The sequence below is a fragment of the Zootoca vivipara genome, chromosome 7, assembly GCF_965207765.1.
Source record: "Zootoca vivipara chromosome 7, rZooViv2.hap1.1, whole genome shotgun sequence".
In the NCBI taxonomy this organism is placed as follows: Eukaryota; Metazoa; Chordata; class Lepidosauria; order Squamata; family Lacertidae; genus Zootoca; species Zootoca vivipara.
This window is the reverse complement of record NC_142590.1, coordinates 19,824,594-20,060,566: the sequence shown is the minus strand read 5'-3', so window position 1 is coordinate 20,060,566 and position 235,973 is coordinate 19,824,594. Positions and strand designations below refer to the sequence as shown.

The 235,973-nt window shown below is 42.9% G+C and overlaps 9 protein-coding genes and 2 long non-coding RNA genes across 17 annotated transcripts; 6 read left to right on the top strand and 5 right to left on the bottom strand.

Annotated features, from left to right (window-relative positions):
• The first annotated feature begins 26,986 nt into the window (after positions 1-26,986).
• Positions 26,987-43,927, top strand: LOC148684996 (uncharacterized). The gene is made up of 10 exons (XM_088673136.1): positions 26,987-27,095; positions 36,335-36,530; positions 37,162-37,292; positions 39,249-39,337; positions 40,238-40,370; positions 40,738-40,773; positions 41,137-41,172; positions 41,978-42,007; positions 43,538-43,588; positions 43,823-43,927. Exons 2-10 carry the CDS (start codon positions 36,335-36,337, stop codon positions 43,910-43,912), a joined length of 792 nt encoding a protein of 263 aa, XP_088529262.1. The 5' UTR covers positions 26,987-27,095; the 3' UTR covers positions 43,913-43,927.
• Positions 43,928-44,252: 325 nt separating this feature from the next.
• On the top strand, positions 44,253-93,613 carry LOC118088317 (uncharacterized). The gene is made up of 65 exons (XM_088673584.1): positions 44,253-44,278; positions 45,065-45,119; positions 45,305-45,343; positions 45,446-45,463; positions 46,337-46,369; positions 47,115-47,147; positions 48,293-48,331; positions 48,564-48,593; positions 49,024-49,059; positions 49,820-50,080; positions 51,629-51,661; positions 51,900-51,938; positions 52,188-52,226; positions 52,347-52,385; positions 52,517-52,555; positions 52,678-52,713; positions 53,426-53,470; positions 53,646-53,690; positions 54,521-54,595; positions 54,737-54,775; positions 55,282-55,320; positions 56,419-56,457; positions 56,693-56,728; positions 57,535-57,573; positions 57,980-58,015; positions 59,153-59,188; positions 59,430-59,468; positions 60,997-61,056; positions 61,920-61,958; positions 62,472-62,516; positions 63,936-63,968; positions 64,548-64,589; positions 64,728-64,769; positions 65,952-66,020; positions 66,653-66,688; positions 67,983-68,024; positions 69,148-69,186; positions 70,984-71,016; positions 71,979-72,005; positions 73,056-73,097; positions 73,431-73,457; positions 73,619-73,660; positions 75,039-75,068; positions 75,267-75,302; positions 75,659-75,730; positions 76,367-76,411; positions 78,410-78,442; positions 78,635-78,667; positions 78,883-78,921; positions 79,085-79,120; positions 80,542-80,700; positions 82,313-82,351; positions 82,487-82,525; positions 82,632-82,661; positions 82,809-82,847; positions 84,527-84,565; positions 84,691-84,729; positions 86,412-86,450; positions 86,576-86,614; positions 87,114-87,143; positions 87,518-87,622; positions 88,141-88,203; positions 89,116-89,154; positions 89,880-89,909; positions 90,680-93,613. Exons 1-65 carry the CDS (start codon positions 44,253-44,255, stop codon positions 90,764-90,766), a joined length of 3,021 nt encoding a protein of 1,006 aa, XP_088529710.1. The 3' UTR covers positions 90,767-93,613.
• Positions 93,614-95,771: 2,158 nt separating this feature from the next.
• On the bottom strand, positions 95,772-98,988 carry LOC148684995 (uncharacterized). Its single transcript, XR_015950783.1, has 2 exons — positions 97,133-98,988; positions 95,772-96,213 (listed from the first exon to the last, which is right to left on the bottom strand). It is a non-coding gene; the product is annotated as an uncharacterized LOC148684995 (long non-coding RNA).
• SLC35A3 (solute carrier family 35 member A3) lies at positions 96,608-119,534 on the top strand. 2 transcript variants are annotated; one of them, XM_035123446.3, is made up of 8 exons: positions 96,608-96,955; positions 109,078-109,282; positions 110,062-110,216; positions 110,337-110,459; positions 112,911-113,082; positions 113,805-113,923; positions 114,837-114,970; positions 117,353-119,534. In XM_035123446.3, exons 2-8 carry the CDS (start codon positions 109,096-109,098, stop codon positions 117,441-117,443), a joined length of 981 nt encoding a protein of 326 aa, XP_034979337.1. In that variant the 5' UTR covers positions 96,608-96,955; positions 109,078-109,095; the 3' UTR covers positions 117,444-119,534. The 2 variants fall into 2 exon arrangements, with proteins under 2 accessions (XP_034979337.1, XP_034979336.3); XM_035123445.3 differs by lacking the exon at positions 96,608-96,955 and adding an exon at positions 102,993-103,399.
• Positions 119,535-120,528: 994 nt separating this feature from the next.
• LOC148684994 (uncharacterized) lies at positions 120,529-128,780 on the bottom strand. Of its 2 annotated transcripts, XR_015950781.1 has the most exons (5): positions 128,650-128,780; positions 125,476-125,528; positions 121,749-121,871; positions 120,919-120,981; positions 120,529-120,806 (listed from the first exon to the last, which is right to left on the bottom strand). It is a non-coding gene; the product is annotated as an uncharacterized LOC148684994 (long non-coding RNA). The 2 variants fall into 2 exon arrangements; XR_015950782.1 differs by lacking the exon at positions 120,919-120,981.
• Positions 128,781-129,050: 270 nt separating this feature from the next.
• Positions 129,051-164,686, top strand: SLC71A1 (solute carrier family 71 member 1). Of its 2 annotated transcripts, XM_088673133.1 has the most exons (14): positions 129,051-129,268; positions 138,882-138,977; positions 141,349-141,411; positions 142,481-142,608; positions 143,571-143,685; positions 144,109-144,327; positions 145,666-145,779; positions 147,132-147,203; positions 147,542-147,654; positions 148,626-148,723; positions 148,975-149,138; positions 150,441-150,641; positions 152,071-152,130; positions 164,576-164,686. In XM_088673133.1, the coding sequence occupies exons 1-13, from the start codon at positions 129,182-129,184 to the stop codon at positions 152,086-152,088; spliced, it is 1,488 nt and encodes a 495-aa protein (XP_088529259.1). In that variant the 5' UTR covers positions 129,051-129,181; the 3' UTR covers positions 152,089-152,130; positions 164,576-164,686. The 2 variants fall into 2 exon arrangements, with proteins under 2 accessions (XP_088529259.1, XP_034977398.2); XM_035121507.3 differs by lacking the exons at positions 152,071-152,130; positions 164,576-164,686 and having other exon boundaries at positions 150,441-151,862.
• SASS6 (SAS-6 centriolar assembly protein) lies at positions 153,618-171,226 on the bottom strand. Of its 2 annotated transcripts, none has more exons than XM_035121505.3 (17): positions 171,098-171,226; positions 166,765-166,825; positions 165,370-165,449; positions 164,543-164,647; positions 163,526-163,697; positions 162,430-162,507; positions 161,205-161,324; positions 160,927-161,118; positions 160,519-160,713; positions 159,868-159,957; positions 159,600-159,779; positions 159,256-159,337; positions 158,517-158,641; positions 157,519-157,644; positions 156,927-157,024; positions 155,489-155,583; positions 153,618-155,381 (listed from the first exon to the last, which is right to left on the bottom strand). In XM_035121505.3, the coding sequence occupies exons 1-17, from the start codon at positions 171,166-171,168 to the stop codon at positions 155,293-155,295; spliced, it is 1,959 nt and encodes a 652-aa protein (XP_034977396.3). In that variant the 5' UTR covers positions 171,169-171,226; the 3' UTR covers positions 153,618-155,292. The 2 variants fall into 2 exon arrangements, with proteins under 2 accessions (XP_034977396.3, XP_034977397.3); XM_035121506.3 differs by having other exon boundaries at positions 156,927-157,021.
• On the top strand, positions 171,214-179,540 carry TRMT13 (tRNA methyltransferase 13). 2 transcript variants are annotated; one of them, XM_035121509.3, is made up of 11 exons: positions 171,214-171,379; positions 172,390-172,436; positions 172,528-172,594; positions 173,039-173,101; positions 174,071-174,140; positions 174,892-174,998; positions 175,741-175,908; positions 176,227-176,293; positions 177,380-177,454; positions 178,145-178,568; positions 178,879-179,540. In XM_035121509.3, exons 1-11 carry the CDS (start codon positions 171,239-171,241, stop codon positions 179,063-179,065), a joined length of 1,416 nt encoding a protein of 471 aa, XP_034977400.3. In that variant the 5' UTR covers positions 171,214-171,238; the 3' UTR covers positions 179,066-179,540. The 2 variants fall into 2 exon arrangements, with proteins under 2 accessions (XP_034977400.3, XP_034977399.3); XM_035121508.3 differs by having other exon boundaries at positions 174,068-174,140.
• On the bottom strand, positions 179,223-188,883 carry LRRC39 (leucine rich repeat containing 39). 2 transcript variants are annotated; one of them, XM_060276698.2, is made up of 9 exons: positions 188,755-188,883; positions 188,191-188,440; positions 187,546-187,651; positions 185,967-186,123; positions 184,857-184,993; positions 181,482-181,627; positions 180,570-180,722; positions 180,213-180,352; positions 179,223-179,358 (listed from the first exon to the last, which is right to left on the bottom strand). In XM_060276698.2, the coding sequence occupies exons 2-9, from the start codon at positions 188,349-188,351 to the stop codon at positions 179,309-179,311; spliced, it is 1,050 nt and encodes a 349-aa protein (XP_060132681.2). In that variant the 5' UTR covers positions 188,352-188,440; positions 188,755-188,883; the 3' UTR covers positions 179,223-179,308. The 2 variants fall into 2 exon arrangements, with proteins under 2 accessions (XP_060132681.2, XP_034977401.3); XM_035121510.3 differs by having other exon boundaries at positions 188,191-188,444; positions 188,755-188,878.
• Positions 188,884-190,947: 2,064 nt separating this feature from the next.
• On the bottom strand, positions 190,948-207,823 carry DBT (dihydrolipoamide branched chain transacylase E2). Its single transcript, XM_035122745.3, has 11 exons — positions 207,697-207,823; positions 203,992-204,115; positions 202,374-202,449; positions 201,454-201,635; positions 200,262-200,389; positions 199,292-199,523; positions 197,558-197,724; positions 196,243-196,320; positions 194,866-195,057; positions 194,094-194,165; positions 190,948-193,288 (listed from the first exon to the last, which is right to left on the bottom strand). Exons 1-11 carry the CDS (start codon positions 207,745-207,747, stop codon positions 193,121-193,123), a joined length of 1,470 nt encoding a protein of 489 aa, XP_034978636.3. The 5' UTR covers positions 207,748-207,823; the 3' UTR covers positions 190,948-193,120.
• A 1,346-nt stretch (positions 207,824-209,169) lies between these two features.
• RTCA (RNA 3'-terminal phosphate cyclase) lies at positions 209,170-221,750 on the top strand. Its single transcript, XM_060276696.2, has 11 exons — positions 209,170-209,323; positions 210,568-210,668; positions 211,923-212,066; positions 215,215-215,338; positions 217,213-217,271; positions 217,468-217,609; positions 219,356-219,480; positions 219,614-219,672; positions 219,914-220,008; positions 220,843-220,947; positions 221,215-221,750. The coding sequence occupies exons 1-11, from the start codon at positions 209,276-209,278 to the stop codon at positions 221,311-221,313; spliced, it is 1,101 nt and encodes a 366-aa protein (XP_060132679.1). The 5' UTR covers positions 209,170-209,275; the 3' UTR covers positions 221,314-221,750.
• Positions 221,751-235,973: the final 14,223 nt, after the last annotated feature.

Below are 235,973 nucleotides of genomic sequence, written 5' to 3'. Positions count from 1 at the left end.
CTGTATACTTATTTCTAGTTCAGAGTGAGCATCTATATTTGAACACAGGAAGCCTTCTATTTTTCTCAATAACTCATTTCACCCTACAACTCTCTCACATTTGTACCCTGCACTGCAGTCACCAACCACTTTCGCACAACTGCCGTATGTACCTGCCACTCTTTCCTAGCTGTCTGTAATCTCTCAAGGCAATATAGAGGCTTCTCTCTCTATTCCTTCGTATCAGCTTGCTCCCAGTTTTCCAGAGCTACTATCATCCTGGAAACCGATCACAAGGACTGAAAGAGCAATCATTTGGGAATGCATTACAGGGGATCAGATGAAAGAAAGCAATTATTCGGATTCGGCATTCCAAAATTGCAAATGAATATGCCTGACTATTTTATCTGCCACACCCCTTATTGGCATAGGCATCGCCTATGCATCAGGATTGGAGTTATTTTTAATTAAAATATGTGCATAAATGGCGCAGGTTCTTGTTGCTTACTTGTCTCCACATGCATATCTATCCAATTTCCTCACCTTTATCACCTGTGTGGCATTTTGTTGGGACAGAGGTAGTCAAGGTGTGTGCCTTCAAGATGTTGTTTGATGCCAACTCCCATCAGGCCCAGCTGGCTTGTTCAATGTCCCGGGATTATGGGAGTTGAGTACAACATCTCAGGGGCACCACGTTGACCACCCTTGTGTTAGAAGTTTCTCTTGACAACTTCTTTCTGAAAACCAGATAGGTGGTCTAAACCAGAGCTCCCCAAACTTGGGTCTTCAGCTGTTTTTTTTTTTAATAATAATAATAATAATAATAATAATAATAATTTATTTATACCCCGCCCTCCCCAGTCAAAACCGGGCTCAGGGCAGCTAACACCAATAAAATTGCAATAAAACATAAAAAGCAATTAATTAAAATACAGATTAAAATACAATATTAAAATTTAAAATGCAGCCTCATTTTAAGTAGTCCATAAATCCAAGCCATGAGGGAGGAAAACACAGGGGTCAGACTAAGTCCAACCCAAAGGCCAGGCAGAACAGCTCTGTCTTGCAGGCCTTGCGGAAAGATGACAAATCCCGCAGGGCCCTGGTCTCCTGGGGACTACAATTCCCATCATCTTTGGCCACTGGTCCTGCTAGCTATGGATGATGGGAGTCGTAGTCCAAAAAACCCCACAACAACAGCTGAAGACCCAAGGCTAGGAAACCCTGGTCTAAACTAAACCTAATTCAAGTTTTCTGAACACTATTCCACCCACCCATAAAATAATAGAAAGCCCTCCTTGTCTTGCCGGTCTTTGGCTGCATACCACTATACTTTTATAGCACATTGAAGCACATTTTTCTGAGCACTGTAGTTTGCTGAGGATTGTAATTCTGTGTGGGATAAGCTACCATGTCCATAATTCCTTGGGAGGAAGGATGTGCTTGGAAATAATACTGTGTGTATGTACGGTAGCCTTTGAAGCAATTGTCCTGATTCTACTTGATGTGTGATTATGGTACAAGTGTCAGTAAAAGGGAGATAATTGGTAGGCTATGTGTTTATTTCCTTGCCTTTGTGAGTGCGGATACAGATGCCTCAGCAATATTGCTCTGTCATTGGGTGTCTCACATACATCTCACAATGCGTCAGTTAAAAAATACTTATACATTCAGAGCAATCATCTAATTGTTGGCTTAGCTGGGTCAAAGGTGTTGACATTTTGGGCTCCCCGGTTCCATTTTTAGCCATGCAGATATAAATGGTTCCAAACACAGACATTATTTGCAACTGGGCTAAAGTTGGCAATAATATTTTTCTCCATCAGGGGGACCTACTGTGCTTTCCTCCATGGCTGCAATTCATCCCTCACCATCCATTAGCCACGCAGATGAGTCTGACAACATCTGGAGGGTTCTGGAGGTGAAGGCGAGGAATCATGCATTGTAATTTTAGGCAGAAAACATCACAAATGCACCTGACCTCAATCAGGATCGGTTCAGAATCAAATAGCTACTTTTTAGTCACCCAGATCTCATAATGGAACCTGTCAATTCAACATCCTGTCAATTTCATAGTCCTTTCCCCTCTCCACGATGCACGTTAGAGGGAAATCAGTGGCCAAACCCACATTTCAGCACTAAAATTGGTATGACATTAATGACAATACACACACACACACACAAAATGAGAACCTTAATTGTAATTCATAGCCATACCCATTTCTAAATAATTTTTGGAACAGTCCTCATTCATTGCCAAGCTGGTTTTTTAAAAAACATTTAGAGTTTTCAACCACTTCCATCCGTATCAATCCACCTAATTATGTCCCCCCCCAGTTATTGTCTAGCTTTACTTATTAGTAATGAAGATTTAAATTAGTCCATTTTTCAATTAAAAGAAACCCCATCCTTCATCAGAGAAGTGCATATTTTACAAGCAAATTCTGTGTGTTTCTGTTTCTGAATGGAAAGTACCTCCAGAGTTGCTCATATTTTTGGAGTGGAGGTACAAGACGAAGGATTTCTCTGAATGTTTGGGAGAATCTTCCACACCGTAGGATTGGAATGCAACTCCCTGAACTCTTTGGCTGGTTGGATAGCCCGAAGGAAGGCCAAACTTCCTTTTTGACTCAAAATACTGTAGTGTCACTGTGAAGGAGGGGTGAATGCCCTTCAGGGAATAGGAGATCTACTCCTATAAATAATTGCAGGGCGTTGATAATGAATCAATGCAAAACAGGATATGTTGAAACACACAGTCTTCACTCCGCCGCTTGCCTATGTGTAGCTCTCCAGCTGTCAGCATTTTGTGTTAATCTGTGTGGGTTGGTGTGGGTAAAACCCTTGCAAGTGCCTGGTATCTCCCAAGCCCATGGAAAGTTGTACTTTCCTTTTAGAAGACTGATTTGGGTTGCATATGGCTGCTTCTAAAAAGCACATGAATCTAGATCAGGCATGTCAAACCTGCGGCCCTCCAGATGTTTTGGCCTACAACTCCCATGATCCCTAGCTAGCAGGACCAGTGGTCAGGGATGATGGGAATTGTAGTCCAAAACATCTGGAGGGCTGCAGGTTTGACATGCCTGCTCTAGATGTATCCCTGTGGATCTTCCCAGGCAAAGGAGATGCAATGGCTGCATTTCAGATATGGCGTGTTGGCTTGGATCCGGGGTTCCCATGAGTTCTCTGGGGAGGATCTTGCAGGAAGGAGGTACAGTATATTCCCTGATCCAACCTTCTTCCCGAATCCCCTGTGCCCCTAAAAAGCTGTTCCAGAATGTTGGGAGGGGGGCGCTTCTGGAATAGTGTGAGAAGTGGTGCAGGGCAAGAGGGGAGTCAGCAAAAATAATATCCCTCCTCCTTCTGGCCTTTTCCTGGGTCTCAGTCTCTTCCATGAGCCAATCTGATGTTTCTCTCTTTGGTCTTTTGGTTCCTCTGACATTCTCATTGTGTATCTTCTGTCATATGCTGAAGGCACACCTCTTTACCCTGCCTTTGCACCTGAGATATATGTTTTTAGGATCCACTCTATTCTCTTGAATGTTTTGATGGTTTTTAATATTGCTTTAAACATGCCCTGTAACCTTATGGTGAATCCTCAACCTCATCATCATGGCTACCCTTCTGCAAATTGCTCCTCTACATATATATATATATATATATATATATATATATATATATATATATAGTTGTTGTTGTTTAGTCGTTTAGTTGTGTCCGACTCTTCATGACCCCATGGAGCAGAGCACGCCAGGCACTCCTGTCTTCCACTGCCTCCCACAGTTTGGTCAGACTCATGTTGGTGGCTTCAAGAACACTGTCCAACCATCTCGTCCTCTGTCATCCCCTTCTCTTTGTGCCCTCAATCTTTCCCAACATCAGGGTCTTTTCCAGGGAGTCTTCTCTTCTCATGAGGTGGCCAAAATATTGTATTGGAGCCTCAGCTTCAGGATCTGTCCTTCCAGTGAGCACTCAGGGCTGGTTTCCTTAAAAATGGATAGGTTTGATCTTCTTGCAGTCCATGGGACTCTCAAGAGTCTCCTCCAGCACCATAATTCAAAAGCATCAATTCTTCGGTGATCAGCCTTCTTTATGGTCCAGCTCTCACTTCCATACATTACACTCTCTCTCTCTCTCTCTCTCTCTCTCTCTCTCTCTCTCTCTCTCTCTCTGTGTGTGTGTGTGTGTGTGTGTCTTTAATCGCCCAAGTGCATGTCTTGCAATAAACTTTGTCTTCAATTTCTGGTTCTGACCTGTGGAAGGAGGAGGAAATGATAGCATTGTTTATTGGTTTTAGCGTTTCTGTGGTTGCTTTGTTGTCATGTCTATTCACTACATTACACAACAACTGGAAAAGAATAAACTAATTTCCCTTTCTGTTTGGATTACAACTCCTTAGTCTACACACAATCTAATTTAGCTAATATGGATTATGGCAGCCCATATTTAAAATATAAGACACAGGCTGAAAATGGACATCTACAATTAGTGCTGATGGAAGTGAAAATGGTATAAGAAACAAGGGTCGTCAAAAATGTGGTGTTCTCTTGCAGTAAACCAGGGTAGTTTTAACACCCCTTGACTCACAATGTGAAGATTACTCTGGGTATACCATAGGTCAGGCGTGGGAAAAACTGCAGTGTTTTAGGTGTTATTGGACTATAACTCTCATCATCCCTGATGGCTGGGGTTGGTGGTGGTCTGAATCCAACAACACTTGCAATTGCATTGGTGAGTGTAACATCACTGACAGTTGTCTGTGTGAGTGGGCATGTGGGCATTCACTGGCCTGCGGTTTTAGATCAGTGCACAGTCTCAAGCTTTCCTTGCAATCTCAGTACTGTACCCACTTACCAGATGAGGCAAAGCAGAAACTTACTTGAAATGGTGCTAAGGACAAACACAATGTCTTAGACACAGCCGGATCACGACAACTCATTTGAAGCTGAAGGACCACTTAGCCTCCTGTTTTAGGAAGAGCTATGCATATGTCACTCTTCTGAGCAAGCACACAATTACCACTCACCCATAAAAAGTGGTGGGCGGGGTTTGCGACCCGGCATGGGTTTCCCGTGCCTGGGTGACACACCCCCTTGCTTGCTGGCCATTGCTCCGCCCTCTCCCCAGTTAGCCAATCGGCTGCTGGTTGGGGGGCGGAGCGAGGGCCAGGTACTGTGGGCTCTGGCTGACTGTCTTTCCAGTCAGTCTTCGGAGCGTCACCCACCCATCCCACCCTCTAACTTTAGAGGTTTTTGTTGTGACGTGGGGTTTGTGATTTCAGCTCTCTTGACAAAACATGCTGGAGACAGTTCTCTAGTAACAGCTCTTTATTAAAGTGAACAAGACTGAAGACTGAGGAGAGGAAAGCTACATTTATAGGGACAGGGGACTAGCTAGGAAGGGATACATTTTGGAGGGAACAATATCACGCAATCACAGTGCTGCCTTTTGGAGGAAACCAATAAGACAGAGGATCCAAATACAGCAGCTTAAATGAACCAATAGTAGCTGTACCCTCTGGGACCAAAAGGCAGTTACTTTATCCTAATGCAAATACAGACAATAATAATACAGATATAAAATCCTTTGACTCAATACACAACACCCCTCCCCCCCTAGTGAGCACAGCAGACGTAATCCCTCAGGTACTGTGGGGTCCTACAACTTCTACCTGATCTCCTGACAACAGGTGTTGCAGGTTCTGGATTGGGTGTTACCTGTGGTGGAGGGGCTGCTATAGGGGTTTCATCAGGAACAGAGGGAGTCCCAGACATCTCAGGGTCCCCGACCTGTACCTCGTCATCATGAGGACTAGCAGACCCGGGTTCATTTGCTGAAGCCCCTGGTGACTGCACCTCTGGACCATTTTCACTCTGGTCTCGCAGCTGTGCGTCATTAGCCAGGGATGAATTATCTGACTCCTCCCTGCTGAGCGCCCGGCGCCTCAGCTGATCTATATGTCTCTTCCAAACTTGCCCATTTTCCAAGGTCACATAATAGGACACAGGTCCACTAGCCCGGGTGATCACACCAGCCACCCACCGCGGACCTCGTGAATAGTTCCTCACCCAGACCAGATCTTCAGGGGCGAGATACCTTGTTGTGTCAGTCTCAGCCTGGGGGGTTGCTCTTGAATTACGGTTTGGCATTTTATCTGGGTGGACATAATCCAGCACCGTTACCAGTCTTCTACCTAAGAGCAGCTCGGCTGGCGACTTGCCCGTCGCAGTACACGGCGTCGCATGCTGCAAAAATAACATTCGCGCAATGCGAGCCGACCAGTTACCCTCCATTAAGCGCGCAATGGATTCTTTGGCTGTTCTTACCATGCGCTCAGCCTGCCCATTGGAGGATGGGTGAAAGGGCGCGGATGTGACCCCTCTTATGAAGTTATCAGCCAAGAATGCCCTGAATTCTTGGGATACAAAAGCTGCCCCATTATCTGATACAATGGTCTCAGGTAACCCGTGGGTAGCAAACAGCTGCCTCAACACCTTGATTACGGCAGCTGATGCCATGCTAGGGACCATCGCCACTTCTAACCATTTGGAATATGCATCAACGATAACCAAAAAGACCTTCCCTTGGAATGGCCCCGCAAAATCTATGTGCAGCCGGCTCCAGGGAGTCCTGGACTGCTCCCACCAGTGGACTGGTGCTCTGGCCACTTCTGGCCGCACCTCTTGGCATGCCTTGCATGTTCGTACCCATTGTTCTATGTTCTGGTCCATTCCAGGCCACCACACATAACATCGGGCTAGCGACTTCATCCTGACCATTCCCGGGTGTCCCATGTGAAGCGTCTCAAGAACCCTGTTTCTCAGTGGTGCTGGGATGATCACCCTATCTCCCCATAGGAGACAACCCTTATGCATGGACAATTCGTGCTGCCTTGTCGCATAAGGCCTGAATTTTTCTTCATGCGGACCACCTGGCCACCCCCTCCCCACCCAAGTGAGCACACGGGAGAGAACAGCATCTTTCCTCGTTTTCTCAGCTATATCCGTAGCTGTTACAGGAGCCCCCGGAAGTGTTTCTAGCATCATAATGTGCTCCGCCGGAGCAGGATCCTCATTGCTCCCGCCAGGAAGGGGCAAGCGACTCAGCGCATCAGCATGGCACAATTGTTTCCCCGGCACATGGGTCAAGGTGTACTGGAACCCATTCAGGAATATTGACCAACGCAACATTCTGGGGGAGAGAATTTGTGGCGTTTGTTTGTTTGGGTTGAACAACCCTAACAGTGGTTTGTGGTCCGTTTCAATGGAGAATTGGCGACCGTACAAATAATCATAGAACCTTTTGATTCCGGACACAATAGCCAGTGCCTCTTTATCAATTTGAGCATAGTTGCGCTCCGTGGGCGACAACGTACGGGAATAGAAAGAGATGGGCTTTTCCGACCCATCCGGTTCCCTATGACTCAGCACAGCCCCCAGACCGTATTGAGAGGCATCACATGCCAGGACCAGTGGCTTTGACTCATCATAATGAGCAAGGACGCTCCTGCTACTCAGCATTCCTCGCAAGGAGTCAAAAGCCTTCTGCTGCTCCCGCCCCCATCGCCACACATTCTTTTTCTGCAATAGTCTATGTAATGGTTCAGCTACCGAAGCTTTCTGGGGTAAGAACGAATGATAAAAGTTAATAAGTCCCAGGAATGACTGCAACTCCGTCTTGTTCTGTGGTCGTGGTGCCTCGATGATGGCCTTAATCTTAGCATCTGTGGGGTGGATGCCTGATGCATCAATTTTAAACCCCAAGAAATCCACCGTTGGCACCCCAAAACTGCATTTTTCCTTTTTCAGTTGCAACCCCACCTCCTTGAACTTGAGCAACACTGCACGGACACGCGCAACCAGTTCCTGTGGGTCTTTTCCAGCAATCAAAACGTCATCAAAAAATGGCAAGACCCCCGGCAGACCTCTTAACAGGCGTTCCATGAGCCCTTGAAAAATCCCTGGGGCCACACAAACTCCGAACTGTAATCTGTTAACTCTGAACGCCCCTTTATGTGTGACAATAGTCTGTGCTTCCACTGATTGTGGGGTTACTGGCAGCTGTTGGTAAGCTTGTGCCAGGTCAATTTTGGCGAACACCTTGCCCCCAGCCAGTTTAGCCAACAGATGTGATACAACTGGAATGGGGTATGAGTTTCCCCTGAGTGCCTTATTGATAGTACATTTGTAATCTGCACATATCCTGACTTCCCCATTTGCTTTAAGGGGCGTGACGATTGGAGTCTCCCACTTAGCAGAGTCCACGGGTGAGAGAACTCCCTGCTTGACCAATTTATCCAGCTCTGCCTCGATCTTGGGTTGCAGTGCAAATGGCACTCGCCTTGGTTTGAGTCGGATTGGAGCCACCCCGGGGTCCAACTCGAAGTCAACTGGGGGCCCTTTATAACAACCCAGTTTTCCATTAAAGAGACCAGCAAATTCCTTGCATAATACCTCGCTCATCTCAGGGCAGGTTTGGATTGAATTAAGCCCTGAGATACTCAGTCCCAGGGCAGGGAACCAGTCAGTGCCCAGGAGACTGGGGCGACTGCCCTTCGCAATCACCAGTTTGAGTACAGCCTGTTTGTCCCGGAACTGTACTCTCACGGCACACATTCCCATAACATGGATGCGGCCTGCCGAGTACGACTGCAAGGTTGCCGGAAAGGGCTCCAGAGGGGGCAACTTACCCCTGGGGAAGAATGTCTTCGCGGTCTGGTCTGACACGATGGTGAATGCAGATCCGGAGTCCACCTCCATGTCGCACTGCTGACCCTCAATCTTCACCTTGACGTGTGCCTTGCCTTGCGCTGGAAACTGCACGGCCCTCCCATTGATCTCCGTTACGTAGTGGCAGTCCTTTAGAAAACGAGTTGCTGTGGGCGGTCTGCGATGCTCCAGTCTAGGTGCTCCTGTCGCTCCCGACGCCGCCGATCTACAGACCCTGGCGATGTGACCCGTCTTTCCGCACGTCCGGCAGATAGCATCCCTGAAACGACAACTCTTCCTTTCATGGTTTCCGCCACAACCTGGGCAACTGCCTCGGCGATCTCTGTGCACTGTGCAGGCCTGACGCACCGACTCAACCCCACGGACTGGGCTCTGGCTTGGAGTAGCCTCTAGCTCGTCAATGGCATGCGCAACTTCTATCTGTGGCTTAGTGGCCTTGCGACTGGCATCAAGCTCCTCTCTTTCATAATTCTCCGTGGCGGTGGCCTCCTTCAAGGCTGAAGCAAGGGTAACCTCTTCTTTAGCCACGATGCGTCTTCTGGCTTTCTTGCTGCTCAGACCACCAATAAACCGATCCAGGAGAGTCTCTTCCAGATTTTGGAAGCCGCAGTGCTGAGCGAGCTTCCGGAGTTCAGCCAGAAATGCGGATACAGACTCCCCAGCATGCTGCTGCCTCTTATGGAACTCCATCCGCCGGGCCATCTTGGTCTCAGTAGGCGCCAAGTGGCTTGTTAGGCAGGCAAGAATATCTTGGAGAGATGTCTCACTCAGCTTCACTGGAGCAAGTAATGCCTTGGCTAGCTTGAAGGTCTCGGGCCCACAGTAGCTCAGGAATGTGGCCCTTCTTTTGCTGGCATCGGTGATCCCTTGAGCCACTGCGAAGAACTCGAAGCGTTCGACGTAGTCTTCCCAGGTGTGGGGCTCTGATGGCTGGAAGGGCTCCAATACCCTTGGACTCTCCATTGTCCTAGCGGGCAGGGTCGTCTTCTCAGCTGGCCAGTGAGTCTTGTTCTCAGCTGCAATCCGGACTCTGAGGCAGGGTTGTGTTTAACCGCTCCTCAGCATTCCGGATCCCACCTTCGTCGCCAGTTGTTGTGACGTGGGGTTTGTGATTTCAGCTCTCTTGACAAAACATGCTGGAGACAGTTCTCTAGTAACAGCTCTTTATTAAAGTGAACAAGACTGAAGACTGAGGAGAGGAAAGCTACATTTATAGGGACAGGGGACTAGCTAGGAAGGGATACATTTTGGAGGGAACAATATCACGCAATCACAGTGCTGCCTTTTGGAGGAAACCAATAAGACAGAGGATCCAAATACAGCAGCTTAAATGAACCAATAGTAGCTGTACCCTCTGGGACCAAAAGGCAGTTACTTTATCCTAATGCAAATACAGACAATAATAATACAGATATAAAATCCTTTGACTCAATACACAACAGTTTTTTCTTTCTTTCAGGCTATCTTCCTTCCCATGTTAACGGGCGTTGCTACGGTCGCATGGTGGTTGCTGTTTCCCAGAGCCGGGAAGGAATTTTCCCTGCTCTGCAGGTTTTGCCTTCCCCACAGCAATTGTCACAACTTTGGCGGTTTTAGGCCTTGGACGGTCTCCTATAGTTTATCTTCAGAATGGGGGGATAGCATTATTATGCACCCCCATGTGGCGGCGTTTGCAGGGCCTGTTAAAGGGTTGGTTGTTGGAATCTCAGCGGTGTAAGGTCAAACTCCCTACTTCAGGTAAAGAGGGGGAACGTTGTGTAAATTCTCATTTCACAGTCCCCCTCACAACACCTGTCTGCCCTGCGCATCCTCAGACCCAACTGGGGCTGAGAGGATTGCCGTCCAATGCCTAAGCCAAGGTTTCCTACATCTGAAATCAATAAAGTTGTGGCCTAATTTTATCCCACATATGGTTGTCATGTCTCCTTATTTCGGGCTGGCTGCTGGCTCCCGGGCCAGGGGGTTAGCACATGGGCTCACAATTCATTGTTCCTTTGGTTAAACACTTTACATATATAGCTACACACACACACACACACACACACACACACACAGTCTGTTTACTAACATACCATGCAAGTCAAACTATTGAAGAAGGCTGTTCCAAGTAAATTAATATGAAGAGCCTTTAATGATCTGTGGTGTAGGTGTGGAGGTTTTTCAAACCGTAATACAAGTTGATGTGATGATAGAGATGTTAGAAGTGTACAAGGGTGTTTCCAATTCCAAATGATGAGATGTAGTGAGACATGTTCTGCTGGCTGGCTGGCTGGCTGAACCAAGTCTGAGCTATGTGACATGGAGCCTCATATAGGCTCATTCCTTGCAAGATTTTATATTCTTTCTCTCTTTTTATCTCACTGGGGGTTGACCTGGCTTGTGTGACGGAGACCTGGGTACATGAAGGTGAAGTAGTTGCATTACATGAAATAACACCCCCTGGGTTCTCCGTCCTCCACCAGTCACGGACTGTGGGTCGGGGGGGAGGGGTGGCGTTGTTAATCCGGGAGGATTGCTCTTTCAGGGCTCTGCCATCACCATCAATCACCGGCATTGAATGTGTTGGCCTAGTGTGGGGCACCAAGGAGGGCTTGGCTGTCTGGCTGGTGTACCGACCACCCAGCGCACCAGCAGCCACCCTGTCGGACCTGTTGGAGGTGGTGGCCGGCTGGGCCTTGGAGTTCCCTAAATTATTGGTTTTGGGGGACTTCAACATCCATGCCGATGCCACCCCCTCCTCACGGGTTCCGGACCTGGTGTCTTCCATGGCGACATTAGGGCTCTCCCAGTTTGTTTTGGGTCCCACACACCAAGCAGGCCACACGCTGGATTTGATTTTTGGTGCAGGTATAGATGTGATCATGTCCCCAATTATGGAAGTGCCATGGTCTGATCACTACGCTCTGAAAGCCAGGATTGACTTACCGCCTCTGCCCCGCTTGGGTGGTGAGCCGATTTGGGCTCGTCCGCGAAGGCTGATGGATCCTGATAGATTCCGTCAGGCTTTACGGGACCCTGCTCCCCCTGGTGGCTCGTTAAATGAGCTGGTCGAGAACTGGAATAACCGGCTCTTGGCGGCCATTGATGAGATCGCACCTAAGCGCCCTCTGCAACCCCGCCGAAACTGGGCCCCTTGGTTCACCGAGGAACTTCGGAAAATGAAGCGGGACCTCAGACGGCTTGAGCGAGTATGGCGGCATACTCGCGACGGAGCCTCAAGAACATCTTATAGGTCGCTTATGAAAACCTACGAGATGGCGGTGAAAGCCACAAAGAAGTCTTACTTCTCAGCTTCCATCGCATCCGCTAGCTCTCGCCCGGCACAACTTTTTCGAACAATCAGGTCTCTAACAACCCTTGAGGATCAGTCAAATTTAAGCACAAATTCGACCCATAGCTGTGAGGCATTTGCGAGCTTTTTTGCGGAGAAAGTCTTGACACTTCGCCGTGACCTTTCTGCCAATTTTGATACAATAGCGGAACTAGAGGCCCCTCGACTGTCTTCGAGTTTAGTATTGGACCATTTCGACCACATACTCCCCGCTGATGTAGACAGATTCCTCCAGGCTGGGAGGCCCACCACTTGCTCCCTAGACCCCTGCCCGTCCTGGCTGATTAGAGCGTGTCCAGACGAGGTACGGGGCCCCCTGGTTGAGATTATCAACTTGTCTCTCAGTTCAGGGACTTTCCCAGAGGAGTTGAAGGAAGCAGTGGTGCGTCCGCTCTTAAAGAAAGCATCGTCAGATCCGCTAGATCTATCCAATTATCGCCCTGTTTCAAATCTTCCATACTTGGGTAAGATAATTGAAAGAGCGGTTGCCGAACAGCTCGGTAGGTTTCTGGATGAAACATTGGCTTTAGATCCATTCCAGTCCGGCTTTCGTCCCGGCCATGGGACCGAGACAGCACTGGTCGCCCTAACAGATGACCTCCGTAAACAGCTGGATCAAGGCGGGTCGGGGCTGCTGATTCTTCTAGATCTGTCAGCCGCCTTCGACATGGTCGATTATGAGCTTTTAGACCACCGCCTTGCCGACGTGGGGATTCAGGGTACAGTCCAACAATGGCTGCGTTCCTTTATCTCAGGTCGGGGACAGAGGGTGGCGCTAGGGAGGGGGTTGTCACCGCGGCACTCCTTGGTGTGTGGAGTCCCGCAAGGTGCAATCCTTTCCCCAATGCTTTTTAATATCTTCATGCGCCCCCTTGCCCAGATTGTCCGGAGTTTTGGGCTGGGTTGTCATCAATATGCTGATGACACCCAGATTTATCTGTTGATGGATGACCGTCCTGCCTCGGCCCCGGACACATTGACCAAGTGCCTGGAAGCTGTTGCTGGATGGCTACGTGGGAGTCGGCTGAAGCTAAATCCTTCGAAGACAGAGGTCCTCTGGCTGGGGCGGGATGACATGGGGCGGGGGGGCCAACTTCCATCTTTCGCTGGGGCCCAATTAGTGTCAGCCCCTTCTGTCAAGAGCTTGGGGATAACCTTGGATGCCTCCCTTTCCATGGAGGCACAGGTTGCAACCACAGCCAAGGTGGCATTTTTCCATCTCCGCTGCATTAAGCAGTTGGTCCCCTATCTCTCTCAACCTGATCTAGCCACAGTGATCCATTCGATTGTCACCTCTAGGCTTGATTATTGTAATTCGCTCTACGCGGGGCTGCCCTTGAAACTGACCCAGAAACTCCAGCGGGTGCAGAATGCCGCGGCGAGGCTCCTTACGGGGTCCCGGCTGCGGGATCATATTCATCCAGTGCTTTACCAACTGCACTGGCTCCCGGTGGAGTACAGGATCAGGTTCAAGGTGCTGGTTTTGACCTTTAAAGCCTTATGCGGCTTAGGACCCTCGTACCTACGGGACCGCCTCTCCCGGTATGACCCACAGAGGACATTACGGTCCACAAATAATAACATGTTGGAGATCCCGAGTCACAAGGTGGATAGGCTGGCCTCGACCAGGACCAGGGCCTTCTCAGTACTGGCCCCGACCTGGTGGAACGCTCTGTCCCAGGAGACTAGGGCCCTGCGGGATTTGTCATCTTTTCGTAGGGCCTGCAAGACAGAGCTGTTTCGTTTGGCCTTCGGACTGACGCAGTCTGACCCCACGGTTACCCTCCCCTAAGGTTTTATTTATAATGGTTTTATCTTATTCGTAGATTTTTAATTTTAAAATTGAATTTTAACATTGTATTATTCTGTTGTTTTAACTGAATTGTTTCTTTTATATTTGTGTTGATATTATTTGTTGTTAGCCGCCCTGAGCCCGGTCTTGACTGGGAAGGGCGGGGTATAAATAAAAATTATTATTATTATTATTATTATTATTATTATTATTATTATTATTATTATTTTTACAATGGCTGGCAACTCCTAGACACTTGCAGGTTTCCCTGAATGGGTCTAGAATGCCACCACCATTACTGATCCTTCTCATGGAAGAATCTTTGAGACACTTCCAGGAAGTCCCGGCATCATGCATCGTCGTTCACCAGACCTCTGGTTTGTTGTGTCGGTGCTGCTTACCAGGAAGTAGAGGGGAAGGGGCAAGGTGGCGTCAAAGTTGGCATGGTGCAAACACACCAACCTTGGCTCCGCCTGTTTATTTGCACCACATCAACCTTACTACTGCCTTATTTATTGAATTTATCTACTACCTCCCATGAGCACTTGCCATTCCGTCCCACCACATCATGTGCTACTGATGGCCAGGGTTCCCCGGAAGAACACAGATCAAACACAACCACTTCAGGATACCAGGTGTATCTGAAGAAGTGTGCATGCACACGAAAGCTCATACCAAAATATAAACTTAGTTGGTCTTTAAGGTGCTACTGAAGGAATTTTTTTTATTTTGCTTCGACTCAGACCAACATGGCTACCTACCTGTAACTACAACCACTTCAGTTCATGATAGCTTTGTTTTGCTTTGGAAAGGATGTCATTTAGACCTGTATCAGCAGCAAATCTGGACCAGCCCCTCATTAAGGTGTGACTCATCTGATAATCAAACTGTTAACATCTCCTTTGTTTGTAATGAGCCCATAGACCAAACAGCAGCCACAAATGTTTATGTAGAACCGACAAGGGCAAACGTTGCTGCAATTTGTCTGCAAAGTTGAATTGTTATGCCGCATCTGGAAACAGGGAATTATAATAATGTACTGTGGGGGCAGAGTCAACAATGTTAATGATCAAGTGAGATCCCAAAACTGCTGTAGTATGCAATCAATTTGATAAACTAGTAAGATCCCAAGAAACGTAAGCTGTAGTACATCATCGTTACAGAGCTTGAACAAGTCAACTTCCTTGTTTGAGGCTAAGCGCTGGGTTGAAAGACCTGGGTATGTTTAGCTTGGGAAAGAGATGAAGGAGGGATGATGTGGGGCCATGATAGGCCAAAGGTTGTCATGCAGAAGAAGGGAGTGTTGTCTTGGCCCAGAGGGCACAGCTCAATCTTATTGACTTAACCTAGAGGAGGTTAGATTTTGGTGGAACATTAAAAGAATCTAATTGGTGGTGAGAGCAGTTTGACAATCAAACCAAAAGCTGGCACTTGGGGGCTGGGTGATTCAGCACCCCGACATCAGATTTGACAACAGCCCTGACAGGGCGAATTTTTCACCAACAGGCAATGAGGTTTGGTTGCTCGCCATGTGCAATAGCATTAGCGATTTGTTGCAGATGTGACTGGTTTGGTGGCGAGTGAGCAGGGGGTGGTCAACACAAGTGGCCAATAAGGCATTAGGTTGGTGGGCGGTGGGAGGGGTCGAGAGCCCCCTCCAGTCCAAGAAATCAGGGTATCCCATTCAAGGGATCCATGGGGATGTGCTGTCCACATGGCCAGACAGAGGCTGGTTGGACATAATACCCTCCCAAATGGTGATCTCAGTGGGTCACCCCGATCTGATGTATGTCATAGGGCAATCTTGTCATGGAAAATAGCTCAGTTGGTCATAGGGCAATCTTTAACCTTGGTTAACCCTACCAAACAATCCCCCAGCAGACAGCTTGGTTGATTCGGGAGACACACCCAATGCCTGTGCCAAAACCTGCCAGTATCTGTAATCACTGAAGTTGTGCTCTGTTTATATCCCACTCGGTTGCCCTGCATTTATTGCAGTTCACCATGCCTCAGTCTGCCACTCATGGCTTCACTGCACCTGGACCTGCAACTTATATTTTAAACAATGCCTTCCAATGCTAATTGGTTGATGCTGTCATCAAGTCTCCATGGCAGCCTACAAAACCAAAATAATAATCATTTGATGACTATGCAGCATCATCTGCAACCCATTTCACAAATATTAACAAGGCGTCTTCAACAACTCTGTGGCATACATAAATGTCTATTCTCAGTTTATGAGAGGAAACTCCTGTTATCCTGCATGTAATCTCTTGTATCTTAACAACAATGCCTTCAGTAATATTAAATGGTTTGGATTCTAACCCACTGGTTGTTCTTTTTTTCCTTTTTCCTTAATCTTTCACTGTAACAGCCTCAATCACTTCTCTGCATAACCATATTTTTTATTATAGTTCAACAGAGATTATAGAAAATTTACACACATATTATGTTTCTTCCTCAGCATTACAGAGTGAATTCAAAACAGCTTGCCTAAAAATGGCAGATTTTGTATATCATAGCTTGGGATACGCACAACCACCTGGCTGCTGTTGTTTTAATTCAAGGTTGTATTCAATGCTGTGTGAGCAGAGTTCCATTTGTGCATTCCTTTCCTTGCATGGCCCAGAAAACTGCTCCAAAGTTTCTCTGGAGCATATTTTGAGGGTGAACAGGAAGCTGCAGGAGACAAGAGAAGAGGAGAAAATTCTAATGCGCAAGTGTGTACACAGCCAGAGAGAGAAATAATGGCACTGATTCTGGATACACTGCAAAGCACATTCCTTCCTTTCAGGTGGTGGTAAAATTGGGGATGAACATCCAAGCACTATTAAAACTATATGTCAACCACAATTGCAACTGGTGACATGTAAGGCAAGTAAGCCGTCAATTATAATCACATCATTAAATTGTGATAAAATAGGGTCGTCAGAATTTTGTTCTAAAATTATGGTACCTCAGGCTTTGAATGTGTAAAAAAAAAGGTAAAGGTAAAGGACCCCTGGATGGTGAAGTCCAGTCAAAGGCGACTGTGGGGTGCGACGCTCATCTCGCTTTTCAGGCTGAGGGAGCTGACATTTGTCCACAGGCAGCTTTCCGGGTCATGTGGGCAGCATGACTAAACCGCTTCTGGCACAACAGGGCACCATGACAGAAACCAGAGAGCACGGAAACACTGTTTACCTTCCTGCTGCTAGGTTGACAGAAGCTGGGACAGAGGAACAGGCGCTCACACCGTCGTGGGATTCGAACCGCCGACCTTCTGATAGGCAAGCCCAAGAAGCAGCATGGTTTAGACCACAGCGCTACTCGCATCCCTATTGTTTGAATGTGTGCAAAATGCCTTTCCCCACTGATGGAAAGTAGTGTTATAAACACAATCAGTGTATAGAGAGGATACCTTGAATGTATGGTATACATTCAGAGCACCCCTCTTCTGAAGTGTGCCATCTATCTACTTATGCATTTATTTTTAAAAATGCATATCATAAAAAGTATGTCACAAAAAGCACAAAGCATGGAATGCTTGCTTCTGCCTCATTCTCTCCCCATCCTGGGAGAAGGTCACAGTGAAATTTTGTCCTAGTATAATTCTGATTGACTAATAAAGTTGTGGTAAAGCCATTGTACACAGATACTAGCCAGCTTTGTATGCAGTGCGTGTTTACATTGTAAATAAAGAAAGATATACATATATACATATCCATGTCTAGCTGCTACCGGTAATTGCCCTTTTGGCTCATTCCCTTTAAATCAGCAATTAAACCTGCTTCATCTTGCCCTTTTTTGCATCTGTTTATAGCAAGAGCACCTAATAGCTTCCATGCTACGTTTCCACACATGTAAAACGCATCTAATAGCCACTTTCCGGTTTCAAAAGGGTGTTGTGAGAATTGGGGATTAAAGGACCAAGGCTGAAAGAAGTCTGGAAGTATTAGTAAGGCAGTGGTAGTGGAAGAACAGGCGTAACACCATTGGGGGGGGGAGTCACACCCTGGAACGTGCCTCATTGATTGGATGTTAGCTAGCAGTGACTGAATATTTTAAATCCGCCATATCCTTTCTGGCCTTTCCCTTTAGGGCTTCTGCTAATGGAAGACTGAATTTTGAATCATAGGTGTTTCCATGTCAGTGAATAAGGCTTGTTTCCCCTACAATTCCACTCTGTGAGCATATTTCCATCCATTTCACATCAATCAGCAGTTCACACCACGATTTAACCCAACTGTTCTCTTCCTGTAATAAAGAAGGAGGCATGCACAAAAAACTCCTCTGCTACAGACGCAGCACGACACGTGTCCATTCAAAAGTTCATAACATTTCCCCCAGATCCTTTTAATGGGATACCCCATTTTCAGAGGGGCCAGGCAGAGGCTACAACCTCCCCTCCGACCAAGACTATGCCTATTCAATGCCTAACCACCAAAGTTGTCACAATTGTTATAAGGAAGGTGAAAACCAGAGGGCTTGAGTCAATTTGCCAACTGGGAAAATTCCAACCTGGGCCTGAATTTGGTGATCGGCTACGCCATAGCAAGGGCGGGGAGAACAACATGCAACAGCAGTATATAAAGCAGGCTTCCTCAACCTCGACCCTCCAGCCTCGACCCTCCTTGCTTGCAGGACCAGTGGTCAGGGATGATGGGAACTGTAGTCTCAAAGCATCTGGAGGGCTGAGGTTGAGGAAGCCTGATATAAAGGGTGGGAGGTCCAACAAAAAGTGGCTGGAGAGCAAGCCACATGCCTATGTCATATACTGGAGGGGTGGGCTTAGCCCTCACCCTGGTGGTCCATGCCGGCTCGTGATTTGCTGATTAGGTGAGCGTGCGGGACCAATTACCCAGGCAGCAAGCTCAGCCCAGAGGCTTCCTTTGCTGCCTAGGAAACAATCCCCGGAACCTCCCACTTCAGATCCTGGCGCTTGGGGGAATGCCAGCCCACAATGGTGCCCACCTGAGAGGGCAAGTGGACCAATAATAACAATTATGCGAACATGAGATTGTTTTGACACTGAGGCAATTAGTTTACTGTTGACAACACAGAGATGATTACTATCATTATCGTTATCCGATAAGAAGGATGGGCATGTGGTTAGAAACACTTTTATTGGAATGTAAGAAAGCTCGAGTTTCTGTTCTAGTTCAGTGTTAGTAAACTGAGAATCGTGATGGATCTGCCAACCTTGGTTCTCTTAGTTTTTTCCCCGTTTTCCCAGTCTTAAATTCAGCTCTCCACATTTCTGCCTAATGATCTCCTGCTACCGGTATATATTTTAATCCCCATAAAAATTCATCAGCCTTTTAGTATGAATTTCTCCTAATAAACACATTTTCATATGCGGTTTTGACTAATGCACACATTTTTGCAAGACATTCCCCCCAAGGAATGCATTTTTACATTATTTCCAGTAAGAGATTCAGGTGCATTTTTGTAAACATTTGTTGCAAAACTGTATCGCAAAATTCAGATAAGTGGGAATTTTGAAGTGTTATGGTTCACATATTGTTTTAGAAAGTGTGGATTTGATCCCTTACAGAGGATAATGATCCCTCCCATATTACTAGTACATTATTGAATAAAAGGTAAAGGTAAAGGGGCCCCTAACCATCAGGTCCAGTCGTGTCCGACTCTGGGGTTGCGGCGCTCATCTCGCTCTATAGGCCGAGGGAGCCTGCGTTTGTCTGCAGACAGCTTCTGGGTCATGTGGCCAGCATGACAAAGCTGCTTCTGGCGAACCAGAGCAGCGCACAGAAACGCCGTTTACCTTCCTGCCGGAGCAGTCCCTATTTATCTACTTGCACTTTGATGTGCTTTCGAACTGCTAGGTGGGCAGGAGCTGGGACCGAGCAATGGGAGCTCACCCCGTCGCAGGGATTCGAACCGCCGACCTTCTGATCAGCAAGCCCTAGACTCTGTGGTTTAACCCACAGCGCCACCTGGGTCCCTTATAATAATGGGTCGCATTATTGAATAAATAAAGGAAAAACAATGAGTATTTACGTGTTGGGCTAAGTGTTCTTATTCAATGTGGTTCTGAATCCATCTTCGAAAGTTCAGATGGTTTCAGTTCCCACAGTACATTCAGTTCCCACAGCCCAAAGGGGTTCAGCTGCGCCGCTGTCATTAATGAGGTATGCAGTTGTAATTACTGTTTCAGAATCCTTCTTTCTCTATGTACTTCCATCTGTACCATTTTAGGTAAGTTTCCAAGCTGTAATATAATATCCGTCCACCTTATATTTGCTATGTCTGCTGTAAGGAACTGTGTTCTAGGATGAAGAAATTGTCACCAAAACCTTGCTCAAATTGTACTTGCATGCATTCAGTTGATCTCATCTGATCTACTATCAAGAGTAACTACGGGTATCACAAGAGTTCCTTCCACAGTACTTAGAACAGTTGTTGTACTTCAGGTTAGTAGGGTTGCCAGACTCAATAGTGGACAGGACTTCTGTGCCTTTAATTGCCCTGCTCTCTTTTGAGTCTGGAAACCTTAAAGAGAAACCAGCAGACCCTTTGCTTGGAAATTAAACAAAGGGTCTGCTGGTTTCTCTTTAAGGTTTCCAGACTCAAAAGAGAGCAGGGCAATTAAAGGCACAGAAGTCCTGTCCTCTATTGAGTCTGGCAACCCTACAGGTTAGTTTTGTTTTCCGCAGGTGAAGCTAGTGAGGTTGCTGGTCAAGATCTGCTAACCTTTAAGGCTTCCGATCTGAAGGCCAACACCGTTAATTGTTTAATTCACTCTGAAACGGAGAATGCCTGCGTGTATTGCTGAAAGGGTTTAACTGGAAGATTCCACTGAAGCTAAAAAACAGCTCTCTAAGCACCTGGATGGGTGGATAATTAACTGCTGTTGCTCTCTGCTCTGTCATGTGCCTGACTCAGATCACATGAGATAGGATTACACTCTAAGCCTATGTTACCTGTGGGTCTCCATTTTGTAGTGAGTTAGTTTTTCTCTGAACGCCACATAGAGACCAAAGGAGGTGTAAATGAATCTCATGAAGTGAGAGAAAAAAGCTCCAGACTAATAGAAACTGTAGGAAGAGAGAGACCTTTGCTTCTAGGTCTGTTCGGAATGATCTTTTATTTCTCCCCCCCCCCAAATTATTTTTATTAATTTTCCAAATTATTACAAGTCAAACTGAATTACTTAAATGGAACGGTCTTTTACTTCTTATCAGATGCTGAGCCTGTGCTGAACATGCACAAGAATTATCTGGAAGTATAGAATTATTTGGAAGTATCTTTGATGTTTTTTTGTTCTGCTTTGAAGAAAGTTCTGCAAGTAAAGTTCTGAATAATAATTATGGGTCTGGACAACTTTGATTCCAAAAGGAGCTAGCTTTTATGCATCCAGCTGCTTCATGCTGCACATTATTAATATCTGCAATAGATATACCATCAAATGCCGTGGAAGGTGACCAGTATCCCATTGGTAACCTGAGACTGGTAGTGCCAGGCTCAGGCTGGGAACTGGAGTTTCTCCTCAAGACGCCTTATGAGGACCCCATTATGTTTAGATCCTACCAGATGCCATTGCTACATATTGCAACAGACATAAAGTAGCCTGACCATCACCTGCTATCCACTGAGGGAAAGGTGAAAACCTCTCAGCCGAAGGCCAATTGTGGTTGTCTCTCTACTATTTAAATAAACAAGACTTTTAATTTTGGCTGGATTGAGACCACAGAGGAGCCCAGGGCCAGCTCTAGGTCCGCCCCCTGCTGCGCCTGTTGAGAGGCACGGCTGAGGCTGCCCCAGGTGCGCCTCCGCTGTTCAGCGGCTTCAGGCCGCTCTCCGGAGGCGCACGGGCCTGGGGCCGTCTCCACCGTGCGCAGGGGCGTCGCAACAGGGACGAGCAGCACCCCCTGGCCCAGGGCCGGCCCTATGGCAGGCTGGGTGGCGCAGTGCAGCTGCGCCCACGGCAGTCGCGCGGCGCGCAGCGCCCACCTGCCCGCCGCGCTGGGAAACGGAGCGGGGGGCACCGGAGGGATCCGTCACACCAGGGCACCAGGGCGTCGGGCATGCTTAAGACGGCCCTGGAGGAGCCTGTAGAGTGCTGGCCTGCAACTAAGGATACACAATCAGAATTCAGAGAAAGGCCACCCTTCTAACAGCAATGACATACCAGCTTGGCCATTCTGTAGGGCAGGGACTGTCTAATTGCTCTGATATGTATAGCAGCCGGTGCAAAAGGATGTGGGCCTTCGGAGCTAATGCAATAAAACGTATAATAGTAGTTAATAATAAGTTCCTCTGAGTCAAGCAAAGGGAAAGAAAGAGGCTGGTGTGACTGAAGCTTTCAACGCAGAGGTGCTGACATAGCCATGAGACTTTAAATGCCCAAAGCCTCGCCCAGCTGTCTCATGGATATCACAGCAAATAGGCTTGCACCATCAGTCTCCCAACACCTCCTTTCAACACCTCCTTTGGTGATGATGCTGATGACACTGGTGACCAAAATACAATACTGTATTGTGCTGTCAGTGACGTCTGCAACGTATTTAGTTCAATGGGTGGAATTAGAGTGTTTAAATTGGGGTATGCGCGAGCAGAATGAGGTCTGTCTGCACCACAGGACTTCTCCCACCTCTCCTGCCACTGCATCCCCTTTGTCCTGGGGGTTCCCCCAACCCCCCAGAGCCGATTTAGGGGCACACACATGTGGGGAGGAGAGAAGGGAACGTCCCCTTGCATGGGCGGACCTCGTTCCATTTGAACAACTTAGTTCAGTGTTTCCCAAACTTGGGTCTCCAGCTGTTTTTGGACCACAACTCCCATCATCCCTAGCTATCAGGACCAGTGGTGAGGGATGATGGGAACTGTACTCCAAAAACAGCTGACGACCCAACACTGACTTAGTTGAATCCTGCCCAATACTATTTTCAGCTTCGTGGTGTCATTCAAAATTCCCAAAGAGGAGAATGATGAATACTCAGCATTGGAAATGTGTTATACTTTTTCTTCAACGAGTTGGTGTGAAAGAAGGATGGCTTCTTGTAGTGTCCATGGTAAATATTATTTGTCTGCAGCCAATGTGGGTCTGAAGAGAGTTCACCAAAATGATTGACTAATGCCTTGTAAGGTGCATATGTGTGTGCGTGTGTGTGTGCGTGCGTGCGTGCGCACACACACAGAGACAGACAGAGAGAGAGAGAAAGAAGTTAAATAGTACTGTACCTGGGATGGGGAACCTTCAGTCTTCCAGATGTTACAGAACTACATCTCCCATCAACCTCAGTCAGCATAATCAATAGCCTTGGCTGATGGGAGTCGTAGTCCACCAAAACCTGGAGTGCCAAAGGTTCCCCAACCTTGATGTGTAGGCTGGGGTGGCCATGTGTTTTCCTCAACAGAGGAGAATCCTTTATTTAAAGGGCCTGTTAGAGGACAGAGACTGGGATAGCGCACTTGGTAGAGCATGAGACTCTTAGTCTCAGGGTCGTGGGTTCGAGCCCGACATTGGGCAAAAGATTCCTGCATTGCTGGGGGTTGGACTAGACAACCCTTGTGTTCCCTTCCAACTCTAAAAATCTGTGATTCCATGGGAGCGATAGCAGGCAGTGCTCTATTTAAAGAAGTCCTCTGTTTGAATGGTAGTCCGGTGCAAGTCCATTTTTGAAGGCAAAGAACCATAAGAAGGCTGAGTGGGGAACTTGTGCAAGGAGTTGTTGCCTGAGTGTTGTTAGGCCATAATAATAAAGTTTATGGGTTCTGTTAATTCTTAGCTTTATCAAATTGATTAGCCTGTTACCCATGAAATGTGGCACGCCACATATTTTGGGAACCAAAAATGCTATTGTTTTCTATTAAATTAATGGTGTGGTAAATAGTTACACCTTTACTTCCATAAAGGCTTATTAACCTTAAGACAGTGTGTGAATGTACTTGTCTGCTGCTAGAAGTATTTCACACAGTAATTTAGGCTAGGATTTATAGTTTTCTGTGCACACCCCAAGACTTTTCAAGCTGTCCCTTCTACTGCTGGACCTCAGAAAGTTTCTGATATTTGATGTTTTATTATGTTTTTATATGTGTTGGAAAGCACCCAGGGCAGCCTGAGCAACCCAGAGAGAGGGGTGGGGTATTATTATTATTATTATTATTATTATTATTATTATTATTGACATTCGTGCCGGGGTAGTAGGCAGGTGACCAGCTCACACAACTATGGCGAGCTTCATTGTATTTAAATTAGAGGAATTATTTCTAAGTTTGCCCATATATAAATAAATTAGCATGTGCAAATTGTGTGCAGTCCTGTGCTCTCCCTTGGTGATGCACTTCCTCTTTTGTGGCAGTGCGGAAGTGGACACCCAAATATCGGCCCCAACCCAAGCAATTGTGTGTGTATCAGGAACCACAAGACTATCTCCAATTAGCACATTGGCAAGGCAGAGCAATTAAACTCAGTATTCCTCTTCCTTAAGCTGTTTATTGGCAGAATTCCACCCTAATGGTCTCTTTTACCTCTTGCTTTTAGAAGGTCACGAGGAGAGGCATGATTTGGGAATATTTTGTGGGGAGGCTGGAGGCTTGTGGGTTTCACTAAGCCACCTCTGCCACACAATACAAACACGATTACTCACCCCTTCCCAAGCCGTTGTCTTGATCTAGGGCAGGCACCCCCAAACTTTGACCCTCTACATGTTTTGGACTACAATTCCCATCTTCCCCGACCACTGGTCCTGTTAGCTAGGGATCATGGGAGTTGTAGGCCAAAACATCTGGAGGGCCGCAGTTTGGGGATGCCTGATCTAGGGAATCGTATAAGTGCAATTCCCATTTCAGCTACGGATTCATGAATGTTTAGCAGCCTCTAGCAGGATTTGGGCAAAGAAGCAGTCCTAGTTTTTGCAAGGAGAAATAGGCACTTGGGTACAGATGCAGATAAAGTGACTCTCTGCTAACAAATGGGTTTGACTCTTGGAAACAATTTTTTCGCATGAGTAAAGAATATTCAGAAGATTTGGGTAGCATTTGGGCAGGAGGAGGTTTGCTTATTTTTTGGCCAGCTAATTTTGAAACTGCTGGCAATTTGATATCTTTGATTACTTAACTGCAGTTAACTTGTTGCGGTCTCTACATTTTTTGTTCTAGCCATGCCTTGTTTTTCTTAACTACAGTGGAACCTCGGTTTATGAATTTTCGGTTTACGAACGCTGCGGACCCATCTGGAACGGATTAATTCACTTTCCATTACTTTTAATGGGAAAGTTCGCTTCAGTTTATGAACGCTTCAGTTTATGAACAGACTTCCGGAACCAATTACACCCATGTTTCAGTTTATGAACGCTTCAGTTTAAGTACTCCGCGGACCCATCTGGAACGGATTAATCCACTTTCCATTACTTTCAATGGGAAAGTTCGCTTCAGTTTATGAACGGTTACTCCGCGGACCGTCTGGAATGGATTAATCCACTTTCCATTACTTTCAATGGGAAAGTTCGCTTCAGTTTATGAACGCTTCAGTTTATGAACAGACTTCCAGAACCAATTGTGTTCATAAACCGAGGTACCACTGTATATACCTATTTGTGTTTAATGCCTTTAGAATTCCTAGCATTGGGGTTTTTGAGGGTGAGGGAGCATCATTTCTTAATGATCATCATGATTTCTTTTTTAACAACTTGTTGCAATTTTTTCCACAAAGTGAATATAGCTTTTTAAAACAAAAAAAAACAAAACCAAACCAAAAACATTTCCTTTTCAGGGTCACATTGGCCTAATTTCAATCAATCAAAATACTTTATTCGACCAATAGTCAGAAAGAAAAACATTTCTCAATACAAATATAAAAATATAAAAATGTAATTTACACATCACTTTAATAATATAATTTACACATCACTTTAAAGCACACGTTAAACACAGTTTAAATGTGAACATGCAGAGTACTGGTGCATGACGACTGCTTTGCTCCTCCCCATATCCTCTCAGGAGCCAAACCATGGTTTGATCTAGTGTTACATTCAAAATTTTGTAGTTAGTCTCTCTGCAAAATAACTATGATCTATACCCAAGGTTTGTTCTTGGATTACTGACTATGGTTTGTTTGGAGGGGTGCAGTAACAAACCATGAGCCCAGTTTTGGACATAACCCCAAGCCAAACCATAGTTTAGCTTGTGGCAGCAACACAACTGTAGGAAAGAAGTGAAACAGCCAGCGGCGGAGGAAACCGCTCGGGCGCCTGGGGGGCGGGGTGAGGGCGGGGCCTCCAGAGTCTGCCTGCCTCTTCCCACTCAGCCACCCTACAGCTGGGGGGAGGCAGCAGGCGAACAGTTTGGGCAGTGCGGAGCCTGCACGTGGCCAAGCCACCGCGTCTCTCCCAGGAGAGATGCGTGGCTCGGGTGCACTGCAGAATGCTGCCCGGCATTTTTTCACCCCCCTCAGTGGTGACACCCGCGGCGTCCTGCACCCTCTGCACCCCACTTTATCTGCCCCTCGAAACAGCCACAATTTTAGCCTCATGCACCAGCATGCCACACACTCATTTTAAAATCATAGCTAACCTTAACTGTGGTTTAAAGCGATCTGCAAACCATTGTCTGCAAACCCCTAGGCCTGACAATATATATATTTTTAAAAAAGTTTATAGGCCTCTGTCATGTTGCCTGTAAATATTAATTTTCTCCCTTCCTTTCCTTTCCTTTATATGAAATTTATCTTTTGGTAAATTTTCCTGAAGTGACTTCATGACATACAATCAGCTTAATATAAACACAGTTTTTAACTTGGACACTAGAAAGGGGGAAGCCGAAATATATCCTAGTCTTCATTTCACAGAAATACAGTAGTAACAGTAAGATGCTTGCCTAGAGATAAAAGTTCAAAATGATTTTTCATTTGAGATGCCAACAAAATGTGTAAACACTTGGGTTTCCTGTTGCCTTCTCTTCGATTCCAACCAGAAGCCTTGGCTAGAAACAAATCTCTCCCTAGGCTCCATTTTTAAACCTACCAGTTTCAACACAGGTGGTTTTAAGGTCAGAGAAGGAGTGAGTCATGAACAGCGCGAATGCTTATTGCCACACTTTGATGGAGGATTCCACCTGCTATGTCCTAATTGTTGAGGAGGTGATACCAGTGTCTGTGATTGGCTGGCTTCCTTTCTCCGCCCTGCTTCTGATTGGTGTATCCACCCACCTCTGATAGGCTTTCCTTGCCATTCTTAGCTCAGCTCTTGCACTCCAGGGCTGTACACTTGCTGCACACTGACCACAGGGGTTGCTCACAGCTGATCTGCACTCCAGAAACAAGGTGTGTTGCTTGGAATTTGTGGGAAGGAGGAGAGGAGGAGAGGTTTCACCTGCTCCCTTTGTCACCGCAGTTTGCTTTAACGGGATATTCTAGAGTGATTTCATTCCTAAAGGGAAAGGTTGTGCTGTGCTAAGAAATACTGAAGCTGGGTGGAAATCTGGCTGAGAAATGTGCAATTGGGACAATGTCAAAAACAAAAAAAAGCATGTGGCTTCTTTTGCTTCTTGAGTGTGCTCTTATTTAGGTTTTCTCCATAGGGATGAAATTTTCTAATGCCTGCAGTTGAGGCTCCCAACAATGTTGTATATGTAAGCATATATATTGCTATCAAGTAATGCTAAATTATAAGTGGCTGGATGCTTTGCATAGCTGCCAAGTTTTCCCTTTTCTCGCGAGGAAGCCTATTCAGCATAAGGGAATTTCCCTTTAAAAAAGGGATAACTTGGCAGCTATGATGCTTTGGGTAAATGATTTGACAGTGGTGTGGTTGAGGCCAATAAGACTCGGGATGCTTTCAATACAAGGACAAAATAGTACAGCATTTATTTCCCATTTGCACAGTTTGGACAAAATCAATGTCTGTATTCTTTCCTTCCCTGATACTTTTTTCTGAAATTCTGAAAACATTTCTTTTCATTTGGTAAACATTTATTTTCAGGCCTGAATCAAAAAGTAAAATAATAATAACAATTACCTGCAAACATCCTTTGTAATATTGTGCAAAAGATATACATGATAACTTTGTGCATAGGATATCCACTTTGTATCTTTGCACAAGATTCTTATTTTTTTATAATGGAAGAACACAACCATTTGTGGATTAGTTCCAGCTGTGTTAAGACCTCAGTCTGAGCAAACTGTGTGTCAGTGGTTCTCAAAGGGTTTGGCAAGCCAGACTGGTGTGGCAAGAGAAGATGGCAAGTGTGGCAGAAAGATTAAGGATTGTCAAAGGAACATTTAAATAGTTCAGTGTAATATACAGTGGTACCTCGGTTTATGAACACAATTGGTTCCGGAAGTCTGTTCATAAACTGAAGCATTCATAAACTGAAGCGAACTTTCCCATTGAAAGTAATGGAAAGTGGATTAATCCGTTCCAGACGGTCCGCGGAGTAACCGTTCATAAACTGAAGCGAACTTTTCCATTGAAAGTAATGGAAAGTGGATTAATCCGTTCCAGACGGGTCCGCGAAGTACTTAAACTGAAGCGTTCATAAACTGAAACATGGGTGTAATTGGTTCCGGAAGTCTGTTCATAAACTGAAGCGTTCATAAACTGAAGCGAACTTTCCCATTAAAAGTAATGGAAAGTGAATTAATCCGTTCCAGATGGGTCCGTGGCGTTCATAAACCGAAAATTCATAAACCGAGGTGTTCATAAACCGAGGTTCCACTGTAGTATCAAAATATTATTTTTTATATTCGCAGAATATGGATAGAGATCTTTTCAAAATGAGAGGAAGGACATCAAGTCAGACTGAGCGCAACCTTAGCTGTGTTTTCCATTGTCTTGCTTATCAATAATAATAAAAATCAGTGTGGGGCACAAGCAACTTTTTATTTTGAAGCGTGGCCCCGAGAAACGAGTTTGAAACTGGTGTAGGTGAAGTGGTAAAACTTCATAATGTGTGTGTTGTGAGGGGTGGGGTGGGGGAGTAATTGTATGGTTGAATGCCTTCCCATGAGTGGGTGGAAGGAAAATCACTGCGTGCAAAATTAAAATATCAGGGAAAATACAATTCTTTAGCCATTTCCCCCAACATCTACTTTTGTGTGTCTAAACCCAGCCAGATGGGTGGGGTATAAATAATAAATTAATAAATAATAATAATAATAATAATAATAATAATAATAATAATATTTGCTTTGCATATGGAGGGGCATTCAGCCCCTGGCTATGCAATTTGAAGTGGAACATAGACTGTAGATATAGAATATATTTACCACCTCACCTGTTAATTGTATGAGCCAGGGTTGGTAGACATGTGGAGCAAACAAATGAGAATCTGGGGTTCCAACTCTGGTGGCGATGTTCTGCCTCCACTGTCAGAGGCAATATCCTTCTGGATACGAGTTGCTGGAAGCTGCAGGTAGGGAGAATGCAAGTTGCACTCAAGTTGCTAGTGGATTTTGCATGGGCACCTGGTGGGCTACTGTGAGAACAAGATGTGTGACCAAACGGTCCTTTTGGCCTGATCCAGCAGGTCCTTCTTGTGTTCTTATGTCCCTCAGTGCAACTTTAATTTTGACCGTGTTGGCACTGCCCAGCATGGGCAGCAGCAATCTCTGTAATTGTGAGGGCAGAATATAGTAGAAGTCTGGAGAGAAGGTTTTGTTGTTGTTGTTGTTGTTTAGTCATTTAGTCGTGTCCGACTCTTTGTGACCCCATGGACCATAGCACGCCAGGCACTCCTGTCTTCCACTGCCTCCCGCAGTTTGGTCAGACTCATGTTGGTAGCTTCAAGAACACTGTCCAACCATCTCGTCCTCTGTCGTCCCCTTCTCCTTGTGCCTTCAATCTTTCCCAACATCAGGGTCTTTTCCAGGGAGTCTTCTCTTCTCATGAGGTGGCCAAAGTATTGGAGCCTCAGCTTCACGATCTGTCCTTCCAGTGAGCACTCAGGGCTGATTTCCTTAAGAATGGATAGGTTTGATCTTCTTGCAGTCCATGGGACTCTCAAGAGTCTCCTCCAGCACCATAATTCAAAAGCATCAATTCTTCGGCGATCAGCCTTCTTTATGGTCCAGCTCTCACTTCCATACATCACTACTGGGAAAACCATAGCTTTAACTATACGGACCTTTGTTGGCAAGGTGATGTCTCTGCTTTTTAAGATGCTGTCTAGGTTTACTCTGACTGGTTGCCCAAGTCAGGGATGTTTCGATGTGCAAAGGAGTTTTGGTTTTATATTTCCTTCCTGCCCTGGTTGCAGCCCCTCCTCAAGCAGCATCACTGACAAAATTGACTGGGAAAGGCTGCTGTGTTGTTGTTGTTGTTGTTTGTTTGTTTGTTTGTACGTGAAAGCAGATGCTGAAAGGGAAAGAGAGAAGAGGGAAAGCTTTAATAAGGCTGAGTGGTGTGAAGGGCAGTTGATAGACCTGAGGTCATTGGTGCACAAAGTTGAGAAGATGAAGGACATGGCAGCCATGAAAACATCTACAGACATTTCCCTGAGGTGAAGTGGCTTGTGGCGCTGGTGCAAGAAAAAGCAGAGGGTGTGCAGGAGTTGTGGGGCGGGAACATTAAGCTGCTCCAGAGATAAGGTCAGGCTACAATACGACCCAAAACACACGTGTGGGTTAAAATAGGCCACAAGGTAATTGTGGGGTTGGCATGGCATGTTCTCTGCTGCGAACGTCTGATGTTCTTTTCACAGAAAGCCCATCCCAGAATGCCAGCTGAGGAATGTCATGGGAGTTAACCAATGGGGAGGATCCAATATGGTGCAAGCCAGGCACGGGATCCCGCTGGCAAGCTGAGTTGAGTGACACCAGGCTGAGCTCCACGGGAGCTATGATGGGTTGCTTGGTGCATCACCTCCAGACCCAACATGGGGATCCCCATCCCCGTGACTGAGATCCTGACCAATGCTATGTCCTCCGCAAGAGCAAGCACATAGCAAACCACTTGCTGCCACCCTTACCTACCACAGCAACCAGCCTAGCAAAACTGAGCAAGGGACATCCTGCCTCTTCAAGAGTTCTGGAAAGAACAACGACATCCTGCCTCTTCAAGAGTTCTGGAATTGGCAATGGTATAAAATAGGGGTGAGCTTGTTGTAGCAAATATAATCAAAAGGCCTGTGGCATCTTAGGACTCCTGTTTAATGAACACTCATCCTGATTTGCGGGCACAAAGCTTGCATGGAGATTATACAATGTCCACCTTTAACAGAGCGTTCAATCCTGATTTGCCTGCAGGGAAGTTGCATGTCTTCCCATCAACCAATCACTATCCTATCCTTTTTGGGGCACTTTGCTTTCCTAACTGCAAGAAGACCTTTTTTTAAAAAAGGGAGTGGAGATTTGTTGCACCAGAGGATTTTAATCCATTTTAATTGTGCAAGACTTAGTTTCTGCCATGCAATCGAATCCCTACCGCAAAAATACCGATCGTTTGGAGGTGAACCTAAGAGTCTATCACATTTATTGTGGCAAAAACATTTGAGATCTACAGAAAATTTCATCAAATTCATGAAGTGATCTGGAAAGTTGGTCAGGCATATGGATTTGCAGAGGGAAATAATTTCCCACGTCTTGATTTGGAATATAAGAGGGTGCTATATCCTGGTAAGGTAAAAGTAAAGGGACCCCTGACCATTAGGTCCAATCGTGACCGACTCTGGGGTTGCGGCGCTCATCTCGCGTTATTGGCCAAGGGAGCCGGCGTACAGCTTCCAAGTCATGTGGCCAGCATGACAAAGCTGCTTCTGGCGAACCAGAGCAGCGCACGGAAATGCTGTTTACCTACCCCCTTGGAGCGGTACCTATTTATCTACTTGCAGTTTGACGTGCTTTCGAACTGCTAGGTTGGCAGGAGCTGGGACCGAGCAACGGGAGCACACCCCGTCGCGGGGATTTGAACCGCCAACCTTCTGATCGGCAAACCCTAGGCTCTGTAGTTTAACCCACAGCGCCACCTGGTTCTTCTGTACAATTCTGTATGGCCAAACAGTTATGCGCTAATCAAGCTCTCTCAGTCATACTTGGGTCTCCTGTCCATTTTGGGTAGAGTGGGCAATTGCTTCTCCTCCAGCCCAGCCCATTGCTTAGAAAAAAACAAGGACACAGGGTCCCCTGCCCCACCCACATGTCCCTGCAGGACCAGAATGTGCAAATGCTAACTGCACATGTAAAATGAAACAAAAGCCAGCTGAAATGATGTTGACGTTTATCACATTTACGCTTGAAATTTTAATGTGTACTCTTAAACCATCTTGGGTTATACTCACCTAAAAAGCACACACACCAACAACCGCAGTATATGAAGTGGTCGTTTCAGCTGATTATGGTCAGGGACGTTGTGTTTTGCTTTTTCACCTCCAGGTCAAGAAGAAAGGAAGAAAGGAAGATAGTACAAAGTTCAGGTTTAGAATTATTTCAAAGCTCCCATTTCCCCAAACCTGTCCAATTTAAATGCCACATTTCAGAACAGAGCAGAGCAGCTCATTACTTAGGAGTTATGAGTCAGAGGGAAAGATCTCAACAACACAGAGACTAGCTCATACGAAATCGCTGTTTATCACAGCACTTAAAAGAGCGGCACCCACATGCCATACTTAAGATTTAATTAGAGGTGGGTCAAGTGGATATACCCACAGGAAAGCCAGCAACCACACCTACCACACTGATACCTGAACATAAATCCACGCGGAACATCCCATGTGAATGGGTTCCCTTGGCATCCGAGAGCGAAACAGTCGCCATCCCTTTTGTATCATAGGGATGGTCATTGTTCCCCCAGGCGTCTGATTGCTCACTACCTTGCATCGATTGTGACAACGGCAAAACTTAAGCAGGTCCTCCTGGGCTGTTCCCCTGGCATGACTCAGTTCTTTCATCACAGCCTTTGCAACCTCCTCCTTTTTCTGCTGACACTGTGACTTGTTCCCATGGCTGCTTGGTTTCTGTTGTCACTTAAGCTTGTGAACCTAAAACACAGCAGTCCATGGATCTTGTTTGCTAGCTTTGGGATTTGAACTTGCCGAAGTGGTGTTAAGCAGAGGATGGGGAAGCACAACTCACCCATACTCCTTTGTAATATCTGAAATGGGGCTCAGAAGATGGGCTTGGTCACACCTAGATCTTGTTGATGCCCCTCACTGATCCGATTCTGCTTTACTTCTGTTGATCAATTCATGTATGATGATTCTGTTTTTGTTATTCATGCCCTTTGCAAACATTTTTTGCAAACTGGGTCCCTCTGTGTGTTTGTGTAGGTGCACGTTCACTTTCACCGTCTCCTTCATGGCATCTGTCTCATGGGGGTAGGTTTTTTCCTACTAAAACTCATGCCACAATAGATGCATTGATCTCTTGTTGGTTCAAAATCTCTCACACATTAAGAAAGCACTCGTTTCAGAAATTACAAAGAAAAAGTGCAAACTACTGTACTTCTATGTCCCTCTTTTCCCATGATTTGGAACCTGAAAAGTTGCTGCTGTTCAGCTATATCATGGAAGCCATCTGCAGCCCACTGACATCCATAGCATTCATTGTCTTTATCGGTGGTTCTATGTCCACTCACCCTCTCTGATGGGCGCCATTACAGGCTGCCATTCCTGTGCGCACTGGAATCCAACATGGGAAGTCCCAGGGACCGTTTCCTAGGCAGCAAAGGAAGCCTCTGGGATTAAGCTTGCTGCCTGCATAACTAGTCCCGCCCGATCACCTAATCAGCGAATCACAAGTGGGCATGGGCCACTAGGGAGCAGGCTTAGCCCGCCCCTCCCGTATATAACATAGAGCTGTAGCTTGCTCTGCAGCCACTTTTCATTGGACCCATCACATCCCTTGCCTTTAACAGTGGTTCTATATTGCTGCTAAGTGCAAAAAAACCACCGAATTACATGCCGCTTTGTGATTTTCATAGGATCCAACGGCGCGTGAATTCCTTTCGCTTTGCTTCAGGAAACTTTCCTCCACCTTGAAAGCGTAGAACCTTGTGTGGACATTGCACAGGGACTTGGCAAGCAGTGTCTCCTATGCAGGTCCTGCTAAAAAAAGCACCCACCCCCCTTTTTTGCCATGTGGACAGTCAGGGGAATTGACGCAGGCTCCAGTTAGGGACCATGTGGCATGCTTGTAGAGATGTAATGAGTGAATACAACACCGAGTACATCCAGTATGCTATATAAGGGCTCATCCACACTTCTGCTTTCTAGGCATGGGTCCATAATGTTGTTCTTTTGTCCCACTGCTTTCCCCAGGAATTAATGGGACAGGGCAAACAGAAGTGTGGATGAGCCCTACATGTGGAAAATCTCCTTTTTCCATAAGCCTATGTGGATCTCTTCATCTGTCCATCTGAAAAAATTGTACCTAAAAAGCAACAGAATGTTGAACATTGGGCTTCTCCTCCACACTTCTGCTTCTCCTGTGCCTAGAAAGCATGAGTCTGAGTGGTTTCCCCCTTGCCCCGCTCCTTTCCCAGGGAAAACCCACTCTTTAGTGCTAACTCAGAGCAAACGTCAATCCGGAGAAAACCCGAATTGCCATTTGCTCTGATTGAGTGGGTTCCCCCGGTGGAGGGAGGGAAGCAGCAGGACAAGAGGAAGTGTGGCTATGCTCATTGTCAGGCCCTGCAAATGTCCCCCTCTTCCATGTTCTGAAGAGTATTAAATGAAGGATATAAGAGTAGCTTTCCAGTGGGTATGGGAAGGATCAGGCTATGCTGAGGATGAATGGAATCCTTTAAAGGAAATTAATGTGCCCTGAGTTCTGAATCAAACATGTCAGTGCAGGTTCTCAGCTGATGTGAGTCCTCATAAATAAGAATCAGGACAACAGAAAAGAGGATCGTTCACTTAAGGTGAAACATCAAGTTGGGTTGCTTTCTAAGGATCTATGTGTTAAAAGATTTCAGTGGATTTACTGCACATATGATGCAAAAGGTGAAAGCAGTCATAATTGTTAAGGCCATGTGATTAACAGCTTAGAGAAGGCTGTCATGAAACCACAGCATTCTTTAAAAGAATTCCTGTCCAGCCTTTCTTACAAAACCTTCTTGGGGTAAAAAGATGCACACAGTTGAATCCAAATCACTTCCCATAAATGGGCTTCGGTTGATCGGTAGTTGCTTTGAATTTGACATGTGTCAATCACCTGGTGGCATTATGATGGCTGGTGATTTCAGGTATAGGGTGGTGTAGAAGTATTATTATTATTATTATTATTATTATTATTATTAACTGGGGAGTCGTTCTGCTCAGCTGTCAAAGGTGATTCACTGGGGATGCGGAAATTAGGGATTTGGCCCACTGAGCAGATCCCATTTCTATCCTCTAGTTAAACTGCTACTACATTTGCTGGTTTTCTTTCCCCTTAATATTAATTATTTAATTTAATAAAATTCACATATTTTTAATGTACTGCTCAATTTGCTGCTTGCACTATCTTTGGTGGCTGTTGGGATCAGTTGTCTCCCCTTTTTGGCTGAGATCCTTTCAGAATAGCTGAAAATGGATATGCCTTTCAGTTACATTTTTAATTGAGGCAGAAAATGCTCATTCATTTTCATTGTCTAGAATTATACACAATGAAGTTTTACAGTTGCTTAGCATTGGCTTAGATGATAAAAACCTAAAATGATACCAGCTTTTTGTGCATCATCATCATAACTGATTTTCATGCTTTTCTGTCCTTTATAACTTCTGAACCTTATTCTTAACTCCATAACAAAGAATAACTTAGCCGGCTATTCCTCATTTTGAATTTAATATAGTTTTGTGTCGATTAAGTCAATATACCTTAAGACTGCACACAAGGAAATCAAATGTGCATTGAAGCCTTCGTGCACCATTTGTGCCATTGTTCAAAGGCAATAAGCTGAGAAGGAGAAATGGAATGCCTGTTCTGATCATTGCCAGTTTTGCATTCACATTAGGCATTGATTTCAGGGCAAGCCAATTTAAACTCAACGTATGAAAACACCCTCAGCCACCTTCTTAATCAGGACAGTCAGGCTTGATGACTATGCAGAATAGATATTGCATACAGGTGACCCACCTGAAAGATGATGCCTTTGCAGGGTGTTTTGTTATCATCATCCTGTAATGTGAGTGGCCAACATGCAATGCAAGGTACCACAACTGACATAGCACACTCCGTGTTTTCCTAGTTGGTTCTAGGATACTAGAATCTGGACTAGTTCCAGCTGAGATGTTATGTAGGATTCAAGCTCGCTCTGAACACAAGCTAGACCAGAAAGGTTCTGGTAGGACTCAGTCTGAGGTTGAAGCTGTTGTAATGAGACCATACTGTCTCTGCTTAGTAAACTTCTCTATGTTTCCTTGGGTCCCTCAATAAAATGACAGCTTCCACTCCAGCCCTTTACTTACTGCCAAAATTGCCTTGGCCCATGGTGGACTCCAGGTGTACTGTAGTGTATCAGAGTGACATCACCTTGTACTTTGACCCAAGAGGTTGGCTACTACAAGAGTCATGCCATTTGTGTTTGCTTACTGCTTTGGTCACTAGTCTTCTGCTCACCTATTTCTTGTTCTCTGTTCCTCCTCAAGATGGAGAGGTGCCACTTGGTTGTGTTTCTGCTCTGTGGCATCTTCATGTCAAGAGTCTTCAGCGTTACGTACAAGAATTTTTCAATAGATTGTGGAACTCTGTTGCCCGACGACCCAACTCAGCCTCAGGAATCTGAATTGCCCTATTCCATTTCTGTGCCATCGGAGGTGTACGACCCAGGAAGTGAAATGAAAGGTATGTTACATAAGTGTCCTCTCTTTCTCTGTGAATTTTGCCATAGTTTGCCATCCTTCTTATTCTGAACACTTTCTTGGAAAGAAGGTGACTGGAATAAGATGGATGGTGAGTTATGAAAAGGTAATGTGTCTTATGAGACCAACTTGTTGGTGTGTATGCCAAATTACTATAGCAAAATAGACTATAACTTTAATTACCTGAAAGCGTCCATATTTTTTCCTGCTTTTACAACCTGTGCATGCAAAATGGGTGTTATAGAGATGCTTCTGTAAAATGGCTGTTTTAAATTACTCGTGATAGTGCTTCTGTAGTCTTCTGGTAAGCGACTGATATGTAGTGGACACCTTGTAGAGCAGGGAATTTTCTCCATACCATCATCGGTCTTTTTGCCAGAATGGAATTTGGAAACCAGAAAATACCTTGCATAACTCCTATTTCTGCTTTTAATAGAAATATTATGGATTTAGCTACGGTAGCTAAAAATGTCCCATATTACTGAAATTAAGGCAATGTGGAGAGGCGTAAGTGAGGGTAACCCAACCATCCATATATGTATTATTGTCAGTGCTATTGAAACAGAATGCCAAATATGCTACACTTATGATTCTCGTGTTCTGTGTTTCTCCAGTCGACATACAAGGAGCATCAGGGTTTAAATGGTTTATGCTACAAGCCCGAGACGTTGATAAGAACATCCCCGTTGGTTCGTTTCAAGTCACAGATCCAAATACACAGACCCATGACTGTTACAATATGACGGTATGTGCTTACTCCTTCAGCTTGGCTATTTAACATGGTTGAATTTGTTGGTCCCATTTGGAGGAAATCTGCCTGGTACATTACACAATAAGCTACATGATAAAGGATTCTTAGTGGGTGGGATCCTTGTCTGAATTCTCCTAAGGTTAGAAATTATGATCCTGCTCAAACAGAGAAATGGATTAAAGCAAAGTTGTAATACACTACCCTTAGAAGAATTCAGACAGTACTGCTTTCCATGATAGATTTTGTGGTCGATTCATGGTAAAATCCTTGTTGAATGAAGTTCAGTGTAAGATGGGATGGGCCAACAGACATGTAGATGGCATGATCCACTCAACATCATATACTTGGATTACCAAGGATTCCCCACCCCCGCTTTGTTTCAACATTCTCAGGAAGCCATGTTGTTATTGCCTGCATACAAAAAAAAAGCATGGGGACCATAGAGTCAGTCCAAACAAACAATCCCTTGGACAACCCAATGGAACCAAACTGCACACTGGACATCAGTCAGAGCTGGGAAGATAACCATTGATTTAACCCCAGGGCCCAGAATGGCAGTAATAAACGAATCACTTTCGCAATAGCTGGGAAATAAGCAGTGTATTTTCCCCAAGAATAAATTTCCACCTCCATCGTTCTGCCTGGACACTGAGGTCCAGTGCCGAGGGCTTTCTGGTGGTTCCCTCGTTGCGAGAAGCCAAGTTACAGGGAACCAGGCAGAGGGTCTTCTCGGCAGTGGCACCCGCCCTGTGGAACGCCCTCCCATCAGATGTCAAAGAGAAAAACAACTACCAGACTTTTAGAGGACATCTGAAGGCACCCCTGTTTAGGGAAGCTTTTAATGTTTAATAAATTATTGTATTTTAATATTTCTGTTGGAAGCCGCCCAGAATGGCTGGGGAGACCCAGCCAGATGGGCGGGGTATTAATAATAATAATAATAATAATAATAATAATAATATATTATTATTATTATTTGGACCGTTGCAATATATTTATGAATGAATGCAGCTGCTGTTATACTTGATGAGGATATAGAAGGGATGTGTTTATAATAGGGAATAACATTTCGACAACAAGCACCACTCTCTTACTATGTGAGCCTGCGTAGGTATGTATGGTGTCTGCACATGCACAGTTGTCCTCACTGGGCTGCCTTTGCAGGGCTCAGCCTCTTAAAATCAATTAGCAAATGGGGACATTTATTTTCACAGGAGCCTGATCTGTACATAGGAGTGCAAAGCTCTGGATCATGCAGTGGGTGGGAAAGTCACCTTGTTAACTGTTCACCTGAGGGGAAAGGGTAATTTTGTTTGCATCAAACTACTGGATTTCATTCATCGTTCCAACCTTGTAGCATTCTGTTCTGTGTGCTCTGTAATGACTCCGTGGCGATTCCCCAGGGCTGGGCCATTAGTACCACTTTAAAAGAAAGCAAAACGGCACCCTAGGGAGATGCAATTCAAACTGACAGAAACAGTGTTTTGCAGCATGGCCAGCTCCCCATGCGACCCATGGGGAATAGTCTCATTTTTCGTAAGGCGATCTCTACAAAGGACAGAAGAAACCTTACCTAGGGGGGGAAAAACCTTATATGGTCCTGACACAAAGCGAAGCACAATAATGAGCTTCTGCAGAAAACACAATGGGAATATTTTGTTATACAACACTAGCAATGCAGAAAAGCACATTTGAGTTGCACATCAAGAGCATGTGAGAAGGCTTTACAATGCTGTTGAATGCCTTGTTTTGTCATTTTCTGGAGTGCGTACCTATTTTTATTTTGCCTACCTGTATTTATACACTACTCAGTAACAAAAGCTCTCTTGCAAAAAGTAAACTGGAGTTCTGTCTCCAGTGCTGCTGTTAAGACATTTCCTTAAAAGAAGCAAGTTCAGTAAATGTCTAAAAATGAATGAATAATCTTAACATTTGTCTTTAATTTTTCAGAATTCAGCATTAATTCACAAGGGCTCAGAAGAGAAGCACAACATATCATCTCTTTGGGTTTCACCTGATGCTAAAAAGGTTCAGTTTATGTAAGTGCATATTAGAAAGGATTAAGCTTCATTATTATTTTGATTCCTTGGGCTTTATTTTTTTACTGCAAGCAAAAGTTGCATGTTTTCAATAGATATATAAATAGTGTGACATGCAAGCCACACCTGTCGAAACTCCCCCTTCTGCACAATTATTAAAGGCTCAGGAAGAGCTCTCTCCTTTTTGCTTCTTCCCTCATCTGGCTGCCCAACGTATGACATAGTGATCCATCTGGACACTTATTATTTGTACCCCGCCCATCTGGCTGAGTCCCCCAACCCACTCTGGGCGGCTCCCAATCGAGTATTAAAACAATACAGCATTAAATATTAAAAACCTCCCTAAACAGGGCTGCCTTCAGATGTCTTTTAAAAAAGGATAGCTGTTTATTTCCTTGACATCTGATGGAAGGGCGTTCCACAGGGCGGGTGCCACTACCGAGAAGGCCCTCTGCCTGTTCCCTGTAACTTGGCTTCTCGCAGCGAGAGAACTGCCAGAAGGCCCTCGGCGGAGGTGCTCCTTCAGGTATACTGGACCGATGCCGTTTAGGGCTTTAAAGGTCAACACCAACTCTTTGAATTGTGCTCGGAAACGTACTGGGAGCCAATGTAGATCCCTCAGGACCGGTGTTATGTGGTCCCACCCAGTATTAGAAAAGTGGAGAGATTAAAAAGGGAGGGAGGAGAGTTTTGATTCAACAGGTTATTTATATGTCAGAATGGTGTGACATATCATGTGATATAATAGTTTTGGTGAATAACAACAGTCCATTAAAATTATAAGAAATATGCATACATTTGGTTTTAATGGGAAAAACTGCAACCCGGAAGCCTACCTTAGAGCAATAAAACCATTCTGATCCAAACCATGACCTATTAACAACTGCATTTTCTTTCCAGAGCGACTGTTTTTCAAGATGCTGAAACGTACTGGCTGGTTCCTAGCATAGTCCTGTTTCCTAAGCTTTCCAATGAGACAAAAGTTGAAGATGAGACTAAAAAAGCCAATGTATCGTCAAAAAGTAGGAAGAAGGTATGCTGAAATAAAGACCAGATAAATATTTGATGTTTACATGCACTTCCCCCTTACATTATTATGACTGGAATGTGGCCCAGATGGCGAAATTTTAAGTCCCACGGATTGCACAACCAGCTAGAAAAGTCTAAGTGTGGATTGTGTGGTTAGATAGGATGATTTTGATTACGACATCTGTACTTGTAGAAGGGACAGCTGTTTCACCCCATGTTCCTCTGGTTCACACACTATGTTGTCTCTGATCCTCATACAGAACCTGTTCACATGATTTGTTTTTATGTCAATGATACGTCCAGCTTAAAAAAAAAAAAAGCTGTAGCACAAGCCCTTTTCCTAAATCGTAATTATTTTTGTTTCTTTACAGTCAGCTTCCGTTACCATAAAAATAGACTGTGGACCGGTAAGAATCCTTATTTCCCATTATATCCCTTATTGACACAACTGCTTTTTTAATGCATCGTGTCCATTACTGTGCATTTAAAAGCAGCAAATGGTTCTCAGCCGGCAGAATGACGGTGTTTTTTCTTCTCTGACACCTTTCCTTGTGCTGAAACCTCGGCCTACGTCTGCCCTAATGCAATGGAGGGGAAGGGAAGGAACAGGAAGTGCGGGTGACTCCAACTTCCTGTCTCCATCTTCCTGCTTCTGTTTTTCTTTGGAATGCCTGGGAAAGCGCTTTCTCCTCTCCCGCTTCACTAAACCTGAAACTGTACTACATTTGCAAAAGTCCTTAAAAAAATAAAATGCCTTTTATTGCTTACAGGGAGGAGCTCATGTAGGCAGCAGCAAGTGTGCCCAGGTAAGTGCTTGTTTTTTCAAAATATACAGCACAAATGACAATGTTAGCCCTTTGATAGCCTTTCTGTTATTTGCTGAAAGAAATTTCCTTTATCTTTACACATACTCTCTGTCTCTGTCTCTCCCTATTGCCACTTCCCCCAAGCCACCCCATATACATACTGGGACTACTGCTATAAATATTACCACTGCTATTTTCTGTTGTCAGTGTATACAAACATTTATACCTGACAAAAATGCCACACAGAGGTACTGTGAACGGAGACTATGGTTGAGCAGACATGGCCTCTGTTCACAAGACTCAGACATGAATCTAGGGCAGGTGAGTCCAATATTTGAAACATGGGGCGTTTCCTTATACCAAGTCAAGCTGTTGGCCCATCAAGCTGACTGGCAGAGGGCCCTCTCGGGTTTCAGCTTTATTTGGAAATATTGGGAATCAGGACCTTCTGCACTCAGTGCAGGTGTTCTGCCACTGAGCAACACGCGGCCCTTCTCCATATTGCTCCTCCTTCCCTATCTTGAACTTTACACACATTTATCATGTGAGCAGCCCAAGTAAGTTATGCCTGCTTACATGGAAGCAAATGCCATTGAGTTCAACAGGGTTTACTCCTAAGGAGAGTGGGTGGAATTACCGCTCAAATGATGTAGAGCAGCAGAATGATGTGAAATAAAACACAGGATAAGCTGAATAACCCATTGCGTCTTGTTCATGCCATGAAGGAGGGTTATGGGAATTCTGTTACTTAACAGTTGTGCTTGAGGGACAGAGCATCACATTTTCATTCCTTTTTACTTTACAGGGTTCAACGTTTGGTAGCAATCAAGGCCAGGTAAACATTGCTTTCCCCAATATGTTACTAATTCCATAGGCTCACTTGCCTTTGCTGTAATCTTGGGTCTTGGGCAAACCACACCCAACTGCTCAGAGCAGAAATTTACACTTACACAGAGAAACAAGAGCACAACGATTCCTTCTGGTGACTCCTTGATTGCGTGAATTAGTGCAGTTCTGTGAAAATATGCACCTACATAGTCCGACGCGAATTGCATGGAAGGAATTCACTGCTGACACCCTTTGTTCTTCTCACAGTACCTTGTTTTCCATGTGTTTCATTACATGCCCTTATATTTTCCACATTTATGTACCAATCTTAACAGCACTCAAAGCTATTTGCGTGCCCAGGCACACACACACACACACACCCGGCCCCAAGAGACCACCAGAAGGAATAATGACTTGTGACAACGTGTTATGGAATTAAAAATGGGCCACAACTTTATTAAACCTTTCAGATGTAGGAAGACCTTGGCTTAGGCATTGGGCATGTATCCCTCCCAGCCCGCCAGCCGGGGGAACTGGGGCTCTTCAGGGTGAATGGGATATGGGAGGGTGCACAGCAAGACGCTTGTGTATGCTGGCAGCCCAGCCCATATCCTTGCAACGCAGGGGAGTTCACTGACAACCTTTCAGTGTATGGCCAGTGACTCTCTTTTCACAAACCCCTTTAAGAGGGGACGCTGGAATTGCAACTGGGCCCTCCTCCCTGCAGTGCTGATTGGCTAACTGAGGTTTGGCGGGAACCTCCACTGACTAGCACAGGGAGGCAAGCCAGCTCAACCAGCTGATGAGTCCCACGTGGGCTGTGCACGGTTCCACAAAGGGCACCCACAAAGGAAGGTTTGAGTGCTCATTCTGTCCCAAAGGTATTTGCTTTATTAGATGCCACAGTTTGGGCTTTTAAAGGATAAATGTGAGGGAGCCAGCTTCTGGGCTGCTGCTGCACCTTTTCTCTTTCTCACCTGAACAACCCCTTCTGTGGCCAGTTAATAATATTTTAGCCTGGGGTCCCCAAGCTGGTACCCACCAAGGCATCAAAATGCCAACCCCCACCCCAATTTAATCTACGTAGATTTACCCTTTCTGGAGAAAATCTGATACATTGAAAAATACCAACAACGTGTTTGCAAATTAAGTCCCCACCTGGAAGCATCCATTATCTCCAAGATACCATGTCACTTAGCCCCGGTTGTGAATTAGTCATTTAGAGCAAGAGGATGAAGAGCAAGAGGATGAAGGACTGAACAGAGGAAAATGAAAGCTCTTCTTGTCCTTCACCTGTGTCAGGAAGGCACTTGAAGCGTTCAGTGGGTTTCATTCTCCCCTTTACACCAATACAGTTTCCAGGGTCTTGTCTTTGCAGATTTCACGTGTTGCTCCCAAGGACAGCAGCTGTACTCTCAAGCAGGCTTCCCCATTCCCTCCAAACTGGATGGATTGCGATGAAGACACTGCAGTTTTCTGTGCCTGCATTGAATAAAGTGTTTGACAAAGAAATAACCTGTCCTTACTTCCTTTACAGGGAGTTATAGTGTACCAAGGAGGTGTCAAGAAAGGCGGTGGATGCCTTGCGGTAAGCAGACATTTTTCTGTTCTCATTTAAAACCTTGTCCCTGTGCAATTATTGCAGTTGAAAATCTAGGCAGCCTTTGTGGGAGTTCTGTATTCTGTATATATTCAACCTTCACCCTCCCCCTGCATCCACTTCAGCTGTCAGAACCCATATTACTGTATGCCATTAAATTCCATTTACCAGCAGACCAAAACAAAGAATCATATTAGTTCTCTGTTTTTTTTTCCCATACAGGGTGCCACTGCTAATATCTACAACAAATTTGGCTGCTACGATGTAAGCATTCTCCTTCTTTTCCTCATAGAAGTTTATTGTTATGGTTAGATATGCGATGGGTGGTTTGTGTCGTAAGCAACAAGTGAATAGTCGTGCAAGTGAAAACATCCACATTGTGTCTTCAGCATTAGCTCATTTGGATGTCTAAAATCTGAATTAGATTCTCCTTCCCCCAACAAGGATTTTCCCAAGATCTGCATATTTAAATTAAAGGTTAATTGGCACTAAAATGTCCCTTAATAAACACAGTTTTCCTGAATTCTTGCCATCTCTCTTTAAACTTACCATTGCAAACGGGTTTAATTTCATAACATAGCAATTTGTTGAAATGTGTGGCTTTTATAAAGAAGTAACTGAAGTTTCTTTTTTATGCAGCCTGGTGTAAGTTATGGTAGCGGCAGTTCCTATGGACAGGTAAGGAACTAGCAATCAACTAGTCTTCTTCTTCTTCTTCTTCTTCTTCTTCTTCTTCTTCTTCTTCTTCTTCAATCACTCATAGCAAGTAAGATTGTCTTCCATAAGCAAGGTTTTAACAGTGAGTCTGTAAGTGACTGTGGAGGCCAATTCTAGATCCACACGTCCTTCCACAGGGTGGGACATAGGTTTCTGGGCAGGAGTTGATCATGGTGAGGGTTTTCCAAGCATGCCTTCCTCTTTGCACTTTTCTCCCTTTAATCCTGAGTTCAAATGTCTTCAAAGCCCATGACACCTTTGGTAAAGGCTGTTCTCCAGTTGGAGTGCTTGCAGGCCAGAGCAATCAACTAGTACTGCTGCATCAAAGGGGTCCAAAAATGTGGAACAGGCCTTCTAGAAAGGAAGTACTAGGGCAAGGATGAGGGACCTCAAAGCTGGGAACCAAATGTGGCCCCCAGGCACTGTCTCCATAGGCCACATCTCTCCCCATCCCTACTTGACACCCTGCCTGAGTGTTTTTGCCTGCTTGGAATGTGTCCTTGAACTCCGATAATGCTTCTTGCTTGCTGGGATGGAGGATAGAGGGTGGGTGGGTGTGTAGAAACTAGCCTGCTATAGAAAGCTAAAATCCCCATTTACCTCTGGCTCTGCCCACCCCTAGCATGCGGCCCCTGAAATAATGCCCAGAAGGGGCTGTGGCCCTTCAGTGGAAAACTGTTCCCTATTCCTGCCCTAGGTGACATAGGGCAGCCCAGTCAGCTGAGCACAAGAGAACAAAGTATTCAGTGTTTGCTTTCTGTTTTTCTTACAGTCCGTTTCAACAGTTTCAAACCAAGGGAAGGTATGTATCTCTTTCTGAATTAATTTCCTACTGATTTAAGCAACAGCTGGGATGAAGATCGGTGCAGCCATTCTGTCCTCAGCAGGGGTGGCTCAAGATGTTTTGCCACCTGAGGCAGAACAGCAAATGTATTTTGAATTCAACCCAATTTAACTTGTCATTTGATGATTATTCCTTTTTGGCAGGTCATAGTGTATGCTCCGAGCCAGCCCTATCCACCCGAAGTAAGCTCTTTTAAAATATCATTTTGTGCTTTGAGGTTTTCATTAATGTGGGGAAAGTTATTTGGGAATGGCTAATTGTTTGTATTTCTGTTGTTTTCACAGCGCAACACTTACTCGTCGGTAAGAATTTTTCATTTTTCTTGCTCTTAAGCTAATTCAACGCAAGAATTCTTCCGTTCCTAGAATTATTTCTGGAAGTGAAATTTAGGCATGGGTACCTGTGGAACTACAACATATGTTGTACTAGAGTTGCTTTTTCTTTTCTTTTTGCAAAATCTATTTTTTTAAAAGATGTTTTTGAGCAATTTATAAGAAAATTCGCCAAAACCTACACTTCTGACAAAATCTACGCTTCTTGCCATAGGTCCAGATTTTCCCAGACATTTCAGCAATTTCTACCCGGACACAGCTTCTGACAGCCAAATCCCAGCTGTGTCCAGGAAATTCGGGACATATGCCAACCCTATGTTGTACTCCCGCTTTGCTTTCTTACTAAATGCCCAAGCCAGTCAAAAATGTATGAAATTGTGCAAAAACATTCTCAGTCATTTGAAGAGAAATGGTTTTCATGAAATGCCCCCTGCAAAAAAAGAAACCTATTTTGTTAATTTGTTTAGCTGATTCTTCAGCAAGATTAAATTCAGTGGGGGTTACTTCTGATGAATCACGCATAAGATTCCACTGTTCATTCCTGAACAACTTTGGGGTCTGCTTTCAAATAAAGCATCGTTTACTTTTCTTGCTGGACACTCTCATTTCATCATTCTGCCTAAAGGTCTTTATAAACAATTCATTTTTATTTCCGTGAAACGGCTTTGAGTTTATTCCCATTTCAAGGATGCCCTAATTATCAGCTGGTTTGTTTTGACAAAAGAAACATTCTTCTAACCCCTCTTCCTAATCATTATCGCAGCACAAAGTCATGGCTATGAGAATAATGATGTGATGTGTGCATACGCAGTACAAATAAAATGGTTTCTGATTCCCTTTTAGCAACTTGCCAACTCTAAATACAAACACATTCAGGTAAGCATTTCTACTCTGCTTGGGAACCCTCACTCGTAAGGGAATTGCCATTTGCTTGATTGAGCACTATAGAATGGTTTTCCCCACAGGGATGGGGTGCTGTGGGACAAGAAGAACTGTAGATGAGCGCTATGATGCAAAAACTTTTTGAATGAAGCGAGAGGAGAGGTTTATTGTTTTGAACCGGTAACTTGAGAGCTTGTGCTCAGAACACTCCACTTCAGTGTAATGATGACACAGGGTTCAGGATGTAGAAGTAGGATAAAGGTAAAGGGACCCCTAACCATTAGGTCCAGTTGTGACTGACTCTGGGGTTGTGGTGCTCATCTCACTTTATTGGCCGAGGGAGCCGGCGTACAGCTTCCTGGTCATGTGGCTAGCATGACTAAGCCGCTTCTGGCGAACCAGAGCAGCACACGGAAACACCGTTTACCTTCCCGCCGGAGTGGTACCTATTTATCTACTTGCACTTTGACGTGCTTTCGAACTGCTAGGTTGGCAGGAGCTGGGACCGAGCAACGGGAGCTCACCCCGTTGCGGGGATTCGAACCGCCGACCTTCTGATCAGCAAGCCCTATGCTCTGTGGTTTAACCCACAGTGCCACCCGTGTCCCAGAAGTAGGATATTATGCAGCATAAGGGATATCACTTTATGAATGGAGAACACACAAAGGTAGCAAGTATTTCTTTCAAGAAGGCAGGTACTCCTCTGTGTTGAACTAATTAGTTTCCGGTTCCTTTGCAGAGCACTATATATGGGGACAAAATCAAGGTCCAGGTACGTTTTAATTTTTCTTTGCCATCTATAGGCTTCTCTGTAACAATTAACAGCTTGATTCTGGGTCCTTGTTTGCATTTGCAGATTACCTGCTTTCACAGAGTACTGTGGAAACATGTGCCAAACACCTGAGCTACAGTCTAAATTGCTAACAACTCAGGAGCCATGAAAGCAGCATGTGCTGTTGCGATGGCGGTGTAATTTTTTTTCCAGATTGTGAAGAATTAGTAAATTCAGCATTGAAAGAATAGGCAGTAAACTCCACACCTCATGGATGAGAGCTGTAAGCTTCCTCTCTTGACCGCTAAAGAAACAATACATAGCAAAATAAATAAATACGGTAAAAGTTGCAATCTGGTGGAGGAATGTGGTCAAATGAGAAATGAAGAAAGATCAAAATAGAGATATTTGCCCATCCAAAGTTAACAATCATCACCACTCAGCCGCACTTTCCCATCTGTAAAATCAAAATACAACAACATAGCCTAAAGCTTGTGAAGAGGACCCCAAAGAGCCAAGGAATGTCAGACTTTTATTTCTTAAACGACACCCACCTCCAGCAACACCATGGTTTAGTCATGCCGGTTGCCCTGAGCATGCTGGATTCTGACCTGTAAAAGTCAATTTATAAAGATATGGTGCAAACCATGTGTGGGAAAAAGAGCTGATCTCTCTCTCACACATCAGAATTTAGCTTCAGTGAAAGCAAGTGAGTTTTCAAGCACGCAAATTGCTATAGAATACTCCTGGTTTTAAGCAGAGTTCAAATGCGTTATATCCTCTTTCTAAGAACATTAGTTGCGATTTTCTCTTTATATTTCTTTAGTTATATAATTGCACTTGCCCCGATGCTTTTATAACAGTGCAGATCATTGTTGTGGTAACTTGCTTCTTGCTTTGGTTTATGAGAGGGAGATCACCGATAACATTGTTCATGGAACAAATATTTATTTTTCCCATCCAGCTTGTCACCTGGGCAGGTACAACATGTGACTAGTTCACCACAGTTATATGCCCTCTGTTATTAAATTACATTTTAATAAAAATTGTCATCTAGGCAAATCTTTGTAGCTATAGGACATTCTGCTGCCTGCACTTTGATTGCAAAATTGTTGGGTTTTTTAAAATCATCTTCTCCCCCTCAGGGCTCAAAACCCCAAGACGACATCCGAATAACCATCCAGGTAACTATAGTGTAGCTGCACTAAACCCTCTAAGTGACAAAAATGATAACAGTTGTGTTTCTCGGTAATGTTCACTTCACATCACAAAACCAATTAGCGTTTATATTCAAGATCAGAAATTTGCTTAATAAACAGTCTTGACTGTAATGTGTGCAGGATTTTATTCTAACGTGGTGTTACATTGCATTTGAAAGATTTGTTTTACAATGGCTTCTATTTCCCCCCTAATTAGAGTGGACGACCTGGGCACGTTTGTGATAAGGTAAGTGCTGTTTCACCTCTGAGTTGGATACCAACTAACCACGGACGTTGGCCTTTCGTCCAAGAAATAAATAAGTTTGGAAGGAAGACTATCTGAACGACCAATAATGCATCAAACTTCCAATAACTGCTTTAAGGACCAAGCAACAAAACAAGAAACACCAGTGTATATGTGTCTGCAGTTGTATATCAGTACTGAGGAAATTCCACAAAAATGTAAATAATTACAGATAGTATATATCTGTACTAGGCATAAACTCCATGGCTCCTAACTATTTCACTATTTATTTTTTAAAAGAAATGTTTTGTTTCGTCTTTAAGTAACCTTACACTCATCAGATAACTTTTAACAGATGCTGAAATTTTTATGCAAGTTAGCATATTAGTTGTGTTAATTCAGGAAGTAATTTCTTTCTTTTTCTACTTCACAGACCTCATCCTCCTACAACAGCCAAGCCTGCAAAACGGTAAACACATTCATATGGCTGCAGCTTGATTTCTGCTCCTTTGAGGGATGTGTCTCTTAAAACACACCGAGCTCTGTGAGCTTATCTTATGTTAGAATGTTCCTCTTGCCTGCTTCGATATTTGATAAGATTTTTTGCAGCTCAGAATAATAACAACGTTACTTAAAAACCAATTCAAACCAGCTCTGTAACACACTAAAGGCAGCATTTAAAACCAGCAGCGTAAAAATATTCATAAAAATTTGTGCAGAGCCAGGATAAATAATAATAATAATAATAATAATAATAATAATAATAATAATAATAATAAGAGTTTGGATTTGATATCCCGCTTTATCACTACCCGAAGGAGTCTCAAAGCGGCTAACAATCTCCTTTCCCCTCCTCCCCCACAACAGACACCCTGTGAGGTGGGTGGGGCTGAGAGACTTCAAAGAAGTGTGACTAGCCCAAGGTCACCCAGCAGCCGCATGTGGAGGAGCGGGGAAGCGAACCCGGTTCCCCAGATTAGGAGTCTACCGCTCTTAACCACTACACCACACTAGCTCTCACTGAAAGTTTTATATGGGTTTTATTGAATACAGAAAGGGGAGGGCCTGCCTGATTTCCTTTCGGAGACTGCTCCATAGGTGGGGTGTCGCCACTGAAAATGGCCCTTCTTCATGCTATTCCCTCCCCAAGATAACAGATTTCAGGTTGAAAAGTACAGGTGACGGCATTCTTTAATGTTGACCAGGTTCTTTGTGTGTATGTGCTTTAGCTGAGTGGATCCTCTACTTCAGTTGGTGGCAGTGGAGTCTCTGTGACATTTGGCGGCAGTGGATCTCCTGGCTCAGTTGGTGGCGGCAGATACCCTAACTCAGCTGGCGGCAGTGGATCCTCGACTTCAGTTGGCAACAGTGGGGTCTCTGTTACTTTTGGAGGCAGTGGATCTCCTGGTTCTGTTGCTGGCAGTGGATCCTCGAGTTCGGTTGTGGGCAGCGGATCCCATTCTAAAGCTGGAGGTAGCATCTGCGGCCAGGTAAGAATTGCCACAAATGCGTGACGGAGGAACTTGCCAAAACTGTGCCATATCTTTTAGTGTTAAAAGAGTGGTTTGTTTCATTGTCCCTAGTGTAAGCAGATGAAGAAAATTGAATAATACGAGTACTGGTTTAATTTGACATTGGTTTTTTTCCTGACAAACAGCTTTTTGTATCCATTCTGATTTATTGCATTGTGGGTGATGTTTCAAAATTAAAAATTCAGATTTCTATAATAATTTTTGCACCATAGAGTTATCATCAGTTGCCAGCAGTTTAGCTTTCTGCTGGTTCCTTTTGTAAACCACTTTCAGTTACAGGCAACTCTAAACTTAGGCTGGGGTTACATTCTGGATATTGTGCCTAAAGCCGAAATCACGCTTAGTCAAAACACATTGGGTTCAGTGGTGGGTGCAATTGCCAAAGTCTTTTTTTCCTGGGCACCCACCCCATTTCCATCTCCTTGAAAAAAAACATTTTATTCTTTTGGCAAGCACGTAAAGCGGAATGCGCACAAGTTAAATGTGCATAAGTTGCAAGGTATTTGTAAAAAACAAACAAAACAAAACAAAAAACCAAGTGGAATATACCTTCTATTAAATAAGCCCACTCACCTTTTCCGGTGGGCGACGTTGCGGCCAGGGATCTGGGACACTGCATTGATGAGATGTGGGAGTGGAGAGTTGACCTAGTGTGACCCCGCTGGCCAATCAGTGCCAGTAGGGTGTGTGGCCACATGAGATTTAACCTCCTCTCTTGCCCTTTCGCCGGATCTTCCAATCCCATCCACCCTCTTTTCATGCTTTGCTCTGATATGACCTTGCTATGGACAAAAGTTGGCTGCCATATTGTTGGTGCCAGATAGGAATTTTTTCCACTTGGCAAATTGGCACCAGCCATTTGGTTTTCGCCTACCTTGCGGCAATCATCACAACTTTGTGAGGTAGGCATTGGGTAAGCCTTCGTTTGGATAGAGGGGAGACTCCTCCTGCCCCTCCTCATTAAGGGTATCCTGTTAAAGGAATCCATTCTGTCCAATGCCCATACATGGGCTAGGGCCATGCCACAACCCAACGGAGACCCTTTGGGGTGGCTCTGTATGATGAAAGTCATAAGGCTCTCCCTATTGGTGGTTTACCCTTAGATGGACTCTCTGCAAATGGGCAGCAGTCAAGATATAGTCTGGCTTTACCCAATGCATAAGCCAAACCACTCACATCTGTAACCAATAAAGTTGTGGCCTATTTGAACCCATAAACCAAAATACTCGTGTCTGTGTGTTTATTTAGGGAACGGGGCCTTGGCACGCTAATAAATACTGGTTGAAGAACCCATAGCAAATGTAATTTATCTGTGCAGACCGTATTTGTCTGTCTATTAAGTCTTTGTCAGCTTGACAATTAATGCCTAGTTAGTAGTTTAATTAATTGACACAATCTCTTCTTGACCAATGGAATTGAAGAACGATATAAATGTCCACCAGAAGTAAAAGTATGTTTTGTTTTTGAAGAGGGTGATTAATATTAATGTTCCTAATTTTCTCTTAGGGCTATACAACTGATGGCAATCCTTGCAAACCGGTAAGATTCCTCTGCTCTGAATTCTTTGAAAGCCTGTGTCCAGCATGGATCTTAATTTCAGGAAATCTTTTGCCCTGACTCGGCAGCTATAATTTTGTATTGGGATTTCTTCCACATTAATGTACTTGGGACCCCCACAGTGGGGGAAGCCAGCACCCCATCCTACTGTACCGAAAGTAGTGTAGATGCAGGTCCACACTTACAAAATTAATGTTTTTATTAATTATTTCTCCCACAGGGTGGATCAACATCTCAGCAAAGTTCTGGAAGTATCCAGGTAAAGGATTCCTACTGAAAATATTCCTTCATGTGGCATTTTTAATGGTTCTAATTTATCGTAAATTTCTATATTATTCTTTGTTGTTTGCCTCCTCGTTGCAGTGATATAGCATAACGTGGCTATATACAGGATACAGCCCTCGTTTACTCCCCTTAACAAATGTTTCATATTTTTGTTGGTGTTCAAGGTGCCAATCTTTTTTAATATTCTGACAATATACAGTATTTTAAATTATTTGCTTTTCAGGGTGGATCATCATCCCAGCAAACTTATGGAAGTTCCCAGGTAAAGCGGCTCTTCATTTCCCTACGTTTTAACCCATTTTGCTAAAAAAATGAATACCGCATCATTTGCCATTTCCCTGTTTCCAAGAAAACACTGGTTTTTGTATTGTTTCCATTGTAGGGTGGATCATCATCTCAGCAATCTTATGGAAGTAGCCAGGTAGAACAGTTTTGAACCTTCCTATATTACTATGGACTAAGTATTATTATTAAAAACACTGCATCATTTGGAATTTGAAAAGGTCCCAGTTTGTGAGAGAATACCTTTTTTGTTCCTTCTTTCCCTTGTAGGGTGGATCATCATCCCAACAAACTTACGGGAGTAGCCAGGTAGAGCTTCTTTTAAAATAATAATAATAATAATAATAATAATAATAATAATAATAATGCACCGTTTGAAAAGGTCCCCTTTCACAAGTAAAGACTGCTTTTGCTCCTTCTTTCCCTTGTAGGGCGGCTCATCGTCCCAGCAAACTGGAAGCAAACAGGTAAATTGCATATTGTATATTCCCCATTAGCATGATGGTCTAGCACACATTTGGGTCACCTGTGGGCCTTTAAGTTGGACTGCAAGTCTAAATTGGACTACAATGCTGATTATAGGCTGTGCTGTTTGGGGCAGATGGGAGATGGAGCCCAATGGGCACAGCTTCCCCGTCCCTAACATGAAGAGCATAGGTCCCAATTCTACATAGCTGCTGCTCCCTGTACAAAAGCCGATAACGATGCTCGAGTGCCCATTCGTATGGTTTATGCCTGACCAGACCATTATGGGTCCATGTAACAGTTTCCAACACTCCACCTCCTGCAAGGACTCTCACGGAGGTCACAACTGGTGGTTTCAATTAAGTGTGCAACTGTTGCCCATTTTGTATTTGGAGAGTACCCACTTATTTTCAACTGGATAATCATTTCGCTTCTCTTTTAGCAGTACTGGGGAAAGAACCTTTGGACCATGGGCTTTATTTGGCCCACCAGGTCTCTTCAAATGGCGCCTGAGGCCATTTTTAGCCAAATTCCTCCCCCTGCCAATCACGTGATGTCATTTCCTTCTCCCACCCTCATTTTCTTCCACTTTGGGCCCTTGGTCCAGAGGTTCCCCAGCCCTAATTATATTCTTTCATAGACTGAATTTACCTTGATTTATGAAATATTGAAAGGAAGTAACTTGGTTTTTTTCTCCCTTCCAACTTTCCACAGGGTGGTTCATATTCTCAAGGAAGCAACAATAATCCTTGTGGACTGGTATGTCCCATTCTCCTTGTTTGTTAACTTAGTTTAAGATATTTGGCTATAAAGTGCCAACTTCCCTGCTGGCTTTTGAAGTTGGATCTTTAACTGATAGCATATTATGCATTACTTTAAGCAAAAGTTTAAATAAACCAGAGTGCCTTAAAATGTATTATTATTTTCCTTCCAGGATGGTTATACCGGTAAAATAACCAGCAGTAGCAACTGTCAACAGGTAAAAATTCTATGTTTTCTATGGTCTTACACTAACAGGTGAAAACGTGGAGCAAGGTGTCTGTGGATGGGAGTGTGCTATAGCTACACCAAATGTCCACAGTTAAGCATTTCCGGTCTGAAAAGCAGGGAGTTTCTGCAGAGCCCAAATGTTCACACCCACCTGTTCACTGCTCTCTAAAGCCCCATTTCCAGAGTTACTCAGTCCCTTTTTCCTTAATATGGGACCTCTTCCTAACTATGTGACCCTAGGCAATCCCTGGCAGCTTTTGAAGACTTTTCTTTTCTAAGCAAACAAAACATTTCTATACCACCATTCAACAAAGCAGAAAGACAGGTGAGGCTCTTCCTCTCTGTATATATATATATATTGCTAATAGAATGCATAAATAGGCAAACACAATTGCCCTTGTTCCACATAATTCACTTCCACTGAAAGCTTATCCAATACAGTCATACCTTGGTTTTCAAACAGCTTAGTTCTCGAACGTTTTGGCTCCCAAACGCAGCAAACCCAGAAGTGACTGTTCCGGTTTGTGAACTATTTTTGGAAGCCGGACGTCCGATGGGGCTTCCACAGCTTCCGATGGGCTGCAGGAGCTTCCTGCAGCCAATCAGAAGCCGTGCTTTGGTTTCCGAATGTTTTGGAAGTCGAATGGACTTCCGGAATGGATTCCATTCGACTTCCAAGGTATGACTGTACTGCCACCTGCTGCCACCTAGGAGTTTGCGCTTTCAGAAGCACCCATGTGTCACTTAGTGGGTCTAAGCAGGAATAGTTGCTAATGTAATATTTTGAATACTTCGAAGTAATGCGTGTTTTCTCCATAGCCCGGACAAAGTGGATCATTTGGTGGTGGCAGCGGCAGCAGCAGCGGCGGCAGCAGCAGCAGCCAATATGGACAGGTAAAAGCTTTTGATGTGTAATAAAACTGATGGATTTCCTAAAAAAAATCATTCCATTTCTGCTTCTACATATAGAAAATAACTTTCAAAGTGGCAACCAAATCTGTTTTGCAATTATTATTATTATTATTATTTGTATAGGTTGGTTCATATGGCAGCAGCAACAGCCAATATGGACAGGTAAAAATAGCTTTTTTTCATTTATAGCTTATATAATATGTGCAAGATCTGTTCTAGTCATAGTATACAAGCAAGACTTTTAAGCTCTCTGCCCAGCTTTCCAGGCTCTGGGATGCTCTCATGGGACTGTCGAAGTTTCCCTAAGATCTCACGAGAGCATCCCAAAGCCTGATAAGTAAGGAAGAGAGATTAAAAGTTCTTTCTGTGCCAGGAAAGTGCAAAAAGAGTTTTTAAGCTCCTTACCTTCCATGCATTTAATCTGTGTGGTTTCAGCCAGCTGGCCTTCAACCATGCAAGGTTGAAATCACACAAGTTAAATGCGTGTGAGACATGATTGTACTGTATGCCAGATGCGAGGAATCTTTTCCATCCTGAGGACCGCAGTCACTTCTGGGCAGCCTACCGAGGGCCACATGCCAGCATGCAGAGATATAAAAAAATAAAATAGAAAGCAGATACGGTATGTTAAAGTAATCCTTTTGTAGTAATAAATGTTTTCTCTGCAGAGTGGATCATACGGTGGCGGCAGCAACCAATTTGGACAGGTAAAACCACTTTTAATATACAGTTTATAGTTTATATATGTGCTAGTAATAGTATATTCTAGGTGTAGGGGACGTTTTTCAGCCTGAGGGCCACATTCTCATCTGGCAGCATTCTGAGGGCCACATGCCAGCACATCGAGATATGGGAAGTAAAAGTAAAAATGAAATAGAAATAATAAATAAATAAATAATTTAGTATTCATACCCAGCCCATCCTGTTGGGTTTTCCCAGCCACTCTGGGCAGCTTCCAGTACATATAAAAACATAATAAAACATCAAACATTAAAACCTTCCTGATACAGGGCTGCCTTCAGATGTCTTTTAAAAATAGGATAGCTGCTTCTTTCCTTGACATCTGATGGGAGGGTGTTCCACAGGGCGGGCACCACTACCGAGAAGGCCCTCTGCCTGGTTCCCTGTAACTTTGCTTCTCGCAGTGAGGGAACCGCCAGAAGGCCCTCAGAGCTGGACCTCAGTGTCCGGGCTGAACGATGGGGGTGGAGACGCTCCTTCAGGTATATAGGACGGAGGCCGTTTAGGGCTTTAAAGGTCAGCACCAACACTTTGAATTGTGCTCGGAAACGTACTAGGAGCCAATGTAGGTCTTTCAGGACCGGTGTTATATGGTCTCAGCGGCCACTCCCAGTCACCAGTCTAGCTGCCACATTCTGGATTAGTTGTAGCCCCATGTAGAGCGCATTGCAGTAATCCAAGTGGGAGATAATTAGAGCATGCACCATGCATCTGCGAGGCAGTCTGTGGGCAAGTGGGGTCTCAGTTGACGTACCAGATGGAGCTGGTAGACAGCTGCCCTGGACACAGACTTGACCTGCTCCTCCATGGACTTCTGTGTTCCCAATGTGCCTGCTCGCCCAGGGACCTGGTTCTTGCAGAACTTGCAGAACTCTCTTCTGTCCTCTTCCCGGGGGGGGGGGGCTGGCAACCTCCCCCCCCCGGCAGCAGTAGCAACAAGTCCTCAGAGCGGGGGAGACGGTAGTCCCCAAGGAGTTACTGCAGGGCTGCAGGTCCTGGTCCAGAAAGTAGCTTTGTGCAGATATATTAAATTAATCCTTCTGTAACAAATGTTTTCTCTGCAGAGTGGATCGTACGGTGGTGGCAGCAACCAAATTGGACAGGTAAAAACACTTTTAATAGACAGTTTATATATAATATATATGCTAATAATAGACAGTATACTCTAGGTGTGGGGAAACTTTTTCAGCCCGGGGGCCACATTCTCATCTGGGAAGCCTTCTGAGGGCCACACGCCAGCCCACAGACATTTAGGAAATAAAATTAGAAATAATATATAAAGTATCTTTGTGCAGATATCTTAAAGTAATCCTTCTGTAACAATTTTTTTCTGTGCAGAGTGGCTCATATGGCAGCGGCAACAAATTTGGACAGGTAAACAGACTTCTAATAAACAGCATACCCTAGTCGTGGGGGACCTTTTTCAGTCTTGAGGGCCACATTCCCTTCTGGGCAGCCTTCTGAGGGCCACATGCCAAATGTCATGGATTTGTTGAACACAGAGGAATAGTGGGAGGAACTAGCTGGGGAACCCCCAAGGGAAGAAGACTAAGAGCCTGGGGATTGGTGGTGGGTTGACAAAGAGTGGTCAGAGGGAGAAGACTGGGAAGAGGAGGTGTCAGAAGATGAGGAGGCAACAGGATTTAGTGAGCAGGAAGAGGCTGTGGTAGAGGGAAGTTCAGAAGTAGGAGAGGAAGCAGGAGAGGAGGAAGGCCAAGAGGCAGAGATGAGTCTGGCTGGTGAAGAGGCATCGGTGTCTCCCTCTCCTGCTGCGACGAGCTCTCGTCCCCCAGTACCAGAAGAGGCATGAAAAGGGCAGAGGAGAGGTTGGCTTCAAGTAGGCATAGTCTCAGATTGCTTGGGGAAAGCCTTGGAGGGGATGGGACTTAGGTGGCTGTGGAGAGGCAGGGACCTTCAGTCTTGGCAGCTGATTATTCATGTAGTAAGACCACTGGGAATGAGCTGCTCTGCTCATTAGGCCTGACACTCAACCGAGTCTGTGGACGTTGTGTTTAGCTAATAAAGAGTTAACGCCATCTTTGAATTGTGTGATACTGACCGGCAGGCTCTTGTAAAGCCAGCAGACAGAGATATAGGAAATCAAATATGAAATAATATAGAAAATAGTTTGGTGTGGATATATTAAAGTAATCCTTCTTTAATAAATGTTTTCTCTACAGAGTGGATCATACGGTGGTGGCAGCAACCAATTTGGACAGGTAAAAACACTTTTAATAGACAGTTTATAAAGTGCAGTGGTACCTCGAACAGTCCTGTTAACGAACGATGTTCTGGCTAGTGAACTTTGCCCTGGAAGACAAACGGAAGCCGACCGGTGGGAGGGCACTGGCGGTGGGAGGCCTCATTAGGGAAAGCATGCCTCTGTTTAAGAACGCTCTTCCAGAATGGGTTAAGTTTGTAAACGGAGGTACCACCACTGTATATAATATATATGCTAGTAATAGACAGTATATTCTAGGTGTGGGGAAACTTTTTCACCTGGGAAGCCTGAGGGCCACCCGCCAACACACATACACAGAGGAAATAAAATTAGAAATAATATAGAAAGTATCTTTGTGCACATATCTTAAAGTAATCCTTCTGTAACAATTTTTTTCTGTGCAGAGTGGCTCATATGGCAGCGGCAACAAATTTGGACAGGTAAAAAGACTTCTAATAGACAGCATACCCTAGTTGTGGGGAACCTTTTTCAATATTGAGGGCCACATTCCCTTCTGGGCAGCCTTCTGAGGGCCATAAGCCAAATGTCATGGACTTGTTGGACACAGATCAATGGTGGAAGGAACTAGCTGGGGAACCTCCAAGGGAAAGAAGACAAAGAGCCTTTAATATGCAGGTTAAAGAGTATATAAAGGTAAAGGGACCCCTGACCATTAGGTCCAGTCGTGACCGACTCTGGGGTTGCGCACTCATCTCGCATTATTGGCCGAGGGAGCCGGCGTATAGCTTCCAGGTCATGTGGCCAGCATGACAAAGCCGCTTCTGGCAAACCAGAGCAGCACATGGAAACGCCGTTTACCTTCCCGCTGTAGCGGTTCCTATTTATCTACTTGCATTTTGACGTGCTTTCAAACTGCTAGGTTGGCAGGAGCTGGACCAAGCAACGGGAGCTCACCCCGTCGCAGGGATTCGAACCGCCGACCTTCTGATCAGCAAGCCCTAGGCTCAGTGGTTTAACCACAGCGCCACCTGGGTCCCTAAAGAGTATATATGTGCTAGTAATGGACAGTATATGCCAGGTGTGGGGAATCTTTTTCATCCTGAGGGCAAAAAAAGGGGGGATTATTTAAAATGTTCTGTCTATGCTAACATCCGTCTTCTCCACTTTCTGTTAAACAATATTTCTTTTAAGTCAAGGTGTCAGAATCATTCATTTCTTTTCCCCAGGAAAAGTCCAAGATTGTTATTATTGAATAAATGCCAACCATATTATTTCTTTTGACTTTACCTCCCTTGATTCCCACTACCATTACTCCATATCAAGTAAATTCTTCGTCCATGTCCAATTAAAAATCTCTCCACTGCGATCACATATTGGGCTAATATTACATATTTTTATCTTATTATATATCCTTTAGTTCATGCCCAGTTCCGTATGTTCAAATTCCACTCCCTGTTGTATTTCCATTTCCTGTCGTGTTTATGATGGTATCCTGATCTCCTCCTCTAGCACCTTCTTTTTATTTTTATTTTTCCAGCCTTAGAAACAATATATAGAAAGTAGGCTTGTGCATATATATTAAAGTAATCCTTCTATAATAAATGTTTTTTCTGCAGAGTGGCTCATATGGCAGCAGCAACCAATTTGGACAGGTAAAATCACTTGTAATATACCGTTTATAGAGTAAATAATATACATGCTAGTAATAAACAGTATACACTAGGTGGTGGTGGTGGGGCTTTTTCAGCCTGAGGGCCGCATTTCCTTCTGAGCAGTCTTCTGAGGGCCACATGCCAGCACACACAGACATAGAAAATAAAATAAGAGTAAGATAGGAAGTAACTGTGCAGATGTATTCAAGTAACCCTCTTGCAATAAATGTTTTCTGTACAGGGTGGGTCATACGGTGGCGGCAGCAACCAATTTGGACAGGTAATTTAGAACTGCCTGTCTATCTATCATCTCTCTCTCTCTCTCTCTCTCTATCTCTCTCTCTCTCTATCTCTATCTCTATCTCCATAAGATTTTTATTTTTTAAGCCTGCTTCTGAATATAGAAAGTAGGTTAGATTGTGTACACAGCATATATGTGGGGTGCTGTGTCACCCCATAGAAGACATCCATTCACTTTGAATGCTGATTGGAGGACAGGACTCTGTGTCTGCCTGTGGTCTTTCATTGTATGTGACTGTATTTTATATCTGTCTATACCAGGCACCCCCAAACTTCGGCCCTCCAGATGTTTTGGACTACAATTCCCATCTTCCCCGACCACTGGTCCTGTTAGCTTTGGATCATGGGAGTTGTAGGCCAAAACATCTGGAGGGCCGCAGTTTGGGGATGCCTGGTCTACACACACACACACACACACACACACACACACACACACACATGGTTATAGTTCACATCAAACTCTACTTCTTAGGATGCGTACCCACCATACATGTAAAGCACCCCCCGCCTCAACAATTCTGGGAGTTTCACAGACTTGCCATTCCCAGCTCCCTTAACAAACTACATTTCCAAGGATTGTGGTGATGAGGGTGAATGTGTGGTGTGTACAGACTCATAGGCTGTAGGTTTTAAAGGTGGGGTAGACAGAGAAACAAAGCCCTGGCAGGTTGTGCAAAAGCTCAGAACTGTGCCCATGCCCTCCTCCTCTGCCCTATTCTCATCTGCTTGTTTTAATTTACTGATTTCCAGTTACAATTCAGCAGATTACATAGCTCTGCAAGGGCAGAAATACAGTGGTGGATTGGCATAGTTTCTTCTCTGGTTTGCGGCTGGGGGCGGGGGCGGGACATGTCAAGGAACAAGGAAAGGCTGAGGATTATTGGAATCCATGACTATAAGTTCCATTCAAGGATGGTGACCAGACCCAAGTTATTTAGAGCAAACTATAACCCACCTTAAGCATGAGAAAAGTCCACCACACAAATCTATGGGGTGTAGCCAACTAAAGTAGGCCCGGTGAAATCAATGGACCTAAATGAATCCTAATCCATTAATGCCAATGGTTCTAATCTGGGTGGTATCCAACCATGGTCATTCTCAATCTCTTCAGTTGCCTTGAGGCTCAATTCCTAGAACTCCTGAGCTTTTGTGTTCTGGACTGGAGCACATGAAACGCAGACTGAGTGCTTTCTCCTGATCTGTTCTTGGCATGCACCCTTTCTCCTCTGCCATTATGGCAGCTCTGACCTAACATCAGTGAGGTTAGGGCTATGATGAAGATAACCATGGTGCTAGGCAGGGGACCTGGGGTGAGATCTTCCTCTCCAAGTTCAGATCTTTCTTTCTCTCTGTCCTCAGAGAGGGAGATCCACTCTATCCTAGTGCCTCTTCCAGAGACCATATTATTGTAGGGCTAGTGCACATGTATTAAATCAAGCTGGTATCTCAGCATAAAAATCTGTTTTTTAAAAATATATAACAACAATAATAAACTGTATCCTCTGCAGGGTGGATCATACGGCAGTAGCAGCAGCAGCAGCAGCGGCAGTAGTACCCAATATGGAAAGGTAAAAACACTTTAAAAATACACATGATATAGGGCTTGGTCACTCAATCAATCTAATGTTTTGTCAACCATCCATTACAGAGAGACCAAAATATGAAGTAATAACAAAGTACAGCCTCTGTAGAACCAGTTAATAAATATTAAAACTGACAAGTTAGGAAATAACAAACATAGCAGGTCTAAGAGATATTACAACCATCAGATATATTTCCCCCTGGTCGGTAATAAATTTATTGAACACCTCAAGAAAGATACTCAAAAGGGTCTCTAAAGATCAAATGTTTTTTTCTTTCTTTAGCCCTTTGTATATATATTCCTTGACACTTGAGATGTCTATTTTCAGAGCCCACCTTATTTAAGTTGTTTTACACACTGTTTTTAATACAGTCATACCTCGGTTTACGTCCGCTGCGGTTTGAGCACTTTCAGTTTGAGTACTCTGCGGACGCGGAAGTGTTTACTTCTGGTTTCCGCGGCATGCGCAGAAGCGATCTGTGCGGTGCACGCATGCACAGAAGCGCTCTATCGGCACTTCGTGCACTATCGGCGCTCGATTTAATTACTTTTCAGGGAGCGAATGGCTCCCCAGAACCAATTGACTACTTAAACCGAGGTACCACCATACTGTGTTTTCATATTGTTGTTTTTTTAATTGTTGTAAACATCCTTGGGGCCTTAGGGTGAAGGGTGGATAATTAATAATACCAATAACACTTGATAATGCACAGAGTATACACAGAGATCCAGAAAATAAAATGCAAATAAGTATCTCTGCTTATTTCTGCTCCCGAATAGAGGAAGTAGCTTTGTGCAGATATGTTAAGGTAATCCTTTTTTAATATAAGAATTTTTTTTTATGTTCAGGGTGGATCATTTGGTGGTGGCAGCAGTCAGTATGGACAGGTAACACATTGTTTTAATATTATAGTATATGTGCAGATTATTCCATGGTATCGTCCACAGAGAGATGGGCAGAGCAAGCCTATACTTAGGCTGGGTGCTGAAACTAGCGATGCACTTTTGCCATGCCAAGGAAACAGCTGCCATATTCAAAGTATGCTCAGCTTTTCCCCTGAAGGGCAGGAAAAATAAACACAAGTAGAAGATGCAAAGAAGTCATAAAAACCAACAGATGCCCACAGTCTTCCAGGAAATACTGCCAGTGCCCCATCAGTTCAGGAACTCGGCTGGTGATGACAATCTAAATGCACCCAAACATGGAGGGACACACATCAAACACACAACATGCAAGACATGTGACAGTGCCCCCCCTCCATCTCCCCTAGTGACAGAGCCGGCAACAAACCTCTGGTGTTCCTTGGTGTGCAGCCTTCAGTTCCAGGCTCCTTAACCCATGATATTTATGCAGTTTTTCTCATGGTAAATAATTGGGTTCCTTATTTTATTTTTTGGCAGGGATCACAGACTGGTGGACGTTACAGCAATGTCATTTGCGATCAGGTAAGTGTAGCCTTTCTGTGTTGCACTTTGCACTTGGCATGTGAAGTGCCGATTATCCCCAGGTGATAACATTTCACTTGTTTCTGAAATGAAATCCTAAAGGGGTACTCTCGCAGTCCGTCCGTCCCCCCAAGTGTTTTTTTTAAGCATAGTCATCTTGCTCAATTACCTTTTCTACTTTCCTGAACTCAACTCGTTAAAAAAAAATCATGAGCATGAATACGGATATTCTTTTGTCTGAAATCTTCTACTTCACATTCTTCAACAGTCTTTTTGATATTACAGTATAAGGTGATACAACTGAAACTAGAATTGATTACATTTGCACAAAATGATTATACAAGATGAAATGAGTGCTTTTTTCCTGATTGATTCATGGACTAAATGAAAGGCAGGATAAAATAAGACATTTGACTGGGAAAGCCATTTTCACAACTCTTTGTGTTTCTAATATCTGTACTTCAACTTTTAAAGCCTACATGAAATCTGATATAAAAATGGCTGTCTTCTGCTTTCTCTCACATTTTAACGAACAGCATCCCCTAGTGGCACATTTTAGATTGACAAACATTGCTAGGTCTAAAGAAAATTTTAAAAATTCCTTCCAGTAGCACCTTAGAGACCAACTAAGTTTGTCATTGGTATGAGCTTTCGTGTGCATGCACACTTCTTCAGATACACTGAAACAGAAGTCACCAGATCCCCACATATAGTGAGAGGGTGGGGAGGGGCCGGACTCTTTATGGCTGCATTTGGTCTTACAGGAAGAATTTACGACTATTGACTATCGGTCCCTCAGGAAAAGCAAGGGGTGAGATGGTTAAAGATAGCTTTATCATGTATAATGAGATAAGAATCCAATGTCTTTATTTAGACCAGGTTTCTCCATCGTTGTAAGTTTGGTGATAAATTGCAGTTCAGCAACTTCTCTTTCCAGTCTATTTCTGAAATTCTTTTGTAATAAGACAGCTACTTTGAGATCTTGTATAGAATGTCCTGGGAGATTGAAAGAGAAAGAGAAATGCTTTTCCTGTGGGACCAATCGTAAATAGTGGTAAATTCTTCCTGTAAGACCAAATGCAGCCATAAAGAGTCTGGCCCCTCCCCACCCTCTCACTATATGTGGGGATCTGGTGACTTCTGTTTCAGTGTATCTGAAGAAGTGTGCATGCACACGAAAGCTCATACCAATGACAAACTTAGTTGGTCTCTAAGGTGCTACTGGAGAACTACAGTTCCTTGAAGTTCCCTGGAGGAGGGGATGCTAAACCATTTCAGTTAGTACTATTGATGCATTCCTAGTGTTTTTGCATTGCTTTGGGCGAGAGGGGACGGGGACCTTATATTTAGATATCACAAATTAGTCTCTTGGTTCTGTTTTTCAAAATATATAACAATTTACTATTTCCCCCTCTGCAGGGTGATGCCTCTACTTATGGAGGAAAAGCTGTGGTAAATACTTTTTATTTGTAATATTTTAAAATATCAGTTTAGGCCTTGCCTAAGTTGATAGGGGGCCACACATTATCCTTTGAATCGGAAGAATATGACTCTCAGATTTGAACCCTATAATCATCGCTCATGCTCAGGAACCTAAGACTTGACTAACAAATATTTTAACATAGGCAACTGTTACAGCCTGTTTCAAAATGCAGCCGGTGAGGAAATTGATAATTCAGATCTTGATATGGCTGCACTACTAAACGGAACCTAATACCTGAAATTTTCTATAGCCTTCCAGGTATAGTGCGCTGAGAGAAAGCTGGCTGGCTTTCCTTATTATATCACAAGGCTGCTGCACAATTGCTCACAATTACACAGTTGTGGTGCTAGCGATTTCCATTGATCTATTGCATTTGGACCATTGCACATTTAATAATGCCTCAGGGGGGCGGGGATTGTTAGGGACCTGGCTGGAGGGCTGAGTTCAGCTTGCACTTTCATGGGTCACAAATCGAGTGGGCATTGTTTCAATTTTTTTTATAAAAAGCTTCCTGTTTTGATTTCATTCCATGCCACTTATCTCGACAGAGCTCAGCAAACTGCAGAGGCAAAAGGGACATAGCAGCTCAAGTAAGTACTCTTTGTTCCCCCCCCCCACTTGTTGGATTTGCTCCAAATATGCTTCAAAATAGCATATTTGTGCAAACAAAGGCACAGAGGGATTCATTCGGCATCTGCTAACTTGGGTTTATGGTTTTCCCCTTACAGGATGAATTCAAAGCTTTCATCAGAAAGATTCAGGAAAAAAGAGTAAGCACCAGCCATTACCATAATCTCAGTTTTAACTCTTAAAAGAGTCAGCAGGATTGGATTTTATTGGCAGCACCGGCTCATGTGCTCTTAAAATTGTACAGTATAAATATATGTAGCTGTATCAACAGGATGCAGGATTCTTTGCCAGCTTTGAGTTCAAGAGGATAAATGCTTTCAAAACCTGTTTCAGGAAGTAAATAACTGCACACAGGTTCATGTACATTAGCAGAGAGTTTTAGTCATACATTCTTGACCCTTCATGTTGGGTCATGGTGTGATTGTGGTATTTGTAAACTCTGCCTGGTTCCAGCTACCCATGGTATTATCTGTGGTGTTGTGTACCTAGGCACTTTTCCTAATGTGACATTATAATGATTTTTATTTGACTTGTATATTTGTCACCTCTGTATGGTCCAAGCCTTCATCCAAGAAGTTCATGTTTTCCTGCAAGAGATTTAGTAATGGCCTCAGACCAAGGCAGTTTTAACTGGTCCTTGCTAGTTTGACCAAATGATAATAAAGCACAACTTTCAGCCAAATAGAAAAGAAAGAAAGAACAGTTATTCCATAATTTTATATTACATCTCTCTCTCTCTCTCTCTCTCTCTCTCTCTCTCTCTCTCTCTCTCTCTCTCGTCTTGGATATTGTATGTTTCATTTTTTAATACGCAAATGTACACATTTGTACGAGATGCTCTTCCTGAGGACGTGTGCTCTGTAAGCAGAAAGACCTCACTAATAGATGGCGCCAACTTTATTATGGAGCCTGAACAGTCTTGGGTGAATTAGCCAGTTTGTGTGGCAAAATATATCAGTCTTTTGAGCTAGGTTAAGTTGAGAAAGAGAAATGCTATGAGCTTCTTAACTGCAGAGATTTGAACCCAGCTCTTTCACATCTAGTGGAGGGAAGTCAACCTTCCCACTGCTGTTGATCCTCCCTTATAATGCACTGCGGACAAGAGTGTCGAGTGTGTTTCAAGGTGTATGCTAGGTTTATAGAGAGTAATGCAGAGGCCCTGCAGGCCTACCTGAAACAATATTTTGTAAAATGCAGGTGTTCCTCAGTGGACAAGGCGGTGTGGAAAGGTTCCCTGAACATAGGAATGTTGAAGAGCACTGCTCTCAGCTATAAGCATCAATGTTACCTAAAACTAATATTTCCTTTCCTTCCTTCCCCAGGCCCTTCCTGTAATCAGAAAGGCACGGAGTGTGCAAAGTGCTCTCACCAGAAAGACTCGAAGTGAAAAAGTAAGCGCTACTTGCATATGTCATAGAATTGTAGAGTTGTAAGGGACCACAAGGGTCCTCTAGTCCAACCCCCTGCAATGCAGGAATCTTTTGCCCAACATGGGACTCGAACCAACGACCCTGAGAATGGAAGGGAAAGCTGTGGCATGTTTCCAACCAGGTGATATGTGTTGGCTTTCCTTTGCACTGTCCTTCAAATCCTTTTTGTTTGTTGTTTTAACGTTCAGCTCAGGGAGATTGTAGTGGTTGCTCTAGAAAGTCCCATCCCATTCAATCTTCTGTGCCAATCTAAATATATATATATAAAATAGATGGAAGATAGGCCCCAGTACCGATTTCTTTCTATACTCCTCCCACCCAGCCTGAATTACTGGAATAAAATGTTACGTTGAGAGCAGAACTCCTAATCGGCTTTGTCCTCCAACACTCATTCAGGGATGGGGAAGATCCAAGAAGAGATTACTCAAAAATTGATCCCTTGTTATACCTCTGCAGCTCTTCCTGAGCTTCAGGTGGCCCACATCATATTTTGCAAAGTAGCTAACAAAACCCTTAGTATGGTACGCAGTAGTTTGCTTGATGTTCGTTCAAATAAAAGCAAGACATTAAAACTTTCCTTTGTCTCTCTGCAGATTCGTGCTCTGATCAGAGCAGCTCGGAGTGAAAAAGTAAGGGCTGCCAGACCCCATTTTCTTCATTTTGACTCTTGAGCACCTGTTGTGTTTTGCTAGTGCCAAAATTAACTGTCTGTACTATAGAGGTGTTAACATAAAGTGCAGGAAATAGCTTTAACTTAGAAGCTAACACAACGCTTGCGCCTAGCAAGAGGCAGGAAGAAGCAAGACTCTCTCGCCGCAGAGTGGTGGAGCGTTATTAACAATTTACAAATCAAGAAGGAACGGGTTGACCTGTACCTGCGGTATTTTGGAACATGTGGCTGGTCTAACTAATGCTTTTCTCTGAACTTACCTTTTTACATGATGTAACCTTTCTCTGATAACACTCAGATTTCTCTTGTGTTTTCATGCTGCCACCCGCAAAAGACATATATAGGTTTATGTTTCAATTTTTGTGTTATATGTGTGTTACTGTACTCAGTTGAATAATCTCAATAAACAAATTACAAATAAATTAAAAGAAGAAGTGTTGTTTGGGCTGCATGAAGAGAGCTAAATGCAGCCCTATGGTGTAGTTAATGGAAGAAAGGATTTGGGCCTTATTTCAGACAAACAAAGCCTTATTGACACAGCACTGCCTGCTTAAAACCTACATACATACTATTGTCCACTGAGCTGCTGTTTGCAGCAGAGTGGAGGGGAGCTTTCCCCCCAAACCAGACAACTCTTAATGGCAAAGAAAAAGCACATGTGTCTAAATAAGCACATCAAATAAACCAGAAGATGAACTTCTAGGATTATTTATACTTACTTTATACAATGTGTCTCTATGGTATATATCAGGATAGGGAACCCCTTTCCTTCAATGGTCCAGATTCAATTATTGCCAACCCTTCATGCTCCACCTTTCACAGGTGGGTGGAACCACCTGTCAATCACCCAGCATCATATGTCATCAGGTGCAAAGCAGCGCTGAATGCAAGCCATGTTTGCAAAGGAACAATCTGGAGCCTGCTCTTGCCAATGAACAATTTGGGCCCAAGACTCCTGATTGTTCCTTTGCAAACATGGCTTGTGTTCAGCGCCGTTGAAATTTGGCATCAGATGCAAGGTACATTGTCAATTCTCGAATGAATACAATGTCTACTGAAAGCAGCACAACTTGCTTTTTCATTTCTTTTGTAACTTTGGTGCTGCCTTTCCACTGATTGGGCTCTCAAACTTCTGTAGCTTTGAAAATCCAGTGAACAGGCAGATTTTCCTCTTTTGCATCGTTTCGTTTATTTAAGCTGTTGCTCAGGCAAGCAAATAACTCTGCTTTCTGAAATTTCTGGCTTTGTTACAGAATGAAACCTCTAATCCACCAAGTATCAATACCTATGGCCAGGTAAGGACACCCACTCCCATCAAGTCTTTATGGAAGCATACTAGCTATGACTAGAAATTAGTCCATTGTACATCGCTTTTGCCAGCCCAGTCTGTGTGGTGTGGCAGTACATGCTAAGAGCTCACTAAGAGACAAATGAAGATACAATTGGACACATTTGTGTTGCAGCTAAGAAATCAGCCATGCACACTTCCTCCCCTGAGCAAATTCCTTCATCTCACCTTAAACACCATTGGCAAATAAGTTGGGAACTATACTAACTGCTGCTCAGGCAAACTAGAACCTGCTTCAGTGGAATTAATACCCAGGGCTTGGAGCTGAGTAAATCATGTTATAGAGAAGGACCTGTTACCAAAACCAGCATCCTCTCAGACTGCAATATGAGGAGTTTTCAAGGACTTGCAAACAACTGGTGCACTTTTTAAAGACACTTTTTTTTTCAGTGGACGGCAGGAACCACCCACCCACCCACCATGTTGTATCCTGCTTTTGAAATTCCTCTTCATTTCAAAAGTGCAACAATGGTATGCTCCTGTCCAAGAAACAGAATTCCCCTCGGAGAGTAAAAATGGTTCACAGATCTAGGGAATGAAAGGAAGAAGCACGAACCAGGCAGCTAAAGATCAAAATGGCAATGCTCAGCAGTTCACCTGAGACAGACTTGCTCCTCTTTCTCATCCTTTGGACAGCGAATACCTATGAAAACAGATATGTCGTACCCCTGAGCAATTTTGTGTCCCAGAGGAAGTAGAAGCAGCCCCAATGTTGTTGCATTGTAGTATTTTATGTAGGATGCTTTGAGGGTACTTCTCAATCAACAGGTGGGATAAAAATTAATTAAATAAATAATCTGGATGACCTCTTTAGTCTCTGGGTCCTGGCTACAGTGGTCCTTTCAATTATTTTCCCCAGGTATTACTAATTTGGCTTTCACTTTAGTAGATACCCTACACAATCCTGTCAGACTTTCTTGACATTTCTGTATTTCAGTCACATCAGACTGTTTGGTTATTATTGTATATCCTAGTGGCCATAGACTAATTCTCTGTAAAGTTTTAAAATCTTTTGATAATTACATTACAGAAATAGAGGGTGTTTATTTATTATTTTGCATCTTTCACAGGGCGAAAGCTTTTATAGTAATGAAAACCATAATGTACAGGTAAGAATTTTCCCATTGTAGATCAGTTTGATCAGATAGTCCTTCAACCAACTCTGAGTAATTACCACTCACTTTCTATAGTTTTCTGGTGTTCATACAAAGACAGTGAGAGCAAGTAACTCTCCAGGGAGTATACACGCTCGTATTTAAAGTGTGTGTGTGTGGGGTGGGGGGAATCAAGGGTTCTTTATGCTCTTAATCAGGACGTGGCATAAATTTAGGAATTTTAATGAAATCGTTAATCTCATGCAAAAGAAAAAGAAAAGAGACTCAACAATGATCTTCCAATTTGGGTTTAAAAATGAAATAAAATCTGAATCCAAGGGAAAAGATTTATGTAAGAAATATGAGGCACCAGAGTTCATTTGGAAATTTCCTCAGTGCATGTAGTTCAAATGAATATATTCTTCTCCAGGATTCTGTTCTGAAAAAAATGCAAATCTGGTTACGAAAGGGAAAGCTAGTTACAGCAAATAAGCTGAAAAGTGCAGCAGTCTTAGAACATTTTAAAAGTGGTGGGCTGGCATAGTTTATTACTTACAATAGGTAATTTATTGATAATATGGGCTATCTTTTCCCCCTGTTCTTTCTGTCTTCACCCAATAACTTACATCGCCTCATATTGTTTATACAGGCACAATGCTAGAAAGTTTAAAATAGAAGTTTCTGGATTGTAACATGAGCTCTTAAGTCGTACAAATATGCCTCCAGGTGCATTTTTGGGTGTATATTGTTGGTCATTGTAGGATAGCACTTACGACATAATGAAAATGAAAGAGGCATAAACTCTTTCAACAGCTCCTAGCAGGAAGAATGGTTGTGGCATAAGAATGGTTGTGGCTTCCTGACATTCTAGCTTCCGGGGGGGGGGGCGGCACTTCCACTGGTCAGCAGCAAATCCCAGGGTCCTCCCCCTACATTGTACAGCAGCATGATGATCTTGTAAAGACAAATGCTGCTGCTGTTGCTCAGAACTATCTATAAAAAATAGTCACATACCGCTATTGACAAAAAAATATGAAAGCGGTTTACAGCAATTGTAGGTACATAAAACCATTCAATCGAAAACATATAGAATAAAAATAAAATCAGAATAGAAATAAAATCAGAAATCAGCTATACATTGCGGAAAGATTTGTTTTTAATTATCTACATAAGCCTACAGCAGGCGTTTGAAAGTTGAAACTAAAGGCGCCTGCTAAATCTCTGCTCGTATACTATTCCATAATACCGGGCCGATGACATTAAAGGCTCGATTCTTTGTTTCTGTTGAATGAGCCTCGCCAACTCAGGCCACAACTGACAACGTTCCTGCGGTTGATCTCAGCGACTGTGCTGGGGTTGAGATGCTCCTAAATTGTTCAGGGCCTTGTGAAATAATACAAGGACCTTGAACCTGGCTCAGTAGTAGAAGAGCAGCCATTGCAGATGCATTAACAGTTGTGGCAAATGTTGTCGGCCAGATGTCAGTAATCTGGCCATTGCATTCTACACCAGCTGGAACATCTGAACCAGGCCCAAGGGCAGCCCCACACAGAGCGCATTGCAGTAATCCAGCCTTGAGGTTACTAAAACATGGACCACAGTGTGTGGTCCACGTCAACCTATAAACATCTGCCTTAAATACTTCAAAATTCAAATTATGTTTAATATAAATTAGCTGTGCGTGCTAGAGCTTGGCGCCATGATATAATTAAACACACGCAGCAAGCAACACGTTGAACAGTTAAGTGCAGATAGAAGCATGAGCTGTATATTGAGATGCTATTTGTTTTCAATTCACGTTGTCCTTTATAGGATGGATCATTTGCGGCTTATGGCAATAGGCAGGTAAGCAAATTTGATGGGACCTTGCTCAACTGTTTCTTGTATCCAAACATTAATGGGAGAGTTAGGAGACTTCGGTTTCTATTCCTTCTTTCAATTGCTCTCTCCTCTTACCCTGGTCAATTTCCATCCTTACGACTTTCGGTTTCTCCAATCCCCCTCAATTGCCTTGACTCGTTGCCTTTTATTGTCTTGCCAAAAGGCAACCAGACTCTTTCTGACACTTGGGTAACTAACTATAGTTCCTTTTCTTCTGCATTTCAAAGAAAATGGGAGCAGCAAGATTCTATGGATACTTCTGCCACATTTCAATTAACATGTGCAAAATTGAAAAGGATTTAATATGTAAGGTATTCCTACATAGGATGGGGGTCAAGCCCCAAGGTTGCATCAGCATCTGGGGGGGAAACCCACCTACTGAATTTCTGAGGTTGATTTTGATTTCTGTTTTCTGATGGAACATCCAGCATGCTGTCTCTTGATGGCATCAGGCCCAATTGCTGTGCCACCTCTAGGCTAGCACGGCAATTTGTCTGCTTGTTGCTCCAGCGGGCTCGAGCAATAGGGATGTGAATGTGGTGGCAATGGCCCCACAGCCTGCCGTGTTCCACCCCTGCCCAGCCAGGGCTTGGATTGTCCTGCTGGTTATTTAAAATTTTATTGTATGACTATGTCTATTGAGATGTAACTCGCCCTATAACCAATGAAACCGATGAAGGGCAGGATATGAATTGAGCAAAAGCCTGAAACAAACAAATGATACCTTGCTGATTCTCTGCATTGGGAATCAATCACCACTTTCTAGAAGGAAATAGGAATTAATTCACTTTCACAGCCAGCAGTGCAGGCAAGTCACTTGGTATAATCTTAAGATTTTATCAATATAAACACTTTTACGGGAAAGCGTATTGCATTTCATCTGACTTCTTACAACAAAGATGGAACTAACTTTTGTATTTTCACAGGGAGAATGTTTTTGCCCTGGTGCACAGGTAACTATTTTTCTTTACTGTTACTGAACTGGTTGTCTCATGTGATTTCATTTACACTTGATAGTTAGCATTGTTGGAGGGAGCAGGGTGGCGCTGTGGTCTAAACCACTGAGCTTCTTGGGCTTGCTGATTGGAAGGTCGACTCCCGTTGCTCTGCCCCAGCTCCTGCCAACCTAGCAGTTCAGAAGCACACCAGTGCAAGTAGATAAATAGGTATCACTGCAGCGGGAAGGTAAGCGGCGTTTCCATGCGCTCTGGTTTCCATCACGGTGTCCCGTTGCGCCAGAAGCAGTTTAGTCATGCTGGCCACATGACCCAGAAAGCTGTCTGCGGACAAACGCCGGCTCCCTTGGCCTGAAAGTGAGATGAGCGCCGCACCCCATAGTCACCTTTGACTGGACTTAAATGTCCGGGGGTCCTTTACTTTACCTTTTACCCTGTTGTAGGTAATAGGACACCTGGTTCACATAAGATCACTTTTCCTGGTCATGGGGTAGGGAATACAATGAAGAGGAAAACAGCTCTTTCTTCCTCTGTGGTGACACAATTCTGGCAAGGCTATGGATATGGCAGTTTGTCTGACTTTGGTCTCCCCCCCCCCACCTTTGGGATTGCTCATCCCATGTACAGTAGATAGGTAAAGGTAAAGGGACCCCTGACCATTAGGTCCAGTCGTGACCGACTCTGGGGTTGCGCGCTCATCTCGCATTATTGGCCGAGGGAGCCAGCGTATAGCTTCCAGGTCATGTAGCCAGCATGACAAAGCCGCTTCTGGCAAACCAGAGCAGCACATGGAAACGCTGTTTACCTTCCCGCTGTAGCGGTTCCTATTTATCTACTTGCATTTTGACATGCTTTCGAACTGCTAGGTTGGCAGGAGCTGGGACCAAGCAACGGGAGCTCACCCCGTCACAGGGATTCAAACCGCCGACCTTCTGATCAGCAAGCCTAGGCATTTATTAGTATTTCCGCAGTACAGACCTATTAAAGTGATATAGCATCTTTAGCAATTGGGTTTTGTTGTTGTTGAAGTCATTGTTTTCTGCGCAGGGTGGTGGATCGTATGGCAGTAGTGGCAGTCAATATGGACAGGTAAAAACTGTTTTTTGATACTTAGCATATATTAAATGCATCGTGCAGTAATACTATACACTAAGATTTTAAAAACAAATAGAAAAATGGGTTTTATGGGTGATATCCAGCATTAGCCATACCCGTGGCAGACCCATTGAAGTCAGCAGACTTAAGCATCTTCAGTCAGTTGATATTAATGGGTCTACTTAGAGATTGACTTAGTAGGATATCCCTCTGCTTTTTTATGCTGCTCCTGAACATTAAAAAATAGTTTAGTGTGCATATATTAATTAGTGTAATACAACAGATAATCAAGAACCTTTTTGAAGTATGGATTGTTTTTCCCTACAGGGTGGATCATATGGTGGTGGCAGCCAGGTAAAAACTTTTGATAAAAGTAGCAAGAACTTTTAATATGCATTACAAGTAGCATACCCAGATATATTAAAAGCACTTCTGATTATTCCTGCTTCTGAATGTAGAAAGCAATATGGTTTTTTTCCAGCAACATTTTTTTACAATAACTATTTTCTGTACAGGGTGGACGTTTTGGATATGGCAGCAGCAGCCAATATGGACAGGTAAAAACACTTTTAATTTATAGTACGTACAGAGTATATACTGCACCATGGCTTGCATCCAGCTAAGTCATATTCAGAGTAAGCCCATTGAAATTATTCGACATCAGCTAACTATGACTACCCTAACTTTATTTCAGTGGTTCTGTTCTGAGTATGATTTAGCCAGATACAACCCCATAGTAAAATACAATACATGCAGAGACATGAAAATAAAATCTGTTTAATGCTTATTTTGCTATTAAATATAGAGATTTGCTTAGGGCAGATACCATACGTGAATGTATTAAATATATATATATATATATGTAATGTCTCCTGCACAGGGAGGAACACATGGTAGCAGCAGCGGCCAATATGGGCAGGCAAAAACTCTTTTAACATACAGTGTATAAGTAATGGAGAGGGTGGCGCTGTGGTCTAAACCACTGAGCCTCTTGGGCTTGCCGATCAGAAGGTTGGTGGTTTGAATCCCCACAACGGGGTGAGCTCCTGTCAACCTAGCAGTTTGATAAACCTAGCAGTAGATAAATAGGTGCTGCAGTGGTGGCGAGAAGGTAAACGGCATTTCCATGTGCTCTGGTTTCCATCATGGTCACGGTGTCCCATTGTGCAAGAAGCAGTTTAGTCATTCTGGCCACATGACCTGGAAAGCTGTCTGTGGACAAACGTCGGCTCCCTTGGCCTGAAAATGAGAAGAGCGCCGCAACCCCATAGTCAGGCTTGACTGGACTTAACTGTCCAGGGGTCCTTTACCTTTTTACCTTCACTATATGTAATATATATATGGTATACATATTTTTTTTTTTATTACTCTGACCCTCCACATAAAACTAGCTTAGAATTCAATTCTAAATTGAACTGGAATAGTGATGGAATAGCCACCACTTCCAAAACACTGCCAGCTTGTGCTGGCCAGAGGAGATGGTGTCGGCGTGTGATTTTCTTTTTTGCTAGGTGTTTTGTTTTGTTTTGTTTTTAATCCCCACTTCCCCAGTTTGAATGGGGAATGGGCAGGAGATAAGTATGGCCAGCTCCATGCTAACAGAGGGTAAGAGCTCAATCCAGGAGCCCATTTGGCAAATGAGGAGGCCTTCGATCAAGGGGGCCCAAGGCCACCTTTGTCCTTTCCCTGCTCAACCTCTGTTTTGTGTCCTAATGTCAGCTACCGATTGCAAAATAAGGCAGAGCCGTTCCTGTATGCCCATGGAGGAACGTAACAGGGCATAACAGAAGCCCCCACGCCCCTTTGCTACCCAAGTTCATCTCTAGCAAAGGAGAGAAACCTGTACTCCTTCCTAACCCCCTTTAGCCAGTGGTAGGATTGCACTGCTCATGTGCTAAGGTAATATTATTAAGGTAATAATTGTTTTCTGTTCAGGGTGGACAGGGCAGCAGCCAATATGGACAGGTAAAAAGTATTTTCTTATCTAGCATATGTGTTGTGTGTGTGTGTGTGTGTGTGTGTGTGTGTGTGTGTGTGTAGTAATGCACAGTGTGCTATTATATAGATAAAAGTTTAGTGGGTTTTTTCTGCCTTTGAATATAGGAAGTTAGTTGAGATATATTAAAGTAACCCCTTTTCAATTTATCATTGTTTTCTGTTCAGGGTGGATCATACGGCAGCAGCAACCAATATGGACAGGTAATTTTTTTTTTTGTAATATAACGTATGGAGAGAGAGAGAGAGTGAAAAACAAAATAAAAATACATTTTATGCTTATTTCCTGTCCTGGTTATAGAAATTAGCTGAGTTCAGAGATATTTCAGCAATATATTATTTCAGCATCAGAGAATATTTCTTGAAATAGTTGTTTTCTGGACAGTGGGCAGGGAGATCATATGGGGACAACTGCCAATATGGTTGTTTCTCACATTCTCCCAGCTTTGGATATTTATCTGCAGTTTATTTATTATGCAGTTATATTGAGGTTGCCTATTTTTTAAAAAAAAATCTTTGTAATAAGTAGTAATAAGTAATAAGACTTTTTTTAAATACAGGGTGGATCATATGGTTATGGTCATCCATATGGACAGGGTGGATCATACGGTAGTAGCAGTCAATATGGACAGGTAAAAAATTATACATGCATTTAATATACAATGCACATGTCATTACTATAGCATTATCTATGCTCTAGTAAGAGCCAGGCTAGGCTAGCGGGTGGTTGTTATATTATTTGCCATCTGAAAGCTTTTTAGATTCAGAACATGGTATCAAGATTATTAATGCTGGTCTGAACATATTTTATCCAACTCTAGCTAACAGTTTGTTTGTTTCTGGGCACCACTAAATGTGTTGCTTTTACTCTAAAGAGACCTAAATAGCTTAAGACTAGGCTATTGAAGGAGCATTTTTTTCCTCCTGTGTTCCTGCATAATCCTTAAAATCTGCTACAGAGGCCCTTTTTTATGAGGTGGGTGATAACTAGGGAGAAATCCATGAGGTGTTAACTTGTAGCAGGCGTTTGGACTAGGAGACCTTTGATGTCCATTCCATTAACCTGAAGGGCAGTAATGTTAAGCTGAATTCCCAGCGCTGGAATTCCTGCCTTTTCTCCAATATCGTTCACCAGCTAGGTCAACCAAGGGAGTTTCTTTGCAAATACCAGATAGAAATGGATCCCGATTAGTTGCACAATGTGTGTTAAGCATATGGCATCTCAAAAAAACAATCTTTTTTTTGAAGTAACATGCTTTTCTGTTCAGGGTGGACAAAGTGGATCATATGGGAGCAGCAGCCAATATGGACAGGTAAATATATACTTTATATCTATATAGTGGGTGGCGCTGTGGTGTAAACCACTGAGCCTTGGGATTACCGATCAGAAGGTTGGCAGTTCAAATCCCTGTGACGGAAAGCATGTCAAAGTGCAAGTAGATAAATAGGTACCGCTCCGGCGGGAATGTAAACGGTGTTTCCGTGCGCTGCTCTGGTTTCGCCAGAAGCCGCTTAATCATGCTGGCCACATGACCCGGAAAAACTGTCTGCGGACAAATGTCAGCTCCCTCGGCCAGTAAAGCGAGATGAGCGCTGTAACCCCAGAGTTGTTCGCAACTGGACTTAACTGTCAGGGGTCCTTTACTTTACTATATATTTACTATATATTTGATGGGCAACTGATGGGCAAATATGACCTCTCAGTGACCAAGCTCAAAGAACTTTCCCTACATTCTCAGAAAAATATTTTTAAGCAGACCATAAGGGCAGTGGCTACTAAAAACGACTTAAACTCCATGTACCTATCCACATCTGCCCCATTATATTTTAAACTTAGAAAGGCCCATGAACATACGTTTTACTTCAATGAATTGACTTTTGTACAACTCCGGAAAGGTTTTACAGAGTTACAATTAAAGACAATAAACTCTGCTTATAGAGATGGGAGACATAGAGGCATACCAGTAAATGAACGTGTTTGTATTAGGGGATGCCCTGAATTAGAGGACCTTACGCATTATATCTTACGCTGCCCCTTATATAATGAAGCAAGAGAACACTTTTTGACACCTATAATGACTAGGTCCCCTGGCCAGAATCCTTCTGACATGATTCTTTATCTCCTCGCAGACATAGATAAGTATGTGACCTGGCGTGTAGCACTTTTTGCAACTGCCGCCAGGAAAATTAGAAAAAATTATATAGCTGAGATAGCTATCAGCTGTAAAGGAGATGAATTTATTTGACCCCATCTACACCAAGCTGTATCTTTCTCACTAAACTTTGTACATAATTGTCTATTTATTATTTAATATTACTTTTAATATATTAGTGGCCCCGCGGTGATTTTAGCTTATAAATTGTATTGTCTAATGTTTCAATTTGTATATTAAGGAGTTTCTATAGCTTTGTGCAGATTAGGTCATGTTTTGACAATGTAAATGTTTTAAGTTTTTGTATCAAACTAGTATATATTTTATTGAATGACTTACTGACTATATATATATTGTTAATGTAATCTCTGTGAATGTTCTTCAGCCTTGGGTCTTCAGACACTGGACTCCAGCTCCCACTATCTGCAGCAAGCATAACCAGTGGCCATGAATTATGGGAGTTATACTCCAGCAACATCTGGAGACATTGTCTGTACCAGTGTTTCCCAACCTTGAGTCTCCAGCTGCTTTTGGACTACAATTCCCATCATCCCTGACCACTGGTCTTGCTACCTAAGGATGATGGGAGTTGTAGTCCCAAAACAGCTGGAGACCCAAGGCAGTGTTTCCCAGCCTTGGGTCTCCAGCTGTTTTTGCACTACAACTCCCATCACCCCTAGCTAGCAAGACCAGTGGACAGGGATGATAGGAATTGTTGTCCAAAATCACTGGTCTGTACCATAGTGTTAGATAGTATGCACAAAGATGTCTTATCGTAAAAGTGTTATGCTTATTTCTGTTCCTGAATACAGAAAGTAGCTTAATGTCAGATACAATCACACCTCGGGTTACAGCCGCGTCAGGTTGCGTCTTTTCGGGTTGCGCTCTGCTACGAACACGGAAGTACTGGAACGGGTTACTTCCAGCTTTCGGCGCATGCGCAGAAGCACTAAATCGCGCTTTGCACATGTGCAGAAGCACCGAATCGCGACTCACGCATGTGCAGACATGCTGACGTTTGTTGCGAATGCTGCAGGTTGCGAACGTGCCTCCCGCACGGATCACGTTCGCAACCCGAGCGTCCACTGTATACTAATGTAATGTGGTATTGCACCAACAAATAAACCTTATCTGAAGTAGTAATTGTTATCTGTTCAGGGTGGATCATACGGCGGCGGCAGCAGCGGACAGGTAAGAACTATGTTAGTAGATAAATGAAATACCTGCCATAGTAATATCACACACACACACACTGCTTATTTTGCTCTTAAATCTTGAAAATATCTTAGGGAAGGTTTGCTATTATTTAATAATAATGATAATGTTAATAATAATAATAATAATAATAATAATAATAATAATAATAAAGAATTTTCTCCCCAGGGTGGATCATATGGCAGCAGCAGCAGCGGACAGGTAAGAACTATGTTAATAGATAAATGAAATACCTGCCATAGTAATATTATACACACACACATACACACATGCTATGCTTATTTTGCTCTTAAATCTTGAAAATATCTTAGGGAAGGTTTGCTATTCTTAAATGATGAGGAGGAGGACGAGGATGATGATAATAATAATAATAATAATAATAATAATAATAATAATAATATGCGTTTTCTCCCCAGGGTGGATCTTACGGTGGTGGCAGCAGTCAATATGGACAGGTAAAAACTCATTTAATGTATGCATATTAGGTAACATATGCCTTAGCAGAAACAGGTCTATAAAAATAAAATAAAATAAAACATTTATATGCTAATTTCTGCTCCTGATAATAGAAAGCAGCCATAAAGAAAGCAGCTATTGTAATTAATGTTTCCCATGCAGGGTGGATCATACGGTGGAAGCAGCCAATATGGGCAGGTAAAAACAAATTCATAGAGTAGCATACATAGATGTGATTAATATGGCATAAGGCCATCTGGACTTTGCCTTCTTCTGCCCACAAAGTTGTTGTTGTGTTTTGGAAAACATTTTTATTTGAATTTACAAATACAAAGTTATAAAAATCCAAATATATATCCACATACAGAGATTACTCTGAATCTCACAGCTTCCTCCCCCATGGGGTCCCATTTTGAACATTTACAACTGCATATTCTTCCGTACTCTTAACTTTTATATCAATCCATATTGTCCATGGTATTCGTTACACTACAAGTGGAATCAAAATTCTGCCAATGTTCTCATCTGCTTACAGTGGTCTCCTAAATAACTTACCATTTCCCCCATTCTTTTATAAAGTTTTTGTCCTCTTGGTTCCCGAGTTTTCCAGTCAGTTTTGCCATCTCGGCATAGTCCACCAGCTTGGTTTGCCATTCCTCTCTGGTAGGGACTTAGTCTTCTTTTCCATCTGCCCACAAAGCTTTCTGATCCATTGGATGTATCTGGTGGAAGGTGTGTGTGTGTGGGGGGGGTGACTTTCTGCCACTTCCTCCCTCTCCCTGCTTCCCCCCACCCCCAACACCATCCTTCCATGCTGTCCTGGATGAAGCCACTGGCACCCTCCAGGACAGTGTGGCACTGAAGTGGGAGGTGCAAAATTAGCCTCCCCATCCATGATAGGAGCATAGCTGCCAAGTTCCGGCCTGAGAAATAAGGGACTGGACCGGAAGTAGCGCTGTCGCCATTTTGGAACTGGGCGGAGCATGCTCAGAAGCTACTTTTGATGCTGCTTTGCCCTGTTCCAAAATGGCCGCCACACCAGAAGTCGCGCTGCAGCCATTTTGGAACTGGGCAAAGCAGTATCAAAAGTCGCTTCTGAGCATGCTCCGCCCAGTTCCAAAATGGCCGTTGCGCCAGAATAAACCGGGGGGAAACAAAAAAAAATCCATTTTTTCGGCTGGGAACAGCTGGAAAAACAGGGGTTTCTCGGGAAATACAGGAGACTTGGCAGCTATGGATAGGAGTGAAGCCTAGATCCAATCCATACATAAGGAAACAAAAGTGTGGGTTGCCTTGAATGGTGCCATCTACTGGGAGCTAACTTTGCCAGTTTCCTTTCCTCTATGCAGGTCCCCAGCAGCCCCTGGAGATCTCTTCCAGAGGCTCCTTGGACCTTCCAGAGGAGATTTTCAGGAGGTGCTGGAGACTGGAGGAGGGGGAAACCTGCAAAAATTGTCAGTAGTGGTTGGACGCTTTCCTTTGAATCAAAAGCACTAGCAGGGCCAAGAGGATTTTCTGCTTATTTCTGCTTAGAGAGTGGCTTGCTGTGGATCTTTTGATATGGTAATATGGTGCATCAGTCACAAACAATCTTTTTTAAAAAATTGTTTTCTGGACAGGGTGGCTCATACGGTGGCGGCAGCAACCAGTATGGGCAGAGTGGAACATATGGCGGCAGCAGCGGCAGCCAGTATGGGCAGGGTGGAACATATGGCGGCAGCAGCGGCAGCCAGTATGGGCAGGGTGGATCGTACGGCAGTGGCAGTCAATATGGAAAGGTAAAAAATCCTTTCCTGTTTATAATTCTCTTACCATTGACAGTGAACACGCTTTTATAATTGGAACATTGGCTCCTCCCTAGTACAGGTTTGGTCCATGAACATTTGGAATTTGAATGGAAGGCTTTTTGTCTAGTCGCAGAAAGAATATTCCGATATAATCATGCTTTAAATATACTTCTAAGATGCGATCATCTTTTAATGCGTGGAGCTGAGACGTGCATTTGAGAAATCTTTGCAAGGGTCTTGAAAATTGGTGTTCTTCTGTTTATCAGAATGTGTTTGCAGCTCAGTCTAATAGCTGTTACGAACCATTATGGTAACTGCGAAATAGTAACAAAATACTATGCTGCAGTTCTCCAAATCTGGTCAGCCGACTTTGCATATTAAGCAAATCTGCCGCCTATGCAAATCAAGAGAAAAAAATGCAGTAACATCAGACACAAGATAGAAAGAAAGAAATAAAGAAATGAGATCTCAAAATTATTCTCTCTGTGTGTGTGTGCGTGTGTGTGTGTAAAATGTCCAGTGCATTTTGGCAAAAGCTTTCTTCAAGGACACTGAAGGAACTATGAAAAAGAAAGAAAGAAAGAAAGAAAGAAAGAAAGAAAGAAAGAAAGAAAGAAAGAAAGAAAGAAAGAAAGAAAGAAAGAAGATATATACATAGTCACTCATTATAATTAAAGAATCCAATTTTTAAGAAAATGAATGGAGGAAAGTAGAATCTTGGGTTAGGGGAGCCAAAATGTAAAGTTGCATTGGAGTTCAGTGTCTGTGGGAGGGGAATCTTGATTTAGGACGAAGGGGAGAGAACGGGGCTGGTATCCACAGGATTTCTTCAAGCATCAGAAATACAGGACCAGGCTTGGAAATCATAAGATTGTATGAGATACTTTGCCTTAAGTTAACTTATTTTTAGAAGCCTGTTAAAATCTAGGAAGCGGATAAGTTGGGCAGTTTTCCTTCAGCTAGATTATAAATAAAGAGCATTGACAAGGAGGGGATCGTAAATTACCTCTTGCATTGCTTTGTAGCCACCAGTTTATGAAAGATGGAAACAAAGGGGGTTATCGCTGCTTCTCTGTATGGCAATCATAGCTATGTCTTCCTTCCTAAGACAATGGGAGGCAGACACAGACTTAGCATCTCGCTAAACAATTGGCCAGAATCTTCCTGTGGTTTTGCCTCATATCTCTGGATCTACAACTTACCGGTATTATTTTTTCAATGGAAGCTGGAAATGTGGCCCATACTGGATGGCATGCTCAGAATGTACCCAAAACTTGGACAAGCAGGCCATAGAGCAACCTTATTCATATCTTTAAAGATCCCCCGTCGCACACTCTAGATAGGTCTGCCCATGCGCACTGCTGTCAGAAAAATCAGCAAGTGGAGCAGTCAGCTGTTCAGTAGGACCGCAGGTGGCAGTAGATCTAGTCTCTTTCTCATGAGCCATAGGAAAGGAACTCTGGATGCAAAGAAAATTGGTGCTGCTCTCACCCAGCATTAGAGACGCATGCAGCTGGGTCAGAATATAGACATTTACCTGTTTCCAAAGAACTGTACTGCAAAGCATCAGGAGCAGAAACGATCAATTCCTAATTTTTTGCAGAACATCTCTTCCTCAGGAGGCAGTCAGTCTGGTGGGAAGGTAAGAATATGGCACCCTAGCTGGATTGAGGTATAGACGTTCTATGATTTCCAAAAGAAGTCTAAACCACCCAAAGATTGCTTGGTTGTTGCTTTTTAAAAGGAATAGAAACAAACACGTCTTACTCTTTTACAGAACTCAACTTCTTCGGGAGGCAGCCAGTCTATTGGACAGGTAAGAAATTAACATACAGTAATGGGGGCTGGGAGAAACCGCACAAAGAGAAATAGTTATCTTGCCATATTAGCACGGAAATTGATTGCTTGTGTATTGCTTTTAGGGGTCCTCAGGAGGAAGCCAATCTGGACAGGTAATGTTCAAAATGTTAATATTTTATAAATTTGCTTTAATATTTTATAAATTTGCTTTAATATTTTATAAATTTGCTTAGATATTGTAGTTATAGATAGACAAGTTCAGAATATGAAAGCCTATTGGTTTCTTTTTGCAAATATAGGGCTCATCATACTCTGGAGGCAACCAGCCTGGTGCACAGGTAAGCATTCTCTCCTTACCATGCTTGGTAATTGCATACATTCAGCTACAAGCCAGCTGAACACGTACCTGAATCTGTAGGAAAATGGACCCTGTGCAAACGGGGTGGCTGTCTAATTTAGTCAATGCTATCTAATGTAGTCAATAAAATACAAATAAGACTATCAAAACTGAAACCTTAGCAATGTTTGGAAAAAGGCATCTTGGAAGAACTAAGAGCTGAAGTTTTAGGGTCCAGAATAATAATAAATAATAATGGACAGGTAATGTTCAAAATGTTAATATTTTATAAATTTGCTTTAATATTTTATAAATTGCTTTAATATTTAATAAATTTGCTTTAATATTTTATAAATTTGCTTAGATATTTTATGAATTTGCTGCAATATTTTGAGCAGATGTGCAGTTTGTCATTTGCCTGCTCTGCGGGTAAACAGATGATCACATTGTGGCTCTTATCTGCATCTCTCATCTCCTTTAATTTATTTATTACATAAATATATTGACTTTTTCCCATGATGAAATTCAAGGCATCAGGCATATATAGGGCTCCCAGGTGGTCTATGGAGAGACTGACCAGGCTCAGATCAGCTTAACTTTAGCAAGGTTGCTGTATCATGTGTCTCCATCCCAAAGCCAGAAGAGGCAGCTAAGCTAGCCTATCAATGGATGGTATTAAATCAAATTCATTTATTTTATTTACTATCATGGCTATACATTCTCTGACTCCCAGGGTATTTGGGGGGCAGAGGTGAGTGAGAGAAGTAGACAACTGGCAATCAAAACGATATGGCAATGGTGCTATGGCAGATACGTCAGCAGACTTTGCAAAACTAGTTGCATAGATTAATTTCTTGTCCCTTTTACATTGGCAGAGTCCACCAGTGGCACTAGCTATACTGTAATTAAATAACAGCAACAGTAGCACAGAAAGGTCATGTATAGATAGCCACATTTCAGAGATGTGACCCGCATACATTCACATGATAGTATTACTTCCAATAATTACTAACAAATTATGGGAATATAGGAAGTTGCTTTTTCCATGTGGCATGGACCTGCCTTCGCTGTCATGTCTATGGATCAAGGTGTCATTGTCGGATGAGGCCTACAACAATCAGGAGAAAGTTTATTCCTTTGGTCCAAAAACGTAATTGCCTATACGCAGCTAAAGTGGCTCTCTCAAGGTTGGTGCAGATTTGATGGGGCCATTCTATTAAACACACTTAAAAGATTGGTAGTGAGCTGTGTGGGGTTGTGTGCTCCTTTGGTGGGTTCCTTCCCCGCCTCTGGACAAATCCTACTCTCCCTTGACCATGATTAAATTACATGTTGGCACTATCAACCACGGATGAGGCCAATGAGCTTCCATTTAACTTTGTTTCTTAACCAGGATTTGAAGCCGATTAATAATGGGCTGCTGGACCACAGACCATCATCGTTCTCCCCTGATTCTTTTACCAAACCCTTTCCACATTTAATGCCTTTAGAGACAGTTCATAGCAATACTTTGGGGGTTCTGACCCTCCGCAATCTAGGCTGACTTATTCCAGTCTGTGTTGACTGTATAATGGCCACTTCATTTTATCATAAAGCTTTATTATCATATTCTGCATACTGTATAAAGATCAGAAAGCCATTGCTATATATATTACCTGTGTTTTCACTTTATAATTACAGGGTTCAGCATCCCCTTCAGGAAGCCAGCAGGGTCGTCCGGTAAGCATTTTAACACACACACAATTGATACTGTAATTACGGGCTTCAATTGGCAAACGCTTGTGTAGTTATAGATAGACAAGTTCAGAATATGAAAGCCTATTGGTTTGTTTTTGCAAATATAGGGCTCATCATCCTCTGGAGGCAGCCAGCCTGGTGCACAGGTAAGCATTCTCTCCTTACCATGCTTGGTAATTGCATACATTCAGCTACAAGCCAGCTGAACACGTACCTGAATCTGTAAGAAAACGGACCCCGTGCAAACGGGGCGGCTGTCTAATTTAGTCAATGCTATCTAATGTAGTCAATAAAATACAAATAAGACTATCAAAACTGAAACCTTAGCAATGTTTGGGAAAAGGCATCTTGGAAGAACTAAGAGCTGAAGTTTTAGGGTCCAGAATAATAATAAATAATAATGGACAGGTAATGTTCAAAATGTTAATATTTTATAAATTTGCTTTACTATTTTACAAATTGCTTTAATATTTTATAAATTTGCTTCAATATTTTATAAATTTGCTTAGATATTTTATGAATTTGCTGCAATATTTTAGAGCAGATGTGCAGTTTGTCATTTGCCTGCTCTGCGGGTAAACAGATGATCACATTGTGGCTCTTATCTGCATCTCTCATCTCCTTTAATTTATTTATTACATAAATATATTGACTTTTTCCCATGATGAAATTCAAGGCATCAGGCATATATAGGGCTCCCAGGTGGTCTATGGAGAGACTGACCAGGCTCAGATCAGCTTAACTTTAGCAAGGTTGCTGTATCATGTGTCTCCATCCCAAAGCCAGAAGAGGCAGCTAAGCTAGCCTATCAATGGACGGTATTAAATCAAATTCATTTCTTTTATTTACTATCATGGCTATACATTCTCTGACTCCCAGGGTATTTGGGGGGCAGAGGTGAGTGAGAGAAGTAGACAACTGGCAATCAAAACGATATGGCAATGGTGCTATGGCAGATACGTCAGCAGACTTTGCAAAACTAGTTGCATAGATTAATTTCTTGTCCCTTTTACATTGGCAGAGTCCACCAGTGGCACTAGCTATACTGTAATTAAATAACAGCAACAGTAGCACAGAAAGGTCATGTATAGATAGCCACATTTCAGAGATGTGACCCGCATACATTCACATGATAGTATTACTTCCAATAATTACTAACAAATTATGGGAATATAGGAAGTTGCTTTTTCCATGTGGCATGGACCTGCCTTCGCTGTCATGTCTATGGATCAAGGTGTCATTGTCGGATGAGGCCTACAACAATCAGGAGAAAGTTTATTTCTTTGGTCCAAAAACGTAATTGCCTATACGCAGCTAAAGTGGCTCTCTCAAGGTTGGTGCAGATTTGATGGGGCCATTCTATTAAACACACTTAAAAGATTGGTAGTGAGCTGTGTGGGGTTGTGTGCTCCTTTGGTGGGATCCTTCCCCGCCTCTGGACAAATCCTGCTCTCCCTTGACCATGATTAAATTACATGTTGGCACTATCAACCACGGATGAGACCAATGAGCTTCCATTTAACTTCGTTTCTTAACCAGGATTTGAAGCCGATTAATAATGGGCCGCTGGACCACAGACCATCATCGTTCTCCCCTGATTCCTTTACCAAACCCTTTCCACATTTAAAGCCTTTAGAGTCAGTTCATAGCAATACTTTGGGGGTTCTGACCCTCCGCAATCTAAGCTGACTTTTTCCAGTCTGTGTTGACTGTATAATGGCCACTTCATTTTATCATAAAGCTTTATTATCATATTCTGCATACTGTATAAAGATCAGAAAGTCATTGCTATATATATATTACCTGTGTTTTCACTTTATAATTACAGGGTTCAGCATCCCCTTCAGGAAGCCAGCAGGGTCGTCCGGTAAGCATTTTAACACACACACAATTGATACTGTAATTACTGGCTGCAATTGGCAAACTCTTGTGTAGTTATAGATAGACAAGTTCAGAATATGAAAGCCTATTGGTTTGTTTTTGCAAATATAGGGCTCATCATACTCTGGAGGCAGCCAGCCTGGTGCACAGGTAAGCATTCTCTCCTTACCATGCTTGGTAATTGCATACATTCAGCTACAAGCCAGCTGAACACGTACCTGAATCTGTAAGAAAATGGACCCCGTGCAAACGGGGTGGCTGTCTAATTTAGTCAATGCTATCTAATGTAGTCAATAAAATACAAATAAGACTATCAAAACTGAAACCTTAGCAATGTTTGGAAAAAGGCATCTTAGAAGAACTAAGAGCTGAAGTTTTAGGGTCCAGAATAATAATAAATAATAATTTTATTATTTATACCCCACCAATCTTGCTGGGTTTCCCCAGTCACTCTGGGTGGCTTACAACACATTAAAAACTGTAAAACATTAGACATTTAAAAATTCCCCGATACAGTGTTGCGTTTTGTGATTTTTAAAGTGTAAAAAATCATTGATCAATCTTAATTCACACAAAACTCCTCCATAAAAATGGCATTCTAGTAAGATCTCTAAAGAAATATAACAAGTGTTTTGTGTTTTCTTTTCAGCCTGGGTGTTTTTGTCCAGGTGGAATGACTGTAAGTACCCATTGCCTGCTGTATTCATTTTTATGTTTTGGAAGCTATATGAGATGGATGCATTATCTGTGTTTGTTTGTGAATGAACTACTTTCCAAAAATTCTGTTTTTTTGCAGCATGGGTGCAGCTAATTCTTTTCTGGTTGCCCACCTAATCTCTTGTGTGTAGCATGTCAATTATTAAATGCTTGAGGCTAGTCTGTTGTGGCATATATTTTAAACATATCTATATTACCCATAAAAGATATGAATAAATGGCATTATTTCTAAGTGCTTGTCCTTCCAACCCCACCCTTATGGTGGACAAGGAATAAACTTCAACCACATGAATTGCATTAAAAACCTGGCTTGTTTTTTCTTTACGGGGTTCTCAGTCAGGAAGTGGCCAGTATGGCGGCAGCCAAGGCGGCCAATATGGCGGTTGGCAAGGAAACCAATATGGCGGCAAAAATCAATATGGTGGTGGACGATACGGACAAGTAAGGAACAATTTTCAACAGAATTTACACTTAGGAGCTCTTGACATATTTTTGCTTTTCGAAAAGTAGCCTTGAAGCCCTTGATTTGGTTCAGGGCTATTTTGTGGGGTAACCAATTTCAGTGTGCCAATTTTGTGCGGCTAGGAGTCGTGGAGATTGGGAGGCACTCATATTGTGCCTGTATCCCTTTCAAATGGGGGAGAGGGGTTGCATTGAGAAACTTCTACAGAGGCAATGGATTATACCCTCTCCCCCAGTGCAAAAAGAGAAACCATCACAGGAGCTCCTGTCACAGTACTCCAACATCTTATTTAGTTTGGTCTATATATGGAGCCTTCTTTTTTTTTTACATGAGTGGTGGGTAAAATCAGAGCTTTCCTTTCCAGGATTGTACCAAAATGGTGGAAACCAAGGTAGCCAGCGTGGTGGTGGACAAGACAGAAATTTTCTCTACAGCATTAACAAATAAAATATTGGTGTTTGCAATATATATATTCTCATTTCTGTTTTGATTCTAGGGTTACCCCTATGGAAGTAGCCAATATGGTGGCGGACGGCTAGGCAACCAATATGGTGGATATGTAAGGACTGTTTAACAATGTATTTCTTATTTAAAAGTACCAATAAACTCTGTAGAACTAACTTCTCAGTAAATCAGCATGGAGCCATGCTAAATTGCTTTGTCCTCTCAATATAATATGGCAATGAGCTTTATGCTTTTCAGAGCTGGGTCAAAATTTCTCAGAAGACTTTTTTTTCTGAGGGAGTTTTGGAGATTTTTCTTTTTCTCACCTCAAAGGAAAATAAGGCAGCTTTCTCACAATACCCTTGCTATTTTTTGTCGCCACTGCCCTGTCCCCCTCACAGTGCCACAGAATTCTGCTAGGTCTTGCATGTTGATTGGAGGATTCAAAATGGCAGGCAGGATGTCAACACGATTGCTGCTCCTTCCAATGGCAGCAAAGAAAACAAAGCTGCCCGTCACTCCTAATCTTTCCCAGTTACAATGAAACTCAACAGGCCTAGCCAGTGGTTCATGAGAACCGAGTGTGAAACTGGGCAACACAAAAGGGTTTTATGCCAGATACATAGATATTCCTCAGCAGACAAAATAGGCATGGCAGTAGTTCTCTCAGGATAGAGAGTTTGAAAACCTGCTTAATTCATTTGTATTTCAAGCCTATGTCATCCTTATGAATTAGGCTTTCCCCCGCCCTTTCAAAATATGTGACTAAATACTTTTAAAACCAAAGAGTATTTACACACTGATGCTGAGAAGCGAGGGACAATCCTGTATCTGCTTATCTGGGAGTAAACTCCAGTGAACCCAATGGAGCTTTCTCCTGAGTACATTTCTAGGATGGTGCTGTAACCTCGGTTGGAATCAGTGGCCAATGTTCACAAGGAGGATCATAACTGAGTAGGTGATTTCTCCACCCCAGCCAGATAGTAGTGCATGTTTTCTAGAAATAATGGGTTTCTCATTTTTATAGGGTTCACCATACGGAAGTAGGCCATATGGTTCCAACAAGGTAAGCAACCTTTCTGCATTAGCTTTTAATCTTCTTCTTGGCTTGGGAAGCATTTCTAAAAGTATATATATATGACTTTGAAAGTATCAGCAAAGTTCCTAAATTGTCTGGGACTGTAATCAATTATGAAGCACTCGACCCAGTACTAAAACTGGTTTATTATCATGTGTTGGGATAGTTTCACAAGGTAACACAAATAGCCTAATATCTCTACACAAAAGTGTATATCTCTACACAAAAGTAAGCTTGACTGAATTCAGTGGGATTTACTTCCCACTGTAAGTGTGCTTAGAATTGCTGCCTAAAACACACTTTCATGGGAGTTGTTGGCCTTTAATTCAGCCAGACTTCTTCACAAATAAACAAGTATAGGAATGTGCCACAAGTCTGTGATCGTGTGTATTCTTAAAGAGTAAATTTTGTTAAACAATCCGCATGGTTGCAGTTTTCTACGTCCTTACAAAAGAAAGTGCCTTACTTCTGTGTAGGAATGATGCCAAACTCCTCCTTGGCAAAAATCTGTGCCACATCTTTGAAATCTGGAGGGAACTGTGTTTCAACAAGAAAGGGGCAATTCTGGGCTCCGGTAGGTCCCATCAGGAGCCAAAGGCTCCTAGGCTACACACAGGAAGACCTCTGCACCTTGAGGCCATATGAGGACTTACTATGAATGTGCCGAGGCCGAGTTGCTGAAATAATTTGCACCCATTTCCCCCCTACTGCAGGGTTTTCAGAGCCATCAGTCTCCTAACTCTGTAAGTACATTGATTTCAGAACTTTCAACTCCCTCCCCACTTCCTTATTTCTATTAAATGACAATGGCCATGTTCACAAGTAATACTGTGAACAATATTGGAATATCCTATATGGTATTGAGTCGGTGGCATAGACTAGAATGTGCACTGATCTTTTTGTGGAACTTTTGGTTGACTGCCATATCTGGGCTTGGGCTTCTTCTTCTTCTTCTTCTTCTTCTTCTTCTTCTTCTTCTTCTTCTTCTTCTTCTTCTTCTTCTTCTTCTTCTTCTTCTTCTTCTTCTTCTTCTTCTTCTTCTTCTTCTTCCACTGCTTTGACATGATGCACTGGAGTCTAAGGGACCATATACCCTTCTAGCGGAAGGGATTGAAAATAAAAAACGATGAGTGCCATAATGCCATTATAGAAGTCTCGTGTGTGTGCATTAGGAATACTGTGTGCTAGGATATTGCAGAGCTAGAAAAAGGTGCAGAAAACGACTACTGCCCAATGACCAAGCAGTTAAAGCACTTTCCTATGAGGAAAGGCTAAGGCTGCATTCTCAGACCTACTGACCTGAGAGTAAGCCTCACGGAACTTAATTGAGAGAAATCATGTATAGAACTGGCTGTAAAGCATCATGGGGCTTATTTGGATGGGATAAATATGACTGGGGTTGGACAGAGGGCTGAAAGGGGTTTCTACAACTATGCAGAAAGGGATTTTTTTCACCGCCTCACAATACTAGAAACTGATTCTAGAGTAATTATATATTTGTGTTCTTTTGCAGGGCCCTTCTGGGAAACAACCCATCTTCAGCCTGATACTTTGCAGTGTTCTGGCACCTCTGCTGTCTCTTATTCAGGGGGTGATCTAAACTTCTGAAGCCATACCAAATGAGGAAGACTGCCTTCTTCAACAGAATACTACTTTCTATACGAAACGATTGAGTCGAATTTATGGACTGATAAAACATTTATTCCTCCCCATCCCCATCCCTGGGTTAACAATGCAATAGGTCATGACACTGACTTGTCTTATCTCTTTATTTTCATAGCAGAGCTTCATATGCATCGTATGAAGCAGGGATATTAATTGCAAGAAATAAGATGTTTTATTTGCTTCTTGAGATGTAATGAATGCTTCCTCTGCATTTGCTCTAAACAGGATTCTATTCATTCTAAAGAATTTGGAGTTATAGGTGACAATCCATTTAGTAATAATAGCAATAATAATAATTTTATTATTTATACCCCGCCCATCTGGCTGGGTTTCCCCAGCCACCCTGGGCAGCTTACAGCACATAAAAAATTGTAAAACATTAGGGATTAAAAAATTCCCGATACAGAGTCGCCTACAATAGGCTAGACCAGGGGTTCCCAAACTAAGGCCCAGGGGCCGGATGCGGCCCAATCGCCTTCTAAATCCGGCCCACGGACGGTCCGGGAATCAGCATGTTTTTACATGAGTAGAATGTGTTCTTTTGTTTAAAATGCATCTCTGGGTTATTTGTGGGGCATAGGAATTCGTTCATATATTTTTTCAAAATATAGTCCGGCCCCCCACAAGGCCTGAGGGACAGTGGACCGGCCCCCTGCTGAAAAAGTTTGCTGACCCCTGGGCTAGACCTATTGTTATCAAAAGGATTAAACATATTTTAAAATGTTGGCTTGTGGTCCTAGAAGAGTGATAACTCCCACATGCCAAGACCCCTAAATGGATGTATAGAATGGTAATAATCCAAACCTTCAGCAATACACCGTAATTTTCAGAAAGTGACCCACAGTAAGATAGCAAGAGTGATTGTCCTCAGTGAATTTGTAGTAAACAGCCTAGAGATTACGAAAGAGAAACTATTCTTGCGGTGAATATCTCAACATTCCCTCTTCTTCATAAGCACAATTATGTTAGACCTTTATGATGCTTATAAGAGAATAAAGATAAGCTATATTCAATTTCAAATAGATGCATGGATTTAAATAACCAGGAACCACTCACAAGCTTGAGCATTCCTGTATTCATACAAATAGCTATGACATAAAGGCTTTTACTGATGGGGTGACCTTGTGTTGGATGCACAAATTAAAATTCCACAATATTTCTGTAAATCCCCTCTTGCCTAACTCGCCTTCCGAAGGCCAAGCAAAATGGCCACAATAAGATGCAGCAAAAGTTGATTGATTCTGTCCTGCTCAAAGCTAGCAATTGCATACTGTCCCAGCTTTTTGGTGGTGCCCTCTCTTCACTAGAGCTACAGTCCTTACTTGTGTGGCATCATCATCCTTACAAGAGGGTGGGAGACTGCTCAGGCTCCCATATCTCCAGCCAGCTCTGGTGGATCAACTCTAGCTCCTCCCTAAGTTACCAGTTGCCAGCGACCCTACAACTTAGTTATAATTTTTGTGTTTTAAAAGCAGCCCCATCCAGTGTGTAACTCAAAAGACTTGCCTTTCAAACACCTCTCAAGCAGGGAAGAGGACATACATGTTGAGAAGGGTTGATCTAAAATTACAAATGTTTGGGTTATGTTTTTTTTATTTAAAAAAAACACCCACCCCTACTTGTGGATTCCCCCCCCCCAAATGAACAGACTCCCAGAGAGAAATGTGATAGCATCACATACAGTATGTACCAGGTACACTAGTGATGATCTAAATTAAAAATGTTTATCACATTGCCTCTGGCCCAGTAATACAATGGGGTGTGTTGTTTTTTTCTGCAACAGCATGCTTTGTGTTTGCATATAACTTTTTTAAAGGTTTCAGAAATTTAAGACCACTTAAATTCCTGTCATCTTTAATATAGCATGTCCTTAAACTTAGAAACAGCATAGGCATTTTAAAATGGGCCTTTTGTTTGAATAGGATTAGGGCGACACAACATTATCCATAATTCAGTTAAAACAGACTGTTTGCAATTAAATTAGTGTGTCTATTATGCACACCTGGAGTCAGAATTCAGCAGTGCTTGAAGTGGGATCAAACCCTAACTCTAATGGGTTTTTTTTTATCCCACTTCAAGTACCTCAGATTATAAAAGTACAAAGAGTGTCTCAAAGTGTATGTTCGTAGGACCCCGCTTATTTTTATGGTTGTAAAGTTGTTTTAAATTGTTTTTCATATTGTGTTTTAATGCTGTAACCTGCCCTTGAGACCTTAGAGTGAAGGGCGGGAAATAATTTTAAAAATAAACAATAGTTTGGGCGTTGTTCAGGACATTCTAAGCAATACTACATGGCTATTGAAGTCCTTATTGTGATATCCCTAAAGCAGGAACCTCCATGACACTTTAGAAGCTAGAAAATACAAGGGAGAGGATTCAGATTGAGCCTAAACTCTATTAAAATTCTATGGACCTTTGCTAGTCAAATAATTAAGTGTCAGGAAAGGGTTTTTCAGTATCACTCTTAAGCCAGACATACTCAAAGTGGACCCTTTGGAATTGATGGACTCAAGTCACTTAAGTCCATTGTGATTTCAATGGATCTACTCTAAGTAACCATGGCTGCCCCCCTTAGTGTTCACATGTGCCTAATCCTTTAAAGCTTGCATCATTGTTTACATAGTTTGTGGCAAAAACACATTTTTTTCTCAAATAAGGCTTTTAGGATTCTGTTCAAAACCAATTGATAGATACAACTTTGAAAGGTCTTTTGGATGTAATATACTGTTCTTTGAATAGGTATTAAGTTGTTCTAATAAATTTATTATTGGTTTCATACGAACTGCCGTGCCTATGCAATTTGTTGTTCTATTTTCAGTAACTGTATTTGAGAGACTGAAAAAGCCAATTTATGTGGGTTTCATAAAGTTTATGCTTGGGAACATAAGCTAGATATCTTGGCTATATGTTGAAATGGGAATGTCTAAAGGTTTATTAAGGGAATGTAGTGTTTTAGGGAAACTAATGAAATCTGGTGCTTTCAGATAGTTGGAAGTAGACACCAAAGCAACATAGATGCAGCAAAGACTTCCCTCATGTTATATGCTTCTGAAATATAATTATTTATGTATTTCAGGACGTTGACATACATTATTCAACCTCCTCCACCCACCTCCTCTATTTTTTTTCTAATGTCAGTAGATATACCGTAATCAATTACACATCCCATATAATGAGCTAGTATATGTCTCTCTTGCAAGATGGGATAAGGGTAGGAAGGAATGATGAACATGTATCAAAGATATCCCTTTGCCAAAATGATCTATTATATGACAGACTGACGTTGTTTTGTATACACCACCAAATAAATAAATACTATAAATGTTTCAGTAGAATGGCTGAAATGCAGCTGGGGGAAAAGCTTTGAATAATTTCCTAAGACTAGAATACAATTTTAAGTCGTCATCAACAAATCCAATGTTTGAAATTTCATTAGGGAATTTTGTGGCCAGGCTAGTTCTATGCAAATGAACATTAAATTTAGGAATTTACAGGTGGTTGGCCGTAATATAGCTTCCATTGCTGAAAGCACTTATCAGCACCTTTCATCCGTGGGTCCAGAATTGGCCTCCACAGTCACTTACGGACTCACTGTTAAGACTGTGTTCATGGAAGACAATTTCACTCGGCTGTGAGTGATAGCCAAGGAAGAACCTGCATTCATAGCATCTCAGGACAAAGCCAGCCACATAGACTGCTTCAAAGATAAACCGTTTTAAAGAGGGCATTGTGCATTTCTGGTGACATAGAAAGGGGACCACACTGCAGCAAATATTACACTAACAGTCTATTGTGAGAAGAGGACCGTAGTGCCATGTATAAATACATATTTATATCCAATACCAGAGACGTACTGGTACATAACATTCTGTAAAGTCACACAGAAAAGAGACATAATGGAATTGGCATGGATACACAATTCTCTATTTGTGGCTGTGGCTCTATCATTGTCTTCACTTTTTACTTGCTACACCTGCCACTCCTAAATATTCTTCAGATACAGTGGTACCTCGGTTTAAGTACACAATTGGTTCCGGAAGTCTGTAGTTAACCTGAAGCGTACTTAAGCTGAAGCGAACTTTCCCACTGAAAGTAATGGAAAGTGGATTAATCCGTTCCAGACGGTCTGTGGAGTACTTAGGAAGTACTCAAACCGAAGCGTACTTAAACCAAGGTATGACTGTAATATGTGTTAAGGAAGAACTCTGGATTCTTGTTCCAGGAAGAGAAAATTCATAGCATTCTAAGAGAGTACAATGCTTCCTTTAAAAGAAGAGAAACATACCCATAGGCCTTATGAATCTGGAATTGCAAGCAATGAACAGGAAAAGCCAGTTTGACACCATAATGCCCAGGCTAGACTGACCTGCTTACATACTTTGACTTGCTTTACCAGAAAGAACATAAATTGTGTTAGGAACTTGCACAACGGCTCCTGAAAATGTCATTCGTAGTTACCAACCCCTGTGACACATGGTAGTTTCTAAAGACACAATGGAATCATAATGGGCACTCGCGGAGTTTTTATTAACATGCTTTCAGCTGTTTGCAGTTCAGCTTGACAGTTCGCCCATTGCTTTTGAATTTTCAGGCAAGGTATCAAAAGCAAATTTATGAAGCACTTGGTGGGCTGCCATTCATGGTGGGTGGGGTGCATTTTGCTTGAATGGTCACAGATATGCAGGTCTATCCTTTAGGTGATGGGAGGGCAAATGTTATTTGGAAGGGGGCCAAGGAAGACCCTCGCTACCTGCCGTCTCACAAATATTGTGAGCACAAAATTTAAATAATGTCCTTTACTGTTTGATATAAGAAAATACTGCTCCCTTTCCCTCTTATGGGGTATCTAAGATACCATATAGAGTCCTTAAGTAGGTTCTCTATTGGTAGGAGAAAAGAACAGAGGCCAACCAGAGAATATTGAGAAGCAAAGCAGCTAGTAACTGTAAGCATGATCTTTATTAAACTGTTGCAACAGGGTCCACTTCCTATAACACTGTTTTTGAAAGTTACCCATTCTCATGTACAGGTGAAACTCGGAAAATTAGAATATCGTCGAAAAGTGCATTTATTTCAGTAATGCAACTTATTATTTTTTATTTTAATTTTAATTTTTACAAATGCTTTCATTTGGAAATTCCACAGTAATAAAACAAATAGTTACCATTATACAAAAATAAACATCACTATTACATTTCATTAGTAACATTCCATTTCTAATTGACCCGCCTAACGACAAATAATTACAATTACAACAAATAAAGGCTTGACAGATCTTGCTTTGCATGTCATGCATCTATCTCATAAATTGGTTTCACCTTTTAAGTTGCGTTACTGAAATAAATGCACTTTTGGAGGATATTCTAATTTTCCGAGTTTCACCTGTAGAAGAAAAAGAGAGAGAATGTTTAAAAATGAAGGAGAACATGGTTGCATAACAACAACAACAACAACAACAACAACAACAACAACAACAACAACAACAACAACAACAACAACAACAACAACACTAGTTACAGGTGGGTAGCCATGTTGGTCTGAGTCGAAGCAAAATAAAATAATTCCTTCAGTAGCACCTTAAAGACCAACTAAGTTTTTATTTTGGTATGAGCTTTTGTGTGCATATCTGACGAAGTGTGCATGCACACGAAAGCTCATACCAAAATAAAAACTTAGTTGGTCTTTAAGGTGCTACTGAAGGAATTTTTTTAACAATAACACTGTGTGAGAGAAGATAGGCTTATGGCACCATATATCTGCCCCAGGACTGCACTTGTAAAAAGAGGTTGAAGAGGTGGGGCAGGACGAGGGATGCCTGCTGCCCTCCGCTCGCTTCCTTCCAGTCCCTCAGCCTCCTTTCCCCGGCCCTGCGAAAAGCTTCTCCCGCCCGGACTCCGGGGGTTCCCCGGGGGAAGTTCGCCCTGGAGGAGCGCGGCGGGGCTTCGGCAAGACGCCTCGGAGAAAGGAAGGGCCGTCCGGGGCGCTGGGAACCGAGCGGGCGGAGCCGCGGCTGCAGCCGGAGCGTTGTCGGGGCGGGACCGGGAGTGGATGGCGGCGGCGGCGGCGCGTGGGGGGGAGAAAGCAGCACCCGGAAGGGAAGAGCGCCAGGCTCCCCGCGCGGCAGGTGAGGATGGGAAGCGAAGGGGAGACCCGGGCGGGAAGGAAGGGCAGCTCCTCGCCGAGTGAGGCAGCGGGGGGAATAGGGGATGCGAACCTGTAGGAGGCGGGGCTCTTTGGGGTAGGGGGCGTATTGACTTTCAGCACCCCCACCCCACCCCGAGGGATTTGGGCTCCCCCCCACCTCACGCGGATGGTCCCTCCGAGCATGTGCAGAGTGCCGTGCCGCCCAACCGCAGCCAGAAGCAGCGAGCCTCTTCTCGGCCATGCCTGACGCTTTGTGTGATTACTGCAAGGAAAGGAAAGTTTCGTGCTCTCTTTTTTCGCCTTGCGCATTGCCCTCAGGAGTCCCTCGAGAAGCTTTGAATTTATTTATTTTTAGGATAAAAGATGGGCTTTAGCTGGGAGACAGCTCTCAGCCGGTGATGCATGAGGCCCTTGATCTCAAGGTGAAGGGTTCAAGGCAAAAGATTCCCGCGCCGCGAGGGGTCGGGCTAGGTGATCCCCGAGGTCCCTTCCAACTCTGCAGTTCTGTGATTGGTGCAGTGGGTCAGCGTGTCTGGCTGTTGGGAGTTTGAGGCCACCCAGGGATCGCTGTGGGCTGCATTCCTGGGTTGCAAGGGGTTGGACTAGATGACACGCCGAGGTCCCCTCCAACTCTGCAGTTCTGTGATTCTTGTTTTAGAGATGTCTGGCGCCAAGGAAAGCGACTGCTGAGCTTAGAATTGGCTAGTTTAAGCTTGACGCTTAAAAAAATTAAGGAGTCATTTGGATCAGGGATGCATGAAGTTAAGAGACACCCTGCCATTCCTTTGTGCCTTATGCCACTCCTGCCAAATACCGGTAGGTTGCAGCTTGTTGGTGGGCTCAACTTGAAGGACTGTTGAGAAACAAATTTATTACTATTGTGCATCGAGTTCTTTGGACACTCAGATGGCCTGGATTCCAGTAACTTGTACAGGGAGATGGTACATGGCAGTTAATTAGAAACAACAGCAACTCCTCTGTGGTTTTATTTAACAAATTAATGCTAGTTTGTTGCAAGCCAGGAGCATGTAGCCCAGGGTAAGGAACTGGGTTTTGAGGAAAAGTTTGAAAATTAACTCTGGGAAAGATGCAACGAAAAAGGACTGCCATTCCTTGCATATGAAAAAGACACAAACAGCAGAAACTCCCAGAATTACTACACTTGTATTAATTCAGTTCACACTGTACCTGTCCAAATCTTAGGAGAATTGCAGTGTGTTCTCACTGAGCTTTACTCTCCAGAAAATATGTATAGGTGTATAGGATTGCAGCCTAAAGTTACTATGTGTACTTTACCAGCTGCCTATCACTATATTATACAGAGAAAACGCGGAGTGACATTTACACAATAAAAACATTTTATGTACTATTTATGAATAAAGAGAGGGAAATGATTCCATTTACTTTTGGCACAGCGAGTTGGACACAGGAACTCGTAAGTTCTTGCTTCTCTCTGTGTGCACAGTAACAGCTAATCTGTGAAGTAATGTAAAGCTATGAGGCCCAGAATTTCCTGCGTATCAGGATCCTGGTTTTGCTCTCTTCCTTATTTGATATCTGAATAGCAGCCACCTAATCACACCTTTGTGTATTGTGTCAGGGAATTTCTATTTGGCAGGGAGGAATAGAGGAGACTGAAGATGTATCACATGTTTTATAGGTTACAGCCTGACTCTCTATATTGCCTCTTTGAAAGGTTTCCCCACACAATTATGTTGTACAATTTCCAGAAGTATTAAAAGGATGGTGAAACAGGTTTCTCACATCCTCCCTGGTAATTGAAATTGGGCAGCAGGGGGCGGGGCGGGGAGAGACGGTGATCTTGGAAAGTATCCTAAAATATATGTGTCTTTGTAGAATTACTATTGAAGGGGAACTGGAGGATTAATAAGTTGAATTTGGTTTTTTTTATTGTTGAGCAAGAACTAGAAAAAATAACAGGAGGGCAAAAGAGGATGTCAACGGAGATAAGAAATGACTCGGTGGCTTACAAAAGGAAGGCAGTGGTACAGTTAAAGAAGGGGTGAGGTAGACAGAGGGCGTATTGGGATCTACTGGCAAATCTGTGTGAGTTGCAGTAGATCTGCAAGGGTTTCCAACGGATTGTTTAACAATAGCAACAGCAAAATGACTTTTCCAGCTCAATTAGACTGCTGAAATGAAGAAAAGTTGAAGTAACTAGGAGTGGACTCTGGTGCAAAATAAAGTCCACTCTTTTCTAGTAGTCGTATGCATGAAAACAACCGTTTTATGTCTCTTGCACCTGACTCTGGTTGTTAATTTGATTCTAGGAAGAGACAAAATAGATCCAGCAAGCCTGAACTCTGCCCACCCCTGAGTTGAAAGTCAAGCTAATAATTTCCTACAAATGTTAGTACTACTGCTGCTGTCATCAGTCTTTGAAAAACACATCTACCTTTGCCAAGTGCTTTGTTGAAATAGCTATGGATGAGGTTGCATCACAGCCTAAGCTGTGTGTGAGATTTGCGTCACACTGTGAAATGGGTGGGATACTCTTTTCTGTTTTGAGCAGTGAAAAAATCTTTATTTACATGGTTGGTGAGGTGCTTTTTAGATAGTCATTGTGAGTATTTCTACTGCTGGAATAATAATTATTATTATTATTTATTTATACCCTGCTCATCTGGCTGAGTTTCCTCAGCCACTCTGGGTGGCTCCCAATCGAGTGTTAAAAACAATACAGCATTAAATATTAAAAACTTCCCTAAACAGGGCTGCCTTCAGATGTCCTCTAAAAGTCTGGTAGTTGTTTTTCTCTTTGACATCTGACGGGAGGGTGTTCCACAGGGCGGGTGCAGCTACCGAGAAGGCCCTCTGTCTGGTTCCCTGGAACCTCACTTCTCGCAATGAGGGAACCGCCAGAAGGCCCTTGGAGCTGGACCTTAGTGTCCGGGCTGAACGATGGGGGTGGAGATGCTCCTTCAGATATACAGGACCGAGGCCATTTAGGGCTTTAAAGGTCAGCACCAATACTTTCAATTGTGCTTGGAAACATACCGAGAGCCAATGCAGATCTCTCAGGACCTGTGTTATATGGCCCCTGCAGCTTCTCCCAGTCACCAGTCTAGCTGCCGCATTCTGGATTAGTTGCAGATTCCGGGTCACCTTCGAAGGTAGCCCCACGTATAGCACATTGCAGTAGTCCAAGCGGGAGATAACTAGAGCATGCACCACTCTGGCAAGACAGTCCACGGGCAGGTAGGGTCTCAGCCTGTGTACCAGATGGAGCTGGTAGACAGCCACCCTGGACACAGAACTGACCTGCGCCTCCATGGACAGCTGTGAGTCCAAAATGACTCCCAGGCTGCACAGCTGGTCCTTCAGGGGCACAGTTACCCCATTCAGGACTAGGGAATCCCCCACACCCGCTCACCCCTGTCCCGCAAAAAACAGTACTTCTGTCTTGTCAGGATTCAACCTCAAGGCTAGACATCCATTCTCCAACCGCCTCCAGGCACTCACACAGGACCTTCACCGCATTCGCTGGTTCTGATTTAAAAGAGGTAGTGCTGGGTGTCATCTGGAAGTGTGCATTAGTGTGATGTTTTGGACCACAACTCTCATCCTCTTGCAACTTAATTTAGGAAGTATGGAACAAAGGTGGGTGAGGTTAGGCAACAGCAATTAGATCAGGAAAACTGAGGGTATTTATTCATTCACATATCCTGCTTTTCTGCTTGAAAAATTGCTCAAGGCAGTTAACATTTGTGTTTGCGTGTTTTAAAGTGATTATACAACTTTTTAAAATAAATAAATAAATACACAGTCGAAACAGGCAGGCAGCAGGGCAGATAAACAAGCCAAACATGACAGAATAATAAACTTGACTAGATTTCTTCTACCTTCACACTATGAGACTGAAACATCAGTCTTATTTTTAAAAAAATGCTTTCTGGTTCAGGAGAATCCTTAAAAATAATTAAATAAGTGAAGGGTTCTGTTCACAAAGAAATGGATATAGATTTTCTTTTATTGCCTGCTGCAACAACTTTTGACAATGTTAAGGGGAAAGTTACAGGTAGCAATGTTAAGGGGAAAGTTGTAATTCTCTGCAAAGTACTTGCAAGTGAGGTCTGACGTTGGAAATACTGAACTAGAGAGAGCTTTGAACAAACAGAACTATGTTTACATTGATGGGTGTAGGCCATGGGTAAGCAAACTAAGGCCCGGGGCCTGGATCCGGCCCAATCGCCTTCTAAATCTGGCCCGCGGATGGTCCGGGAATCAGCCTGTTTTTATATGAGTAGAATATGCCCTTTTATTTAAAATGCATCTCTGGGTTATTTGTGGGGCATAGGAATTCATTCATTATTTTTTTCAAAATATAGTCCGCCCCCCCCCCAAGGTCTGAGGGACAGTGGACCAGCCCCCTGCTGAAAAAGTTTGCTGACCCCTGGTGTTGGCCAGTGTGGTCGGTGCATGTGCTGACTAGCCTTTATTCATGCACTGAAGCATTGTGAGGAATTTAAACGGTGGCTCCAAGCTGCCCCGAGGTTAGGGCAAAGTTTTTCAACCTTTTTGGGTCCACAGCTTCCTTGACCAACTGCATTCCTTCTGAAGCACTCCTGTGGGGCTCAGGAGCTCAGTTATGTCACCCCTTGCCTGCAGAGCCACAGCCCCCTCACCTCTTTTCAAACACCCTCCCTTGTAGACTGTTCCCCCAGCCTCCTCTCTTCTCCCCTCTCATTGGGAGTCCACTAGGCAGCCACTGCTACCGTCCCTAGTCTTTGAGCTGCCCCGCCACCCCAAAGAGAGGCACCTCATCGCACTGCCCCTCAGGGGCCTGAAAAGCACCCCTTGGCCAGCCCCAGAGGCACCATTCACCTAGGGAGCTTGTAGCCAGGGCTGCTGCAACAAACAGCCATGCAAGCCTTTGGGAGGCAGAGACACGAGAGGGCATCAGAGGAGGGAGGGAAGGAAAGAGGGACAGAGGCCAGAGTTGCCCGCGGCACCCCTGACCATCATTCAGGGCACCCCAGGGTGCCACAGCACCTGGTTGAAAACCACTGGTTTAGGGGAACACTGATGATACAGCTCACCACTAGGTAACTCCACTGGAGGTGGGTGAGTGTTCAAATGATGTAGGAGGGCGCCAGGGGCTGAAACTATGCAAAAGACCCAGTCAATGGTGCAGTCAGCCCAGATTTAGCCTATTATTATAAGGTGGGCAAGCACACGCGCCACACTCACAGTACCTTTATGTTCAAGGTTTTATCTTCTAATCTGAATAATCACAGTTCCGATTTTAATTCCTAACGCCTCTATTCCGTAAGACTTAAATGATTATAGCGCAATCCTATGCCTGCTCAGGAATAAGTTCTGTTGAGTTCAGTAGGACGAACCATAAGTGTGTTCAAGGTTGCAGGCTTTCAGCCTTAGTTTTCTAAAAGTCGCCACAACTCCCTTGGCTAATTTGTTCTGTTGCCCAGTAGTTTCTACAAATAGGAAGATTTCCAACGTAAAACCCCCGCGTTAAAACCCGAACCCATTGCTTTTTGCCACCCTATCCTCCCCACAAAAACCATTGGTAAAGTATTTCTTACCTTGTTTTTGACAAGGTTATAGATATATAATATTTACCCCCAAAATTATACTGCTGAATATAATAAGAATGCACCACATCCTCTGCTGCTAAGCAAAACTCCATTCATTTTGGTCTTTCATGTACCAAGCACTATTCTGAAGGAGCAAATAAGGTTATCAACCTGCGTCGTAGAAACATTTTATATTTGTCCATTTACATACACACATTGCAGCGTTAAACCGTATGTTGAAAGTTTCTGTGTTCGTAAATATTTAGTGTATATAAAGTGCTTTGTGGAATTCAATCTCTGCTTTGAAGATCTTTAGTCTGAGATTTCTTATCTAGAGGAAACACGGCATATAAATAAATATCTCTAAACAGGCTGCGCTTCACAGCGTGCTTAACAGTGAGTGGTTTATTGTTTCAGCGGAACACGTAGAATATTGGCAGTTACACAATTTCTGACACGTCACTTGTCTTATATGCAGTGTTAGGTACAGCATAGCATCAAAAGTGCTTTTCTGTGTGCAAGTTGCTTAAGTGTCCACATGAGGAATTGGTCTTTTGGAGTCACCTCTTGACTTAGAAAAACATTTTCCCTACAAGAAAATGAAATCATTTTGCATATGCTACAAAGGTTGGTGTTTGCTGAAGAAGAACGACAGCAAGAAAAATTGGCATATAGCAAGCTGATGCTACACAAAACTTGGAAATCTTCTACTTTCTTCTAAGACCGCTTGGGAAGAAAATGTGGCATGGAACTTATCAAACTGATACCTGATGGGTCGTTCTTTTCCAGCAAGATTGACTGAATAATTCTATGTGCCTAACATTTCAGTTTTTGAAATGGCAGCTAACGGAGAGAAGATTATACTTGAAGTTAGTATATCTCTATGGTTAATTATTTATTTAAACCATTTTCTACCGCATATGTTTTTTTATTAAGAATGCTCTTAAGAAAATACATAACAGTGCTGAATAATGTATGTTGGGGTTTTTCTTTTTGGCTGAACTCTTAATGGGGGTTAGGATCCAAAGAGTGACTTCTGGTATGCCAAAGGAATTAGGTATGTCAAAGTAATTTTTGCCCCCCCCCTTCAAATAATAGATTTGTATGCTGCTTTTTATGCTATATTGCAAACCACTTTTGAAAATCCCCTTAGTTTCAAAAGTGGTTTGTATGTGGCATAGTTGTTTTTCTCTTTGATTGCTGTAAGCCCAAAATCCACTTGAACATGCAGAATTAGACCTGAGCCATTTAATTAAGGCTTTATAGGTCAAAACCAGCACTTTGAATTGGGCCCGGAAACTAATTGGTAGCCAGTGCAGTCAAACCAGGATCAGTGTAATATGCTCAAACCGTTGCTGAAATCTGCACCAGCTGAAGTTTCCGAACAGTCTTCAGAGGCAGCCCTATGTATAACGCATTGCAGTAATTGAACCTTGAGGTTATCAGAGCATAGACAACAGTAGTTAGGCTATCCCAGTCCAGATAAGGGCGTAGCTGGGCCACCAGCCGAAGCTGGTTTGACATAAAAGTTGAGAAACATGTTGTTCAGGAGAAACAGCCATCTGTCTTCTGTTGGACAACTTGTTTATTAGGCCATAGTCAGCAGCTCGTATGTTAAGGTAGTTCATGAAAATTTAAATTGGTACCGGTTTCTTCCTGGCTTGTATTTTATTTAGTTGTTCAGATGTTATACAAATATAAACTGCGTGCAGGAGAATTCTAAGAACAGTTAGACGTGTTCTTTTCACTTCCAAGACGTTTGCGCAAAACTCAAAATGCTGGTCAGTGTGAAATACATCTGTCTTTGAACTGAAATGTTACAAATGTACAAATTCATTTATGCCTTGCCCCATCCCAGAGTGTCAGGATGCCTTATGATATTGTAACTCCTCCTTCCTGTGGGCTTATTCCTATCTTATTCCCTTACAGCTATTTCTTCTCATCCTTGAACAGTTAAAAAAAAACACAACACAGATAATCGTTCTCATTCCCTTTTGTCCGAGTCAGATTAGCATTTCTTCACCTAAGTTTCCACAAGCAACTCATACAGTTTCATGAAATAACGCTTCCTGAGCTATTCTGCTTTCAGTTGACACTGAAATCAAGGCTGGGTTTGTTCCCGAATCATCCTCTTCTTGGGTACCAGGGATCCATTAGTTTGCTAAATGTGGCATCATCTACAATAGATGTAAACTTCCTTCCTTCCTTCCTTCCTTCCTTCCTTCCTTCCTTCCTTCCTTCCTTCCTTCCTTCCTTCCTTCCTTCCTTCCTTCCTTCCTTCCTGTCTTACCGGTAGTGACAGCTACTACCACTTTGTGGTATAATCCTCTATCCCAAGCTTTGGTTTTCAGCTCTAAATCCACATTGCTCCGGAAAACTCAAGCCAAGAACCCATCAGATATTTTTCTCTGAAATGTCATTGGGAAATAAACATTGTGGGACAGTAAGTTCACATTTGACTAACACTGCAGTATTCAGTTGAGCGATATATTAATCAGTTTTAAAAAAACCTTTTCGTCAAGCAAAAAGTTGCTGGTTATCTGGTCAGCAGATAAAAAACTTTGTTATTTCAATATATGCTTAGAAAAAAGCACAAGTGTTGGGTGCCATCCTAAAATAACATTTTTTTGTCCTGAAGTGCCACAGTATTATTATAATGAGTTTCACATATATATCTCAAATCAGTTTACAAAACCTAGTAAAAACCATTAAGAACAGTATAAGAAAATAAGAAAAGATGAATTTAAAAAACAATACAAAACAGACCCCCCTGGCAGAGATCTGTTCAGCCAACTAGGAAAGCTTGTTGGAGCAAAAAGGCATTTTAATTGCTTCCCGAAAGTACAAATGGTGGGAGGCATTTATCGCATCTGGGATTTCTTCCCTGGGTTCCAAAATAAAATGCTATTCAGCATCCTTGACTGGCTAGCTGGTAATAGGAGCTTGCTGTAGAAAGAGCTAGCACCTGACCTTTTCATGCCTTCATAATTTCCTGCCCTCCAAGCCAGTGTGGACAGGACAGATTGAGGGGTTGGGCGACCATCTATTATTATTATTATTATTATTATTATTATTATTATATTATTATTATTATTATTATTATTATTATTATTATTTAAAATTGTATACCACCCTTCAACCATAGATCACAGGGCAGTTTGCAACATAAAAATACAATTGGAAAACAAACAAACAAAATGCATAATAAAAATAAGAGCAGAAACAAACCGGTAATCCCCTCTCCCACGACACATTTAAGGGTATCGTATGTTAACCAGCCAAAATCGTCTCAGGCCCTCTCCTAAGGCTGTCATAGCATCCCATACACACACACACACACCCCGCCCCACTGCTGATAAGAGGCCCTTGGAGAACGCCCAGAGGAACATTTTTCGCATGCCTCCCTCTGCCCCAGATCCTCCAAATGTCCTTATTTGCTAGGGACAGATCTGGATTTACAGAAGCCTTCCAGGTTTCTGATTTGATCCTGGAATGTCCCGCTTTTCCTTAGGACGTCTCTATTTCCATTGGAGAAATGTTGGAGGCTGTGGAGTTATGCGACCCCCACCCACCCACCCAAGCCAAATAGATATGTCACTTAGAAGACATCCGAAGGCAGCTCTGTAAAGAGAAGTTTTTTAATATATATATATATATAAATCTAGGTTTTTATATTTGTCGAAAGCCACCCACAGTGGCTAGGGCAACCCAGTCAAATAGGTGAGGTAAAATAATAATAATAATAATAATAATAATAATAATAATAATAATGATGATGATGATGATGTCCCTGTTTTCATCGGAGAAATGTTGGAGGCTGTGGAGTTATGCGACCCCACCCTCCCAAGCCAAAGAGAAACGTCACTTAGAAGGCATCTAAAGGCAGCTCTGTAAAGGGAAGTTTTTAAATGTTTTTTCTAGGTTTTTTTAAATATTTGTTGGAAGCCACCCACACTGGCTGGGGCAGCCCAGTCAATTGGGTGGGGTATAAATATAATAATAATAATAATAATAATAATAATAATAATAATAATAATAATAATACAGCAATAATAATGTCCCTATTTTCATTGGGGAAATGTTGGAGGGAATGCTGCCCTCTTGAGAGCAGAGCAGCTACACAAGCCCAGTGAGCTCTACCCCTCACTGCTCTACCCCTTCCTGCCTTGGGGGCAGAGGAGGAGGAGGAGGCTGAGAAGGCTGGAGGTTGGCCTGGCTTCCCTGTCACTTCAGCCACTGCAAAATGGCACCCAGCAGCAACCAGACCCCTGGAGAGCATGGAAGGCTTTGCACCCAGAGAGGCACATGGCAGTTGTGTGTTGAGGTCCCCCCCAAGCCACTCCCTAATAAATCATACACCACACACAAATCTTGTTTAATGTTTTTTGGCATAATTTTGGCCACAACTTTTTTTTTATTAAAATACAAAAATGTGAGTGTTTGCTTAGGCATTGGTTGCAACTATCTGTTCCCACCCAGGGACAGAACTGACATCCACATTGCTTGCAAAAGTCAGTGAGGGAAAGCGTCTTGGGGAGAGAATGGAGCTGGGAGCCAGACCCTCGCCTCTCCCCTAATGCTTGCGCGGCCCTAGCCCCTTTCCGGGGGTACGGACAAAGCATGGTGGGCCCCTGGATTCCTTTAACGGAAAACCCTGCAGCAAGCAGCAACATTGGAGGGGCAGGCACAGCCAATCCATACCCCTCCACCAACCAATTTTTAACCAATGCCTAACCGCAACCTTACGAGTTGTGACGAATTGCTACGCAGTAGGCAAAAACCGAATGGCACCAGCCAATCAGCCAAATGGACAAAATTCCTACCAGGCCCCTGCCCCAAAAGCAGACGGCCCCATGACAGGCATAGCAAAAGCCCTAATTATAAGGAGGGTGGGCTGGTGATCCGATGCACGCAGCAGCAAAAAGAGGAGGCTCAACGCTGCGTGCAGAGAATGCATAGCCTCTGGGCTGTCCATCAAAAATGGCAACATTAAAATCTCCCCAACAACCCAGAAAAACCCAATCACAGCCGTGGCCATCTAAACGATCCCGCCCAGCAACAGAGGGGTGTCTTGTCAGACCCCACCGCAACACGTGCTCTCCGTGAAGGAGAAGCCGCTCTATCCCCTCCCTCTATAGAGGCAGAGCTCCTCTCTTCGCTGAGCATCTCTCACATACCTCTTACGAGAGGCAATGCTGGACTGTGGCAAGACCGTCGTGGCGCCTAGCCTGGGAGGGACCGATGCAATGGAGAAGGTTAGCAAGTCCCTATTTCCCACCTCTCCCAGGGGCAAGCAACTTCCCCTCTCTCTTTCCACGCTTTGAGTTTCTTTCCATGAAGGTTTTATCGAGGGTTAATAAGTAGAAGCCTCCCAAAAGGCTTGTCACCCACACAGACACCCACAATATCCTGAAAACTGGCCTTTCTCTTACTATAACAGGAGCCTAGAGAACTCCTGAACTTCTGATCAAGAAGAAATTATAGTATTATAGAGGTGGAAGGGCCCACAACGTGGGGTTCAAACCCCGATGTTAAGAGACTTGTGCTCTTCCAACTGAGCTATCCCAGGAGCCCTGAAAAGCAGTGAGGGAAAACGTTTTGCCCTACTTCTTCTCAGACCTATGTAGACCACTCTCAAGCCCAGAATACTTTCCTGATGAGAAAAGTTTGATAAGATGTCGGAGTGGGGAATTGTAAGGGCCAAACAAAATTGTTATTTTAAATATAAAATTGAGAAACTGATTTGCTGAGCGATTGCCCCCGTGTTGGAGGCTAACTTCATGCGATGTTAATAATATAATTAGTTATATAATAACTTACTGTGGCTTTATGGTACCGTATGGCTTTATGTTTTTGTTGCTGTAAACTGCGGCGCTCCAGTCAGAAATGTCACTGCACATCAGCGCCGACGGCGAGACGCAAGGAGAAGTCCACCGGATGAAATATACATGCAACGCCCACGTTCCCACTTTGTGGCCCCTCCCCTCCCGTGCCTTGGCCTCGCCCCTTGCCTTCCCCCCCCCCCAGTTTTGATCCTGGGTACGCCACTGCACCCATCTGTTAGTTAATTTGTAAAATAAACATCCCCTATGCTCCCCTCCCTAGTAACATGGGGTGGTTTTTTTAACTACCTGCTGATCTGTGGGTATTTATATAGTAAAAAAGAAGAAGACACATTTGTTTTTCTTAACTGTCTTTAAAATGCTTCCTGCTTTTGAGTAGCTTGAAGTCTGAATTGGGGAATTGACAGGCTGCTCGAAGAAAAACCAACTGAGCAATAGTCCTTAAAGCAAATGGCAACAGCCAAAGTAAGCAAAAACAAGGTATTGGTTCTGTTGCATTGGTTCATAGCTACCACTACAGACCACTTGTTCTACCTGTAATGCAGTGGCTTCATTTAAAAAAAAAACTTGGTCCTTACTCCTTGACTTCAGAGACTTCTTTTTGTACTGAAAGCAATCCCTACACAGGCTTCAATATATTATTTTACTCAGTCATCCCTGATTTACATTTGATATATATGTTTTCCTTTCTTTTCCTCCCCCAGGAAGGTGATAATCAAGCTATGTCTACCAACTTAAAATACCTTTCCTTGGGGATTTTGGTCTTCCAGACAACTAGCTTGGTTTTGACTATGCGGTATTCAAGGACACTGAAAGAAGAAGGACCTCGTTATCTGTCTTCAACTGCAGTGGTTATTGCTGAGCTTTTGAAGATCACAGCCTGTATTTTGTTGGTTTACAAAGACAGCAGTAGGTGTCTGCTGTTTGTTTGTTTGTTTGTTTGTTTGTTTATTTATTATGAGACGGTTAATATTTTTTTCAATACAAGGTGGGATCTTTAGCAAAATACTGCATTGTATCCTCCCTCCTAAATGAAATGTTCCTGTTCAGTGTTGCAGGAACTCATCTTCCTAAAAAAAGAAAATTCTACTCTTCTTCCCACACCTAGTTGTCTTTTGTTTCTCCCAACTGTGTTCCACAACTACTGAGCATGCTCATACCTCATTGGGGGGGGGCAGTTTGGCCTCTTAATCTTTTTTGTGTGTGTGTAAAAATAAAATAAAAAATCCACGTCTGTAAACCTCAGGTTTTCCCATCCACAATTATAATATTCTTCTTGTTTCTTGGTGGTACCGTTTTTGCTTCAATTCTGTTGCCACTCACCACCTGAATTAACTATTAGAAATGTACAGAATAGTATTTTGGACACAGCAACAACTTCTTCATTTTGGTGCCAGTGTTCCCAGTGCTGAAGAGACGAGTAAGATGTCTTCATCAGCAGGAACTAGATATTGCAATATCTTAATCGGGACAAACCATTGCACAGTTATTCAGTGAAGACGCCGCAGAAAACCCATTGCTGTAAATGGACATTAACTACATAGCTATGCAATTTTTTGCATAGAAATGGCATGTTTAAAAGCAAAGCTCTAAAGGTTTTTAGCACAAAAAAGCTAATTATAATTAATAGGCCACACTAATCTATTTTTAAACTTACAAATAATTTATTATCCTCTCTTTTTGCATAGAGTGCAATTTACGATCGCTGAACAGAGTGTTGCATGATGAAATCCTTAATAAGCCTATGGAGACACTTAAACTTGCTATTCCTTCTGGGATTTACACACTACAGAATAATCTCCTGTATGTTGCCTTGTCAAACCTAGATGCAGCCACTTACCAGGTATGGTATGCTTTTGAGGAGTTTGCTGCTGTTTGTTCGTTTTTTAAAATTGTGCACACAGATAATGAGTTTAATTAATGTGTCATTAATCAAGAGTCATCTCGGTTTGGTTCTTTTCAGGTCACGTATCAGCTGAAAATTCTTACCACCGCGTTATTTTCTGTGTCCATGCTCAGTAAGAAATTAGGTGTGTATCAATGGCTTTCATTAGTGATTTTGATGGCTGGAGTTGCATTTGTACAGGTAAATATTACCATAAACATACTCCTGATTATTAAAAGTGTAGATCTTATTTGCTTTGCTACTTAATACCTGGGGTAGTACCCAGTGCTTTCCCCCAAAAAAATAAAAATAAATAATATTTAGGTACTCTCATTATCCTACTCATATTAAAATACCACCCCTCAGTGAGGCCAAACTTAGATTCACAAAATGTTTAGGGGTATGCATAACCCTGCGCCCTCACAGAAAAAAAGCACTGGTAGTATCCAACGAAGGACTTTTGGCTGCACAGTGGAACATCCCTTCCTTCTCTCCCTCTGTGCCCCCTAAATCTGTTCTGGGAGGATTGTTTTTTTTAATTGATATGTATAAATGAGAGAATGGGGGTGGAATCCTTATTAAATGTTGATTCCCAGATCAGTTTATCCATTGACTGCAGATGCTGTCAGCTGAGAAATGAGACAATACAGAGTACAAGATGTAAAATCATAGGCCCAGTAAAATATCAAAGAAAATCCAAGAGACTTTAAAACATTCAGATATTTTGGCACTTACTTGGTAATAAATGTATTGGTACCTTCTAGGAACATATTCAGAAGGGTGTTTTAAGATTGGCCAAGAAAGAGTCTCCTAATAAGATATATTGTGTGCTCTCTATTCTGCTGATAAAAACTGTTGTAAAAGAACACAGGAAGGATAGTTTTGATATGTTGCCTACAGATTGCGCCCCACTACTAATGATGTTTCTTTCCGGGATCATGCACATTTGCACAGTTTTCCTGGGCGGCGTTTCGGGGTGCCCAAGCTTTTATGCTGGCCCCGGAGCAGAAGGGCGCCATTGCCGAATTGCTGTCAGGGGATTGTTGCGGCTACTCCCAAATAAACACGCCCAAGTCCGTGCGGCCTTTGACAGTTTTATTGTGCATAGTATTTACAGTGCAGAGATAGCAGAAAACATGACCTCCTAGTCACTTGCAGAATCCGGAAATGGCGCCCTTTTGCTGCCGCTTTCGCTTGGCGAAGTGCTGGTCAGGATGATGGGGGGAGGCTCCCTGTAGGGAGGCCCCCTGACAGGAATAAAGAAATAGAACACAATTGCAATCAGCTCTTTTGTCAATAAACGTCCCTCCCTGGATCTCTGCTTGTGATTCATTTGTCAGCTACACCTTAAGGGTGCCTTGAACTCCCGATTAGGTAATTGAGCAGTGATAAGTAGATGGTGGTACTGCAGAGCAACGTGGGCCAAATGTTCACAACGCTTTTGGGCACTGTTTAATAATCTTGTTATTTTGGAAGGAAGTACCGGAATAAATACTGTCCTAAACATGTTTCAACACGTTCAAATTATGCATGCTGTTCTGGGATATGATCCCTAGATATAGGCCATGTCACCAATAAATGTGCCTAGTATTTTAGGGTCACCACTTACAAAACATAGAATTCAGTGCTCCCAGTGTTGAACATCTGTTGAGGGACTTGCTGGATTAGTTGTTTTTTGTATTATTATTATTATTATTATTATTATTATTATTATTATTATTATTTTATAATACCCTGCACATCTGGCTGGAGTTCCCCAGCCACTCTGGGCAGCTTGCAGCATATATAAAACATAGTAAAACATCAAACATTAAAAACTTCCTGATACAGGGCTGCCTTCAGATGTCTTCTAAAAGTTGCGTAAATTTTTATCTCCTTGACATCTGAAGGGAGGGCACCACTACCGAGAAGGCACTCTGTCTGGTTAGACAACAAACTGCATTTAATAAAATAGTTAACCTGAGAAATCCCAAAACGCTTCAGAAGACTGGGTTAAGAACTAGAGGTTTTTATTTGCATGCATTACAGCACAATTCTGTTTGTGTTTGTTTGGAAACATGGCTCTCTGTATTCAGTGAGGCTTAGCCTCAGGTAAACGTGCTTAACCTTGCAAATACGCAGCCCAGTCCAATGCATGCTTACTCGGAAGTCACAATTAAGTGTCCACAGGGTTGCAACCTTGAACCACCAGCACATGCACACTTATATGAGAGTATGTCTCATTGAGATAAGTGGGACTGGCTTCTGCATAAACATCAGGGCAGCCTGAATATGTTTAGAGCCACAAACCAAAAAGTTGCCAAAACAAAATGGTGGGCATTAATTTGGGTGAAAATATATTTTTAAATGTGAAGGATTATGCCTATGCATGCAACTTTTAAAGGGACTTATTAAAATGGTGGGCATTAATTTATTGTCAGTACAGTTTGATTCACTGCAAACTTGGATAGCCATCAATAGCTGCTCATGGGTATAAAGATGTGAATAAGGACTAAACAAGAGCTGGATGGGAAATGTTTCTGGTATTTCATTGCCTCTTTTCGCTTCCTGTCAGCAAGAACAAAGCACAAACTTCTGCGCTATGTTAAATTATATTTGGCAACCTGTTGTACGATTTTAATATGCATGTTTTATTTTGCTCGTTTCCTTTAGTGGCCGTCAGATTCACAAGAAGCAGCCACTAAAGAACTCTCAGCAGGATCACAGTTTGTGGGCTTGATGGCAGTACTTATAGCCTGCTTTTCAAGTGGATTTGCCGGAGTGTATTTTGAGAAAATCTTGAAAGAAACAAAACAGTCAGTATGGATCAGGAACATCCAGCTGGGTGAGTCTTGTTTAGAGAGAAACACAGAACGGAGATTCAGATTTCCAGCAGAATCTAATCAGAGTACCTCAACGTGCTTTTGCGCAATTAAATTGTTACAGAAGCATATGCCAGATTTGCCATTAACTTTGCTAACAGGAACTCTAAACGCTGCATCCTGTTCGGAATGCAATTGCTGTTCATTAAACGTCTGAGTCAGCTTGTTTTGTTTGATTTGATATCATCTAATGGGTGCTAAATACGGTGGCTGAGATCCAAACCACAGTGCAACTTAAATTCTCTTTTAGGGCATTTTTTAATGCTTTGTTGTTTTCCACGAGGGTCCTCTGTTTAAAGATTAAAAAGTCAAACCCTCTGTCTGAAGTGTCGCAAGTTCATGGGTCAAACTGAGATAAGTCTTTGGATCCTGGCTCATGTATTGTACTAGAACTAGATTAAATTTGACTGCATGTTTCCAATTTAAAGCATAATCCTAATGTGCCTTTATTTTAAATAATAAACTGGGAATATCATGTATCCTGCAAACATTTTCTTGATGAATACTTAAATCCCTCCCCCCCATGTCTCTAATAAAAATGTGTAATAAAAACACGCATGAGTGTTTAAAACAAAATGTATCATTTCTCAATTGCGTTTCTACATGCAGGTGAATTAAGAGTTTCTTCTTTTATTTTTGTCGTTTGTTTCACTGTGCTTTAAAAAATCTGTCTCGTCTTTTTAAGGATTTTTTGGCAGCATATTTGGCTTGATGGGCGTGTATATTTATGATGGGGAACTTGTATCGAAGAATGGATTTTTTCAAGGTTATAACCAGCTCACCTGGATAGTTGTCATTCTGCAGGTAATGCACCCAAAGTTACATTTTTACATAAAAACCAGCAGAACTTATTCTCTCACAGGATAAACATGTCTGTTTTCTAGGATAAGTACCGCTGCTTCTTATTGAGGAGGATCAATTATCTTTATTATGTTCAATTCCTAGCTGCCAATCTCCCATATTCCCGGAAAAACCCCATTTTCCCAGCCGTTTCCCGCTGGCAGCCCAGATTTTTAAAAACCCCGTAAATCCCCCGGATTCTTACCGGCCCGGAGAGGCTCCTTCTGCACATGCCTGGAGTCTCTGGACATGTGCAGAAGCAATTTCTGGTGCTGCGGCCATTTTGGAAATGGGCAGAGCATGCGTAGAAGCAACTTCCGGTGCTGCTCTGCCCAGTTCCAAAATGGCCGCAGTGTGACTTCCGGTGCTGTGCTACTGCCGATCCCGGATTTTTCAATCTGGGAGTTGGCACCTATGGTTCAATTGCTAGTTTAAAATATTTTGACTTATTAAAAAGCCCCCTCCCCCAATAATCAGACGCTATTTTTCCTAAACTGAAATATACGTATGATGGCAAATTCCACCATCCAATCAAACTTCTAACTCAGAGCATAATGTCTCTTCTAAGACAGTTTCTTATAATAGTTTCATTTTTTACTTCAGATTATTCATATGCAGATTTAATCGACAAAACCCCAATTAATCAACTAAGTTTTCTTCAGTCAGTTGACAGCCCTATTATTAATGTGATATAATTTTGCACTTCCTCACCCTACATGTTGGTCTTAACAAATACCTATTTAATGCAATACTTACAAAAGCTACAGGGGAGGTGTCGTCTTTGAAAAGACAGTCTCCCCTTTCTTGCATAGTAAGGAAGGCCTCTTCTTAGAAGTTTTCAAATATGATGACAACTTACTTTTCAATGTTTTGTCAGGCACTTGGAGGCCTTGTTATAGCTGCTGTTATAAAATATGCAGACAACATTTTAAAAGGATTTGCAACATCTTTGTCTATTATACTGTCAACATTAATCTCATACTTCTGGCTGCAAGATTTTGTCCCTACAAGGTAAGAGTACGTTATATAGATAACTTGAAATTTGTCTCTCAACAGATTTTAAGTAAATTTAACTGCTTAGGTTAGTAAGCACTCTAAATACTTTGCAATAGGATTCAGCCTTTATATTTATATTATAATGGAGAATGGTGGTTGTCATGCGGATTACAAAATATAGATTCTAGTCGGAGTCTATCAAAGGTTATAAAATGCACATTTATGGCCACTTGTGTCACTATTTCAATACCTTTTCACATGCTTCTTTCTGACTGACTCAATTTTTATGCCTGAATTGCACCGATTCACCGCATTTTTTCCGCACCATAGGACGCACCTGACCATAGGACGCACCTAGTTTTTAGAGGAGCAAAACAAGAAAAAAATATTTTGCTTTCTTGAATTGTCCTAGGCATAGCAGCCAACTCCTAGAGGCATAGGTGCCTTTGCCCCCTCCCCCAATTAAATATTTGAGGAAGCTTATTTTGCAAAGGGGAAAAGCTCCATTTTTTAAAGAATCAGCTCAGAGTTGTGCAGCTTTTTTTGCAAAAAAAATATGGCTCCTCCAAAAAAAAACACCTCTGTATCTGCTGATCCTGATTTTGTTTAGTGTTTAAATCTGAGGTGCTATCTGCAAGTTCTACAATAACTAAAGTTACAGTTCAACCAGAAGCCCCTTATTAATAGCTCAAACATTAACTCAGACAAGGAAAATGATCAAATTCAGTTTGCCAGAGTGCAAAACATCTAGCTGAGAATCGGCTTTGGTTTGCTACTAATTTTCACTGGTATAACATTCAAGTAATACAGTCATACCTTGGTTCTCGAACAGAATGCGTTCCGGAAGTCCGTTCGACTCCCAGAACTGTTCGAAAATCAAGATGCGGCTTCTGATTGGCTGCAGGAGCATCCTGCAGCCAATCGAAGCCGTGGAAGCCACGCTGGACATTCGGCTTCCGGAAATCGTTCGGGAGCTGAAACGTACAAGTTCCAAGGCGTTCGGCAACCAAGGTACGACTCTATATATTTTTGAAACTAATATTCACCACCTGTTGTTGGACTGATGTTGGGCATCCTGAGTTCTAAATCAGTACATACTCAGGTATCAGTATTTGCCTGGCAATTGTAATCAAACCGTAAATGAACTAAACAACTAAACTAAACAGTGGGGATTACTGGAGGTGTTTTTCAGAAAGTTTAATGGGGATTAGACACACAAATGGCATGCCCCTTTAAAGCCCTCCAAAACCTCACCCAGCAGGGTCAACATAGATTAGGCTTTTATTGATGGAGCTCATTGCCCATCTATCTGCTCCAAGTTCCATGGTCCACCCACTTCTTGTGCAGATTCTTTTCCATTGCTGAGCTGTGGCAGTTCTGTTTATCAGATATGAAAAGCTCAATTTGATGTCATTCAGTGTAAGCAAGCCTGAGTCCTGTTTCTCCTGGTGGAAAAGCAGTTCCTTCAGCAAAACCTCTTTCCTTTGTGAAAACCTCTGAGGGTTGGGGATTTTTGCAAGCCCAGAATCAGTGACTTTGTCTGTTTGTATGACTATTACTTGGCATGTCAGGATTTCTGTGTAGAGAACTGCTATGGTAACAAAACTGCTGCTCTACCCTTACAAGCATACAATATTGGCTCCCGTTTATGATAGAGGGAGGGAGGGAGATTTTTGGCCTAAAGTTTCTTGCTGCTCAGCTGCAATTTCACGTGCTCTAGCACAGCCTTGAGGTAAAAACAGGGGTGATTGACACGTTACACCATCTGGTAGAATGAATAAAAGTTCTATCGTCTTCTCCTTTAGAATAGGAGCCAGGGAACAAGGAGGGTGCTATTGATAGTACATCTGGCAGCTTTCCCCCTTGTCTGACACTCAAGATTGTAACTCAGTAACAAAGTAGTACATGCTTTTGATGCAATGATCTCTATTACAGTCCTTGGCATTTTCAGGTAGGATTAGGAAAAAATCATTTATACCATTTAGAAAACCCTGCTACTGCCAGTCATTGATTGAGGCAAAACAATGGCTTTTTTGTCCAATTCCCTCTCAAACATCATGAGACTTTAACAATAACCATTTGCAAGCTGAGAAGTTCTGCTGTGTTGCCGTGCAAAAGTCTCATATTTGCTCGCTGCATCTATTTAATAAGGTGATATTTTATCACTCGTTTATTATTCCAGTTCCTTTGCAGATCTCTGTAGGTGTCCTGGTGTTTCATTATATGACCAGGTTAAGAGAAAAGCCAGAAATCTGCTTGTAAGAAGAACGGGGAAATGAGAAAAGCAAAACTAATGAACATTTTGGTCGTAAAATAAATACATTGAAGTAAATGATATCCAGTTTATGAATGTATATGGTCTGAAGTCTCTCCCCCCCCCTTCTTTTTCACTTTCAGTGTTTTTTTTCTTGGAGCCGTTCTTGTAATAGCTGCTACATTCCTATATGGTTATGATCCAAAGCCTGCGGGGAATCCTACTAAAGCGTAGCAGAATCTTCAGTGCCAGCCCTTTTTTTTTTTTTGCAAAAACTGTGCGTTAAGGACCTCAAAATAATTATATGGAGGACCACCAAGCACTGGAATGGAAGAGTTTACGTGGTATCTGAAGAATGACAACATATTAAAATAATGGTTTATGGGAGACAAAACTACAGAAAGACAGAAAACAGTATGTACCTCTGGAAACGAAGGAAGTCCTAGAACAAAACTTGAAGGGAACACGTTGCATCTAATACCTACAATTAGAAATGCTTCCTGCTTGAACTCTGAGGTTAAATCAGAATTATTTACTGTATTTGACAGCTGCAGAAATGCCCTATGCACTCTTCTTGCAAGAGCACATGACATTTGTTGAATTGTACCTTTTTTCTTCTCTTTTTTGCAAATTTATTTTCGTCTTAGTATGTTTTTTTAAAACTTGCTGTATATTTGTAATTATCAAAGTGAAATAAGATTTAGTGCAACCATGGTCTTTCTGATTTGCTATTCCGATTTAAACCCCTGCAAAGTAGGATTGAATCGTTCTCCTTTCAAACATTTTTAATATTTTATATAGAAAGCTGAACAAGTAAACAGAAATGGGTGTTGGGAAACATATCTATACACATTTCTTACGGCCACGAGAAACCTTCTTGATAAGATTCCCAGAGAGGAAGAATTTGAATCCACAAATAATAAAAAGGATTAATCAGAACTGTTGTGTATATGTAGGGATCAGGTCACAATCTATGCTGCTGCTGCTGCACTACCATTGAGTCTGACCAAAGGCTTCATAAAAACAAATCAAAGAGGCATAGCTACTGTGCTTTCATTCAACAAAAGGCTAGGATAGAGTGCCAGAGTTGGCACCAGATATGGATGCGTGTGTTCAAAGAGCAAATACGAGAGAGAGAGAGAGAGAGAGAGAGAGAGATGCAAAAAAAAAAAAATTGTATTTACCTTATTGTGCATTTCATTGCTTCAAAATTTAATTTGAAACTATTTTAAACTGTATTTTTAAAATTAGTCATGGAAATGTTTAAAGGTATTATCGTTCCTTTTGGAGCCATGGTGATATATCATGTGAATATACTGTATTATATTACAGAGCTTTTAAAACACACACACACACACACACACGTAAGAATTATGTAAATGAGAGTGGTTTTTGTCCAGTCTTGTGAAGAATACATGCTAACTGTATTAATATTGATAACATTATTGTGCAATGAGCATAGGGCATAATTTCTCCTGGTACGAGGGATTGCCAAAGAACTTTCTTTCCTTCATCCTGGAATGTTACGGCTTAATATTGTGGGCAAACCTGGTGTTAAACTGCTTACGGTAACATATCAAAAATAAGGAAATGTCTACAAAGCACCCCACTTACACATATGTGTAACAACCATGGTTCTTCTTGCCTTCTGCCCCAACATGTTTCCAATAATAATAATAATAAATTATACCCCGCCCATCTGTCTGGGCGGCGTCCACCGAAAGATTAAAAATACATTAAAACATCAGTCATTAAAAACTTCCCTAAACAGGGCTGCCTCCGGATGTCTTCTAAACGTCAGATAGTTGTTTATTTCTTTGACATCTGATGGGAGGGCGTTCCACAGATGTCAAATAAATAAATGTCAAATAAAGAAATAGCTGTTTCTGTGATGCTGCTAGGAGTCTCAGAGCACTCTTGTGATTCTCACAGCTACAATGCTATGGGTTCTTCCTGGGGAGCTGTGAGTTACATTAGTTTAATGTTACTTTGCTCCAGAATTAGTCTATTAAAATATTTCAGAGCATAATCCCATGCATGTCTGGGCATTACATTCCCATTACATTCAGTGGGACTTTCTCCCAGGTAAGTGTTATGGGATTGAAATCTCAATGACTATGTGAATCAAGCAGTCCGTTAAGACAAACCTAACAAAAGTGTCGGGTTAGTGCACAGCTTTCTTTTTTACGGTAAAGAATTAATTCACAAACGGTGCATTAATGATCGCTTTTCTGCAGCATTTCCGCTGGTAATGGTTCAGAGTGAAAGTAATTTATATTCCAAACATTGGCATTAGCAAAGAAATAAAGTGTTTATGAAAACAAAGGACATTTTATTTTTATTTTTTCAAAATTGTAATGGTGACTTGATCAAAGATATTTAACAAAAAGTGCTATATCGTTTTGACTATCAACTGATGTATCCACACACACACCCCACTTTGTTTACCAACTTTGAACCACATGTATAAGTCATTGTTCTTTTAGTTTAGTGTGTCAAGGAGAAAATGGGAAAGTTTATCAGACTCTTGTGATACTGACTGAAACTTCTCTCGAGAGTGTGTTATGTTGTATTGTGATCATGATTTCAGGCAGTGGAACTATGCATGTTTTGAAGAAATTCTACCCATTTGTGCAAGAAATCCAATGTACATATTGTAGGATCTGTCACACAGAGGAGGTAGGTGTCATACTAGCAGATAAATCATGGGTAGGCAAACTTAAGGCCTGGGGGCCGGATCCGGCCCAATCGCCTTCTAAATCCGGCCCGTGGACGGTCCGGGAATCAGCATGTTTTTACATGAGGAATGTGTCCTTTTATTTAAAATGCATCTCTGGGTTATTTGTGGGGCATAGGAATTTGTTCATTTTTTTCCTTCAAAATATAGTCCGGCCCACCACAAGGTCTGAGGGACAGTAGACTGGCTCGCTGCTGAATAAGTTTGCTGACCCCTGAGATAAATGCTTTCTGAACATGTCTTCTTATAAGCACAAATCTAGGCCAGAGGAGAATGCCTAACTCTTCCTACATCTTAACTCACAATGCAAAAGTTGCTCTCTCCCGGTGTCATTTCCTTGCATCCTAACTTCTTCCAACATCATAACCTGACTGGGGTTGGGATGGGGAGAGAACAGCTTCAGACCTTAAAAAATTAGAAACAATTGTGAAGCCATTAAAGTCTTGCAGTGTTCCAATTTCCTGTACCATGAGCAATTTTCTAACAGTCAATATGTTATTCGGCCCTGCACCAAAGGCTTTTTTTATTCATTATAACCCTGCCCTTCACCAAATGCTCCCAAGGTGGGTGGATGTCGTCATCATCATCATTAATGTTTTAATTGCCTTCTACATCATCATCTCAAGGTGAAGTACAGTACAAACTGCCAAAAACCTTTGAACACCAAAAGTTTTGTTTTAAAACAAAACTAAAACAACACAAAATAGGCGCACTTATCCAGCTGAGAGAGAAGGCAGTTGGAATAAAAACGTCTTCTGCTGTTTCTGGAAAATGCAGAGAGTGGGTTTCTGTTGTATCTTGACAGAAACGCTGTTCCACACGGCAGGGATATCCATACTGAAATCATGCAGAATGCAATACTAAAACCAACAAATACAGAAAATAATCAGCGGGAAAGTCCCAAATACAAATAATTATCTCATAAAAATAAACAACCAACCATTGCATTCAGACTGCAATTCCATACTGTACCTGCTTTCCTGGGAACAGGAAACTCCATAGAACGTACTTCTCAGTAGACTCTATAGGATTGCACTGCAAGATTTTTAGAACTAGAAAGAACTATAAACACAACTGACATTTTTTTTTTTAAAAAAAACTGGCCATTGTGAAGAAAATGAATTATGAAAGTTTAGTCATGTTGGTGGAAAGGAGCTCAGGTTGGAAGCCGATGTTGTTTTTCCTTAAAATCTGTTTTACTTTTTGCTTATTACAATGCTGCACCTGAAATGTGTTCGTTTTTCCTCCCATGCTTGCTTGGATAAAACTACTAAGAAATTTGAGCTACCCCTAAATTCAGCATGGGCGTGGGGCAGAGTTACAGCAGGCATGAATTCCCCAGTATTATTAGGGTTCTCTTTAGTTCTTTGGGGGCTCTTGAATTGGACAAATTCAGGCATTGTCAGAGACATATTCATTCAGTTGAAATGGTAGCTGGTTGATAATTGGATAAGCTTATTTATCAAGGGGGTGGGTTCCTATTGCCCCCACCCCAAACACACTATTTCTCAGGAGACATTATACTAGTCTTGATCATTTTGGCTATCTCATCTTGAAAATTCATTTCTGTTGGGCGAACAGAGTGTTTGCTTATTTAGCAACTCTAATTCAGAGGATTAGCAAATCACTTTATGTATAAAAAAATCAATACAGCACATTTTAATCATTTTGGCAGTATCCGCCCCCCCCCCCGAAGCCCTAGGATGAAATTGGGCCTGTGGTTAACTGAAATGCAGGACTCAACGTAACAGTTTGAGATTAAGTCGTTATCATTTTTAATTACTTGAATGTGCTTCGCTTACCTGGGAGAAAGATCCATTGAACCCAATAGGATTAATTTCTGAGGAGACAAGGATTGCTCTGTGATAGGATATCTGAATCCTGTAATCTGAGGAAATAATTGGTATTACGGTGTTGAACAATCTCTGTAAGTAAGAATAAAAGTTTGGAAATATTAAAATCGGCTGATGGAGGTGGGGAGAATAATGACTTTAAAGGGCAATGAAACAGTTCAGTGTCCACTGAATGCTGTTTAGCTGTTCCAATTTTCTTCACAGCAACCCTGCACCTTTTCTCACTATTAAATTCCATTTTACAGATGGGAAATTTTTTCCTAAAGTCACACTGTGCCATCCTGACTGGCAAGTGAACTGAACCTAGATCCCAGAACCAAATAGAAAATAGCTATCCCACCCCCACCCACCCCAGAAAAAGCGCCAATTAAAACTAGTGCAATATCTGAAGCAGGTGCTCAGAGAACACGGCAGCGACGGCTTCAGATTTTTAAAATGGCACAATCGGATTCAATTTTAAATGGAACAATCAGATTCATTCCATACATTGCTACCCTGCTCTGTATCCCAAAGTTTCCAGAGTAGCTCATCAATCAAGAAGAAATTAAAACCTAATTTTAATTAAATTAAAAACCAATACACTTTTATAATCACAGACGTAACGGCTGAAGTCTTCCATGATTCCACACTTTACAGATTAATTGAAACTCTTAGAAAAGTTATTGAAAAAGCTGATGTTCCTACTGAGGAGTCTTGCTTGCCCTTATTATTACCCTTGCGCAGACATTATTGGAGAAGCATGCAATGAAGGAGAGGGGAAATAGCAAACATATCACTGGTTGAGTAAGAATGCATCCTCAGACAGGGGACGCAGGTGGCGCTCTGGTCTAAACCACTGAGGCTCTTCGGCTTGCTGATTGGAAGGTCTGCAGTTCGAATCCCCGCAACGGGGTAAGCTCCAGCTGCTCTATCCCAGCTCCTGCCAACCTAGCAGTTCGAAAGCACACCAGTGCAAGTAGATAAATAGGTACTGCTGTGGCGGGAAAGTAAATGGTGTTTCTGTGCGCTTTGGCACTCATCACGGTCCTCCGTGCGCCAGTAGCGGTTTAGTCAAGCTGGCCACATGGCCCAGAAAACTGTCTGTGGACAAACACCGGCTCCCTCGGCCTGAAAGCGAGATGAGCACTGCAACCCCATAGTCATCTTTGACTGGACTTTACCGTCCAGGGGTCCTTTACCCTTACCTATATGATACGTTACAATTAGGGGAGCTGATTTATGCTGTAACATTTAAAAGCTTGCCACCACATGGTGGGAGATAACTAAACCATAGCTGGGACAGCACCAATAATAATGAGCTAAGGACCCTTTATAAAGGTCCCTCCCACATGCTGGCATGCCTTTAAATGCTACAGCAGCACCATCTATGGGATAAACCTGCAGAAGAACAGCTCTCACGCCACTTCTGAAAGACTACCCAAGATGCACTTGTTTGTAGTTTCTGCAGCCAAGAATTCACTAGTGTATTGGGAAGTAGTTTTGATATACTGTACTTAAATCAACCTTGCCAATGAATACCTCATTATGTAACACACACCTAATTTATAATGAGTGCAAATTTATTTTGAAAGCGTGCATGCATGCAGTAGGAATATTTCACTGTTGTATCTGATCATCTTAGGAATATGTGTTCCATAGATCTTAAACAAGTCAGAGCAATGGCTAGAGAAACAAAACAATAGCTACCTGCTGTTGATGTGAAGAAATACTGTAAGTTTAAACTTGGCATATGCAGCAGTAGCAAAAACGGAAGACGGGCAGGTTTCTTGGCTCATCATTATAGAGACCCACCGATGCAAAACTGAATTTGTTAAGCAGATTCATTGATTTCACTTATGAGTGCTACCAGTCATCATTCTCCCTTGTCACTTCTTTCTTTTGACATAATACCTGTTGTCAAAGTCCATTTTGGCATATTTAGCTCTGGCACTGGTTTAAAAGGATAGCGGATTTGGATGAACAATACATGAATTGTATGTACATATACACAAAACTGGATATAGAACTTCCTATGAAACAACAAAACTTAATTGAATTTGCTTGTAGGTTTTCTTGCATTCTAGGCTTAGCCAAAGAATAATTGTTCCCCTGCCAGTCATTTGCACACAGAAAGATGAGCAATTTTTTTGTCCTTGCTTGTAAAAACTATATTTTTACTGTGACCTGCTGCTGTTGTTTTGTCTCCCTTTAGAAAGTGGATTGTATGTTTGGCCAGAATATTTGCTTTTTACATAATAGGATGTTTTATTATGATGCATATGTGTTGCTGGAGTTGTAGAATGTCATTTGATGGCTACCGTTTGGAAGAATTTAAAGACCTGATTTTGTTCAATTTTTAAAATAGATAAATCTTCCCTGATATTTATAATGCTGGACTGATTTCATGTTAGCAGCTGCTTCAATGCAAAAGAATGTTTGGATGAAAGATTTCATGCATGTGCTCTTGCATCAATCGATGATGTTGATGATCCTTTTACCCTGATGAAACCCAAAGCTCCATTCATACTGAAGGAATTTTTGTACCTGCCAAGTCAGAATCTACTTAGGAGAGTCCTAAGTTCACAAGCCCAGCCCCAGTATTGGTGATGATCTGCAGGGGGAAACCATGGAAGTGGTAAAGTTCCAGAGAACCAAATGGAGTTCCCTCTTCCCTAGTCACTTTTTAGCACTGTAGGCTTCCACTGACTCAAAAAAAGGTGGTAAGAACTCCCTCCCTCTGCCCCCATAGTTGCAGCTTGCTGATACATAAAGCCAACCTTGTTTCTGTCTTTAGAGAGCTAGATGGTATTTCTTTTGCACACAGTAAAAGGTAAAGGGACCCCTGACCATTAGGTCCAGTTGTGACCGACTCTGGGCTTGCAGCGCTCATCTCGCATTATTGGCCGAGGGAGCCGGCGTACAGCTTCCAGGTCATGTGGCCAGTATGACAAAGCCGCTTCTGGTGAACCAGAGCAGCACACGGAAACGCCGTTTACCTTCCCTATTTATCTACTTGCACTTTGACGTGCTTTCGAACTGCTAGGTTGGCAGGAGCTGGGACCGAGCAACAGGAGCTCACCCCGTCGCGGGGATTCGAACCGCGACTTCTGATCGGCAAGCCCTAGGCTCTGTGGTTTAACCCACAGCGCCACCCGCGTCCTTACTACTGGCACACAGTAGTAAACTGCAATTGCATGACTGTTCAGCTCCACAGGCTCATTTGCAAAACAGATCATTGGTGTCAGGTTTGGGGGATTGGAAGCAAAACAGGCAGAAAAAAAGGGGAAGGGTGGTCTAAACTTTTTTTAAAAAATTGAGAAATTATTACTGTACTTGGGTGCCTGACTAATCTATGGCCCAAACTATGCTACAGCAGGAGACACCTTATTAGTCACCTCCTGAAGCATTTGTTTTATTCTCTTCACTTCCTCACCAGTAGGTAAGAGCGTGGGCTGAGGTTTAATCTTGTTCAGCTTCCCAAAGACAGAACATCAGTCCTGCTTCCCCTCAGGCAATTTATAATATGCGTACGCAGCCACCTTCTCGAAGCTGCAGACAGGTAAGCAGCCTCTTTGCTCTGTCAAAACCTGTTGCGGCAGGTGCCTGTTATGAACCTTTCCCCTTCCCAAGGTATAATATAATCTCAAAAATACAATCTTAGCTGCAGAGCTTTGTGAAAGTGTTGTAGGCAACTCACCAAGGATTTCAAGTTGGTAAGGTGAAAATGAGTTTTACATTTGGGTCCAGAACCTGATGGGATAAAGATGAAAAGAAGGGGGATAATTTGGTAGGCATCCTGTCTGTCAAAAATAAATCTTAGAACCACAAGATATCGGAATAATGGAAGCCCTTTTCAGACTATTTAAAGAAATATTTTAATGGGGAATTTGAACTGGAGGGGCGATCTGGAGGGCCACAAAAAGTAAATTAAATAAACCCTTGTGAGCTACGAGGTCTCACTTCCAAAACATGCCGTGAACCCATCTGGAACGGATTAATTCACTTTCCATTAATTTCAATGGGAAAGTTCGCTTCAGTTTATGAACGCTTCAGTTTATGAACAGACTTCCAGAACCAATTACACCCATGCTTTGGGTTAAGTACGCTTCAGGTTGAGTAGTCCGCGGACCCGTCTGGAACGGATTAATCCACTTTCCATTACTTTCAATGGGAAAGTTCGCTTCAGTTTATGAACAGACTTCCTGAACCAATTGTGTTCATAAACCGAGGTACCAACGTACAATGTTGTGTTGGTCTGTCTACAAGCACAACCTTCCAAACCCTATCATACCAGTTTTGCATAGCTGATTCTTACTCTTTACACACACACTAAAAGCAAATATTTAAGACTGTAAGAATAAAGTGACCTTCCAATTTAAATTCGGGCCAGGGAGTGGGGAGAAGTCTGCCGAAGTTTGCAGAAGCTCTTTGGGCAACAGTGGCCTGCTTGAAAGGTGGTGATGGATGAGCTCTACTTGGCTTGCTGCAAAATTCACTTAAAAAAGAAAAAAAGCTTTTCTAATAAATGTTTTTAAAATAACAACCCAATTCTGACTCATTAAAAACCAACATCTTGACTATCCTTGGCAAGGGAGGGAAATAAATGCAAGTGAGAAGGGCTTGCTTCCAGTATGAGAATTGCTGTGCATGTTGGTGAATGCTGCTTCCTGCTGGAGAGCATGGGATCTGTAGTTTCCCTTGCCTCCCAAACAGAGTAGGATCAATTACAGAGAAAATTTCAAATCTCGGGTTCCTCATCAAGAACCTGATGTTTCATCACATACTCAGGAGCTCATTTCCATTCAAGAGTGAGGCTTACTCTTTTCCTGTCTTGATGAGAAGCAAGCCCTTCTCATCATCAGTTCCTTCCTTCCAATCCTTTTCAATGGTATTTTGTTTGGTTGGAAGAGGGTATGGTGATGTGGAAAGGATTGCAGTGGAAATGGAGACAAACCCTATAATGAACTCTAAATTCTGAGGCATCACGACTGAGGCTTTCCAAATTGGAGGATTTTTGTATTTCAAACTCTTCCAATTCCCTATTTGCCCACATTTGTGGAAGCCAATGGGCATCTCATGAGTTGCAGCCTAGTAGCAAGGAAAGTCCTGTGAGAAATAGGGCAGCTGAATTGTAGAACCACATCCATCCGTCTCTGTTCTATGAAGTTTAGCCAGTGAGTTAAGCTTTGTAATGGACATTTTTCTACTAGTCACAGTGTAACGTTTGTGTCAAATTCATTCTGCTGCGCCGTGTATCAGTTAAAGATTTATACTGCCAGTGCCTCTCATTTACGTAAATGGCTCTGAAAGCAGTAGCATTGCATAGGGCCTGTGTGAGTTAGTGTATGTATTAACCAGGAGTGTCAATAAACCCAGTGTGCAAGAACTGGCTTAATGTGCCCCACTGTGAGGGGGGGGGAAATAATAATGGAAGAATGACACTAATCAGCCCTGAGTGCTCACTGGAAGGACAGATTGTGAAGCTGAGGCTCCAATACTTTGGCCACCTCATGAGAAGAGAAGACTCCCTGGAAAAGACCCTGATGTTGGGAAAGATGGAGGGCACAAGGAGAAGGAGACGGCAGAGGACAAGATGGTTGGACAGTGTTCTTGAAGCTACCAACATGAGTTTGACTAAACTGCGGGAGGCAGTGGAAGAGAGGAGTGCCTGGCGTGCTCTGGTCCATGGGGTCACGAAGTGTCGGACACGACTAAACAACAACTATATTTACCAGACAAGGTGTAAACATATCTTTTTTTTAAAAAAAAATGTTGTTACACATAGCAGAACAGGACATCTACACCTGAACCAAATGTGTGTGATTTGTATACTGTTGGATGCTCCCTCAATCTCCGAGTGGTGTGAGATTCCAGGAGCTTATACAGTACAGGGTTCATGTTTTGTTTTGGAATGAAACACAGTGGTTCACAGCATTAACATCCCAAAAGGATCTTGTTTCTCCCAGCCTTGGATTCAAACACAAATAGAGCATTGTACGTACCTCTTTGGCATTCCAGCTTGCTACTTTATGTCTACTTTCCGGCTCACTTGGCACAAACTCAATAATAAACTCTGGCTTTCCTATGATCTGAAAGAGGGGCTCCACCCATTTTGTATCTAGCACAGAGCCTCCTTCCCTTTGCTCTCTTAATGGCCCATTCCCCAGGCTACTACCCGAACACAATAAGCTAGCCTGTCTTGATTGCTTAGCTTTTAACACTTACTGGCTCCAGGAAAAGGGGTCTGGCACCCCCAAACGCATAACAATACTTTAGGTCGTACCTAATTAAACCATTTAATTCAGTACTTTAGGTTGTACCCAATTAAGCCATACTTGGAATAGAGCCACTGAAATAGCAGAATCATAGAATTAAGTCCAAATGAATCGATTTAAATTCATTGGTTTTAAATGGGTCTATTTACAGGGCACTCCACTGACATTGATTTCAGATTATTGTTGTTTTACCTCATTTAAAAGCCTGCACATACCACCCACTTATTAAAAAAAAAGGCAGTGTATTACTATTTTAGGGCATTGGTACTCCTGCTTTTCATCTAAAACATACAATCCATTCAAAGACAGGCTTACGGGGGGGGGGGGCACACAGGCAGGGGAGAGTCAGGGCGGGAAAGCAAAATCAGGAACCAATTCTTCAAACTGGAACTCTAAATTATTAATTATTATTATTAATTAAATTTATATACCGCCCTATACCCGGAGATCTCAGGGCGGTTCACAGAAAAAGATCACGGTATATAAAATAAAAACAAAAGCAATAATAATGATAAAATTTCATCTAACGACCAGCAGGAAACCATGAGACCGTAGCCTCATTTTAACTTATGAAATCTTGGTACATTCACACCTACAGAGCTAGAAATAGGGAAGAGTGACGCGCTGCCCTCACGAGCCTCCTTCCTGCCACGCCCTGCTCCGCCAGTCACGTAGCCCCGCCCATCCTATCCCAGCGACGCTCGCGTCCCGTCGCGTGAACCTCTCGAAGGTTGGGCGGGGCTCGCGCGAAAATTAGCGTCGACGAAAGCGATTGGCTCCCTTCCGCCGCCTTGTGTTGGAGGGGGTGGTGTTAGGGGCGAGGACCCCGGCGCTCACGTGCAGGGCACCCTGACCAATCGGGTGATCGCGTGATGTGAGTCTCTGTTGCCGGCGCCGCCGTTGTTGTTCCCCTTCCGCCCCGCCCTCCCCTCCTCCCCTCCCTCTCCCCCCGCGCCTCCTCCCCTCTCCAAGATGGCGGCGCCGGCGGGTGCCTGAGAGGGAGGCTGTCGCCGCGCGGAGGAAGTGAGGTCCCGGCCGCTGCCGGGAGAGGAAGACGAGACGCCTCCGCCCCGAGCCCCTCTCGCTGCCCAGCCCGCCCTTCCCTCGGCCCTCCAGGACGATGGTAAAATGACCCAGGCGGGGAAGAAGAAGAAAAGGGCCGCCAACCGCAGCATCCTGCTGGCCAAGAAGATCATCATTAAGGACGGCGGCACGGTGAGGGGTGGGCGGCTCTGACGGGAGCGGAGCCCTGAGGGGACCGGAGCTGGGGGTTGGAGCCCCATTAGACCTCCGCGCTACCAGGCAGGCCCGCGTGCTTCAGGCCCAGGTGCCACCGCCTGCCCGTCCAACGAGTTTGGGTCGCCTTTAACCGAAGGCGGAATGGGTCAACTGCCTCGTTTGACCGGGGGGGGGGGTTGGGTTCTGCGTGGGAAATTTTTAAGGGTGGCTTTTGAAAGGAACTTGGTTGACTACACTTTCCCTAGAGAGCGAGTTTGCCTTCCGCCGTCCTTTGGTCCTGAGTGAGTTTGGGGTTCCCGTTACACTAAATCAGCTTGTCACACAATAGGCTCCTTAAAAGCTTTAGGGACAAAATTTGTAATCAGGCCTTGTGAGGAAGGTGAATTTCAGGTGGGGAGAATGGGGGGAGGGGAGCACAGCTTCCTCTCTCTTTGCTGTGCTATATATCATTAGAGGGGCTTCTGGTTCAGAAATCTTTATAGATACAGTGGTACCTCGGTTTATGAACACAATTGGTTCCGGAAGTCTGTTCATAAACTGAAGCGTTCATAAACTGAAGCGAACTTTCCCATTGAAAGTAATGGAAAGTGGATTAATCCGTTCCAGACAGTCCGCGGAGTAACCGTTCATAAACTGAAGCGAACTTTTCCATTGAAAGTAATGGAAAGTGGATTAATCCGTTCCAGACGGGTCCGCGAAGTACTTAAACTGAAGCGTTCATAAACTGAAACATGGGTGTAATTGGTTCCGGAAGTCTGTTCATAAACTGAAGCGTTCATAAACTGAAGCGAACTTTCCCATTAAAAGTAATGGAAAGTGAATTAATCCGTTCCAGATGGGTCCGCGGCGTTCATAAACCGAAAATTCATAAACCGAGGTGTTCATAAACCGAGGTTCCACTGTACAGATATACAGTATACTATACAGTATACATGCTATATATATACTATACTGGAAAGTGGAAGGAAAAAGGCAGGTCCTCCTTTTGATTCACAAACATATGTTTTCTCGGTGATCTCCTGGCTGGTGCAGAAATCACTGGCTTTATTCTGGGCGGACCTGTTGTGCTTCCTTAGTGATGGACACTTGAGCTGCTCGAATTCATAAGATTCACAAGATCCACCTGGAGATTGCAAATTCTATTTAGCATATCCAGGTGTTTTTGTTAAAGGAAACTGGTGTGGTTTCACCTGTGCATCACCTTCAGCCGGTGTAGGATGCCTGCTCTGTACGACGCTATATTAAATGTACAGTATGGCTGTTTCAGCAGTGTGTGCTGATCAGGAAGTAATCTTGAAACTTTTTGGGGGGAGGAGGGGAGCGCAAAATTAATGTCCATACAGCTTTCTCTGTCACAAGGATGTAGAGCACTTTTCAAAGGCAGTTGTAATTTTGCAAGGATGGTGTAATAGATCGTTTTCTTGGCAACTAGTATTTCTACTTCAGTCTTGCCAGTCCCCCAGATGGTATGCTGGCGCATCCACTCTTATGCTTGGATTGGCAGTTTGAACAAGAGTTTTAGCCTAGGGGGCTTCAATTGCTGAACTTAGTTTTAATTTCTATGCTTTGCCATTTACAGCATGTCACACACCCACACCTTCACACACCCTGTTTATGAGCTAACTACATATGTGCATCTCTTGCCAATGGATAGCTTCATGCTTTAAGTGTATTTTCTGTGTGGAGATCATCTTGTCATAGACACATGAACACACACTAACTGTGTTTCCTTCTCTAGAGCCATGAAGTAACAGAGGCACAATTCCTTCCAGTAGCACCTTAGAGACCAACTAAGGTTGTCATTGGTATGAGCTTTCGTGTGCATGCACACTTCTTCAGATACTTCTTCAGGTATCTGAATAAGTGTGTATGCACACAAAAGCTCATACCAATGACAAACTTAGTTGGTCTCTAAGGTGCTACTGAAAGGATTTTTTTTTATTTTTTATCGACTACAGCAGACCAACACAGCTACCTACCTGTAACTAGATGCACAATTATCTTCTTGTACTCTACTGGTCAGGCTTGTAATTTTTACATTTTTAACACTGTGGTTGGAATCCAGCTTTGCCTGTTTTTTGTTATGTATTTAAGTTAGGGGTGGCTAACCTGTGATCCCCTAAATGTTGTTAGGCTTTTAAAACTTAGCCTGCATGACAAGTAACTGTGGATGGGGGGAGTTGAAGTCCAGCAGCAACTGGCTGGAAAGATTAGCCACCTATAGTTTATGGGCTTGAGCAAAGAGAGGTTATGTCAGAGAACTGATAATAGCTTACTGAAGTTTGATTTGAGTTTGGCTTGACTTTCCTGCTTAGTCATGAATTCAGAGTTGTTTTACATTTAACACATTCTGTGGTTGTACCAGTGTTTCCCATAATTCACGCATAAAATGTGAACAGTACACATGTCAAATTAAAACATTTAGAACCGTGAATAGATATGCATCAAAGTATTGTGACCGATTAGGGACATACACATCAGGGAACCTGAGTCTTTGGGGACAGGCCTCCTGTTTACATTCTTCATGTCGCTGCTCTTGGTGTGAGCAGCTATTCTGGATTCTGCTGTTGGGTTTGTTTGTTTGTTTTGCAGGTGTGCTCTTCACACTTCAGCACATGAGAAAGTCATGCATGTTTCTTCATGTGCAGGAAAATGTTTTGTGCAAATTGGCAATGAAGAGCTTTGACTCAGAGTTCTGAATGCCATAATCCTGTTAGTCAAACTCATGTGTTATCAATTTACACATTTATTTCTTTTTTCTTTTTTTCTTTTTTACACAGTTATTTCTGATGGTTCAAATGAATGACAGTTTTCACTGAAAGAACAAAGCTTAGAAGATACATTTTCTGAAATGAATTCTGAGTTTCCCATTTTTAAAAGGGGAATAATATTGCAGAATTATTGAGGATAAAGCATTTCAATATTTTTAAAAATACCACATCGCATTCTTACTTGCAGTTAACTGTATTTTCAGCTTATCACCATTGCCATGTTCATTTTATTTATATCCTATATATTTTCAGAAGATTACTCTTACATTGATAATAGTGCTTAAAGTAAGTAGTGCACCTGTGGCAGCCTCACTTACTTGTAAAATTCACTGTCCTTTTTAAAAACTATGCTTAAAGGACCATATCTTCTCCCCCGCCCCGCCTCCTTCATCCTGCTTACCCCAATATACTCTTCACATTGAAGAAATAATCTGGTTGCATTAGAAACAGGGATGTTCAGCTACTTACATCAGGTTGGATCATGTTATAATACTTGTAACCGTACTAGTACGGTAGTTAGAATCTTAAACAGAATGGTTGAAAATACATAGATTAACATTGCCATGTCTATTCCAGTGTGTTTGGAAGGCTTGCCTCAACTTTTAAACTATAGGCAGCCACTATTTTATGTGTGTCGGATTGACATGCAATCACGCACATGCTTGTCGCTGCTGATCCAGAAGGGGCCCGAAAATGGGGCGGACTTATGCACGCTCCACTGACGCACATGGGGGTCAGAAACGAAACCTCCTCGCAAAATGGTTGCCCCTTGTATTGATACTAATTTCAGGTGGATAATGTGTGTGGTTCAGAGATCACAGATTCTCAATGCTCTGTCCATTTCTCTACTTAGGAAGGCACACAGTCTATAGAGCTTGATTTTTCTTGTTCAGGTAACTTCTTCCAATGTTGTTTTGCTTTTTTTAATTGAGAGGGATCTGCTGTATCAACAGGAAAGGGACACAGGCGGGGACACTGTATTCATGTTACAGTAGAAGCTATTAAAGCACAAAGTTGCTCCCTTGAATGTTTAACACCACCTACATAATTGTTGTTAAAATTGCTAAGTAAGTGGTGTGTTGCCTTGTGCTGCACTGTATATAGCAGTTTTGAGAGAGTGGCCTTTGCCAACCTGGTCGTCTCCCGTCCCTCCCCAAGATGTTTTAGATTACACCTGGCCACAGGAGTTGTATGTCCCAAACCTGTGGAGGGCACCAGGTTAGTGAAGACTGTGAATGGAGGGTTGACTTCTTATCAAACAGTTATTCTGTGGACTGCTTGTGCCTTCAAGGAGAGACTGCTTCATTTTTTGAGGTTGGTTATGTTGAAACTAAGTTGAGAAAGGATGTATACTTATTAGTAGCCTTGAGTTCCGATTTAATAGGTGACGTCTCACTGACTTTGATTCAGTGGATGTCTTCTTACAACTTACAGTGAAACTTATCTCCCTCTCCCTCCACCTCCTGCTCAATTCCTACCCTTTATGTCAAATTACTATTGCAAATGCCCACACTAGAAAACAAATATTTTAAGTTTCCTAGTTGTCACTTTCACACTCCTTATTGCAGGTCAGATTTCTAATTTCCAGTGCAACATAAACTTATGTGAAACTTCAAACATTGGGTGCCTAATAAATTACTCCAGAAATCTGGGTATTTAATGTACTTGGAATGCTTGTTGTCCTGGGGATTACTCCTCTTGATCCTTGAAAGTGCTTCAGTAATACGTCAGTACTTGTGTGGCCTTTTTATTGCTAAGAAAGGAGTTTGCAATTGTGACCTAATGCTCTTCTCCAGCAGGAGAGTAAGCACACTGTTGCAGAAAAGTCACCTCTTTCATCCTTAAAGGGATAACTGAGACACCTGCAGCACTGCCTATTACAAGAGATGAGGCAGGTGTCTTCCCAAGGCAAATGCCCTAGCTTGGCAATCGAGTCAGACCTCTGAATCACTACTTAAAGAATCTTGGGTAGCAGAGGCAGGAAAATCCTCTGCCTTAGACTTTGGTAAGCTACTGGTAGTGGTGGTTCACATGAATCACCAAATCATTTTTGATCATTAGGCGGAAGAGATTATCTGAACCTTCAGGCTCACATTCTGCCGCAAAGCCAGGCAGTCAGTAAATCACACAATTCAAAACTGGAGATAACTGTTTATAAGCAAAGCACTATTTTCACAGACTGAGGGGTTTCAGCACAGCATCTTACTTCATGAAATCAGTTGCTGAGACTAAAAGTTCCTTCCTCCCCACAGCCATCTATGTCTTCTCTCCAGCGCCTCTTGCAAGCAATTGGAGACTGCCCCTGTGTGCAGCTTGTCTTTCCTCTTTCATGCCTCATCTGGTTTTGGAAGTCTGGGCGAAGAGGGGAGGTTGTTGCAGCAGGGAGGTTGTTGCAGCAGGAGGGGGAGACACCCGTGACTCTTCATCTCTGCCTCCTGGCCACCCTTCTGCCTCTGATTCTGGACTTTTCTCTGTCACAGTCTCACCCCGCTCACTAAACCCCATTTCCAGTTTCTGACACCACCTCCCTCTGACCACTCATGTCGTCCCACCACCACCATGCTTTGAGCCTTTTTCCCTTGGTAGTTCCCCAGCTGGTTCATCCTACCACTCCTTTGCATCCAACCAGTCCATGAGACATGGTCCCTTCCATCACGCACCACAATTTCCTACTTCTATTCTTGGATTAATCCAAGGAGAGAGGAAATGGCCACACAGGAGAGTAGGAAGAAGCGTACAAGACTGAGGCTTTAAGTTGTACCTTGGTTGTTGAACGCCTTGGTACTTGGACACTTTGGCTCCAGAACACTGCAAACCCAGAAGTGAGTGTTCCGGTTTGCAAACATTTTTTGGAAGCTGAACATCTGATGTGGGTTCCAATTGAGTGCAGGAAGCTCCTGCAGCCAATTGCAAGCCATGCCTTGGTTTTCCAACCATTCTGGGAATCAAACGGACTCCCGGAACGGATTAAGTTCAACAACCAACGTACCACTGTATAATCTAAAACATCTGGAGGACACCTGGTTGGAGAAAGCTGAACTAGACAGACTGACGTTTTGACTCATGGCTTAACATGCATAGGCTATACGCTCTCTACAAACCACAAATACTGGGTTAGAATTGCATCTGAAGCAGGGATGGTGGTTTGTTTTGCTCCAAAAAGCACGGCTGATAAGCGAAGAACAAACTTTGGCTTATCCCTGTGGTTTGGAGTAAATCCAAAACATGGTTCAGATGGAACATGAAGGCAGGGCTCATGGTTTGTTTCTCTCCAGTGCAAGTAGGGAGAGGAGCAAAGTGAGCATGATCAGTGCACACATGGCAAATCATGGTTTAAAACACTTATCACTCTAAGGCAGTGTTTCTCAACCTTGGGTCCCCAGCTGTTGTTGGACTACAACTCCCATCATCCCTAGCTAGCAGGAGCAGAGGTTGGGGGTGGTGGGAGTTGTAGGCCAATAACAGCTGGGGACCCAAGGTTGAGAAACACTGCTCTAAGGCAACTTCATGTACAGTATTCATATGCAGGAAAAACAATATTGCTTCTATCACAGTGCATTTTCCCCCTTGGATAAGGAGTGCTGTTGTGTTCCAGTCCTGAGTAAGATTGTTGTGGAGAATGAGGAGGTGCTGTTACTACTTTACGCCCCCAAGGGAAGCATGTAATTGCCCTTCTGTGCTGATTGTACATAATGGTATAGTAGTTACCATGTGTTTGGTGCTCTGTGGTCTTCAGCTGCGTATTTAATGCCCGGGTGCCTTCATGAAAAGTTGCAGAATTGCTTGTAAACATAGCTGACTTTTGTATCTACATATAAAAGCAGTGTGGTCAGTCAGATGCTCTTATAAATGAATGTTTCTGTGGGGATATTTTCAAGCGTCGCTAAGAACTATAAAATATGTTTCTGGAGGAAAACGTACATAAGTGACAGAAAGTTCTGTCTAATTTTCCTGTTCTATAATGTGAGCTAACACTACTCAAGAAAATGTCAGTGCAGAAAAGTTTAAGTAAAGAAAGGAATACTGCCCCCGAAAAAGGAAGTAACATTAATTCAGTGCCATTCATCTTTGTTGTACTTCCCCATTTGTAATATTCAGTCAATTCCGACTCTGTTTGTTCATACCACCATTTTAAGGAAGCATGCTATACAGCTCTTGGGTGTGGCAGGATGTGGTTAAGAATTTGATTGTATTTGAAAGTGCTCTAGAATTTTAGAAATGTGAAGTTGTGTGATGCTACTGCAGCTTGAGTACTGTTGTTTTTTTAAAGGTTTCTGCAATCCATGTTTTAATCCTTTGCAGGAGATTCTTAACTTTTTTCTAAGTCTGTTATGAGTAATTACAAGGAATTGAGGCACTGCTCCTGTTTATACCTTCCCTTTCCCCTCCATCTGCCACTGTTCCATCATGTCCTTTTGGGAAAAGGATGAAATCCTGAGGGGAGCTGCAGATGAAATCCTCCCCTCTGTTGGCTTGGTTGGGAAAGCGTATCAGCTTGAGTTGGCTGCTGGTGGTCTGAGTGCTATCGATGTGTCACTATGCCAGAAAAGATGCAGTGTACAGATGCAGGAGCCATAACAATTTTATGTAAGGAAATGTCACAACACCCTGGGTGCTGCCACTTTCTGTGTGTGTGTGTCAGTCAATTTTTAGGTGCCAATTTTTGGGGGGTGGCTTTGGTGTCTGACCAAAAACATTTCCTCTGAACATGCCCCTATTTTGGGTGAGTGGGAGATAGCCAGTGTGAAGGAATGTAACTTGATCTATTCTATGGTTGATTTCTGGTTTAAGTGGTGGTTATGAACAAGATAAACTCAAGGTACCAAATGAAACCCAAAGTTAAAGAGAGGAGAGACAAGAAAAGAAGAAAAACGGGGAATCAGAAACTGAAGCAACCAGCTACTCCCCTTCTAATTGGCTGAAAGATTGGGAGGGAAAGTGAATCTTTTTGCAAATAAGTAAAGCTGCTAAATAGGACGTTATTGTTTGTGTGTGTGTGTGTGTGTGTGTGTGTGTGAGAGAGAGAGAGAGAGAGAGAGAGATGAAACAATATGAAAGTCAGAGATCGTGTTTGGAGCTCAGTAAAAGATGGAGAAATGGTTAACTTTCCTCCATTCTCTCTCACATTGCAGCTGGTAAGGGGTGGCAGAGGCATGCAGACTTTTTCTGCCTCCCAGCCAGGTGATAATCTATCTTAGCTTGATGAACAAGACTGTCAAACTCTCCAGTTACATTTCTTCCGCCTCCCCCAGCTTTCTGTAGTCACAGAAAGAATGCAAGCGTAGGTGCATCAGTGCCAGGAGCTTCTCTGGAGAAATATTGAAGCATTCTGGCAGTTACAACTCTTGGCAGGGTACTGTTTTTCCATGCATGAGTTTTGATTCAAAATTCAACTCAGTTTGGGACCAAAACAAAAAAAAGCAGTGCCACACTAAAATATTCCTTTTTGGTTTTGTGTGTAGTACAAAGGTGTAAACTGTGCTGTGACGTTTGTACTCATTCTTGGCTTAATTCTGTTTGAGGAGTAATTGAATTCCTGTGGCAGTTAAGGTTTTAGCATCAGCCTTTACGTGCCCTCAAACATGTATTGCACTTGTAATCCCAATTAAATGTGGTCTCATGCAGAGTTATTGGGAGAGATATAGTAAGCAAGAGAACCAAAATCACTACATGATTGTCTCTGGGTGTAGTGCCAAACAATAAGCTGCTGGCTTACCTGTAGGATGTTCTATGTTGAAGAGTTTTTGCTACAGTAAGGCATTTAACCTTAACATCCATTTTAGCAAAGGGCTGTGGCAGCTTTCCAATACATTTATGCAATTAATGGTCACACTTGAAAATTTGGATACTCTCATTTTGATTTGTCCAAGCAATACTATGGCTGCATGTTACTTTGTCATTGATACATTTTCATGGTTTTGCGTGAAGGTATGCCAATTCTTTGCAAAAGAAAGAAGTAGCACACTTTTAAGTTGAGAGGATTTATTGGGGAAACACCGATCTAGTAATGTAAGAATAGGTAACTGGAACATGCACCATTGTAATGAATGTCACTTGACCTGAGAGAATAGAGGACCAGTATTCAAACCTATAGTGGAATCATATAAGAGTCAAAATAGATTTTCATAATGGAAATGGAAATGCTTACTGAAAAATTGTATGAATAGTTTGATGCATTCAGACTATGGTTTTTCCATTACGTGCACATGGAGACTTGAGTCTTGGGCTCATGCACTTTCTCCACTCACACACGGGGGTTTCCTAAAGTAGCTTCCTGTTAGCCAGCAAGCAATCGGTTTTCCATTTTGCCTGAATACCTGTCCTTAATTTGCCCTTAATCAAGGATCCTAACATACATTTTGTTCCTGCTTTAAGAACAAACTGCTTTAAGGCCAAACCCAAATTTGTCATTGTGCATGAATGTGACAAACTTTTATCTTGTCAACAAGCAAGGTCACTTTATAAATCTCTCCTGGTCGGGTGGGTGGGTAGAATACCCGAGACATAAGTTCTATGCATGCATGCAACTGCAAACTGTAATTTGCCATTATGTCTGAATGCAGCTTGGGTGTATTTCATTCCCTTGAGTTGTAACATCTGTTTTCATCCCCTGTTGAAGGAGTGCCTGTCTGTATGCTGTTGAACTGCAAGTCTTATCTTCCCTAACCATTGGTACTGTTGGCTGGGGCTGATGAGAGTTAAAGTTCAGCAGCATCTGAGGCCACAGTTAACCACCTCTTCCCTATTGTTTGCTAGTGAGGAAATAATATGTGACTGGTTGGGCTATATGTAGTAACAATTATATTTCTTTCTTTCAGCCTCAAGGAATAGGCTCACCTAGTGTCTATCATGCTGTGATAGTAATATTTTTGGAATTCTTTGCATGGGGGCTTCTGACAGCACCTACCTTAGTGGTAAGTGATTTTTTAAATTACTGTATTACTCTTCCTTGGTGTTTAAAGCTGGTTAGTAAACTGACATTAAATCACAGTTCCCTGCTTTGGAATAGCTGAGATTTGATTGAATCAGCAAGCAAATATTTAGGAGGAGGAGTGAGATGGGTTACTCATTCTTGCTGCTAAACTGCAGTTTAGGAAGTTAGGAATTGTGCATCTGTATCCTGCATAAAACAGTGCATGATTATTTGGAAATACACAACAGAGTAAACAGTTATGCTTGCTATCAGATAAATGTGTTCAGTCTTGGCATGACTGGCCGGTTATGTGTATGGCTGTATGAGAGAGCCATTCCCCTTAAGCAGACATTAAGATGACTTAATGCATGCTAAAAGCAAATTCTGAATATATTCTTAAGTGTTCTGTTGTGGTTTATTGCTATTTCTGTATCTGGCAAAATGCTGTTATTGATGGTAATATGTAACTGAAATGGGGCGGTTTGTGTTCAAGGGACATAGTGTGACTGGGATATTTGTTCTCAAGTAAATGTTCTGTTCTCAGTTAAATATTCATGTAATCCAAGTAAACTGGCTTGTCTTGCGTTTGAAAGGTAAAAATAAACACTCTTTGAATATACTGTACAATTTTAGCTTTGTAATAAGAGGAGGAAGTAATTGCACTATTTCACTGCTAACTTTCTGAAGCATGGAAAGCCTAAAACAATCCAGCAGAGGCTGTGTTTCTGTAAATTCAATTCCAAAACACACACCCATTTAGAATTTCCTAGGGCAGCTCTGCTCTGATTTCTTTCACTTTCCCCTTTTTTGATGCAGTGTGAATCTGTCTTGGCCAGAAACATGCTAGCAACGTCTGGCTTGCATGTGGATAGGGGGCTTTTAATTTTGTAATATCTTCAGAGAAAGGTCTTCCTAAAGATTCCTTTGCCAGTTCTAACTCTGCAGCATGCACACTATCCATGCCTTCTGTCTCTTCAGACTTCTTTTCTCCAAGCTCACCCCTCAGTAAGAGTCAAACTTTCCTTCTCAGTGCCTCATGATATAAATGTGAGCAGAATTCCAAATTCTCTATGCAGAAAAAGCAAACAACTGCAAATAGTGCAGTGTATGCAAATATGATAATGGAGGTAGTAAACAAATTGCTGCCCATCAATGTTCCTGTGTTTGCATGGTCATTGTAGCTTATTGTGTGCTGTTATGTAATGACAGAAAAAACTGCACTTGGTACTAGAATAATTTATACTAGCTGTCTAAAACCTTTGACTGGTTACTTGCACTTTTTTGAATTGTGTAAAAATGGAAATAGAAATTGGTGTTAAACATGATATATGAAATTATCAGATATAATATTTCAAATACTCCTAAACTGCTCTTCTATGTATACTAAACTCAGTAGTACTTATAGAAGTGCAGTTAGCTTGCCAGTCTGTTAGCATCTGGCAAGTTTATGCATTGTCCAACCCTGGAAAGGAAAAATATTTCAATCTTTCAAAGAATGGACAAAATATATGGGAATTTTTCCAAATGACCAAATTAATTCCAAATGACCAAATTAAACAACCAGCAAACAGGCAGATTTAAAGAGAGATAAGCATTTTAAAAAATTAATATTTGGAATAACAAAATTAGTTACAATTTAATACCACATAATTCTTTCCCACCATATGATGCTATGGTTTCCTTTGATGTTCATGATGTTCATGTTTCTTCAGAGTAATCATATATTTTTTCTTTTGCTACATTAGATATTTATTTTCCTTAATATAATTAGAGACTTAAAGTCACAATCACATTTTATAGTAGTTTGATACACTACAGTAAAATATGAGTAAAAAAAGTAAAATATGAGTGTGTCTGCATTATATGAATTCACATATGCAGAAACCTAGAAACTGTCTCTTTAAAAAAAAGAGGCATAGTATCTCAAGAGTCAGGGCAAAAGGAAGCTACTGGTGGTAGTATTGCTGCACTGCCAAGTAACTCCATGCCACACTGGGATTTCTGATGAATGTGGGCATGGATACATCAGCAGTTGCAATGTTCTTTATGGTAGAAACAGTTCCCATGTTGAATGATACAGTTGTATCACATCATAACGCTGTAGGTATTGCAGGCCTTTAGTTGTAGAATGTCATTCTTCTTCTCCCTCTCCATTTTTTCTTAGAAAAATCCAATGTACGTAAGAAATGGTGATAAGCTTTTTGCAGTATTGGCAGAATTGAGCATTTTCTGCTATGAAGGGAAGTGATTCTGTCTCAGTAAACTGTGGTGGTGGTAATGGAGGCTAAGGACTTTGAAACTTGTTTGTGCTTAGAGTATTCATACTCTTGGGTGCCCTTCATTAATATGTCACATGCATAATTGTTTCACAGGTTTTGCACGAAACCTTCCCCAAACATACATTTTTAATGAATGGCCTAATCCAAGGTGTAAAGGTAAGACCAGCCCAGTTTTTAAATGTTTTCTATTGAGGTGTATGATTCATTCATAAATCAAATGCCTGCAAATTAGATCTGAATGGTTCAGTTATTCCACCTTGTTCTATTCAAGTTCAGGGTTATACCTGATGTTGTGAATTAAGGGTGAGATCAAACACGATAAGCCAAAAGTTACGACTGCATTTACCGTAATTCTTTGTTCCCTCTACATATTTCATATCATTCCTTTAAGAATCCCCTCAAACCTCTAGGAAAATCATAGCCTTCGGTTCAAGATACGGTGTTACTAAATTCCTGTAGTGACAGGCATTCCTAATGTTCTAGTTCAATCTTGAAGTGAAGACGTGTTATTAACCCAGGCCTTTTAAACAACTTGTGTGTGTTTAATATCGGCTTCTCAGTTTTATAATTCTTGTTTTCTTTATCAAAAAGAACAAGTTTGTAATGCATTTGTAATCATTTTTGTGAGCCACTCAGATAACATAAATTTTTGAGCGAGTATTTATTTGGAACATGCTGAGGGCCAAACAGTTTTTTCCTGCCTGGTTATCTGCAGGTGATTTGTTCTCACCTATAGTATAAGCCTGCTTTATATCACAGAAAAAGGCTTTTGCAATGCCGACCTCCAAAACTGGAAGGTGTACTGCAGGGCTACCTATGTTTTTGGTGGGCTAAGAGGCATCCATATGAGCCCTATCCTTCACTTTGTGTCATATGCATCCTATTAACTGAATCTGCTTGTTGTAGAGTAGCGAGTCGTTTCAAGGAAGGGGCAGATTATCTTTTTGTTTAAAAGTAGGCTTTAGATGAATGTATTTCTTTTAAAAAGGCTTTAGATCAGTGTTTCCTAAACGTGGGTTTTTTTCAGACTACAACTCCCATCATCCCTAGCTAGCAAGACCAGTGGTCAGGGGTGATGGGAATTGTAGTCGAAAAGCAGCTGGAGACCTAAGTTTGGGAAGCACTGCTTTAAATGAATGTATCAGGGTGTTAAACCTTTCACTTCTTCTTTTTGCCTTCAGTGTGTGCACTGTCCTTCACTTTAGCATTTATTTTTACTTCCTAGGGCTTACTGTCTTTCCTGAGCGCCCCTCTGATCGGGGCTCTGTCTGACGTTTGGGGCCGAAAATCCTTCCTGCTGCTAACAGTATTTTTTACCTGTGCACCAATTCCACTAATGAAGATCAGTCCATGGTTAGTGTCCCCTTTTAAAGTTTGCCTGTATACACCTGTCATGTTAGTCTTGTGTGCTTGGTTTTCATTATAAGGAAGGCACGCTTGGCAAATCCACATCGTGATTGACTCCCGCCCGGAACCCAATGTCCTCACTGTGGAAGGACGTGTGGATCCAGAATTGGCCTCCACAGTCACTTACGGACTCATTGTTAAAATGGTGTTTATGGAAGACAATCTTACTCAGCTACGAGCGATCACCAAAGAAGAAGACAAAATGTCAAAACTTGAACTGTGTTTTGTGCAAGGCTAGTTGGTGCTTGTTAGCAGAGTGCCAGCTCACTCACCAATGAACGCATTGTGAATGACATAGACAAGCAGTCCTTGGCTGCTCGACTTGTTTTGCTCTCAGGCAGTGCTGGAGATCAACATTGCCTCTTGGTATGCTTTAGGCTTTCCTGCAGTCCCTAGGCTTTATTGAAGCAGAGATTTGGTTCATGGGACTCTGCAATTTCTTGTTCCTCAGGTTTTTAGACAAGAATGAGTCCTATACGGTTTTTGGCATAGAGCGTCTCTCTGGAATGACCAGTTATATGTCATTTTTTGCTTCTCCTTTTCTGCTGAAATATTCACTTTTTATGGCTCAAGGACGTTCACTCTGACAAAGTATGCCAAATGCACCTATTCAATGTGCTTAACATAACCCATGTTTTTCTTTCTGTGTGCATTGTATGGGCTTAGCAACAGTTTATAAATACTTTGAATAAATAAAATAAATATGAAAGCTTTTAAAATTTAATATATTGTGGAAAGGTTGGCCGAAAAATGCTGCCTTTTACTCAGTGGTCCTCTATTTGAAAATTTATTTGAAAATTTGGCTGTATTTCTGCAGTCCGGGTTAGGATTTTTCTTGTTAATTGCAACTACCTTTAAGAAACTATCCCTTTTAGTTTTGATCTTACTATGTGTGTTTTTGTTCCTAGGTGGTACTTTGCTGTTATATCTGTCTCTGGAGTCTTTGCAGTGACCTTTTCAGTGGTGTTTGCTTATGTAGCAGATATAACCCAAGAACATGAAAGGAGCATGGCGTATGGCTTGGTATGTGTGTAGTTTATCTGAATGTTTTAAACACAACAGTCATTAGTAATTAGAATTCTTTTAATGTGAGTTGTAACACGTTACAGGAAGTACAAGCACCTAATTGGGTTCTTCTTGGTTTAGCATCCTACAGTGCTGGCTTCCTTTCCTATTTATCAGAAGAATCTTTACTTCTTTTGTATTGCGAAAGAACTATCTATTGCTACTCTTACTCATAACCTGAAGTCATTCTTCGGTTACCTAACATTCAACAGTTGCTATAGGAAAATCATGATCATTAAGTCTATAAATTGCCAAAACTTATGGTGATGTTATGTGTTAAATGCTTTCCATTTCTCTGTCAACTTTCTTGAATCCTCCTTGGCATTAGAAAGAGAGGAAGTGGTTACTCACCAAAAATATTATCCCTGTTATCATTCATAGGTTTCGGCAACTTTTGCTGCGAGTTTAGTTACCAGTCCTGCCATTGGTGCCTACCTTGGTCGTGTGTACGGAGACAGCCTGGTTGTGGTCCTAGCTACAGCTATTGCATTATTGGATATTTGCTTTATCCTTGTTGCTGTACCTGAATCATTGCCAGAAAAGATGAGGCCTGCGTCGTGGGGAGCACCCATTTCTTGGGAACAAGCTGACCCATTTGCGGTAATAATGTATTTAAACGTTTGGTACAGAGGGTACTGTGGTATGCCTTGAAACTCTGGAGATTTTATTAATGTGTAACAGTAAATGTTTTGTTGAGCATGTCTGTACCGGAATTTCACCCCACTGCTTTTTGCGATTGGTTGCTTAGCTAATGTTTTAGAAGGCTCTGGGGTTGCACAATTTCAAAACGTGTGAACACACTTGGTCTGTGGCTAGATGCCTGGCTGGTCTATATATCCATATAACTTTGCTTACTGAATCTCTCTATCCAGAGGTCTAGGCAGGATTCTTCTTTAGCCAGTTAGCTGTCCCCAACTGCCTTAAGAAACTACAGTCATACCTTGGAAGTCAAATGGAATCCGTTCCGGAAGTCCATTCGACTTCCAAAACATTCGGAAAGCAAAGCACAGCTTCTGATTGGTTTCAGGAAGCTCCTGCAGCCAATCGGAAGCTGTGGAAGCCCCACTGAATGCTCGGCTTCCAAAAATAGTTCACAAACCAGAACAGTCACTTCCTGGTTTGCGGCATTTGGGAGCCAAAACGGTCGACTTGCAAGGCATTCAGGATCCAAGGTTCAACTGTATATGGAAGTTCCCAGCCAAGTGTAACAGGCTCACTAACTACTGTTAAAATATTTGGGGCAGTGTCAGGACTCAAAAGAACTTGGGCCTCAACATGAGCATATCCTTGAACTCCAGGAGAGGAATGAACGGGTAAGGGATGGTTCTGTATGTCCCAGCTGAAATGGCTACACCAGGACTGAATTCTGTCCATTTATTAAATGGGCAGGGACAGAAATTCAGCTGCAGGAGAAAAGCTCAGTCCTAGCTGGCCTTGCTTTTTATGAAGGTCCAGAATGGAGACATGAAAGTAACAAACCGATTTCTGAAAATCCCTTTCTTTGCTTCAGACTATACATGTCTGTGTGATTGGGGAGGATTTAGCTTTGATGGGTATATAGCCCTTCAAAACCTTACTGTGTCCTGGAGAATTCCTGAAGAGAGGGAAAATATAGCTGGGTTGGGGGATGCACACATTCCCTACCCTAATGGCCCACCCAGGATTTTATTGCGCTTAAACCCCATCTTTTTCTCCCAAGGAGCTCAAAGTGGCATGCATACTTCTCCCCTCCCCCATTCTCCTTTAAACCCCGCAACAACCCTGTGAGATAGGTGAGGCTGAGAGGCAGTGACTGGCTCAAGGTCTCCCAGTGGCCTTCATGGCCAAGTGGGGATTTGAACCCTCCTTTCCCAGGTCCTAGTCCAACACTCTAACCACTATATCACATGGGTTCTATAAATGATACTTGACCATTTTCCTTTCCTCCCCTTGTTCTAGTCATTGAAGAAAGTTGGTCAGGATTCCATAGTGCTGCTAATCTGCATAACAGTCTTTCTCTCATACCTCCCTGAGGCAGGACAGTATTCCAGCTTTTTCTTGTACCTCAGACAAGTAAGCATTTGCCTAATTATTTTGATTGTGGAATATTAATTGACAGAAATGAGGGGTGATGAAGCCAGAACGATTTGTTAATACAGTGGTGCCTCGCTAGACGAATGCCCTGCTAGACGAAAATTCCGCTTAATGAAAGGATTTTCTGATCGGAGGTTGCCTCGCTATACGACGAGATTTTCTATGGCCACCGCTTTGTCTTGCGAAGCCTGGCCATAAAAACCTCCGATCAGAAAATCAGGGCATTCATCTAGCGAAAGGGGAACCAGCTGTAGCGAGGGAAGAAGGCAAAGGAAGCTCAGCTGAGCGGCGCTGACAGCTGTCACCGCCTCTCAGCTGATCTCCCTTTGCCTTCTTTCCCTGCTGCAGCTGGTTCCCCTTTGTGTTCCGCTGGTCTCTGCCCCGGCAGAGACCAGCGGAACACAAAGAGGAACTAGCGGGGGAGGAACTAGGTGTCCGCCCGCTTGTCTTCGCCGAGGTGGTGCTTTCTTAGCGAAGGCAAGGGGGCGGGCTAGGTAGGTGTCCCCCGCTTGCCTTCGCCGAAAAAGCCTCCCCTGCCACCGCGTCTTGCCGCGCACAGCCGGCATGGAGCGCGGTTTCGGAGGTGTCCGAAGCCGCGCTCCATGTCGGGGGAGGCAGGCAAGACGCAGCGGCGGGGGAACGTCTTCCCCCGCCGCCGCTTCTCGCCGGCATGGGGCTTGGCAGAGGTGGGGGAAAGGCGCAGAGTCGTTCCTTCGCCTTTCCCCCACCCCGCCCAACAGAGCCAGATCCAACGAAGCTTCTGAAGCTTGGTCCGATCCGGCTCTGTTGTTGGCAGCAGCGGCGCTTGCTCTCTTGGCTCGGGGAAGCGCCTGCCTGCCTTCCCCGAGCCAAGAGAACAAGTGCCGCCGCCGCCACCAGTTCCCCCCGAGCCCATAGGAACGCATTAATTGACTTTTAATGCATGGGAAACGGTGCCTCGCTAGACGAAATTTTCGTAGGACGAATTGAGTCCTGGAACGAATTAATTTCGTCTAGCGAGGCACCACTGTAGATTCATTTGCTAGGACTTTGCAACTTTGCCTGAAAGGGGCAAGTCACTTTTTATTCTGTGCTGCGTGGAATCATTTGCATTGCTTAAAAGCACATTCACTTTCTGCCGAAGAACTGGCTGAAACTCAGGCCTCTGTACCATTGTAGGGACATTTAAAAAAATTGTCCTGCCTTGAAATTGAGTTGGCTAGCTATATTCAGTATTTTATTAAATAAAAGATTTTAGTTAGATAGGTAACGTTATGTGAACTGAGCACACTTTGACATGCTCATCTATGTTTAACGTAAAAATGATCCAATGATTTTTATTTATCCTTTAGATAATGAGATTTTCACCAGAAAGTGTTGCAGCATTTATAGCAGTCCTTGGGATTCTCTCCATTGTTGCCCAGGTAACTATAACTGACAATCATGGTTTGCTGTAGAGGTTCTCTTAGCAGAATATCTTCAAGAACAGAGGTGGTTGGGCTGTCACTGGTGATTAGCTAAGTAAGACACTAAAATTTTCATGTTAGAACAATAGTTGTTACTTTGATTCTCTGCTTGCCGCCCCCTCCCCCAAAAATCATGTTCCCAGTCTCTAGCTTTGTACAAATCAGATGCATGGGTCACTGAGAACAAACCCAGGGTTTTCTGTAGCTAATGCTTTTTTAAATCTCTAAAGTGTCCTGGGTGTTTCCAATCACCATATACTGCATTAACTAAAATATTGGCATTTTTCTCCCCTCAGACAATAGTTTTGAGTTTACTTATGAGGTCAATTGGAAACAAAAACACCATCCTGTTGGGCCTGGGATTTCAAATACTGCAGCTTGCGTGGTATGGCTTTGGCTCAGAACCTTGGTAAGTAACTTTTTCAGTCTGTTGCCTTTTTGTTTATTTATTGGCAGAATCCTGTTCTTAATTTAGAAGACTCCTTAAATTATATGCCATGTGACTCATTCATTCTTTTTGCTTTCATTCATTGTATTGGAAAGTGTATGTACTAAAGATGTGCAATGATGGTTGCCATAACACCTCTGTTCCGAGCTACACGTTTAGGGTGATATACAATGGTTAAATCTGAGTACACCCATCCAATTGCATGGGTTGCATCTGATTAAATCATATCATAATGCTAGAACCCGTAGCCATGCACTAAAGCTGAAGGTTGGACAATTCAAGACAGAACAAAAGAAGGTATAGAACCATAGAATTGTAGAGTTGGAAGGGATTCCAAGGATCATCTAGTCCAGAGGTCGGCAACCTCCGGCCCATGGACTGGATCCGGCCTACGGAGGCCATTTAACCGGCCCACGAGCTGCCTGCTCACCGAGCTGCCTGCTTGGCAAGTCCACCAGGCGCTGAGCTAAACCAGCGCAGCACAGAGTGGGGACTCGCTGAGTGGTGCCAGAAATGGCATCTGCACATGCGCAGATACCAGAAACCGTGTCTGCGCATGCTCAGATGCCGAAAATCGCTTCTGCACAGGCACGATTTTCGGCTTCTGGGCATGCACAGACGCGATTTGCGGCGCCGCGGACATGCACAGACGCAATTTCCGGCATCGCGCTGCACATGTCCGTGCATGTCCGGCCCACGGATGATCGTCCATGGGAATGATCCGGCCCATGGCCAGGAAACCTTGCCGACCCCTGATCTAGTCCAACCACCTGCAATGCAGGAATCTAAACACGCAGTTGCCCATCTAGTTTGAAACCATGCAGGACCCTTAGTTTGCAAATGTACTAGTAGTTTCACACCACAGTTAAACGGCCACAGTATTGAATTATACCTTGACAAATTTATCCATTCCAATTTCAACTTTTTTCCAGGATGATGTGGGCAGCAGGGGCTGTTGCTGCCATGTCTAGCATCACGTTTCCAGCCGTCAGTGCACTTGTTTCGCGAACTGCTGATGCTGATCAACAGGGTAGGTACTTCATAAGACAAGACATGTGAAGTGGAAAATTCTCAGAACCAATGAATGGCTTTGGTTTTTTAGAAGCACACCGAGTACTAGTAAAAAGTGATCAAAATGTTTTTAGCAATCTCGGGACTGTGGGGAGACAGTTCCCAGATAAGGCAGGCAAATATTTGTTGAGCACACAGTATCTTTTTTTTATAGTGGCCCTAGTATAGAAAACTGTTAGCCTGTAGCCTGATTCTTTTGTTGTTTTCTAGGTGTCGTACAAGGAATGATAACAGGAATAAGAGGCCTTTGCAATGGCTTGGGACCAGCACTTTATGGTTTTATATTCTACATTTTCCATGTAGAATTGAATGAAATTCCAGTGACTCAGAATGATCTGGGAGACAATGTAGCCACACAGCACCATTCGCAGCAGGTATTGTCTTCAGCGTTTCTGTATATTTCAACAGAGAGGGGCAAACACTTCACTGCTTGCATACAAGTACCTCTTAGGTGTATATGTGGTGGTAGACTTTGCTTAATGTGTGACTTGTCCTAAAGAGTCATTTCAGAAACAGAATTTGTGAAGGTTGCTCTAAAACAGGCACCCCCAAACTCAGCCCTCCAGCTGTTTTGGGACTACAACTCCCACCATCCCTAGGAGGACCATTGGTCAGGGATGATGGGAATTGTAGTCCCAAAACAGCTGGAGGGCCGAGTTTGGGGATGCCTGCATCTAAAAGGTATCTTCTCTGGTACATGATGGCATTGGTTGTGAGTACCAAGCTTACAGAATGGGTAGCCTGTGTGGTACGATACAGGTATCATTCCTGTCCATCATTCATGCTGACTGGACTGATGGGAGTTGGGAGTCCACAACATTTAGAACATACCATGTACCTGGCTTAGAGTATCTGATATGATTTAGAATGTACTTGGCTTAGAATATCTGATCCTCAGATTTGCTTAATATATCAATTCATCACTGCATGGAAATACTGAAGGTTATTTGTTTCCCCATTCTCGAGTTGAAAAAATAATACTTCAGATCTGTCCACAGCTGGAAAATCATTTTATTTTGTTCACTGTGTCGTACCTTGCCTGCTGCAGTTTTGGCTGTTGGAAAGCGGAGTGAGGCTGCAAGTGCACAGTTGTTTTGCAGTATCTGAGGAAAACCCATATGCAGCTTAAGACCGATTTCTGATTGATAAATGCACACTTCATTTGGAAATGGCATTCAAGTGTAAATCCAGAATTTTGCCAACAAAGATTTTGTATTACTTTTACCAGCAAACTACCGTGTAGACATTTTATTCTTGCAAGTCCAATGATTGGTGCAGTAATAGTAATAGTAGTAGTAGTAGTAGTAGTAGTAGTAGTAATAATAATCCATAGAGTAGCCATCATCTCTACTTTGAATGAAATACATGGGATTACCTGTTGTGTTTGGCATTCTCCAGCATCTGGAGCAGTTCTGTAGTTTGGTTTTAAATATGTCACACAGCCGGGGGTGGGATGATAGGTTATTGTTTGCGTTTAGTGGCTCAAAGTCCAGTGCCCTCTAATCTTTTAGGTTAGCGGGAGGAAGGGTGGGAAAGAAACTTCTGCAACTCTGTTGGCGCAGTGTCCAGTCTTTGCTGCGCTAACATCTGGCGTAAAATAATCTAAAGGGGAAACACAATTCAAGCTAAAAGTGGTGGTTTCTTTTTGTAAACTTCTCTTGTGCTTTTCCTTGCAGAACTCCATCATTCCTGGTCCCCCATTCCTATTTGGAGCATGCTCTGTATTACTGGCTCTGCTTGTTGCCTTGTTTATTCCTGAACACACCAACTTAAATGGTCGGTCAAGCAACTGGAAAAAGCACTGCGGTGGCCACGGTCACCCGCACAGTCCACAGGCCCCTGGAGAGGCCAAGGAACCTTTATTACAAGACACAAATGTATGACAACAAAACTCGAGGACTCCTAGAGCGAGTTTCTTACTCCCCCCCCCCCACCTACAGTTCTGGATGCACATTCCATTTCCATTGAAAGTGTCGTTTCTTAAGGTGGTCTTAAGAAATTTTATCTCTTTGCATGAAAATTGTAAGAACCACAAACAGGAAGTGGAAAACCCTCCAAAGAAGTTACAACTTAAATTATTTGATTTTTGATTTTTTTTTTAACCCTCTAGGATTTTTTGCCATAATGTCCTAGTGAAAAAAAACTTATTAAATCTTTACATCTTAATTTTGAAACTAAATTATATATATTCAAGGTATCTGCATGTGTTCTTGCATCAGTTTCTGGAAGGTGTTAAGCTTTATTCTCTTCATGTTGGTCTCAATGAGACATACTAGCAGGACTTGGGTACCCATTTATTTTAACAGTAAAATCTTGGGTCAGACGAATTCAAAGCCTTAATGCAGATGCACTAAATGCAGAAAAGTGAACTGGGTTGACTTTGGACTGGCAAATCAGTGTCTGGCAGGCTTTCCTTATTTTTACTAACACAATCATGTGTTGAACACACATCCTGAACAGTACACACTCCTTTAAGTGCATTATTCTGCTAATTATTTCATTCTTTTAATTAAGTATATATCAGTATGTAGTACTTAAAACTAGTGGGTAGCGTGAGCCTAAAAGATTTTATTACTGGCTCCAGAACTCTACCTTCCTAAATACAATTTGATACCACTATGCTTTGGATGTTTTGCATAAGGACCTCAACACTTGAACACACAAACTCAACTCTAAGCTGATAGCCTTGAAGATGTTGGTGTGGTCTATACTGGATTGCCACTTCTGTTACTGGTCAGCGACGGTAGCTTTTTAAGTACAGAGCTAAAGCCAAATGGCAGTTGATCTGCCTTCTCTGGCTCTGTTGTTATTTGTGAATGAAGTCTGCAGAGAGAGAGAGAGAGTGGCGATTGGTAAGTAGCCCTGCCTAGTAATAGAGGTGGCAATCCTTGTGCTATAGTGGCCTTTCAGGACTGTCACAAGTAACACTTCAGAGCCAAGGATTAGTCCTGCCGTTTCAGGACCACAGTACAGGAGAGAGCTTTATACAATTACTGATGTGAATTTCTCTAAAAAATGTATATTTTTGTGTCCGGTTGTATTATTTAAGTGTTCCTTTGTATAAAACGTGTATAAAGTATTGTATAGTTCAAAATGTTTTCATCTTGTACTGTGGTTATTGCTTAGCTTTTTTAATGCACCACGGTTGACTAAAAGCTGGAAAAAATATGTAAATACACTTAATAAAGTTGAATATTTTAGTGATTTTTTAAAAAAACAAATTACTTGAAACAAGACTATATGCCATGTGTGTAGATGAGCGTATACCTTTCTCATGGTAACTCTGCTTCTTCTATGTACTCACAGATATTCTTTACTACTTAAAGGCATCACCAACCTGTACTTTGTATGAGACACCAGGAAGAGGTAAACGTATTCGATAAGGTGTAGTATCCAATGGTGACTTTGTATTAATGGAAAAGAATCTGCCAGCTGAATGGGAGGGGGATTGCCAAATTTTCCTCCCCAATCTTAAATCTGCTTTAGACGGTTGTCAGAGCACTTGGTGAGGGAAGAGATGGAATACTGTAGAAAGAATTCCCTATTGACTAGATAAAAGGGTGTTTTTCACATTTGGCTCTTGTAAAACTTTAGCACCAACTGGATTTAGCTGTTAAGATTTCTGCCTTTGGCTATATAAAGAATTAATCAACATAGTTATTTTCCAGAAGGGAATCTTATTAGGTAATGTACAGTTTTTTGGCCCAGTCTTCAGCCAGTAATGTCACTGCAAAAAGGAATTTCCCCACAAACAATTTTCTTTATATACAGTTAGTGGGGGAGTTATATGAATAAGACAATTTCGTATAAGGTAACTGTAGAATTGAAATTTGAAATGTTTTTGGTGGGCAGCTCCTCTGCTTGAGACAGTAGTGGGCAAGCACTATAGTATGGAGGTGACTTAGGGGAAAGGCTCATCAGCCTGGTGACTCCTGGTGCTTCCAGTACAGCTGGAAAAAGCTATCTCAAACTCTCGGTGATGGAGCAATGATCTGACTCAATAAGGTGTTTAAGCTTAAAAATTGACAGTGCTGCTACAATGCCCTATAACATCTGAGAAATGACATGCTTTCTCTACTGGCAGAAAAACTGCAAAATGTCTATTCTGGAATACGAGGAGTAGGGCACAAATCAAATGCACTGATATCATATATTCTTACTTGCCCTTAATGTAAGACCTAAAAATCCCTGTTTCCTTCAAGTGAAGGCTAGGAAAATCTTGCCTATTGTACTGGGGTTTTCTCCTGTTACTATGTACCCAGGCTCTGAGCTTTCATTTAGAAAGAAAGCTATGGAGCAAAATCTGCAAGTACCTACGAAGCAATTTCTGTGAAGTGAGAATGAGTGTGTTATGCCTACCTTGTATATTTTTCATGGTACTGAGGAATGCATGCTGTTGCTATTAGCAACAGGTTATGGTGCATGAAGGTAAAAATCAATGTTGTATTGATCTCCCACAATCAGGACCAACAGGATATAGCTGTCTTCCCAGGGTAACAAAGTTGTCGGAAGTAGCTCTTTCACTCATTTTGTGTTTTGCCATGTCCCCACCCCATGGCAGCCCCAGCACTCCCAAAGTTGGAAATGTGCCCACTGGTCCAAAATAGGTTGGTGACCCCTCTTACAAAGCATGGGATAGGTGTAATATGGGCAGAAGCTGACTTTCTGCAACAATCCCTTTTAAGAGCATTCGCAATCCTGTGTCATATTTGTTGAGAAGTCAGACCCATGTAAGCCTTTGTAGGATTGTAGCCTTAATCAATACAATGCAACCCTTAGGTTTTGTCAGTTGACAAAATTAAATGTTTGCATCTTCTCTTAAGAGTCAAAATTTATATTAATTCCACCAGCAGTATTTGTTTCATTTTATTTGAAAATTTACTGAAACAAGCATTTAGATACATGTGAACATGCATTCTGATTAAAAGACAAATGTACAAATTTTACACTGCAAAGAATGATTCTGCCATACATGTTCAAATAATTTGTATTTACACACTTAGCAATATACAAAAAGTCCATGTGCTAAAAAAAGCTAGCTACTCATAAGTGGGTAACAATCTACTATACTAACCACCTTTAAGAGACTTGAATATCATGACTGCTAACAGCTAAAGAAATGACACTTCAATTTTGAAATCACACATGTAGAGTTCCCAATACAAATCAGTGAAACTGATTAAAAAAACATGCTTTGCAAAAAATCTTACACTGCTATTTAGAATAGAGAAGTGTAATCACAACCTACTGAAATTAATAGGTCTTGGCATTAATCACCCACCATCAAGTATTCTGAAATTCCACAGCTTTTGGGAGAATCCGAATAGCGCTTATATATTTTACTGATTTCAGTAGCAATGTAAAGGCCTTAAAATCCTTTTCAAGAATTGCTGATTTTCATTAATTTTACAAAAGCTGTTATGGCTATGTACCAGTTTTATGTAATGTAAGACTTTAAATCATGCCACTATACATTGACTGCAACATTTTACAACTTAAAAACTGACACCCTAAATTTAAAATATTTTGAAAAGCAGCAAAATTATCATTTGTTGTGATTCAAATGTTGAACAGTCGCTTAGAATGTTAAAGATACTCTGATATTATACTACAGACCATTAAGATATAAAAAGTTGATATATTTCAAAATTAAATGAAAATAAGAGTTTGCTGTAAGGCTGAACTCACCTGGCAAATCTAATTTATACTGCTCCATTTGGTATCTAACAATGTCAAGTAATGCCTTCTGAACCCTGGTAAGAACTAGACACACTTGCTTACTATTAGGAATCTTGGTGGATTTTTGCACTGGTGGAACACTACCAAATTACTTATATTTAGGATCAATGAAAAATAAATTGGTAAGATTGCAAAATAAACCTGGAGGAGCTTATTTACTTTTCTCCCTGTAAAGTTATGAAAGGTGCAAAACGTTTATAAAGCGTGCCACCATCTGGTCAAATAAGCAACAGACAATAAATATTAAGATAATTTAGTTTGACATATGCTAAGTAGGAAATTTGTGCACTTCCGAAAGCCTCAGAAGTGTTGCAAAGAATGAATGGATGAGCTCATCCTTGGTAAAATTTTAATTTAAATGTAACTTGGAGCTGGTAGCGATGATTTGAAGTGCATAGTAACTTTGACAAGCTTTAAAATAAAGAAAAGGCTCCAAGGCTTCAAAGATGAATTTTTACCTCTGAGGTCCATATCCAAGAAGAACATGTAGTGCAGAGAATTCAGTCGGGGAGAGAAATTGCAAACCTTTCTTCCCGTCAGTGCACTTTGATAATTGATACAAAATTGGTCAATCACTCATTTTGGTCCTTACAATGTTGCAAGTCTTGTTAGGAAATTTCTGTAATTCACATTACAATGTAAGCAGACCAAAGAAAAACTAGCTCTTGTTATCTCTCAGGTATTTCATTGCTTACTAAATGAGTTTATGTTGACACTTTACAGGTGAGATAACCATAAAAAGAATTGCAACTGCTGATAAGCATTTTACCATGGCAAATATGTTGTCCACTATCCAGGGAAGTAAGCAGAGGGTCTGGAAGGTGCTGCAGATTTGGCTGGTATTTGTGTTTTTATCAAGGCAGTTGACTTCAGGTGTCCTAATAATGGGGAAAAGAATCTTAAACGAACAGCTTCAGAAGATTTCAGAAAGTTTTAGAGCAATATCTCACATTTTAAAGTTCAATGCAGATGCATGCTTGCCCACCTGTGTTGTGAGATGTGTTTTGGCTGAGCCTTCGTAAAGGAATGCTGTCTTCTCTTTTCTTCAAATACTTTGCTTCCAATCCCATGTTTTCACCACTAAGTCAGAAGAAATATACTTACTAAGAAGAAGCCATTTCAGTTTGCCACACTCAAAGCATGTTTCTAAGTTCACTAAAAGATCTTCAAATAATACATTTTATGCTCTCCTAAAATACTGCTTTGTTTTTTTAGAAGTCAAAACTCTCCAGCTGGTGTTGGGGATGCTCAGAGTTGTAGTCCAACCTGCTGGATGGTGCTAATGGGAGTCCCAACAACATATTAGGGACCACAAGTTAGACATTTCTTCAGGAACACTCAGACATGTAGCCTGTTTTTGACTGCCTTGGTGAAAGTAGTATTTGTATCTTACCTTTCCACCAAGAAAGTAAAGATATGGTAGATAAAACATAGAAGAGCCATGTACCTTAACCTAACAGCCCAGTGAGGTAGATTAGGCTGTGAGACTGACTAGCCCAAGGTCACCCAGTAAGATTGGCCGAGTGGAGATTTGAACCTGGGTCTCCCCAGCCAGTGTCCAAGGTCTGGCAGCAGCTTTGGGGTTCTATTTAGATCAAGCCCATTGTCAGGGAGGGGCTACAGCTGGGAAGGGTCATATGCTTTCCATGCAGAAAATCCCTGGTTCAATTCCTGGGTATTTCCACTTAAAGGGATCAGGTAGCAGCTGATAGGAAAGGCACCTGATGGAGAGCCAGTGCCAGACATAGTTACGTAGAGCAATGATCCATGTAACCCAGTATTAATTCAGCATAAAGCAGCTATACATGTTTAAGGGAAGTCAGATTGAATTCCACGAGGGATCCATCTTATTCAGCTGCTAATTTAAAAAGTATGCATATCAAAATGTGGGCATGTACACAGTGTCACCTACACTTTAGATTCAAGTAGCTGCACAACAGAATACTTTTGCATCTTCTATGGACATCACATTCACTTGCTGGATCTCAATACTTTTGATATGCCTAGTGTGGCCAGAGGAAAACAGACCAATGCATGCATTATCGTCATGTTGCCTTTTAGTCTCTGTCACTCTGTTATGGACGGTATTTTGATAGTTACCATAAACTGGTTCAGTCATACCAAATAACTTCTCCATGAAAAGGAATCTGATGAAAAAGATCAGGCATACCTGTGTAGAAAATCCCAAGAGATTTATCTCAAGGGTCCCTTGCACACATTCCTCCCTCTCAAAATTAAAAATAATACTGCTGCTGTTACTCTTGGGGTGTGGGCAGGAGAATGCTTTGGCAATCACTCTTGCCAAAGGACTTTGTGCCATCCATTTTGGCACCCCTTTCCTCTCTTCCGGCAACCTCCACCCATACATAATTAGGCCAGGGCCACCGATGGACCACTCCTCAACTAAAAGCACAAGCACTCACTTCTCTTTATTTGTTGGGTGATTTGTCATCACAGTAATTCCTGGCTGCAAATCTGAACATCTGTTGGTCTCTTGAGGCTGCACATTGAACTGAACCTGCTGGAGACAGAACATTTTTCACATACTCACATTTCTATGTCTAGGCTTTAATTATACATTATAAAATGCCAATAAGAGTTACCCTAAAATCTGGTTCATATGCACAACACTTTAAAACTTAAGCCACTAAGACATAAACCTTAGGCTTCCACACTCCCGGTATTTTGTTGAAATTATGAAGGGCAGTTGTGAAAATTAATTTCACTTTATATACCTGCAAAAAGGAGAGGCTAAGAGATTTCAACAACTTGGAGGGGAAAGAGTTGTTCCTGAGGGATGGGGTTTGCCAAAAGAGTGACAGGGTAATTTTTTTGTTCATTTAAAAGTATTTCTTTTAGTTCTGCTGCCACAGGTAGAAGTTTCTCCATATGAGAACTTACAGCTCAGTCCTTGTTACACGTATTCTTAAAGCCTGTATTCTGGGTGTGCAGCAGCTTATAATGCTAACTTGGAAAGATGCAATAGAATATAAAATTATATATTTGGGTGCCTGCCTTTTGTCCTGAAGTTTGCTGGTTGATGCTTTTGATAGCCACTGCATCTGGGAAACTTTGAAAAGGCAGCAAAGGGGAGATGGGATAGCCTAGTCCCGAGTTCAAAAATGGGATTCTGCTATCAACCTGCAAAAGAAAATTAAAATTATAAAGCCAGAGCAACAACAGCACACTATTAGTTCCAAAGCTCTTTTCATACCTTTCCCATTTTTTGTATTTAAAAGCAAACACATCCAAAATTAAACTATACTAATAATTTATATAGTACTTCATAATTTGTACTGTATTCTTTCCATTTGAGAACAAATTCCTCTATTTGTATCTTAATAGTGGATATTGGGTATAAGCACTTCCTTCTCTCCCAGTATATGTAGAAATTAACTATAGGAGAAGGAAAGGACCAGAAGCAAGCATACAAACAAAACCCTGCACTTGATCATGTATGATCAGTTTCTAAATAGTTCTGTATACTATGTGTATATATGCATGCTTTTTAAGAAGTCCTAGGTTTTGTTCCATGTGGTTTAGGTGGGATGTGGGTGGCGCTGTGGTCCAAACCACTGAGCCTCTTGGGCTTGCTAATTGTAAGGACGGCAGTTCGAATCCCTGCAACAGAGCCAGCTCCCAATGCCCTGTCCCAGCTGCTGCCAACCTAGCAGTTCGAAAGCACACCAGCGCAAGTAGATAAATAGGTACCGCTGTGGCGGGAAGGTAAATGGACTTTCTGTGTGCTCTGGCTTCCATCACATTGTTCTGTTGCGCCAGAAGCGGCTTATGCTGGCCACATGACCCATAAAAGCTGTCTGTGGACAAACACCGGCTCCCTCAGCCTGAAAGCGGAGATGAGCATCACATCCCATAGTTGAATTGTACTGGACTTAACCATCCAGGGTCTTTTACCTTTTATATCTATTCCATGTGGAACTTCCAAGTAAGAGAATGCAGCATTGGGATCATTTTTACAGACATATAAAAATTCATAAGGAGATTACTATTACCATACTGTGAGGTGAAATGCCAGTTCTTGGAGTGGTACCACTAGGACTAGTAGTAGATGTTCCTGACACTTCTTGCTTCCTTGTCATCTGAATTTCATTCAGCTGCTTGTTTAGCCATGTGATAACTACAAAGAAAAAATGTGAACCAAGTGTCACTTTTCAGGACCTGTATCTTTTGTTTTAAATCTAAACCATAGCTCAGTATACTGCTGGACAGCCATACATAAATAATTCAGTGCCATCCTATGAATATCTACACTGAAGTTAGTCCATCGAGTTCAATATGCCTGGGTGTAGGACCGCAGCCTCAGTTTTGTGATACTATACAGTATATTAAATTAGAGACTGAGAAACCTAGTCAGTACTCTGCGACAGCCTTACACAATAGATGGGAAGTGGGGAAATTACATTCAGGAATTATTAATTAAAAATTAAAATTACACATAATGAAGTTGCAGAAGAGGGAAGGAAACAAAAGGGGAAGAATAAATATGGCAGCTCCAGAAATTCTTCTTTAGGTTCCAGCTTAAGAACAGAATTCTTAAGTCTTTGCACAATAATATGTACATGCTTGCACTTCCTTAACAGAAAGCTGATCAACTGCTACATATCTAAGAACATAGAATTTGTAGACCCACGAAAGTGAGATTACGTCTCAAACCAGCTTCAGTTGTTAGGCTCTGAAAAGTTGATAGGATTAGATATTAGTGGCTGATGCAAAAATCTCATATACACACACCGTTTTCATTGGTTTTGAGAAGATGCTTGCTTTCCTCCAGCTTCTGTACTGTAGCTTCCAATTGATCCTGCAACTTGCACACCTGAAATGTTTTAACACTATCAGTCCATAGCAGTTTAATCGGCAGCACCAAAACTCTTACTTTAAAAGCAAAGTGTATTAAGTCTATTGAAAAGCTCATACGGTATTTCCACCACACCACAGAATTGGTCTGCCAATCATATGTACAGGGATTATGCAAAATGGTTCAAGGCAGAGACCTAGCATGAACTGACATAGCATGAGTTTAAAGTTAAGCATATTTAAAAAAAACTTTCTGGATAGAAACCTGACCCTTAAGTTACCTCTTGCTCTTTTGCTTGGAGAGAACTTTCTGCTTCCTGTAGATCTTTTTGTTCTTTCTGCAGTTTTTCTTCTTTTTCAGCCAAGAGTTTTTCTTGCTGAATTGTTACTGTATTTTTCAGCTTCAATTTGCTCATTAGAGTCTTTACATCACCTTGCAATTTCTTTATTATCTCATTTGCCTAATAAACAACCACAGAATTTTAAATTGAGAACACATGAAGTCAAATAATCATAATCAAGAAGGACAATAACATGTTTTGAACAAACCTTAAGGAGTTCAGATGATAGTGACTTCAGTGTTGTTTCCAGATTTCCTATTTGAATTTGTTTCTTTTCTATATTTTTTTCCAGGTTTACCTTTTAAAAGAACATATTTTGTATTAGGGGAGGTTTTGTTTTGCCAAGAAATATTCACATGGATCAGTTGCAAGTAACAAGAACACTAGTTCTGAAATTCTTATTCTGTAATGTAAAATGCTAGCAATTTCTAAAAAGCCAATCACATCCAAAAATGCTTATTTATATTACTATAGTTACAACAGTGTGGTGAAATATTTAACTTTTTTTTAAAGTCAATGCATTGTAGTATTGCCTGCACTTTCTAAATATAGCCTTAATCCAGAGAACTACATAACTATTTATGTGTGCCCAGCAGGTTTTGGATTCGTTTCTCTAATGGGAATGTCCCATGCCACACAGCACACTATTTTTGAAACTTAAAAGGAATTTCAAGGGCATATTTGAGGAGCAGAACACTTTTGTTGTATCAAATAGGAAGTAAATTAGATAGGGCATGGGGAACCCCCTGATATGCACCTATAAGCAGCTCTTTGGATTGTAGCTCATGTTCTCTCATTTCAGCATTCAATTCTCCATGAGTTAAAGTACTGCTGTATTCTAGAAAGTAAAATTAAGAACCTTTTGCTCATGTGTTGCATCCGATACTTCTTTTGCCCTAGTAACCAGATCCTCCTTGCTTTTGACCTCCTGTTCTAAAACAGCAACTCGAGTCTGCAGCTGATTTACTAATTTTTCCTTTTCATGGCATTCAGCATCTAGGGTAGCATTCTCTCGACGCAGAGACAGAACTTCCTGGTTTGCTCTCTGGCATTCCTATATGGTTGAAGAAATATTTTTAAAGCATTTTAACAAAAGCTGCTGGCAAACATTCATGCTTTGTTTGACAGAAGTTAAGCATATTCTATTAAAAAAAACCAAACTTGTTTCCAATACATAAATGGGAATATTTGGTATTCTTTGTATGAGTGACTGGAAACTATCAAGTTGTCTCCCAATGTAGATCTTAATAGATGAAATATTACATACATCTTCTATGCCAGACAATTTCGCTTTAAGTTCTCTGACTGTTGAATCGCCTTTGTATCTCCTTTCCATTAGCTCCTTGTTGACATTTTCCAATTCCTTCAGCCTATTCTGCAGCTGCTGCACTGTTTTCTGATGCAAGCTTTCCAGATCCCTTTTCTGTTGCTCATTCTGTTGTTGATATTGTGCTTGTGCCTGCAAAGAAAAGCAATTACTTGAGCATAAGGATTACTAAAGGCATAAGGATTCTGCTAGATGTATATAGGCTTCTCTTTACACACCTGCAGAGCTTTCTCCTTCTCATTTGTCAGTTCCTGGGTATATTTGTTGGTTAGAGATGCTGTTTTGGATGCCAATTCATTTCTCAACTTGTCCAGTTCCCTGCTCTTTTCTGACAAGCTCTAAATATGAGGGGGGTGGAAAATAGTAAGATGGTCAACTTGCATGTAATTGAAGGGTTTTACTCAATACTATGCCATTGCTTTATAAGATGGTCACAGGGAGGTTATCCTATTACAAACACATCCCACTGCAAAGACTAGCCTGCAGAACATTTCCCACATCACAGCTATCCCAGAAAACCCCCCACTAAAAATTAAGTGTAGTGTGAGCTTTTACAGCTGAGCCTACCCTTAACCACCAACCTCCCATGCATCTGATGAAACAGGCTTTTGCCTATTTTAGCACAAGCTGCAAAAAAAGTTTGTTACTCTTCAAAGAGCCAGAGAACTCTGTTGATTTTGCTTCTGCCATCTAATGCAGCTACTATTAAATAATTTCCTCTCCTCCTGTATTGAAGCTCAGCAAGAAGGCATATCAGAGATCCTAAATTTAGACACAGTATTTATACAATGAATTCAATAAAATAGAGACAATAATCTTCTTCATTTCCTTTTAATCCCACCCCTCAAAACACACATTTCATGGGAAGCCTTTGGCTCATTTTCTTAGCCCCTACACCTCAGTGCAACAAATCAAAGTACATGCATTACTTTAATTAATTTAACTGCATGTTCTTTCCCTACCCTGCCCACACCTCCATTGCCCACCTTCCCTCTGTTGTTTTGCTATGTCTGATTTTGATTTGATTACCCCCTGGGGTCAGGATCCATCAGACTTTTTCTCTCTAAAGGGTCAGGTACAAAAAGATCATTAAGTAAACACAATACAGTAATTAAATAATAGAAGGAGTCAAACACTGCTCAAGCAGACCTTTGATTTGTGCAATGGGTTCCTATCCTCTCTGCAGCCCCCCAATGTACTCCAAAAATCTGTTCCGGGGGGGTTGTCATTTTAAGGAGATGCAGGGGAGAGGGTAAAGAATCAGAGAATTGTAGAGTCGGTTAGGACCCCGAGGGTCATATATAGTCCAAAGCAAGAATCTCAACTAGAGGAAGGCGATGCCCCAGTGCTTACAGTAGAAGTTTTGCTCACACAGAGATAACATTGTATACAACCCAACATTAATTTTCTACCAATTGACCCACAGTGGAATTCTGCTCTTACCTGCTGGGCATAGTTCAGCTGTCTTGTAAGGTCCTCGTCTGTTTTTCTAAGTTTCTGTTCCAGCAACAATTTTTCTTCCTAGGTACAGTTGACAGCTTTGTCAGTCAATGCAACCCTTTCCAGTTCTTGAAATCATTAAACCTACAATCCTAAACACTCTCACTTGGACTCCAGTCCTACTGGACACGGAGATTACTTCTGAGTAAAAATGCATAGGACTGCACTGCTATTCAGCACATCAGATACAAACTCGCTCCTGTTACAGGAGTTGGGCTACTTAACTATTAGGTGCCTTTCCATAGGCCTAATTCTGAAAGACGCACTGGCCTCGTTTGCATATCACATTAAACCATAGTTAAAATGAAGTATGATTTAATGTGAATGAGCAGCATGTTGGTGCACACTGCTGAACTCACAAGCTTTTATTCCACCGCGCTGCAAGTAAACAAACACAGGTCTGAGGCTTCTTTCCCTCAAACAAACCATGAGTGGTAAGCCAAAAACAAACCTTGGATTCAATTCAGTTTGGCTGGAGAGAAACAAACTACAACCCAGGTCCAGATGACGATAAGCCAGAACATACAATGGTACCTTGGTTTAAGAACTTAATTTGTTCTGGAGGGTCCATTCTTAACCTGAAACTGTTCTTAACCTGAGGTACCACTTTAGCTAATGGGGCCTCCCGCTGCCGCACGATTCCTGTTCTCATCCTGAAGCAAAGTTCTTAATCCGAGGTACTATTTCTGGGTTAGCGGAGTCTGTAACCTGAAGCATCTGTAACCCAAGGTACCACTGTAACTTGTTCCTGGCAGTGCAGCAGGAGCACCTGCAATTTCAGATTAAACTCTACTTTATTTCAAATTTGGTTTAATGTGATGTGTGAACTTTCAATTGTAAAATATAGAAATTTTACATCAAGGCTGCCTTCTTACACCACTGTAATTAAAAGAAAAGCAGAGTATGCCAGATCACACAGCAGGACACACCCCACAACTTTATATATTGCTTCTTCGTTTAGACAGTGACCCAAGCTAGTCGCTATGCCAAAAGATCTGAAAGTGTAACCCAAAACATACCGCTGAAATCTTAGTTTTACCTTAACACATTTCAAACAGGTTGCCAGAAACTTCTTGATTTCTGCATCATTTCCTGGTAGGAATTTCAGTGATAAGTGGGTGAGGTGTTTAAATGGGTTTGTCTCGACCACGTTTAAAAAAGCAGGAGTGTGATCTAAATTAGGACCCGATGAAACCAGGTGCAGCAAAAACCTAAAAAGAATGAGTAAGAACACGTTAAAAATAACTTGCTAGCTGGGTCTCTCAGCACATGACACACATATCCTTATGGAAGGGTAGGCAGGTACAGAGGAAATAACTCTTCCAATTCCACTACTATCCCACTGGTGTGTTAATCCACCAATCATTACAAATACTGGCTACTTCCTTTGCCCCACTGGTAGCAGTGTGGATCAATGCAGGTGCAACAACCTTTTCCTAAGCAGTCTGCAAGCCTTATTTTAAAAGTCAGCAACAATTTTTTGGGAAGTAGCTCCTGAAAAGGCAAAGGAAAGGGAATGGGGGGCACATTGCACTATAACAGAGCATTAGATGGACTGGGCAGAGAGTTTGTACTTTTGTCTCTAACTCTCTCACAGCAAGAGGTATGTGTTCTCCACTTAAAAGGTGTCAACAACCCCAACAAGCACTCCTAGAGCAAAGTCAAAGCAAAATATAATTGACAGATTTATATGGAATTCAACATAGAGCTAAGCAGATTGCTCTGGCAGCACAAACATTTCTCCCTGTCTGATGGTACAGTCAGTTATCTCCTCCTCCAGCTCATTGTTCTAGCAGATCTCCTGCCCCATCCCCATGTCAATTTGGGAGAGGGCATGGGGACAGGAGAGTGGGAAAGCCCACTTGTGCAGGCTTCCACTAGCTGAATCCTGCCCATAGGTTTTGCATTGTCCATTTTTGTTTTGTTATTGAACGTGAGATTTCAAATGGTGTTAATAAAATGTTTTAAAACAAAATCAGCCTCCTTGAATGCTACTTTTACTGTTTGTATTACTTGTTTTAAAGAAAATATAGACTACTGCTTAAGCATTACTAACCTTGGGATGTCTTTATTTTGTTCTTGGATGCAGTGTTGAAGAAGGTCTATAAATCGCTGAGGAAAAGCAGAAAAATCTACCAGAAGACTCTGCTGGAGTTTTAAACTATATAAAAAAAGAAAGAGTACAATAAATATGTATTCCTATAGAATATTTGTTGCTAAAATCATAGAATTATACAGTTGGACAGGACCTTGAGGGTCATCTGGTCCAACACCCTACAATACAGAAAATCTCAATTAGATCATACATGACAGATGACCATCCAACCTCTGCTTAAATACCTCCAAGGAAAGAGAGTCCAACAGGTCTTGTGGGAGTCTCTTCGACTGTCAAACAGCTCTTAGTGTCAGAAAGTTATTCTTGATATTTAGTTAGAATCTCTTTTCTCCCCACTATATATTATTGTAACCTTTTTTTCCTTCTGAGATATGCAAGTCATTAGATACACAGGAACAATGTTCATAATAATCATTAGCTAAAACACACTTCCCAAACTTTTATTTTTATTTTTTAAATAATTTTTATTAGTTTTATATAACCATTCATAACAGATAAAACATGTATTAAAAGAGAAAAATACAAAAAAGAAAAAAGAAGAAAAAGAAAAAAACATAGACATAGAACCTATAAAAAACAATCAGACAAATATCAACTTATTTCAGTCTTTTAAGTCATTGTCTCTTGTACTTCCCCAGATCCCCTCTGATTTTCTTTTTAAAACCATCTTTAACAGTTTCTTCTTCATTACTTCTAATATTTATCATCATATTTTTACTTCCCAAACTTTTATCTAAATATTTCCTAATCAGAACTTGGTAACTTACCTTTGAAAATCTTCCTCAGAAATAACAAGATTGTATAGAAAAAAGGGGTCAGAATCATCAGTTAGTCGGACAAGTAAATCCTAGAAGAAAATAGTTTGGAGAAATTTATTACAGCTTCACAATTCTTTCGGAGTCATGCATTCAGTGGCTGTGTCTGCACACTGCACTATGTAACAGTTTGTTTTAACTATGGATTGTTTTTAATTTATTTAAATACTTCCATATCCCCTTTGATTAAGAAAAAAAACCTCAAGGTGGTTCACAATCAAACACTAAAAATACAATAACAACAAATAATTCAGGAGCAAAAAAGTTAAGATGAAATCAACATGTTGATATTAATGGTTAGCAAAATCCTGAAGTAGTAGTATGTTTTTAGCAACCACTGATAACCAAGAGTAGGTATTTGCCTTATCTCAAGGGAGACTGTTTCACTGGCAGGGTACCACAACAATAAGACCTTTTCTTGGTTGTCACAAGATGAGCTGCAAACCTAGTAACAAACCTAGGTTACTGCTCATAATTTGTCTGGAGAAAGACAAATAACAAGGCTGAGTTTAGATTACATGCTGAGCAAAACCATGGCTTAACTGAAAGAAGGAAGAGGACAGCAGGAGGAACTAAGTGTCCACAATCCAATCTCCAGCAGTCTGCTTGTTCATACTAAATCACTGTTTGGCTTAGCATTACATGCAAACCAGCTCAAAGTAGTAACAAAGTAGAAAACAAACCATGGGTTCTCTGCTAGGCTTTGACAATCAAACAAACCATGCCTTAGTGTTACATGCAAACCAGGTCAGCAACAGCCTACCCATACATTTTGTAACTGCTAATTGCATCTATACAACAGATGACATCACAGCACAGTAACATTGAAATATTAAGCCCAAAGACAATGCTTATTCATAATGTTCCACAAGAAACTGTACAGCAGTTCCTACAAGAAGGATGGGGACTTCTGGACCTCCATATATTGTTGGTCTACATCAGGCATCTCCAAACTGCGGCCCTCCAGATGTTTTGGCCTACAACTCCCATGATCCCTAGCTAAGAGGACCAGTGGTCAGGGATGATGGGAATTGTAGGCCAAAACATCTGGAGGGCCGAAGTTTGGGGATGCCTGGTCTACATCATCCCTGTCCATTGTCCATGCCCCAGCCTTTAGGGCATTGTTTATACCTAGGAAATGTCTCAGGAAACACAGTGTGTGTTTTGGGAGGAAAGACTAATAATTCCCAGAACTCTGTTACTTCTGACAAGGCTACAGTTCATGGAATCAAATTTGTTTGGTGCTAGCTGTTTTATGGGTGAGCCTACTTTGTGTTAGTAAACATGATCATATGAAGAAGCAACTAAAGGATAGCAAAAACAACACATGGCAAGCAAAGTACAAACCTTTCTATGAATGGGATTTGTTGTTGATTGCAGCTCAATATTTACACGAACGTTTATTCGCCTGCAAAACAGACATGTGACTCCATCTTTATTCTTCATGTTACTAAATGAAATATTTTCTACTTCAACTCTGATCAATAGGATAAGTTTTTCACAGGAAAAAATAGATTAGCTAAAATAAGCTAAAAAACAGCAATGAACAGCAAAATCTTTTAATTATTTAGATTATATTTATATTCAGCTAGGAAGTTTTCTCAACAATACAAAAGTGAACTTGGGTAACAGATACTTTTCTTAATGTAATGTCTCCATACATGCCACTTGCTTTAAAATAGCTATCTAAACCATTCACTTATACACACATTACTAATCCTAAAACCAATCCACTAATATGGAGTGGTATGCAACTAAGTTTTACTTACAGTAGACACATTGAAATTAATTGACTTTACAGTCGTTTGTTAATTTCAATGGGTTTACTCTAAGTGAACCTTAGTTTCATACCACCTATTGTTTAGTTAATAACAAGCCCACTCATTGAGTGTGGATCCTTATGAAGCCAAAACAGTACAAGTTATCAGCAGGGTTACATTATCATTTCCAATGGGGATGCAGTGAGGGGGGGGGGGCAACCCAAAACAGCCCAATGCAGATTGTGCATGATCAGTGAGCACAAGTTGTCGAGCAACTGTTGGAGCAGCAGTGAAGTTGAGAAGGAGAAATCTGGAGTATCCTGGAAAATGACAAGGCTGACTAGAATCCTGAACACAAGCATTCCACACTACAGAATTGTTACAGGTTCCATTCGTATAATTTGCAGCACAAACGAGAAATAAACAGAAACATTTTAGAAGGGGTCTTACTAAGTCATGCTTGTCACGTCCAATTCATTCTAAAATCTAAATAGTACATTATCCCCAGTTTTTAATTCTAAAATGCTGTAACAAAATACTACTGTTTCCATATAATAAAGGCAAAAAAGGAGGGAAAGCTCTATCAAAAAAAGAAAGTTGCTCACAGCATTCCTAAAAGTAACACGTGTGATTTTTACTATGCATGTATCCTGGGAAGTTAAGTCCTACTGTAGTGAATGGGACTTGCTCCCTAGCAAGAGCTTTTTAGAATTGCAGCAGGACTTACTTTTAAGCAAGCGAGCATGGCTCAAATTGTGTGCTCTACCAAGTTCAAATGCAGGTGTGCTCAAGTTTGAAATCTACATGGCCTGTCCCATTCAAGTTGGAGAGAGCATGCAAACGGACCCACAAACATGGAACCACCAGAAGGCCCTCGGAGCTGGACCTCAGTATCCGGGGCTGAACACTGGGGTGGAGCCCAGGTACACAGGGCCGAGGCCGTTTAGGGCTTTAAAGGTCAGCACCCAGCACTTTGCAGTGTACTCGGAAACGTAAGTATTCTATTTACAAATCAATAAAAAATACTTAACTAAAAGTAGAAAGCGTTGAAATATTTTGACAGATTTTTCTGAGCGCTTGGGATCGAAAGGAAGTAATTTAAAACGACTGTTGTCTGGACAGTTTCAGTCCCCATCCGCTAGACAGAGGATGAAGACAGGTGGTTGTCCTACCCCCCCCCAAAAAAACCCCACAAATCCTGGCTATGCCCATGCCCAGAACCCTGTTATAAGGTGCCAATCTATATGCTCAAGCTTATATGCTCAAGTTGCCAGTCTATATGCTCATGGTTACCTAGAATCATAGAGTTGGAAGAGACCACAAGGGCCATCCAGTCCAACCCCCTGCCAAGCAGGAAACAGCATCAAAGCATTCTTGACACATGCCTGTCAAGCCTCTGCTTAAAGACCTCCAAAGAAGGAGACTCCACCACACTCCTTGGTAGCAAATTCCACTGCCGAACAGCTCTTACTGTCAGAAAGTTCTTCCTAATGTTGAGGTGGAATCTTCTTTCTTGTAGTTTGAATCCATTGCTCCGTGTCCGCTTCTCTGGAGCAGCAGAAAACAATCTTTCTCCCTCCTCATTATGACATCCTTTTATATATTTGAACATGGCTATCATATCATCCCTTAACCTTCTCTTCTCCAGGCTAAACATACCCAGTTCCCTAAGCCGTTCCTCATAAGGCATTGTTTCCAGGCCTTTGACCATTTTGGTTGCCCTCTTCTGGACACGTTCCAGCTTGTCAGTATCCTTCTTGAACTGTGGTGCCCAGAACTGGACACAGTGCTCCAGGTGAGGTCTGACCAGAGCAGAACACAGTGGTACTATTACTTCCCTTGATCTAGATGCTATACTCCTATTGAGGCAGCCCAGAGTTGCATTGGCTTTTTTAGCTGCTGCATCACACTGCTGACTCATGTCAAGTTTGTGGTCTACCAAGACTCCTAGATCCTTTTCACATGTACTGCTCTCAAGCCAGGTGTCTCCCATCCTGTATTTGTGCCTTTCATATTTTTTTTGCCCAAGTGTAGTACTTTACATTTCTCCTTGTTAAAATTCATCTTGTTTGCTTTGGCCCAGTTGTCTAATCTGTTAAGGTCATTTTGAAGTGTGATCCTGTCCTCTGGGGTATTAGCCACCCCTCCCAATTTGGTGTCATCTGCAAACTTGCTCAGGATGCCCTCAAGCCCATCATCCAAGTCATTGATAAAGATAGTTACAGGTAGGTAGCCGTGTTGGTCTGAGTCGAAGCAAAATAAAAAAATTCCTTCAGTAGCACCTTAAAGACCAACTAAGTTTAAATTTTGGTATGAGCTTTCGTGTGCATGCACACGAAAGCTCATACCAAAATATAAACTTAGTTGGTCTTTAAGGTGCTACTGAAGGAATTGATAAAGATGTTGAATAAGACTGGGCCCAAGACAGAACCCTGTGGCACCCCACAAATGCATACCTTTGCATGCATTTGCATGTGTGTGTACACACACACACACACAGAGGGCCGGATTTATGGTAGGTTTTATGAGACCCTAAGCTACTGAAGGTAATGGGGCCCTTTATATGTCTAGCTGTCCCTTGTCAACAACAAATTGTAGCTGTTTTTTGTGTTGAATATATGCCTAGTGTGCTCTGGTCCATGGGGTCAAGAAGAGTCGGACACAACTAAACGACAAATATGCTATATGGTAATTTATGGACCTAATAGTTATCTAAAGCTATTTGCGCATCACAAAATATGTATTTTATCAAAGCAATTGATATAGAAATGAGCAAAGCAGTGATATTTTAGGGAGCAGGCTAGCAGGCGGGGATCATAGGAGCCTGCACAACACTGTTGCTGTATGTAGGTTTTATTTATTTTGTTTTTTATCCTATATTTTGGAAATGGACTTCCATTTTTTTAATAAAAAAATGGGAGTCCCCAAGAGAGTGGGGCCCTACGCTATAGCTTGATTAGCTTATACAGTACATAAATCCGGCACCACACACACACACACACACACACGAGATGATGGCACCAACATGCTGGGAAGGGGATGAACTTGGGCAAGACCCCCAAGGCTCAGGTGCGGCGCCTGCCTCCTCCTCTCCACTGAACTCAGTTGGACCACAAACACACGCGGCTTCCCGAGTCCGTTGCTCCCGAGCCTCGCAGCACTTTAAAAACCCCGACGCACGACATTTACAGGTGACACTTGGAAAATTAGAATATTGTCGAAAAGTGCATTTATTTCAGTAATGCCACTTAAAAGGTGAAACCAATATATGAGATAGATGCATGACATGCAAAGAAAGCAAGATATGCCAAGCCTTTATTTGTTGTAACTGTAATTATTTGTCGTTAGGTGGGTCAATTATAAATGGGATTTATAATTTATGAAATGTAATAGCGATGTTTATTGTTGTATTATTCTAACTTTGCTTTATTACTGTGGAATTTCCAAAAGAAAGCATTTGGAAAAATAAAAAATAATAAGTTGCATTTCTGAAATAAATGCACTTTGACGATATTCTAATTTTCCGAGTTTCACCTGTATCTGCAACCTCGAAAGGCGGTTGCTTGGAAAGCGTGACACGCTTCTTCCCAGCCCGCCAGAGTTCGTGTTACGACCAGTCTCTTTAAAAGCCCCCACAAAACTTGATAACCCCCCCCAAAAGCGGCCAAGGGTCCGAGTCCGAGGGTCTTGCGCTGGAGAAGTGGGGGCAAGCAGCCGTTCCCCCTCCCCACACCCCACCCTCCGTCTCCCCGGGTCCCGCCAGGGGACGAGCCAACCGCCCGCCTGCTGCGACGGAGATAGGGTGGCCCTTCAAGCAATGGAGGGAAGAGGGAGAAGAAAGCCCCCCCCCCGTAGGACATTGTGAGGAGAGACACGGAGAGCGTCTCCCTTTGGGGGGGAAGCCTCGCCGCGCCGCTCACCTCTCCTCGCAGCCCTGGCACTTGGCCTGCACCGGCACCAACTGACTGAACAGGCTCTCGGCGGCCGCCATCTTGCGCTTTGAGTTTGGCGCCGGCCTCCCGCGGGGCGGAGAAAAGAGGGGAGGAGGAGGAGGAGGAAAGATGGCGGCGGAGGCTACCGCTGCCGCGCCGGTCTCCCCTCAGCCGGGCCGCTGCGCCTATTTCGTGGCGCGGAAAAGGCGCTTCTGCAAAATGGTGCCGGCCCGGGGCAAGCGCTTCTGCGGCGAGCACGGCGGCCGTGAGGTAGTCGCTTTGGAGGCGGGGGGCGGGGAAGGAAAGAGAGAGAAATGGCCGCAGCTGGAGCTCGTTTCTCACTAGGCGACGTGGAGGCAGGGGGAGAGATTGGCAAATACTGTAGCTAGTTCGCTTTCGTTCTAATGAACAATGACCAAAACAAAAAAAACCACCATCAAATGACCAAAATAAAAACCACGCCGTCAATAAGGACACCCCTCGTTCCAGAAACGAGGAAATGCGCTTTGCACGTGCTCAGAGGCACGGTGGTCTGTTGCGGCAGATCCACCACATATTCAGTAGTTGCAGATTGCTCGTGGCTTCCTTTATTTCCATGCTGGATGAATGCTTCATCTGTTGCGCGCTTGGTTCTTTAAATTAATATTTATAGTGGACGACTTGTAGGCAGTGTATCATTCCCAAGAGGAAAAAAAACAACACACACACACACACCCTATAAAACTGGAAACTGAAGTCTGAAATCCTGTGCAATGCAAGCCTTTACTCCGTTGGGAAAGCAGGAGACTCTTGATCTCAGGGTTGTGTGTTCGAGTCTGGAAAAAGCTTCCCCACATTACGGGGTTGAACTAGATGACCCTCGGGGTCCCTTCCAACTCTACAGTTCTATACAGTAATTCTATCATGGTGTGTTGCCCAAAAGTAAGAACCATTGACTTCAATGGGACTTGCTGCCAGGTTAATATGTATATAGGACAGCAGTCTGAAACATCAGGTCATAAGATAAAAAAAGCTTTCTCTTTTACACATGCTTTAAGTAAAACTTGTTTTCAGGTAATGTTTTAAGGGTTTTAGTGCAAACTGCACAGCCCATTCTATGAAAACTAATTTTGATTTTGTATTCCGTTCCGGGGTGCAAAATGCAGTTTAGAGGTCATGGTGACTAACTGAAGTCCACTGATCTCATTGGGCTACTCTCTGTATAGCATAGCTGGATACAATCCATTGACCGCTAAAGTAAACACACAGTTTTAAAGTTAAAACTTTTTTTTGCCACCCAGGAAGAAAATGGCAGGAAAAGAATTCCCTGCCCTTTGGATCCAAAACAGTAAGCATGCTTAATAGATGTTTGTACGCTAAGTTTTTGTTTTGAGAACAGTGAATAGTGCTGCTAGTTTTCTTTCTGTTTCTGCTTTTAGTACTGTATATGAAGATCAGCTACAAAAACACTTGAAAAAGTGTAATTCAAGAGAGAAGCCAAAGCCTGTAAGTGTACATCTAATGGTTTGAATGAATTAAACGGGGGGGTTAACGGTGTCTTTTAAGCAAAGCTGCCTTCTGCATTGATGTTACTGCCATTCTTCCTTCTGATGGTTCTCCGTTGATATAAAATCTATGTGGATTTGTTTGGGTGATGTTTTTATTAGTTATGCAAACATGGTTTCTGGAGTACTGGGTTCTCTTAAAGCTATGGATATAAAAATCTAAGGCAGGCTCCTCTAAAGAGGTGGCCACTGAAGTTTAAAACGGGAATAAGAAGAAAGGCATCAAAAGAAAAATGGAAAGGGGATGAAGAAGGAGCTCTTTCCGTGAACCTTTTAATGAAAGGCTAGGTAAAACCATATAAACATACTGGAAAAGTACGGTAATTGTATGTTGTCCTGCCATAATTAGATTCCAACATGTTATTTGTTCCACGATTTAATTAAGGTCTACTATGCTCAAGATATTAACGCAGGACTGAAAGATACGACAGAGTTGCCAGGAGAGCAGGTGAATGATTAAATTTTAATATATGTCATTTGTTGCAAATGATAATCAAGGAAGCAGTTGCAATATGTTCTCTGGTGCAAGGATACTGCCTCTTGTAAGTGCACATTCCCTTGTGTGTCAATCATGGTTCTGCAGCAAGGTTTATTAGTCTAGAGACAATCCAATGGGTTTAAACATTGATTTTAGCTGACCCGTATCTTAAACCTCAGTATAGAAAAAGCTGTTTCTTTGTTTTTGGTTTCGGACAGAATCATATGCTGCTGATCATTTGAGGCACCACATCCAATGTGTCTTTGTTCAGATGACTGCATCCATCTTCTTCTATGTGCCATTATCTTCTTCATCCATTGTTGTTGTGGCTGAAAAAGCCTAATCATATGCATTTTTGCTCAGAAATATATACCACTGAAATCATTGTAGCTTACTTCCATGTAGATGCATGTAGGACTGGACAACAGGTGCTTATGAATCACACCAAGCAGGATCCACTGATACCAGAAACAGCTATTTTCTTTAAAAAAAAGAGCACCAGGTAGGATGTAACTGACAGTTGCCCAGACAACCAGGTTTCTACCGGTAGGTGTGTGTTCACATTTGCTAGGTACAGTGAGAAACATCAATCTCTCCTCAAGGCTTTCCATTCACTTCAATTAGAATGTGTAGACAGGGTGGGAGAATTGCACCCTTATTGCTTCTGCATTCAATTCCCTTTTATTCTCCTTTGTCTAGTCATTACATTTTTTAATTGGAGTGAAGTTGAGGATCGTGCCTGGGGGATCTGTACATGATCCCTTCTTCCTGGTGACCAGCACCATCTAAGGGCAGGTGTGCCTTGTTTGAATCAGATCAAATTTAATACTGCTTATTTGAGGTTTCTTCTTTTTGGATATATAGGCTAACCTTTTCTTTTATAAACAGAGAGAAAAGAATAAACTTTGTATAAGTTTCCTTTTGTGTACCCTTCAGCAGGTACCGATTTCTGCTCTGTCTAAAGAAGAGTTGGAGGACTTAATTAGAAAGCTAAGAAGAGCAAGTAACTGTGAGTCTGTTTTATTTTTATAATAGATTATGTCGAGTACTGTGGAAATAGAGTATTGTAGAAATAAACCTAATGGTCAAAGCCTAATGTTTTTAGAATACAGTAGCACCTCAGCTTACGTTACCCTTGGGTAATGTAAACTTGGGGTTGCGAAAGCAGCAAACCTTGAAGTGTTTCGCTGTGTGCGCATGCGCAGAAACACTCTACTGCGCACATGCGCAGAAGCAATCCCTTCAGTTGCGGAAACCTCGGGATCCGACCCGAGCTCTGGAACGGATCCCGTCCACAACTGGAGGTATCACTGTATGTAAGGATGGAACTAGAAAACAGTTAAACACCAGCTGTTTAAAATATTTTTGCTATTCAAAATTGTGTACTCTCATATGGTTGGTAACTTGGTCATAGGTGGGGACAGTGTGGTGGGTCGATGGTGCTCACCTGACCTCTGGTCAATTGTGTTGCTGCTGTTTGCAAGAGATGGAGGGGCAAGGAGGCGGGGGCGTTGCTATGGTGCAACTGCATTGACAGGAGTGCAGGATTTGCTGCGTAAATGAGTTGGCCCCATCTTACCTCTTTCCCCCTCTCCATAAGCAGCAGTGGCACAACCGGCTGGAGGTTGGGAGTTGCACAGCCCCATTGTGCCATCCATTACTGTTCCATCTACAATATGTATTTACTTGAAAGGAGGTTCTCTGTGCCTGCCTCAGTTGAAACTCAGGCAAGGGATAATAATAATGCATTTCCTCTACAGGTATAAATTATGTACTTAAGGACCAAATCCTCTCTCACCAAGCTTTACAAGAGGCCTTGAATGACCCCCAAAATGGAGACGTGGCTTTTAAGCATTTGAAACAGCAGGTGAGTACTCTTAGTGGTAAATACTGACTTTAGCAAAACTTCCTTTTAAGTTACTGTTTGATAAATGTATTGGAAGTGTTAGCATATCTATATATATTTTTCTGAAATTGCTCTGTGCTTTATGGAGCTTTCATTCACATTTGTTTGTACTGAGTTTGGACATTAAATAAATCCATGAAATTCTTTAAAAAGTAGGTGTCAAAAGAAAATGCTCATAGTATTAGGTAAGCAGTAATCAAAAATAGGTTTGGCTGCAATTTCCACAACTTTTTTTGGTCTGTGGGTGTGCATTTGCAAAGCAAAAGGACTGTTGTGGGTACAACACACACACCACAACTTGTTCTGTTGGCTACATTGCTTTCAAGCCTAATTTCAGCAAGAAGAAGGGTCTATGTGGACGGCAGGAAGGGCCTCTGTGGGTGCATATGCCTGTGGGTGCCACAGATAACCCCCCCCCCCCGGCCTGGAATTATCAGAATATGCTCAAAATAACAATGCAATAATTTAATCCTGCAATCCAATCTCAAATACCTAGAGCAGGAACTTATGTGTGGAAAGTAAGGAGATGTCACGCAGACGGCTTGGTCTTCTGTGATTGCTAAGATTGCTGTACCATAAGTATGGGCAGAATCAGAAGTAGCATTTTAGTAGGTGCAATGGAAAATTATTCTGATTGTTACGTTGATTATATTAGAGAGAATTAATTTTGCTGGGCTGATAAATAATCTTTTGACATCTGTAGGCTTCTATATTAGGTAACATGGAAAGACTACATTTGCTTGAACCTGGCAACTGTTTTGTTGAATTTGGAGCTGGACGAGGAAAGCTGTCCCACTGGGTGGATATAGCCTTACAAGATTCTAAAGATGTGCATTTTCTTCTTGTTGAAAGAGCAACTACTAGGTTCAAGGTAAGGCAGTATTGCAAGCCTAATAATCCCCTCCCCCCCCCCCCGGCAGAGGAAGCCAACTCAAAGAGTTTTTTATGTTTCTATTTTGTTTTGTTTTTATTGTTTTGTTTTTACAAAAAAATAAATTTATCAATAATGCCAAATCTAAACTTGTCTGTTTTAAAGTCTTGCCAATAACAACATTGCAACAGAAAAATATATATACTGAAATTGTTACTGAATATTTTTTATTTCAGTTGTGAAATATAACTGGAATTTGCCAAGTTGCTTTTTTAGGAGGCAATTACTTCATAATACTTTCTTCTTGTTTTTTCACAGGTAGATGGCAAGCATAGAAAAAATTGCTTTGAAAGGCTTCAAGTCGATATCCAGCATTTGTGTTTAAGTAAGGTGCTCATTCATTTTACATGTTCTTCAGTCTGACAGTAATCATTATTTACGAACTCTGTGAAAGACAGTGCAGGAAAAAAACCCGCTGGTGATTTTAGAAACAGTTAAAGCAGGATCAGTCCTACTAAACTGAGATTTGAGAACAAGTGTGGTGCAAGAGCTAGAGAACGGGATTTCAATGGCAAGATTTTATATACTGTTAGGTATATAAATACAACTTTTCAAATCTGTTGCTAGACACTCCCCATTTGTATTCCGTAAGTGTTAATAATCACAAAGCAGGCCAGATACACAAATCAATTACTGTAGAATGTTTCAGTTTCATGCGCATTACACATTCGGATTGCCATCAGTGAACTAACTTCAGGTTGGTCCTCTGTATATTATTTTTAGAATATTTGTTTGTGGCTAAATGCATTGCACTGAAAAACTTGAAGGCACTATATCCAAGTACAGTGGTACCTCGGTTTTCGAATGCAATTCATTCTGGAAGTCCATTCAACTTCTGAAATGTTCGAAAACCGAGGTGCAAAGGTGCCAATTAAATAGAGAAAATTGTGAAAAACAACAGATACACGCAGCGGAAGCCGTTCGACTTCCGAGGCGTGTTCGCAAACTGAAGCATTTTTGGCGTTCGAAAACCGAAATGCTTAGCAGCGGAGATGTCCGAAAACCAAGGTACCACTGTATAAAACTTGATACATTTGAGTAGGAATGTGTGTTTGAATTGTTCGACATCCTTGACCAGCTTACTAAAGGGGCTGGAAGAAGGCTATTGCCTTCACATCCTTATTGCTTATGGGTTCCCCAGAGCTGGCTTCAAAAGAGCTTGTGAGATGGGCTTTTGATCTGATTCACTTATGTTGTTAGGTTTGATACTCCTATGTCCTACTGTGCTTTTTTTGTAATCTTTCTTTTAAAAACCTTTCATCACAGTGTCTCTGGCTGCTCTGTGGTTGGACTAACATGTAATTCGTATATAAAAGCATACGATTTTCTGCTTTCATTTTCTTCTGATTGCTTGATGCATGTGTGTGTCTGCAGCAGTCAGAAACATGCTGGCTGGGGTTCTCTCTTTCAGATAAGGTTCCTGTTCTTGTGAAAGAGAAGCTGCCTGTGATAGGAATTGGAAAACATGTTTGTGGTGCGGCAACAGGTACAAACAGCACAAGACTGTCTTAGTTGGTGAAGAGAGAGGTGATTGAACTATACAGCGAGAAGCTATCGCTGATTAAAATCACACAAGCCCAAAGGGTCACATGATTTGGCGCAGGCTTTGTATTTATTCTGAGTATATAGCTGAACACGTTGGATCTGCTTAAAAATATTCACGGAAATATAATGTAAGGCCTTGTTTCCCAAACTTGGGTCTCCACCTGTTTTCGAACTACAATTCCCATTATCCCTTTCTTGCTCGCTAGGGATGGTGAGAGTTGTAGTCCAAAAACAGCTGGAGACCCAAGTTTGGGAAACACTGATGAGGTAACAAAATTAAGGAATTTAAGGCAAGTTAATAGAACTTACCAAACCCTTTCATAAATAATTGTTGTACTTGTTAAGCTGCAAGCCTCCTTACACTTAACTTGGGAGTTGAGTCCTATTGAACTCAAACTGAGCACACAGTTGGGCTGCTAAGAAAGAATATATCTTGAAAATGTTGCACCATAAATATGGTACATCTGTTAACGAACCAAGTTTTTTTTAACTGTTGTGGATGGAATCAGGTGAAAAGATGGCCCAGACATCGGAAGAACATGACCAAGATGACATAAATGTTATAAGTTGTAGATTATTTCTATTGCTCTTTGAAGCAGCCACAATCCAAACAATACTTTTGTGTTCACAGATCTTGCTTTGAGATGCTTAGTTGAAACATACGCAAAACTCTGCGAAGGCGAAAAGGAGAGCCCTGCACCTAAACGCTTTAAGAGCAATGAAAGCAACATAACTTCTAATAATTCTGGTGAATCGCAAGGCAAGCCTATAGCAGACAGCTGGAGCCCTGTGGCTGGAGTTGTTATTGCCCTGTGTTGCCATCATAGATGTGACTGGAAGCATTACGTAGGCCAAGACTTCTTCACAAAAGTAGGACTTGGGGCGATGGAATTCAATTATTTTAAAAGGATGACAAGTTGGGCCACTTGTGGCATGAGACAAACTGCAAGGAAAAGCTATGCAACTCATACAAAGAATGAAGAACAAAGCAATGACGCAGAAGAACATGACCAAGATGATAGATGTGTTGAATACAATTTGGATAGCCTGCAAGGGTACGTGATACTTTTCAGCACAACAGGTCATTGGAATAAATAGGTTTTAACATTATGCATTTGATATTCTTTCAGATATGTGAATTAGGAGTATTATTTCCCCTTCCAAAGCGTATTTTGTAATTTGTTACAACCTGCAAGATTTTAAAGTAGATCCCAGTCCATGAAAGCTTAAACAAACATAAATTTGTTGGTCTTTAATGTACTGTACAGTATGACTGTTTGCATTGCAGTGCTCTAAATCTGATGTCCCAATTCCTTGAGATGTTATAGTTGCTGTATTTAAAAACATTTCTCCTTCTGGTTTTAGGCTGTTAACCACTGAGGACCGAAAGCAGATAGGTCAGCTTTGCAAACTGTTGATTGACCATGGTCGGATCGAATATTTACAGCAAAGAGGGTATGAAGCTGTGTTGCAGCACTATACAGATCTCAGCGTTTCCTTAGAAAATGTACTCTTGACAGCTGTGCCATGTCAGTCTTCCTTAACCCCCTAAACTGCTTAAAAGCGAGAGGATTTTAGAAAAAACTGGACACACAGTCTTCAGAACATGTCTCCTTTTCTAACATCCAGTATAGAGCTTACCAAATAGCTATTGGTTTTTATAGTCTCCTCTGGAACCAGAAGAAAGGAAACATCAACTTAGTCTTCTTCACTGAGAGAACGCCTTTGTTTGGAAGACATATTCTTGTGAACTTCCAGTAACAGTGAAAACTCAGAGTGGCAAATTTTTTTTTTTTTACTTTTCATTGACAGCAGCACCAGCTACCATACCACTTTCCATGTTTTCTGAAAGAGAAAATATTTAATGGAAGAAATCTACATGCCAAGGAACTTACATTAAAAAAATAATGCTGGCAACTTATTTATAATCCTATCTGTTCACCATACCTTTTTGAAGGGTTTTTTTAAAACAAGTTTTTATACTCTCTGCATTATGTGCTTGCATAGAATTAAAGTACTTAATTGAAGCCTGTTGAGTATTTTTTTTTTCTGCCATTGGACTGTAAATTAAATTATACCTTACATGTAACACATAGTTTACTTTTTCACATATTTATATATCTGAAGAAGTGTGCATGCACACGAAAGCTCATACCAAAATAAAAACTTAGTTGGTCTTTAAGGTGCTACTGAAGGAATTTTTTTATTTTACATGTTTATGTGTTTTCTTTTAAAATAGCAGCTAGAGGCTACCACATCAGAACTGGGATTGCATTGCAAAGAGAGTGAGCATTGAACTCTTTCTCTTGTGCAGTGAAAACCCTTACTTTTGAAGCTGCAATTTGCCTCAGGAAGGGGTGGTTTTTCACCAGAGATTTCATAGCTGTTTTCCCTTAGAAAATCTTACACTACAGTGGGGTAAGACAGGAAAAATTACACAGCATATGCAAATATGCTGACAAATCTAGTAATATACAGTATTAGTGTTTCCCAGCCTGCCTTGACAGCCCAGAGAGAAATGCCTTTGTTATTTGTTAAAGTAGCACCAACAATCTTAAGGAGGAATATATTTCCACCCTGAGGAAGAATAAAGATTAGAAAGCAAAAAAACAAAACAAGGTTGTATCACTTGAAAATATGCCCTTAGCATTTGGTCACTGAATTCAAATATAACTTTTGTTTTAATGGTACAAAGATACCTTTTCTGCTGAGCGACTCCTGAATGTATGTATGCATGAACTGAATGCCATACAGTTCCTGTTCTTCTTCTTCTTCAGGATTCTCACAAGGGGGTAGTGTTACCTCCAGCTTCAGTGGATTGTCTCTGAAGTTGACGAATCTAGTGATGCATTAGAGAGAAATTCAAAAAGCAAAAGAGGAAGAGCATAAAATCTAATCCTCGGGTGAAATGGTTTGCAGCGAAGTTTACTGGAGTAGTATGTTCTCTTTGAAACCTTATTGAACCACTTCCTCCACAATATTAAGGCAGCGGTGTGGTTGTGTGTGTCTGCCTATGAATATGACCATTGCAGGCACAGCGATTGCTTTCCTCTCACCTCAGTTCCGTCATGTCCTTTAGGCAGGCAGGAATATCTTGGAGCTTGTTGCTGGTAAGGACAAGCGTGCTCAGATTTTTCAGGTTACGAATGGATTCAGGTAAATGAGTTATGTCATTCCTTTGGAGCCACAAAGTATGTAGGTTTTCAGCTCTGTGAAGTCAAGCAGATACCTTAATTATGAAGAAAACCACTTGGATATACATACATAAACACACACACATTTCTCTACGCCCTGTAATTTTTCAGTGTGGTTGTAGTAAAGGAGCTGAGCATGGAATGCTACAAGCAATTTCTCTGGTATTTGATTACAGAATCTCTGACAGCTAGCTGAGGATAAACATCTGCCTGAGATCTTGAAGAGGTGGTGCTTGTCAGGGCTGACAATATCAAACCATTAGTTTGAATTGGTGGAGGGTAAACCCTTGCAATAGTAACTAACTATAGCATTTCCAGGGGAGAATATGGCCTCCCAAAGCCAGACAGTCATGCCAAAATGGTTTTGTCATTCACCTGTTCATCCCTCTGCACAACTCACAAAGGGGGTTTCTATGATCCTCATATGAGCCTGAACTGCTAGCTTGGTTGGCATACCCTTATATTTAAGGACTCACCTGGTAGTCATAAGCATTCAGAATTTCATGCGTGTAACTGAGTGGGCTGGTGGAGGAAGGATGGGCAACTTGGTTTCTCTGCTGGCTGCAGAGGAAACAAAGCCTGTTCTGTCCCACGACCAGCAAGGACTTGTTTGCTTTTAGGATAAATGGAACAAAAATACAGCTTGCCTATACCGCAATATACGGTATTTCAGTTTTTACTATCTAGGTAACAAGACATTTTATTTCAGTAACTTTGATTGTTACCTATTAATACTGGAAAGCGGCAGGAATTTTCCCAAGGTTTGTAATTTACCTGTCCAGATCCCCAGGGATTGCTGTAATTTTGTTGCTCCCCAAGTCTAACCATTCCAGGTTTGGCATATCCAGGATGACTGATGGGAAGGTGGTGAACTGATTCATACTCAGATCTAGGTGATAAAGCTTCTTCATGTTGCTGAGCTGGTAAAAATGCATAAGTATCTCAGTGATAACAACTTTATGATGCATGACGCGGGCTATAAACATTGAGGAAGGGTTGGATCCAATTTTGGGCTCTTCTGTGCAATAAACCAGTAGTGCCTCTCCCCACCCCCCAAGAGGTAGGAGAGATCAGAGGAGATACCTGGACATAACTCATGTTGCTTCTGTGATCTTTAATCCACCCTCCCCATTGATCTTTAAAGCACCAGGAAAGCAGAAGTGTAGGGTCCTAGGCATTGTTCCACCTGTGCAGGACTTAGCAGGTATTGGGAGCGAAACAGCAATAAACCACACCATGCAAGTTGGAGTTAATGCTTTATTAGCAAGAACACAGTCTGCACAGACTTGGCAGAGAGGCCTCATGAGCACAGCAGCTCGTCCCTGGTAAGTCTTACCCCATGGTTCAGTTGCCAAGACTGAAAGTACCTGCCTCCTCTCCTCTCTAGGGTTTTCCCAAGCAATTGGAGACGGCCAGTCTCTCCACCGCCCTTTTCACACCTCTCTTGGTTCTGGGAGAGGGGAGGGGAACAGGAGGGAGAGACACTCCAAGGACTTTCTGGCGGTTCCCTCACTGTGAGAAGTGAGGTTACAGGGAACCAGGCAGAGGGCCTTCTCAGTAATGGCACCCGCCCTGTGGAACACCCTCCCATCAGATGTCAAGGAAATAAATATCTGACTTTTGGAAGACATCTGAAGGCAGCCCTGTTTAGGGAAGTTTTGAATGTTTGATGTTTTATCGTGTTTTTAATATTCTGTTGGAAGCCTTCCGTTGGGAAAACCCAGCCAGATGGGGGGTATTATTATTATTATTATTATTATTATTATTATTATTGGCTCTTCACCAGCCTGACTCATCTCTGCCCCTTGGACTCCCTCCCCAGCTTCAGCTTCTGCCTCTTGATTCTGGACTTCTCTCTGACACAGACTCTCCCAGTTTACTAAGCCCTGTTACCTCCTCAGCTTCCAACACCTCTTCCCAGTCTTCTCCTTCAGCCCACTAAAACATCATCCCACCACCACTCCCCGGGCTCTGAGTCTTCTTCCCTTGGTGGTTCCCCAACTGCTTCCTCCTACCAGTCCTCTGCGTCCAATGAGACCATAGACAGAGGTCTGATCTTACTTGTGCTGTTGCCAGCTAAGCTCAGCCACCTACTTGAAAAGAATCATTCCTAAATCAGTGGCACCAGGGCAATGTGTCAGATATAGTCAGGCAGCCAGCTTACTCTTGAATTTAGTCCAGTATACAATACTGTAAGAAAGATGAGCCACAACAAAGGCAGGTGCTCGATATGCTTGTTCAATAAATAAATCTGCCCTGTTTCTATAGCAATAGCTCGTTTGTTCTCCTTCTCCGTTTGACTTTGTATAATAAACCTGCAGGCGTTGTGCAAACAGTATGAAAGGGCCAACACAGAGTCCAAGATATTTTGGTAGAGTGACAAGGGAAAACCAAGCCTGAGAATTTCTGCAAGGAAATGTAACACACAAACGGCTCTAGATCGAGCTAGGCAGAGCCATCAGTCAAACATTACAAAACGGAATGAGGAAGTATAAGCATGATTAACCTCTCTGGAAATAATGGATCTCCTTGCAATAAAATCAAGAGGATAATAAACAAATAATTAGTGTTGCCCCTTGAACCGCTTTGGGTGCAACATTTAGGATGCTGTCCTAAGCACGCTTACAACACAGTGGGGCTTACTCCTGAGTAAACATGCATAGGCTCGTGCTGTTGTGTCATATAACAGCCTTCCCACCTTCTCGCAAATACAGAAGGAAAATCTCTCTCCTCTGTGGAACATGCAAGAATCATCTTTTAAAATTATGTTTCTCCTTTCAGAACTATTGTTCGATGTGCTGACGCATGCAAAGTTAACCAATGGTAAATCAGTTAATCAACTGAGATTCCTTTAATGGGTCAATCAGCCCTAATTGTACAATGGAATGTGATACTAGGGGACGGCTCAAAATGGCAGCCCTCGCACCAGATCCTTGGGATCTGTCATTGAGCTAACTCAGGCACATAGCTGCCAGGTTTTCCCTTTTCTCGTGAGGAAGCCTATTCAGCATAAGGGAATTTCCCTTAAAAAAAAAAAGGGAGAACTTGGCAGCTATGCTCAGACATAGGCAAACTCTGGCCCTCCAGATGTTTGGGACTATAATTCCCATCATCCCTGACCACTGGTCCTGTTAGCTAGGGATGATGGGAATTGTAGTCCCAAAATCTGGAGGGCTGGAGTTTGCCAATGCCTGAGCTAACCATTGGACAGTGGTTGTGCAGCAGTGTCTTTATGAGAACTGGCATACCCACACATGGGCGTAGGCAGGGGGGCAGGAGGGGGCAATTGCCCCTCTAGAAGCAAAAGGCTGAGGGGTGCAGGCGCGGCAGCCCCAGGCTCCCGCTCCCGGCGCGAAGCTCCAGAGGCGCGCGGGGAGCGTAAGCGGAGGAGTGCTAAGCAGGAGTGGGGAGTGTAAGCGGAGGAGGCAGCCACAGGCTCGCATTCCCCGCGCGCCTCTGGAGCTTCGCGCCGGGAGCGGGAGCCTGGGGCCGCCTCCTCAGAAGACCGGGGAGGCGCGGAGGAGGCAGCCGCAGGCTCGCGTTCCCCGCGCGCCTCTGGAGCTTCGCGCCAGGAGCCTGGGACCGCCTCCTCGGAAGACCAGGGAGGCGCGGAGGAGGCAGCCGCAGGCTCGCGTTCCCCGCGCGCCTCTGGAGCTTCGCGCCAGGAGCCTGGGGCCGCCTCCTCGGAAGACCGGGGAGGCGTGGAGGAGGCAGCCACAGGCTCGCATTCCCCGCGCACCTCTGGGGCTTCGCGCCGGGAACGGGAGCCTGGGGCCGCCTCCTCGGAAGACCAGGGAGGCGCAGGCAATGTAGCCCCGCCCACATTCCCACTGTGGCCCCTCCCCTTGCCCCCCTAATTTTTATCCTGGGTACGCCCCTGTACCCACATGGCGCAGCTACTGCAATTTTGACCCTTAAAAGGCTTCCACAATTGGGCGAACTGTGACAGTTACATTAAAGCCACTCTCACAAGTGGTGCCTCCGTGTTGGTGCCACCTGGTTGCAAGGGGAGGGAAGGGCTAAATTGGCACGTGGTGAAGGACTAGATTCCACATTTGTTACACTGGTATAAAAATGGTAATTGTAAGCAAGTCCCTTGTCACCCTTGTGATCAGAGAAGCAGAGAGGAGGAATATGGTCTTTCCAAACCTGATGGGGAAGGTCACAGATGTCTCTGTTCACTGCCAGCTCCAGTCTTTCTAAGCTGACACAGTTGCTTAGCTCTTTAGGAACAGATTTAATTTTATTGTAACTGAGGATCAGCTCTTGGAGATTTGACAACTGGCCTGCAAAAGTTACGAATGAAACAAAAATGGGTGATAATGTTCACCAGTTAAAAGCTTATTTTTCAACAAATAGCTGTCAGTTGTTTGCATTTCTTAGTGCAGAAAGTATTGATCTGATGTGTGGATATCTTTCCTATTCTAATTCATCCCAGAGGGTTCTGGAAGCTTCTCTGTATGAAAGAAGCTTAATGATGTTTGGGTTATACCTTCTGGGAAGCCGGTTTGAACTGCTTCTCTTATCTCTTCCAATTAAGGTCATGCGGACTATAAATATAGGCCAGAAGGAGACTGGGTTTTTTTCCTCTTTGTATCTCTCTTCCTTCTGGTGTGGTGTTCTGTACATAGTATGCTAAAGTTTAGTCTTATTATATTATGAGTTAAGTTTATAAGTTTTTGTAAGCGCTGCAACTGGATTTCTTATGGACTGTGCTAATCCTGAATGTACTGGATTTGTGACCATTACGCTCATTTGCCTTCAGCACAAGTAAAGCTCTGCTGGATGAAGTACTATTGCCTCTGGTCTATTTTTTGGGGGGGAAACTTTGCTACATGTTTTAAGGTTTTCCTCCACATGTATGACAATAGCATCCTCTGAAAAAAAATCAGATGAAGACATCAAGAAGGTGAACGCTTTGGAGGGGCCAACTCTGATAGATTTTGAAGGCTCTCTCAATTTTATCTTCAAGACTGTGGAAGTGTTAAGCTAGGTCCACCTCCACAGAGACTATACGGTAAGGCCCGCTCTGTATACGGAAGCCATCCCAACAGAAACCCCAATTTATTATTATTTTATCTGACTTGTATACCACTTTATATTTCAAGTAATCTCAGAATGATTTACATCTCAGCAAAAATAACAGACAGTGCATTTTAAACATTCTTTTCGACAGGCGATACCATAAATGTTGCTGTGGAAATTCCTGAAGGTCTTCCTGATTCAGAAGCAACTACAAGGTTTCATGGTTCAACTCACCGATTTCCCTAGGAATTTCTGCAATGGAATTTCGAGACAGATCTAGAACCATGAGACTCTGAAAGCGACCGATGAATTGAGGGATTTTAACCAAACCAGTTCTGTGAAGCTGCCATTCCTGGAGGTGGTTCAGTTTCAGTAAGCAAGAAGGCAGAGTCTAAATTTGCATGAGACGAAACAAGAGGGAGATGTCGCTTATTGTGCCAGATGAACAATTACAATAATCCAATCAGTTTGGTGCCAAATAAGAGCAGGAACCAATGCGGAACTTATATAGCAAATGAACGGGTACTAAGAGATTTTTGTTTATGCCTATGTAGTTTTGACATCTTAAATAACCCAGTACAAAGAATATAGGTAAAAACACTGTTTACAATTTCCAAGATTTGCGGGGTGGGGAATAAGATAGTAAGGATTCAGTATGCTAACATAGACCAGATTTCAATATATTACAGCTTATAAAATGTCAGAGAGCTCACTTCAACCCAAGCCCTCATTACCCACCATTCTCTGTATAACTACATTTGTAGTCATTGTACTGTACATTGTTTGCCATATTTATTTTATTTATTGAATTTATATGCCGGCCTATAGGTCTCAGGGCAGTTCACAGAACAAAATCAGAATATAAAAGCATATAGCATATTGTCATGAGTCCAGCAACTAATGCAATCAGTGGCTTAACAAAAGGGAAGAATTGTTATTTGATGGCTTAATCTCTCTCCCTCTAGCTCGCTCTTGGGCTGTCTCACCCATCAGGTTTTGGGGAAGGCACTGTGATTCTGATTGTCACTTTCCTTTGGCTCAAGAGACTCCAGCTTAGAAGCCCAACTGCAAACCATCTCTGCCATACCATTGGACTAAATGACTGCTGAAGCAGGCTGAGAGGAAGGTATTGAAACAGAGCTATTGAAACAGAGCGACGGCTCCTATTCCAGGTTGAGGGCGACTGTAGCTTAAGCAACATCAGAGCTCTGCTCTCATGAAGTCTTCAGCCTGAGAGCCTAGCATGGAGCTGTCTAGGGTACCCCTCCACTTGTCTGAAGTCAGCATTCAAAGCAGAATAGGACAGAGAGACCATTAGAAGCAATCTGCAGTTCGAGAGCATCTAATGGAGAGAGAATGAAACTGGAAGCCGGGTTAGGGAGCTGCGGGGAGCTCAGTGCTGTTGATGTGGGAATCTGATGGAGGATTAGTGACTGTGCTTCCTACTTTTGGAAGCCTGTGTATTTCTGTGATGTGCTTCTGTATATAAAAAATTGATATTATAGAGACACACATCTCCAAGCATGCACACTAATCCAAAATAAAGGAAGCCTTTGTAGAATTGCTCCTGAAACTCTTCTCCTCCAAGAAGACAGGAACATATAACAATAGATTAAATCAGTTTTAGCCAACATGGCACCCTCTAGATGTTTTGGACTATAATTCCCATTAGCCTAATCCAGCATGGATGATTGTCAGGGATGATGGGAGTTGTAGTCCATAATGCTGGCAAAGCTTGGATTAAACTGATGAAGTGGAGCATTGAAGCTGGTATAACAATGTGAAATGTTTCGTTAGCAGCATAAAACAATACCTTCCATTCTTCCTGTTCAATCTTTAAAACAGCCCTTCCGTCTTCTGTGATAACTTTTTCTTTGAGCTTGGCCAAACTGACTCTCTCTTCCCAAACAAGTGTCAGCCTGGAAAAAGGTTGTAACATATTTAATATACAGAAGGACTTTTTTCTGTGGTGGATCTTCAGACATCAACCAAATACATTTTGAATTACCTAAAGTTTTACAGTTTGATAACGAGATGCTTAATCCTCAGAAGCAATATGAGTCGGTGTTCCACTGTTTTTGAAATTTAATTTTTAGCTCAAACATGTTTTGATTGATGTTTGGTGCATTTTGCTTTGTGCTTGCTGTCTATTGCCATGAGCTCCCTTGGAGTATTCGGGTATTCATAAATACCCTAATTAAACCAACAGAACAGGCCTTCAAAGGAGATAGTTCAACTTGTTGCTCCCAATAATAATAATAATAATTTATTATTTATACCCCGCCCATCTGGCTGGGTTTTCCCAGCCACTCTGGGCAGCTTCCAACAGAAGTATTAAAATACAACAATCTATTCAACATTAAAAGCTTCTCTAAACAGGGCGGCCTTCGATGAAGCTACGAAATCAATTTCTAAATTGTTTTTTTGGGGGGGAACTCAAGTCGTATTGACAACCTACCTCTCTGCAGACCTCTGACTGAATGCCTTTTGCTTTCGAAGCTCTTCGCTGATCTTCTGGATCCTGACTTCCCAAAGTGCCTTAACAGCTGTAAACGTGCCGACGCAAACTGACGTTTCAGTCATGGCCCTTCCACCTCCCGGTTCAGTGTCTGGTTTCATTTTTCTGCATCACTGTCACATACAGGGGCGTCGCACATAAAAGAGGAAAGCCTGGCGAGACCTTCAGTGCCAAGAATCGTTGATCCCTGCTAACTTTCAATAATAATAATAATAATAATAATAATAATAATAATAATAATAATAAGTACAATGAAAGTGAGGGGGTTCCACAGCCCAAAATGATCACAGCCTCCTTTGCAGGCCTATGTAGTCAAGCAGACAGAAACAGGAGGGGTGAGTTATTTATTTATTTTGGACAAAGCCAATCTCACAATTGCTCAGCGATCACAAGCCGTTTCAAAAGCCTGCTCCCGTTTTTAGCCACAAAGCAAACAGATCAACAAATCCGTTGGTAATGCATTTTACCTCAGGCGTTTAACGGAAGCATTTTGTAATGGCTTACCTCAGTTATTGCCTGCTTTTCCATGACTCCCTGATTCCTGTGCGACAACAGAAACCGCCCGCAAACCCTGCATGCTTTGCTAAAGCCATTGACAACCTTTGTACCAACTATGGAAGAGTGAAATGTAACGCCTGCCGAGTTCTAATTTTAACCCACGACGCTGGCCGGGAATAGTAAGTATTGCTGTGACCAAGGTGTCACAGCCCTCTGAAGTATTTCCCCAATTTTGAATCCCTTTCCGCTTTTCAGAACTTGTTTCCGTGTTCCTACAAGTCGAAGAAAACTCAGCTGCTCTGTATAAAAAAAGAGGAGTTTTGCTATATTGTTACTATAATACAGCTCTGGTTATGACACGAATCTAAATTCATGAGGAATCCTGGATAGAAGAACTGCCAATATGGGTATATAACAGCAGCCATTTTTTTAGTAATAATGGGGAGCAACCAGAAATGCTCGAGTAGTTTATTGTAAAGTTCCTGGCAGTAACTTCTCTCTCTCAATCCGCCTTCTACTTTCTTATCTTTGGCCAGAATTGGAGCAAGGTCACCCCTCCAGAGAGCATGAACCCTGCCAAATTTCAGAAGGATAGCTGCAGAGACAAGGGTAGACATTATAGTTTTTGGATGAATGAAGAAGTAATCACTTAATCTTCCCTAGTGTGCTGTGGGCAAATTTGCTCCTGCAAAATTGCAAATAGATCCAGAGGTTTTTGTACTTGGCACCTTTAAAGGTGACTCTGGGATGAGAAGAAAAAGAAGGGGGGACTTTTTACCAGCTAGGGCTGGCCGCCACAAAGGAGGTATCTCTTCTCCCTCCACAATGTGGGAAAGTTCCTTAAGCTTAGAGATATAAGTTTTGCTCTCTGTCCTAAGTACTGGGACCGAAATGCACAGGTAAAAAATTAGAACTGACCCGTCAGTCACAATGGAACTCTTCCTTCAACTTGCCTCCTTCCCCCCATTGTCGCTTCCAAAATGGAAGAAAGGCAGGGTATAAAACTGACTTAAAAGTTTAAAGAGAAAAAACAATAGCCCAAACCCCAGGATTTTTGTTTTTAAAAAGGCTCACTGTTGTCAGGGCCGGATTTAGGTTTGATGAGGCCCTAAGCTACTGAAGGTAATGGGCCCCTTTATATGTCCAGCTGTCCTTGTCAACAACAAATTATCACTGTTTTTTGTGTTGAATATATGCTATATGGTAATTTATGGACCTAATAGGTATCTACAGCCATTTGCAAATAACAAAATATGCATTTTAGCAAAGTAATTGTTGAACTGAAATACAATTAAGAAGTATATTAACAGTGAAATACAATTAAGAAGTAGTCATACAAATGCTGCGGGTTGCGTACAACACGGGTTACGAACGCGCCGAACCCAGAAGTAATGGAACACATGCGTAGACGCGCCGAATGACGTCACGCACATGCGCAGAAGTGCCGAATCGCGCTGCAAGCACACGCAGATTCGGCGCTTCAGGTTAAGTACTGCTCTGGATGCGTACGGAGCTCCGGAACGGATCCCGTTCACATCCAGAGGTACCACTGTATATTAATAGTGAAATACTTATTAAGCTCGAACTTAACATGATTTTTTATTCATAACAAACTTAATAATGCAAACACATTGGCATTTGGCAATAACAAAAGTTCCTTTCGAAACACAATTTACAAAGACTCATAAATTTTTTTTGGGGGGGGGGGTAAGAGAGTGGGGCCCTAAGCTATAGTTTGTTTAGCTTATACGTAAATCCAGCACTGGCTGTTGTAAACATTATGAGGATTTGCTTCGGTGAAAGGAAGTGAGGAGGGAAACAGAAAAATTGGCATTGCCCAGCCAGATTCTTGCAAAATCTCTCGGTCTTCCCCTACTTCTGATATTCCCACTCATTACCCTCCATTTCTTCTTGTAGCTTGATCTTGCCGCATAGCCACTTTTCCTCTGGGATCTGAATTTATATCCACTTTTTGATCCAAACTATGTGTCAGCATGCAGGTAAAGAGGAGGCCGAATGCTGTTGGTACTACGGAAAATCTTTAAAGAAACAAGTTTCTGCAGATGAGCTCAAACAGCTACTTTCATGCTACGAGACGAATGGTGTGTATTCGGGACTTTGTCCCGGTATGTGGCTTTATGTTCTTAGTGGATTTAAAGGCACAAAATACCCTCAGATAAAAGTCTTAAATCACAAAGGTTGTAATAAAAGATTTATTCAAGAATAGAAAACAATTTAAAAGAATGTTAAGACAGAATATAGTAATTATTTTTTAATCGGCAAAAGCGAATACAAAATTCCTCATAGATCTATATGAGACTTGAGTATTATTTCACATCTTTAGGTCTCTAAATCTCAGGTATTTTACTTCAACTTTTTTCTCACAGATGACAAGAGTGTGTGTTTTTAAAATAAAAAATGAACATATATGATTTAGGAGTTTGTAGGGATGTTTAACCAAATAACTTTCATAATGAAGATACAATATTGTTTGAAAATACGCTGTGCGTGCATTACTAAGCTTCTGTCAAGCATTTTGAGCATATGATTATTTCCCATGATTTTCAGAAGCTTATTTTCTTTCTTTAAAGTGCCTGTTAGTTTCTGTCAGGTACAGCCTTTAATCCGGCGGCACGCTCACTTTTAAGGTCACTTTGAATCTCCCTAAACAGTTCTGCATTTCTGTATTGCTCATTTCAAACCTCTTTCTGCTTGCACCTTGGGTTTTCGCTGTTCTGAAGTCCAGTCCACAATTGCACAATAGGGTTGGAATAGCCTTCCAAGCAGATTTGGGGGGACGGTAGGGGGGCAATTCCTGTGCACACAGCGACTTTACTGGATACAATTCTTCGGCTCTAAATGCACGTGTAGAAAAAGGGATCGTGAACTCCAGTGACGCTGTGGAAAACCCTCAGATGAAACCACTTAACAGTTGACGCAGCTTGAGCCCAGCGTCTCTTCAAAGTATTCATTTCATGTAAACGGGCAAACACCTTTCTGCTGTTTGCCTTTACTTCCCACTTAACAGTCTCCTTTCCAGACCCAGGCATGCGCTCATGTGGAGAAACTTAACGCATGAATTGGCCATTAGCAAATTTCATTATTGCGCTGGTTCAAAATGTGCCTCTCTGATTCACAGGAAGTGATGTCAGCTATGTTTATCTGTGGTTGCCTGCTTCACAAATTACATTTGTCCACACCAGGGGTGCCAGCTTGCGAGGGCGATGGGTGGGGGGCTGATGTCACACATGATGTCAGAGCACCTGGAGGAGCCGGGGCAGAGCTGGACATGGCGGCCACACGGCTTCAAGAGCCAGTGGCTCCTCCTCCTTCTCCCACTCCATTGGCAGGGGGCTGCTTGGACCCTCCTTCCCCTCCACAGCGGGAGGAGGAACTGGCTATGGAAGCTGCACCACGCTCAGACCTCCTCCTGTTTTTTGGACATTGGGCCCCCCAAAATATTGGGGTGTGTGTCCCAAAAGGGCTCGGCCCAAGGGAGTCTGTGCCCCTGGTCCAAAGTAGCTTGCGGGGGACATCAAAATAAACAAACATATTGTACAAACTATCCTTTTGGCACTGTTACAATCATTAGATTTCACACAAAATACCTATCCATACCATACGGAGCACCAATAACTGTCCAAAGTCAACACACTTGGGATTCTTAAGAAACTCCATTTTGCACGAGTTTCATTTATGGCTCCTTAGATAAGCTGTGCTCTGTATAAGCTTCAAACTTTACTCCTTTTGGACATATCCCCATTTGCCGACAGTTGCTTCCCATATTACAGAAATTAATTTAGGCAGAAAGGACGTTCGGAAAAGAAAAGTTAGCATCGATAACCAATGAAAGGCCACCCCCATGTATTTAATAATAAAATAAGCAATAAAAGCATTTTATTTGAACATGATTTGTGCGTTTGTTGCATCCAAAACTTGGAAACATCCCTTTTGTTTTGTCAAAGAGAAAACCCTGTTTCCAATCAAATTCTGAGAAAAGATTAATCTACCAACAGCAGAAGCAGTTAAGAAATAAATGCTAGTAGCCTTCGTCTGGCAATGCCAGTGTAGTGGAATATGGCCTGTTATCAACATAGATTTCTCAATGCCGCACCAAAGAGCCAAAGTATGACAGTCTAGTATGACAGTCCCTAGCCTAATAATTTACAAACTAACCTACCCAGCCCGACAAAATGTAACAGCTAATCAGTACACTGACCGGTGATCAGAAAGGCCTATCGATCACACCTTGTAAGTGATCACACAATTCACACACTGAATTGTGAAATGTAGAATTTAAGGATACTTGCTAGCATAGCTAGCTTGATAGCAGTTTCAAAATTTAAACGATGCATCCGTGCATTAGTCCTCTTTATTTTAGATCCAGCAGCATGAAAGCAGGATTCTCCAAGTACGATTTCCACAAGTTGGAGAAACGGGACATGGTTGCGCCGTCGATAATTCTGTGATCGGCCGACCAGCTCACGTTCATGATCTGTGCTTTAAATATTTCACCTTTCGCATCAAACCGAGGAAGGCCCTAAAAAAATCCAGGAAGAAAAAGGAGAGAATACTAATGGAATACATCAGAACTCTCTTAACACATTTGGCTATTGCCCTGGATATGCAAGAGTCCCTGAAATTAGTCGGATTAGAGAGTTTCCCCTCTTGACTCTGAAAGCTTGCCTCACAAAACTGATAGTATCACTCAGAAAACAGTCAATTGTGATTCCCACCCCAAAGGCCTCAACTGACAGCAAATCTGCAATTGAGGAAAATGCTAGTATTTCAAGTTGCTTTTAACAGCACAATCGTGTGCATATTTGCTCAAAACCAATTCCCACTATGGGGCTTACGCCTTAGGAAGTTATGTTTAGGACTGCAGGCTTATTGAGCAATCCAAACCCATCTCCTAGTGTGCGGCTTTGTGGAGCAAGTGCTCATCCACAGCCCTGTCCCTTCATGGTGACTGCAGGACGATGCGCCTTTGTGAAACAGCAGCAAGACTGGTTCAAAATCTGGGCACTCGTCACAATCAGAACACTCTGTTTGAGTTTTCACTGCCCCTATGTGAAAAAACGCTTGCAGAGAGTCGTGGCCAGTGCTTTTTTCTTTCTTAAAAAATGTGTAGGGGTACTCTCATTTTCCTACTCATTTTGAAACACTGCCCCTCAATGAGGCCAAACTTAAAGAGTCACAAAATGTTTAGGGGTATGCATACCCCTGCGTACCCCCCAGAAAAAAAAAAGCAGCACTGGTCGTGACAATGCATTCAAAAAAGTATGGGAGTGATCAATACTGAATCAATACTGGAATTGTAGGTTTATAATTCAGAATCAACATACTTGTATTTTCCCAAGAGCGCCAATAGCTACTTCAGGAGGAAGAATTACGGGTTTTGTATAGGTACCGCCAATCTGGAAAAAAATTAAAATAAAATAAACAAACATTTTTTGGGGGATGACATCTGTATTGGGTGATCTTTAATCTGGGGAAAACAATCCCCTCCCCTTCTAAGCCCATTGGTGAAGCTGTGAATGTTGAGCATTTCCTTCGGTCGTTTGCTATGTGTGCTCGCATGTACACAACAGCATTACTCTTCATGGGGGGGGGGGCATACCACTCTCTCATATTCCAAATCCCCTGCCAGGAAGAGAAGCAACAGCAGACAGCAAGGTCAATTGATACTTTCGCCATCTCCACTCGTAGCTGTTTTCGCCACCCCTCCACTGCAGAGACCATCAGGCTCCACTGCCCTGTGATGAACAGGACTATCTACTTTGGCAGTGGTGGGTATCATCTAAGCCAGACATGGGGAACCCAATCCCTCCCAGATGTTGTTGGGATTCCAGCTCCCCTCAGCCCTAAGGGATGATGGGAGTTGCTAGTCTAATATTATTATCCATCTGTGGGAGCCTTTTTCAGCTTAAAAGTAGGGCATTTATATAACTAAATGTTCATTCATCTAACCCCCTGTCCTCCCAGGGGCTCAGTCCCCAAAGCTAGTCCAGTTTCTTCCTCCCCCTATGGGGTAATAGTTTGTGGCCTGGTTGCATTTAAAACAATATGGCTAGATATGTTTCTAGAGTTGGATTTTAAAAGGCAGTTTGAACTTACTGTGCCAATGTTGGAGAGTGTGAATGTTCCCCCGGTGAGGTCGCTTGTTCCCAGCTGATTTGCAGACCCCAGGCTCTGCAGGCGGTTTAATTCTGAAGCGACCTCATATACACTGCAGGCCTGGACATTCTTCACATTAGGGACAACTAGGCCTTGCCCTGTATCCATAGCAACTCCAATGTTGTGAGAAGCCTAGAATGAATGAATGAATGAATGAATGAATGAATATATAAAAAAAATATTTATCTTTGTTTTGGACAAAATAGAATTTCTATTCAAGATGTAAGAAGGCATGACCAATATATTCTCCCTTTCCTGCTCCACAACTGGACTTCAATTCATGCAATGCTAGATGCAGCCCAGTATTGTTAACTGAGCTGGAAAGGCATGGGTTCAAATTCCAAGTCTACCAGCAAAAGCTCAAAGGGTGGCTCTTGGGTGAATTGCTCTCTCCCTCAGGCTGACTTGCAGGGGTGTTGAGGATAAGATGGGGTTGGGGGAGGGGAACCATGTACGCTGCTCTGAGATCCTCAGAGATGTAACACTGGGATAAAATACAGGAGCATGCAAGCTGCAAACTGCTGTTCACGTACCCCCATAAGCACCCTGCTTGCTTGCAGTACAAACTATCATTTCCTGTATTTTGTTGGCATCAGTCTCGAGAGACAATGGAGTGTGCCTCCACGGGTGAAGTCAAACCACTGCATTAGCAGTACCTGAGTGACCTCCCTGGGATGCAAGCCTGGCTAGCGTGCATGGAGGTCCTGGGCTGCTCAGACAACAAGATGTTGTTGTCTCACTGATGCAGTCCAAAGCAATACGTTTGGCACCAACTTGGCTGCAGGGGTTGCCAAAAGGAGGCGTCCAAGACACAATCCAACCACCTTAGGGGCTCTATTCCAGATTTATGTTTGGTTTACTCCTTAGCCTTTTCTTCTCCTGAAGATATCCTGCACGACAGTGGAGGTTTAGGACCAGAGTTTTCCTTCTCCTCAATGGGCTCTCTTTCTAGGTTGATAAGCCCCATCTACCCCCCATGCAGAAACTGTCTTCTCGTCCCCTATTGGTCTCGTCCGCTCAATCCACTGGAGCCTGTCTTCACATGTAGGGGAAGTCTTTAACCCCAAGAATCTGAAGCCCATTGGCTCCCCTCACCTGGTTTAGCCGGCCAGTCAAAGCCATTCCTGGGGTGTGGCTGCTGTCGCATGCTGACAACTTCTAGGAGCCACAGGTGAGAGCTGAGTGTGTGTGTGGGGGGGGGGGATCCAAGGTGGACAAACTACCCCACAAAGAGCACAACATGTCCGCCATATCTAATCATCATAAAACAAAGCTGGACCTCCCTTAAGAATGTAACAGAAATGTCAGTATACAAACCTTGTAAGTGATGTTTTGGCAGTTTTCATCCAGCGAAGCATTAAGGATCGGATAATGTAATAAGGCTAAAGAAGCGGCCTGTTGAATATTGTTTAAGAAAGACAAATGTGATTATTCTAGGAGCCAGAGCAAGAGGCTGCATGCCTCAGAAACTGTGCAACAAAGCTTCTGCATATGTGCACAAAGGGAGACAGATGGACAGAGGAATCCAGTTGCCGCCCTGGCATTCACAAGAAAGGTTGTTGCTCAGTGGTAGAGCACCTGTTTTTCATGCAGAAAGCTCCAGCATCTCCAGGTAACCCTGTGAGAGATGCCTGTCCAAAACCCTGGAGAGACACTGCCAATCAGTGTTGACTTTACTGAGCAAGATGGACCAATGGTCTGACTCAGTATAAGGCAGCTTCCTATGCTCCCAAGAGTTTCTGATTGAGCAGAGGTGCCTACTAATGCAAGAGGAGGGGATTTTTTTTGGCCAATTCTCCTTTCTCACTTCCACCCTCCTTCTGCCCTGTTCTGTCCTCCAACTCACTGGAGATGAGGGAAGAGGGAATGGTCAGAAATCATCTTCCCCTCCTCTTCCAATAGCAAATGCCTCTGCTGGATCAAATGCCCTTCTGTGAGCTGGATTCCACCCCACCCCCCCAACAAACACTCAAAATCACACCCCTCATTTAAATAAATGTGCTTAAAAGCCCATCGGCTTTTCTTTATCTAGCATTTCAGTGGAAATGTCTCCAATCAGAGTAAGAAATTTCTGGTATTCAATGGATAAAATTATTGGATGGAAGATCCTTTTTGTTAATTACAACATTATTGTGAACCACCCTGAGATCTTTTGATGAAGGGTGGTATATAAATCAAATAACAACAACAACAACAATTTGTAATACACCCCCACCCATTTTGGATTTTGAAAGAGGACCGTGACTACGCCTCATACTTCTGGAAATATTTTGAGAGGCATGAAAAATCAGGCGTTTGGTTTTTTTTTTAAAAAAGGTCAGTCTATTGTTGCAGCCATGCATATATGCAAAGCTAAATATCTTGTCAGTGTAACAGCCTGTAAGAAGGAGTATTGTCTACCAATTAAAGGACTCTTATTATTTATTATATACGGTAGATTTCTGTACTGACCTTCAATAAAAATCATCAGGACATAAAAACACACACATTTTTTTACTACATTAATTATCTCCCTTGAAACTTATTACAATTTGATGCAGTTGCATCTTACCAAAACTATTGTACAGACAGCTTAAGATTCATACAAACCCCTCTCGTTTCACATAAGCACGGCCTGCTGGTTCCGGCTCACCTTTAAAAAGAAAGGCATGAAGGTGAGTTTAATTCCACGTTCGAGTGCTACAGGTTTCAGCTCCTCTCTCAGCCGGACAAGTTGCGTGAGATCAATCTCGTCGCAATAACCGAAGTGAGGAATTTTCAGCGCTGCAGACATGGTTTTCACCATGACCTTCTGGAATCCTGGAAATAAGGGGGAGAAGAAGAAAAAATACGCCCAGTGATGTCCCGATTTCCTGCCTTGTTTTCCATCATCCTTAAAAATTATTTAACAAAATTTATATGCCACTTAACTGACGACGATGACAACCTCAGACATAGGCATCACACTATTAAAAAGGCTAAATATTGCAGTTGGGACTACAGTGGTAATTTGGTTCTCAAACGCCTTGGTTCTCAAACGCCAAAAACCCGGAAGTGTGTGTTCCAGTTTTCGAACATTTTTCAGCAGCCGAACACCCAATGTGGCTGTCGGCTATTGTTTCCGGGGCACCTGCACCAATCAGAAACTGCGCTTGGTTATCAAACATTTCGGAAGTCAAACGGACTTTCGGAACGGATTAAGTTTGGCTCTTTTGTTTTTGCTATTTATTTTGCATTTTTGTTTTTGAGGCTTTTAAGGTTAATTTGTTTTTGTGACTGTGTGGAACCCAGTTCAGCTACTGATTGATTGACTGATTGATTGATTGTGTGACTGCGGAAATGGATAAAAGCCCCCCATCCAAACAATGACTATCATCAGTGCAGGTAAGAAAAAACATAATTTTAATTTTTTATCATCTACAATACTCTCTTATTTATTTTATAGTACAGTACATTGATTGTTGCTTTCATTTTATGGATCAATGGTCTTGTTAGATAGTAAAATTCACGTTAAATTGCTGTTTTTAGGGGTTTAAAAAAGTCTGGAACGGATTAATCCGTTCTGCATTACTTTCTATGGGAAAGCGTGCCTTGGTTTTGGAACGCTTTGATTTTGGGACGGACTTCCGGAACGGATTAAGTTTGAGAACCAAGGTACCACTGTACAGTATGACATAGGAGAAACACTGGGGTGTGGGGGGGCATATGATAAAATAGCTTATTTATTTGGAGAAGACTACAGTACATTATGAATGTATTTGTCCATTGAACAGATTAGAGCATCCAAGTACTGTTGAAGCTAAGTGGGCACAGACTTTATCAATGCCTGGATGGGAGATGTTTTGAGAACGACGCCTGGCCATATCTATGGTCTGAGACTATGGTGGGGCCCTCGGTCTATGAAGGGAGGCATCCCCACCCACCACTATGTTGGCATTGCACCGCAACAGGGTGTTGTTCTCCCCTGCCCTGTTGCATGGTGACGTCACTGAATGCCAAGGCTTAGGGAAGTCTTACCAAGACAGTGTCTGGATTAATTTTCCGGGAGTCAGGAAGACAACCCGGTAATTCCTGATTAATGCGAGAATAGATGGGAGGGAGGGAGCAGTCCTGTCAATCTCTGGAAGCTTCCGTAAGTATCATCGCCTGAATGAGCTTCCCCCAAAAATCTGCATTGCCATTTTCCTGGATTCATCTCTAATTGTAACAAAAATTTGCAGCACATCCCTCAACATCCTACTGGGATTACAAGTGGAAAAACACCAGCAGTGTGCTTCGCCACGAATGCAGAAACAAATATTCATGTTTGACTTGTTCAGTTGCCCTTTACAAAAATTTTACGCATGCTGTTCTGTATTAGATCCTCAGGTTTCATTTATTTATTTACCTGAAACGGCCACTGTTTTATCTTTCTGTGAAATTACGACTGGTTTGGAAATGGGCAGAGGGATTCTTGGTGTCTTTGGCATATCCGCTGCAGGCTTCGGTGTCGGTGCGACAATTTCAGGTTTTGGCGATAGAGGTAAAATAGCTCCTGTCTGTTTGGCCAAGTAATTGAGAATGTCTTCTTTGAGGATACGGTTATCTTTCCCTGTTCCAATGACTTCGCTCAGTTTAATCTGAAAGATAAGAGCACCAGCTAAAGAATTCTGGATATAGGGCATGAGCAGAGGGAACATGTCGTTTTTATTGCAATGGCAAAAGAAAATGTGAAAGAAGGGAGGCAAGTTAAACGTTTGAAGAATACGTGGGCCGTTTCCAACTTAGGCATCCCCTCAGTGCAAGCAACTCCACTTGCCACAACAGAACTTGCCCTCTCTTGCCCCCATGCACCCCCCAGATTTCCTTTGCAGAAATGGAAATCCTTGCACTGATGAGATAAATTGGTTAGATACTGCCCTCTGCAAATATTTATAGGTACTTCATTAACACTGAATCCGCATGTGTACAGGAATATAACCTGAAAGCATCTAATATTGTAGGATTGTTGAAGCTAAGTGAGTGTGGACCTCGGACCGATAATCCACCCCCTCCCCAAGGAATCCACATGCCCCTTAAATTGGTGTACGCATACATGCAACTGAATAGGGTGAACTAAAAATTCTGTATCATCCATTTGCTCAAGGCTACCCAGGAAATGTGCTGTGACAAAAGATCCACACACAATTCCACTGAGGCTGCTAAAAGTCCAGAGAAGAAAGGATTTAACAGGAGATAATCTTCAAATATTTGATGGGCTGACACATCAATAAAGAACAAATTTGGTTTTTGTTGCTCCAGAGTGCAAGGCCCGAACCAACGGGTTTAACTTATTGGTTAACTACAAGGCAGCTCGCTTCAGTGAAAAGGAAACACACATTGTTTTCCATGGCAAGGCGGCGGACGGCAGGAGTTGCCAAGGTTTTGTGGCCTTTAATCTCCTGGTGGGTCTGCTCTTCGTGAGACACGGCAGGGGTTTCGACCACGTCCTCTTCGGAAGCGACATCTGCAGGTTGGAAGCAAAGGGGTTAACTTTAAAACGCAGCAGTGAAAGCGGCTGTCAAGGGGAAAGAGAACGTGGGTCCAGTGACAACGCTGCCACCCGTTTATTTCGCTTAAGCTTTGGCACGTGTGAAACGAGACCATTCGCATGTTTAGATTACGGCATGGTGGTTCCTTCCTTCACACATCACTGGAGTGATGTGGGACAACACTCCAAGGGAGGCAGCTTCCAAGTCGCCCTCAGCCTGCGCTGGTCTCTGGCCAGGGTGCAAAGATATGTACAATTAGCTCCGTGCATTCAAAGGGACTTTAGGCTTGTGGCTCTGCAGCAACGGTGCATCATTGCATAGCAGACAGCAAACGGCTTTTGAGACATCCCAAAGCAGTTTGTGACACGGTCTGGGTTTGTAGGTACAGGAATCCAGGGTTTCCCACTATCAGAACGAGCAGCAGTCTTGTGTGTGCCTATCTCCCCTCTCCTCGTCTTCTGCATGCCAGCAGGACAAGATCGGAGGCTTCTGATTTTAAACCACTGTGACGTACAAATGGAGGGAACTATGGCTTCGGTTCTGAGAACAAGCTAGGACCTGAAAGTATGGTTTGATCCTGCCTTATTTTCACCAACCAGGATTTAACCAGGCCAGAATTTCCCAGGTTTCAGATTCCATAGTGGTTTCTAGAACATGCAAGGCAGAAGCCTCCAACCTGCTCCTTTGGCCTGCAAAAGAGGAAGAAGGGGAGAAGCTGCAAGCTCAAGACTTGTATATGGCAACAAGAAATAAGAACCCGAGTCTGTTGCTCAAAGCCCTTGCACACACTTATGGTTCTCTGAATCCTTACTTCTGTTTTTAACGTAACTGAGTGATTAGGCTCTAAAAATGAATTGAGAAGCACATAACTCCCCCCCCCCCTGGCAACTGCCTAGTGAAGAACCTCCTGCAACTTGCAAAGCACTTGGAAACAAGAACTGGTTTTATTTTTTTAAAATCCGCATTTACCTATTTCACATTTGTTCCTATGAGACTAATACAGACATCCTGGAAGAATGTTGAAATCCATTGACGTTACCTTTCAAGGCAGCTGTTTCTATATCCACGAGCGGTTTCCCCACATGGGCAATTTCGTCTAAGTTGTAATGGAGTTTTCTAATGATGCCGTCGTAACGGCTGGTGATGGTGACAGAGGCTTTATCGCTTTGTACTTCACAGATGCTGTCAAACTGTGAGACGACGTCGCCTTCTTTTACATACCTAAAGGAAAAGAAAGACCTGCATAACATACACGACGGAGAAGCCAGTGGCATTGAGTAAAATCGTGGTGTGCTGATGTTTCAGGAAAGAAGCTGCTCTTCCTCAGCTTCTCTCCGATTGCTGTGGCAACCTTGATTTATGTGGGGGCCCTAGTGTAGCTCAGCCCCCCCCCCTTCAAACTGCACACTCAGTTTTATGTTTCCTGGCACAGTGTGTGGAAAGTCCCTCTGGTTGAAAGAGCTTGTTCAAGAAAGTGGTTGAAGTCCACCTTCCCATCCTCCTCTAATTCTGGCGAATTGGTAGTACCTCATGTCTCACTGTTATCATCCGTGGATACAGAAAGATGTTTCCAAAATTATGTGGAAGTATTCTTTAGTCGGACGCATGCAGAATGCTACCCCAAGTTACACTCTTGAAATTAGTGGCCTTCAAATATGAGGGACCATTTCTCCCCATAACGGGCCATGCGCAAGTCATCGTCAGAAAATGGGGCTCTGCTCTATATGGCTCAACACTTGCCAGACGACAACAGTGATGGCTAGGAGCAGAACTTTAATCTGTAGACTGCAAGCTTTGGAGTGCTCTGCCTATCAAGGTCCTTTTCTTTGTATGTGTATTTTGTGAGAGGCCTCTCGACACAATGCAATGCCTGTCTTAACACAACTTGAACATCCTTTCCAACTTGTCAGGGAAGTGCAAAGCGACGGGAGTCTTGTGGCACGAAGCGAGTGAACCTACCATTCTTTCACTGTCACCTCCGTAATCCCTTCTCCAATATCGGAGAGCTTGAACTGGACAATTTGGCCATGTGACACTTGGAGGGGGAAAAGGCAAGGGAACAAATGTCAAACAAAACAACAGAACATCAGCATGGAGTAGCTCTACGTACAGACTATAAATTCTTACGTTACATTAGAGTCACGTCCCAACAACTGCTGATTAGAAGTGCAATACTGTGCCCACTTTCTAACCTACAGGTGAAACTCGGAAAATTAGAATACAGTGGTGCCTCGCTTAACGAATGCCATGCTTAACGAAATTTTCGCTTAACGAAAGGTTTTTTCTAGCGGAGGTTGCCTCTCTAGACGAATTCGTTTTCGTCTAGCGAATCGCGGTTTTCCATAGGAATGCACTGAAATTCAATTAATGCGTTCCTATGGGCAAAAAAAAATTCAATGCATTCCTAAGGGATTCGCTAGACGAATTTTTTCGTTATGAGAAAAGACCCGTGGAACGAATTAAATTCGTCTAGCGAGGCACCACTGTATCATCGAAAAGTGCATTTATTTCAGTAACGCAACTTAAAAGGTGAAACCAATATATGAGATAGATGCATGACATGCAAAGCAAGATATGTCAAGCCTTTATTTGTTGTAATTGTAATTATTTGTCGTTAGGTGGGTCAATTATAAATAGAATGTAATTAATGAAATGTAATAGTGATGTTGATTTTTGTATTATTGTAACTATTTGTTTTATTACTGTGGAATTTCCAAAAGAAAGCATTTGTAAAAATAAAAAATAAGTTGCATTACTGAAATAAATGCACGTTTCTTTGATATTCTAATTTTCCGAGTTTCACCTGTACTTATTACATTTAAAACTCAATCTTCTTCACTTGTTGAATCAAGTACATAGGTACACAGGGTTCTCAGGCAGTCTCCCATCAGCCCTGCTTGGTTTCAGCAATTTATATTTATGTAGATATTTATAAACCTCACTTTCCTAAAGTATATTAAAGGAGGCTCAATGCACACAAAACATAATAAAACCACTCCCATAAAACCCAAGCAGAAATATCAACAAAACATCAGCTGGTACTGGTTGGTTAAAATTCTGATTGTGAAGACCTGTCTGAACAATTTTCAGAAGACATGAAAGAAGCCAGGGACACTGCCTGCCAAACCTTTAGTGGCAGGCAGTTCCGCAGGGCAGAGCTTGCTCCATGAAATACTTGGTCTCTAGTGAAGGCATGGGGAACCACCAGCAGTGCCCCATCAGAGGATCTCGGTAATTTGAGGTGGAGTAAAAGCTATCAGACAGTCCTTATGATACTTTGGGTCCATGTTGTTTTGGGCTCTGTGAATTAACTATGTATTGCTGCATCGTTTACCTCAAGACTGTATTCAGTGACGCTTACTGCAGAATGGAGTGCTTCAGGGTTTCAGCTACTCCATCCTATTCAAACCCCACCACCAGTTTTTGGCTGCCATTTTGGCTATATAAGTCCTGGCACTTGGAGAATTGAGATTGCTCCAAGTATATATGTTGATCCTTCCTTGATTGCTTGCCTCTCTTTGGAGTGACAAGAACTCCTAATAAAATAAAAACAATTTTATGTGTGAAAGAAACTCACCAATAGTTGTTCTGAACAATCGGTGTGGATTTCGATACCTCCATGAGGGCTTGTCAAGCTCACAATTGTATTTTGCCTTTAGCGAACGGAAGTTACTGTACAATCTAATATGATGGACGCAGAGCTGGCAAAGGAAACAAAAACCAAGCCTTAGAGACAAGCACAACTGAAATCACCGCTTATTCTCTTCTTTCAATTTGTCAGAAGCGCACAGAAGCAACTTATTATTGGGGGAGAAAAAGTACAATTAAAGTTAGCAGATGTTATCATTTGCATCTTACTCATTGTTATTGCTTTGTTTCAGAAGGCAAATTCTGCCATATTGTGTGTTCATTGGAAGTTAACAAAAAAGTGAAGATTTGTCCTCAAGATCCTGAGGGGACTGTACAGAGGAAATGTAAACAACCATATTAAAAACTACCATCAGATTCCACTAGCTCTGTCCCCTTCTCTTCAGTTTTGGGCAATATCAGGAAATGTACGTCCACAGTGCATCTATGGATGATGCTCCAGCACTAAAGAGGTAGCCATTTTGTATCTTACAAGCTCATCAGAGCTTTGAAGGGGTGACCAAGAAAAAAACCACACCAGCAATCTGCCTAACCTCAGCTGTGGTCCCAATCACTACAAGACAGTACTGTTTACCAAAATCACAACTAGATTAATGCCGCAATTGGGTCAAAATCAGCAGTGAGAAGGTGCAACTGATTATCTTCCATAGGTGCTTACTTACTTAGGGCAAAGATACGTAATCTTAATGCCAATGTTATTCTCGTTGGATATAAGCTGCATGTATTTGCTTATTACTTTCTTAGTGAAATAGTGGGAAGGGAGGGAGAATTCCTCTGCCGAGGTTCTCAAGCTGTGGAAGAATGCAAAGGAGCAGGTGCGCTGCAGAAGATCTTCTTTTGAGAAGCTGGAGGGATGCTCAGCTCAGCCACAGAAAGGCATCAGGTCTCATCCATTCATCAATGGTGGGAGGAGTCACAGAGGGTATCCTGCCCCCCCCAAGTCCAGTTTTGAAGTCATTAGGACAGTGAGAGAGCATCTGCAGAATAATCTACAAGGCACCGTTTTTCCATTTCAAAAACTGCACAATACTCAAAAAGTTGTTGCTTTGCACAGCTTCCCAAAAGAGATCAAGATGCCTTAGAATCAACCTAAAATGGTTTAAAACAACAGTTAACTGCTGGGATTCCTAATAAGGAAGTGCATCAGGTCCCGCAAAGTACCTCAAGCATTTCACATAGCAAAAACTGAGAAATGATCTTCTTGACAGATCCAGCAAAGAGGATACCTGTATGGGAAAGTTGGCAATTATATGTTTAAATGTGGTACCTTTAACTCCGAGTAAAGAATATTCAAACTCTCTTCCCTCCTATACTAGGAAGAAATTTACAGGACCATCCGCACGTCATTCCATGTTATTGGTTCTTCTGCAATGCTTCCCCAATGTTAGCCCATTGTGGCCATTGGGAGGGGGAGTATTGCGGGACAAAAAAAATTGACCTGAAAATTTGTGGTATAGTTACAGGATTTCAGCAGGACGTTAAGGGACTTGCACTGACTGGAAATGAAGTAGTTGTATGTCCACTCTAAAAACATTTGCAAGTGTAAACAGTATTGGTGGTGTGGTCATGTATAACCACCGCAATACCATCATAAGCACAAATCACCCCTGTTTCTCCAAAAATAAGACATAGCCATAAAATAAGCCATAGCAGGATTTTTAAGCATTCAAGGAATATAAGCCATACCCCGAAAATAAGACATAGTGATAGGCGCAGCAGCAATGCCGGCCGCGGCAAGAGGAGGAAAAAATAAGGTATCCCCTGAAAATAAGCCATAGTGTGTGGTTTTTTGGAGGAAAAATATATATAAGATGGTGTCTTATTTTCGGAGAAACACGGTAAAGTATTGAAATTGGCAATCAGCGTATTAACTATTTTCTGAAGTAAACTTCTGCCAAAACTTTTTTATACAATCTGACATCAAAGCAGACTGCAGCGGCATCTCAACTCACAAATCCTGCAAACCGCATGCAAACTTGCACCAGACATTAAATGGAATCAAAACACCGCACCCAGATCCACACAGCAGGGTTGTTCTTATTCCCAATCCTTTACATTGGGATTAAGTATCGGGCTATCATACAATAGCCACAGCTCACAGTGGAATTCAATGGAATTATCAAAGAAGCTTAGACTTAACTAAGCACATGCATATCGTTTATCAATTCAGGTTATCAAGTTCCGACTGTATGCCAAGTTAATCTGCACGTGTGTAGATAGGAATCAAGTGAAGGATGTACTTGCAGTTAGTCCTACGGTATGTGGCGCAATGGGTCTGGCTGTTAACCAGATGGTTGGTGGTTTGAGTCCACCCAGGGATGGCTGTGGGCAGGATTCCTGCATTGCAGGGGGTTGGACTAAATGACCCTTGGGGTCCTTTCCAACTCTATGATATCAGTACTGTTTGTATAGATTGCTTGGGGACCATACATAAGCTGCCCTGAGCTCTTCAGAGGACCAAGTGCAAAACATAAACAACTTGACATTTTAAACCATCATTTCCTGGGTTTTTGTTTTTCACATTTCTAAATATTCATCATGTAACCTCAGGCAGCATGCATGGGGCTTCCAAGACGTCTCCCAGTCAGGCACTGACCAGACCTAGACTCAGCAGAATGGGGACCTTGCCTGTCTTCAAACCACCAGTATTTGTTCCAACATCTGCGATCTACCCAGAGGTATGCTGCCCCTGTACATGGAAGCTCCATCAAGCCACCAGCACTAACAGTGGTTGGAAAACATCTTTCATTAACAAATGTGACTATAAACCACTGCTGTTGTTTTCAAAAGCCTTATATACAAATGGGAGTGCGGCAAGGCAGATTTTATACTGGGAAGTTTCAGGGAGCTAAGACAGCAGCACTGGTAGGGGGTGTTGAATTCTTCAACTTCCAACTTCCAAAACTGAGGAGTGCTTAAAAAGTTGCAAGGCAAAAGATATTTCGGTTAAATCAATATAATTTAGCTTTGCTGGTTAAGCAATATGTGCAACAAATTGCACAGAAACCATTAAAAAGGATTGGTGTTATATATGTTGTTATTCTTATTCGCTATCGCCTTACATTCTCAGATGTAAGATTAATATGATTTTAGTTCTGCAAAACTACCGGTAGTTTATGTGCTTTTTTTAAAAAAATGGAACGCAGATCTACCAAGCCAAATGTAGTCCGGTCACAAAAATAAGAGCAGATTTGAACTCCTCACACCTCAAAAACGTATTTTAAAGACCTCCTCATGGGAGAAATCTGCAAAATTTTAGTTCAACCCCCCTAAGATGACACGCTCTACCCACTGCAGTAGTAGCAGCGATTTCTTAAGGTGTTACCGACAGGGACGCTTTTGGGAGGGGGGTGGGGAGGAGGATCGAGCCCAGTTCCCCACTTTTGACGACCCGGATTCAGGTGACCCTTCAGATCCTTGCAACCCGCCTTGAGCAACCATATGGAGGGCAACCAAGGCGCTCAAACACCCGCAATTATTAGCAGATTTCAAGGCAAAGTCCTCCCAGATCTCTTGCTTTCTACAGAGGAGGACCGCTGTGGCGCGGGATCGACTGAGAAGCTGCTCTTAAACACCCCCACCCCTAACCCCCCCTCGCCTATTTCTCATGGGCTTCACTGCACTGCCCCCTTACCAGGCGCCCCGTCGCCTTGTAAAAGCTCCTCAGCCCGACGGCTGCCGCCATCTTATTCCGGGGGAGGGAAGACAAGAGAGAGAGACCCTCGCCTCCACACCCCTCCCACCTGGCAGCCAATGGGATCGCACGATTTGAGCCCGGTAGCCAATTAGACGTTGGAAGGCTGCCCCCGCCCCCTTGAAGGTCTACTATTTCTCTCTCTCCAATGAATGGTTGAGAGAGGGAGGCGCTTAGCTTGGAAGGTAAGCGAGAATCGTTATGGACAGCCGCAAGCAGCCGAGCGGCACAGAACTCTTCGGCAGCGCACGAAGCCGGGTATATACAGTATTTTAGAAGGAAGAGACTTTCTTGTGGCATCGCTAATACACACACGCAAATACACATGTCTCAGCTTAATCTACTTAAATCACAGGGTTATTGTGGAGAATGTGGAGGAGAAAAAAACCTCCTCCTTGGAGAAAAAGCGGGATCTAAAGTAAAATCACAGAATTGTAGAGTTGGAAGGGACCACACGAATCATCTGCTCCTGCAATAAGGAACAATGTTTCTGCACTGTCGTATACAGTACCCTGTTCAGGGCTGGCGCTTGAGGCGAATCCCTCCCTGCCATGGGAACAAGGTGTGAATCAAGATCTACATCGGGGAGCGAAGATCTGCATCAGGATCTGCTGCCCCTGTGGACTGTACCACTCAAGGTGGTCGCCTTACCTTCTTGCCTCAAGGGTGGGGTCGGCCGGATCCTATTGCTGCTCAAACCGAATAAAAGCAAGTCGAAGCACAGTCAGGAAAGACTACGCTGCGGTATTTGTTCTAGCATTTTAACTTTTTGCCCGCACTGGTTGCATATTGTTCTTGATCTTCCCGTTTCACCTTTTTTTTGTTGCTGCAAATTTGTTTGTTTACTATCAAGCGGCGTCTAGAATTTTATGGCACATAAATGAAATTTATTATGACACGGCGTTTTGACAAGCTGCGGTCTGTTTTCAGTAAAATAAAAAAATTCCTTCAGTAGCACCTTAAAGACCAACTAAGTTTTTATTTTGGTATGAGCTTTCGTGTGCATGCACACCAGTGGCAGTTGCGCGGAGCTCATCATTCCAGTCCAACCCCTTGCGGCGCAGGAAACTTTCCCACGGGGTGGAACTCGAATACACGACCCTGAGATTAAAAAAATAAAAAAGATCTCCTGCGCTCTGGGAAGGATCTTACGCATTTTCGGTTTCAATAAAAGCAAACAGTTACCGAAAGAGCCTGTCTGTAGATAAGAGAAGGCAAATCCCACGGGGGTGGGAAACGCGCGAGAGAGAGACGCGCTCCGTAAGCGGCGCTGCACCAGCGAAGACTAGCGCGCGCGGCGGATCCGCAGCTCCGAGGAAAGGGCGGCTGCGCTGGCCTCCCTGTGCGCGTGCTCCGCGCGCCTCCAACCCGAGCCCGGCAGGGGCGGCGCTTCAGCCGAGTCCGAGGCTTCCCTTCCTCGCTGGCGGCGGCCTGGAGCAAAGGGCGGGTGTGCCGGAATCTCCTCCTCGCTCAGGTTCGCAGGCTCCGGGGCTCGGATCCTCGACGGCAGCTTTCGATCATGGGGGATGCAGAGCCGGTGGAGATCGACGGCGGCATCATGGAAGGGGTGAGCTGGGAGTCGGAGAGGATTACGCGCGGGGCCGGATGCCTTTCTCGGGGTTCATAGTCGCCATGGTCCTGAATTAATGGGTGTGTGTTTTTTTTGGGGGGGGGACCGGACCGGACCTGTTTCCAGGTAGATCAGAGTTGCATTCCTGGATATTGGGGTGGGACGCCTCTCCCGTTCGATCCCCTGCCGTGGAGCCACATAACTCATTGCTTGGTTTCCCCAACGGGAATGCCAAACCCCCTGTGTTAACCTTTCTCCCACCCCCCAGGTTAGTTATAGTAGGCTGCAGCCCTGCTCGGTGGGGCTTGCTTCTGAGTACTGTAGTTGGAAGGGATCCCAAGAGTCATCTAGTCCACCCCCTGCAATGCAGGAATCTCGGCTAAAGCAGCCATGACAACCTCTGCTAAAAATATGTCCGGAGAAGGAGAGGCCATCACCTCCCATTCCACTGTAGAACGGCTGACTTCTTACTCTCAAGAGTTTTTCCTGGTGTTTAGTCTCCTTTCTTGTAACTTGAAGTCGCTGGTTCAAGTCCTACTCTCCAGAGCAGGAGAATACTGCCAAATTTTGCCCTTGCTCAGGGTGCGTATTACCAAAGTCCGCCCCTGGTTAGTAGCCCGCCTTCCTTGCAGGTGTGCTGGTGGAAGTCGCGTTTGTGACAAAAATCAGAAAGCACTTTAAAAGCAAGCTGCAGTCAAAGGAATATAGGTGGCTGCCTTATAAGAAGCCAGATCATTGGCCATGTAGTTCTGAACTGTTGGCACTGACTGGCAGCAGCTCTTCAGGGTTCCAGGCATGGATCTGTCCTACCCTGAGATCTCAGGAACTGAGCGTGCAGCTGTTTGCATACAAAGCAGGTCCTCTGCCACTGACTTACACGACAACTAAACTGCTAGCACACTTGCAAAGCTAAACAGTATGGTTTCAAATTGGATGGGGGACCACATGTTGAGATTCCTGGCTTGCAGGGGGTTGGACTAGATGACCCTGCGGAGCCCTTCTGACTCTACAATTCTGTGATTCTATGGCCCTTCCCCGAAGACCTCTGCCTACTCACCCGGGTACCCAGTGGGACTTGTAAACCAGTCCGCATGCATACAAATAGACGGGGTAACTGCAATAGCAGCACAGTACTTAATTTCTGGAAAAGAGGAGCAGTCTGCCTGGAAACAGTGACGAGGCTTTACCTGCACGACAGTCGCTTCTATCTGTAGCAAGTATTTGATCCTGTTTCCTTTCAGGGTGGCCAGATCCTGCGCGTCTCCACAGCTCTGAGCTGCCTCTGTGGTACGCCCTTACATGTGAAAAATATCCGAGCCGGCAGGAGTCAGCCTGGCCTTAGGTAAGTCCAGGGGAACAGTTGTGAAAGCGGTTTGCTTTAGGAGAGGCATTGGGGAGCCTCATTGCCCCCAACCTTGTGGGCCAGCTTTGATAGGATAGCCCACCTGTCAATCACCTGACCGCATGATGCTCTGCGTCTGGACATTATCACTTCAGACTTCAGGGTGACTGAATGCACATCCATTTTGCATAGCAAATCAAGTCAGTGTGGACAGTCATCAAGGACGACCCTGCTGAGAGCCTGAGGGTCCTGCTCCTGCCTCTATCTGCCTGACCCAGGGTGGGGCCTGACAGGCTTCATAAGGACTGGTGCTGCTGCCCAGCAGAGAGTACTGCTTTTTCTGTTAAACTGATTTCTAAAAGTTTTTATGTCCTTTTCAATCATTTTTAAAAGTGATTTTAAACTGTTTTTAATGTACATCCTATGCCGTTTTAAAATGTGTTGGGGGGGAGGGTTGTTGGGTTGTGGTTGTTTTTGCTTGATTGTGTCCTTTGTGCTTTTGTGTTCTGATTTTATCCTGTGAACCACCCTGAGGCCTATGGGTATAGGATGGTATATAAATAATAATGATAATAATCATCCTCATCATCGATAACACTTGGGGAGATGACCTGTGACTCTTCAGCTATTTGTTTATTTTACTTATTGCTGGACTACAACTCCCATCCTCCTTGACATTTAGCTGTGCTGATGGTTGATTGGAACCCACAGTTTGGAAGCCCACAGAGTCCCCAGTCCTATTCTAGGGCAAGATTCTCCCTGACATGCTAGTTTTCTATGTGTAGGACTCTTTCGTTGTTCTTGTTGGGTAGCAAGCCTCTGCTTGCAGCTGGAAATCCCTTAGCCCCTCCTACAGACTTAGCATCTCTTCTGTGTGCTAGCAGTGATTGAGGCCTCATGTGCTCTCTGCATTTAAAGCATTATCGTGATACAGACAGTCACAGCTTCCCCCAAAGAATTCTGGGAGCTGTTATAGGTAAGGAGAGTTATTAGGAGACCCCTCAAAGAGCTGCAATTCCCAGGGAGTTCTGCAACTGTGATAGCACTGGTTTCCTCTTTCCCTGGAAGATGATTGCTGCTATGACCACTAACTTTCTTGGCAAGGGACAATGGCTGCTCACCCTGAGCTTGCAAGCAAGTTACTGCTTGCACCTGAGGAGTCTGCACCGGGCATGCAAAAATCTAGTATTCTTTGCTACGTGAGCGCATACGCAGGCTTTGCTTCTGTTCTAACTCAGTCCTCTTGACTTGAAGGCCTCAGCACCTGTCAGGATTGGAAATGGTTCGCGACCTTTGCAACGGGCAGATGGAAGGTGGAGAAATTGGATCAACCGAAGTCACTTTCGTGCCAGGAAAGATCCAGGGTGGGACCCACGTCGCGGATACCAAAACAGCGGGGTATATCTCTGTGACTTCTTTGGGTGCTGATGTAGCAATTGTCATTCCATGTTCAAGAGAAATTGTACATAGCAGAATGAAAGAAAATGGATCCAGTATTGACAAGACACCCTACCGGCTTAAAATGCCAATCAGTCATGTTTCTTCTTGCTACCTTTCAGGTCGAATTTGCCTTTCCTTGTTGCTGTGTATAGACATTACCTGCTGCAGGTTCACACCCTCAGGTGGTGATGTCTTTGCAGGACGTAATTGTCCAGTTGGTTTCTCTGCCTCCTGGAAATCCAGAAGGAAAGGAAATGTACTCAAATGTACCATACCTGGAGGTTTCTGCAACATGCACCTTGATTTTTATACTTTGCCAAGTTACCTCCTTGCACAATCTTTATTAGTAAAGCAGGTGTGAAACTGGTGGCAAAAGAAATTCATGGAAAGGGATGCCATGTTTGAGTTAGATAGAAGCTGTCTTGGGGGAAACTGCATCAAAATGCAGTGTTTCACCAGAAACTTCAAGATAGCTCTGGATCTTGGGTAGCACAGATTCATGGATTTAAAAAACAACAATGGGAGTATCCTGGAGTCATAGTAAATAGTAACGTTTACAGTAATGTTTATAGCTTTTCTTTGCAAATTCTGAACACGGGCTGGCTTCTTGAAGCTTTGTTAAGTGGGTCGTTTAGCAAACAGATTTTCTGTGAGCTCTGTGGTGTGTGTGTTTTAAAGTATAACCCTTTTGTAAGGTTCATTTGTCATCTGTTGTACAGTCAAATACTGTACAACATTCCTTGTTTCCCTAGAGTGGACACAGACAGGGGGCTGTTACTCCAGCCAGTATAACTTCCTGTTACACCTGGTCTGGAGCATCCTCCCCCTACATGTGACCAGGTAGGTGGGCGTGACCCTTGCAGACCCCACAACAGGTCCAGTCACGCAGCCATCTTCCTCTTTTACTCTTTTGCCTTCTTGACACCATTCTCTTGGACTGCCCTGCTGGCTCTCAGCCAGCAACACATGGGATGAATCCCCATATGGCACGGGTGTCAAACACAAGGCCTGGGGGCCTAATCCGGCCCGCCAGACCTCGTCATGTGGCCCGCGTAGCCGCCGCTGACAGTAGCCGTTGACAGTAGTTCTGGAGCCTGCGATTGGCCGAGGGTCAAAACCGGGGGCGGGGCTGCAGGCGGAGGCCGGGGCGCTGGAGCCGCGCTGACGGCCTTGGCCAGGGAATTTCAATTTCGAATGAGGCTGAGGTGGCCAGACGGGGAAGTGAGATGCAGGAGGAGGAGGAGGAAGCCCGCCAAGGAGGTAGGAAAGCCCTACAGGCGCCGCCGGCAAAGTTGGTGCCGGGACGGAGCAGCGCTGGATTTTTTTTGGGCGGGCTTTGCTGTTGTCTCTGAGAGCGAGTGAGGCGGCACTGGGGAGCCGCCGCCTGCCGCTTCCCTTCCTCTCCTTGGCTGCCTCCGGGAGGAGGGCGAGCGAGCGGGCGAAAGGGACGCGGAGTGAGCCTGAGGGGGAAGTAGGCGAAGCGCAACAACCGCTCTCTTGATGGAGCCGGGTTTCTCTTCCCTCATTCCCCGTTTTCTCCTCATAGACACTCGGGAGGGTGCCTGGCTTTTGCTTTGCCCCCCACCCCCGAGCAGCCCTTTGGCTTCTCAGTTCCAGCGGAGCTGCTCCCCGGGGGGCGGCCGGGAGGGAGGCGGTGGCGACGGCACGGGTTCCTGCTCTTCCTGCTCTGCCGCCGCCTCCTCTCAGCCCCTCGTGATGTAGGGCTCCAGATGGAGTCACCTTGCGGTTTGAGTAGGTGGGAGGGGAATTTTTTTTGGGGGGGGGGGAGGTTTTCAAGCCTCCTCTGCCTGCAGTCCCGGTAGGGAGAGGCGGCGGCGAAGACGACAGCAGCGCGGGTGGGGGGAAGAGCAGCTCTGAGGAGAAGATGCACGTCCGCTGGGGCTGCCGCCGCCTTCCTCCTCGGGAAATCCGCTGCCCTCCCTCAGCGCGAGGGGAAGGGACTGTGGCGCTGAGGAGGGAGGATGCAAAAGCAAAGCAGGGAGTTGGCGCTGCACCGCATGTTCCTGCCCCTCTCCAAAGCATGGGGTGGGTTGCAGTGTGTGGCATCCTGCCTAGCGGGGTTTGGGTGTGCGCAGGGCGGGAGAGGGAAGCCCTCTTTCCATCTGCAGGTTTTTAATCCCAGCAGTGGCTTTCTCCTTCCTGCCGAAGGTTTAGTTGAGCCCCCCCCCCCGGAAGCCGTCGATCCCCACCTTTTGTTCAAATTTCCTTCGTTTACATCCCCTCCCACACACGCGCCACGGCGCAGGAATGTGATCCGCGTGGGGGCGGGAATGAGCTTACATTATTACAAAAAATAGTAATAATTGAATGCAGTGACAATAATTTATGATAATAAAGAGTGGACACATAGTCCTACAGACACAACCGGCCCTTTGAGGGTGACCAAACTGCTGATGCGGCCCCCGATGAATTTAAGTTTGACACCCCTGCCATATGGGATGAATCCACACCTTTTTTTGTAACACTAACTACAAGCCAAAGCCTGCTTTCAGGGATCATACTGTGAACTGAATGTAAGTAAACTTCTTGTTACTTTTAAGGAAAGACTGTTGTGTCTTTATTCTTTTGAGAGGGATGAAAGGGGACTTGCCAGGAATAAATCCAATCTGGGCATGTGAGAGTGGATTGCTTAGCTAAAGAGATTCAAACGAATCTGCAAACCAGCTTCCTGCTGTAGAAGGCAGGCATGTCCAAAGTGTGGCCCAGGGGCCAAATCCAGCCTGCCGATCTGTTTAATCCGGCCCCTGTGGCAGTTAATTTCCTGGGGTAAAATCCTAAAGGAAGGTCAACAACTTCGGTCCTAAAAAAAAAAGGTCAACAACTTTGGTCGGCCCTCACACATGTTCATTTCATTTGGCCCTCATTGAAAAAAGTTTGGACACCCCTGGTATAAGGGGAATGTGCTCTGCTACTTGACTCACTAGTGTGAGTGATGGAAGGATATTATTTAATCAATATATCCTCTCCTACTATCCCCAACATTCCCACAGATAGAAAATTGCATCTGGGAGTTTTGGAATCCCCATTGGCTCCAGTCCCTCCGTAATAAATAACACATTCTGTCTATGTCTCATTCCCATTGTAGGAGTGTCTGCCTGCTGATGCAAGTCGCAATGCCCTGTGTGCTCTTTGCAGCCTCTCCATCGGAACTTCGTTTGAAAGGGGGCACCAATGCAGAGATGGCTCCCCAAATCGACTATACGGTGATGGTAAGTTGGCCCTTCCATCTTTGCAGCCCAAGTCATCCTTTGCTTCATTAGACTTTGGCAACAACGTTGCACAAGAAAGCGACAAGCGAAATAGGTTGCCACAAAACGGTTAAGTGGACCTAAATTCCAGAAAGTGGAGATAAAGCCACAAAAAGTTACTAGTCCTCAGTTTTCCACGTCCACCTGCTTTGACGTTGTGGCATGCTGTTGGCAGGAAGGAGGAAAGAATACAGTGGTACCTCTACTTACGAATAACTCTACTTACGAATGTTTCTACTTACGAATGGAGCTCCGTCCGCCATCTTGGATGCGGTTTAGATAGGATTTTTTCTACTTACAAATTTTTAGATAGGGTTGCTTCTACTTACGAATTTTTTCTCCCAATGCATTCCTAAGGGATTCGACTTACAATTTTTTTCGACTTACAAATATGCATTCAGAACGCATTAAATTCGTAAGTAGAGGTACCACTGTAAATTCATTTTTGGTAGCTTCCCTGGCAAGACTACTTGAATGGTCTGATGCTGCAACTAAGATGGTATGGCTCTTAATAGTCCTTTGACAGGCAGATGTCAGATAGTCCCATATAAAGGCAGATTATTTCCTTTATATAGGCAGATTTATTTCCTTTAACTATAATAAATTGCTTCTTTGTCTGATCGCTTGGAAATAATTCTCACTTGTCACAGGTGACTATGTGAATGCTTGTCTACCAGCTTGTTCGCTTCCTGAAACCATTCATTCAGGTGCTATAAATTCTTATTTGTTGAAACAGATGAGACTGTATAAGTAACACAGTACGCCTGTCTTCAGAATTGTGGTTCCTTCAGGCATTTTCATTGCAGTTCATTTTCTTGAAAGGCATGCTCCAGAAGAATGCAACTGCAAACCATGGATTATTTAACTTAACTGGAGTTTGTTTTAAACCAAGATATATGTAATGACAAACCAGGATTTGTGGAAACGAAAAGTCAGCACTGCTCATTGACTCAGTTCAGACATAATGTCAAACCATAGTTTTTATTTATGATTTTTCTGTCATGTGCTAGTCTTTTTCTAGTGTGCAGAAGCTCACTTTGCCTGATTGCAGGAAATTGAATTGCAAAAACTTTATTTTGCCTACAAGCCACAATCAAACTTTGGTTTTGGATAATAGTTTGCGAATAAACGATGATTTGTGCAAATCATCGTTTTCTGCATTCAGACAAATTAGAAGCGGCTGCTTTTAATCTACCTCCCCATCACCGCTGCCATGTGCAAATGAAGGCGAAGAGGAATTGTGAGAGTCCAAGACTTGTTTTCCCCCTGTTTTTAATTCTGTGAACTGCCCTGAGATCTCATGATGATAATAATTTGTTATAAATAATAATAAGTAATAAAACATTAATAAGATTGAATTAAGCCACTCCCATACTAGCAGTTTTGTTTGTTTGACTTATTGCTTGTTACCCAAAGGTTTCCAAGTAAACGTTTAAGAACATAAACACCTCATGCCATTAAAAGAATTCATGCAAATTAACTAGTATTCATTTCTAGCTAGCTATCTTTCTATTGTTATATATGCAGAGCTTTTTTTCAGCCGGAACTTGCCGGAACTCAGTTCCGGCACCTGCTCAGTTGGGCGCCATTGCCATTCTAAGAGAACAAGGGATGTGAGTTTCAGCCCCTCTTTTTCCAGAAAAATATCACTGTATCTGTATATTATATATCCACAAAACAACCTCCCATAGCAATGACCGAAGTGTGTGCTTTGGCAGCCCATGAGTCAAAAACATCATTCTTTTGACACTCGTGACAGCGTGATAGGACGGAATATTTTGCTCACTAAACTGTGTATGTATCTGTGTTTTTCAGCAAATGTATTTACTCTCCAGGTCTTCAAACCAATGGTTGAGAAGTTCAATTTGACCCTGGACTGTGATATAAAAAGGAGGTAGGTCTCAGGCTCCTCCTTTTGTGACTGTGAGGAGGAGATTGGAAGCTTCTAAATAACTGCAGTTTGACATTGTGTTTGAACCCTGAACTGTGCGTAAATAAGCCAGCCATAAACTCTATAGTTTTGATTTGGCTTTTTTCTTCGTTGCCATGACAGGAACATAACCTGGCCCATAATTGCTGTTTCTTGACAGGGGCTACTACCCCAAGGGGGGTGGCGAAGTGGTCATCCGGATGTCGCCTGTTAAGCAGTTGAGCCCAATCGACTTAACCGACCGCGGCACCGTGACCAAGATACACGGAAGAGCCTTCGTAGCTGGAGCTCTGCCAGTCAAAGTGAGCCTGTTCTCATATTCTTACGGTGTGTCATTTTGGGGGGGGGCTCAATTTTTTGCACATTTCTTTCAGTGAGGGGGTCACAAAGTTTTTGGGTGTGAGGCATTCAATTCTGCTCTTTATTTTTTGTGATTGGACAACTCTCAGCTTGGTAAGTCCAGCTCATTAACTGCTTTTGGAAAAAAACAAGGCATTTTAATGTTACCTTCTGGAAAGGTCCTTTAATACTAAATAGTAATAAAAAATAAGATTGATATATAATCTAACTGCAAGTACAGTGGTGCCTTGGAAGTCAAACGGAATCCGTTCCGGAAGACCATTAGACTTCCAAAACGTTCGGAAACCAAGGCGCGGCTTCCGATTGGCTGCAGGAGCTTCCTGCAGCCACTCGGAAAGCACGTCGGACGTTCAGATTCCAAAGAACATTTGCAAACTGGAATACCTACTTCCGGGTTTGCTGAGTCCGGGAGCCAAAATGTTTGACTCGCAAAGTGTTCGGGATCCAAGGTACGACTGTACTTGGCAATTACTTTTAATGATTTCTGTGCAATTCGACACACATTTGACTTGCCAAGCAGAACCAAATTGTATTAATTTAACCAAAATATCCTGTCAAATTATTACAACTTTGTAGCACCCCTCACTTGGGGGATCTGTCAGTTGAAAAATTCAGCGCACCTTCATGGGAAAAAATGCATGTGTTCTGCTGCACATGGTGAATAAAAAAATGTGTGGCTACTTTCTTTCCACCATGTCGGTGAATTTGTAATGTTTATGCTTGCAGGTGCGCACACATATTTTGTTATAGAGCCATAAGGAGAAGGACCATAGTTTTTTTCGGGGGGGGGGGTGTCTCAGGAGCTATCACTGGCACCTTCTGTTTAAAGAAGGTATGGGGACAAAATAAAAAAATTCCTTCAGTAGCACCTTAAAGACCAACTAAGTTTTTATTTTGGTATGAGCTTTCGTGTGCATGCACACTTCTTCAGATACACTGAAACAGAAGAGTCCAACTAAGACCAACTAAGTTTTTATTTTGGTATGAGCTTTCGAGCTTTAAGTTTTTATTTTGGTATGAGGACTCTTCTGTTTCAAGTGTATCTGAAGAAGTGTGCATGTACACGAAAGCTCATACCAAAATAAAAACTTAGTAGGTCTTTAAGGTGCTACCGAAGGAATTTTTTTATTCTGCTTCGACTCAGACCAACACGGCTACCTACCTCTAACTAGAAGGAATGGGGAGCATGTGATAAGCAAGACCCCTGCCAGAGACCCTGCGGGAGCTGATGCTGGTGAATCAGTCTGACCTGGGATAATGTAGCTTCCAGGGTCTTGTTTTTGTGACATCAGAATAGCACCTCTTTCTAATTATGTAGAGGAGCCTAATCCAGGTATAGCCAGCCAATGGGGTGCCCTGCAGGCATTATAGAACTCTTAACTCCCACCAGCCCCAATGGTCGGGGATGATGGAAGTTGCAGGCCAACAAATTTTGGGAAGTCACTACATTTGTATAGATGCTGTCTAATAGGCAAGCGTTTACCAAGCAGTAACATGCTTGGCATGTAAGAGACACTTTAGCAAGCCAGGTGTCTGTGCGCCATCCTGCCGAGGAGTAAGGAGAATTTTATCACCCGTTTTGTATGAAAGAAGCCTTTTTCTACGTAGGGACTTCAGCCTGTGGTGGAAAGCTCTTCTATCGAGGTTTCAGTCGTAATCGTTTTACTTGCTTGAACTTGTCACGTTAGTTAGCAAAAGATATGGCATCGGCGGCAGTGAGGTGCATCAGAAAGGAAATGCGAGACCTTTACGTCAACATCCAGGCCGTTCGAGAACCGGATAATGAGGCCTTTGGAACCGGAAGTGGAATAATGTGAGTGGGCTCAAGTTGCAGGTCTCCGCATGCTTGCGATCCAAAAATTCACTTATCCGCACTTTAAAGCTTTCCAAAGGGTGTTTTCTGTGCCTAACTGTTCCAACATGTCACCCTGCCCCCTTCTGTTTAGAATTGTTGCAGAGACTTCCACAGGCTGCTTGCTGGCAGGATCATCGCTTGGTAAAAGAGGTGAGGATTTGGGCAAACAGGATTTTTTAATTTTAATTTTTTTAAAAAAATCTTCCAATGCTGGTGTCTTATTTTATATTATCCATGTTCTGGGTAATTATGATTTAATAATTACAGTCACTAAAAGGCCACATTCTTGAGCTGTGGTAGCTAACCTTTTTATGTGCATAGGCACAAAACACTTGCCACGCAGGCAGCACACAGGTGTGTTAGGTTCTACCTGCGCTTCTTCTTTACGCAGGTAAAAATGCTGACAAAGTTGGAATCGAAGCCGCCGAGATGTTGCTTGGAAATCTTCGACATGGTGGAGCAGTGGACGATTATCTGCAAGACCAAGTAAGCGTTTCGTGTAGAGCAGGGGCGGCAAACCTTTGCCCTCCTGGCAGGGTTGGCCTCAGCTAGTATGACCAATGGCCAGGGCTGAGGGGAGTTGTGGTCCAGCAACATCCGCAAGGCTCCCTATCCTTGACACAGAGGTTCCCTCATATAAGCAAACAAGAGTTTGACAAGGGCAGCTGGAGGCACCTCCCCAAATGAAAAGGGCAGAATATCAGGCTTGTAGGTGGTCTTGAAAGAGCTGCACTCTGGCGCCTACCTGGGAGTAAGTCCCCTTGTGACACAGGTGGTGCTGTGGTCCAAACCACTGAGCCTCTTGGTCTTGCCGATCGGAAGGTTGGCAGTTCAAATCCCCGTGATGGAGTGAGCTCTCGTTGCTCTGTCCCAGCTCCTGCCAGCCTAGCAGTTCAAAAGAACGCCAGTGCCAGTAGAAAAATAGGTACTGCTGCTGTGGGAAGGTAAATGGCGTTTCCGTGCGCTCTGGCTTCTATCATAGTGTTCCGTTGCACCAGAAGTGGTTTAGTCATTCTGGCCACATGACTCTGAAAGCTGTCTGTGGACAAATGCCGGCTCCCTCGGCCTGAAAGTGAGATGAGCACCACAACCCCATAGCCGCCTTTGACTGGACTTAACTGTCCAGGGGTCCTTTACCTTTTTTTATTTAAAAAAGTCCCCTTGAACTCAGCAGGGCTGACTTCTGCAAAGACATGAATAGGATTTTATTGTGAATTATGTGGGCAAGGAGTGTTACTTTAACTGGCTTTCTTTAGTTGCCACAGGAGTAAAGTTAGATCACTCATAAGGATTGTTTTTTTCTTCCTGTCTCTTCTCAAGCTAATCATTTTCATGGCTTTAGCAAATGGCCTCTCCAGAGTGAAAACTGGACCAATTACACTCCATACAAAAACTGCTATACATTTTGCAGAACAGCTGACAAAGGTGAGTAAAATGTGGTTTTCTTTTTTTAAGGTTGGAAGTTTTAAACTGAACATTGTTTACTATCAATTTTGTATTATTATTATTATTATTATTATTATTATTATTATTATTATTATTATTATTATAGTATTTTATTTTCAGAGCCTGATTTTTAATAAGCAAGCTCTTGCACGTCATGCAAACAATATACAGGTGGCTACACTTGTGCATTTTAAAGAATATGTTAATAAACCCACTTTATGACACCTTAAATTATTTTCATTGCAGGCTAAATTTACTGTGGCAAAATCAGAAGATGACGCTTCCCCCAAGGATGCCTACATTATCGAATGCCAAGGAGTTGGACTGCTAAACACGAATTTGTAGCTACTGCTGTTTGTTGGAATTGTTTAATTATTATTCTTTTGGCTTTGTTTTTGTTTTGTGTTTAAAGATATTGCTGACATCTTCAAGGGAGAAAAGTGTGATTAGTGTTGGGTTTGAATTAATTCTAATAAAGGACAGCCATTTGGGGCTCTGTAGATAATAAAGAGCCTATATGGCTGCTATTAAACACAGCAGGTGAGCAGTATAGATCACAGCAGAGCGGGGAAGCGATAGCTTCAGCTTTTTAAAACGGACTTTTGTGATTCAGTCGTTCTTGTCCCCTGTTGGGAGTTGATCATACGGAATCCTTCACGGGCATCACAACAAAAATGTCGTCAAAAAGTCATTTTCAGCAGTTACTGTTCGCATCTCTTTTTTTATTTCTGTAACCCTTTCCTGCCTATGACTACATATAAAAATAAAGCAGTCTCAACAGATGAAGGTATTTGTTACTTATTACCAGTAAAAGGGTAGAAGTTTGCAAATAATACAGCAGGTCATTTTCTGGCGGTGGCACCATATGACCTGGTTTGCATCATGTCACACTAAGCCACACAATGGCTGCTAGCATAAGTGCGCAGGTTCCAGGAAAAGAGAACGCAGCTGTGTCCCTTCTCCCTGGTCCTTTTACTGCTGCAAGCTTGGACTGAGTGCAGTGGCTCCCAAACTTGAAAATTGCTGAGGGTCTCGGTATACCGCTTAATGATATTTCTGCCTGTTGTAGCAATTTCAGTGCAATGTGCTGGATGCCGTATGCTTTATAATTGTGTTTTTATTGCTCCTTTTCTTTCTTACATTGTGTTTCTTGTAGCCCAATTTGCATTCCGCAGAATTCAAGCTGTAACGCAGCACAGTGCAAGAAAGAGAAGAAGCGATGAGAACGCCATTAAAAATCAGTGCGAATATTTAAGGCAGACGTGCCACAAACCCTTCACACATGGCGCTCTCTCACTCCCGTGCAATTTCTGGCGATTTCTCTTCCACCCCAAGTATTGAATATACCGGTACATTTCTCCAGCATTGTACTTTCCCCCATGTGCAAAGTTGGAATTCAGAAGGCAGAGGTGGGCATAGTAATAGTTGTTTTAATTTGATCAGTTACCTGTTGTTAGTACAACATCAGGGTCATGCCGAGGGGTGGGTGGGTGTCTGTGTCCAAGTGTCCCTATTTTCCAGGGACAGTCCTGGATTTACAGAAGCTGTCTCAGTTTCTGATTTGATCCCAGAACGTCTCGCTTTTCCTTAGGATGTCTCTGTTCTCATTGGAGAAATGTTGGAGGGTATGGTAGGACATCCTTATTTTCATTGGAGGATATGGAGTCATGTGACCCCCCCCAAGCCAAGGAGATATGTAACAAGTGCCTTTTTTTCCTGGAGGTACTCAGGGGTACTCAGTACCGACACATTTTTTCCCCTAGAAGGAAAGCACTGTAAGTAACTATACAACCTTTAGAAGACATCTGAAGGCTGCCCTGTGTAGTTTTATTATGTTTTTATATATGTTGGAAACAGCCTAGGGTGGCTGAGGCAACCCAGTCAGATGGGGTATAAAGAATAAAATTATTATTATTTTATGGAATAGGACGTCCCTATTTTCATCAGAGAAATGCTGGCCCTAGGCTCTGTGGTTTAACTACAGCGCCACCCGCGTCTCTGTGACCAGGGACTACGATGGCACAATTCCAGGCAAATCTCCTTCCAGGAACTCACCTGGTTTGTGCAGGTGTTAGCTGATTTTCGCCTTGCGTTCCTGTCTACCAGATAGCTTGGCTGTAATCCCTTTCTAAATGTGTCCCAATGTAGTGATAGAAGCTGGGGTGGGTTGATTTTCTTGTTAATCACAAGGAACAGCTGTTCAGCTGTAGTTGTAATGTTTGGAGTTGCCTGAAGGGGGCAGCAGATAACTTATTCTATTAGTATCCCTCATTTTTTTAAAAATACAATCACAAGACGTTTTCTGTGAGTGTTCTTGTGTTTTCCTCCCCTCCAAAAAAGAAAAAGAAAAAAATGTTCTGATTTATCCATCAACTATTTGAGAAGCTTGAAAAAGTAACACACATTCTGTGGGTATCTGCTTTCAAAGAAAGTAGCACTAGTTCAATGGCCCAGAGAGTCAAGGCAGGAGCCTTGAATTAAAAGTTTCACATCTGTTGCTTCTGCAACAGTAGGTGGCCTTGAGCGAATCTCTTCCAGCATCTATTCAGACCTGCATTTCCAGTGCATTGTGAGGGATGCAGAAATCATCCTTTGCAGAGTGGAAGTGCTTTGACGAACGACAGAAGGTGTTGAGCTATGCTCCTAGGATAAAGGTGGTTTGGGTTTTATAAGTTAGGCCACCTGGGTTCAGGTCTGCCATGCTAACCAGTCTGCCACATAGTGATATGAGTGATTTATTTACTTTGTGGGATTTGATATCAAATAGGCGTAAGTTTTCCATTTCCTCTCTTTTTTTTTTTTTGCAAGAAAGTAACTCCCGATGCCGTTTTGTCCTTCTTGTTGTCGTTTAGTCGTGTCCGACTCTTCGTGACCCCATGGACCATAGCACGCCAGGCACTCCTGTCTTCCATTGCCTCCCGCAGTTTGGTCAAACTCATGTTCGTAGCCTCGAGAACACTGTCCAACCATCTCGTCCTCTGTCGTCCCCTTCTCCTAGTGCCCTCCATCTTTCCCAACATCAGGGTCTTTTCCAGGGAGTCTTCTCTTCTCATGAGGTGGCCAAAGTATTGGAGCCTCAGCTTCATGATCTGTCCTTCCAATGAGCACTCAGGGCTGATTTCCTTAAGAATGGATAGATTTGATCTTCTTGCAGTCCATGGGACTCTCAAAGAGTCTCCTCCAGCACTTGCTATTGTATAGAGGTTTGTAAATTTTCAAAGGGATTTTTTTTTTAGTGGTCCAACAACCTGTGAGCTTCTAAGACTGAGGGCAAGCGTCCTGTCCCAAACTGGCAGCAGGAACATTATTGGGAGGGGCGTCTGTGATCCACATACCCTAGAGCCCCACTTGCTCTTGAGCCATTGTGGCATAATGGTTAGAGTGTTAGACTAGGAGCTAACACACAGCCATGAAGCTCTCTGGGTGACCTTGGGCCAGTCACTGCCTCTCAGTGACTAACCTACCTCACAGGGTTGTTGTGGGCATGAACCGGGGAGGAGGAGAACCATGTACACTACCTTGGGTTACAAAGGTAGGTCTTAGTGATATATGGAAGTGAGAGGTCTTAGTGATATATGGAAGTGAGAGCTGGACCATGAAGAAGGCTGATCGCCGAAGAATTGATGCTTTTGAATTATGGTGCTGGAGGAGACTCTTGAGAGTCCCATGGACTGCAAGAAGATCAAACCTATCCATTCTGAAGGAAATCAGCCCTGAGTGCTCATTGGAAGGACAGATCGTGAAGCTGAGGCTCCAATACTTTGGCCACCTCATGAGAAGAGAAGACTCCCTGGAAAAGACCCTGATGTTGGGAAAGATGGAGGGCACTAGGAGAAGGGGACGACAGAGGACGAGATGGTTGGACAGTGTTCTCGAGGCTATGAACATGAGTTTGACCAAACTGCGGGAGGCAATGGAAGACAGGAGTGCCTGGCGTGCTATGAGGTCCATGGGGTCACGAAGAGTCGGACACGACTAAATGACTAAACAACAACAAGAAGGACAAAACGGCATCGGGAGTTACTTTCTTGCAAAAAAAAAAAAGAGAGGAAATGGAAAACTTATGCCTATTTGATATCAAATCCCACAAAGTAAATAAATCACCCATATCACTATGTGGCAGACTGGTTAGCATGGCAGACCTGAACCCAGGTGGCCTAACTTATAAAACCCAAACCACCTTTATCCTAGGAGCATAGCTCAACACCTTCTTGTCATTCGTCATAACACTTCCACTCTGCAAAGGATGATTTCTGCATCCCTCACAATGCATGAGGATGAGATGGTTGGACAGTGTTCTCGAAGCTACGAACATGAGTTTGACCAAACTGCAGGAGGCAGTGCAAGACAGGAGTGCCTGGCGTGCTATGGTCCATGGGGGTCACGAAGAGTCGGACACGACTAAACAACAACAATACAATAGCACACCTAGGGCATTCTCTTGAGTATATGGCAACTGTTCCTTGTGGGGGGGGGGCTGTGAGTCATTTCCTGCCTAGCCAGCCGGTTTCACTGAAAAGGGATTATGCCAATAATCGAGTAGGAAGCTTTAAAAATTATTTTGTACACTTCAAAGAGATAATCACATGATCCACACCAGATCTTCAGCTTGAAGTGAACCAGGACTGTTCTACATCTCCACAAATTACAGTTGAGCAGCAAGCACACTTTTGTGTGTGTGTGAATCCAGGTTGCGAGTGTTAAGGCAGGGATGGGAGGAAAAAGAAATAAAAGAAGAGTGAAGCTGAGCTACTACATCAGGGTAGCCAATGTGGTTTTCTCTCAGTATTATTATTATTATTATTATTATTATTATTATTATTATTATTATTCATTTCGTTTCTATACCGCTTTATATTTTTAAGAAAAATCTCAAAGCGGTTTACAGCATATTAAACATTAATAAAGCAATCCGGAATCAAACATTTCTGAAGAAAATAAAAGATAAAGTAGACCGTCAAAGCAACATAATTAACATGGAAACTAAAAATATTATCTTAAAAGATTTCAAAATAAAACATTACAAAGGAGGTCAACTACGGAATACATATTTAACACAAAGTTAGCAAAAAGACCCTTAAGCATTTCAAAAGAAAACAATGCTAAGTGAAGTCAAATATAAAATGCACATTTAAAACAGCATAGTTAACAAGAGAATACCATTGGACTACAACTCCCATCATCCTAATCATTGGCCCTGCTGGCTGAGGTTGATGGGAGCTGGAGTCCTAGACAGAGGCAGTCTTTGAGTTGGTTTCCATCAACTGCTAGACTAACATGCCAGGAATGTTTGGGAAGGATGGGAACGTGTTTCAACAAACTGAGTTAGATTACAGGGCATCCTTGCCAGACGTACAAGTCAGTCAGTGATTGATTTTGCAAAATGTGCAATGTTGCTCTTTTCTCCACCCCATAAATCTTGCCGCTATAGCTGTTCAAGTTGTGCGGTTGCAGCCGCTTAAATACTTGCAGGAATAAAACGGTTTTTCATAAACGAAACGAAGCAAAAACCCCCCAACATAAACATGACGGAGGAAAGAGGAGCTTAGCTTCACAAATCATGTAGCCCACAATCAAGCAAAAGTTGCGCAATTTTAAATCCAATGGATTTCAGCCGGAGACTTAAACAAATGCATCAATATCTCCCATGGAGCTGGCTTCTTTTTTTGCCTGGGTGGGGTCAGGTCTTCATTTTGCATTTTTGAGGTATTTTTGAGCCTTACAGATTTCGTTATAACTTCTGTAAAGCTGGTATAGGGAATTTAAAAATGTTAAAGTAAGTATTGGTGTAAGTAATAATAATAATAATAATAATAATAATAATAATAATAATAATTTATTTATACCCCGCCCATCTGGCCGGGTTCCCCCAACCACTCTGGGCGGCTTCCAACAAAACAGAAATTCTAAAATACAGAAATCCATCAAACATTAAAATACAGAAATCCATCACACATTAAAAGCTTCCCTAAACAGGGCTGCCTTGAGATGCCTTCTAAAGGTCTGGTAATTGTTGTTCTCTTTGACCTCTAGTGGGAGGGCATTCCACAGGGTGGGTGCCACTACCGAGAAGGCCCTCTGCCTGGTTCCCTGTAACTCCCCCTTAAACCTGAGGGGGAGATATGAATGTTTTGCCATTCCTGTTTCAATATCCTCCTACGTTCTGTCGATCTGTTTGTATCCTTTTTATTATAACTGACAAATCTGTCTTTCCTCTTAATTTTGTTAGTGGTGGTCTTTTGCTACAAAACGGTTAAAAACGGTTTGTTCATTTGCCCTAGCAAGTTCAATTTCGCCAAAGTCCATGCTGTGTGTATTTGTACCCCAGTTTAGAAAATTGGTCGTTAAAATATTAAGTGCAATACATTTTGATACTGGTAAGTAACTTAAAAAAAACAAAAAAACCCCACACATTTTGAACATTCCTGTATTAACTTAAGAGGCACAGTTAATAATAGCTAATCCTAGTGCAACTATATTGTCAGTAAACAATTAGGGTAAAGAAGATTAAACGAGCTATAGAGAATATATTAACCTTCTGCTCAGTGCAAGCCATGAAACATCTCTGTTCTGCTCTATAAATGTATACTGCATTTGCCTAGATAGTTCATGCCAATCTGGATTTCATGCTGCTGCACTGCAGGTGTTCAGCGGAAGTGGAGAGTTTAATCCATAATATTGCTTGAGTAGCAAGGGTGGATCATAAATAAGTTACTGCTTCGAAGAATTTGCCATGGTTGGTCTGAAATTCTGTCCAGGTGGTCATTATCCGATATGCTGCCACCAGGAGGAAAGTGACATTTTTAAGTGAAGATGACAATCCTAATAATAATAATAATAATTTTATGATTTATACCCCGCCCATGTGGCTGGGTTTCCCCAGCCACTCTGGGTGACTTCAAACCAAATATTAAAAACACAATACAGCGTTAAACATTAAAAACTTCTCTAAACAGGGCTGCCTTCAAATGTCTACAAAAAGTCAGATAGTTGTTTATTTCCTTGACATCTTATGGGAGGGTGTTACACAGCGCGGGCGCCACTACCGAGAAGGCCCCCTGCCTGGTTCCCTGTAACTTGGCTTCTCGTAGCGAGGGAACTGCCATAAGGCCCTCGGGCGTGGAAGGGGCGGCGAACGCTGGTGTCTGCCTCCGCACGCCTCTGCTGTTGAGCGGCTTCAGGCAGCTCTCCGGAGGCGCACAGGGAGCGCAAGCCCGGGGCTGTCTCTGCCGCGCCTCTGTCTCAGCTGTTGAGCGGCTTCAGGCCGCTCTCCAGAGGCCCACGGGGAGTGCTGGCCTGGGGCCGCCTGAACAGCTGAGAGGCGCAGTGCGGCGGCCCCAGGCTCGCGCTCCCTGTGCGCCTCTGGAGCTTCGCGTGGGGAGCGGGAGCCTGGGGCCTCCTCCTCCGCGCCTCTCAGTTTTTGAGCGGCTTCAGGCCGCTCTCCGGAGGCACGAGCCTGGGGCTGCCTCCTCCGCACCTCTCAGCTCCCCGTGCGCCCCTCCTGCCCGCCTCACTCACGGGGGGCGCCGGAGGGATCTTGGCACCAGGGCGCCAGATATGGTTAATACGGCCCTGGGTCCGTCCAACAACATTGGGAGGGCAACAGGTCCCCCATCATTCTTGCTCCGACATTCTTGCTCGCTTGTTGTTTCTTCTCACTGTTTGCTTGTGTGGTTGGCAGGTGGCTCACTTGTGCAAATAACTCATGGAGGTCTGTGTGAGCAGCTTAATGTCAGAGCCACGAGTTCATCTCCTTGTTTCAAAATATTGGCATTGTATAGCACTTTTCATCTGAGTGACACTAGAGTGGTTTGCCGAATATAATAGGGTGAAAGCATGGGGTGTGGCAGTTTGGAGGGGATTCTGGCACCAGGTTAAAACCTATCTGTTCTCCTGGGTATTTGGTGAATGAAATTTAGGCTTTTCAAGGCCTTAAGATGTGTGTGAGGTGTGACAGCTTTCTGAAGTGGCTTTATGATAAATTTTAGCTGTCTTATTGTTGTTTTCTTTGTACAATGTGTTGGTGGGTTGTTTTTTTAAAAAAGAATTTTAGAAACCACTCTGTGATTCTTTTGTAACGAAGAATACTCTAAAAGTTTCACTAAAAATAAAATTTCAAAAGCTGGTGATTTGGCAAGGAGGGCTGAAGATGACTGCTTTCTGAAAGATCTTCTCAAGAGGAAGAATGGCAGTGACATTTTGCTTTTTCAGAATGTACAGCAAAATGCACACACGCAGCACACACACACACACAGAGAGAGATAGAATCTACACACATATTAAAAAAACCGCTGTGAAAATGCTTTTTAAAAAAGTTTTTGAAAAATGCATTGAATTTGGCATAGCTCACTTTCTCCATCTAGTGTCACATTTGTATATTACACTTCGCAACACCTTTCAAACATTTTTATTTGCAGCCATACATACACACGACTTTTTTCTATCCAGAACTTGCTGGAACTCAGGTTCTAGGACAGGGGTTCCCAAACTAAGGCCCAGGGGCCGGATGCGGCCCAACTGCCTTCTAAAGCTGGCCCGCGGATGGTACGGGAATCAGCATGTTTTTACATGAGTAGAATGTGTCCTTTTATTTAAAATGCATATCTGGGTTATTTGTGGGGCCTGCCTGGTGTTTTTACATGAGTAGAATGTGTCCTTTTATTTGAAATGCATCTCTGGGTTATTTGTGGGGCATAGGAATTCATTCATATATATTTTTTCAAAATATAGTCCGGCCCCCCACAAGGTCTGAGGGACAGTGAACTGGCCCCCTGCTGAAAAGGTTTGCTGACCCCTGTTCTAGAATGACCTGTATGTGCTTAGAAATGGTGGCATAAGCAATCCTACACAGAGAGGTGTGCTTCATTGATGGTCTTTGAATGCAGCTTGTCTTGAAGCTTTATGACATCCCTGCTTTCTGTAACTTCAAAATGGCACAAATAGAGCTGGAATAACATTGATCACAATCTCGGAGAAACAGTATGCTGAGCTGCCGTCCTCCAGCTCCCAAAGATGGTGCCTCCCTTCCTAATAATGGGTGGGTGTCTGTCTTGCCCTGCGAGTAGAAGGCAGGGCAGAAACGGAAACAGGTGTTCTATTGTATAAGTGATACTGATGATTGTTATTCTATTGTATAATAGTTCTACTTTATAATGGCTACTGGTGATTATTATTTTAATAATAATACAGTATGTAAAATGCTTTGTGAGGTCTGCCTGAAAAAAAACAGCATGCCAACAACTTAAATATGCAGCCAAAATTAGGCACTTTTCAAGTCCCTTTGAATTTACGTAGTGGGTTGGGAGGAGCGAAGCACCGGCTTAAGTCTCTTAAGAGCGCTTAACTCTGGCTGGAGAGTCCCATTTTCAGTTAGGATGCCCATGTATCCTATCTTACAGAAGGAATCCTCTATATGAAAGGCTGTCCAGTCCAAATCTGTTTTGGTCTCTGTATTATTGTGTTTGTTTCTTTCTTTTCCTCCAAAGAGCTCAAGGTAACACACATGGATCTCCCTCTTTCCAACGATACTGTGAGGTTGGCTAGGCTGAGACTGGCTCAAGGTGTCCCACAGTGAGCTCGTCTTTTGGGCATAATTCTTTAGAAGTTAGTGGCCACCAGTTGAAGCACAATTAGCAGCTTTGCTGTTAAATGCTACTTTTCAAATCGCTCAGAATATTTCCCCAGGAATAAATTCTATTTTCGCTTTGGAGCTTGCACCAGGCAGCAAGGCAGGCTGGGTAGTACCCACGGTAAGAAGTGCTGATTTCTAGAAGGAAGAAACATTATTTAACCCCTGCCAAAAAAAAGCAGGTGAATGATGTCAAAAGCAGGACTCTCTGTTCCAGAATTTTTGCATCTTTGCACATTAATAATGGAGAATATTGGTTCTCCTGTCACCATTTTGCATAGAAATACAGAGGGATGGGGTGAGCCAGCCTCTCCTTTAGTCCCCATGGGAACAGCTTATTTTTAACTCGATTTCCAGATTTGTATTCATGTGCTCTTACAAAGCTGATCTCCCCTGCTTGGCTGGCACAGTTTATCCTGGGGAGTTTAAACACCTAATCACTGGTGGGGTTGTTGTTTTTTAATTAAAAAAACATTATCCTAAGATCAGCACGCCACATGTGTGAAGGGAGGAAGTGATTCATAGCCTTCTGGGCTCTAAGCTTACGCACCCCTCCTTTTATTCGTGTGCTGGTCCTTGCATCTCCAACAGAAGCATACCTAGGCTCCCTTGCATTCTTGGCAAGGAGCTATATTGGCGCCTCTGAAGCTGGGAGAAACCATGGACCAGAAACCCAATAAGTTGCTTTTTGTTGCCTTTTGCACTCCACCAGTGACTTCCTCCACAGCCTCTGACTGAGGTCGACCCTGCTCCGCCTCTCCTCCTTCTCTATCAGTCCACCTTCCTTCCCTCCTCCCCTCCTCCACTCGCTGCTTTCCTTTCTGCCTCCCTCCTTTCCCTTTTCCTCCTCCTGCAACTCTTACCCTCTCTCTTCATTTTTCCTCTGAGCCATACTGGGTCCTCTGCTTACATGTCTAATAGTGCTGCTGGCCGACTGGGGAGGGGGCTCTGCAGGGCCGCTGTGACAGCCCAGATCAGCAACAGGGTTTCTCCACTAAGGAATCCAGAGGAGCCTGCACCCCTCATCTGGCCACCCGGATTAGTGGAGGAGCAGCCCCTGGAGTGTGTAGACAAGCAGATGGGCTCCTAGCCACTCCAAACCAGAGAGGAGAGGTGCAATTTTTGTGTCCCCCACTGGGCCTCCGCCCTGGACAGGGATCAACCTGACCAACCCCTAGGTACGTCCGCAGGGCCGGCGCGTCCATTTAGGCGAACTAGGCCATCGCCTAGGGTGCCAAAATGGAGGGGGCACTGCCCAGCCTGCACCCAAACCCCCCAGCCACCACCCGCCGCCGCCCTCGCCTGTGGCTTCGTTTCCTATTTTTTTCTTCTCCCGACGTTGTCGGGTGAGGGGCGTGCTAGCGAGGCGCCACACTAGTGGCTGACTGGCGTGATGCCCCTCCTCGCTGGCCCGCCCCTCGCCCGGCAACGTCGGGAGAAAATTAAAAAAAAAGGAAGCGCTGGTATGCTTTTTAAACTGCTAGGCTGACAGGAGCTGGGACAGAACAACAGGAGCTCATCCCGTTTTGGGGGGGGCGCCAGAAGGTGACCTCGCCTAGGGCGCCAAAAACCCTAGCACTGGCCCTGTACGTCCGTGTTCTCCACCACCCTTCACAGTCAACAGTAGGGTGGCGCTTTAGTCTAAACCACTAAAACCTCTTGAGCTTGCTGATCAGAAGGTCAGTGGTTCAAATCCTCACAACGGTATGAGCTCCTGTTGTTCTGTCCCAGCTCCTGTCAGCCTAGCAGTTTAAAAAGCATACCAGTGCAAGTAGATAAATAGGTACTGCTGCGGTGGGAAGGTAAATGGCGTTTCCGTGCGCTCTGGTTTCTATCACAGTGTTCTGTTGCGCCAGAAGCGGTTTAGTCCTCCTGGCCACATGGCCCAGAAAGCTGTCTGTGGACAAACGTCAGCTCCCTCAGCCTGAAGCGAGATGAGCGCCACAATCCCATAGTCACCTTTGACTGGACTTAACCATCCAGTTTAAAAACAGTTTAAAAACCATCCTTTACCTTACCTTGGAGAAAAAGGCAGGATAGAAATGCAATAAGTACCCACACAATGCCTTCCTCATCGAAATGCCACCCCCCCCATATAATCCAGATAGAAGGTTTCCATGTCGTTTTTACTCATCAAATTCTTAGTGGGAAGGGCCAACCCATATTAAATGGGGGAATAAGATGGGGTGGGGTGGGGGTTTGATGAGGATGCCATCAGGGGGAATGTTGTGCAAAACAACCTCTTAGGGCCATTCAGAGATGTCACTTCCCTGCTGACTTGCAAAAGATACAAGATAAGATGGCCCCTCCCCTGACATGCTTCCTTTTCTTCGTCTTCTTTTCATTTTTAAAAAAATATTTATACTTTTCAAGTTTATACATTTCCTTAATTTTACAACAATTTTAACATTTCAAAACTTGACTTTCTTCCCCCTCTTTCTGTGGTTCCTTAAAGTTACTTTTTTAAAATACCTTCTGCAAATCCAAATTCATTTAATTTGCTCATTTGTTTATCTACTTTAAATATATACTCTTGTGAAACTGCAGGTTATCACAATAATCCTGCCAATGCTGTTATCTGTTTACAATTAATCTGTAAAAATTCAATAAACCATCTCCATTCTTTTATAAAAAGTTTGTTGTCTTGATTTCTTATTCTTCCATTAAGATTCACTATTTCAGCATATTCCGTAAGTTTTTATATCCATTCTTCCTTTGCTGGGACTTCTGCTTCTTTCCATTTTGGGGTGAGTAACATTCTTGCCGCTGTAGTCGCATACATGAATAAATTCTATGCAGTTTGGGTAGTTCTGCTATGGGCAGGATCCTTGCCTTGCTGGGGTTTGGACTAGATGACCCTTGGGATCCCTTCCAACTCTGCCATGCTATGATTCTATCGAGCAGCTAAAGGAACGGGCGGGGGAGCAAGATGCAGAACAAGAACCACACACCCCAACAGCACCCTCTGGCCTGACCCACGGTGGCCTCATCCCAGCCCACTTTGACCCCCCCATTTTATTTTTCTTAATTCAGTTGCCTGACAACCCAGCAGCTTGGCCCCTGTTTGCCAACTGATGTCACAAAGCGCTGCTTTGCAAGCAAGCCCTATATAGTATTGCCCTGCAATAGGGATGCCTGTCAGATGATGGTGAGAGACTTGGCAAGACAAGTGTGCCCATCAGCAATGATAAGAGGGACCTCTGAAGGAAGGTAGGAGGAGCTCCAAGGCCCAGAGGAGATGTGTGGCATAGAAATAACATTAATATTGTTGTTGTTGTTGTTAATTAATTATTATTATTAGCGTCACCTGTCATTGATGCATGTGGCTTGGCTCCCTGGCTTGACTTGTCCACAGCTGTTGATAGCTTGGCAGGTCCTCACATAGCTGCCAAGTTTTCCCTTTTCTCGCGTGGAAGCCTATTCAGCATAATGGAATTTCCCTTAAAAAAAGGGAGAACTTGGCAGCTATGGGTCCTCAGCTGCGGTCCCCAGATGATATTTTCTGTTGTGAATATCTGGTTGCTTACAAGGTTGAACCGTATGGCCTTTCCATGCCTCTATTCACTTAGCTCTAAGGCTCTGTACACGTCACAACTTGAAGTCACAGGGTCATTCAATGAAATGTCAACCTACACACTCATCATTCCTAAACATGTTCTAGATAATTTAAAAGAGAATTTCCCAAAGGTTTGGGATCTTGACACTGTGTGGGTTGGGTTTTAACAGGAAGGAGAGTATACGTTAATTGAAATCTATCCCTCTCCAGATACCCACAAATGTGAGTTGAACAGAGTTTTAAAATCCCCTCCTTGGCAGCAAAAACTAAAAGCTTAGGAATTAGGCTGCAAAACCTGGTTTTCAGCAAGTCCAGCTGTGAAGCAAGCTGCCTTCAGAAAGAATTGGGCAGCAAGCTGGGAAGTTTAAAAATAAACCTTCCTTACTTTATTATCATGCATTGATTCATAGCAAACAGTAGCAGTAAAAACGATGCAGGCAAAATAGCGCGATGGATTTGCAGGGGACACCCCTAAACCCTAGAGAGTAATAAAATGGTAGGATTTTGAGGGTTTGGAGTATTGAAAGGAAGATGGAAGTCAGTGGGAAAGTGCAGGCTTGGATTTCTTTCCAAGCCAGGGCTTCACCTGGGATAGAGACAGGAACATGCCAAAAGGGGTCGATGGCCCATCGGAGAGGCTGCGAGAGATGCCTGGGGATCCAGGGCTGCCCCTCTTGACAGGACCCTGCTGTCTGATGCAGACTCCTTCCACGCAGACGGAAAGGGCCAATAGGGGAATAAAGCGAATTTCTTAGAGCTACAACAGTCTCTGCCATGTCCCCATTCTCCAAAGGAACAAGGACCCTGGGCGAGTGCCAGGACCACCACCACCCCGGCATCTTGCAGAATGTAGGGGTGGCACCCAACATTTGTAACAAGACTGATATTTACATGTGGAAGAGGCATGCCTGCGTTCAACATGGGTCAAAGGACGAGAGAGGGGAACACAAAGTGCAGCATGCTCCTTTCCAGGAGAGCAGGGAAAAGGACGTCACAAAGAGCCCTCTCTGCCCATTGTATTTCTAAGGTCCGAGTCCCTGCCTCTCAGCAATGCAGGTCTGCAGACTTAGCTCATTTTCGTCCTGGATGAGCCCTAAATGGATGGTGTGTACACAGCCTTTGGTTTTCAGGGAAAGGCGTCTGGCGGGCTTCAGCTTGCACGGGGCAGAAGCGTGGCAAGATTTATTTTGTATTATTTGTTTGCACCATTGCTGCATGTGAGAATCTTGAGAAAGAGGTTCCTGCCCCAAGGGGCTTACAATCTTTAATTTGACACAGGGAGGGGACAGAGAAAGGTTGAGCTCCAGGGTAGATCCTGAGCCCTCCTGGGAGACATAATAAACCAGGGTCTGTGAGTCCAGGCTTTGGGATTCCCGGACATTTCCCATCTGTAACCTCTTCCTCTGTTTTTACAATAGGGTAATTAAGGTGAGTTTATTAGAATTCCCAAGGGAATATCAAGCAGGGAGGGGGGAAGAGAGAGAGTGGAACTCTGGTGGAGAGAGAAGATTGGAGGAGGCTTGAAAAAGGAGACTGAATGTTGGGGGGGGGGAGGCAGGTGAGAGTCAGCTGAGAGCGGTGGGTTCTAGAAGGGGGGCACTTGGTGGGGGACCTGAAGCTGGATCACCAGTCCAGCAGTAGGATCAAGTGTGCCCATCAGTGACCATGAAAAGGAACTCTGAAGGTAGGAGGAGCTCCGAGGCCCAGAGGAGATGAGTGGTAATAACATTATTATTATTATTATTATTATTATTATTATTATTATTATTATTATTAGCGTCACCTGTCACTGATGCGTGTGACTTGGCTCCCTGGCTTGAC

What these genes read in the sequence shown, in the direction of transcription:
- LOC148684996 (XM_088673136.1), top strand. Translation starts at nt 36,335, where the DNA reads ATGGAGAGGTGCCACTTGGTTGTGTTTCTGCTCTGTGGCATCTTCATG. An exon ending in CGTCAAAAAGTAGGAAGAAG is followed by an intron (nt 40,371 to 40,737) that starts GTATGCTGAAAT and finishes GTTTCTTTACAG; the next exon opens with TCAGCTTCCGTTACCATAAA. An exon ending in GCAGCAGCAAGTGTGCCCAG is followed by an intron (nt 41,173 to 41,977) that starts GTAAGTGCTTGT and finishes TTTACTTTACAG; the next exon opens with GGTTCAACGTTTGGTAGCAA.
- LOC118088317 (XM_088673584.1), top strand. Translation starts at nt 44,253, where the DNA reads ATGGTAGCGGCAGTTCCTATGGACAG. An exon ending in GCGGCGGCAGCAGCGGACAG is followed by an intron (nt 78,443 to 78,634) that starts GTAAGAACTATG and finishes TTTTCTCCCCAG; the next exon opens with GGTGGATCATATGGCAGCAG. An exon ending in GAAGCCAGCAGGGTCGTCCG is followed by an intron (nt 86,451 to 86,575) that starts GTAAGCATTTTA and finishes TTGCAAATATAG; the next exon opens with GGCTCATCATACTCTGGAGG.
- SLC35A3 (XM_035123445.3), top strand. Translation starts at nt 103,367, where the DNA reads ATGGCAGCTAACGGAGAGAAGATTATACTTGAA. An exon ending in GAGAGAAGATTATACTTGAA is followed by an intron (nt 103,400 to 109,077) that starts GTTAGTATATCT and finishes TTCCTCCCCCAG; the next exon opens with GAAGGTGATAATCAAGCTAT. An exon ending in CTGGAGTTGCATTTGTACAG is followed by an intron (nt 110,460 to 112,910) that starts GTAAATATTACC and finishes CGTTTCCTTTAG; the next exon opens with TGGCCGTCAGATTCACAAGA.
- SLC71A1 (XM_088673133.1), top strand. Translation starts at nt 129,182, where the DNA reads ATGACCCAGGCGGGGAAGAAGAAGAAAAGGGCCGCCAACCGCAGCATC. An exon ending in AACAAGCTGACCCATTTGCG is followed by an intron (nt 144,328 to 145,665) that starts GTAATAATGTAT and finishes CCCTTGTTCTAG; the next exon opens with TCATTGAAGAAAGTTGGTCA. An exon ending in TTTTCTTGTACCTCAGACAA is followed by an intron (nt 145,780 to 147,131) that starts GTAAGCATTTGC and finishes TTTATCCTTTAG; the next exon opens with ATAATGAGATTTTCACCAGA.
- SASS6 (XM_035121505.3), bottom strand. Translation starts at nt 171,168, where the DNA reads ATGGCGGCCGCCGAGAGCCTGTTCAGTCAGTTGGTGCCGGTGCAGGCC. An exon ending in CCTGTTTGAAATGTGTTAAG is followed by an intron (nt 162,508 to 163,525) that starts GTAAAACTAAGA and finishes AACTGTACCTAG; the next exon opens with GAAGAAAAATTGTTGCTGGA. An exon ending in ATGCAACACATGAGCAAAAG is followed by an intron (nt 159,958 to 160,518) that starts GTTCTTAATTTT and finishes TTCTTTTAAAAG; the next exon opens with GTAAACCTGGAAAAAAATAT.
- TRMT13 (XM_035121508.3), top strand. Translation starts at nt 171,239, where the DNA reads ATGGCGGCGGAGGCTACCGCTGCCGCGCCGGTCTCCCCTCAGCCGGGC. An exon ending in GCGAGCACGGCGGCCGTGAG is followed by an intron (nt 171,380 to 172,389) that starts GTAGTCGCTTTG and finishes TTTGCCACCCAG; the next exon opens with GAAGAAAATGGCAGGAAAAG. An exon ending in CAAGAGAGAAGCCAAAGCCT is followed by an intron (nt 172,595 to 173,038) that starts GTAAGTGTACAT and finishes GATTTAATTAAG; the next exon opens with GTCTACTATGCTCAAGATAT.
- LRRC39 (XM_060276698.2), bottom strand. Translation starts at nt 188,351, where the DNA reads ATGAAACCAGACACTGAACCGGGAGGTGGAAGGGCCATGACTGAAACG. An exon ending in AGTCAGAGGTCTGCAGAGAG is followed by an intron (nt 187,652 to 188,190) that starts GTAGGTTGTCAA and finishes ACCTTTTTCCAG; the next exon opens with GCTGACACTTGTTTGGGAAG. An exon ending in AAGGACATGACGGAACTGAG is followed by an intron (nt 180,353 to 180,569) that starts GTGAGAGGAAAG and finishes ATGCATCACTAG; the next exon opens with ATTCGTCAACTTCAGAGACA.
- DBT (XM_035122745.3), bottom strand. Translation starts at nt 207,747, where the DNA reads ATGGCGGCAGCCGTCGGGCTGAGGAGCTTTTACAAGGCGACGGGGCGC. An exon ending in ACAAGGCGACGGGGCGCCTG is followed by an intron (nt 204,116 to 207,696) that starts GTAAGGGGGCAG and finishes TTCCTTTGCCAG; the next exon opens with CTCTGCGTCCATCATATTAG. An exon ending in ATTGTTCAGAACAACTATTG is followed by an intron (nt 202,450 to 203,991) that starts GTGAGTTTCTTT and finishes TCCCCCTCCAAG; the next exon opens with TGTCACATGGCCAAATTGTC.
- RTCA (XM_060276696.2), top strand. Translation starts at nt 209,276, where the DNA reads ATGGGGGATGCAGAGCCGGTGGAGATCGACGGCGGCATCATGGAAGGG. An exon ending in CTGGAGCTCTGCCAGTCAAA is followed by an intron (nt 217,610 to 219,355) that starts GTGAGCCTGTTC and finishes TTGTCACGTTAG; the next exon opens with TTAGCAAAAGATATGGCATC. An exon ending in TTGCAGAACAGCTGACAAAG is followed by an intron (nt 220,948 to 221,214) that starts GTGAGTAAAATG and finishes TTTTCATTGCAG; the next exon opens with GCTAAATTTACTGTGGCAAA.